This window comes from Phacochoerus africanus, chromosome 6 (assembly GCF_016906955.1).
Source record: "Phacochoerus africanus isolate WHEZ1 chromosome 6, ROS_Pafr_v1, whole genome shotgun sequence".
NCBI classification, from domain to species: domain Eukaryota; kingdom Metazoa; phylum Chordata; class Mammalia; order Artiodactyla; family Suidae; genus Phacochoerus; species Phacochoerus africanus.
This window is the reverse complement of record NC_062549.1, coordinates 90,459,989-90,743,215: the sequence shown is the minus strand read 5'-3', so window position 1 is coordinate 90,743,215 and position 283,227 is coordinate 90,459,989. Positions and strand designations below refer to the sequence as shown.

General features: G+C 48.6%; 9 protein-coding genes, 1 long non-coding RNA gene and 3 pseudogenes across 18 annotated transcripts; 8 read left to right on the top strand and 5 right to left on the bottom strand.

Moving 5' to 3' along the window:
• Positions 1-20,564: 20,564 nt before the first annotated feature.
• Positions 20,565-23,833, bottom strand: PIGM (phosphatidylinositol glycan anchor biosynthesis class M). Its single transcript, XM_047784182.1, has one exon. It carries the CDS (start codon positions 23,687-23,689, stop codon positions 22,361-22,363), a length of 1,329 nt encoding a protein of 442 aa, XP_047640138.1. The 5' UTR covers positions 23,690-23,833; the 3' UTR covers positions 20,565-22,360.
• Positions 23,834-27,978: 4,145 nt separating this feature from the next.
• On the bottom strand, positions 27,979-63,418 carry KCNJ10 (potassium inwardly rectifying channel subfamily J member 10). The gene is made up of 2 exons (XM_047784183.1): positions 63,207-63,418; positions 27,979-33,040 (listed from the first exon to the last, which is right to left on the bottom strand). The coding sequence occupies exon 2, from the start codon at positions 33,038-33,040 to the stop codon at positions 31,901-31,903; it is 1,140 nt and encodes a 379-aa protein (XP_047640139.1). The 5' UTR covers positions 63,207-63,418; the 3' UTR covers positions 27,979-31,900.
• Positions 45,830-49,184, top strand: LOC125128701 (mth938 domain-containing protein-like; annotated as a pseudogene).
• Positions 63,419-75,405: 11,987 nt separating the features above from the next.
• KCNJ9 (potassium inwardly rectifying channel subfamily J member 9) lies at positions 75,406-79,926 on the top strand. Its single transcript, XM_047782986.1, has 2 exons — positions 75,406-76,255; positions 79,595-79,926. Exons 1-2 carry the CDS (start codon positions 75,406-75,408, stop codon positions 79,924-79,926), a joined length of 1,182 nt encoding a protein of 393 aa, XP_047638942.1.
• Positions 79,927-83,931: 4,005 nt separating this feature from the next.
• Positions 83,932-91,648, bottom strand: IGSF8 (immunoglobulin superfamily member 8). Its single transcript, XM_047784180.1, has 7 exons — positions 91,369-91,648; positions 87,895-88,272; positions 86,513-86,974; positions 85,744-86,151; positions 84,893-85,306; positions 84,373-84,503; positions 83,932-84,190 (listed from the first exon to the last, which is right to left on the bottom strand). The coding sequence occupies exons 1-6, from the start codon at positions 91,421-91,423 to the stop codon at positions 84,388-84,390; spliced, it is 1,833 nt and encodes a 610-aa protein (XP_047640136.1). The 5' UTR covers positions 91,424-91,648; the 3' UTR covers positions 83,932-84,190; positions 84,373-84,387.
• Positions 91,649-114,741: 23,093 nt separating this feature from the next.
• Positions 114,742-143,605, top strand: LOC125129462 (sodium/potassium-transporting ATPase subunit alpha-2). 2 transcript variants are annotated; one of them, XM_047784177.1, is made up of 23 exons: positions 114,742-114,867; positions 119,874-119,978; positions 120,182-120,241; positions 122,622-122,825; positions 123,601-123,714; positions 123,971-124,105; positions 125,027-125,144; positions 127,358-127,626; positions 128,851-129,049; positions 129,197-129,306; positions 129,446-129,580; positions 130,303-130,492; positions 130,608-130,783; positions 134,573-134,709; positions 135,151-135,301; positions 135,389-135,557; positions 135,769-135,923; positions 136,192-136,315; positions 136,522-136,667; positions 136,911-137,041; positions 140,798-140,899; positions 140,998-141,089; positions 142,347-143,605. In XM_047784177.1, the coding sequence occupies exons 1-23, from the start codon at positions 114,856-114,858 to the stop codon at positions 142,373-142,375; spliced, it is 3,063 nt and encodes a 1,020-aa protein (XP_047640133.1). In that variant the 5' UTR covers positions 114,742-114,855; the 3' UTR covers positions 142,376-143,605. The 2 variants fall into 2 exon arrangements, with proteins under 2 accessions (XP_047640133.1, XP_047640134.1); XM_047784178.1 differs by lacking the exons at positions 140,998-141,089; positions 142,347-143,605 and adding an exon at positions 137,678-137,746.
• Positions 143,606-151,724: 8,119 nt separating this feature from the next.
• On the top strand, positions 151,725-194,807 carry ATP1A4 (ATPase Na+/K+ transporting subunit alpha 4). The gene is made up of 23 exons (XM_047784179.1): positions 151,725-151,785; positions 153,519-153,701; positions 153,885-153,944; positions 156,276-156,479; positions 157,527-157,640; positions 160,396-160,530; positions 161,007-161,124; positions 166,212-166,480; positions 168,792-168,990; positions 169,227-169,336; positions 169,511-169,645; positions 173,916-174,105; positions 174,246-174,418; positions 179,895-180,031; positions 180,443-180,593; positions 181,223-181,391; positions 184,978-185,132; positions 185,260-185,383; positions 186,907-187,052; positions 190,931-191,061; positions 191,154-191,255; positions 194,185-194,276; positions 194,501-194,807. Exons 1-23 carry the CDS (start codon positions 151,771-151,773, stop codon positions 194,527-194,529), a joined length of 3,141 nt encoding a protein of 1,046 aa, XP_047640135.1. The 5' UTR covers positions 151,725-151,770; the 3' UTR covers positions 194,530-194,807.
• LOC125130147 (uncharacterized) lies at positions 170,482-170,582 on the top strand (annotated as a pseudogene).
• Positions 178,364-181,488, bottom strand: LOC125129464 (uncharacterized). The gene is made up of 2 exons (XR_007135483.1): positions 181,162-181,488; positions 178,364-178,830 (listed from the first exon to the last, which is right to left on the bottom strand). It is a non-coding gene; the product is annotated as an uncharacterized LOC125129464 (long non-coding RNA).
• Positions 194,808-198,351: 3,544 nt separating the features above from the next.
• Positions 198,352-209,176, top strand: CASQ1 (calsequestrin 1). The gene is made up of 11 exons (XM_047784176.1): positions 198,352-198,969; positions 201,033-201,117; positions 202,120-202,220; positions 202,457-202,568; positions 203,154-203,227; positions 203,500-203,630; positions 204,719-204,764; positions 205,185-205,239; positions 205,599-205,699; positions 206,973-207,047; positions 208,545-209,176. Exons 1-11 carry the CDS (start codon positions 198,691-198,693, stop codon positions 208,692-208,694), a joined length of 1,209 nt encoding a protein of 402 aa, XP_047640132.1. The 5' UTR covers positions 198,352-198,690; the 3' UTR covers positions 208,695-209,176.
• Positions 209,177-211,760: 2,584 nt separating this feature from the next.
• Positions 211,761-222,329, top strand: PEA15 (proliferation and apoptosis adaptor protein 15). The gene is made up of 4 exons (XM_047784175.1): positions 211,761-211,916; positions 218,507-218,680; positions 220,004-220,159; positions 220,314-222,329. The coding sequence occupies exons 2-4, from the start codon at positions 218,509-218,511 to the stop codon at positions 220,376-220,378; spliced, it is 393 nt and encodes a 130-aa protein (XP_047640131.1). The 5' UTR covers positions 211,761-211,916; positions 218,507-218,508; the 3' UTR covers positions 220,379-222,329.
• Positions 222,330-223,687: 1,358 nt separating this feature from the next.
• DCAF8 (DDB1 and CUL4 associated factor 8) lies at positions 223,688-272,196 on the bottom strand. 8 transcript variants are annotated; one of them, XM_047784168.1, is made up of 15 exons: positions 272,043-272,196; positions 270,935-271,007; positions 267,685-267,807; positions 255,222-255,296; positions 250,186-250,856; positions 248,901-249,041; positions 247,634-247,728; positions 242,048-242,158; positions 233,421-233,493; positions 232,887-232,944; positions 232,268-232,375; positions 230,260-230,390; positions 226,225-226,344; positions 225,466-225,582; positions 223,688-224,634 (listed from the first exon to the last, which is right to left on the bottom strand). In XM_047784168.1, exons 4-15 carry the CDS (start codon positions 255,268-255,270, stop codon positions 224,518-224,520), a joined length of 1,791 nt encoding a protein of 596 aa, XP_047640124.1. In that variant the 5' UTR covers positions 255,271-255,296; positions 267,685-267,807; positions 270,935-271,007; positions 272,043-272,196; the 3' UTR covers positions 223,688-224,517. The 8 variants fall into 8 exon arrangements, with proteins under 8 accessions (XP_047640124.1, XP_047640123.1, XP_047640128.1 ...); XM_047784167.1 differs by having other exon boundaries at positions 271,868-272,163; XM_047784172.1 differs by having other exon boundaries at positions 255,222-255,339; positions 271,868-272,044.
• Positions 261,168-261,415, top strand: LOC125129460 (40S ribosomal protein S27-like; annotated as a pseudogene).
• Positions 272,197-283,227: the final 11,031 nt, after the last annotated feature.

Below are 283,227 nucleotides of genomic sequence, written 5' to 3'. Positions count from 1 at the left end.
TGGGGAGTTCCCATTATGGCACAGCAGAACCGAATCCGACTAGGAACCATGAGGTTGTAGGTTCGATCCCTGGCCTTGCTCAGTGGGTTAAGGATCCCGCGTTGCTGTGCACTGTGGTGTAGGTCACAGATTCGACTCAGATCCCGGGTTGCTATGGCTCTGGCGTAGGCCTGCAGCTGTAGCTCTGATTGGACCCCTAGCCTGGGAACCTCCATATGCCACAGGTGCAGCCCTAAAAAGCGGAAAAAAAAAAAAAGGATTGCTTCACTCCCCTTTTTCCTCTATTCAAGAAAATCCAAGAAGCACTTGATTAGAATAGGTATCTTTTCCAGATCTGGGCTGAAGATGAAGTTTTCTTTTCACATATCTGAGAACTCTAAAATAAGGCCACCTTCTCTACGCTACCCTACCCCTGGCCCTGCAAGGAAGGAAACCCCAGACCACAGCCAAGCCCTGAGGGCACGAAGGAATAAGTCTCAAAGAGAAGTGTTCTCGCCTTTTCATTTTCTTCCCAACAGCAGAAACGATCCACCAAAGACTCCCAGTCATAACTCACTGACATCTTAGACCAGCCGAATAGACAGGTCTGCTCTGATAGATAGATTATGCACCAAGTAAAGAACAAAGACACCCTTCCCACGGTAATGTCATCATCACAATGGGTTTTCATCCCTTCTTGTAATATGTATAATTTATCTTCTCTTGGAAAGGCGCATATAAATTTTAATGCAACTTGCCGAAGAACAATAAACAAAGTCACAGTTGGCAACTCCCGTTCGTTTCCCAGGAGAAGGGGGGAAATCTGAACAGCATGATGAGTATTAGGGGCACTTCAGGCCCATCCAGGGGAATTTAACTAGAGAGACTCCCAAAGGGAAGGCATCTCCGATTAGTTCAGGCCTTAAGACAATAAAAAATATCTGTGTGATCACCAAACAGCCCCATCCTTCACACACAAGCCTTAGGGGACCTTGAACAAGGAGGCAGGTATCTCAGGATTTCAGGGTTAGGGAGATGGATCCCCTTTAATAGCAGAAGAAAACACAGACACAGAATTTCTGGAAACAAAGAGCATTCAGAACATAGTCCAACCTCCCATCCAGTGAATTTCTCCTGTCTGCAACATCCTTGGCACATGGTCAGCGCCCTCTTTGGTGGTCCAGAAGCTAAGAGGAAAAGGCAATCTAATTCAACACTAGGGACAAATGCTTATCTCTCGGCTGACAGTAAATCCCAGGCAGCCTTCAGGCTGTGACCTGCTGAATAGGCTCTGATTTTCTCAAAGCGTGGATGGGAAAACAGAAGCTGGCCTATCCATCTCTGCCTCCGAGCCAGGCTCTGAGAGAGCTCCCAGACGCACAGCAGGCCCACTTTTCCCTCTGAGAGTCAATGCAAGTGAAACAGATCGTGTTTCCAGTCCAAAATGATAATCTGGGTCCCTATATCGACACTGTCCCTTCATCATTCCCAGATGAAGTCACCTCTGGGGCAGAAGAGGACAAACACCCCACACCTCTGGGTGACACGGACCAGAGATGAGTGAGTCTTGTAAGACTGGTATTTTGTGGAGGGTGGTGCCAGATTCGAACCCCACCACCGCCCTGAGGAGGGGACAGGGGCTGGAGTTCTCGGCTAAAGGCGCACCCAAGGCTTGTTCATGGCACAGAGAGTGTGAGAATGGGCTGAGGTGCTGAGGAGGTCCGCTCTTGGCCTGGGCCACCATGCTGGTTGGAGGGACATGGGTGTCCCATCAGCTTCAGCGGCCACAGAGTCCTTGAGTAAGAGGTGAGATTGGCTGCACTGGGCCACCTCTCTCTCTTACCCTCAGACATCGTGAAATTTCTACGGTGATTAAAGTCAAGAAAATATAAACTTATTTCCTTTGAAAGACCTCAATAAGGGCACCTAATTTCTAACAGAACATCTATCATTTCCTAGGCTGGACAAGCACAGATCTTCCTCTGTAAGGATGGGAACATGGAGAAAAATTAGAAATAAAGGGTGCTGTAGTGGCTCAGCGGTAATGAACCTGACTAGCATCCATGAGGACTGGAGTTTGATCCCTGGCCTTGCTCAGTGGGTTAAGTATCCAGCATTGCCATGAGCTGTGGTATAGGTCACAGACACAGCTTCTGGTTGGTGTTGCTGTGGCCGTGGTGTAGGCCGGCAGCTACAGCTCTGATTCGACCCCTAGCCTGGGAACCTCCATATGCTGCTGGTGCAGCCCTAAAAAGACAAATAAATAAATAAATAAAGGGACCAATTTGAGGTGCCAAGCAAATTCAATAAAATAAGTTTCATGTAGATATATTCTAGCAAAGATTGAATGTCAGAGATAAAGAAAAAAGGCTTATGAGGTTCCTGCTGTGGCTCAGTGGTAACAAACAGACTAGTATCCATGAGGACGCAGGTTCGATCCCTGGCTTTGTTCAGTTGGTTAAGGATCCGGTGTTGCCATGAGCTACAGTGTAGGTCACAGATGTGGCTTGGATCCTCCATTGCTGTGGCATTGCTGTGGCTGTGGCATAAGCCGACAGCTGCAGCTCTGATTCAACCCCTAGCCTGGGAACTTCCATATGCCATGGGTATGGCCCTAAAAAGACAAAAAAAAAAAAAAAAAAGGTTTGTAGCCATCCAGCTGAAAGCAAAACCAACAACCAACAGGCTGTTTGTACTGAGAACGGCAGATTTCTCCTTTGGAAACTTAAACGCAAAACTATCATTTGATAACAGCAGCACAGATACTTCATTTGTGTAACAGAAGATGAAGGAGCAGGAAAAATGAGTGTGTTTCACTGACACCCTTCAGCACAGAGGAGTCGCACACTCATTATATGGGGCAAAGAAGTGTCATAAAAATACAGTACAATTCTGGAGTTCCCATCGTGGCTCAGCGGAAACGAATCTGACTAGCATCCATGAGGATAAAGGTTCGATCCCTGGCCTCGATCAGTGGGTTAAGGATCCAGCATTGCTGTGAGCTGTGGCGTAGGTAGCAGACGCGGCTCAGATCCTGCATTGCTGTGTCTGTGGTGTAGGCCAGCAGCTGCAGCTCCGACTCAACCCCTAACCTGGGAACCTCCACATGCCTCAGGTATGGCCCTAAAAATACAACAACCACGACAAAAGTACGATTCTGTATATTTGAAAAGACCAAAAACTTTCTAAGCCATGTATTATTCAAAGATACACATCTAAGAGGTAAAACCACAAACAAAAAAAGTGAGATGACATGAACTCAGAATTCAGGAGAGTGGTTTCATCTGGGACAGAAGTGGAGAGACACCATTGGAAACTTCTGGGTGTTGGTGAGGTTCTATCTCTTAGGCCAGTGGTGGCTATGTGGGTGTCTGCTTTACTATTATCTTTTAAATTGTACAAACACATGTTATACGCTACTCTGTGTGTATAATATGTTTCGAATAAAAAGATAAAAAGGAGTTCCCGTTGTGGCACAGTGGTTAACGAATCCGACTAGGAACCATGAGGTTGTGGGTTCGATCCCTGGCCTCGGTCAGTGGGTTAAGGATCCTGCGTTGCCGTGAGCTGTGGTGTAGGTTGCAGATGTGGCTCGGATCCCGCATTGCTGTGGTTGTGGTATAGGCCAGCAGCTACAGCTCCGATTAGACCCCTAGCCTGGGAACCTCCATATGCCGTGGAAGCAGCCCTAGAAAAGGCAAAAAGACCAAAAAAAATAAATAAATAAATTAATAAATAAATAAAAAGGTAAAAGAAAAATAGACATCTCAAGTAGAAAATAAAGAAAATACGTAAACAAAAAAATTAACTTTTTAAAGATTTAAAGAATGTCGCAGTTAATACAATTTTAAAAAATTAAGCATGCCCAGCAGCAGGAATATTACATAAAGTATATTCTTAAAAATCTGACAAAGCACCAAAAAGAGAAAGGAAGATTATAATGGATGAATCTTATTTATGAAAATAGATGCAAAATTCCTAAACGTTCTTTAGGACATTAGACTAAGAGGAATATCATTAAGACTTTCAGGTACTGTTAAATATTGATAAAATTTAAAATAAAAATATGCCTATGGCTTGACATTAGAAAATTTCTCATATTAAATTCAGAGAAAAGTCTCAAGATAATACCAGTAGATGCCAGGAAGTTCCCTGGTGGCCTAGCGGTTATGACCCAGCATTGTCACTGCTGTGGCGTGCGTGGGTTCTGTCCCTGGCCTTGAAACTTCCACATGCCCCAGGCATGGCCAAAACCTCCCCCCAAAACAAAGACACTCATGAGTGGAAAGAAGTTACCTTAAAAATCTTAATACCAGTAGATGCTGAAAAGTCATTCAATGAAATGCATTTTACTTACAGTAATAAAAAATCAAAACATCAAGAACTATAGAAGTAAAATACCTCTTTGGCAGAATAAAAAATGTTTTCCCCCTACTTAAAAGTCAAACATGAAGGGCATTCTTATTAAAATCTGATATATTGTAAAGAAAATTAACTGGTACTAAAAATTGATTGGTGCTAAAAAGAGAGTTCTTGTGTCCAGTTGCAAGATAAATATACAAAACTCTCGGTGATCACAGCCTCAGACACCTTCAGGGAGACAACAAAATGAACAATACACTGGTGAGGACTTTCTGTGACTACAGGAGGCAACAGTTTCCCAGCTCCTGTACATTTTTGTCAAGAGAGAAAGTGAGCCCAGAGTTGCTAGATATTCTGATTTTCTAAGAGAATTTGTAAAATTTTATTTTTGTATAAAATTTTCTGGATTTATATATAAATAACTAATCCAAAAATAGGTGTTCCCATTGTGGCTCAGTGGTTAATGAATCCGACTAGGAACCAGGAGGTTGTGGGTTCAATTCCTGGCCTTGCTCAGTGGGTTAAGGATCCAGAATTGCTATGAGCTGTGGTGTAGGTTGCAGACGGAGCCCCAATCCAGTGTTGCTGTGGCTGTGGCGTAGGCCGGCCACTACAGCTCTGTTTAGACCCCTAGCCTGGGAACTTCCCTATACAGGTGCGGCCCTAAAAAGACAAAAGACAAAAACAACAACAACAACAACAAAAAACCCACACACAAAAAAAGTAAAAAATAAAAAAATAATAATAAAACACAATGGATCAACATCCCTTATAAAGAGAGATGGGTCTTACACATGAATAACAAGCACCTTCAGAAAATATCAAGCACTAGATGTGGAAAAGCAAGTCGCAGAACAAGAAACGCCAGCAATATGTGGTAACCAATGAGTACATTGTAAACATTCCACGTCACCGCTAATCAAAGAAATGCAAGTAAAACCAATGACGAAAATGGAACCAATGACACCAATTTTCCCTATTGACTTGACAAAGATTTTTTCAGTTGTTTTTGAGGTCCAGGGTTGACAAAGATATTTATTGTTGGTATATGTCTCTTTGACTACAACTTGCAGAACGATTTGGCACTATGTGTCAGAATGCCTTGACACAGCAAAGTCCATAGTTGGAAGTTTATTTTTGTCTAAGGAAATAAGATTATACACATGGATTTAGTTGCAAGAATGTTTATTGGTATAACAGAGAACACGAAAACAAAAAAGAACAATGCAAACACTGAGAAATTAGCTCAGTGAGTACATTTACACTGTGAAATTCTCGGCAGTCAATTTAAAGTCTGAAAAAGTCTTGAAAAGTTTTTTGTTTGTTTGTTTGTTTTGTCTTTTTTAGGGCTGCATCCGTGGCATGTGAAGGTTTCCAGGCTAGGGGTGGAACAGGAGCTGTGGCTGCTGGCTTCTGCCACAGCCACAGCAATGCTGGATCCAAGCCATGTCTTCAACCTATACCACAGCTCAGGGCAACGCCGGATCCCCAACCCACTGAGAAAGACCAGGGACTGAACCCACGTCCCCATGGATACTAGTCAGGTTCGTTAACTGCTGAGCTAAGACGGGAACCCCACAAGTTTACCTTGTGGTGTAGATCGCGGACATGGCTCAGCTGCTTATGTTTTGCTTGGATCACTTTTTAAAATAAAGTCATTTGCTAAATGGTGGTAAAGAGAGCCAGCAAAGAAATAAGCAAAACACCAGAAGGAAGGATCCGATTTCACACTCTGAAAAATTAAAATTTTACTGCAAATAATCCACAAAGTGGATTTTCTGCATGCGGTTTATTGGAGTTGCCTCTAAGTACCTGGTTTATCCACAGTTAACTTAACCGACCTTATACAAATATTTACAGGCCCAGAGAGAGCTTTATGGGCAGACTTGGCCTTCCTGCCAGGCCTAGTTAACAGTGAATTCCTGCCAGCACCTCAAACACACACGAAGAAGCTAGAAAGATTTTGCCAATGATTTAGGCAAGGAAATGTGTGGAGCTGTGACAGGTCTGACGTTTCCTAGAGGCATCTGGAGTGTGTTCATAAACAATGCTGGTGTCCAAAGTCAACCCAGCGGTGCAGGCAGAACCTGCAAATTAAAAGCCCACACTTCAACATCAAAATGGCATTTCTCTGACCTCACCAGCCACACCCTGTCTCCCTAGCCCCTTGCTGCCCAGCCAGACTTTTTGTTTGTTTGTTTTGTTTTTTTTTCTTTTTTCTTTTTTTTTTTTTTTTTGCCATTTCTTGGGCCACTCCTGTGGCATATGGAGGTTCCCAGACTAGGGGTTGAATCGGAGCTGTAGCCGCCAGCCAACACCACAGCCACAGCAAGGCAGGATCTGAGCCGCATCTGCAACTTACACCACAGCTCACGGCAACACCAGATCCTTAACCCACTGAACAAGGCCAGGGATAGAACCTGCAACCTCATGGTTCCTAGTCGGATTCATTAACCACTGAGCCACGACGGGAACTCCAGCCAGACTTTCTAATGTGACAGAACACACAGCCAGGTCCTAGGCTCCTCCCAAGGGACCTCCCCCTGCCCCATGTTTTAAGTGACGTCTATAATCGGATGACTCCAGACATACATTCAGCGGCCCATGTGCATTCCCACTAAGGCATGGGACACTTTATGTCAGGACTTAACACGAGATCGACGGGCCCCAAACTCCATCTTCCTCCCTGAATTTGCTCCTTCTCTTAGTCTCCAGTGCTCCATAAAGAGCATTACTGTCCTCTCAGTGGCTCAAACCCAAAGCATAGGATTCCATTCAGATTTCCCTTTTCTTCTCCCTGACATCAATTCCATCAGCAAGTCCTGTTGATTTTCTGTCCGAAACACAAAAATACCTGCTGAATCCATCTGCTTTGCACCATCTCCAGTACAACCTCTCCCTCCGTTTTTGTTTTTTGTTGTTTGTTTGTTTGTTTTGTTTTGCAGGCGTTCCCAGGGCCAGGGCTCAAGCTTGCCCCACAGCAGTGACAACACCAGATCCTTAAGTGCTCAGCCACCACGGAGCTCCCATCCAATACAACCCCTTTGATTCAAGCCACCATCTCCTCTCATCTGGATTATGGCAATAACCTCCGAGTTGCTCTTCCTAGAAGCCATTCTCCATCACCAAACTGATTTTTTTATTATTTTTTTTAATAGTTATCTCCCCAATACAATTTTTTTTCTACTGTACAGCATGGTGACCCAGTTACACATACCTGTACACATTCTATTTTCACACATTGTCATGCTCCATCATAAGTGACTAGACATAGTTCCCACGGCTATACAGCACCAAACTGATTTTTAAATGTAATTTACATGTGTGTAAATCCCTCCAGTGACTTTCTGCTGCTCTAGGAAGAAAAAACCCGAACTTCCCACCACAGCCCACGAGTTCTGCTGTCCTCACCACTTCTTGCAACTTATTCTCCAGCTGCAAGAGCCTTCTTTCTATTTCTAGGATTCCAAGTTCATGCTACCCTAGGGTCCCGGCACGTGTTGTTTCCTTTGCCTCAAAGTTCCAGAATTCTCCTACCCAACTCCGCCCTACTCCCATTAATTAGTTTTTTAGTTTTTTTTGTTGTTGTTGTTGTCTTTTGTCTTTTTTTTAGGGCCATACCCCTGGCATATGGAGGTTCCCAGGCTAGGGATCTAATCGGAGCTGTGGCCGCTGGCCTACATCACAGCCACAGCAATGCCAGATCCGAGCCATGTCTGTGACCTACACCACAGCTCACGGCAATGCTGGATCCTTAACCCACTGGGCAAGGCCAGGGATCGAACCCCCAACCTCATGGTTCCTAGTCAGATTTTTTTCCGCTGAGCCAGGATGGGAACTTCCCCATTAATTAGTTTTTAGAACAGTAAGAAACTAAGAATAGGCACCGAGAGCACAGAGTGTATAACCAGCAATCAGAAGACCTGGGTACTTGTGTCCCACCCTTTCTAAGATATGTCACCTGCTCCAAACCAAGAGCGATCATGACTACAGCCAGCAACAGCTGAGATGCCTTGGCTCATGGGTTCCTCTTCTCTAGGACCTGTCCCAGCAGTTAACTAATCTCTTGGAAATTTAAAACCATGACACAGAGATCTGGAGATGGAGGTCACTGGCGCTGGTCACTGGCTTGGAAATCCCCAAACTGCCCAATTTCTTATGTTCTTGGATTTCCCTGTTCAGCTCTTTCCTTGGAATTTACCAACCATCCAGTAGACTTCAAATATGTCCCTTGCTAATGTTTTGTTTTTGTAACTTAGAACTGAAATGAACTTTGACTAAAGCAATGAAGGACTCCATCTTTTTTTTTTTTTTTCTTTTTAGGGCCACACCCGCAGCATATGGAAGTTCCCAGGCTAGGGGTCGAATTGGAGCTGCAGCTACCAGCTTACACCACAGCCAGAGCAATGCCAGTTCTGAGCAGTGTCTGTGACCTACCCCACAGCTTACAGCAACTCTGAATTCTTAACCCACTGAGCGGGGCCAGGGATCGAACCCAAATCCTCATGGATACTAGTCAGATTTGTTATCGCTGAGCCATAATGGGAAGGAACTCCAGAAGGACTCCATCTTAATTGCCTTGTCGGGTGCCTAAAACTCAAAATCCTTCGTTTACAGGCGACTAGTGGCTAACCCAGCACATCCTTGGAACCCCAAATCAGCACTGATGTTGGTATACTTGCAAAATTTAATATTCACCCTCTCCCCTCTGATACACACAAGCACGCCCATGCACTCCCATGCGCGCACGCACACACACACACACACAGACACACACACACACGAATTCTCTCCAAGTCCCCTCATCTTTGTGACTTTTCTCCAGCATCCTTGAGGATGGACCCTGTTCTGCTTGGATGTTGCTCGCTGCTCATCTCTCCGCTGTGTGCTTGTGCGTGTCCATGAAGGGGCCTCGAGCAAGTACAGCCGCATATCTGAATTCTGAGAAGGAAAGCTCTCTCTTCTAGGAGGAACTCACTTCCTCTGCCTCCCCTGGGTTATCTTCTTTCTATTTCATTTCACCCAGGAGTTCTATTTTCATCGCCAGGGCAGTGGGCTTCACTTTTTTGGATATCAGATACCCCTTGGATGAAGGCTATAGACATTGTCCACAAATATAATGCATACCCCAGACACCCCCCCCAAAACACACACACACAATTTTGTGCACAACAGAAGTTCTTGGATTCCTGATTAAGAGTTACTTCACTACGGAATAGTACTTCCATGACCTCCCAGGACCACATACACACACATCGCCACTAACTCCCACCCTTCTCTGCCAGTGACTCATCTATGCCTCTGCTGCCGGAGAGACTGATAAATTAAACGTGGCTCCTCCTTTCTAGAGTTTATTCTGCTGGAAGAAAAAAAAAAAAAACATGCAAATCATCCTTAGCAATTATAGGCAGTTAAACTTATGAGTCATCAGAACTTCCTCTATTAGAACTCTTCCCCAGGACAAACATTTAAACATTTCCTAGATTACAGTTTATCTCACACAGAGTTATATTTTAAATACCTTCCTTCATGGGGAGTCACCCTTGGACCCTGGCTGAGATTAGGGACAGCAAAATCTTATCAGCAGTACACTTATCAAGAATTTCTTAGGTGGGTTATTTCCTGGGAAGATTATCACAGTAATTAATCTCATCCACTTTTTTGGTTGTCAATTTCAGAAGGTGACATTTTTGGCCTTCTTCCCAGGTGCTAGAGATGTTGTCAGTTTGAAACTTGTAGCTTCTTAAATACTGACTCTACCTTCTAATTAGAAAAGACATCTGAAAACATTGGAGTTTTCTGGGTTGCCTTCTCCAAACTAAATTAGAGTCTGCTGAGGAAAAGAAAAAGTGGAGAAGAGAAGAAAAATGGGCAGTTCCTGCTGTGGCGCAGTGGGTTAAAAATCCAGCTGCAGTGGCTTAGGTCACCTTGGAGGCATGGGTTCAACCCCCAGCCAGTGCAGGGGGGTAAAGGATCTGGCATTGCTGGAACTGCAGCTTGGATTCCATCTCTGGCCCAGACACTTCCATAAGTGGCCAAAGAAAGAAAGAAGGAAGGAAGGAAGGAGGAAAGAAAGGGAGAAGAAAGGAAAGAAGGAAAGAAAGACTGAGTGGATATAGTAGAGAAAGAGTCATAAAACTGGAGGCAGATCAGGGTCTGGGCAGAAGAGACTTTTTTTCCTTACCAAAGCAAGTGGTTCAAGACTGGCTTTAAACCCCCAAAGCATCTCTTCAGCCCAGTGAGCCTCTATTAAATGCATTTACTTTGTCTGATTACTTGCTTTTCAACAAAGTCAACATGCTCTAGAGTTTGGTTTCCCAGACTCAGCTCTATTGACATCTGGGGCCAGAAAAGTCTTTGTTGCTGGGCTGTCCTGTGCATTGGAGGATATTTAGCAACATTCCTGGCCTGTACCCACTAGATGCCAAAAACATCTCTAAATTCTGACCAGCAAAACTGTCCCCAGATTGGGAGGGGCGGGGCGTGCATAAAATTGCCCTTGGCTGAGAATCACTCAATAGAGGAAAGTTGGAGAGTCAGATTTAGGTTCTAATTCTAGCTCCATCCCTTACAAGCCTATGACACTTAAAAAATTATGTGTATATTTACACACATATACCTGAGTCTTATCAGCAAATAATACTTATCTCAAAAAGTTGTTTTGAGAGTGAAATGAAGTGTGTGCAAAGCGTATGTGTTCCCAACAGGTGCTCAGTAAGCATTTGCTCCCTCCCCATTCCAGACTGATTTATTTAACCAATATTTATTGAGTCTTTATGCTGCATGCTAAGGGTACAAACAGAAAACAATTCTTGTCCTCTGGGAGGTAACCAGCTCCAAGAGGAGACAGATATGCAAATAATGGTAATTAGACCCAGTGCATTAATAAAGTTTCCCCAATCTTACAACCTGACCCTCTTTTTCATTCTTTTCTTAAGAGTTAATGACTCTCCACAAGCTCATCTGGCCTGCCTCCTGAGAGAGGAAGGGGCCGGTGAGTTGGAGCCTGAAAATGAGCGGCAGGTCATTTTGAGCCAAAAGGACAGGAGGACGCTCAGCTGAGAAACAGCACAGGCGAAGGCTTAACAGCGTGGTGATTGCAGGAAACCACGCGTTGCGGGAGGCTGAGCAGGAGAAACGGGCGAAAGATGGAGGATGCTAAGGAATTTAGACTTTCTCTTGCAGGTCACGGAGCCCACTAGGAGGCTTTTATCAGGCGGGTGACAGGATCAGTCTGCTTTGGAAAGCACACTGTGGCAGGAGTGGGGAGGATAAATGAGAGACGCAGTGAAGGGCAGGAGGGGTGGGGCACGGAGACCGCGCAGGAGCCATCGATTCCAGATAACAGATAATGAGGGCCTGAACCTCGGGAGGCGACAATGACAATGGCAAGATGCCAGGAGGCTCCTGGGACGTTAAAAGGGAGAGCTGACAGGATTTCGTGACTGATTCAATGGCAGGGCAGGTAGTAAGTGAAGAAGAAGGAATAGGAGGTGATTATAACATTCTGGCCTAGAAAATTAGGTGGATATGGATGGCACTTAGAAATGACAGGCACCCAGAAACTGCTCCCTTTCTCTTTCACAGCTGCCACTGTTGACACTGTGCAAAGAAGCTCATTGTCCCCAGCTCTCACTTGACAGATTCAGGTACAACTCAGTTCAACGAACCGAGGAAAGTATGTGGCACATCCAACAGCTCCATGATAGGGATTACTCCTGTTTGTCTTTGCTTGGTTCTGGGAAAACCCAAGGAAAATATCAGTGAGTAAGAAATAGTAACTGTCCCTAGGGAGTGCACAGTCTAGATGGTACAGACACACAAAGGAGGAATTACTCTACAATGCGATCTGCATTGTATAATAGAGGTGCTCAATCAGAGAATGTGTCATGAAGGTCATCATTAAGCTGAACAGGAGACAGGGAAATAGACGAGAGATTGAGAAGGAACATTTCAGCCAAGGAAACAGCAGGTGCAAGGGCATGAGAGGTGGTGTGATCCGGTATGACTGGGGTGATCCAGTAGGGTGGGATGAGGTAGAGGATGACACTAGAGATGTAGGCCGGAGCCCCATCGTGAAAGATCTGGTGAGCTAAGCCAAGGATGATCAAAAGTGCAATTAATCACACAGTGATTTAAGCAAGGGTGTTTCCAAGAAAGCCCCCAATGATTACCCAGTATTAAAGGACCACAGGTAAGGTAACAAACATCTCAATACCTGGTATTAAAAGATAAACTGAGGAGTTCCCATCATGGCTCAGTGGAAACAAATCCAACTAGCATCCATGAGGTTGCAGGTTCAATCCCTGGCCTTGCTCAGTGGGTTAAGGATCCAGTGTTGCCATGAGCTGTGGTGTAGGTCACAGATGTGGCTCAGATCTGGCGTTGCTAGGGGCTGTGGTGTAGGCCATTGGCTACAGCTCTGATTCAACCCCTAGCCTGGGAACCTCCATAGGCTGCAGGTGTGGCGCCCCCCCCCCCCCCCCCCCCCCCCGCCAAAAAAGGAAAAATAAATAAATAAACTGAAGTATAGTCAACATTTTATTTGCACAAATACTGGTTGGAATTGGGCAGCATCAAACTGGAGCACTCTACTGACAGGAGCTAAGGGAAAAACTTTTCTAGAGAAGAGGTGGAAGCTAAGCAAGGAAATAATTTGACTGGCTATAGCTTAAGCTGTTGTATTATTTGAAAAAGGCTACTTGGTTGTGTGTGAGTAGCGGTCTTCAAATTTTTATTTCTTTGAGGCATTTATGGGCTTAAGTTTTGGGCTTGCTTATGCAGGCTGCTAAGGTATTAGAACCAACTCAGTCTAAGGGCCTTCTTGTTTAACTTAACACCATGTTCTGTGCTAGCTTTGTCCAACTGATAGATGGGTGAAGTGCTCCCAAGCACTTTATTCATTTAGCTTTTTTAGGGCCGCACTCGCAGCATATGGAAGTTCTCAGACTAGGGGTAGAATTGGAACTGCAGCTGCCAGCCTACACCACAGCCACAGCAACGCCTATACCACAGCTCATGGCAACACTGGATCCCCGACCCCCTGAGTGAGACCAAGGAGGGTTGTGGCTTCGTTTCCACTGAGCCACAACTCGTCCCAAGCACTTTGTATGTGTTTTGTGCTAGCAATTGTTAGACTGAATTCTAATCCCCTTCCCTCCGGTGTCCTCTACTAGGGCACTGTGAGTTCTTTGAAGCAAGCCTAGCCGAACGCCTAGGACAAGGCAAGCTCTCAGGAAATGTTTACTAAACGAATGGGTGAATGAATGATCTGTTGGACCACTTTTCCCCGAAATTTCCTACCTTCTACCCTGGAGGGTCCATATTTAAAGGATAAGGGTAGTACAGAGGGAGGAGGAGTAAATGTGGCTCTGGAAGATAAGGGCTCTTGTCCTGTCTCATGCACTAATTCTGACCTTGGGCAGAATGCATATATATTCTGAGCCTTCTGGTCCTCATCTGTGAAAACAGATTTAAGACAATCTTCACATCTCGAGATAACATATGGAAATACTTTGTAACACTGCTCAAATTAGCTGTTTATATATATATATATATTTCATCTTCCTTACAAATTAACATGTGCTCAAGTCAAGAAAAAGAGGTTGGGAGTTCCCATGTGGCGCAGTGGTTAACGAATCTGACTAGGAACCATGAGGTTGCGGGTTCCATCCCTGGCCTTTCTCAGTGGGTTGAGGATCCGGCGTTGCCGCGAGCTGTGGTGTAGGTTGCAGATGTGGCTCGGATTCCGCATTGCTGTGGCTGTGGTATAGGCGGGTAGCTACAGCTCCGGTTGGATCCCTAGCCTGGGAACCTCCATATGCCGAGGGAGCAGCCCTAGAAAAAGCAAAAAGGCAAAAAGGCAAAAAAAAGAAAAAGAAAAAGCGGTTGAAGTCAAAGTTATTCCACTATAGGTCAATAAAAAGACTAATGTTAATTGCATTTTTCTCTCTTGGTCTTTTTTTTTTTTTTTTTTGTCTTTTGGGCTGAACCCGCAGCATATGGAAGTTCCCAAGGTAGGGGTCGAATCAGAGCTGTAGGTGTCAGCCTATGCCACAGCCACAGCCACAGCAATGCAGGATCTGAGCCGTGTCTTCAACCTACACCACAGCTCACAGCAATGCTGGATCCTTAACTCACTGAGCAAGGCCAGGGGTCGCACCTTATCCTCATGGATACTAGTCAGATTCCTTACTGCTGAACCACAATGGGAACTCCAATTGTATTTTTCAACTAGCATTCGTATTCTACTGGATACTGTGAATTACGTTCTGGTTGCTCCTTGCTCACCCCAATCGTTTATATCCCCCTTCCTGCGGAGCTCTTTCCTATCTCAGGCCCTTTGCACTGCTTTCCACTCAGCAAGGTATGCTCTTCCCCAGAACATGAATGTCATGTCTTTGCTTCCTTCAGGTGTCTGCTCAAATGCCACCTCAACATGCTGTCCCCAACTGCTTTAGCTACAACGGCACCCACCCCTCTCCTCCTGCCATCACTCTCTACTTCCATAGTTTGCCTTATTTTTCTGTAACAATTGCCACAATCATATACTTGGCTTATTCTTTGCCACCCATAAAGATATAAGCTCCATGAAGAGAGTCTTTGCCGCACTCAGAGCTGTATCCACAAGGCCTAGAACAGTGTCTGGCACATAGAAGATACTCAGGGCCTTTGGTTTAATGAATGACATTTGGTAAATAATTGAAGTTTTTCACTGTACTCCTCTGTCATCATATGCATGAAGGACCTGCAAAATATGCAATTTGAACCAGAAGACCTACTCTTTTTATTAACAAGCTCTTTGACCTTGGAAACTCACTTGCTTCTGAGCCTCTATTTTCTTATCTGTAAAATGGGAATAGTAATACTGTCTACTGCCTCATTTTACAAATCACAGAATTATGTGGAACATAACGGGGACTCATACAGCATTTTATTCTCAGGGCACATGTTTCTATCTTTACTGTTAACTCTTCAAGAGCATGGACCTTGTCTTTTTCATCCATTACATGACTTGGCATAGGCCTGGATCTAAAAATAACCGCCAGAAGAATGAAAAGCAAAGAAGGTTAAAAATTCCCTGTGTGAAATCACTGAGCTTCAAATATTCATGCTCCAAATTATCTTTAAATAGTCACTATATGTGTCATTTCACTTTATATAGCAGATGGGACAAGTAGAAAAGTGTCTGAGCAGCTAGAAATATTCTCATTTAGTCTGGTTTTTGTTTGGGATAATGAATAGGAAAGCTTGTTGTGGCTAAATGAATGGTCCTCCTGGATCGGTGCTGAATAAATGCTTGTGCTGTTCTGATGATTCCGATCCAGGCAGAGGACATGTGCTTCCATCAACAGAACACCAACCCTTGAATGACCCCCTCAACACAATGGAGAAAAGAAGTGCTGTGTAACTTAGGGGCAAGAGCCAAAACTCCACAGCATAGAGTCAGCCAATGTACGATAGGAATTCACAAATACAAAACTGTCAGGCCAGAATCAAACATCTGGAAAAATCCATGCATGCAGTTTACGTGTAACTTCTAACTACTACTAACCACTACTAACCAGCTCAAAATCAGAAGGAATAAAGTTTATATTAACAGGTCATTAAAACAATTATTTAGTAAAAAAAAAAATCAGGTCCTTTTCCTGTATCTTAGGAAATTGGGAAGAAAAGGCTTAAGTATAGATTCCAAAAGGAGCTCCTTCTTTAAAGGATTGTAGGAGTTAACATTGTGGCTCAGTAGTAACAAACCCGACTAGTATCCATGAGGACGAGGGTTTGATCCCTGGCCTTGCTCAGTGGGTGAAAGGATCCAGTGCTGCCATGACCTGTGATGTAGGTTACAGACTTGGCTCAGATCCGGCATTGCTGTGGCTGTGACAGCTCCAATTCCACCCCTAGCCTGGGAATTTCCATGTGCTGCACCTGCAGCCCTAAAATAAATAAATAAATACATAAATAAATAACTGTAAACAGATGTTAAAGCTGGGGAGGCGATAGGAAATGGCTTGTCCTGTGCTGGTGTAAGCACTGGACACTCATTTGATTCTTACAATATTATCATATGATCATCCTCATTTCACAGGTGGAAAACTAATTTATCTAGATAAAAGGATTTTGCCCAAGGTTACACACTGGGATTTGAACCTAAACTATGTGAATCTGCACTCTCTTATGCTATTCTATCCATCTAGGACACAAATTTTAATGGTATGAATGCACACTGCAGAATGTACACTGTGGAGCAAGTGAAATTTAATCATCATTTACCATTTGGAAGTCCTGGTCACGTAATTTCCAGAGCTTGATTTACAAATAGATGGGCTAGGGAGTTCCTATCATGGCTCAGTGGAAATGAATCTGACTAGCATCCATGAGGATACAGGTTCAATCCTGGCCTCAATCAGTGGGCTAAGGACCTGGTGTTGCCACGAGCTGTGGTGTAGGTCAAAGACGAAGCTCAGATCTGGTGTTGCTGTGGCTGTGACATAGGCTGGTGACTGTGGCTATGATTCAACCCGTAGCCTGGGAACTTCCAGATGCCATGGGTGAGGCCCTAAAAAAGCCAAAACAAACAAACAAATGGGCTAAAGTGGTTCAGCAAATCAACCTCTTAGACCAGGCTATGGAAGGAAAGGGCATTATGAAGTCAGCAGTAGCAAAGAAATTATACAATTTGGTGAGAGGGTATGGTTACAGAAGGGGATAATTAAAGATGTGGAATTATTAAAAGTTTGTGGATGACAAAACTTTTGCACAACTGCAAAAGTAAGTGCCTACAAGATTAAGGACAGGAGTTCCCGTCGTGGCGCAATGGTTGACGAATCCAGCTGGGAGCCATGAGGTTGCGGGTTCGGTCCCTGGCCTTGCTCAGTGGGTTGACGATCCGGCGTTGCTGTGAGCTGTGGTGTAGGTTGCAGACGCGGCTCGGATTCCGAGTTGCTGTGGCTCTGGCGTAGGCCGGTGACTGCGGCTCCGATTGGACCCCTGGCCTGGGAACCTCCATGTGCCACGGGAGCGGCCCAAGAAATGGCAAAAAAAGACAAAAAATAAATAAAAATAAAAATTAAAAAAAAGATTAAGGACAAATTGATTGGTAAGATATTTGTCAGAGTCAGTGTTGAGTCCCATTTATTTGGCAGCAATCTTCATCTGCTGCATCTGGACACTGGAAAAATCCAAAACATAGTGGACATTTAGTCAGGCAAAATTCACTTCAAATTCTAGCCCTTACTCATAAGTCATTTAATCTTTGAGTCTCTTTGTTCACCTGTAAGATGAAAGTACACATACAAATTCTCAAGTGTTGCTGTGAAAGTTAAAAGAAATGGCAGAAAGGGACTCCAAATCATTTAATCATGAAAAGCCAGAACTTATCCTCAAGATATAAAATCAGTCAATCATTTGTTATTGGGGGAAAGGGGTAGATAGTGTATAATCTTTTATTTGGAAAACTTTTTTTTTTTTCTGTCTTTTTGCCATTTCTTGGGCAGCTCCGTGGCATATGGAGGTTTCCAGCCTAGTGGAAGAATCAGAGCTGTAGCTGCCAGCCTACAGCACAGCCACAGCAACGCTGGATCCGAGCCTCGTCTGCAACCTACACCACAGCTCACGGCAATGCCAGATCCTTAACCCACTGAGCAAGGCCAGGGATCGAACCCGAAATCTCATGGTTTCTAGTCAAATTCGTTAACCACCAAACCACCAAGGGAACTCCTGGAAAACTTCTTAAGGATGATGACTACCCTGTTTCCTTAGAAAGAAGACAGATTTGCACAAAAGAATTGTTCATTCAACTTTGATGGCTGGTAAATATCTTTAGCTCTCTTTGTTTAGAGGCTAGGGAAAGATCCAAACTCCTTCATTATGGATTATTTATCATCTCTCTCTTTCAGGGAATATTTGAGATCCGTGAATGTCTGTTCTTCAAAACCAAACACAAAATAACTGGAGAAATCTGAAAATGGACAGGATGTTAAACTATATTAGGTAACAACATTATAGTTTTGTAAGAAAAGACTATCTTTAGGAGATGCATGCTGACCCATTTTGTGACGTTCAACAATGTTTGCAATTTTGAAGGGGTCAGAAAAAAAAAGTGTAAATAAAAATTATATAAATAAAGCAAACATAGCAAAATGTTAATTGTCGAATTCAGATGGTAGGTATATGGGTAATGTTTAAAACTGCTCATAATAAAGCACTGAGAAAACAAACAAACAAGAGGTGGCATTTAGGGACTGTCCCACGTGAAATTTTCCATCTTTTCCTTTCCATTCCCTGTAGATGATTGAGGTGGGGGTGGAAGAACAGAAAACAGCCAGACAGAAGTTCCCCTTGTGGCTAGGCAGAAACTAATCTAACTAGCATCCACGAAGACATCAGGTTTGATTCCTGGCCTCACTCAGTGGGTTAAGGATCCAGCACTGCCATGAGCTTCAGTGTAGGTCACAGATGCGGTTCGGATCCTGTGTGGCTGTGGCTGTGGCACAGGCCTGCAGCTACAGCTCCAATTCCACCCCTGGCCTGGGAACCTCCACATGCTATGGGTGCAGCCCCCCAAAGACACACACATACACACAAAACAGCTGGAGAAATAACTGTATACCCAGCCACAAGTCAACTAACTAAAAGACAAGTTCTATAAAACTTTTGAAACAATGTTCTATCACTTACAGATTCATTCAACCAGATGGTGAGAAGTCAGTAACTGAAATACATAGTTTTAAGAAAGATACTCCTTTGTGTGGGGGACAAGGAGGCATATTAGCCTTTCCAGTGGACCTAACCAAGGGAATTTATCCTGGGATATTTAGGGACCCCAATTCAAGGACATTAAAGCAACTACAGAAGAAAATAAGTTATACAGTCCCTCTGTTTAGAACACAAACCATCTTGAGGACTATCCTTCATATGCTACTAATTAATGCTTATCTGTAAATGGGTATATTGATCCTAAGAGGTGGCATAAGAACAAAAAGAACCATATAGGAAATAAGCCAAAATGCTATACAATTTTTAAAGTGTTATTAAAGGATTAATAAGCCAAAGGATTGCAAGTGAAAAGAAGACAAAAAGAGACTTTACAAAACTGGAAAACAAAAATGAATTAAAAAAACAAAACAAAACACAAGAGACCAAATAAAATCGTTTCTTGAGTTAATTTACTAAATGTATTGCAGCATATGAGGCAAAATACACTCTGCATCTTTTAAGAAATGCCTGCAATTCTTTGGTAGAGATTTTCTTGCACAGCAGGATCTGGAATTGAAGTTCCCTCCAAAGATCCCAACAGAACTCCACTGACTTCTAAGACTGTTAAGAGAATGATCTAAAATGTGGAAAATGTTTAGTCTTATTTAGAATATTAAAAATTAGAAGCAGTCTTGGAGTTTCCGTTATGGCGCAGCAGAAACAATCCAACTAGGAACTCTGAGGTTGCAGGTTCAATCCCTTGCTAAGTGGGTTGAGGATCCAGCGTTGCCATGAGCTGTGGTGTAAGTCGCAGACATGGCTCGGATCTGCTGTGGCTGTGGCTGTGGCTATGGCCAGCAGGTGTAGCTACAATTCGACCCCTAGCCTGGGAACCTCCCTATGCCGCTGGTGTGGCCCTAAAAAGACAAAAGACAAAAGACAAAAAAAAAATTACAAGTAGTCTTAAAGGTCTAAAAGAGGAAGAATGATGCATTTACAGTGTGAACTTCCATTGATGGAATATTACTCAGCAATTTCAATGTAAGTAGGAAGAATAAGGCAAAGTTTTTAAAGAAAGAAATGAATAATAAATAGACTTATGATTATTAAAAAATTAGGGAGTTCCCGTCATGGCTCAGTGGGTTACAAACCTAAATAATATCCATGAGAACACAGGTTCGATCCCTGGCCTCAATCAGTGGGTTATGAAAGGATCCAATGTTGCCATGAGCTACGGTGTAGGTTGCAGACATGGTTTGAATCTGGCGTTGCTGTGCTGTGGTGTAGGTTGGCAGCTACAGCTCCAAACCCACCTCTACCTGGGAACCTCCAAATGCGGCAAATGCAGCCCTAAAAAAGAAAAAAATTAGTGAGGAATGTCAAAAAGACAAGTATATTGGAATGTTGGAATTCTATTTGTTTCCTACTCCTTTCTCCACCAGTTCTACCAGAAAAAGAAATAATAATTATCATTACAAAAGAATGAGAAAAAAAAAGAACACCGTGGCTGCAAGGCCACTAGCGAATAGTCACATACGAAGATAATATTTAATACGGGATATGAGACTTCGATGTTATAAGAAAGGTCACTGTCCCAACAATTAATTGTCTCTGCTATTTTCACCCAAACAGCAAACCACACAAAGTCATTCTTCCCTTCTAATGGTGGGCCCTAAAAGATGTCCATCTAAGACGTGCTATCAGTAGTAGCATCCTTATTTAGGGCCTGTCTAAGCCTATTCTCAGAGGCTTTTTAGGCCTGAACTAACATGAAATATATTACTTCTCTGGAGTTTTTTTTTTTTTTTTTAACTATGAAAGAACAGTTGTTAACTACTCATCTTTTAAAATCAAAACCATAAAATCAAACTCATACATTGCTACTGCATTTCAGAGTGTTAGGGAGTCCCCAGACTAAGTGGGCTACTTTTTTTTTTTTTTAAGTGTTTTTTAGGTTGCTTGTTTGAAACTCAGAAAGCATTTTTTTCCTAAAAATATCATAGTAATAAAGTAAAGGGATATGGCCACTAAAGCCTCATTTCCACAATCTCTTCCTCAATTTCCACATCAAAGAGGCATGTGGCTTGGCTTTTCGGATGATTCTTGTGTTTTCCAGGAAGCTCTCATGCAGGCTTCCATTTCTATTATGGAATTTTCACAAGCTGGGAAATACTTCACTAACAATTTAATTTTTTATCACTTAAAATCTACTAATACTCATTTTACAACACAGATTACACGTGATTAACTTAAACTCCAGATAAAAAATACTTTCTATCAATCAGAAAATTAAAACCAAAGAGTTAAGAGTTCCATGGTGGCCTAGTGGTTAAGGATTCAGCCTTGTCACTGCTGTAGCCTAGGTTCCATCCCTGGCCTGGCAACTTCCACATGCTGTGGGCATGGCCAAAACGAATGAACCCTCCAAAGGGGGATAAGAGAGTACTAGAGTACTAAATGTCCTAATAGGCTGTCACCTCAAACATCAAAAGCAAGATCCCATTTTAAAATATGTTAAAAAGCTTAAAGACGGACGAGTTTCAATTTAATCCTTTTTGCGTAAAACTAAACAGTAGTCTAATACCACTGGGACTAAGTGCTGAAAAATGAAGTTATAAAACAAACATATGAAACATGATTACAATTTAAATTATTTGGATTCTTTATCTTTCAAGCCCCCACTTTTAATAAAAAATAACTTTCCCCAACTTAAGCAAGTTATACTATTTAACACTTTATAGCTAAAAGCTGTACTTTAGGAACATTTTATAAGTTATCAGGAAAGCTTTAGAAAGAAAAAGTGGGGGTTAAAAGACAAGACAGCTTCAGACAGCACCAGAGTATAATGAAACAAATACTGGCTTAGATTTGAGTATATTCCTCTATTTTTCTACAAAAAAACCTTGACCATCTGATAATTTCATCAGCCTTTCCATTTCCAAACTAGTAGCTTTTCCTTCCCATCATGTTCCAGATAAATTTTCTACAAAAAACCCTTGACCATCTGATAATTTCATCAGCCTTTCCATTTCCAAACTAGTAGCTTTTCCTTCCCATCATGTTCCAGATAAATGAGCCCTGAGATCTCCTAAAAAGTGGACCTCAATTGAGTCCCTTTTATAGCTAAGGCAAACATTCATTTAAATTTGTTGGAATAGTATTTTATACTCCTCACTGAACTTTCACTAGAGGGCTTAGAATGCTCAAATGTTTTTTGGGTTTTTTTGTTTTTGTTTTTTTCTTTCTCAAAAGCTCTCTCTGGTCCATTCAGAACAATCAGAATATAATAGATCCAAGTCGCATAAGAACTGGAGCATCTCTATCAGTCATATTTGGTTGTGTCTGCCCAGGGTTTCTTCTGGTAATGGGAAATAATTTGAATTAGAATATAACAGTTGATAAGGAGGAAGAACAAACCAGCTAACCAGATGAAAACAAAGGTGTTCTTTCCTTGAAACTCTAGAACATAAGCAGGAGCCAGCCATAAGGCCTGCCCTATGAACCATAACATTAGAAGGACCACAGCTCTTCTCCAAGACATCCTCACTAGTGGCATCACAAGGGGCAATAGGCAGAGGTACCAAAGAAAGTACTGGGAGGTGCAGACTTTGTTAAATGTCACAAAAATGGACGTATGTAGAAAACAACAAAAGACAAGGTCTCTGTAATACGCGAAAGACACTGCTAAAAGCAAGATTAACTGTGGCAGGAATGCAGCAATTCCCAGGGGAAAACTCCACTTGCTCTCTGCAGTCAAATATAGCATGTAGAAGTATGGAGAGAAGTTGTGGCGGATATCCCGTCTGGTCAGGTGATACAGGTAGGTGTGCTCCAAAAACTCCCAACCATATTTGTAGTAAAAACCGAAGCTCAGGGCAAAAAATGTAAGTCCAGCAACCGCTGCGAAGAGCAGCACAGCCCGATTACACAGCCTCTTCAGGAATTCGAACAAGCGAGCGTGGAAAGAATACCGGGATTGACGGAGGTCTTCTTCACGGTCTCGTTCCGGGAGTAAGTGGAGGGCTATAGGAAGGATATAGGTCACCGGATACATCTTCAAATGCACTGCGAAACCATAGAATACAGCGGCACGCGCGACGAATTTTTTTTCTATTAGGTACAAGGCCATAAGCACCAGGGAGGCGACGATCGAGTCCGCATTGCCTCGGCTGGACACCGCCATAGGTAGAGGGTTAAGAAGCCAAAAGACACAGTAACCGCAAGCCTGACGTTGGCCCAGCCCCTTAAGCAGCAGCAGGCGGTATAAGAGGAAGGCGGTGAGGAGGTCGAAGCTGATGAAGAGAAACTTTCCAAAGAGTTCACTAACATAGATGTTGGGAGTGAGAAGCCACCCCAGCAGCGGTGTGTAACGGTAGGTCGCCCTCAGGTAAGGGGAGTGCCCTTCCGTCACGAAGCGCGCGGCGTCCGTGAAGACCTGGTAGTCGATGTCTGTGTACTTCACGAGCAGGGTCCGGTCCTGGAAGACCCCATAGAAAATCAGGGCCACTCGGGCAAGGAAGGCCACACCAAATACCCCGGAGGGGGACACCCGCAGGTTCAGGAACCACTCTCCCCAGTGCGTGGCCGAGCCCATGGTCTGACTGCACCACAGCAGCGCAGCCCCAAATCCAAACTGCCTTAAAAGGGACATCCGACCCTGGCTTCGGTTCCTTGTCTCACACTATTCGTACATCGCCTACCAACTAGGCTGCTGAAACATCTCCTACAATCTCCTACCGAAACAACTGCCTAGCGACCACTTCCGGCAGGAAGGCCCGCCCCCGTTTTGCTTCCGGTCGCACGGCGGGCGGTGGGTTTTCAGTGGCCTAGCGGGAGAATTACCTTCCTCTGGATTGGCTGTCTCCCTTCCGCTCGTCCTCCAGCGGGGGAGGGATTTCCGGTCCTTGAGAAAGACGACTTCCGCTTGTCAGGAGGGCAGGCCGGGGGTGGTGTTTTTAGCGAGTTCCGCGAGCGTTATTTGTGAATGTCCCCCGCCTCTCACGCCTACGTCCCCCGCCCCAACTCCCTTTACAGACTGACCCCTGAAGCGGAGCGAGCTTCTAGCTGCATACCTCAGGCCTGGGTCGGAGACCCGCGGGTGAAAAAACATGAGTGAAGGAAAAAAAACCTGTTCGGTGTCTCATGCTTTACCTAGCCCTCTCAAGGGTAATAATCCTGGGGGGCGCGGGGAGGCGAGTTGTGGGCTATGAGGGGGCGGGATAGGATGAATGGAAGGGGGTCCGGAGTGTATGCAATGTAGGGGACATACTTATAGGTTGATAATATTAGTTTTTTAATCTAAATTTGAATTCAATTGGGCAGCCTGTATTTTAACCGGCTGCCCTTGGTGGAGGGATGGGAAGGGAGAACAGGCATTTTCATAGAGTTCTTAAACTGCCATACCCTCAAGCCTCAGGGTCGTTCTATTTGCTATTCCTTCTGTAATCCTTGCCTTCCCCTCCCCTGTCGCTCCTTCAGGCCTCAACTGTTGACTCCTAAAAGCATATCCTGCTCTCAGCTCACTTTTTCATCACGCACTCAGATGCCATTCCTCTCCACTAACTGGGGGTAAACGGAAGAAGGTGGAGAGGCTGTCAGCTCGCTCACGCAGACGCCCCTGCCCAGTATATGTGGAGTCCTGTCCAGTGCCTGCTCTCCCACTGCTCCAAAATTCTCTTTTGGAGTGAACATTCCTATATTATAATTTGTTACTGATAACTGATTTTTTTGTTTCACTTTCCAGTTTTCCATCAGGAGACGTTGCGTTCTTTGAGAATAGAGATTATCTTGTTCTTTTCTGTACTTCAGGACGTAACACATGACCAGACTTGTAGTAGGCACTCAGCAAAACCTGAATTGATATTTCGATTTTTCTCTTACCAGAATACCTCTGGAGTGGCATTCTTGGGGTGTTCCCAACTCTTCTCTTTCAAATATCCTTTATCTGTCTCAAGTTCTGCCCTCTTCTCCAGTCCCCCTACTTCCATAAGTTTCTCACCAAGGACCTTAACCCTTTCCCTTCTGTGGGCATTTATTCCACTTATAGTCTGCATTGCAGAATTGCTGTGTTTACTTAAGATTGTATTCGTAATCCTTTAAATAAGATTGTAAGGGTTTTGAGGTTAGGGATTATAGTTACCCTTAATTTTAGTTACTCATAACTGAATGTGCAGTGTTAGGCACATGGTAAATGTTCAATAAATACTGGCTGACTGACTTACTTGATTTTACACATTGATCCTTCTTCCTAGGGGAAGTCTTGTAGACTAGCATAAGGAGAGTAGATGACTCCATCCAGTTTGTACATTTAGCTCCCAGGACTACTTTCCATTTGTTATATAATTTACATTTATCTTTTGGATGAACCATGTTAAGCTCACACATTGTATATTCATATTCTGATATCTCTTTGTCTTTATATGTGCCTTCGTATAATTATATGCCTTATATTGATCATTACTTTTTTTTTTTTTTTTTGCTTTTTAGGGCTGCGCCTGTGGCACATGGAGGTTCCCAGGCTAGGGGTCGAATTGGAGCTGTAGCCGCCAGCTTATGCCACTGCCACAGTAACATCAGATCTGAGCCGTGTCTGCGACCTAGATCACAGCTCACAGCAATGCCAGATCCTTAACCCAGTGAACGAGGCCGGGTATCCAACATGCAACCTCATGGTTACTTGTTGAATTTGTTTCCGCTGAGCCATGACAGGAACTCCAATAATTACTTTTAATGATTTTTTTTTTTTGGCAGCACAGTAGCCATATATACAATGGTGGCACATCACCATTCAAATAATGATGATGATGTTGATTTCTGATACCCAGCTTTGTTGAGAACTTATTTACAGTGTGTCAGTCATTGTGCTAAATACTTATCATGTAAGGTAGATATTCCCTCTTTCACAAACGAAGAAATCAAGGCTTAGGGAGATTAAGTAGTTTTCCTAAGTAACATGGTCAACTAGTGGCAGAGCTGGGACTCTGGCCCAGAATATTCTTAACTACTATGTGGCTAATCGGCAAATAAAATGTTGATGATGAATTCTAATTTCCCTCTCTGCCTCCTCTTGATCTCTTGCTTGAGTCTTTCTGATACTCTCTCACTATGATCCTACCTCTGATTTATTCTTTTCCTCTGCCAGTGATAGATAAGTGAGGGTTAGTCCCAGAAGGTAGAGGATATGGGAAGTAGATGTCTGGGGATTAATTTAGTAAAGTTTCCTCTGTCTGGATTGATCTAGGTAGTATAGCAGAAGGGTCTCAGCCAATTTGTCCCTATAGAGCTTATCTAGTAAATAGGAGAGAGGCACCAAATTTAGGCAGATAAGGAAACAGTAAACAATGAGTCAAAAGAAACTAAGCTTAGATAAAAATGAGATGTAGATAGTGTTTGTGGGCCTGAAAAAAGGACTGGAGTCCAGTAAAATAAAGTGGGCAGGGAGGGCCAACTTTTGTTACTATTTCTAGGCAAGACAGAAGAATCACAGTGTCCCAAGACCTCATGTTGAACTTTTTGCATTGGGCTTAGTGGTTCTATCTTCTCTCTGAAAGAACTACATTTTCTTCAGTTGCTCAGCTGTGCATTATCTCCTGAACTAGCACTTAAAATCCTTCCTAATTCTCCCTTTCACTATCTGCCTCTAGGTTTCTATTCTTTTAAAGCCAGTGGCTAGGGGTACACACACATGCATACCTTACCCCCAGCATCCTTAGCTAGGACCTTGGCCTTGGTTGCCGTGCTCTGTCTCTCATTAGCTTTTTAGATCACCCTCCATCTTTTCTGCTGTCTTTTGTGCAACATCACACAGTCTCCCTTGCCCTCTGACTTCTTATTAGAAAAGGCACTAGCAGATCTTTGACAGTGATTGGGTTCCTCTACGTAAGGCTAAGCCTCCTGCTGAAGCTAGCCCTCTCCGTAGGCCACAACTCTCACCAGGTTTCAATGACGGTCCCATCAGGTTTGAAACTGGTAAAGCCTTCCTACTGTTGTAGCTCCCTGGGTGCTTCAACAGCCCCTGTTGGTTTATTGACCCTGCCTACACCTTTGAAAATAATCCTCTCATTAAATCCTGTCCAGTTAGCTCTTTGAGTGTCCCCTCTGCTTCCTCCTGGAACCCTCACTAAGTCAGTCACTTTTTTCCCTAGGTTTTGTTTATATTTCCTACTTTGTAATTTCTTTTGAATCTATCCCTATTTCTTTTTGTGCTCAGCATCCTGCACCTCGGTCCAGACTTCAACAACTCAATTTGATAATAGCATTGACACCTTTATTTGATTAGGATCCCCCCACACATCTTTTCCAAGTCTCTTAGAGGTTTAGTTCATCTAAATCTCAATTCTCTCTCTCAATTCTACTGCCAGATTGATATTCATAAACCTTGGGACAATGCCCAGGTTCCAAAGCAACTTGTCTTTCTTAGATTAAGCTGAGCCTAGGTCTAAACTTTTTTTTGTAATCATTTAAAAACTGAGTTTGAAAGGTATTTGCCAGAGGATCCTAAAGTTAATGAGAGTAGGTGGAGTTCCCTTTGTGGCACAATGGAAACGAATCCAACTAGGAACCTTGAGGTTGCGGGTTCAATCCCTGGCCTTGCTCAGTGGGTTAAGGATCCAGCGTTGCCGTGAGCTGTGGTGTAGGCTAGTAGCTACAGCTCCAATTAGACCCCTAGCCTGGGAATCTCCATATGCCTCGAGTGTGGCCCTTAAAAGACAAAAAATTTTTTAAAAAATTTATTTTTTTAAAATAAAGTTAATGAGGGGAAGTGTGGGAAAGGAGCTGGGGGAATGGATGATAGCAATAAAGGTGAAGGGCCTGGCTACATGATTAGAAGTTTTTCCAACACAGCCTGATTTCCACCTCTTTTCCCAGAGGTAGGCCAGGGAGTTCAGACCTTATTAATAGAATTGGTGTCCATTTCTAAAAGAAGCTAGAGTGCAGAGCAGAGGTTTAGCCATTTTATTTAGTAACTTGTTCTGAACAGACAAAAATACCCCCCGCCCCCAAATCTCACATGTCTTTTCTCCTAGGTGTTTTCTCCTAGGTACATTAGTCTTAAATGCAGTGAATGGGAAAACCATCTCTAGAAACTTGTGCTGCAGTAGAATTGGCCATGACCAAGCCCGGAGCCCAGGCTAACTTTACAGCAAAGGTGATGTGTTATTTTACAAATGAACTAGGTTAACTAGCAAGAGTAAAGGGCCAGGGTAGCAGCCTTGGGAGGGGCAGTGTCCCTGGCTTGCAGCAGTAGTATAACTGGCTTCTGTTCTCTGTGCAGGCCTCAGAGAGCAATCCCTGAATGCCTTCCTAGCTGACAGAGGTTGGGCTGGGGGGGTTGGCAGGAAACGAAGTGAAGCACAAAGTAGGGATTTTGGTAGCCTCTCCCCATCCCCTAGGGCAGCTGGTACCCCCGCTCCTCATTTTCATACAGAAGTATCAAAGCTAAAGCACCACGCCCTCCCCCATACCCAAATGCTAGGATTGGGACTTCTCTAGCATAGAGGGCATTCTCTTTGGGCTGCTTGCAACCATATAGAAAGCTGGGCCTCTCCCTTGGAACTGTCTTGGGCCCAACAGCTCTTTAGTCTTGGCATTTAGATTCTAGGGTTGAGGCTTTCCTTGAGTGCCTCCCACACACCCAAGTGTTTAGCCTCTCATTTAATAGCCATCACCCCCAAGGGCTGGAGCTGCAGTTGGCCCACCCCTGCGGAGGAAGGGGAATTCCAGTGTACTTTAAGAGAGGACACAGGGTTGTTGGTTTTTTTTTAAGTGCTACAGTGACAGGACCATGCTGGGAATGGGAGCACCTAGCCTAAGTAGTAGACGCTCCGAGATTTCCATGGATGAGCGTCTCCCTCCTTATGTTGCTCTTAACTCCCTTCTTCCTGGTCCTATCAGCAGCGCAAGAGTTTATCAGAAGCCTCAGTGGATGCTTCTAAAGAGCAGCTTACACCCCTCCCTCTCCCGTCATCATACCCAAAAGCCTTCATCACATCTCTCACGTCCATGTTGAAACCAGGATCGCTGGTTGTAAGTCTGGGAATCTGGGGAGTCCTCCCCTCAAACCAGAGTAAGATGTCTGCCCCCATGCTAACCTCCCTAAGTACTTTCTCTCTGTACATTCAGTATATTTGGTCCTATGTACATCTATATACATCTCTCTATGTATATATATTATCTCTGTTTCTCCTTCTTAGATAAACCTTTCATATATATATCATAGCTTAATGCCCCAAACCTCCACCTTCATCTTGTCTGCTGGCCCAAGAAGACTCAAGGGTTGTTGATTTCACTAGGTCCCCCAGCACTGCCCTTTCTCATATTCACACCTGAGTCTCCTCCCCCATTGGTTGTTCTGCCCATCCTCTGAAATCCCCCCCACTTAAGATCTGTGCCCAGTGCTCTCCCAACTTCCCAAGCCATGGTTGGTGCAGTTAGGGATCTGTTTCTCACCAGACCTGGCTGCTTCTAAAGCTTGCCCAATAGCCTGAAAGATGATTTCAACTCAGGAGATGGAGCTATAGTCCAAAGAACCATTGGCGGGTGGGGACACTGTTCTCTGACAGGGCTTAGGGGAGAATAAGCCAGGTTGTATTAAAAGGAGACTATGATTTAAAGTGCAATTTAGAGCAATGTCTGGGATCATGGAAGAGAATCAAAAAGGGTAGGTCAAAAAGCATTCTCTTCTCATTTTGTTATCCAAGAATCTGAGTAGTCTGGAGGCTTAGAATAGACAGCAGGGGAGCAGGAAGAGTTCATTTCCCTCAGGAGGGAAGCAGCTCCATGCAGAAGAAACTAGATGGAGGATAACTTGCTAATGGATAAGAACACACACACGCACACACACACACACACACTCTGCAGTGCTTTTTGCTCTTACACGTTGAAAGAAATCAGTTGCATATAACATTGAAAGTCGAGAGCCCAGAGCTGGCTCTTTGCCTTCTGTTCTCTGCCTCAGATTTTCAAGTTGTTCTGGTTCTTGTTTTCTTGAGAGCTAAGGAGTAATGGTGGGGGTTACATTAAGTGAAGAATGAAGGATCTTCATTTTCAAGATATAGTTAATTAGTTGAGGTCAAGGAGAGATCAATGTAAGAGGATCTTGTGCAGCTGTAGTAAATGGTGACCCTGGGTCCAGCCTCCAGAGTTGCTGGGTTTCTCTGAAAGGCTCTGCACACAGATGCATGTACACATTCTGTGTAAGTGTGTGGCTTTTGACAACTGGCTGGTCCACATGGAATAAACTGACACTTGATTCATACAGGGATTCCATGCCAAACCATTTGGGATGAGGGAAAATGTTCCTTGGTACCTAAGTGAGACCAGGAAGCACTCTTGGGATGTGGGGCTTTGGAGAAATTTCTGGTGCCCATACAGCCTTCCTGACCAACCCTACCACAGTCCCCTTCAGGGAACAAGGAATAGCCTGAGTCTGATCTCTTAAAGTATTCCTTTTAAGTTGCTGGAAACTGGCTTCCTGGCAGAGGAGAGATAAGACTAATGTTCATTTTATACCAAGTCTCAGGAATGGCTGAAGGAGACCATGGATATCTGATCAGGAGATATAATTTCCTTTCCTCCCAGTACTGCCTGACAAAATAGCTGGCACTTTTCAGAAGGGCATTGGAGGGGGGTGGGTAACAGGGCAAGTAGTGTCTGCCAGCCATGGAGTTCTGCCTCTGTCCAAACCTTAACAAAGCATCGCCAATTCCCAGAGGCTCAATAGGCAGTCCGGAAATCTGAGAATGTACTCATCTCATTTGGTGCCGTTGGTTTAACTTTCCTGGGGACTCTGTGACCTGTGAGTCTAGTTTTAGTCAAACATCAGTGTTAAGAGAGGAAGGCCCTTGCATTTTCCCTCCCTTCCTCCAAAGTGGGGGTTAAGGGGAGAGTGGGATGGGCAGGAAAGAAACAGATAAGCCAAGAACCGTGTAGTCTGGAAATCTATTTCCAGACTTTTCTATGGGGCCCTGGTGCTGGACTTTTTTCAGGGGAACATATGGGTGTGGATCATCCCATTCAGAGGATACAGGGAAACAGCCTCCCAGGGATGCCTGGTGAACAGGTTCAAGGTTTTAGATGATAGCTCTGCATTAGTCACTCCGCATATGAAGAGTTCAGTATCCAGGTTGGGTAAAGGTGTGGTGGCTGTGCCTGTATGCTTCATATTTCCCGGGGTCAACCCCAATTCTCTGGGAGCAGAAGCACCTGTGTGAGTACTGGGTATCCTAAGAGAGGGTCCACTTGAAAACCCGGAAAGAGGAGAACAGTGGTGACCAAGGTCCTAGGTTATAGGCGTTAACAACAGAAATTAAGGCCACCATGAAAAACCCTGGCTTCTTTCAACAGGGCTTGGTAGAGACTCCGGGATAAATTGATTCCAGATTCCTATATTTCTGAGGGCACAGACCCTAAAGGGGCCATCAGAGAGAGAGTCTTGCCTCAGGGCCCTTGCTAAGTGGAAAGATAGAGAGGGAGGGGCTCCAGCCTCAAGGCACTGAACTTTCTGGTGGTGGTGGGAGGTAGGGGGGAGTCTGTCCTTCCAGCTGCGTGGTCCTCCTAATGTGAATCTCCAAGCATGGCTGAGGCCTTCTAAGCCACTTCAGCCTAATCTTCCCTCTCCTTCCCCCATCCTGGCTTAAGGGGGGTGTGTTCTTTGGGGTGGACTTGGGGTGAGGTGAAGGGAACCATGGGAGGAAAATTGAGACTCCAGTTGGCCTCCACTACCCACAGGCCATGGGTTAAAGAAGAGGGAGTGGAGAATGGGTGCTTCTGGGGCTTTCCAGTAAGCCTGGGTAATACCTCGCACCCAGGTGCCCAGGGAGGAAGAGAGACTGGCGGGATGGGGAGGCGGGAAACCAAGCCATCAGACGTTACTGATGCGCACACTGAGGGCGCCGCCCTCCTTCTCAGCTTGCTCCCTTAACGACTCCTCCAACTTGAGCTTTTCGGGGTCTCCGTAGCGGACAGTGCTGTCACGGAGGCCACTAGGAGAAGCCACTTTCACCACCTGGTCAAAAAGGCTGAAGTCTGCTATGTACTTGCCACTGGCTGACAAAGAGATGGCAGGTGTGAACTCGTAGCCCCAAAGGATCTCCTCTGGCAGGTAGGAAGTGCGCACCTGGCAGGTGGCGCTGGTGGATTCCACTGTCCCACTAAGGATCAGCACCAGCTCAAAGTCACCTTCACCACTGCGCAGGGGGAGGTCTTTCAAGGGACTGGTCTCATCTACCACGTGGTAGAAGGTAAGGGGCAGAATGAGGAAGGGGCTGTCAGAGGCCGTGTCCACTTGGAAGGTCACATTGACCTGGTTGAGCCGGATGTTCTCACCCTCCTTGGTCTGGTGGGTCTGAAGCAATTTGCCTGTCACCTGGCAGCCAATGAGGAGGCTCTTACGCATGTTGGCAACCCGGATCATAAGGCAGGGCTTCCCGTTGTGGGCAGCCACGACCGCGTGCTGGCTGAAACGGATGGTCTCCGCTCTCTTCTTGGGCCGGGCAATCTTTGCCAGGAAGGTACCCGTGATGAAGATTTCCAGGATGGTGGTGAGCACCAGCTGGGCAATAAGAAGCACGATGGCCAAGGGGCACTCCTCGCTGATGTAGCGGAAGCCGTAGCCAATGGTGGTCTGGGATTCAAGGGAGAAGAGGAAGGCCCCCGTGAGCGTGTGCACCTGTACCACACAGGGCGTATGGTTGGCCGGGGGGTCCAGCTCCAGCAGGTCCCCATGGGCCACAGCTACCAGATACCACACAACGCCGAAGAGGAACCAGGTGCCTGCAAAGGTTGCAGAGAAGAGCAGAAGCTTGTACCGCCACTGCATGTCAATGAAGGTTGTCCACAGGTCCTTGAGGTAGAGGAAGCGCTTGTCAGCAATGTGCTCCATTCTCACGTTGCTGCGACCGTCTTTTGTCAGGACCCTCCTCCGTCGTATCCCTGGGCCCATTAGGGGCCGGCTTTCTGTCTGAGTGGTCTGGCTGTAATACACCTTGGCAACCGATGTCATCTGGAGAGAGCAAGACAGCAGAGTAAGCGTTAGTGCAGAAATCCAGCCCCTAGCCACCACCCAGTGGGAAGGAGGATGAAACATTTATTTCTGTGCCACTGGTTTGTTCTCTTAGTAGCAAATATTTACTGAGCCCTTGCTATATGCCAGGCACTGTAGAGCAAGATGCTGGTAAGTCAGAGATGAATCTGACATCATCCTTGCTCTCCCAGGAACTCACAGCCTAGTGAGAAAGACACATGTTCAATAAACAAACAATTGCTATACAGGCTGATATTTGTAATTCTTAGAAGAGGCAGAGAAGTTGAGGGTGGGCGTGAAACGAAACAGGGCTCTGCAGGACTCCATTCACCACAAAAACCAGTTCTGTGAAGATCTCCAATTCTGAAACAGGATCCCTCCCCCCACCCCCACTCCCACCCATGAATGGCATCAGCAAGAAAAACTATCCTTTTGAGATCCTTCCAGGCCAGTCCCCCTTAACACACACATGCCCTTAATTTCTCTGTTCTCTCCCCTGCCTCCACATCAGTTCTGACTGGTGATCCTAAGATACTTGACTCAGAAGATAGCAGAAACTCCCCGTTCTTCTGCCCCTCTAGATATTCTCTAAGCACGCAGCCCATTTCACAATTTTTATCATCATCATCATCATATCACTTATCTGGGGAAATTCAGTCTGGTTAGGGTCTGGGGGGCTTGAAAGAGCAGAGACAGAACCAAGCAAAAATAGACAAGCAATGATGGTGGGAAAACGTCATACTGAAGCTTCCTGGCAGCCCTGGAACATGTTCCCAAGGGCTGGGAGAAATGCCAGGTTGCAGGTGGCAAAACTGTCTTGACTGAGTGAAGCAGGAGAGGTAGGCGTGTATATTAGTTTATGGCTATGGCTGCTAAAGTTCAAGTTCAGGATTGCTATTTGTCCTGATAGTAGAAAGTGGGACAAGGCTCTGAAATAGGAGACAACTCACCTAATACAAAGTGCCTGGCACTGCTGCCAAAGGAGCAACTTGTACTTTTCCAGCAGAGAAAGAATCGTAATCACTTGAGCCCTTGGACTTCGGACCTGATGGCCAGACCTGGGAAGGAGCAGGTAATACCTGGGGAGTTGGAATCTTCTTGGAGACCACAGAGAAGCTTATCACATTCTCCTCCCAAGAAGTCTGTACCATGGCAATTTGTTACCCTCCTCACGCTATTTCCAATCCTGTATTCCCCATGGCCTTATCCCTGGGAAACTAAATTGTTTGGGTTCATTCATATATCCACCCAAGTAGACATTAAATTGGAAAGCACCAACAGACGAGAATCCCAGAATATTCAGAGGCTACCAGAAGCCCATTTTAACCACCCACTTAGAACTTCCATCCACATGAGACTCCTCAGCCAGACCTGGATGCCACCTGCGTCCCAATATCCTTGGCTACTTTGGAGCAGGTGGGAAGCTCTGTAATTCTGAAGTTGGAAAATTTCTTATTTAGAGCCCAAGTAAAGCCCCAACCAGTACTTAGTAGGATTAATATTAGTAAAAGAAACAGGAGTTCCCACTGTGGCACGGTGGGTTAAGAATCTGACTGCAGTGGTTTGGGTTGCTATGGAGGTGTGGGTTTGATCCCTAGGCCAGCACAGTGGGTTAAAGGATTTATCATAAGGTTGTAGCTGCAGCTCAGATCCAGTCCCTGGCCTGGGAATTTCCACATGCCATGAGTGGGGCCAGAAAACATAAATAGAATAATAAAAGTAATAAAAAAATGAAATGGCCACTACAAAGTTTGCACTGTATACCATTTAAAGTTTACATGTTAGCATATCTTCTCGTTTAACCCTCATACTCTTGAAAAGAAATGAAACCTATAGGAGATTTTGAGGAACAAGGAAACCTAAAGTAGATTCTAGAGAACAGAGGAAGTGCTAGAAATTTGTGGATAATTGAGAATGACTTTAACTATCAAAAATAAAAGGGAAGTACATTTCACAAACTACAGACAAACAAGTAAGATATCAACCATAGGTAAGCTTCTTGGAGTTCCCATCGTGGCTCAGTGGTTAACGAACCTGACTAGTATCCATGAGAACATGGGTTCGATCCCTGGCCTTGCTCAGTGGGTTAAGGATCATGGCATTGTTGTGAGCTGTGGTATAGGTTGCAGATGCGGCTCAGATCCTGCGTTGCTGTGGCTCTGGCATAGGTTGGCAGCTGTAGCTCCAATTTGACCCCTTGCCTGGGAACCTCCATATGCCGCAGGTACAGCCCCAAATAGACAAAAGACAAAAAACAAACAAACACACAAAAAAACCATAGGTAAGCTTCTAGAATGGAACTTGGGCAGGGTTCAGGAAAGGCAGTTAGCAGTAGACCCAGCATAGGGTTACTAAGAACAGGTCACATAAAGCCAACATAACTTCCTTCTATAACAAGGTTACTAAACTGACAAATCAGAGAAATGCAATAGAGAAAGTGCATCTAAGCAAGATTTTTGACAAGATCTCTCATTATGCCCTTGGGAATAGGATGGAGAAAAATGAACAGAATGCTTCTCTAATTAGATGGCTTAAAAAAAAATCAGTGTTAGTGGTGAGTGGATAGTGATAGTCTGGAAATCAGTTTTCTAATGATGTACCAGAGAGCTTTCTCTTTGGCCTTGCCCTAGTCGATGCTCTTAACGCTAATTTTATTCAAAAATATAGAACACATGGCCATCAATTATGCAGATGACACAGAGCTGGGACGGATTGCAAATGCAAGGTCTGGGACAGAATTAGGATCCAGAAGGAGCCAGATGAGTGGGCCAAATCTAACAAAAAGGATAAATGTTGGGTTACGTATTTGGTTCCAAAAATTACCTGAGCAGATTCTGCATTGGAAAGATGTAACGCAGTAAGCAGAACCCTGAAAATAAATTTAAGCATTTCAGCAGAAAGCAATCCAGTGTGAGTTATCTGTGTGTTTTGGTTGCCAAAAAAGCAATGCAGTCTTCAGCTGCTTCTGTTGAATTAAAGTATCCAGAATAAGGATTCAGTTAATTCTGCCCAGTTCATCTCACACCTTCAATCTTGCGTCTCAAGGAAAAATCAGGACATGAGAGGATTCAGAACCAAATCATGAGAAGTGGTTGAAGGAAATGGGAAGTATCCTTAGGAGAAGAGACCGTCGGAGGGATATCATGGCTATGGGAGAATATTTGGTGTGAAGGGCTGTGCTGCCCTGTGAACAAGGGTTTGGACTTGTTCTTTGAGCTCCAACAGGAACAACCAGGACCAGTGAGTTCAAACCACGGAGAAAGAGAATCTACACTGAAGGAAGAACAAATGTCAAAAGGCCTTCTTAAAAGACAGAGAGCAGGGAATACCAGATGTGGCACAGTGGGTTAGGAATCCAACTGCAGGGGTGCAGGTTCGATCCCTGAACAGTGGGTTAAGGACCTGGCACAGCTGTGGCATAAGTCACAGCTGCAGGTCCGATTCAATCTCTGGCCTGGGAACTTCCGTATGCTGTGGGTGTGGCCATTAAAAAATAAAAATAAAAAGGTAGAGGGTGCCCCGTCCCTGGATGTATTCAAGGAAGGTTGGACAAGCACTTTACAGAGATTCTATAGAGAAGATTAAAGCTTTGGATAAGAGGTTGAAAAATTGTCTTTAAGTTTCCAACCGCATTCTTGGGGGAACAAGATGCCTCCTTCTTCCCCATCTATATGTCCTCACTTTCTGTGATGACAGCCAGGGACCCTGCATCATAGTCCTAGCTTTGTTTGTGCTGGGGAGAGACTTTGCATATCTAGGGGATTGGATGCTCTTGGGGCCCAAGGAAAGCCTTGCTTATCATTCCCAAGATAATTGTCTATGATTATATATCATTTTACAGTTTATAAAACATGTAATTTGACCCCCACACAATGAGGTAAGTAGGAAAGGCATCATTAGGAACTTAAGGTTCAGAGAGATTTGCTCCAAGTAGATTTGGAACCAAAACCCAGCTCTTCTGGCTTCTGGTCCAGACCTTTTATTTTCTTTTTTTTAAATTTTTTTTTATTTGTTTGTCTTTTTACATTTTCTAGGGCCGTTCCTACGGCATATGGAGGTTCCCAGGCTAGAAGTCTAATTGGAGCTGTAGCCACCGGCATACGCCAGAGCCACAGCAATGCCAGATCTGAGCTGAGTCTATGACCTACACCACAGCTCACGGCAACACCGGATCCTTAACCCACTGAGCGAGGCCAGGGATCAAACCTGCAACCTCATGGTTCCCAGTCGGATTCGTTAACCACCGAGCCATGATGGGAATTCCTATTTTCTATTTTTTAAAAAATGTTTTTTTGTCCTCACCCATGGCATGTAGAAGTTCCTGGGCCAGGGATTGAACCCACACCACAGCAGTGACCTGAACCACAGCAGTGACGATGCTGAAGCCTTAACCCACTGAGCCACCAGGGAACTCCCAGATCTTTTAAATTGTAGCAACTGCTTCTATGTATCCCAGGTTCATTGTTATGGTCTCAAGCCCTCAGGAGGCACCTCAGTGGTCCCCTGTATAGAGGATCACAGCTGAGACAGAGAAGACAGAGCCTGGAGCTTCTAGAGCGCAGTGTTAAGGCTGCTGATTCACGGGGAACTGGCGATTTTTGGCTGCTTGCTGGACCTCTTTGTTGTGATTGCTGCCTCCAGCTGTATGCCTGCTGTTGCCAGCCTTTGTATCTGCCTCCTCCAGCTGTTATCTGCTGCTCCCAGCTGTTGTGCTACCTCCCACAGCCAGGCAGCTTTGTTCTCCATGGTAGTGAGAGTCAGAAGCACATAAACAATCGGCTGCATTCCACGCCCATAGCTGGTGGGACCCCTGGGAAGGCAGCAGGCCCAAGTTCTTGGAATGGTTTGTTGTGTCCCTACCTGAAGCATACATCTCTTTCCTCTAGAGGGCGCTGTTTCCCCCCAAACAGTCCCAGCTAGATACCAGGACAGTAGCTGAAGAATTCTAAAAACAAAACCAGCCTCGGAGTGGTCAAAAGAGACAGAAACAGAGACAATTGCCTTCTGGCTCATCTAAAAATTAAACTAAAGAGTCTTTTCCTAAAACAAAGGCCAGTCATACCTACAGTGATGTCCAGCATGTTCCCTCAGTAAACATCTCTCCCGCTATTGCTTCATGCCTGCAGATTGCCGAGAGCTTGCTGTCTTTACCTGAGAGTTCATGAGTCTTTGGTTCTCCGGAATGCATGGATTTGTTGGAACCTTTCTTGAGTATAAGACTGCTCTGCAGTAAGGACACCACTCTTGTGACTGAAGCTGATCCCTGGCTCCCCTTGGCTCTGAGCACGGCCTTCAAGGCCCTTCATGATTTGGTCTCTGCCCCCTTGGCTTTGGTGTTGCCACTCCTCTGCATGTAGCCTAGACTCCAGCTCCATAAGATGCCTCACTGTCCCATCCCTTCCACCTCTGGGCCTGCTTTTGCACTGTCCCACTCCGTGTCCACCTCCAGCTTATCTTTCAAAACTCATTCAAGTGTTACTTACCCTCTTTGAAGCCTCTCTGACCCTCAAAGAAATAGCTTCTCTCCCTCCCTGCCCCCAGCATGGGTTTACCAAGCCTGGTTTGCACACATTCCTATTTTCAAACATCATAGTGCTTTGCAATGGTTTGTTTACCATTGTTTGCCATCTGTGAGTTCTCAATTGAAGGCCACAGACTGCGAATGTCACCTGTTTTCCCAGTACCGAGTGCAATTTGCTATGAAAGACGGAGTAAAGGGACGACTACTGAAAGCCCGACTTGGACAGACAGAGGCCTGAGTGAGGGCTGCAGCCTTGGTCTGCCTCACAGAGACCGGGTTTACACAGGCTCTGCACATGCTGCAGATGTTTACAAATTCTTTCTTTCAGAAGTGGGGAGAGGGCAAGCCCCCGAGGCGCCCGTCCCAGCTCCCTTCTGGATCCGTTGTTCCTTTTGCAGGAGGAGGGAGGGGGAGAACATGCCTTGTAAATAGCTGTGGGCACTGGAGCAGACTCTGCCAAATTGTGCGACCAGAAAGGATGGGAGGGATGCTTCAGCTCCCTCCCAGGGTTCAAGCTGTGTGGCTTCGCTGAAAACCCATCAGGTTGCGGGGCAGGTGGGGAGGTGGGGGGGGGGGGGTGTCAGGGAAGCAGCCCTGAGTGAAGAGCTTTATCTGTTCTCTCTGTGGCAAGAGCAGCAAGGAGCTCTGGGTTACGAATCCTAAATGCATCCTTTTCCACATGTGAGTGAGTCCTCTTTCTTCTCCTGCCTCTGCCCCGCTTTCTTTTCCTAAATAGTCAACACTGCCCTCATCCCCTGAGGTACCGCGTTGAAAATCTTGGGATCATCTCAAACTCCCCTCCTCCCTCATGTCAATATTCATCGGATGCCGTGGGCCTTGGATTTGTTACTTGTGTCTCTTCCCCTTCATTTCATTGTCTCCTTCAGGTCCTTGGTATCTCTGGGCTGACTCATCAGCCTCCTACTCAACTCCCATCTCCATTCTGTCTCTGCTCAAATCCTTCCCACACTGCTACTGGATCACTGGTCCTTGGTTACACCTCTGATCTCGCATCAGTGCACATGTATCCATGACTTCACAGAGCACAGTCACAATTTATTCTCGTGGCGCATTCCTATGAGGTATTCAGGTCATAATCCTTATTTTTTGAATGAGAAAACAAGCTCACAGAGATGATGTGACTCAGTACATTGAGGTCTTCAGCTTCCCAAACCTCTCTGCCTCCAAACTCCACATGTCATTATCCTGTAACTTTCAAATCCTTTCTCAGCTCAATCCCTTCTACCTTTGGGTTTAGGTTTGACAAATAATGTGTCCACTAACTACAAAGAGAGGCCAAACTCCATCTGGCACATACAGTGCATAGTTGGCTTCTGTACCTCTTTTCTGGCCTTTCGGTCTTAGTTCCTGCCTTTTCTCTCCCATGGCAAACTTCAGGCAAACCAACTCTTCCCTGCTTCCTGCTGTACCACGCCCTTTCCCTGCCTCTACTTGACTGTTCATGCTCTTCCCCCTTCCTAGCCTCCCCCTTTCTCCCCGTCTCTACATAGCCAAGGTACCTGTCAGAGCCCAGGTCAAATGACTCCTCTTCCATGAAGCCTTCTCTGATTCCCCACAGCCTTAAGTAAGATCCATCTATATCTTTTATGGCCCATCTACTTGGTATAGCATGTGTTCTCTACTACAAAGAAGCTCATTGAAATAGGAATTCAGACATAACATGTTTTGATTAGCCTGGTGTGTGACTAGCACAAGGTATGACACATAGCAGATGCTTAAGAAACAGTCTGTGAGTGAATAAACAAGCAGGAGGGGGCTCCCAAATCACTCCAGCCATAGGGGCCACTCTAAGAGAACTGGGAGCGGACTCCATCCTCCAGGAGGACTAAGAAGGTATGGAAGCCTTTGGCCCGGGTACCAGAGATGGAACTTCAAATTTTGGTCCAGGACCTTGCTCGCTCTGGGGTCTTCTCATTCCTCCTTCTTGTTTATGTCTTTTCTTGATTTGTCTTATGATGTTTCTCTTTTTCCTTGTATCCATGGAAACCGCAATACATATGAACACTAATAGATACGCAAACAAACCAAAGTCCTCCTCTGTAATCATGCTGCCCACCACAGAGGAAGATCTGCAGGGTCTCAGTTGTGTCTTCATGCATTTATACAATAAGCATGTTGCCAGATTCTAAGCAAAGCCCTAGAACTATGGGGGTGAATTAGGTGTAGATTCTGGCTAGAGGACCTTATACTCTAATAAGGGAGGGAACCACAAAACAGAGAAGAAGTGATACGTGCCCTGGGGGAGGGGTCCATGAAGTGCTGGGGGAATGTGCAGAGGGAAAGGTGACATCTAGCTCAGGAGGCAGGGCTGGGAAGGTAACTCTCATGCACTGACTGAGCACCTACTGCTAGGCACTGGCCTCGGTTGTTGGGGATTTTTTTAATGGTAGCTCATATAATTCCCCCAAATAACCCTGTAGGGATGATATTATCCTCATTTGTTACCAGGAAATGTAACCAGTAAGTAACAACCACGAGTTGAGTTTTTTCCCTCCATACCTGACTGTCTTACTCATGGGAGACTTTATAGAGAAAAGTGACTTTGGGACCGAGCCTGAAGGATAGGCAAGATTTGGACCTTTGGAGACTTGGGTTTAGGGGAGGTCAAAGAGAAGGCGTCTCCAGGGAAGGGAGCAGTACAGGCAGAAGGTACAGCATTGAGGAAATCCAGGGCCAACAGGGGAATCCGAGCCAGTCATTTTGGTTGGAGTGTTGGAAGCACATGAAAGACTGGATGGGAGAACTGGGAAAACAGCAATGTGCTCTGATCGCACAAAACCTTCCTGCTTCGCAGCCAGCTTCCTGGGTTTAAAGCTTGGGCGGCTGGAAGGAGGGGCAGTGGCCACGCAGCGTGGGTGTGGAGCAGATGCAGGGGCTGGGCCTCCTCCCCGTGGCGCGCTACATCCCCATCCTTTGACAAGGGCCACTGGGGAGTTTGCTCTCTTGACCACGGAGGACTTCCTCTTCCTGACGCTGGGTTCAGGGAAATGGAAGGAGAGGGAGAGGAACTATCCTTTACTGAATGCCTCCTTTAGACCAGCACTTCACATGTCCTCTTGGCAACAAATCTGGGAAGAGAGTATTTATCTTCACAGTTACCTATGAAACAGGTTCAGAGAGCTCAGGCGGATAAGTAGCAGAGCTGAGATTAGTACCTTGTTCTGGCTGCACTACAAAGTCCTTTCCACCAAGAGCTGCGGGTTAACACGCTTATGAATTTGCTTTCGTGGAGCAGATTCAACACTCAACAAGCAGAGATGACACTCAGAGCATGTGATGGGGCTAGTAGGAGATGGGTGAAGCATTCACCAGCAGGGACGCCCAGGGTGCCTCTGACGGGTCCACGGTGGTGGTTTGTTTGTTTTTTGTTTTTTTTTTTTTTTGTGATTGCTTCACTCCAGGGCTCCTTCTCCTAGGTTTGCAGGGCAGGTCTCTATCCTCCCCGCTTCCTTCCCTAGGGCCCTGCTCCAACTCTCTTCTCATCTCCTCTATCATTGGCAGCGCTGCCCTGCTTGGCCCTCTTGTATTTCATGCTGGCTGTTACTGAAAGCATCTCCCTGATTCTGTCCTCCTTTTCATCTTCCTATTTGTCTTTTCTCTCCCTCCACTTCTGTCTGATTCATCCCTGCTTCTCCTCAGGGTTTCTTCAGCCTCCGGTATCACATCCCAGAGATCTGACTTTGGAAGATGGTGGAATGGAGAAGAATTATCCATCAAATCACAGCTTCAACTTTTAAATCCTGTATCACACTGTATCCCCACCATACCCCCAAGGCCCAGGTGCCCACATTAGAAGGGGCATTCTAAGCCCTACAACCTCCTACTCTCCCTGCTTCTTCCTCCAGGAAAGGGCTTCTTGATTTAGGGGTTTGGAAATGAGATCAGAAAGGGAGGCCGTTCCTAGGAAGATCAGAGATGTTCTCATGATAGCTGTGAACAAATCCAATTATTTTAGGCTGGAAGGCACCAGCATACCTGAAGCAATCCCTTCAGGGTAGAGATAAAAGAATGGGCGGATAGAAATAGGAAGTCTAGTACCAGCTCAAACTCTGTCCCAGGAACTGCTGGCCATGTTTAGGTACCACATGCTAGGAGAACCCTGTGCACAAACAGAGCGGTTGTGAGCATGATCAGCCTCAGAGCCTGAGGCCAGGCTGGTTTCTCAGCCCACCCTCATGTTAGGCAGCTGAGCTAGATATATGTCTGAGCCTAGCGTCCTGGAGATGGAGTGAGGGTATCAGACACGAGGATGTTTTAAGACCCTATGGGAACCAGAGGCAGCATCACCTGGTGGAAAGTAGGCTGGACTGGGAAGCAAGAGACAGGTACCAGCGTCAACTCTGCCTCTGATTAACAGCGACCTTGAGGAATTGTCTAAACCTCTTCAGCCATTATTTCCTTAATGGTGGGGAAAGGGTGTCCCATCAGCTCCACCTTTCTCAAGCTAATGTGCCGGGAGGCTCTCAAAGCCTTAAGATCAAATTCGATGTATTTTCTTTCTTTCTTTTTTTTTTTTTTCCGATGTATTTTCTTGAGATAGCAATTTTACTCAAAGACTCTGAGGTAAAAAATTTATTTTAATATTAAGCAAATGATGTGTGATGGAGTAGAATGAAAAAGTTACTTACGTTAAAAGACAAAACAGATTTCAGGGATACCCAGTGTGCAGGAGCTTATGGCTCATCCCTGTATCCCCTGCAGTAAAATTCCCTCTGCTTTTCAGGATGTGTTGCTGTGCCAGTTTGGGACGCACTGAGTTCAAGGAGTATCAAGGTCATGTCCTACTTTAAAACTGCACGTCCAGGAGTTCCCATCGTGGCTCAGTGGCTAATGAACCCAACTAGTATCCATGAGGACTGCGGGTTCCATCCCTGGCCTTGCTCAGTGGGTTAAGGATCCCGTGTTGCTGTGAGCTGTGGTGTAGGTCACAGACACAGCTCAGATCCTGCATTGCTATGGCTATGGTGCAGACTGGCAGCTGGAGCTCCAATTCTACCCCTCACCTGGGAACCTCCATATGCTGCGGGTGTGGCCCTAAAAAGGCAAAAAATAAAAATAAAACTCAACATCCAGCCTGAGTCCCTCCCAATTCAGATGGGTCCCATCCCTCCCACTGGCCTCGATGGAGAGCAAAAACAGCTCCTCAGCCTCCTCTCACCAGCATATTATCTCTGTTTTGGATACCAACTCCAACTTGAATAGCGACCTTGGAGGCCTCTAAAAGATCAGCTGCACTGGAGCCTGAAAAGAAGCATTTCTGGGCTTCCAAGTGTTCTTAATGAGAGTGTGGGGGGAGACGGGCGTCAAGGAAGGCCTGGAAGAAAAGCACTGCGGGATTATGTAACCCCAAGGTTGGGAGAAGAATGGAGTTGGGTTTGGGGTTCTTTTTAAACTTCATGTCTTTGTTCATTAATCTCCCTCCTGTCCTGCCCCAAAGAAAATAAATAGAAATGGAGCCAGATGCACACAAATCTTGAGGTGGGGGAAAAAAAGAGCCGTGTGTGTATCCACGGCCGGCCTTGCCAGCTGAGTCACTGTTGCCTCGGTCCCCCACCCTCCAGCCTCCTTCCCTTTCCCTCCCATCCTCTAGCCTCAGCCTGACACATGGCCCTGGCCCAAGGAAGAATAGGCTTTTCTTCCCTTGTGTCAACGTTTGGAAAGTTCTCATCGTCTGATCAAAAGAAAGGATAAAAGCCTTCAAAGCATTTCCTGGGAGCCTGTGACCTCCGTCTGGCCCTTCTGACCCCATGTGTGTTTTCCGGTCAAGAGAGGGAGGAACACAAAGATGGGGCCAGGTCAGATGTTCTCCTCTGTCCAGACACCACCCCTGCCTGTCAGTGTGGGCCGATCAGAACCACTGCCCCTTCCTCAGCCCCAATCCCCAGGCAGCACCTGCTGTCCCCTGCATAAGGCAACAGTGTTCCTGCAGAGAAGTGCCCAGGGCAAGGTACCTCGGGGACCACCCCCCACCCCAGGGTGGAGAGGGAGGATGACTTCCTGGCACACACAGCATATGGGGGACCACCTCTTTGATGCACCTGCCTCCCCACCCTCCACCGCACTCCCAGCACACTCCCTCTCTGAGTCACCACCCGGCCACAGTGTCTGGATCTACCCATTGTGTGGGGCCGCAAGGCTGCACATCCTGGTCCTGTGTGAGGAGCTTGGCACTGTGCAGAGTTCAGCTGAGGACAGATGATGCACCACTGCCTCCTCAGTCCCAGCTCCAGCAATCCCCAGAGCCTCGTGGCCTGGCCCCTTCTGGGTCCTCATCTCAGAAGAACATCTCCTTGGAGATGTTAACCCATCCCTCCTCGCCTCAGCTGAAGAGCCAGAAAAAAATCAGTCCAGGTACTAAGCTATAGCTGGAAGCAATGGCATTCATACAAATAACTTCTGTTGTCATTGTTATTCTATTGTTATCCGTAAGACCTGAGATATCAAATAGGTTCCCAAGGACACTGGGAGAGATTTCAGAGGGGCTGGGCTGGCGATGACCAAGGGGTCTGTTCAAGACCTGGTCCTCATGTGGCAGCCTGCCCTGACTAATCAGTTCCATGTGGCCTGGGCTCCTAAAATGCTCCCCAGGGGGAGACCCCAACAGATCCCCAAAGATGTTGGTTGAGGGCATGGCCCGAGTTTAGAGATTAGAGATATTCTTCCAGATAGATCCCCCTCGGGGGCATTCACCCCCACGCCCAGCTGCACTCACAGGAGAGGGTGCTGGCTAGACTACAAGGCTGGAGGGAAGTGGAGGAGATGAGGGAACCCCTGCAACTTCAAGCTTCCCCAGGTGAAGAGGACCTCCCCACCACCAGGGGGCAGGGCTCCCCAGCCCCATGGGAACACCCTTGCTTCCACAGCTTGCTTTTTCCCACCCTCCCAGGCCCTACCCCCACCCCAGCCCACTTCTTTTACTGTATGGTTGAACTGTGTGAAATTACCAAGAAAAAAAAAAGGGGGGGGGGGGCCTGTAAGTAATATCAAGTGGTTCTATCTACTAATATTTAACAATAAAAAGAGCATCAGCCCCCCTCAGACTGTGAAGCTCTGCATTCTACAAAGCTCATTAGAAGCAATTCTGCTTGACCTGCACAGCCATGCCGGGCAGCAGTTAGAGCTGCGAGAAGCTCTCTCCAAGGTCACAGCTGACCTCCCAGTCATCACATCCAAGGGTGTTTTCTCAGTCCTTGACCCCAGCAGGCTCTTTGCATCATGTGAGGCTGATGACCAGCCTGGCCGTTCTGGACACACTCTCCTTTGGCTCTTATTGCCGCATGGTGAGGACCTGCTGATTTTGGAGACCTTGATCAGCTCTTCAGTGGCCCTGCCTCTTCTAGGCTTGGGATTTGGGGCAAATCACTTAAACTCTTTGAGTTTCCTTTCCCTTTATTTGGTGGGGGGGCGGGGGAGCCTAATCCTGGGAGTTCCCATAGTGGCTCAGCAGCAATGAATCCAACTATTATCCATGAGGATGTGGGTTCAATCCCTGGCCTCGCTCCGTGGGTGAAGGATCCAGGGTTGCTGTGAGCTGCAGTGTAGATCTGTCATGGCTCGAAACTGGTGTTGCTGTGGCTATGGTGTAGGCTGGTAGATGTAGCTCCAATTCAACCCCTATCCTGGGAGCTTCCATATGCCGCAGGTGCAGACCTTAAAAAAAAAAACAAAAAAACCCGAAAAACCTCATCCTACTACCTACCTCACCAGGGTGTGGGGAGAATTAGATGAGCGCACACCCTTAAGAGCACTTCTGGGTCAGCACTGTGGACTTTCCCGGTCACTCTCTGACTGGGTCCCCCAGGCTCTCTCCTCCTGCCCCTTTACTTTGGGTCCATCTCTCTTGCTGTGGGTCTCTCACCGGCCCTGAATTATTGCTGTTTCTTAGGGGTCCCGCCTTGGCCTTCATCTCTAACCATTCCACTCTCCCTTCCTCGGCTGTCTCAGCCACTCCCATGAGCCCCCCTCAGCTCTGCCCTGTGTGTCCAACGCTGACAGGCTCCCTCTAACTGGAGGTTCCAGTTTTAACACGTTAAGACCCCGTTCTGGAGTTCCCATCGTGGTGAAGCAGAAACGAATCCAACTAGGCACCATGAGGTTGCAGGTTCAATCCCTGGCCTTGCTCAGTGGGTTAAGGATCTGGCATTGCTGTGAGCTGTGGTGTAGGTTGCAGATGTGGCTCAGATTTGGCGTTGCTGTGGCTGTGACATAGGCTGGAGGATATAGCTCCGATTAGACCCTTAGCCTGGGAACCTCCATATGCCATTGGTGAGGCCCTAAAAAAAGACCCCTTCTCTCTCCTTAAAAGGGTGTCTCTTCTGTGCTTCCCTGCCTGTTCACAAAATCACTGTCCATTCAGCACCCAAGCTGGAAACCTTAACATTGCCCCGGGTTTCTTTCCTGCCCCTCATCCAGCAGGTCACTGGGGTCTTATCAATTCTACTTCTGTGAGCTTCTCTCCATCTCCTTTGAGGCTGCCCTAGTTCTCTTCCACCTGAAATGCTGCAATGATCTCCTGGTTCCCCCCCTCCAACCCCTCAGCTGCCACAGTGCCTTTCAACGACACAATTATATCTCATCACTCTGCCTTTCAATCCTTCAGTGGGTACCACAGCTTCTGTAATAAAACCCAAACTTCCAGGCCTAGATTCAGAACTCTTCACCATCTGATGCACACTGATTTTCATAGCCTCTCCTTTTGGTACTTTTCCCTAGGTACCCTAGCTTCTAGCCATATAGAACTGCCGTTGGCTCTTCAGATGTGCCCTGCACTCCACTTGCATATGTCCCCATGCTTTTGCCCAAGCAGGTCCCTCTGCCTGGAATGCCCTCTGGGATATTTGCTCTCCCTCTGCGTTCCTGGGACATTTTGCCGCATCATCCATAGAGCACTCCTCTGTCCTCGAGAGATTGTGAGCTCTTGGAAGGCAGAGACTATATCTTAGTTACCTTTTTAAGCTGGTGGCCATTGAAATTAACCAACTGTTTAGTATAGAGGAACAACTTAGATGTGAAATCCCTGGTCTGATCCCGGGCTAGAGTCACCAACCATACTATACTCGGGCCGTCACTTACCACCCCCCCCCACCCAGAACAGATATCACTAATTCATCACAGTACTTTTTTTCTCACTGAGCCTCAGAAGCTTTCTCAACATGGTTTTATGGAGAGCCATTTCCAACCCAACGTGGTTAGCCTTACCAATGAAACCTATTTGTTACCCAGACAGGACTGGGTCACAGCCACAGGTCCCCATCTATTCTTCTTTCCCACTATTTGCCATCCTGGTCTGCGCCACGTACCCACTCTGGGAACTTCAGTCAGTCTCTTCATCTCTCTAGGGCTCCGTTTCCTCACCTAAGGAGGCAATAACACCTTCCATTGTGTGGTTGGGATTATGTGACATATAGTACGTGAGATCCGCAGGGCCCTTATGCCCATGTAAGATTATTATTAGCCTACTTTGCAGGTGAAAGAAAAACATCTACTGAATTAGAGAAATGAAGGCTCTCAGAGAGGTAAAATAACTTGCTTGGTGTTTCCAAGTCTCGAGGACCTTTACTCAGCCCACTCCAGTGGCTTGACGATGCTCAAGCATTATTCCTCCTTCCTCCAGGGTGATAGTGATGCACGGGGTAGGACTTAACTACAGTCCTGGTATTGGAAGAGGCTTCCAACCCACCTCCTTCATCCTACTTCCCTGCAATTCCCAAGATAAGTCTCCCTTCAAAACCTGTTCAACCTGCCAAGAGGTAGAAAAGGTGTTCAATGAGGGATGCCACACAGGACCCAGTTCCTCCAGCATGCCCTTTGGCCCCCAGCCCTTCTGTTTCCCCCAGTCTCGGGGGCTCCAGGCACCCACTTAAAGCCCAGGATAAGAGAGAAAGCATGGAGCCATTTGGGACCGCCGCTCTGGGGAGAGAGGGCACTGGAGTTCAGTTAGCTCCTTAGGTCTCCCCCGAAATTGCTTCCCTCTCATGGGGGCAAGAGAAAGTACAAGGCTCTATATAAAATCTATAAAATCAGAGTTCTCGTTGTGGCTCAGCGGTCAATGAACCCAACTAGGAACCATGAGGTTGCGGGTTCAATCCCTTACCTCTCTCAGTGGGTTAAGGATCCAGTGTTGCCATGAGCTGTGGTGTAGATTGCAGACTCAGCTCAGACGCCATGTTGCTGTGGCTGTGGCTTAGGTGGGCAGCTGCAGCTCTGATTCTACCCCTAGCCTGGGAACCTCCATATGCTGCAGATGCAGCCCTAAAAAGCAAAAAAAAAAAAAAATCTATAAAATCTATAGGGACTGCAACCTGTGGCCGGCCGGGGGTGTGCTTTGGATTGGAGAGAAACGGGAACTGGGCACCTTCCTAGCGTGCATCCCGCAAGAAGTTGCTAAGAAGGGTATGGAGACCCCTTGCTATTGGCCAGGGGATGAGTGAGGCCTTGAAGCTACCCCCATCAAGTGTGGAGTGCCTCTGGAAATAAGGCATGGATGTTTGGGTCCTCCAGGCTGAGCAGGCATAGAAGGACGATAATGGCTTGGTTACCCAAGGTGTCAAGGTGAAAGGGGTTGTTCATTCCACCTACTGATAGAGCCTTAAGAGAATAAATCCCTAAGCAAAGGTAAATTTTTTTTTTTTTTTTTTTTTTTAATGTTTAAAAGTCCAGGATGGCCGGGGCCAAGAGATAAGGCTTTGGGGGTAGAGGCCAGTGAGCTACCGAGCTGTCATCAGATCTGCCACCAGAATCTGAGAAACCAGACAGGGGCCAGGCTAATGGGACCAGCTCCTTAGGGCCTGGGACTGGTGGGGCTCCCTGCCTGAGAGAAGGACTATCTCCCAGCTGAAACTCCCTTCTCTATACCCATTCCTGTCTATGATCTTAGAAGTTGTGTGATGGTGATGAGGGAGGCCCTGGGCCCAGTCGGTGGAGGGTCTGAGAGGCAATGTAGGTGGCGGGGAGGCAGGAGACACCCCACTGTGGAAGCACCCTCAGGGGCAGCCGCCAGAGGGGACATCTTATCTGCCCCACTCCTTCCAGGAAGGACCATGCCCACCTTCCCAATCAGGAGAATCATGTCTGAACTGATTCCTAATCTGTGTTTTGTTCATCTTTGAGATCTCCTTGGTGCCTGGTACAGAGCTTTGGCTAAGTATTTCCTGGCCTAAAAGAGCCCGGGAGTTCCCACTGTGGCTCAGTGGTAACAAATCCAACAAGTAACCATGAGGATTAGGGTCAGATCCATGGCCCCACTCAGTGGGTTGAGGATATGTGGCTCAGATCTCGCAGACACAGCTCAGATCGCACGTTGCTGTGCTGTGATATAGGCCGGCAGCTGTAGCTCCGATTAGACTCCTAGCCTAGGAACTTCCATATGCTGCAGGCGCATCCCTAAAAAGAAAAAAAAAAAAAAAAAGAGCCTGTAAGATTGATATTATTCATTTCTTTTCCCTTTCTTGGGCTTCCTGTTTGGTGTGTGATATGCTTGATCCTTGGGAAGTCCTTCCTCGGAGCTTCCCATTAAAATGTCACCCTTCAAACAGCTGAGGACACGGACTCAGTCTCCCCACCCGCCTTTCCTCCAGGTTGAAGAGCGGTCTTCCGTCTAGTCTCCTCAGTGCTCATGCCACGCTGTCCTCACCCCCCACCTCCATCAACACTCGCCTGTCTCTCTACAGTAAGGGGAAGCCGAGGTTCACCGTGGGTGCACAGTGCTTAGTAGGGAGCCTCCGTGCCAGAAATCCAGAGTCTTCTGCGGGAGGCAGTGCTCTCTTTTCTGGGAAAGGAGAGAGGCAGAAAATTCCAGACACACCTGGACTCCACACCAGTCCAGGGTAGGACAACCGGGGACAAGAATTTCTCCCCAGACCAACCAGGTCCTCCTGGGGAGCACAGTGCATCCTTGTGCCCACGAGACCAAAGACGAGAAGACTGAGCTCAGGAGAAAGGGAGAAAGAAAAATAGGAAAAGGAAGATGGAGGAGCAGTGGAGGGACCCCGTTGCACAAGCCCTTGGAATGACAGGTGGGACAAAGTACGTAAAAAGCTGGCCTCTGCTGCCCACTCCAGCATCAGCCTTCTCCATCCTCCTGCCCCACCTCACACATGGCCTCAGTCCTCCAGCCACACTCAGCTTTCCTCGGCACTCGAAAGGGCCAGGCTTTCTCTTACCCACAGTCTCTGCAAACAACAGGGCCTCTTCCATGAAGCACTATTCCCCTCCCCATTCCACTCGGTCCCCCTCTATTCCTCCCTCACCTTGGCTTAGACATCACTGTCTCCAGGAAGCCCTCCAGACACCCAAACCCCTAGTGTGAGTTGCTCCCCCACCTCTGTGTGCCCACGTGACTGGCCCTTACAATGACCCAGGCCCTGTGCAGGGTGTTCGCACCCCACCTCATCCTACCCTCCCTGGGAGCTGGACAGCGCCACTCTCCTCATATTAATGGCGTGGAAGCCAGACCTGGAAAGGTTAGCCGAGGAGTTCCCACTGTGGTGCAGTGGGTTAAGAATCCGATTGCCATGGCTTGGGTCACTGTGGAGGTGAGGGTTTGATCCCCAGCCCAGTGCAGTGGGTTAAAGGATCTGGCATTGCCACAGCTGGGCATAGGTTGAGGCTGTGGATCAATCCCTGGCCACAAAAAAAAAAAAAAAAAAAAAAAAAAAAGCTGACTTGCCCTGGAGGAGTGCTAGGAAGGAAGGGGTGACCACAAATTGAACCCAGGCCTGCTGAAACCAAGGTCTGTGCTTTTCATCTGGCCACTGAACCATCATGGCATGTCAGCACTGGGAGGCCCCCATGGTCATTCTGTTCAATCCCCTTATTTCACTGAAGAGGGAGCCAAGGCCTAGGAAAGTTGAGTGACTTTCCCACAAACACAGAGCTGGCTCGTAGGTTGTGTGATCTTATGTCAGAATCAGAGCAATAACTTTGGATTCTTCATCCCAGCGTCTGTCTTCCTACAAGAGCCTTTATTGACCCCAGGAGCATTATCTACTGAGCTCTTCCCCATCCAACCACAGCCACAGCCCAGAGGGGTCCAGTGTGGCCCTCCCATCCACAGGCCATAGGAATCTCCCTAACCCTCCACAGTGGCTGCCCCAGAAATACGCCAACAAGAACAGCTGGAAAGGAACAGCCCCTTGGAAGGGGACAGATTCAGTGATGCTCTCTGCCTACACCACAGCCACAGCAACACCAGATCCCAGCCACATCTGTGACCTACACCACAGCTCACAGCAATGCCAGATCCTTAACCCACTGAGAGAGGCCAGGGATCGAACCCACATTTTCATGGATACTAGTAGGGTTCATTACCACGGAGCCACAATGGGAACGCCGCAATTTATTTATTTTTATCCTTAGTGGCGATGGAGACCCACAGGCCCTCCTGTGCTTCTGATACATATTCAGGGAACTGAGCCACCAGCCTTGTCAGGTGTCCTTGCCACTCCCGTTCCCTCTCAGGTTCCAGGTATGAAGAGAAACCTCTGACCCTCACACAGAGAAGCCTAAGGGGCTCCAGCAGGAGGGAATCTCTCTTACCCCCTCCCCATCTTCCCCATCTTCCCATTTATTACTCATCCATATTCCTTATTTGAGGAGAAGGAAGGGCATAAAGACACTGATTAGATGCAAGACTAGATTCAGAGGTGGCTCTCTCACTGTCCCCCATCTGAGCCTGAGTGCAGCTGGAGGGGCTGAAGTTGTACTTGGGGCAGGCATCTTTCTCCAAAAGGGGACTTTTGAAGGGGACTTGGAGACAGAAGAAGCACACCAAAGAATAAGGGCTGGGGGAGGTCTGTTCCTCCATGGAGGCAAACACATGGATGAGGCAGCTGGAGCTGAATCTGGCACCAGCCGGAGAGCATTCCAGGTGAGCAGTGGGGTTAAGGAACAGAAAGGTCCTGCAAGCATCTTTGCAATTCTTTTTTTTTTTTTTTTTTGGTCACACCTGTAGCACGTGGAATTTCTGGGGTCAGGGATCGAACCCACAACCACAGCAGAGACCCAAGCCCCTGCAGTGACAATGCCGGATCCTTAACCCCCTGCACCACAAGGGAATTCCGTATCTTTGCAATTCTGATGTCAGGGAAACATCGTGGAGATCGGCATTCACTAATATTTGCAGAGAAGCTAACAAATATCAGCTGGGTTCTCCAGCTAATGGAATTTTGGCAACCGTGACCCCCTCTACCACCCCAGGTCCCAGTACCATCATGCAGGCAGCCCTCAAATCCTTGGGGTCCTGGTGGGCCCTCCATCTCTTCCCTTTTTAGGGTACCTGCTCTAGGCTTTCAGAAGATGCCCCAGATCAGAATTGTAGGAGAGGCATAGATATGCCCTTTAGATCCTTATACAGAAAAAGGATTTTACCAGGGAAGGTCAGAGCCAGGTCAATAGATATCTCAAATTGTAAGCCCTAGCCAAGAAGGCCATTGGGTTTCCCTCTCCAACGATCGGATCACCAGCGGGAGTGGGGCCCATGGGAAGGCAGGAAATAAAAGGAGGTAGGCTCACCCTGCCTCCAGGCAGTCAAGGGTCAAGGTGACTTTTGACGTTCTTTCTAGACCCAGAATCCCACTTAAGATCCCTGTATGTGTTGTTTTCCCACCCCAACCCGTACACGCTCCTGCTCTCCCTAAGGAAGGTGGGCAAGAGATAGCTCTGTTAAAATTCCATATGGGGAAGAGGCCATCTGAAAGAGGCCAAGAGGAAGATACTGACCCCCCTAGAAATAAATCACCTAGCAGCAGGAGACCTCCATTCCAGAACAGAGTCCCAGGCTTGACACCTGGACACATGATGTCACCTGTTAAGAGCCTTACTATAAAATGGGGGAGATGATATTGGTGCCATCTACCTCGCATGAGCTGTGAAAGCCTGCGACCCCCGAGTGCACTGGTCAGAGGCAAGGGATAGTCGCCCTGGGCCTGTGTTGGGGCAGGGGTGGGGGGCATCTACACAACACCCCACCCAGTGTGTTTAACTCAGCTCTGGCGCTGGACCGTGGCCCACCAAACCTCTCTGAAGTCCGTGGAGTGGGTGAGGGGCATGCTGAGAGTTCGGCGGAGGCTGTGTCCATGGTTAACATATAAGCAGGTGCAGTCTGGGGCAGTGGGACATTCCCCGCCCCAGGGCCACATTCTTGAGGTCACAACAAGTGCAAACTTGTTATAACCTGTGTTGGAGCAGCAGGGGGCAGGAGGGCATGATGGGGGGGGGATGGTGCTGAGCCCCGGGAGGCTGGCTGGCGAGGCTGGCAGCAGCGGTGCAAAGGGAAGGGGGTGGAGGGCGGGTGTGCAGGTGCATATGCAAGTGGTGGGTGCGGGTCTGTGATCTGCGCGCCTGAGCGGGCCTGCTGGGTCTGGGCACATCCGCTCCGTTGCGCGTATGGGAGCCGTGTGTGGGGCCGCATAGTGAGCGTGTGCCTGTGTGTCTCTGCATATATGAGCTGCGTGGTGGGAGGAGGAGGAGGCGGGCAGCCCTGAGCCGCGGCGGCCGGGCATGTGGAGCGGAGGAGTGGGCAGGCTGCGAGTGCCCCTTCCCCTTCGCAGGCCTCACGAAACCTGCATTCCAAGGCCATCCACAGACTGCCCCCTCCCCCTGTGAGCCAGGGCCTGTCCCCGCTCGTGCCCACCTCCCCGGTCTACCCAGGGAGAGGAGGTCGCCTCCGCCCATCCCCCCTGGCCCTGGGCCCACTCCCCCGCGCTCGCCCGGCCCTCTGGACACTGCGGCGGGTGGGGGGAGGCTCTGAAAGCAGGTGACTGTTTGGGGGAACTCAGGGACAGAGCCCCCATTGTGCCCGCCCCGGAGCCGCCTCAATGGAGCTCTCGGGCACAAAGGGGCTTTGACAATGGGCAGGACATTAGTATGCAGAGCCAGCCCCTCGGCCCTCTCCCTATCCCACAGCCCAGGGGCGGAGGGTGGGGGGATGCTGGCCTTGCGCGCAGGGTGGAGGTAGGGGGTGGGGCAGGGCTGAGGCTGAAGAGATCTTAGCCCACAGGGGCTCCCCTGGGGGCACTACCCAGGAAACAGGGGAGGGAGACTAGACCAAGGCCCCCAAACCTGCCACTCGCCAGAAAGGACTTTCCAAGTGGAAAAAGCCACCGGGGCACCGGGAGGGCTGGGGGAGGGGCTGGGGGAGGCCAGGCTCCTCCGTCCCAGGCTGGACTCTGGAAAGAAGCACGTGGGCAGCCTGAGCCCCACCCACTTTGGGCCTCAGTTTTCCCATCTACTCAAAGAACTATGTGGGCAGGAGAGGAAAAAACGGAGCAATAGAGAACAAGTTCTCAAAACTAAGCCCGGCTTGTCTCAGAGAGGTCAGGCTTGAGGTCCGACCCTCCAGAACGCTTCTGCTCAGGGTGTATGCTTTGGGTTTGGGGTATTTGGGCTTCTGACAGTGTGGTGCCTGCAGCCTAGCCCAAGGATATTTGACCGACAGACCAAAGAGCCGGTACCAGCTCCTCCCCAGTGTGTGTGTCCCTCCGTCCCATCTGTGAAGGGGCCCATCAGCCCCTCCTCCACAGCCACTGGCACCTTCAGCACCACCAGCTGCTTTTCCCAAGGTGCATGTACTGCCCTGTGGCACCACAGCACAAGGGGTAGGTTCAGAGCTTCCAGGAGAGGGACCAGGGGTCCGGAGTGCTGGGGGAGCTGAGAGGAGGTGACATCTGGGAAGGGGCCCGCGGGCAATGAGCAGGGAAGGGGCACCACAGGAGAAGCAGCATTGCCCAATCACAGACTTCCTCTGCCCTGGGCCAGGAACCCTTTAGAGAGAGGACTGTGGCCACTTTACAGAACTGCTCCCCACCGAGCAAGACAGAAAACCCTTCTGGGCTTAGGAATGTCTTCTCCTGGTTTTCAGTTGCTGTTGTGTCAGGAAGTCCTCCGGCTGCCTGCCCTCAACTCAAGACTTCCTGCTTGACTCTGTTGGCCCTGGAGGGCACACTTGGGATTGCTGGGGGAAAGGTAAGGTCTGCTTCACCCCACCCCAGGTCTTTGGGTCCCCCCCAACCCCCACTGCACCTCCCCCCACCACACACACTGAAAGTCAGGTGGGGAGAGGGTAAGGCTAGGAGTTAGAACTCCTGGGTTCAGGGCCCCACAACCCTGTTAACTTTTCCTGGGATCGTGCACAAGTTACTTTTCCTCTCTGGTTCAGGAAGCCCCCTTCTGCAATGGGGAAAGGGTCACTGCTACATAGACCTGCCTTCTGGGCCCATGAGTAGTGGATTCAGGGGCAAGGCTCTGGAATTTAATAAGAGCTCACATTATTTAGAGCTATGCTAGGGCCTTTTCTAGTATTACATCATCCAATTCTTAACAATTCTAAAACGTAGGGACCATTTTAAAGCTCCATTTTATAGGTGAGACAACCAAAGCACAGAGATGCTACTAATTTGCCCAAGGCCACACAGCAAGTCAATGATAGGACTGAGATGCAAGCTCAATAGATGGTCTATCTCCAGAACCCACATGATTAATCACTATCGCATGCTGCCTCCTTGGTAAAAACATTCCCAAGACTATGGGCAGCTGAAGGAGGTCAACCGGGATATTCAGATCACACAGGGTCTTTTTGAAACTGTTTTCTGAGGTTCCTCTAGATTAGCAATTCTTAAAGTGTGGTCCAGGGAGGCTGGGGGCTCCTGAGACCCTTCCAGAGGCTCTATGAGTTCAAAACTATCTTCATAATAATACTAATGCGTTATTTGCTTTTTTCTCTTTGATTCTTTCGTGAGTATTCAGTAGAGTTTTCCAGAAGCTACACTGCAATATGATATTACAACCTATTGTATACAGAAGCAGGTATGCAATACCAACTGTCTTCTGCTAAGCCAGATATTAAAAATATTTGTGAAAAGTTGAGACAATGCCACTTACTAAACGTTTGTCTATTTTGAAGTATAGCTATTTTTCATTAAAAATGTCATTTAAGTTGACATGCAAAATGGGTTTTTTGTTGTTATTTTTTTTTTGTCTTTTTTTTTTGGCATTTCTTGGGCTGCTCCCACGACATATGGAGGCTGTCAGGCTAGGGGTCTAATCGGAGCTGTAGCCACCAGCCTATGCCAGAGGCACAGCAACGAAGTATCCGAGCCGCGTCTGCAACCTACACCACAGCTCACGGCAACGCCGGATCGTTAACCCACTGAGCAAGGGCAGGGATCGAACCCGCAACCTCATGGTTCCTAGTTGGATTCGTTAACCACTGCACCACGACGGGAACTCCTGTTCTTATTTTTAAATGAATTAATTTTGCCAATTTTAAGTTTCCTCCCATTTCTAACCTATCAATAGATATAACCCACATTAACAAAAGCTTTTTGGAGTCTTCAATAATTTTTAAGATGTGAGGGGTCCTGGAGTTCCCATTGTGGCTCACTGGTAACAAACCCGACTAGGATCCATAAGGACACAGTTTCGAACCCTAGTCTTGGTCAGTGGGGTACAGATCCAATGTTGCTGTGAGCTGTGGTGTAGGTCACAGACGTGGCTTGGATCTGGCATTGCTGTGGCTGCAGTGCAAGCTGGCAGCTGCAGCTCTGATTAGACCCTAGCTGGGAACTTCCATATGCTGTGGGTGCAGCCCTAAAAAAAAAAAAAAAAAATTTAATAAATTTTTTAAAAAGCTGTGAGGGGTCCGGAGATCAATAAGTTTGAGAACCACTGCCCTACACTCAGACATCCTCACCCATTCCTCTTGCCAGTCACCCATGTCTTTTTCATCAGGGAGTCAACCAGGGAGATTTTGACTTGTGGAGAAGGTGTGTGCCCAGGTCTTGCTGTTGGGAGCAGGGTCAGGGGTGGAGCTGAGGGGACGGTCCCAGGGAGGGCATAATGCTAAGAGGTCAGGCTTACACACCATTTGAGAGCTACCCCCATGTGTATCCCAGCATGCAATCCCCCCCCACCCCCCAGAGGTTTGCTCAAGACAACAGGGCTGTCCCAGACTGAACTCTGACCTCTACTCCTTTCCCACCCCAGAACCCCTTTTGACAAGCCCATCATCTGTCCGGAGAGAAAGGTTCTATGCACAGCCACATGGATTTTTGTATTGGGGCCAGCAGTGCTTAATCTGCTGCTTATAATCTTAGGGTGAAACTGTCTCCAGAGGGCGGGGAGTTTGGTGGTAGGAGAGGAGTTTCTCTGGGGGCTCCCTAGAGAGTTGGACAATAGGGTCTGACATTCACCATAGTCTAGAACACACCTAAGCCTCTAAAGTCAGAGCTCTCCCCCAGAATTAATGACCAGAAAGGTCTCCTACCTAAAGTGAAGCTAGTCAGTAGGCACTCTGTGCCCTGAGAACAGAGGGGTCCAGGGAGGAAAGACTCCCTGTGCTTCAGGGAGTCCGCAACCTGCAGAGGTGTGGGCCCCACCCTAGAGGAGCCCCCTGCCAATGACAGAGACAGGATGTCCCCTCCAACATTACTGCTTCGGTGGCCATCCTGGGCAAAGTCATGGACACAAAGGACAAGGGACAGGCGGGATGGTGTGGAGAAGGGGTACAAGATGACAGAGCAGAAAGAAACAGGAGGATGGGATTTGCAGGAGGGGTGGGCCTGTGTGAGGGCCCAGGGCTGAGGGGTGTGACTCAGGGATGGCCATGGGGTATGCTTCCCTGGAAAAAGGGCAGAATAGATGGGGGTCCCAAAAGATGGGGGTGCTGAGGGGGTGGGGGAAAGGCTGATATAAAGAATCTTGAAGAATGGTTGGGAGTTTTCACTGAAAACCACCAGAGATGTCTGGATAGAAAAAAGGCAGAGGTTTAAATGGATGCTTCATGATTACAATTTCAGTGATAATTCCACGTGGAGTAGAGGGAGGAAATCAAGGGGAAAGAGGGGCGGGGTCAGGGAGGTCACTAAGGAGGCTGCTGGGCAGCCAGGCTGAAGGGATGGATTGGTGACGGGGGGCGGGGGGGGGGCAGGAGGAGCAGGTGCACACACCTGAGAGAAGAGCCAAAGATGCCAGCCTCTCTCTACCCCGTATCCCACCCCTACCCCTCCATGGGCAGAGAGGGGGACAGGCAGGACCATGGAGGGGCAGGGGCGGGATATGGGGTAGAGAGAGGCCGGCATCTTTGGCTGAAAGAGACAAGATGCTCAGGATGGAGAAAGAGACTGTTAGGGAAGCTAAACAGCTCTGTGACATTTATCAAATCTGAGCTGAAGGCGGGACATCTGCTTGGTGAAAACACAGGGAAAGAAGGGGCCAGGGGCGTGGAGACCCAGGCTCAGGTGATGACCAGACTGTTGGAATGAAGTCAGGAACCTCATCTTAAATGAAAACTCTCCCACATTCCCAAACTCCAGAAGCGAGGAGGGGTAGACACCTTGGACAGACCTCAGACAAGACGTGAGGAAGGGCTGGGGGCAGGCCCAGAAGCCGGGCAAGATGAAGGAATAGAAAGAGTCACAGAGGTAGGAGAACTGAAACAGCCAACAACTGCACTTTTCAGTTTTAACAAGTTGACCACCATTCCAAGCCCTTTAAAAATAGACTCTTTTTTTGGGCCGGGGGGAGGGGCAGTCCCCACGCAAGGCATACAGAAGTTCCCAGGGTAGGGGATGAATTGGAGCTGCAGCTGCCAGCCTACGCCACAGCCACAGCAACACAGGATCTGAGCTGTGTCTGCGACCTACACCACAGCTCACTGCAATGCCAGATCCTTAACCCACCATGTGAGGTCAAGGATCGAACCCGCACCTTCATGGTTCCTAGTCAGGTTCGTAACCTGATGAGCCACAACAGGACGTCCAAATATGGACTCTTTTAATCCACAACTACAGTGAGCCCCGTTACAAGGATGAGGAGACATGTGTAGCTACTTCCAGGATTTTCAACCCAGGAAGTCTGACTCCAAGGCTGTGAACTTAACCACTGGGACAGCGCCATGCAGCTGAACCTTCCCTCCAAAAGAGGCCTCTTGACCACTGTTTCAAGAATCCCTGTCCTGGAGTTCCCGACGTGGTGCAGTGGTTAATGAATCCAATTAGGAACCATGAGGTTGAAAGTTCGATCCCCGGCCTCACTCGACAGGTTAAGGATCTGGCCTTCTAGCCTAGGAACCTACCTCCATGTGCCATGGGTGCAGCCCAAGAGGTAAAAAAAGAATCCCTGTCCTTCTCTGAACTTCGCAACTCCCCTCAGAAGCCTTAATAATGGGCTTTTTTGGTTTGGGGGTTGGGGTTTTATTTGGGTCCGGAAGGTGGTCTCCCTCTTTTGTTTTGGACATCTTTCCTCATATGGGACCTGCTTCCTGAAGTCTAGCCTAAGTCCTTCCAGCGGCAGCCTCAACCCTTCCCTCAGGTCTCCTGCCATTGGAAGGGGAGCAGAAGGGCCAAACCCACTCCTTCTGTGCTCCGCCTTTTTCGGGGCCTGGGGTGCCTGTCAGTCTTCTCAAGGCCCTGCTTCTCCAGCCTCTTTCTCCAGGCTACACAGTTCACTTCTTACTCCTTTTCTGCATTCCAGAGGCAGCCCACCCTTCTCCCCACCACCTCAAATCCAGCTCCCAGCTGGCAGACACCCACGGGAGAGTTCTTCCCATAATCCTACTCTCTTTGCCCTTTCAAGTTTCTGATGGGGGAAGGGGATGAAGAGGGGCACTCAGATGCATTGTCCCCATGAACATGGTGACAGCCTGGAAAGCAAATTGGACGAAGGGAGAAAAGTATTGAACTCAGCCTGTGGGAGAAACAGGATGATGTGGTAAATGCTGAAAGCTCTGATTTCCAGGAGCCGCCCCTGCCAATCACCCTTCCTTGGGTGCTTAAACACTTGGATTCCATATCTCCCATCTCCCTAACCTTTCTGCAGTTTCCTCTTAACAGTGCCTTGGACTATCCCTTCTCTCTGCCCCTTCCAGGGCCTCGCTACCATCCTGGACAACTTGGCCTCAGCCTGCGCAGTAGCACTGACCAGTCAGGCAAGAGAAGAATCTAGGCCGGGGGCAGGGGAGGGAGAGTGGAGGGTTTTTTTTCCTTCTGTCCCAAATAACCCTTGGCAGGAAAGTTGAGGGGCTCCATTGCCCAATGTCTCTTTCCCTCCCCTCAGACGCCAGAGAATTCGGCCTATCTTCCATCTTGTGTGCAGAAACCAAGCATTTTGCTAAAAGGCATAGCAGGCATTTTCTCCTTTGGAGAAGTGGGTTTTTCTATATGACTCACCAGCTCCCCCATCCCTAAAACCCTTGTTCCACCAATCCCACCTTTTTTTTCTTCTTGTTCTGTCTTTGTAGGGCTGCACCCACTGCATATAGAGGTTTCCAGGCTAGGGGTCCAATCGGAGCTACCGCTGCCAGCCTACACCACAGCCACAGCAACACAGGATTCGAGCGAACTACACCACAGCTCATAGCAACACTGGATCCTTAGCCCACTGAGCGAGGCCAGGGGTCGAACCCACGTCCTCATGGTTACTGGTCGGGTTCATTACCACTGAGCCCTGACGGGAACTCCCCACCAATCCCACCTTGACCCCAGAGGACTTCATCTAAGCCCACCCAGATCCCAGTGTCCCAGCCTCTCTGGTCCCTAGGGAGGTCAGGAGAAGGTGGCGCCAGGCCCTCTCCTTCTCGCCCAAGCCAACCAAGCTGGAGCTACAAAGGAGCAAAGGTGCAAGTGCAGGGATGGGGCAAGTTCAGGAGATGGGGGATGCCAGTGGGCATGGGTGTCCATAGATAGATGTGGGGCAGATGTTGGGGAGATTTTTTTTTTCCCTCAGTGTAGGGGGCAGCACTGGGATTCTGCATTAGAACCACAGAAGGATGGGACCATAACCCTGCCCCCCCCCCCCCCGACCCCCTCCACTCAGTGGAGTCATTGCCATTTGATATCCACTGAGACAAGTTGGCTGCTCAGCTCTGGGTGGGGGGGTGGGGATGGCTCAGAAAACAGCAGCTCCTTTCAGGACCCAGGTTGGCAAGGGCTTTGGGAGGCTGGACTGGCCCAGATCACCCCCCAACACCCCCTCTCTCCCTCCCTCGCCACCACCACCAAAGGACTGGAGGGCGGGGAAAAGGAGTTGGCACTGCCTGGGCCATGCCTATTGCCTCCACAGACCAGCCCTGGCCCCTCTCCCTGGCATGATGCCTTCCCTCCCCCTCCTCCCTCGTTTCCTCCTCCCTGATGAACTAGCTCTAAGCCAGGACACCTGGTTCCTTCCGTACTTGGTCCCCCCATACCCAGTCGATACCACAAGAAATTAACAATCCCTGGCCATCAGCACTGGATGATGCTCATCGTCAGGCCAGGAATATGTAACAGAACAGAAATCCTGGGAGATACGGGAGAGGGTTTCAAGAGGAAACTAAGTGGAACTCAGTGGTGCCTGCAGGGAGCTGGTTTTCTGATCCTCACTCCAGGACCTCCTCACCCCTAAACAAGTATCACTCCTCCGAGAAGGGCACCGGATCTCCCATCATCTCCCTCCCACCCGGAAATACCTAAAGCAGTCCTGGCGGGTGGTGGTGGTGGGGGGTAGGGGGTGTCAGAATTCAAGCACCACAGCCAAGGCAGACAGGTCCAAAATGTTTAACCAAAATTTATATCGATAAGTAACTGGATCAGGTTTTAAGCCTAGGTCCCCTTTGGCATCCAAATTTGTACTGGCTTCTTCATATCCCCACTTCCCCATCTGCCTCACTCTGTCTGGGGCACTTCATTAACAAGAATGAGATCTTAAGATATTCTAGAGGCCGTACTCCCACTTTTCCCTAGTTTGGTCCGTCTACCCATCCCAGGGCTCAGCTCTCTTCCCTCAAATCAGGAAGTTCCAACCTTCATCTCTTTCCTAACACAGGTGTCCTTGGCAACTTCCTGGTGGGGAGGAGGGGGTGGGGAAGGGGCAGCTCATCTAGAGGGTGGATGTTATGGAAGCCAATTTGCCCTTCTTATTCTAGCAGAAGTGGCCCGGCTGTTCACCTCTTGGGGATCTCAGTGTGAAACAGCTCTGTGTGTGTGTGTGTGTGTGTGTGTGTGTGTGTGTCTGTGTGTGTGTGTGTGAGCGTTGGGGAGTGCATGTAGTCATGGGGAGGGGTGCCTTGAAGTTTGAATGGAGGGAAGAAACTGCACGGGCAGGGGTCCCGGTCACACCAGGCTGCTCCATCTCCCTAATCTGAGCTGTAGGTGTTTTCCTCCCATGTGTGAACAAGTGATCAGTGGGTGTCACTATATGAGTGTCACAGTGTGGGGAGGGGGAAAGGGGCTGGGCATGGGAGTGGGAGTACCCTGACGATCCTGGGAAGAGGGGGCGCTGTCTGGAGTGCCTGCGGGGGCGCATGGTTATATATGGTGATCACTGTATTTGTCGGAGGGCTGTGATGTAACTGCAGGTCTGCGCAGTGGGGAGAGAGGGGCATTAGGAAAGCCCCTTCCTTCGCCTAAAGTACTGAGGTGACCAGCTTGGGTAAAGTTCTCTTCTTGGAGAGCCTGTCCCAGAAGGGTCCGTTTGGGGCCGCCCATGGCGGGAGGCTGGGGAATAAGACTGCACCGCTGAGGCCAGCCAGGGTAGGGACTGAGGGGCTGGGAACCCCGGTATCTCTGGAAAATGAGGTGACAGGACCCCGGCAGGGGCGGCAGTACTCCTTCATCAGAGCCAGGGTCTTACCTTGGACCTGGGGTGGAGCGGCCCCTCGGTTGGGCAGCGGGACAGACGGACGGACGAGGCGGGCAGGCGTGAGGAACGGAGCTGTGCGACGGGCAGGGCCGGGACTCTTAAACCCGGAGCTGGGATCAGATAAGGGCTGGTCCGGGGGCCGGGGCCGGGGTCGGGCCGGCCGGGGGCAGAGCTGGGCCGGGCCGGGCCGCCCCCTCCCTCCGCAGCGCAGAGCCAAACTTTGCGTGAATGGAGGGACTTGGAGGGGGGCCGGGCGGACGCCAATGGGAATGTGGAGCGCCAGGCCTGAGCTGCTGGGATTGGAGGGGCTTGGGCAGGGGGCGGGGCGTAGGGACAACGAAGTGGAGCCCAGACAGCTGGGGGAGCAGGGCAGAAAGCAACACCCAAAGACAGAGACCCAGACAGACTCTGGGAGAAAAGAGATGGAAGACGATAGGCGAAAGCGATAGAAGCCGAGCTGGCAAGATGACAGGGGAAAAGAAAAGGAAGAAAAAGGAAGCCGTCTTGTCAGGGATGGGGAACGAGAGCGGGAGCCGGCAGGGGCGGGCCTGGGGTCGAGTTAATGAGGTGGAAATGAATTCAGGGCCGGCCCAGTGGCCCTACTGGCAGCGCCAAAGGAGCAGGCTCCTGGGGGCTACGGGGTTATAGCCTTCGGCACGATATCCATGCAGGTTTCTAAACGCTGCGTGCAGTCCTGGGTGAAAATGCCCAGAACTTCGCCCCCACCTGCAGTGGTTTGATCTTGAAAGGGCACACAACAAGCAGCGCTAGAGCTCAGAAAGTGCTGGAGGCTGCAGAAAGGGAAAGATCACTGCTTTTAGGGGGTCCTGGCAGATGTGGGAGAACAGACGTGAAGTCTGATAAGGCCCCTACAGAATGCAGAGTATTCGGGTACTGGGAGATGGTGGGGAGGGCATTTAAGGCAGAGGGAACCACGGTCACAAAGTTCTGGGAGGACATGAAACTGCAACAAAGTGGTCTGTTGGACTAGAATCCCGGGTGGTGGTTCCTAACCTTTTCATCACGAAAGACGTCTTTCATTATCTGACTCCAAGTTTTGAAAGATTATCCACAATCACCCACTCTTAGCATGTATTAAGGAAGAAAATAATAATTATTTTCCCCTACCTTTTTTCTTCTTTGTATGGCTGCACCTGCAGCATATGGAAGTTCCTGGGCCAGGGGTTGAATCAGAGCTGCAGCTGCAGCCTACACCACAGCCATGGCAACATCAGATCCCAGCCACATCTGCAACCTACTCCACAGCTTGTGGCAAAGCCAGATCCTTAACCCACTGAGCCAGGCCAGGAATCAAACTGACATCCTCACAGAGACAACATCAGGTTCTTAACCTGCTGAGCCACAACGAGAACACCATTATTTTCCCATTTTTGTTCATCATAGATATTTAACTACTAATCAGTACCCATCATTAGCATATTGAGGTGATATACATCTTGACCAAAAAAAAAAGGGGGGGGAAAGAAACTTGAAATCTTAGTTTAGTTCAGCCTCTAAATGGCATATGATGAGTAAAGGTCCACTTCAAATAGCCCCCAGGGGTGGAGGGGACCAGCTAAAGATGAGTACCACAGGCACAGCGTTTGTGGTTGGGGAGTATATATAGAGCTCTGGCCTTTCATGGTCAGCTCTGAAGGCCATGGGGAACCAGTGAAGCTTTCTTGAGCAGGGGCAAAGACAAAGCCATAGCAGAATTTTAAGAAGATTAATCTGAAGGTGAGCAAAATGGTTTGACTCAAGGGGAAACATGGCGGCAATCCTAGACTCTTCATTCTTCCTCACGTCATCCCTCTTATCTAATCAATGCATCTACCTTTTTTGTTTGTTTGTTTTTGTTTTTTTTTAGGTCCACGCCCGTGGCATATGGAGGTTCCCAGGCTAGGGGTCTAATCAGAGCTGTAGCCACAGGCCTATACCACAGCCACAACACTACCAGATCCAAGCCACATCTGCGACTTACACCATGGCTCAGGGCAACACCAGATCCTTAACCCACTGAGTGAGGCCAGGGATCGAACCTGCATCCTCATGGATGCTACTCAGATTCGTTTCTGCTGAGCCACGACAGGAATTCCAATGCATCTACTTTCTAAATTACCTAAGTCCTGCTCCCTTCCTCTCTGTCTCATCAACATGCCAGTGGTCCAGGACCCCATCACCTCTCACCAGCATCACCACAGCATCCTTCTACTGCCTACCCCTGGTCTTTCTCCACTAACCCTAATTTAATCATTCAGCTCATGAAATCTTTCATGTAAGAAGAAACCCCAGTCTTTCCGAAACACAATGTCACTTCCAGATTTAAGCTTTCAATGACTGCCCACTGTCTATAAATAAAGTCCCAATTCCTCCCCGTAGGATAGAAGGTCTCTTTGAACCTAGACCTGGTGACATTCTTGCCTCATCTTCTTCCACTACCCCTACACATCCCAAGCTTCAGCCGCTTCCTCCTCTAATACCCAAGGTTCAGTCTTATTTTCTTTTTCTGTGCCCTGCCCCTGGCGACTTCATCACTTAACATGGCCCCAACCATCATCCCGAGTTATACCCTAACCTCTATCTTCGGCCTCAGGCTCTCTTTAGAACATTCCCTCCATGTTCCAGTTGCTTGCAGGGGATTTCCACTGCAACTGGTCAGGCCCCAAACTGAACTCGTCTTCCTCCTCCCCAAGGCTGGGAGTTCTCATGACTTTGTTCCTTATTTCTGTTTCTCCCGGTCAATCACATTAAAAAACTCAAAGTGATCTTCACTCTTCACCCCCTACCTTATGCTCCATCCATTGACATGTCAACCTAACCACCAAATTCTGTCAAGTCTCCCTTCATTCTAGGATGTTCTTTTCCATTTCATGGCACTACCAGGTTCAGGAAGATCTCCAGCAGCCCAGGTCCTTGACCCACTCTTCACCCTTCTCTCCAGTCTCAAAGGAAGAAGCAACCTGTATTCCTCTGTGAATACAGAGATCCTGTGCCCTTGGATCAAAATCCCAAATTGCTGACACTTGCTTACAGGTCACAGTCCCAACCCCTAAGCTCAACACTTGGGGTATTTTTTTAAAGAGGGGAGAGAAGAAAGAATCAAAAGGAAGAGGCAGAAAGAGACATCTTGTGTGTGGTGAAGGAGAAGTGTCTGGAGAGGTTCATTCCAATGGATCTTTTATGTAGAGCAGAAAAGTCACATAGAAAACTCAGGGCGGTAGCAGGACTGGGCAAAGCATTTAGAAGTTCTAGAACAGCAGGTATGCAGAGATTGGGGGAAAGTACACAGATAGCTTGAATGGCACTGTAATTTTCTAATTTTATTTTATTTTATTTTATTTTTATGGCTGTACCCATGACATATGGAAATTCCCAGGCTAGGGTGGAACCACAGCTGCAGCTGCTGGCCTAAGACACAGTTATAGCAACACCAGATCCTTAACCCACTGAGCAAGTCCAGGGATTGAACCCACATTCTCATGGGTATTTGTTGGGTTCTTAACACGCTGTGCCACAACGGAACTCCGTAATTTTCTAATTTTAAAAGAGTGAATTAAATAGAGGTCTTATCCTTTTTTTTTTGTCTTTTTTAGGGCCACCCTCGAGGCATATGGAGCATACAGAAGTTCCCAGGCTAGGGGTCAAATCGCAGCTGTAGCCGCCAGCCTACACCACAGCCACAGCAACGCAGGATTCAAGCTGCATCTGCAACCTATACCACAGCTCACGGCAATGCCAGATCTGTAACCCACTGAGGGAGGCCAGGGATTGAACCCACAATAGAGGTCTTATTCTTAAATATGTTTTGTAATGTCTGTACAGATATCCATCATATACATTCCTTTGTAATATCAAATGTCAGTTTTTGATTTTTAGGTCTTTTTGCAAAAGAGAAGTCCCTGAATAGTCACTAGGAGCTCAATAGGGAATCAACAATAAAGAGCATAGGAGGAGTTCCTGGCTCAGTGGTTAACAAACCTGATTAATATCCATGAGGACGCAGGTTCAATCCCTGGATTTGATCAGTGGGTTAAGGATCCAGCGTTGCCACGAGCTGTGGTCTAGGTAGCAGACCGGCTCAGATCCCACATTGCTGTGGCTATGGTGTAGGCTGGCAGCTATAGATACAATTCAACCCATAGCCTGGGAACCTCCATATACCACAGGTGTGGCCCTAAAAAGACAAAAGGTGAAAAAAAAAGAGAAGAAAGAGCATAAGAAATTCAGATTTATGAGTGTCTACTATGCAAGATAAACCTATTACTTGAGATGGGGAAACTGAGGTTCAGAGACATTCAGTGGCTCACCTCTGATAACATAGCTAGAAAGTATTAGATTTGGAGTATGAATCCACGTATGCTGGGCCCTAGAGACTATCTCAAGGTAACACTAGTGTGAATTTGCATGGGTAAAACATAATCTTAATTGTCAAGATGAGCACATATTGCTATGAAAAATTTGCCAGGGTGTTAGTTACATTGTTTGTCATGGGGCAAGGGCTCCCTTGGGGCACAAAGGACGACAGTCGGGTGAGGAACATGTTTGAGAAGAAGAATCCACAGGCGGGCAGCCGTAAGTGGGGGGCGGGGGGGGGGCTTCTGCTGGGAAAAGCCAGTGCGGACAGAAGGGATGAAGGAGGCTTGGGGTCAGGAGGCATGAGGGAGGCTCAAAACAGGCAACACGTAAGAGTCAGAGGTATTAGCTGCAAATGGTAGCGTCACTGACAATGGTCTCCATAGAATTCCCCGAAGGGTATTTTAGTGTCTTGGCCCCGCAAGGCTGAACAATTTCCATTAGCAGTAGGGCACCTAGTAGCTGGATAATTCAAACCACAGAGGAGAAATCCAAGAGAGGGACTGAGCCACATCCCCCCAGTCACTGATGGATTTTTATTTAGATGCACCACCCCCTTTCCGTGAATGCAATATACACAGACACACATTTATAAGACACAAGTTAGGGGATGCTTAATCACATTTCCATAGGGTTGTGGTATTTCTTTAACTAGGTGGTTCCTAGTTAATTTCTTTAACTAAGTGGTTCCTCTAGTACCTTTCTAACTGGGTCCAATGGATAGAAATTCCCTTAACACCCAATACCCTGGGGTAAGAGGGAGGCAACAGGGAATAGAGAAACCACCAGGGACCAGGAGCCAGGAGGACTGGGTCTTAGTCCTGTCTGTGCTCTTGGGACCCATCCCTTTCCTGTAAAGTGTTTGGGACCCAGCCCTTACATGTAAAGTGAGGACTCATTCTGAAGTATGTTTAAATGTCATGACTTTTTAAAAATTTTATTATAATTGATTTGCAATGTTCTGTCAATTTCTGCTGTGTAGCAAAGTGACCCAGTTGTATGTATTGTATAGCAAAGTGACCCAATGTACCCAGTTGTACATTCCTTTTCTCATAGTATCTTCCATCATGTTTGGAAATAGTACCCTGTGCTATACAGCAGGACCTCATTGCTTATCCACTCCAAATGCCATAGTTTATAAATGCCACGACTTTTAAATCCTAGTCTATTTCTACCCAATCCTATAAAGCAAGCTAGATGGGTGTGTGAGAAGGCATTGATCCTCTTGCTCTGCTGAACACAGCCAGGAGACAAGCAGGGCCCTCGGCCTCAGGAGCCCAGTGGGGCTCCCTCTGTCCTGGACCTGGCTTGGCTTTTCCCCATTTCACTCTAATCTCCAGCCACATTCACACTTGCAAACCTATGCTTGCTCTGCTCTGAGTTTTCTAGGTCCCCATCTCCCTTGAATTTAGAATTCAGAATAAAGAAATTGTTAAAATCTACCCGATTGGCCTCCCTCCTCCATTGAGCTCACATCCTGAACCATCCTCTGTGTTCCCCACATGCTTCCTCTCCCACCTCCAAACTCGTAGCCAAGAGGTCTCATGATACTGCTCCAGGAAACCTTCTCAGATTCATCTCAGGGCTACCACATACAGTTGTACAGTTTGTGGACTGCACAAAAGCCACTTGGAGGGACTGAGGACTGAACTGCATTCAGTTTGCCAGTCCTTGCATTGTGGCTCAATACAGTGTCTACTGGAGGGATTTCACCCTTTTTTTTTTTTTCTTTTTAGAGCTGAACCCTTGGCATATGGAAGTTCCCAGGCTAGGGGTTGGTTGGATTTGTTTCCACTGAGCCACAATGGGAAGTCCCGGGATTTCCCCTTTTTATTTATTTATTTTAATTCTGAAGTACCAATCGTTACATGCGATAAGGAATTTAACTACCTAGAGAGGGTTCCTTGTTTCTAATCTGCAGCAAGTTTATATACCAGCAACATGGCCCCAGCTGTGCCTCTCCTGCCCTCAACATTCTCCAGTTTCAGGAGTTCCTGTCGCGTCTTTTTAAACAAACAAAAAAAACAAAACTCTTCGGTTCCAAACTGATCTCTCATCATCACAATTGTATTAATTTTTTTTTTGGTCTTTTGTCTTTTGAGGGCCGCACCCACAACGTATGGAGGTTCCCAGGCTAGGGGTATAATCGGAGCTGTTGCTGCCACCCTACTCCACAGCCACAGCGATGCCAGATCCAAGCCGCGTCTGTGACCTACACCACAGCTCATGGCAACACCAAATCCTTAACCCACTGAGTAAGGCCGGGGATTGAACCTGCAACCTCATGGTTCCTAGTTGGATTCGTTTCCACTGCGCCATGACGGAAACTCCTGTACTGACATACTTTATTGATTCCTTGTAAAGTTGCTTTCTTTATCTCATAATACCTGAAAGCTGGAATCTTGCCTTTTTCTCTATGTCCTGGTACCTAAGACAACTTTTTTTCTCTCGCTCAGTTCGAGTTCGATGATAAACAAGGAATCGAGGTTAGATACCAGCCAGATTAAAGTTCAGGACCTGCAGGACGTATAAATCAGAGGAGTGGGTGGTAATCTCCTTCCTTCAGCAAGGCTACACTTAAGGCAGCCTGGACCGAGGCAGGCGGCCGGCTGATACATCTTCTGCAGGTCCTGCCAGCCCTGTGATTTCCCCCTTCAGGAAATGGGGACAGTTCTATGCAAATGCGTTCTTGCCCAGGAGTTTGGTTTCTTCTCTCTGAGCTCCTGGCACAGTGGAACCAACGTGAGTGGCCACTTGGCAGGACAGAGAAGGGCAGACTAGCAGTCCCAAGGCTCAGGTGACAGGGCCAGGCCCAGGAGTCAGGGATGTTGACTGGGCTTTAACAGCCCTCCTGATGCCAATCTCAGGCTGAAAACTCGGTATTTCCACCTGGAATAAGAAACACAGGCGAGAGGGCTGGGGAGAAGAGGGCAGTGTACCAGGAGTGCCCCCTGCAGGTCTCATGGGGTGGTGCCAGAAGAGAGGAAGGAGGCACAGGGCGGCTGTGGCTTTCAGGAGATGCCTGGAAAGAGAAGGGGGGGAGGGGTAGAGGGAAGAAAGGGGGAAGGGGGAGGGGAGGGGGAGGGGGAGATATTATAGTTAGTATCTACTAAGTCCTTAACAATGTGCTGGCCATTGTCTCCTGTAAACCTCATGACAACCCCCAAGAGATGGATAATACAGTTGTTCTCAGTTCTTAGGCGAAGAAACTGCTCAGAGAAGTTAAGTAACTTGCTCAAAGTCACCCAGCTAATAGCGGACAGAGTGGGGATTTGAACCCAGGTTACTGCCTCCTGAGATTACATTGCTCAGTATCACCTTTGCCACCTTGCCAGGTCATTCCAGGAACTTCTAACCCTCCGGTATCCATTGCTACATCTTCCTGCTCCTCTAGCTTATAGCTTCCTGTTCCAATTTTAACGCATCTGGAGAAGAATCAAGCAGGACCTTGGGTATAATAATACTGATAATAACAGCACCTGGCATTTGTCTACCACTCTCTGTATGAACACTGAAGTGTTTCCATGTCTTCAGTTAAAAAAAGAATTTTATCAGTGCTCCTACAGCTATTTCTACATGGTTAGAGTCAATGTGTATGAATACTTATATGTTCTGAGGCTTTTTTTTTTTTACTTTTTTTTGGTCTTTTTTTTTAAGGGCTGCACCTGCAGCATATGGAAGTTCCCAGGCTAGGGGTCGAATGGGAACTGCAGCTGCCGGCCTATGCCACAGCCACAGCAGTGCCAGGTCCGAGCCTTGTCTGCCACTTACACCACAGCTCATGGCAATGCCAGATCCTTAACCCATGGAGCGAGGCCAGGGATCCAACCTGTGTCCTCATGGATACTAGTCAGATTCGTTACCCCTGAGCCACAAAAGGAACTCCCTATGTTCTGGTTTTTATGTAACAGTGTCCCTTGTGCACATTGACATATAGGAATGTAGTAGCCAATTAAATTGCTTTACCACAGACATTGCCTGACTGAGGCAGTGTGACTTTGTGAGAAGAGCACGGGGGCGTGTGACACAGCTGTGTGAGTGTGACTACTATCTCTGCCAATATCCAACTCTGTGACATTCTGTAAGTCGCCTAACCTCTTATTTTCAGTTTTCTCATCTATAGAGAAAAGCACACCTATCCCACAGGGTAGGTCTCAAGGTTGTTAACTGAGGCGTGGGTCTAGCGCAGCATGGATGCTCAATGAATTCTTAGCCATAGTGTTAGTATTCTGTGTTTGTGTGTCTTTCTCCTCCACTGAACCATGAGCTCCCCATGGGCAGGGACTTACTCATTTTTGTAACCACCCCAACCTAGCACATTGCCTGGCACTTGGGTTCCACAAAAGTGTTTTTTTTTTTAATTTTTTTTTTTTTTTTTTTTTTTTTTTTTTTTTGTCTTTTAAGGGCCACACCCATGGCATATGGAGATTTCCAGTCTAGGGGTCGAATCAGAGCTGTAGTCGCTGGCCTACACCACAGCCACAGCAACACCAGATCCAAGCCTCGTCTGCCACCTATACCACAGCTCACGGCAACACCAGATCCTTAACCCACTGATCAAGGCCAGGGATCGAACCCGAGTCCTCATGGATGCTAGTCAATTGTTTCAGCTAAGCCATGACGGGAACTCCACAAAAGTTTCTTAAACGAAGAGTTAGTTAGTGGGCCCTAGCTTAGCCTTTTCTCTCTGTTGGTCATTTAGATGGTTTCTAGACCTTTTGCTATTAACAAAATGCACTTCAAAGCCTGTCTATTTATATTGCCTCGTTTGATCTCCACACCCTGTGAAGTGGTGGAAAGAGGCTATTTACACATATCAGTATCCTGTGAAAAATGGAGCAGAGCGACTGTGGCTGAGGGAAGTGGAGTGTCTCCTATGGACCACTGCAAATCCGTGACAGAGATTAGAAGCCCTGACCCTGTCTCCCTTCTTTGAGTAGATCGCTTTTCCCTCCAGCTACCTCCTTCGGGATCAGGGTGGCCTCTCCAAAAATGGAGACTTTGATGGTGGGCCTGACCTGAGAGCAGCATGTGCCCCCAGAGGTCCCCCTGGAGGTGAATCCCCAGGACACCAAATGCCTTATTCCCAAACACATCAGGACCTGTATTTTCCCAGAGCGAGGAGCTTCTTAGGAAAGAGCCAGCATGCCAGCTTTTCTTTCGTTTTTTTTTTTTTTTTTTTTTTCCTGAGGGGGTGAGGAGGCGAGCTCTGTGTTGTCCAGGAGGAGGGACTTTGGCTAAAAATAGCTATGGCGTGTGGATCAGCCTCTAGTGGTACCCAGGACTGGGAAGGGGAGGGGAGGGGGATGCTCTAGAGCTGTCGCCAGACTGGTTGCTGTGGAAACCAGAAAGGAGCAGGGGAGCCTGGGAAGTGGGGATGACACAGATAGCAAGTCCTAGTCAGAGCTGCCGCTACATTTAGGAGAAACAGCGGTGCCTGCGGCTCCCACTCTCCAAGGGGGCTGGGGGGGGCAGTGTCAGGGGCATGGACGCTACCCCCCAGGGGTCTCTGCTGCCGGCTGCTCTCCTCTCCACACGCTGTGAGTTGAGTTGCGGGGGACTTGGGTTTGGGCCCCTTTTTCCAAGGCAAATGGGGGTTTGGGAAGAGCTGGTTCCTCAGGGTGTTTTCACCAGATCCCCTCCCCAAAAATAAGTCCCCTTGCTGGCCAGCACTCTCAAGTGGGAGAAAGGGAGATCTAAGAGAAAAAGGCACTGGGGTCTTCTAGAAAGGGGTCAAAGCATGCACACGAAAGGAGGAGGAATAGGCTGGAGGAACAGGAATCTTTGGAGGGAAGGTGTAAAATCAAGTCTTTGCTCTCAGGATAGAGGCAGGAATTTCACACCTTTCCTCCCCTACTGAGAAAAATGCCGCCCCTACCCTGGAAGACAAGAGATGGGACACAATCAAAGTCAGGCTCACTTAGCTCCCCAGGGCAACGGAGAGTGAGAGAGTTCTGGGCACCATCAGACTCTGGGGTTTCTTCCCCACACCTGGGCAGAGAGCTCTGTCTAGGCAGGCAGATTGGGGGGTCAGATTACCTAAGACCCTAAGAGACCATCTGGAAGCCCACCTGGACTGAGGCTGGAATCCAAGTGCGCCCAGGTACCGTTCTGCATGACCCGTGATCTCTAAGCCAATCAACGCTTAGAGCTGACTCCTCTCGAGGACATCCTGGGCTGCAGGGAGGGAAAGGGAAACTCATCGTTGCAGGAGGGGAAGACCCCAATCTGCCATTGCATTGGGGCTCCAGGACCCTGTATCCCCTGATTCCTCCTGGAAAATAAATGTAGGAGGTGCCCCTAAACCTCAATCCATCTCATTCTGGTTTCTCCTCCTGCCCTCTACCTCAACGCACGCGCACACACACACACACACACATACACACTCTCCTCCAAAGGTCTGGCTGCAGAGTACCTTGCTCCAGAACTTAAATTCAAGAGTGCTGGGTTTGGACTTACATATCCAGCTGGTTTCTCCCCAGGACCTGGTCAAACATCCAGGCCATCTGTGGTCCTTATGTCACACTCTCCCCCTCCACCACCCCACCCCAGCCAACCCAGGTTTCCTTGGAATGGAGGAAGAGGATGATTCCCAGGAAGGAGGAAAGGCTAAAAAACCTTCAATCCTTTTTCTTAACCTTTGCTCGTATGAACCATACCTTCCTCGGTGCCTAGGGAAGAGCTCTGGGTCTCTCTCTCAGGGCTGACTGCAGCGCAGAGAGTACCCCGAGTGGAACATTTTAAAGCAAAATCAAGTTGGCTTCCCTTGAACGTGAGATTCGGGGCATATGGAGGGGGGCTGTTATGAGGATAGTCAATAGAAGTAGGAGGCTGTAGGGGGAGAACTGATGGGAGGAGGAGGTAAAGCAGATGCTTTACGCTGCACTTATCTGCTCGATGGCTCCTGAAGAATAGGATAGCAGAGGGCTACAAGCCTAATCTTGATGAACTTTGTGCTTCCTTTACCCTGGCTGTCTGGGTTGATCTCATATCCTCCAGCCCTCTTGCCCTTTTTCAGGCTGTCTCCACCATGGAAAGAAGCCAGGGGAAATGGGGCTGACACTACAGCCGCCATGGTCATGGTTAGTCTGCAGGCAGGTTGCTCAGTGGGATTTCCCAAGATGGGAAGAGTCAACCCTTACCCACTGGAGATTTTCTACTTACTCTCCACCACTTCCATTTCTCCTTGGTAAGCTTGTTGAGAGGAAGCAGATGTGGGAGGAGGCAGAGTAAGTGAGATCCGGGGGAGGGAGGAATGGGAAAGGCTTTCTATGTCAGCCTTGGGATGAACTTCAAAAGAGCCTGGTTGGATGGCAGGTTGAATGGCTGAGAGCAAGAATTAGTGGGCTGCCCTGACAATAGCCGGGGCGGGGTGGGGGCGGCCATGGGGCAGAGAGGGCTCTGCCCAGAAGCGGCAGATTAACTGCCTGCCTCCAAGAAGCCCACAGTCTAAAGATTTCAGGATAGTCCCTGCCTGGACCTCTAGCCTAGGGGTGCCTGTGAGGTGCTGCACAGCCCAGTTAGAGGCAGGGGACCAAGATCTCTGGTCCCCGTTCCCCTGAAAATAAAGAGTCTCGCAGAGTGCGATCCAGTTCATATACACGATCCCCTGTGATACTCCCGATGCTGGAACTGGGGGTGGGGGCAGCTACTGTTGGTTGTGTATATCCATCCCATCCTACTGATGCGGAAGTTGAGGTTGAAAGCCACCCGGCCCTCAGTGCAGGCCACGGTCTCGGCCTCTCCCACCGATCGGCTAACTGGGCCCACCTCTCAGCCCCTCCAGGCCCCGCGCCGCCGCCGCCCGGGCCGTGACCTCCCCGCCGCGGCCACGGCCATGGCGCAGGAGAACGCCGCCTTCTCGCCGGGGCCGGAGGAGCCTCCGCGGCGCCGCGGTCGCCAACGCTATGTGGAGAAGGACGGCCGCTGCAACGTGCAGCAGGGCAACGTGCGCGAGACATACCGCTACCTGACGGACCTGTTCACCACGCTCGTGGACCTGCAGTGGCGCCTGAGCCTGCTCTTCTTCGTGCTGGCCTACGCGCTCACCTGGCTCTTCTTCGGCGCCATCTGGTGGCTGATCGCCTACGGCCGCGGCGACCTGGAGCACCTGGAGGACACGGCGTGGACACCTTGCGTCAACAACCTCAACGGCTTCGTGGCTGCTTTCCTCTTCTCCATCGAGACGGAGACCACCATCGGTTACGGGCACCGCGTCATCACCGACCAATGCCCAGAGGGCATCGTGCTGCTGCTGCTGCAGGCCATCCTGGGCTCCATGGTGAACGCCTTCATGGTGGGCTGCATGTTCGTCAAGATCTCGCAGCCCAACAAGCGCGCCGCCACACTCGTCTTCTCCTCGAACGCCGTGGTGTCGCTGCGCGACGGGCGCCTCTGCCTCATGTTCCGCGTGGGCGACCTGCGCTCGTCGCACATCGTCGAGGCCTCCATCCGCGCCAAGCTCATCCGCTCGCGCCAGACGCTCGAGGGCGAGTTCATCCCGCTGCACCAGACCGACCTCAGCGTGGGCTTCGACACCGGCGACGACCGCCTCTTCCTCGTCTCGCCGCTCGTCATCAGCCACGAGATCGACGCCGCCAGCCCCTTCTGGGAGGCGTCGCGCCGCGCCCTCGAGAGGGATGACTTCGAGATCGTTGTCATCCTCGAGGGCATGGTGGAAGCCACGGGTGCGGGAGGGGCCCAGGGGGAGGAGGGGAGCAGAGTGGGCGGGGAATTGGGCTTTGAGGGGCCGGGCCAGAGGGTGGGCAGGGCCGAGGAAGGCAGAGTGGAGGGATGGAGAAGCTGGTGGAAGATGAGAGGTTGAGGTGAGATGGGGACCCTGGGTTGGGGTGTGTGTGATCCCCCAGAGAGCCGAGAGAAAGCTGGGAGGAATCCTTGGAAGTAGCCCTGGCCTGGGGCCCTGGGCCGAGAGGTCTGTGTCACTGGGAATAGGGGAGAGTCAAAATAATAGCTAACACCCAGTGCTTTCTCTGTGCCCTGCATGGTTCCAAAGCACTTGACACCTCTGAGCTCATTTAATCTGAACCCCACGAAGAACCCCCATAAATGTAACTTCTTGGTATTGTGCTCATTTTTCAGAGAGGAGATTGCTCCAATGAAAAGTTAAGTTGACCACAAAGGCTAAATAAGTAGTCACGTCTGGATTTGACACAGGCAGTCTGGCTTTAGCTTTTACGGTGCAGAGTAGGAAGGAGGGGTTAGATTCCTAGTTTTTCTCATTGCTAAGAGGTGCAGGCCCCTGGATTTTTTTTTTTTTTTTTTTTTTTTTTTTTTCCTTTTTATGGCCGCGCCTGGGGCATATGGAAGTTCCTGGTCTAGGAGTCAAATCAGAGCTGCAGCTACTGGCCTACACCATAGCCACAGCAGCGCCAGATTCGAGACACTTCTGCAAACTACACCACAGTTCACAGCAATGCTGGATCAAGGCCAGGGGTGGAACCTGCATCCTCATGGATACTAGTCAGGTTCTTAACCCGCTGAGCTACAATGGGAACTCCCAGGCCCCTGGAATTTGATGGTGAAGATTTTCCATGGCCTGAGTTATTCCTAGGCTGGAACTTAGGGAGAGGTTGATAGCTGTTCTCACTTCTGCCTCAGTTTCCCCATCCATCAAAAGGAAAATAGATGATCTGAACATTTCGAGCCTCAAGAAAGAACTAGCAGTGCGCTTGTAATGTCAGAACCTCCAACGCAGGCTTACACCAGCGAAAGGTTTGGGAACAGATAGGACAAGACCAGTGCAGGAGCAGCTAATGGGCCCTTTGGGACTTGAGACCTAAAAGTAGAAGAAGGAGTTTCCGTCATGGCACAGTGGTTAACGAATCTGACTAGGAACCAGTGTTTGATCCCTGGCATTGCTCAGTGGGTTAAGGATCCGGCATTGCCAGGAGCTGTGGTGTAGGTCGCAGACACGGCTCAGGTCCCGCGTTGCTGTGGCTGTGGTGGAGGCCAGCGGCTGCAGCTCCGATTAGACCCCTAGCCTGGGAACCTCCATATGCCACAGGAAGCGGCCTTAGAAAAGGCAAAAAATAAATTAATTAATTAAATTAAACTAAATAATAAAATAAAAGTAGAAGAAAACCGCAAGTGAATAACTGAAGGCCCACCAGGGGTCCCTGCAGCTCCTGCCACTGTTGCTGGTGTTGCCCTCTGCTGGCTTCTCTCAGATCCATGCCTTCAAACCCCTTTCCTGGCCCTTCAGGCTGAGCCTCTACTTCACCACTTTCTGCCTCAGTGTTCCCCATCCCCTCTTCCCCCAGAGCTCCCTCTAGCCCCCCTCCCTTTCCCTGGTCACCGTGCTTCCTCTCACCCCATCAGCTGGCACTGTTTTGCCAGCACCTGAGAAGTCTCTGCCCACCGAACCCTCTTCTCCCTTTGTTCCCCCAGCCTCTCCCTTGCTTCCTGTCATTTTTGCCTCTTATTCCCCTCCTCTGCTGGATGTTTCCTATTCCAGCCTTCACCAAAGGAACAAAGAATATGAATGTCCCCACGTTGGCTCAGGGCAGGGCTTTCAGTGTTGAGAGCCAGTCTCTGGTTAGCTAATGTTCACTCTTCTTTCCACCCCCTTGTTCGGAGGTGGACATGAGCTGAGGGGGATATAAGAGACCCCGGGGTAGAAGAAGCACTTGCCCCAGTGGGTGTGCCCAGCCCACAAAGGACATAGGATGAAGGCCCACAGCAAGGAGGACGGGGGCAGTTGGGGTGGAAGAGATAGGGATGGGAGCTTGTTGGATTTTTCTAGGGAGACAAAGCTGGAAAGGATGGTAATATTTTGGGTGAGAGAGTCAGTATCCAAAATGCTTCTGAAAAGCAAGGATAATGAGCCAAAACCCAACAAGATGACATTTAAAAGGAATAAATATAAAGTTCTACATTTAGGCTTTAAAAAAAAAATCACTTATGTAAGCACAGCATGGAAGAGCTCTGGTGAAAAAAGAACTGGGGGTTTTAGTTGGCCACAGGCAATATGCTACAGCTTCCAAAAATGTTTATGTAATGTAATCTTGGGGCCTGTTAGCTAAAGCATCATGGCCAGAAGAGAGAGGTAGTAAGCCGCCTCTTAGGCATGCATCAGGCCACATCTGGGGTATTTATCACATTCAAAGTGCTTAAAGGATCTTCCTGGGCCATTCTGGTTTTCAGTCAAGAAAGTAAAATTTTTAGAAGCCAGGTCACATCAACAGTGATGGAGAGAGATGGGGCTATTCAGCCTGAAGAAGACATGATGGAACCTAAGATTCCTGCTTTTAGATACTTGAAGGTGTGTCATATGGCAGGGAACTGAAATTAATGAAGGCAGGTTTTAGTTCTGTATAAAGAACAACCCAGGAGTTCCTGTTGTGGCTCAGTGGATTAAGAACCCAACTAGAATCCATGGGGTTCAATCCCTGACTTCTTCCAGCGGGTTAAGGATCTGGTGTTGCCACAAGCTCTGGCATAGGTTGCAGATATGGTTCAAATTTCATGTTGCTGTGGCCATGGCCTAGGCCAGCAGCCGCATCTCCAATTTGACCCCTAGCCTCGGAACTTCCATATGCTGCAAGTGTGGCCCTAAAAAGAAAAAAAAAAATCACCAGATATTAGAACGATCACACAGAACGGTGGGCTCCTTGTGAGGTGGTGAGCTCTCAATTCGGGGAGGTAATCAAGTATAAGCTAGATGCCCATTATTAGGAATGCTTCAGTGGGGAGCCCTGTATGGAGAGGGAAGTTAGATTAGATGATCCCTAAGGTCAGTTTCAAGGTTCAGCTTCTCTGATTGGTATCCCCAGTGGAAAGGAGGGGAGAATATGTGCTGGAGGTTAAGAGGAGTTGAGGCAAATGGTGAGGAGGAGGGCGAGCTAGGCAAATACAAGGGTTGGTGAAGTAGAGAAAGTGGGTTGGACCAAAATGGAGGCTGGGGGGGCTTGGGAAGGGATTCAGGGAGGGGTTCTGGAAATAGACTTGTGAAGCGAGGCAGGAGAGGGAAGGCTGGGGTCCCCCCTGACCTGTGTGCTTCCCCCCAGGAATGACATGCCAAGCTCGGAGCTCCTACCTGGTGGACGAGGTGCTGTGGGGCCACCGCTTCACATCCGTGCTGACCCTGGAGGATGGCTTCTACGAGGTGGACTATGCCAGCTTCCACGAGACCTTTGAGGTGCCCACACCCTCGTGCAGCGCCCGGGAGCTGGCTGAGGCTGCAGCCCGCCTTGATGCCCATCTCTACTGGTCCATCCCCAGCCGGCTGGATGAGAAGGTGGAGGAGGAAGGGGCGGGGGAGGGGGCGGGCGAAGGGGCGGGGGCTGACAAAGAGCAGAACGGCTGCCTGCCACCCCCAGAGAGTGAGTCCAAGGTGTGACCAGTTTCCTCCAGACCCCTGTGGCAGGGCCAGACGCAGGTACCTGGGGAGCTGGAGAGCAGAGGTAGAGAAGGAAGCAGGCAAGGTCCCTGAGACTGCACTAAAGCTGGAGCAGCCCCTCAGAATCTCAGCTCTAGGATCCAACATGGAAGGGAAGGAGCCTGATGGCAGGAGAACGGAGGGTGGGATGGATGAACTTACCAGCCTATCTCTGTTTGACCTTCACATCTGTTCACCGGTGGATGGATGGACAGAGGGATGGACCTCTGCAGGTCCAGTGGGAAGGTGGAAGCAGACAGAGACAGCTGGTGGGTGGAGAAAAGGGCCGACAGACAGATGGTACCCTCAGGGCTGCCCCAACTCACAGAGCATCTTTGTGCAAATTCTCAAAAGGCACCCTTTTCTTCCAGACTGACACCCCCTCCCCCAAACCAGGGTTTGTGGCATGGGGAGTGGAGTGTGGGCTGAATCTTAGGCTCCGCTCACCTCCTTGTCCAACCTCCCTGAGTACGGGGCACCCGTCTCACTGGACACAGTAGCCCAAGCTGACCCAGAGGAGAGAAAGCTGGATGGAAGCGGCCAGAGATGAGGAAGATGCCCCCCACCTCCACCCCCACCACTGTGACAGGCTGAGAGGGAGGGTGAAAGGTGAAGAGGCAGCTGCACAGGACGGGAACAACCTTGTCCGTGAATACAGGGAAACAAGCTGTGGGGGAGATGCTAGAGCTGGGGCCTGGGAAAGATGAACCAGGGATGGCGATTTTCTGACAGTGGCGTGAGGTCTCGGAAGTACCACTGCAGAGGCAGGAGGGGAGGGAGAGGTTCTGTGGAGGCAGAAGGGCCAGGGGAGAGATGGAGAAAGTAAGTCCACTGGAGCTGGGAAACAGGGCTCTCAGCGAAGCAGAATGGGTCTTTGGGCACAGAAAGAGGGAGTCATTCAGAGAGTTCGCTGGGTGCCCACTGGGGACAGAGGGCTGTGACCTGGGCATGTGTAGGAGGTCAGTCAGAGACCACATGCCTGTTCTGGGAATACAGTACACGTGGGAAAAACAGAGAAATATGTTTGTGGCAATTGTTTCAAACTGAGAACCTGGGTGATGGCTCTGAGCAGGGGGTGGGAGGCCTTGGGAATCGGAAAGATAGGAATTGGGTCAGGCCTAGAGCACTGACCTGAGCCAGCAGTCATGAACTTGGATGGGCCTCAGGCTCACCTGGAGGGTTTGGGAGCACAGACGGCTGAGCCCCACTCCCAGAGTTTCTGATTCCGTAGGTCTGCAAAAACTTTGCATTTCTTTTGTCTTTTTGGGCCACACCTGCGGCATACGGAAGTTCCCAGGCTAGCGGTCCAATTGAAGCTGGAGCTGGCAACCTACACCACAGCCACAGCAACGCCAGATCCTTAACCCACTGGGTGAGGCCAGGAATCAAACCACATCCTTGTCGATACTTATCAGGTTCATGACCACTGAGGCCATGATGGGAACTCCCAAAACTTTGTGGTTCTGACAAGTCCCAGGTCATGCTGACACGGCTGGAAGAGGCGCCTTGAGAAGCCCCACTCTAAGCAGACTTGGAGGTCCTGCCAAGAGGTGGGGCATCAAGCTGAGGAGCAGATGAGGCTCCTCGTGGGTGGTGAACTGTGGCAGCGGGAGGGGACCGTGAAACCCAGGCTGAAGAGTTGATCTCTGGTCCCGGGGACTCGCCCATCAGTGGAAATAGGGTGCTGACAAGTTTGCAACAGTGTCTGGGGAAGATAAGTAGGCAAGATAGATACTGAGAGAGAAGTCGGGAGGCCTTGTGGGGGGAGGCGGGGGTGCTGGAGCAGGAAGGGCATCAGAGGCCAAAGATGGAATCGCTCATAGGACCAAAGAGGCAGGTTGCAGTGTGGCAGGAATCACGTGAGAGAGAAGCCAGGAGACCAAACATCCTGCTGTGGCTGCAGCCTGCTGTCTGCCCAGCTTGGACAGAAGTCCCTGGAGAAGTATTCCTTCCCTGGGGTCACCCCAGTCACCAGGGACACCCTCCCCCCACCCCCCCTAAGAATGGTGAAGGGCAAGTTGAGAAGGGGCAGAGGTAGAGGGACCCTCAGCCGGGAGAGATGTATATGCACGCGCAGGCACACCCTCCCACAGCGCTGGCCCGGCAGTGACCTCTGGTCCTTGGTCTTGGCTACACCCCACTCCTGTCCATGATTTTTTTTTTTTTTTGTCTTTTGAGGGCCAGATGGTGGCATATGGTGGTTCCCAGGCTAGGGGTCTAATCAGAGCTGTTGCTGCCAGCTTACGCCACAGCCACAGCAGTGCCAGATCTGAGCCACATCTGCGACCTACACCACAGCTCACGGCAATGCCAGATCCTTAACCCACTGAGCAGAGCCAGGGATCAAACACACAACCTCATGGTTCCTAGTCAGATTCGTTTCCACTGCACCACGACAGGAACTCCCTATCCATGATTTTTTTAAATGTAATTTTATTTTAATTTTTTAATTTTTTTTGTCTTTTAAGGGCCGCACCTGTGGCATATGGAGGTTCCCAGGCTGGGGGTCCAATCAGAACTACAGCTGCCAGCCTACACCACAGCCACAGCCATAGCAACTCAGATCTGAGCTGCGTCTGCGACCTACACCACAGCTCACAGCTACACAGGATCCTTAACCCACTGAGCGGGGCCAGGGGTCAAACCCAAGTCCTCACAGATACTAGTCGGCTTCATTATTGCTGAGCCACAACGGGAACTCCCCCGACTCCTGTCCTCTAATAAAAGTCTGACTCCCTTGGGAGAAAGCACCCCAGTGTGCTCCATTCCGGGCTGGGAAGCTGGGATCCTGCAGGACACCAGCTTGGGTCCACTCAGAGAGGACATCTTTGCCTCGGGTCACAAGGTCACTTGGGTCACTATCAGTCAAAAATGAGGTCCCTGAATCCTGGCACCGGCTATTCCCAAAAGAACAAATGTTGGCTCACAGGATAAGGAGCGATTTGGGTTTAATTTGGTGAAACAGCCAGACTCTGGACAGGAGGGAATGGGCTGTTGCTATCAACACTCGCTCACACGGTAGTTCACCCATTGCAAGTGAACCCCCTGCAGAGGAACTGAGCCTGGATGGAAGGCACCAAGACCCCACCACACCACTCCTCGTCACTCAGCCACCGCTCAGGACATCACTGTGTACAGAGTCAGGAGTCTGGAGACTTGGGTTCTAATCCTGACATTGTCCCTAATTAGTTCTTGGACTCTGGGCAAGTTATATCACTTCTCTGGGTCTCAGTTTCCCCATCTGTAAAAACAACACTTAGCAAACTAGTAATGTTCAATAAATGTTTAAATAACTGAATTGAAAGAGGTAGACTGAGTGCCTCTTGAGATGCAGTGCAGCTGAGAAGTCTAGGATCAAGGAATCCTTAAGCAGCAGCAAATGCAGGGAGCCCCAAGGCCCTGGGGGCGGGGGTGAACCGGGGGTGGGGGTGCATGCAGCCTGTGGAGGCGGAGTCCCTGGGGCTCCTCTGACTGCTGTCACGTTCTAAGGCTTCCATTCTGCTGCAGTCAGACAGAATAAATGAAGATCAGAAAGAAAAAAGGTGGAGGCGCCAGGGGCCGGAGGGAGGAGTCAGGCCCAAGATTAGCCTGACCTAGAGGATGAGACTGCACAGTGTGGGAACTGGGCAGAAAAGGGCCCTGGATCCTGGAGGCCGCCGCCTTGCAACCTAGAAGTGTAGGGGTGAAGGCCATGCTCCGCTGGAACTCACCCCCCCTTTCTCTGCTCCCCTCCCTGAGCAGCGAGTCCCTATAGGAATTGGCTCAGCACTGACAGCTCAGACAGCAGATGGGACCCAGGTGTCCCCTCCTGGGGTGGGTGGCATGGCCCACAGAGGCCAGATGGTGTTTGTGGGAGGAAGTGAGGCCCAGGTCGCTCAGAGGAGGTTGTCAGCTGCCAACAGCCTCCCTGCCCCACACTCCCGCCTCATACAGCCTCACGGCAGGAAAGACACAGACAGCCCTGGATTTTATAAAACAAGTTTATTCACATTTTAGAAAAACTCATTCTGGGACAGGGAATGGCCTCCTTTTGGGGCTCGGTGTGGGATCGAGAATGGAAGGCCAGACAGAGGGAGGAGGTGGGGACGGAAGGAGTGGGGAAGGGGGGCCACGTCCCCCACTCTGGTGGGGAGTGAGTCAAATAAATTAAAGGCAGTGCAGGCAGAGGGAGAGGGTCTCCAGGTACCAGAGGTGGGCTGGCAGCTGGGCTGGAAGACAGTCACACCTGCAAAAGGGGAGAGCACGCCGAGGGGGCTAAGGAGTGTGGCTCCCTCCTGGCCCTCACCGTTCCCGGGGCCCTCACAGAGCTGAGAGGGGCTGCTCCTTCTCCAGCTGGGGCCAGGAGGGAGCCACTCATCTCAGGACCTGGGGAGACGGGGCTGGGGATTCGGGGTTCTCGCCCCTCACCTGGGGAACGGGGGATCACCGTTTCCGCAGCCTCTTCATGAAGCAGCAGGTGATAGTGCCAAGGATGGTGGCGCCGATGACTAGGGCAACCCCTGCACCCACCAGCAGGGGCACAAACAGGGTGTCCAAGGCTGGGCAAGAGAGGATGGCTATGTTCAGCCTAGAGTGGTCACTGCCCTCCACTCGTGGTCCCAACCAATGTGCCAGCACCATCTCTGTTGGGCAGTCTGAACCACCTCCTCCTACTCACAGAGCCTTCCCTGACCCGCTCCCTGGCCCCTCTGTATTCAAACCAGTCCCCACCACCAGGACCCTGGGCAGAGGGGCACTGAAAGGCTGAAAGCTGAACTTTCAAGACTCTCTGTGTGAAAAAATGAGGACCATTCCTCCGGAGGAAGAACAAGGGACCATTAGCAGGGGATCTGATGCAAAGGGAAGAACGAGGGCAAAGGCGAGAACAAGTGGGGGCGCTGGAGGGACGGGTGAGTGAGGAGAGGAGGGGAGGGCGGGCATCACTCACCGTGTGTGTAGGGGTAGACTGTGACAGGCCCCGAGCGGGCGCTGCCCGCCTGGTACCAGCTGTAGTCCGCGTGCTGCACCCAGGCGCTGGGGGCACAGTGGTACACGCCTTCGTCCTCAGGCTCCAAGCTGTGCAGTCTCAGCCGATGGCTTCGGGGCCCCACCAGCTCCACGCTGACAGGGCCTCCCCCGGGCCGGACACCCAGCTCTGCCACACCGTCCTTGCCCACGCCACCCACCAGCTGAGCATGGCCAGAGCTCAGTTCCCCCTCCTCTGGCCGCTCCACCCACCAGCTGGCAGCCAACCGCAGCCCGGGGGGGCCGCCCCGCACAGAGATGTTGCAGAGTAAGGAGGCTGTCTCCCCACGGTACACTGTGCCTCCTGCCAGCCAGGCCACAGCCTCCAGCACCACACCTGCAGGACAAAGGTCAGAAGGTGAAAAGTCAGGGGGCACGGGGTTAGGACTGCTGTCCAAGCAGTAGCCCAGAAACTTGAGGTGTTTCCCCAGTCTTAGAAGAGGCCGAGGCATGGAGACAGCTGATGGTGAGGGAGAGGCATAGAAACAAAGGGAAAGGTTCAGGATGTAACAGGATCAGAGGCATCTTGGGAGCGCTGGAACACAGGTTCAATCCCTGGCCCAGCAGAGCAGGTTGAGGATCGGGCGTTGCCGCAGTTGCAGCTTGGGTCATATCTACCCCTCTACCCCTCGGATCTGATCCCTGGCCCAGGAACTCTGTATGCCACAGGGCAGCCCCCTCCACACCCCTCCAAAAAGGATATTTAAAAAAAAAAAAAGGGAAAGGTTCTACAGACCCCCAACACTGACCAGGGCCCAACCCGCCTCCTCTCACCTTCCTCTCGCACGTGCACAGGGAGGGGTCGGGAGCGGGCACTGGCTGCTTCACGAAGCCGGGCCCCAGACCCACGGACATAGGCCTTGGCAAGGCAGCGGTAGGTGCCCGCATCCCCTGGCCGGGCAGCCTCCAACCGTAGCCGATAGGTTCTCGAAGCCACCTTCTCCATGGCAATGTGCCGGCCCTCGTAGCCAGGGCCCAGGCTGCCCACGCCCTCTGTGTCCAGCTGGGCAACCAGGCGGCCAGGCCCAGGTGCCCCTGCAGGTGCCATTTCCCAACCCACGGAGTAAGCGGCATGCTGGCCTGGTGGGGGCAGGGCCCCTGACACGTTGCACAGCAGCTCCAAGGGCTCCCCTGGGCCAATCCGACGTTCACCAGGCCCCACTGTCACTGCCAGCTGGCTGGCTGAAACACCGGAGGGGAAGAGGTGTCAAGGAGGCAGGAGAGGGCACACAACACCTGACTCCCCACCATAGTTCCTTCCTGGACAGGAGCAACTTCCAGGCCACGCATCTCCCAGACACAGGTGCCTGACGCCCCCCTCATCTCATCTCCGCCATGGCCCTCCCATCTCCCCCCAGGTTCTGAACAGAGAAAGTCCATCCTGGGTACAGATGCTAACGGGGATTGATGCTAATGGGATCATTCACTGGAGGGAAGGGGAGCTCCCTGGAGTTGGATGATGGCCATCAAGTGCCCCTAGGGCCATTGCCCCTACTGAGATACCACGGCTCCCAGCAGGCACCATGGGACGTGTGGCACTCACACAGTGTCTGCACGTCCACGTGGGCCAGGACAGCCCTCTTCTCCGCGATCTGGGCCCAGCTGCCATCGGGATCCTGAATCCACTCGGTGGCAGTGCAGTGGTAGGTGCCCGCGTCCTCCGCCTGGGCGCCCCCCACCACCATGCGGTACCGCTCAGTCCCCTCCTTGCCCAGCCGCAGCTCCCCTGCCGCCAGCCGCTCGGCATAGTGAGCTCCGGCCTCCACAGCCAGGTCAGGCCGGAGTCCCACCACTTCCTGCAGGGTCGCTCGCCCCACCGGCACCTCGGGCACCGCTCGCCCAAAGGACACAGCCAGGTGTGTGTGCTTCTGCGTGCTCGTCCGCGCCAGGCAGCCCAGGGCCAGCTCCTGCCCCTCGTGCACCGTCAGGCGAGGGGGTGAAACCGGGGCCTGGCGGCCTCGGGGCCCTGGGGGGGTAGCAGACACCTGCAGCAGATCTGGAAGAACTGGAGAGAACAGCTGGAGTGAGGAGGGCTGGGAGCTGTCAACTTCTGTGACTGTTTTCTATCTGCAACCTCTTTCAGTAAATAGACTGTGAGCTCCTAGAAGGGAGAGACTTCGTGTTGTACCATTTCTTCTGTAACCCAGTGGTGCCAAGTACAGTGCTGGGCACACAACAGGCACTCAGTAAATATTTGTTTTGTTTTTTTTTTAGGGCCGCAGCTGTGGCACAGGGAAGTTCCCACACTAGAGGTTGAATAGGAGCTGCAGCCGCCGGCCTACGCCATATCCACAGCAACAACAGATTCGAGCCGCGTCTGCGACCTACACCACAGCTCATGGCAACACCAGACCCTTAACCCACTGAGCGAGGCCAGGGATCGAACCTGAATCCTCATGGATACTAGTTGGGTTCGTTAACCGCTGAGCCACAACGAGAACTCCAATAAATACTTGTTGAATTTCATTAAAGCCAGCCCATCGCCTACTCACCCTTATGTCTGAGACTGACCCCTGTTTGAAATACTCAGAAAAGTGGCTCTGTCTTCCTTTTTGGAAAACAAAGAAACTTAAGAGGGCAAGAACATCACATGGTCTCACTTCTCCCCCGGATCTAGATCCTAGAATCTCCAGGAATGGAGTCTGTTCACTCTATCTGGTTCCCCTGCCCTGTCAGGGAATGGAAAGGGGACTGGATGGCCTAAGGACACTTTCCCCTCTGCCAGGAAGCAGCCCGATAGAATAAAAGCAGTGGCCTGGAATGAAGGGACCTGGGATAGAGTCTGAGACAGGCGGCTAATTTTTTCAGTGACTTGCGTGAAGTCACTTAACCTGGTTGGGCCTCAGATTCCTCTTAGGTCCCTCCCGGCCTGACTTTCTGCCTTTTGGGAGGATGCGGCCCCACCCCCATCCCAGGGCCCAGTACCTCTCAGTTCCACTTTGCCACTGTAGCTGCCCAGGTAGCGGGCATCAGTGGAGGGTGTGTAGCACTCGTAAATGCCAGCATCCTGGGCCTGCAGGCGGGCAATCTTGAGCACCACGGCATCACCCTGCAGACGCTGCACATGCACCTCACCAGCTGCCACTCGGGGCCCAAAGACAGCGTAGGAGAACCCGGCATCCCGGGTACTGACAATGCCCAGGGCAGCCTCTGGGGCCTCGGGCCTGTACAGGAACCACTCGAAATCCTGCTGGGCAGGACCGTCATAGCCACTGACATTGCAGGGGATGGAGATGGCTGTGCCAGCCACGCGGTACAGGGGCCCCTCAGGGACCAGCACCTCCCGGGCACAGCACCCGACTCCTGTAGGGAAGGATGGGAGAGGTCAGAGATGTCTGGGTACCCACTGCTTCCCCACACCACCTGTGTCATTTTTGGCCTCTGCTTGCAACAGGAAAAGAAACCTACAGCTTGGGCCCTGTTCTGAGAATGGGGAAAGGATGCTGGGACATAAGACACGTGGGTCTTCAGGTGGTGGTACAGAGCCAGATTTGCCTCAAAACCCAGAAACATCCCATTCCTAGGAGGCCAGAAGCAGATAGGGGTGGAAAGGAGTGTATCTGCTTCCTGATTTAACCTTCCTTGGTTCCAGCCATACCTTGATTCCCTCCTCTTGTTTCCCCACTCTCATGTCTGCGAGGCCCAGCCAGTGCCGCCTTCTAGCTAAAGGATCCTAAGACCACATGTCCCGCTCCTTTGTTTGAAGGGAGCTGGCAAAATCTTGCTCAGAAGGGCTAGTTGGCTCAGCTGTGTCACCTGGGCCAAGGGACTCCAGACAATGGAGCCAGCAGCCCAGCAGGACAGGGCACAGACCCAGTCAGTTCTCACCACACAATCCCTCCCCCCTCCAGCTGGGCCATGAGCTCACTGCTTCTCCTCCCCACAGGGCTGCCGAGGCAGCTGAGGCTCAAGGGGCAAGAACCAGCCTCTGCCCTGGCCTCCGGGGGCAGAAGATCCCCTCCTCCACCAGTGCCTGCCAATCCTCCCCACAGGCCCAGCTGACACACAACCCCCCCCCCAACAGCTCCCTAAACAAAAGCCTCCATTTGCATGTAGTATTCATTCATTTACATACTGCTCCCTTTGGGTAGGGAAGCTCAGAAACCCCTAGCTGCCTCTTTCGGTCTTTCTCTCCTCAGAGGCCAAAATTCTCTTCTTTGCCCCACCCTCAGGCCCTACCCTGCCCCCTCAGATACTCCTGGTGGCCTTGGAGGGCTCAGCTTCTTCCTTCTCTCCTTCCTTCCTCTCACGGCCCCAGAATGTGAGGGGGGCTGGGTCAGCCCTCTGCCTTCATCTTCCGCATGAGAAAGGTAAGGCATGAGAAGTATACAGTTTTGGCCAAGTTCCTACTATCCTTGGCTGGCTTTCACATGCCCCTGCAGAGGGACAAGCCAGGGAGGTGATGGGGAACTCCGGGGATGGGTAGGGGAGGGAACTGATGACACTGACCTCACCAACCAGAGTGGCACTCCCAGGGGCTTACCCACAGGGGCTGGTGGAAAACAGCAAGGCTAGTCAAATTCGGGCCCTCTAGCTGCCCCAGAAACATCCCCCTTAACTTTCCCACCTGAGCCCGCTCTTAACTACCCCTTTCTTCCTGCGGCTGAGTCACGTCACGGGGAGAACTTGGGGTCTGAACATCTGTACAGGAAACTTGTGGTTGCTTGGTTAGAGCTCAGGCTGCAAATCAGGAGGTCGGATTCCAGCCCCAGCCCCAGCGATCTGGTTTGGACCAGCCCCTCCCAATCCCAAGCCTCAGTTTCTACACTGGAGGAGAGCTAAGAGCTTCCATTCGGAGGGTGAGTGAGCCTGTGACTCAGGAAGGCTCTGCTTGAGGGTGTTTCATAACCAGAGTGATGGCGGACACAGCCAGCTGACACCTTCCCTGGCCTCGGGGCAGACACCACTCAGGAGGGCCCCTCCCATCTCCCTGGCTCCACGACTGCTGATGCTTGGAGATCCCCATGGGAAAGTCACCCCCACAGCCTTAGGACACCAGCTGCCAGGCAGCTCTCTCCCCAGCCGGGGCCCCTCTGTGTCAGCAGAAGAGGGAAAGAAGAACAGGGTCTTGCTTTGGAGTCAGATGAATGGGGGTCAAATCTGAGCCTCAACATTCATCACATGGGTTGTCTGGGGAAAGTTACTTCATTTTCCTCATCTTCAAAATGAAAGTAAGCGCCCATGTGTGCAGTGGGTATTTAGCAGGCTCTTCTATCTCCGCATCACACTTCCCCTGGGCTTCTCTCTGCTCCACGCTGCCCACTGGGGAAAACGTGCTGAGTGCTAGACAACCAGGCTGTGCAGCTCCTTCCTCTACCTCCTCCTGCCTCCCACCCAGGGCCCCAAGGAGAGGACTCATTCTAGTCCCATAGGACCCAGGGACCTATGTCGTACAGGGAGGCTGCTCGGCACTGTGATAGAGCTCTGATCTAGAAACAAGTGGCTGGGGCTAGGTCAGCCTCTGAGGTAACTATGGCAGCTCCGAATCCTGGCACCAAAGCGCCCCCCCCCCCCCGTGCTCTTATTTCAAGGGTCTCAGTTTCCTGAACATCTGTACAAGCAGTCTCACGGTACTCCTCCCCAGACTGCCCCTACAGGGAGCCTCCTCCAGTTCAGGCCCAAAACATTTCCACCGGCACTGCCTGCATGCATCTGTGCAGCAATGGCCCAGGACACCCCACCGAGAACACGCACAACAGCCACAAGGGCGCTTGGAGATCTCAGCATCAATCTCCACAGAGCCTGCTTTCTCCAGAGGCAGAGAAGCTGGGACTAAGAGGGTGTGACAACCAGTGGGAGGCTGCAGACCCAAGGGCCATCTAGGAGAGGAAAAGAGGGGCAAAGGGAGACCTGGTCCAGGATAGAGATGGAACTGCCCTCAACTTTTGATGAAGTTGAGGTGGGGGATGCAATTAGGGGAGACTTCCTTCAAAGAGCGTGGGCAGAACCCGCCCCTGGGCCTCCAGCCAACTCGGGCAATTACGGAGATGGGCAGGCACTGCCTACGCAGGCGAGCTTCAGGCTGGGCCTGGAGCTGAGTGTGAGGCGGTGGAGTCGCAGCATTTGGGCGCAGCGACCCCAAGACCTGAGCATGCCAGCTAAGAAGTGGGACCTGCCCCTCTGAGGCCAGGAGGTCCCTGGGGGTGGCACCTCTTTGGGTCCTCACTGTGCCCCAGCCCAGGGCCTAGAACTGGGGGAGCCTTCAACCCCCGCCTGCCACCCCACTCGCCGCCCGCCCCAAGACTGGCTCGGCGGGCGGCCTCAGAGGGCAGCTAAGCGCCAGGCCCGGCAAGGCTGATGGAGAGGCGGGTGCGAGGGGCTCCGAAGTGCTGGGGAGTCGGGCAGGATTGGACTCCAGGTAGCAGGCACCTGCCGGGCGGGGCTGGGAGCCGGGCTTACCCAGCATTAGCAGCAGCAGCGGCGGCGGCGGCGGCTTGGGACCGAGGGCGCCCATCCTGCGCAACGAGCTCTGGGGAGGCTCTGGGGGGCGGCTCGGGTTCTGGGTGGCCGGGGGCTCAGGGGGCGCATGCCCGGGTGAGGGGCACCAAGCGGAGCAGCGAGGCGTGGGTGCGCGGAGCTGAGCGGAGCGGAGCGGGAGCAGCCTAGGCCCCTCCTTTTTCCCTCCTCCCCCTGCCCTTCCTCCTCCTACTGCTTTGCCTCCAGCCTCTGCAACTGGAAAGACCATTCCCGCCCGGCCTTACCCAGGCTCCGCCCCGACCTCGGCTCCCGCCCCGGCCTAGCCCCGCCCGGGTCCCCAATCCCGCCCCGACCCCTCCAGACCCTGGCCCCGCTCAGATCCCTGGGTGTGTCTGGACCCGAGTCCTGGACCTCCGCCCGGGCTCCGCCCGCCCCCGTTCAGGCTCCGCCCCGGTATCCAGCTCCTCCCTGACCCCGATCCAGGCCCGCCCCCCTGGGTCCTGGCTCCGCCCCGACCCCAGCCCACGGAAGCCGGCTGCACCTGGGTTTAGCCACATCCACGTCAGCTTGGCAGGTTGTACTCGTACCCTGCACTTTTCGGCTTTTCCCTGAGCATTTGGGTGCAGGGGCCCCTGGGGTCAATGAGGTGACTGCGGCTGCACACTTAGAATCAAGCTCTTTTCCCGGAGCCTCTACGCCTCGCGGCCAACCCTGCCGAAATGGGGAAGGGCGGGACCTTGGAGTCATGGAACTAGGAGGATCTGGGCTGAAGGACGCTTCAGGGCTCCGCAAGGTCACTGGAGACCTGTTTGCCATCCCCTCGGGGCAGAACCAGAGGAAGTGAGTTAGAAGGGTTGGCCGACTGGGTTCCGTCACTTCCTGGTTGGCGATCCTAGTCAAGTTGCTCAACCTCCTCCAGCCTGTTTTCATGCTGGCAAATTGAAGTGGATGACGTCCACCCCAAAGGATTTATGTGACGTTAATTGAGATAATGTACCAAGGTGCTTGGCACAGGATGACACTAAATAGGAGATGGGGGGGTTGAATTATTTAAACTGTTGCTGTGAGGTTTAGTTCAGACCTAAAGAGAGGGTGAGCTTGGGGTTTAAGCGAAGGAGCCCCTAGGTCCAGTGAAGAGAAATGGACAGCACTCTGCACTGGGAGGAGTGGGGCCTGCCCCAGAGGTGGGAGGTTGGAAAAGACTTCTTTCCTGGGAACTCTGTCTCTTCCTCAACTATAAAAAAGTGGGGGAGTTTCTGTTGTGGTGCAGTGGAAACGAACCCAACTAGGAGCCATGAGGCTGTGGGTTCGATCCCTGGCCTCTCTCAGTGGGTTGAGGATCTGGCATTGCCATGAGCTGTGGTGTAGGTCGAAGATGCGGCTTGGATCTGATGTTGCTGTGGCTGTGGTAAAGGCCAGCAGCTGTAGCTCGGATTGGACCCCTAGCCTGGGAACCTCCATATGCTGTGGGTGCAACCCTAAAAAGCAAAAAAAAAAAAAAAAAAAAGGGATGTGGGGAGGATCTGGAAGGGTGGGGCCAGAAAGGGGAAAGGGACAGCCAGGATGTCCAAGTGGCCATCCACAGGGGCTAACCCCAGAGCTTTCATCCTCAAACTTCCATCTGTCCCCACTCATCCCCCAACCCTTTCACTCACTCCGATTTACAGAAGAGGAAACAGGCCTCGAGAGAGGAAGTGGCCCAAGGCAGACCAGATCTTCCTTGACTTTCTCTTCCCTGATCCTGGCACAGTGCCCGATGAGATGAGGTGCTCAGTTGAAGCCATATTCAAGAATCCTGGAGAGGAGTTCCCATCATGGCTTGGTGGTTAACAAATCCGACTATGAACCATGAGGTTGTGGGTTCGATCCCTGGCCCTGCTCAGTGGGTTAAGGATCCGGCATTGCCATAAGCTGTGGTGCAGGTGGCAGACGTGGCTCCGATCCCGCGTTGCCGTGGCTCTGGCGTGGGCTTGGCAGCTCCAGCTCCAGTTAGACCCCTAGCCTGGGAACCTCCATATGCCGCGGATGCAGCCCTAGAAAAGGCAAAAAGACAAAAAAAAAAAAGAATCCTGGAGTGACCAGAGAAATTCTGAATCAAAATGCTGTCAACCTTGAGGGAATCAGAGGTCCCCCCTCCCCTCTCAATACTTCTAGGAATGGCCTAGGAATAGGACTCCAGGGTCTCTTCTTCCTCCTATTTTGACATACCCGCAGCCTGATTTCTCCAGATTCATTTCTTTTAAGCTCATCCACAGGCCAGATTGAGCTGTGTGAAAGCCGAAAAGTGTAGGGAAGCGTTTGGAGGAAAGTCACTCTCCCTTTATTTAGGGGTGGAGTGGACATAATGCCTTCGTGATGCTTGAGAGATGAGAGATGTTGCCCATCTTCATCATCATCATAGATGCCATTTATGGGACATGCTGATCTTAAACATAAAATTACAAGCTCTTGGAGTTCCCATCGTGGCTCAGTGGTTAACGAATCCAGCTAGGAACCATGAGGTTGTGGGTTCGATCGCTGGCCCTGCTCAGTGGGTTAAGGATCCGGCGTTGCTGTGAGCTGTGGTGTAGGTTGCAGACGCGGCTCGGATCCTGCGTTGCTGTGGATCCCGTGGCTGCAGCTCTGATTGGACCCCTAGCCTGGGAACCTCCATATGCGGGAGTGGCCCTAGTAATGGCAAAAAGACAAAAAATAAAATAAAATAATAAGCTCTTAAGCTAGCCAAAATGAGTTTGTTCAGGAACAGCAGATAAATTGCAATTTGAGAGGAACAGACTGTAGTGAACCATAGGTAAGACAGAAAAGACCAAGGGAAGGTCAGCTTTTGTTGGATTAGGAGGAAACTGGGGAGGGCTGTGGCAGTTTTCTTTTTAGTTGACTTCAAGGGATGAGCAACTTGTTGCTCAGAAGGAACTTTTCTTTCTTCCTGCTGGGATCTGTAAGCTGTGGTGAGTGATATATGCACGAGAGTCCTCCCTTCATGGGTTCCTGACTCCATTTTGACATAGTTTTCCTTTTGTTCATTTTCACATTTCCCTCTTTTAATCATAACCTTTCCTTGAAAGTGTCACTGATCAAGAATCAGGTTGCCCAATTTTAGGGAGTTCCCATCGTGGCTCAGCGGTTAACGAATCCGACTAGGAACCAAGAGGTTTCGGGTTCAATCCCCGGCCTTGCTCAGTGTGTTAAGGATCTGGCGTTGCCGTGAGCTGTGGTGTAGGTTGCAGACGTGGCTCGGATCCCCTGGAAACCTCCATATGCCGTGGGAGCGGCCCAAGAAAAGGCAAAAAAAAAGAAAAAAAAAGAGTCAGGTTACCCAGTTTCAGCAGAATTATCTTTTGTCCCTTGGTGAACCTCTCCTGGATGTCATATCCCACATCAGAGGGGTAGTGCCTGACAAAACCATCAGAGGACATATCTGAGTAATAAGGGAAGTAGAAAAAAGGAACTCTCAGGCCTTTTCCCTCTTAAGATCCTTTCAAAATGTCAAGTCAACATTCTGTTTGTTTCACCATTTCTTCAGAGGCTGGACAGGCAATGGGTGCAAAATTTTTTAATTAGAAAAGCAGAATTAAAAGTATCATGACAGGAATTCCTGTTGTGGCTCAGTGGAAATGAATCTGACTAGTATATGTAAGGACACAGGTTTGATCCCTGGCCTCCCTCAGTGGGTTAAGGAGCTGGTGTTGCCGTGAGCTGTGGTCTAGTTCACAGATGTGGCTCGGATCCCACGTTGCTGTGGCTGTGGTGTAGGCCAGTGGCTACAGCTCTGATTTGATCCCTAGCCTGGGAACTTCCATGTGATATGAGTGCAGCCCTAAAATTAAAAAAGAAGAAGAAGAAGAAGAAGAAGAAGAAGAAAGGTAACATGACAAATCCAGTTTGTAGGATGGTTTTAAATCATGACCCTAAGATAGTCAACTGAACAAACAGCAAATGCACTTGTTCCCTGATCTTGTATAATTGAGTATCTACTTCTCTGGAGGCATTTACCCATGTGCAACAGCTGGTATTTGCTAATGCCACCTTGTTCACAATCAAGGCTATTGATTGCCGACAGCTACTTTAGCCAAGGAGTCAAGTGATCATTGTTGGACTGCAGAATCAGCCAGCTCTTCTAATGTTAGGAGGGGATTTATGCTCATTAGCACTATGTCCCAATGGGAATAGGCTCTTGCTATGGAGGCAAGCCCAGAGTCATGTATGGATCCAGGTAGTTCCCATTTAGGATGCTTATGAATGTTTAACGAGAAAGATCAGTGGGAAGCTTCTGATTTATTATAGATGTTAACCGGGATGGTTAAATATCCCAGTAAACATTGGTCTTCCATTCACCAGCTGCCCAAACATTCATAGGCCCACTGAGAGTTTCGTTTGCCACAAACAAGGCTAAAGCCAGGCTGTACACATTGGACTATTATTAATAGTGCCATTAACTGGAATTTATCAACTGGTCTTTTTGAGCCAAGAGTTAGTGGTGTTCAGGGAGTATTTGGGGAGAAGCAATTCTGTTCTGTGGATTTTGTCCCAAAAGGCTACAAAGAGAGGGATGATTTTGTCATAGCAAGCAGACTTAATACTAGAGGGTCACCACTGTCAGGGACATATTGGGGTTTCTGACAACAAATCCAACAATCAGAAAAGTTTCCCCCTTTGGCAATGGATTAGGAAAGATGGATAAGAGCATTGTCTTTCCAAGTAAGAGAGGGAGAAGAGAAGGCAAAAAGAAATGGGGAAATGATATACAGGCCTGGTCCAGTCATCTTGAGAGAGCTGTTTCCTTCAGCTATTATAATCTTCAATTCTTGGAAATTTTTACTTTTTTTTTTTTTAGGGCCACACCTGCAGCATATGGAGGTTTCCTACAGCACATCCACAGCAACACTAGATCCAAGCCACATCTGTGACCCACACCACAGCTCACGGCAATGCTGGATCCTTACCCCACTGAGCTGAGGCTAGGGGTCGAACCTGTGTCCTCATGGATGCTAGTCAGATTCGTTTCCGCAAAGCCATGGCAGGAACTCCAAAAATCTTTATTTTTGTATTACAGTTTGTGGTACAAGTCCATTCAGGGTTTGGTGTTTTCTTTGCATGCAACACATGGATTCAAGAGCCTATTACATGGAGTTTAGTGGCACGAGCTTTGGTTAACAGTACCTGATAGTGGCCTTTCCAATGCAGTTGAAGAGAATCTGTCTGGAGATGTCTTTTCTAATAGATGAGACCGTCAGGATGTGACGTATAAAGCTGAAAGTCTGCACGTCCCAGGAGCATGCCATGGAAAGGTTATTCCAATATATGGTTAAGTATAGTTTGTAGGCTCCTAGGGGAGTGGTCCTAAGATTCAGAAGGCCCACTGGCAAAGCATTGTGCCAAGGTATCTGAAGAGGCTCCACAACTTTTGCCTATTGCGTTTTGATGATGCCATTGGTACACTGGACTTGTTCTGAAGACTGAGGATAATAAGTGCAGTAAAAATATTGTAAAACTGGACAAATGGCATGGACTTAATGTCACACCTGACCAGTAAAGTAGATTCCCTTATCAATATGACATTTGTGGCAGTGGGGATGGGGAGCAGTGGTTCCCCTCAGGTAGGTATGATCTCTTCCAGGAGGATCTTGGAGGCAGTAGCCTGTCTACACAGAAAAGCTCCAGTCCAATAAGAAAACATGCCAATTGTTGCCAAGACATATTTATACCTGTGAGATGGGGGTAGCTGTGTGAAATCCATTTGCCAAATCTAAATGGTCCATCAGGCAGTTTAAAGAGCCTAGGAGCTGTCAGGACAGATTTTCCTGGATTGCATTTTAGGAATAAACATCATCCCTGGATCCAACATCTTCCTATGCAATGCTGTGTAAAATTGGTCTGATATCATTTGCTCAGAATTCCTAACTTGGGGAAGCAACATTAAAGCCTGCACACTGGTGTTAAAATTCACAATATGGAGCACTTTATTTATTTGTATTTTATTGATTTATTTTTACCATTTTTATGGCCACAACACAGCATATGGTAATTCCTAGGCCAAGGACTGAACCCAGGCTGCAGCTATGATCCTCACCCAAGCCACTGCATTTGGAGTCTTAACCCACTTCGCTACAGTGGGAACTCCTGCAGCACTTTAAAGAGCATGTCAACTTGCTCCCTCACTTCGTCATCACCAGTCTGGCCATGGGGGTATGCCCTGTTCACTCCTGTTAAAGGGTATAAGCATTTTGGATTTAATGTTTTTTCTTGACTTTTTTTTTTTTTCTTTTTAGGGCCACACCTGTGGCATATGGAAGTTCCCAGGCTAGGGGTCGAATCGGAGCTGTAGCTGCCAGCCTAGGCCATAGCCACAGCCCCGCAGGATCCAAGCTGTGTCTGAGACCTACACCACAGCTAACAGCAATGCCAGATCCTTAACCCACTAAATAAGGCCAGGGATCGAACCCAAATCCTCGTGGATCCTAGGCAGTTTTGTTAACCGCTGAGCCATGAAGGGAACTTCCTTTTCTTGACTTGTTGAAGTTTATTAGCCATCCCCACTATTTGAATAGTTTTAGTACTCTGAAGCAGGGGCTGTTTAATGAAGATCTAACAGAAATCCATTCCCAGTCTGGAGAAGGGTTGGGGAAAACCCCTGTGACTCCTCGGAGTCCCATCATTGGGAAGTGGAAGGACATTGGAAAGATAGGTTGGGTGACTGAAGACTCCTGGAGCCATTGTAGCAGTCTTTTTTTTCATGTCCTGGCTTCAGAGTTCCCTCCACCATTCCAGGGGGTTTAGGTCCAACGGGTCCCTTCATGGTCACCATGAAATGTCAATCTTAAAAATGAAGCAAGTCTTAAGCTAACCAAAAAGCATTTGTTTGGGAATAGCAGAGGAATTGCAATTCTAGAGAAGCAAACTGTGCTGAACCAAAGGCAAGTCCAAGTGTCAAAGGGAAGATTGGTTTTTACGAGGTTTTAGGAAGAGATGGGGAGGGGGGTGCTGTGGTAGGGTTTTTTTTTTTTTTTTAATTGGCTGCAAGCAATGAGCAGCTTGTTGCTGGGCCGAAGGAAGACTTCCTTCTTTCTGCTGGGATCTGTAAGCTGCAGCGATGTATGTGTGAGAGCTCTCCCTTCATGGCTTCCTCAGTCCTTTTTTTTTTTTTGCTTTTTAGGGCTGCACCTGCTGCATAAGGAAGTTCTCAGACTAGGGGTCAAATCAGAGCTACAGCTGCTGGCCTACACCACAGCCATAGCAACATGGGATCCAAGCTTCTTCTGCAACCTAAACCACAGCCTACGGCAACACAGGATCCTTAACCCACTGAGCAAGGCCCGGGATCGAACACGCATCCTCATGGATACTAGTCGGATTCATTTCTGCTGCACCACAACAGAAACTCCCTGACTCCATTTCAATTTAGGTTTCCTTTGCTCATTTTCACAGATGCTTGAACAATAAGGCCATTTTGGGTATTACATCTAGCCTTTATAGCATATTATAACAGGTGGTGTCATCTAACAATGAGAAAGCTAAGGTTCAGAAGAGTTAAGCGTTTTGCCCAAGGCCACACAGCTTTTAATTGGCCAAGGTATAATAAGGAGCTTGGCCTATCTGTCCCCAAAGCCCCCAATTTTCCAACAGCCCATTGTCTCTTTCCAAGCCTCTCCATACATATCACCATGTGTAGGCTTACATAAACTTTTCATTCAACAGATACTGATTGGGCTGTGCCTTGTGCTGGGCACTTGGAGATGCCAGGCAGAAATGTTTCCTTCAGGGAACATACGGTGGTTCCAGGGAGATGTACAATAAGCAAGTGATAACTAACCCCCAGTATGAGTGTTATGAGAGGGACACTTGGGGAGCAGAGAGCACCCTAGGGCTTGAGACTGGGAGGAAGCTGAGAGCAAGCGGGAGTTGAGGGTGGGGCTGGAGTCGCCAGGGGAAATGAGGCGCTGGGAGACCAGCTTCTCCAAGGGCCCCTCCCCAGCCTGTGAGTCGTGGAGGCCGCCAGCAGGGGGAGCCCATAGTCCAGGCCTGAGTGGCCCCCAGAGGCTTATGTAACGGGGAAAACTGGGGGAGGAGAGCAAACCCCAGGCAGAGGCACCGTCACACATACGGACACACGCACGTAGCCACAATAACACAGAGGAGCTTCAGACAGAAAGATGTCACACCCCCAGCAGAGCAATGCACAGACACACAGCACAGGCACGTGCTACAGAGATGGGACATGGTGTGGGGAATGGAGAGTTTTCCTGTACCGCCCTGCCTTCTGGCCCATAAAAAATCCACCCAGGCTCACCCAGCGCAGGGGCTGATGCCCGCGGTTGGATGAGCAGAAAAAGAAGGAAGGCTGCCTTTCCCTGAGTCTCAGGCCAGCCTGAGCCATGACAGTGGGAGCCTGGCATTGCAGAGACATGGGTGAGGGGAGCGGGAGTGATCACGAGGGGCTGTTGTCACTGTGCCGTCACCAGCTTCCAACTCCCCCCTCCCCAACCCCATACCACCGGGTGTGGGCTTACATCAGGCACCAGGCCAATGTTTCACAGGCTTTTTTAACTCATTTCCCTTCAAACGACATATGTACAGGCACCAGGTGGCCCCAAGGTGTCCTGAGAATCATTAAAGGAAATCAAGACCCACGCTGTGCCCTAAAGCCGTATGTGATCTGGCTCAGCTGTCACACGTTACAGCCACACGGGTGGAGACCTAGTTCTCAGAGAGTCACATCACAGACAGGGCCCTTGGCATATTCTGTCCTGTGCCAGGTACATAACATGATCTCATTTATCCTTTCAGCCCTTTGTGAGGTTAGTGCTATTATTATCCCCTTGAAGAGACTGAGGTGCACAGAAGTCTAGGAACACATCCAAGGTTAATGGATTAGGAGTTCCTGTTGTGGCTCAGCAGTTAACGAACCCAACTAGTATGCCTGAGGATGCAGGTTTGATCCCTGGCCTTGCTCAGTGGGTTAAGGATCCGGCATTGCTATGAGCTGTGGTGTAGGTCACAGACAGATCCTGCGTTGCTGTGGCTGTGGGGTAGGCCAGCAGCTACAGCTCCGACTCGATCCCCAGCCTGGGAACTTCCATATGCCGTGGGTGTGGCCCTTCAAAAAAAAAAAAAAATAGGCAAGATTAATGGATTAGTTACTGTCCAAACTCAGACATGAACCATGGATTGTCTAAGTGTGAGGAGCTGGTGCTTCTAACCCCTGTTACGTGGCTTCTTAAAAGCAAACATGGACCAGCTTGTATGTTCGAGTACACCTGACCCACTCCACTGACATGGAGAGCACCTCGGGGACAATGACAAACACAGCCAAGAAACAAGCACACCCACCCACCAGACAATAGACATAGAAGCGCCACAAACACACACATAGCCCTCAGCTCTCCCTTTAATGTGCATAAATCCCAGATTGATGCGAGCTGAGCATCACACACAAGAACGTCCTGTGATTTGTGTGTGTTTATAAAGCCCTGGCCCATCCCGCCCCATGAGCCTTATTTTCCCACCCTCCCAAAAAGGAAAATTCTCTGTGCTGACTTGCTGAGAGGATCAAGAGACAAGACAGAAGTGGAGCAAAAACCTTCCTTTATGCTGACACTCAGCTCACACAGAACTCACTGAAACAGATTCACACCCAGGGACCTGGGTGCACACGGAGATAAACACACAAGCATCGCACACACCCAGCTGCACTCACACAACCACAAAGCCATCCCCCACACCCATGCATTCACACCAGACCCTCTCCCTCCTCCCTCCCTAGCCAGGCACCTGCACCCTCATGGGGGAACTGTGTGTGTGTGTGTGTGTGTGTGTGTGTGTCTACTCCCTGAACCCTCCTCTTGCCTTGGCTGAGCCCATGTTCCTTCCCAAGTTCTCAAACCCTTTGCTAAGGGGGCATCACAGCTGTTCAAGGACAGGGGAGGAGAAATGGCACTGCACGCCTGGCCCTGACTTCCGAGGAGGCCCTGCCATTTCTCAAGCCAGGATTAGTGCCAGCTGCCGCCCACTCAGGAATGCCATGGATGGCTCCCTCTCCGCTGGAATCCCCTCACCCTCCCTCCCTGACAAGTCCCTTGTTCCACAGTCCCACAGGCCTGGGTGCCCGGGTTCCCCCCCAGATGCTCCCCCATCCCTCCCCTCCATCCCCAGCCAGCTAAGAGGGAGTCAATGTTGCAGACATTTGCACGAAAGGTGGCACCGGGGCTGAGGCAACCCCCACTGGTGTGATATCACTTCTCCACCCGAGCAGCTGGGGCGGGGGAGTGGGGCTGGATCAAGGGCAGAAGATGGCAGCGGTCTGGCTAGACACAGGTTTGTGGGCTGCGTGTTAGAGATGAGCCTCCGGGGGCAGGAGCTGGTTAGTGCCAGGTGGCTGCATCTGAGTCAGCGAGCAAGAGGCAGATTTGGAGAACAGGTCATTCCCAAGTTTGTCCACACCCAGCTAGGAGCCAGGTGAGGAGGAGGCACCAGGGCTAGTACTTACTGAGCGCTTGCTGTGCAGTGCCAGGTGCTGCAACGGGTACCCTGTGCATGTGCACTCACTCACCGGGTTCTCACCACCACCCGGAGGACGAGTCCTATTGTTACCTGTTTCGCAGATGGGAGCAGGGGGCCTCGAGAGTTTATACTGCTTACCCAAGGTCACCAGGCTGGCACCTGGATTCAAAGGCAAGCTATTTGGAGTTCCCATTATGGGGCAGCGCTGGGAACTTCCATATGCCGAGGGAGGGGCCCTAACAAGCAAAAGAAAAAAAAAGGCAAACTGTTTTATTCCTGAACTTAGGTTCCTAATAGTCTTCTTCCTCCTGCTTCCCTAATCCTCACACTTATATACGTATGTGTGCACGCACACACACATGCATGCACATGCATACCTGGTGCCTATGCAACCTTTTGAAATAACCATCTTTTTCCACCAACATATCTCCAGCTCCTGGCACATAGTGGGTGTTCAGTAAATATTTGTTGGATGAGGCTCAGGAAAAGACAAATCAAAAGAGGGTTGTGTGTGTGTGTGTCTGTTGCTATGTGTATGTTGGTATGAGGGTCGGGGGACGGAGAAAGAGGTAAGGGGATTCCACAGGCATGCACATGCACACGCACAGGTGCACACGCAATAGCCCTCCTGAGAGGCCAATGACATTAAAGGCTCATTTCTTCCCCTGGGATCCCAGCCCTTCCAAGCACCCTTCTCCAAGTGGGTGGGGAAAGAGGAATGAAACCAGGGTTCATGGGGTTCCCTGAGGTGAAGGGGGCCTTAACTCTCCCCTCCAACTGGGACAGGGGACAGAAGGGTGTGAGGAGGGATCTGGGAAGAGGGAATGGGAGCACGGCCAAGCAGCCACTCAGCCCCTGCTTGTCACCATTCCCCATCCTGGTGCTGCACGCTTTTCCACAACCCCTGCGCCCCCACTGTCCACACCTGGACTCTCCAGGAGCCTGGCACCCCTCGGCTCTCCTGGCCGAAGAGTGAACAAGTGCCCGTTCCCCAAGTCCAACTGAAACAAGGGTGGAATTTTTCCAAAGGCTTTCTGTTGGGAAAGAGAAGGGAAAACAAAGCCAGAAATAAAAGCTACAAAAACAAAGAAACAGATGGGACCGTGGGGGTGAAGGAGCTCGCCACGGGAGAGAGTAGGCCTGGGGTCCTGATGCTGACACGCCCTCCCCCGCACCCTGTCCTCAGCCCTTTGATGGCATTTTCCACTCTGCACTGTCATCCCAGGCCTTGTTTATAGCTGCCTCTCCATGCTGGCTGGGAGCTGCTCAAGGCCACTTGGCTCTTCTTGGCTCGGCCTCCAAGCCTAACACAGTGCCTGGCAAGGAGTAGAAATGCCACCAACATGTGCCAAGCAATTGAGCAAGTGAGGGAGCAGGTGGGTGAGTGAGAGAGAGGCAAGCTGGGTCCTTTCTCCCTGGAGGCCAGATCGCCTCCACAGTGGGCACTGGGACTCCCTCTAGAGTCCTTCCTTTGTCTTATGCTGATCCCTTCCACCCACAGCTGACAGAAAGCTTCTATTTCAGAGCTCAAACCTTCCAAATCCCAGCAAATCACCCAGCCTGGCTTTCTGGGTGGCCTGGGAAGGGCTGAGCTCTGTCCTCTGGGGAGCGAAGGATGCTGGGAAGAAACTGTAGTCCCAAGATCAGGACATGGAAAAGCAAGGGCAGAAAATCATCTCAGGGAGTTCCCGTTGTGGCACAGAGGAAACGAACCCAACTAGTATTCATAAGGATGCAAGTTCAATCCCTGGCTTCACTCAGTGGGCTAAGGATCCAGCCTTGCCATGAGCTGTGGTGTTTGTCGAAGACACGGCTTGAATCTGGCGTTGATGTGGCTGTGGTATAGACAGAAAGCTACAGCTCCAATTCGACCCCTAACCTGAGAACTTCCGTATGCCTTGGGTACAGCCCTAAAAAGCAAAAAAAAGAAAAGAAAAGAAAAAAAATAGTAGTGAACATGCATCGAGCATTTGAATTCTCAAAACAAACCTATGAGCTAGAGATGATAAGATAATTGAAGCTCAGAAGAGCTACATTTTTGTCCAGTGAGCAGTAGATCTAGGATTTCTTTTACCATTATTATTATTTATTATTATTATATTATTATTATTATTATTATTATTATTATTATTATTTGGGCTGCGACCGTAGCATGCGGAAATTCCCAGGCCAGGGATCAAACCCACACCACAGCAGTGACAGTGCAGGATCCTTAACCTACTGTGCCACCAGGGAGCCCCAGATCTAGGATTCCTAGTCCAGGCATTCTGACTCCACAGCAGTTCCTGACCAGTTGCCATTGCAGCCTCTGCATAGGACAAACCACCATCCGAGAAGAAGCTGGTGTCTGGGGGATGGCAAGGGTACGGGTCCAGCCAGCTGGCAGGATGGCCCGCTCCAGGGGACACTGAGGCACCAAGCATTCCCACTAAGGATGGCCAGCTCCTGACCAGATGTCCCCAGGAAAAGGTGACTGAACAGAACAAACCCCCCAGTTGGGGGTGTGAAGCGGGTTACCCTCAGGAGTTCAGGCACATGAAATAAAACTTCTGCTGTTCTCAACTTAGTCAAAACCTTTGGGACTGGGGTTCCAGAACCAGACAGTGTAGGTCTGCCTGTACCTGGATCTACCAATGGTGCAGCCTCTGCCCCATTACTGACTTTTCTTTTTTCTTTTCTTTTTTTTTTTCTTTTCTTTTCCTTTTAGGGCCGCACCCACAGCATATGGAAGTTCCCAGGCTAGGGGTCGAATTGGAGCTACAGCTGCCCGTCTACACCACAGCCACAGCAACGCAGGATCCGTGCCGCGTCTGCGACGTAGACCACAGCTCACGGCAACACCAGATCCTTAACTCACTGAGAAACACCAGGGATCAAACCTGCAACTTCATGGTTACTAGTTGGATTTGTTTCTGCTGCACCACAATGGGAACACCCTTTCTCTAGCCCTGGTTTCACTGAGTGGAAATACAGGGATTAGTATGGTCTTGACCTCATGTTTTTTGAAGATTGTTGTGAAGACAAAATGAAAATGTAGGGATCACGGTGCCTTGATATGATCAAAGCAAAGATGCATGACCGAGCGGGACCTGCAGGAAAGCAAAGGGGGAGATTCTTCTAAGTGAACCATCCTGTCTCTGGGTTCCCACCCCCTCTGCTCTCTCTTCCCCGCTGTCTTTTTCTTTCAACTTCCTGTAATCCTCTTGGAAAAGGATAACCTCCTCCCCTGCTTCAGCTTCCCCACCATGCGCTCCTTAACCCTTCATAATTTTATTTCCCGACTCCACCTCCTATGGACATAATTTTCCAAAGGTCACGCCAGTCACCTCTGAGGTCCCCCAAAAGTGAGCAGCTGTTATTTCCCCTTGGCCCCTTGGAGCATCTGAAGCTGTTTAGTCTCTTGACACTTAAACCTTTTTCCTCTTTGGGTCTCTGGGGCTCTTACTTGCTCTATTTCCCCCATCTCGCTGGGTTGTCTACTTTCCCATCTTTCAGATCCTCCTCCTCTGCCTGGATGTGACCCAAGGTGCTGTTCAGGGCCCTCGGTGTCCTCCTCTGCTCTTCTGGGTCAATGATCACCTCTGTGCCGGTGACTTCCACAGCCCGCCCTCTCTCCCAAGCTCCCCACTTCACTACCCACTGAGCACCTTCACCCGGAAACCATGCCAGGTGCCTCAAACTGAATACACCCCAAGGCAAACTTATATCTCTCCCACGCAGCATCCTTTCTTTTTTTCCTTCTTCTTCCTTCTTTCCTTTCTTTCTTTTTCTTTCTTTCTTCCTCTCTTCCTTCCTTTCTTTCTTTCTCTCTCTTTTTTTTTTTTTATCTTTTGTCTTTGTTGTTGTTGTTGTTGTTGCTATTTCTTGGGCCGCTCCCGCGGCATATGGAGGTTCCCAGGCTAGGGGTTGAATCGGAGCTGTAGCCACCGGCCTATGCCAGAGCCACAGCAACGCGGGATCCAAGCCGCGTCTGCGACCTACACCACAGCTCACGGCAACGCCGGATCCTCAACCCACTGAGCAAGGACAGGGACCCAACCCGCAACCTCATGGTTCCTAGTCGGATTCGTTAACCACTGCGCTACGACGGAACTCCTTTCTCTCTTTTTGCTTACTCTTGTTCCTTATTTCCCTCTCTTTCTTCTTTCTTTCTTTTTCTTTCTCTCTTTCTGCCTCCCTTCCTTCTTTCCTTCTTTCATTCCTTCCCTCCCGCCAATCTCACAGAACGTGGAATTCCCGGCCAGGGATTGAACCCGAGCCAGAGCAGTGACCCACGCCCCTGCAGTGACAACCTCAGCCCCTTAACCCACTGCACCACAGGAGAACTCCACAGCCTCCTTTCTTCCATACCCTTATTTTAGTTAACTTTGCACCAATATCCACCCCCATCTCCAGCTCCTTCCTCCCTCATCCTGACGTACAGTCGTTGCTAAATCCTGAAATTCTGCCTCCCAAAGTCCCTTTCTCATCACGGTCATTGCCACTACCTTGCGGCAGATCCTCACCATCTCTTGGCTAAATCGTTGCTGTAACCTCCTACCTGCCTCTTCTTCCAGTCTCACATTCCCTTCCATGAACACACACACACACACTGCAATCAATAAGCCTTCCGAGAACATCACCCCCCCCGTTCAAAAAATTTAAATGTCTCCACATTGCTTATGACAATATTTTTCAAACTCGCTTGGTGGTAAAAATACAGATTTCCACTCCTCATCCTTGCCCTTGCATCAGAATTTCTAAGAGATGAGCCAGCTCTTCTATATTTGTAACAAGCCCCCTAGGTGACTGTTATCATCAAAATCTTTTAGGAAATGCTGGTGTCTAGAATGGCATCACTCTGGTGTTCAAGGCCCCCCCCCCCCCATGAAAGGCTCCTACCCCCATGCCCAGTATTGGCTCCCATGTTCCTTTGTGTTCTGGGTGCTCCAGGCATCTGTGCCTGTGCTCATATTGTTTTCTCCACCTGGGACTGCTCTTTCTGCTTCTCTGAGCCAGATCCTACTTACTCCCAGGGCCCAACTAGAATGCCACCTCCTCCCTGCAGGCCTCCTCATTCTTCCAGGTGAGACATCTCTTCTTCCATCTCCAAGCTCCCATCACCCCCTAAACGGAACAGCATGTAGCCAACAGCCAGCTGTACGGTTCTTTCCCTGTATGTCCTGGAGCACTGCTCACTCTTGCCATTGCACAGCCTGGAGGTTTCTGCCCCTGTGCCCCTGGGGCTAAGAACCCAGAGTTGATCCTTCTCTGCATCCTTATAACACGGAAGTCACACATGCAGGTTCTAGAACTAGGCTGCCTGGTTTGAATCCCAGCTGCCCTACTTGGGTCAGCATCTTGGGATCTTCATGTCCCTATTTCCCCATCTATGAGACAGAACTGTTATGAGGATTCAATTAGGTCCCACATGGAAAGTGCCAAAGTGCTTAGCCTGGCCCCCCATTACCTGATAGCTCTGATGAGCTAGCGATCTGAGACGCAGTTAGTTCCCACCCTGTCTGCACCCTGAATCATCTGGGAGTTTTTAAAAGATACTGATGGCTGGGTGCTACTTCAGACCAGTTAAAACGCGATCCTTGGGGTGAGGCACAGGTGTGGGACATTAATACACAGCTAGAAGTTAGAACCCCCCACCCCCATCCACCACCTCGCTCTATTGATAGGAAAAGAATGACTTATTCAAGCTGACATGGCTAGATTATGGTGGAGTGAGTCCTGTGTCACAACCCTCTTCCCTCCCTCCTGCCCAGTCCAGGGTGACATCTAGAACTCCACAGGCCAGCCTTTGGTCCTGCATTTGTGGGTTGGGAGACTCGCCTGGGTGGGAGGCAGAGCCCAGGCCACCCAATCTCATTCAGCAGAACCAGAGGTAAAGAAGTGGGGGGAGGGGTGGGGAGCTAGAGGCAAGGAGGGGTCCTTGAGGGCTCAGAGCTGGCTTTGGGGAGACCAGGTCAAGGAATGGGGTGGAAGGATTTGGAGACTGAAAGGGGTGAGGTTCTGACAAAGGGACTGTGAGGGTGGGAACCCCGTTTGCCTCGATTGTGTGTAGCAGGATCTTCACAAAAGCTGGCACACAGCACACCCTCCAGCAATGCTGGGACAGGGAGTTCCGTTGTGGCTCAGGGTTAAGAACCCAACTAGTACCCATGAGGCTGTTGGTTCGATCCCTGGCCTTGCTCATTGGGTTAAAGGATCTGGTGTTGCAGTGAGCTGTGGTGTAGGTCGCAGGCACGGTTGGGATCTGGTGTTGCTGTGGCTCTGGCGTAGGCCGGCAGCTGCAGCTCCAATTGGACCCCTAGCCTGGGAACCTCCATATGCCTCAGATGTGGCCCTAAAAAGAAAAAAAAAAAGGTGGGGGGAAATGCTGTGAGAAAGTCTGAGCTTGCACTATGGACCAAGCCATCCATGGGGGTGCTCATGCCCCCCAAGAGTTGGGGCAGAGAGAAACACAGGCACAGTGAAGCCAAGCTCCCCAAGCTCCCCCTTGGAGTGCTCGGTATGGGGAGCAAGGCTGTGGCCCTGTGCACCAGATGTTTGCAGGGGATCCTGTCCTTGTGGGGCATCCAGAACGCCAAAGGGCACAGGCAGACAAACAGAGCTGTCTCCTGGGCCGAGTGGAGGGGGTCTGGCGAGGGCAGAAGGAGCTGGAAAGGAGGAGGCTGGGGAGCCAGGCTGCCTCTTGATAGGGGGAGCAGGGAGGCGGGGTGCTCCAGGCCGGTGGCTGGGTCAGATCTCTGGCCAAAGCAAACCTGCCTCAGGGGGCTGGGGGCCGCCCCCTCCCTGCCCAGATGGAATCAAAGGCAAACAGGAACCCTAGAGGGCCCAGCTGTGACCCCTGCCCCCAACACTCAGCAGGGCCCATTAACCCCATCTTCCCCATTACCCCAGCAGACTTTTCCCAGCCCAAGTAATCTCTGGAAACAGACTCAACTATTGTTTGTGGATCAAATGCCAGCCGAGAAATGTCATATTTCCCCAACCTCACCCCCAGCCCTGCCCTTCTCCCCCAAAGATGGCCAAAGCTTTCCCCCTCTCACTCAGGCTCCTGTAAGAAACCAGGGTAGGCGTTCCCACTGTGGTACAACAGGATTGGTGGTGTCCTGGGAGCTCTGGCACACAGGTTCAATCCCTGGCCCAGCACAGTGGGTTAAGGATCCGGCATTGCTGCAGCTGCGGCTTAGGTTGATGCTGTGGCTTGGATCTGATCCGTGGCCAGGGAACTGTATATGCCACAGGGCAGGTCAAAATGTAAAAGAAAGAAAGAAAGAAAGAAGAAAGAAAGAAGAAAGAAGAACGAAAGAAAGAAGAAAGAAGAAAGAAAGAGAAAGAAAGAAAGAAAGAAAGAAAGAAAGAAACAAAGAAAAAGAGAGAGGAAATGAAGGAAGAGAAGAAGGAGGAAAAGTAAGAGAGAAATCTCTGTCCCCTCCCTCTCCTCCTCTCCATCTCTCTTCCTTCTCTCCTTCCTTCCTCTTCCTCCCTCCCTCCTCCCTCCCTCCTCCTCCCTCCTCCCTCCCTCCCCTCCCTCGCCCCCCCTTCCTCTCCCTCTCCTTCTCCTTCCCTTCTCTCTCCTTCCTTCCTTCCTCCTCCTTCCTTCCTACTTCGCTCCCTCTCCCTCCTTCCCCCATCCCCTCCACCTCCTCCCCTCCCCTCCCATCCCCTCCTCCCCCCCCCTCCCTCCTCTTTCTTTCCCTTCCCTTTTCCTCCCCTCCCCCTGGGTAGTCTTTGCCCAAACCCTGTGCCCTTCTTTGTTCTACCCCAAGAGTTGGAGGGATAAGACTCATTTCTGGGGGTGACACTAATAAACAAAATATACAACCACATGTAATTTTTCCCATGCACCTGAGCTGAGCCATATTCTGAGGAGGAGGTAGCCTGGAACTTGGGGATCATCAGAGCTGCAAAGAGATCTCAGGGATTCTTCCAGCTCTGTTCCTCGTTATTCAGAAGAAGAAGCAAGGCCAAGAGTTCCCGTTGTGGCTCAGCGGTCATGAACCCAACTATGATCCATGTGGTCCATCCCTGGCCTCACTTGGTGGGTTCAGGATCCTGCGTTGCTGTGGCTGTGGTGTAGGCTGGCAGCTACAGCTCTGATTCTTCCCTTAGGCTGGGAACTTCTCTATGCCACAAGTGCAGTTCTAAAAAGAAAAAACAAGGAAAGAAAGAAGAAGCAAGTCCAGAGTTGGGAACGCCCCTTGTCCAAGGCCACACAAGTGGTTCCACTGGGACCAACTTCAGCAGCCTGACTTGCAGACATGCATCCTTTGCATTAGGCCATGGTGCAGGCCCCAGGGAGGACAGTGGGAAGTCGGGTACAGAGTGGCTCTGGGCCATCGTGCTCGGAGAGGAGGGTTGACCCGTGTCCTCTGAGCCGCATCCCTGATCCTCCCTTCTTCTCCCTCTGACTTCCACCTGCACATCCGGGACACAAACATGGAGTTATTCCAACCCAGAGAGCAGTGAAGAGGGCGAGAGACGGGGGCATGGAGCAGAGGCAGAGAGACCGAGGAACATTCTTCTGGGTGCTCTTTTCTCCATTTTCTGACTTCTGTATACTGTGGTTACAACAATGAAAAGGATAATAAGAATGATCTGGAGGGAAAATTAAAGCTGACAGACCCAAAGAGAGACAGAGGAAGAGGTTTTTAGAGCCCATTTTGAGCAGATTGAAAAGAACGACCAGAAAGAAAACAGGGGTGCAGACGTCAAGGCAGGAGGCAAGAGAGAGAGAGAAAGAGAAAATCCTCCATGTCCCTTGTGGTGCAGAGGGAACACTGAGGCAGCAGAGAAGCTGGATAGCCACGCTGGGGCTCCAAGACCAACCTGCCCACCACAAGATCACAGCGACCTGCAGGAGGTGGGAGGAGAGAGGGCTGGAGAGGAAGAGGGAGGAAGAGGCATCTGTCCTCGGGGACCCTTGTTGCGGCCAGCCCCGGCCTTCCCAGGCTCCCCACCCATCCTATCACCTCAAGACATCCTTCCCCAGGAAGAGAAACAGTCTCACTCTCTCCCCCAGAAGGCCCTGGAAGCCTGGCCGTGATGACAAGACCACAGGCCCTGAAAAAGGGAAGAGGGGAGTCGGAAGGGCTGAGCAGCTGCCCTGGTGGCTGGCAGGGGAGTCAGAGGGGATGAGAGAGGAGGCGAGTGAGCTGGGGAACTGGCTGGGCCTGGGACTGGGGCAGAGAAGTGGGGTGAGGGGGCGGGGGGAGGGACAGCGGGTGGCACTGATAGAGCCTCCCAGTGCTTCCTTCCCTCCCACTCTCCCTCCCTCTCTCTCTTTCACGATCTTGAAACAACCTTCAAGTCTGGGCTGGAGGCCCCAGGAGGCCAGTCACTTAGGAAACAAAACTGTTTCTTGGAGACCTTGAAAAGCCCATCTGCAGCTGAGCGGCGTCCCCACCCCCTCCCCGGGCACATACACATTCTCCCACGGACTCTCACGTACTCCCACCCGGCTCCACACGTGCTCCCCACCCACCACACACGCACGCACGCGCGCTCACGCACACACACCGGGGGTCCCAGCGCAAAGAGCCGATGTTCACCAGCCTGACCACGCCGCCTCCTCCGGAATTACGGCTTGGTTCCTTCGAGCCGTCTCTTCCCCACACACATCCTCCCCACACAATCCCGCCCGCCCCGGTCATTGACTGGCACACACGTGCACGCACCCACAAGCACACATGCGCACACACACCGATCCTTCCCAGAGCCTCCCTACCAACCAAATATCTGATTTAAGATCACCTACCCTGCCCTTTGTTGACCCCCTTTCGGCCTCCGACTTTCTCTCAAACCCACTCCCCAGCCCAGTCCCCCCTGGACTTCCCACCTCCTACCGCCAAGTCTTTCTTACTTTCCACTTTGTTCTTCTCACCCTAAGGGCCTTGATCCAACCTGGCACCACTGTCTGTGTTCAAAGGAAGCAGGCATCCCAAATCAAAGGACCAGTGTCTACACTGGATGATGCCCAGAGTCAGAAGTCCACAGTGGACTCTCAGAGCCTCCACACCGTCCTGGGCAGGGAAGGTGGTCAGTGATGCTCGATCCGGATGAGGAATGGGCCCTGGGTGTCCTGTCCACCCTTTCTTTTGTCTGAGCCCCAGATGTGTGTGCAGCAGTGCTCTTGGGGCTGCCCCATTGCAGGGCGAGGCAGGGACACACCCCCCCCCCCACCACCAGTCTCTGTGGGCAGAGGAAGGGCACAGTCCCTTCCGGTACTGGACCTGGCTACAGGGACCAGTGCCAGGGCCTTGGAAGGACTGGGCAGTACTGGGAGGTGCCAGCAGGGGTGGGCGGGAGAGAAAACTGTGTGAGCCCAGCCCTTGGGTTTCCGAGCAGTGGGGTGGAGGTTTTCCCTTCTATCTCACCTTGTGTCCTGCAGAGGGTGGGGCAGAAGAGAACCCAGCGGTTCCAACCCAGGAACCAAGGAGCAGGTGCTTCCTAAATCCCAAGTCATCCTCCCCTGCGCCCCGACCCCAGGACAAGGCGGCCGGCGTGTGGATTGACCCCACCTGTGGGTCAGCCTTTCCATGACTTCTTCTGGCCGTCTCTCCGGCCATCTAACCACAAGCCTTCTTGCTACACCTTACGCGACTTCTCTCACTCTCTCCTCTAGACCCCGGCACTTGAACTGGGATGTCTTATCTCCTCGTTGGTTCCTCCCACTCTCTGCTCTCCCCAGGCCCAAATTCAAGGTTGCTTAAGGGGCCTGTGCTGAGAAGATGCCGGCCCCATGCCACCCACCCTTCCTGCTCTAACCCAGGAAGAAGAAGGAGGGCGGATGTGGGGTGTGACCTGCCAGATCCTGTAATGGAAAATCCCAGCCGCGGGCCTGGAGGGGGCCAGTTATTTGGGGAATTCAGACGTGAGCCCTGTGCCCTGAGAGTGGACTTGCCGGAGGAGAGGTCGATAATCCCTCTGGAGAGAGTTCCCCCCTGGGGCCAGAGAGAGACCAGCCCAGCCAGCAGACACCTCAGGCCTTGAGCCCTCTCATCCTAATTCCTTTGAAGTTAGCTCAGGGCTCAGACCTGCCCCCCACTGCTGGCTTCCCTCCACCAGGAGAATTCTGTCCTCGACTGCTCCCAGGAGAAGGCCGGTTAGGACTTTTTCTTCTCTCTCTGCCCCTTCTGGGTTCCCCCTCCCTCCCTTTGGCCCCGATTCTTGGGCTTTTTTAGCAAATGACCTGGGACACCTGCCCTAGACCAGCAGGTCCTGTCCTGGCCGTCTCGTCTACCCTTGGTTCTAGTTGGTGTCAGTTCAAGGTCCCCTTCCGCGCCCAAGGCAAGGCCCTCTCACCACTCCCCTCTCCCCTCTCCCCGAACACTGGGTCAGTTTCTCCCATGTTTCTTTTTACTTTTTTTTTTTTTTTTGTGCCATTTCTTGAGCTGATCCCGTGGCTTATGGAGGTTCCCAGGCTAGGAGTCCAAGCAAAGCTATAGCCTCTGGCCTATGCCAGAGCCACAGCTACGTGGGATCCGAGCCACATCTGCAACCTACACCACAGCTCACGGCAACACCGGATCCTTAACCCACTGAACGAGGCCAGGGATAGAACCTGCAACCTCATGGTTCCTAGTTGGATTCATTAACCACTGAGCCACGACGGGAACGCCTCTCCCATGTTTCAGTGCAGAGAGGGCTCTTGTCTGTCTACCCTCCATCCTGCCTGAAGGAAGCAGTTGCCCTTCTTGTTGTTCATGGCTCTGGTACATGTTAGGATACTGACCTCTATATGCCTCTTAGAAGCTCCGTATGTGCCTGTCTTTGGGCTTCTCCCCCACCAACCCACTGACAGCCTAGAGTTCCTCAACAGTGTCTAAGAGGGTAATGTGTCCCCCCCGGTTACAAGGGTGAACTTGGGCAGGCCCTTCTGTGCCCCACCTGCCCTTCCGCCAGCCATCTCCCAGGTCTCGGGAGCCTTGACTCTAAAACTTTGCAAAGGCTACATCTGGAGGGCTTGGGAAGACTCTCTCCCCTCCATCTCCTAGCAGACTTCGTGCTGCTTCTTTTTTTTTTTTTTTTTTTTTCTTTTTAGGACCACACCCACAACATATGGAAGTTCCCAGGCCAGGAGTCAAATCAGAGCTGCAGCTGCCGGTCTACACCACAGCCACAGCAACACGGATCTGAGCGGCATCTGTGACCTACACCACAGTTCACAGCAATGCCGGATCCTTAACCCACTGAGTGAGGCCAGGGATCCAACCCGCATCCTCACAGAGACCATGTTGGGTCCTTAATCCACTGAGCCACAACGGGAACTCCCATGCTGCTTCTGGAGCTGCCTTTGGCTCTCATCAGGCTGCCAACCTCGAGAAGCCTCATACACAAGGGCCGCCCTGGGTTCTAGCACCGCCTCTTCCTGGCTTCAGGGTTCCCACAGTCTTTACAGTGGAGAGAACGGTCTCTTGCTTCTTTCTCCGGGAAGCTAGATGTAGATGCAGGAGACCAGGTTCTGGTTCTGTTTTATCAGCTCAAATCTTGTTCGTGTGCAGTCTCTCCGGGCCTCAGCTTCCCCATCGGGAAAGCAAGAGGCAGGGTCAGATCACATGGCCTCTGTTCTCTGGGATGCTGATGCTGTTGCCCAGGGCTCCCCCTCTGCCCTCCCTAAGGGGCACATCCCCCACCCCATACCGTCTCTCCCCTCTCTCAGTAGTGGCTGCCATGGGCCAGGACTTGGAGGGTGAGGGGAGCGGAGGGGGAGCACTCGGTGGGACAAACGGACCTTCCTCAGGCCAGTTGCTTAAGGGGCGGGAGGGGAGGAGTCCTCAGAGATCCTGTTTCAACAAACGTTTCTTTCCCGAGGAGGGAAGGCGGGGGAGAGGGGGAGAGGGACCTATTTAAAGCTACCCTGTTGCTCACTGTCTCTGCCTGTCTGCCAGGGTCTCTGGCGCCCCAGACCGGAGGTGTGAGCTCGGGATCCTCCTGGTGACCTCTCCAGTCAAGGTCCCGCAGCCACTCTGCCCCAAGATGGGCCGTGGGGTGAGTATCCCTAAAGAGCAGGGCTGGCTCTGGAGGGAGCTGTGCGGCTCTCTGGATGATGAGGGAGGCTGGAAGGAAGGACAAAGTGGGGATGGGACCCAGAGGGAGGAGTGGTGGGCTGCTTTGAACTTGGAAGTGTTGAGTCTCCCAGCCAGGACTGTGTGCACAGACGGACAGTGGCACTTGCTTGCTCGCCCCCTGAGTGCCGAGTTCTTTACCACCGACCCCAGGACCAGCCCCGAAGCTCACCACCCCCCGACCAGCATCCCCTCCAGCCCTCCCTCCACCCCCTGCCTCATCTCCTTCCCACCAAACCCCCATGGTCCCTCCTCTCTCACCGTATCTCCTGGCCTCCCAGCGGAAGGTTATTTGGTACTGAGAATGCCCCCTGCCTTCGCCACCCTCTGAAAGTATCCATTCCTCCAGGAGTCCCAGCCTGAGAGGATGGGGGTCCAATTTGTGGTTGCAGAGAGGGGCAAGGGGCATCTGCTTCTGAGTCACCAAGCATTTCCAGACACCAGCTCTGGGAGGGAGGGGGGACCCTGGGTTCCAGGGACAGCTGGGAGCAGTGAGCAAAGGCAGAGAGTGATGTGCCCCCAGCCCCTGGTCCAACACCCCCACCTACCCACCCGGCGCTGTCCCCGGCAGCATTGTGCTCGGGCTTCAGGCCATGCGCTTTGAGGACTTTCCCAGAGGCTGGTGAGAGCTGCAGGCACCCCCCCTCGGTCCACCCCAGCCTGTGGCATTCTGCAGCTCGGGATATGCCAAGGGGAAGATTAACAGCCACCAGGGATGGAAAGGGTGGGGGTGGCCAGGGCTGAGGCTTGGAGTTCTTGGAAATGAAATTTCCATATGGAGAAAAGTGACCCAATCTCTTTACATCCCAAGCCTGGTGGCTTTCCTTTTGTGGAATGCTGGCAGAAGGGAGCCCCGGGAGGGTGCTTAGGAAAGAGGGTGCCTGTGGGGAGCTGTGGCGGAGTTTCTGGGCCCAGGAGGGGGTCATGCAAGGACATGGTGTCGCACTGAGTTTAGCAGCTGGGAAAACTCTGAGCCTGGACACCAGGGTTCCTGAGCTAGGGTGGGAGCTATAAATAGAACCGGTGTGTGTGTGTGTGTGTGTGTGTGTGTGTGTGTGTGTGTGTGTGTGTGTGTGACGTATTCTCCATAGGCTGGAACTGATACAGATATCCACAGATGAGCACCTGTGTTTGTGTCTCAGCAGAAAAATTTGCAAACACGCAGGTCCTGGAGCAGGAGTGAACAGAGACATCGCTGTGGGGGGGGCGCTCATGAGGGTCTATGAAGAGCTGTCTCTGAGGTGTGGGCCTCACAGAGGAAGAGCTCACGACAGTGGGAATATGTACTGTCTTGGGATCTTCGGCGGCACCTTGACATCTCTTGTTCCCCCCGGGGGAAAGGAAGCCCCCAACTGAAGCACGGACCTCTGACCCCTCTTCTCCCCCACCTTAGAACAGGGTGCACTCAGCTCAAGGGGTCCTTGAGAAGCAGTTTGACCTTGACTTCTTCAGGGGTCTATGCTTCTCCCGCAGCCTCCCTGAATCCCATTCCCACCTGTCCACCCCCAGTAGCAAGTCAGGGAGCAGGACTGCCTCTGTTCAGACTGAGAGGCTGCGGGGTGTGGGTGCCCTTAGGGTTGGCGCTTGGAGTTCAACCCCCCAGGAGACTCCCAAAGAGGGAAGGCACCCCCATCCACATCCTCTTTCCCCTGCTCCTTCCCTCAGAGCAAGGCCCCACTGTCACCCCATCACCCTGTGGCCGTGAAGGGCAGCGTGGGAGTTGGGGGAAGGGACAGCCCTGGTGGGAGGGAGCCCAGCCCGCTCCAGCTGCCACGGAGAGGCTGCGGTGGGGGGAGCGTTGGCTGATTTCCAGCTGCCCCCACTCTGTCCCGGCCCTGTGCTTTCTCAGAAAGAACTCTCTGTTCTCCTTCAGCATTCAAGGCCCAGAGAGGGGAACTTGTGTTGGGGGAGAGGGAGGAGTAAGGGGGGGCTGGTGGGGGGGGGGGTCCTTGCTTCCTCTCTTTCTTTCTTGCCTGGGCAGCCTGCTGGCCCCAAATCTCTGCAGGCTCCTGGCCGCAGAGCCCAAGATCCCTGCCAGGACGGGGGCGGGGGGGGGGGGCAAGGGGCAGTGTGCCCTCAGCTCTGTGCCTGCCTGCGGGAGAGTGGGGTGGGAGCTTAGGGAAAGGGGGTGCTTCTCCGAGCGTCTTTGCTCAGCCACCGTCTCTATATGCCAGACATAGGTCTGTAGACCAGCACTGTTTTAAAACCATGCCTTTGATTCTAATTTTCATGAACCTTATTTCATGCCTGAATGTACAGAAATTCTCTGGGCTCTGCTCCCTGGCCCCCAGCTGCAGCCCTCTCCTCTGCGCATGCTCAGGCCCTGATCCTGCCCCGGGGGAGCTCCGTACTGTCATCCCGAGGCTGGCCAAACTGATCTCTTGCCTCTTGCCCCTTCGGTGCTTTTCATCTCTTTCTCAGCCCTGTCCCACCAAGGACAGAATCCAAAGCATTAGATTTGTGAATCCAAAGTGTTTCAATCCATTTAATTAAATGAGGCCTCCCAAGTCACCTGGGGAAGGGGGAGTTAGCGCTACTCATAGCCCTCCCCCACTGATTCCGTTGGACTGCTTCAGTCGCCCAGGATGATCAGCCTTATTATTATTATTATTATTATTATTATTATTATTATTACTAAAGTATAGTTGATTTGCAGTGTTTTGCCAATTTCAGATGATCAGCCTTTAGGAAGCAGAAAATATCCTTGATTCATAAATGGAAACAAACACACGATGTACTGGTCACCTTTGCTGAGAAGAGTAATTTTGAGCACACAGCCTGCAAAAAGCTCAGATCCTTCTAGATCGTTAGCGTCTAGGTGATAATGATAACGATGCACACCTCTCATTGCATCTCCTGATTTTACGGGTCAGACTTCTGCCTCCAGGAGCTAGATTTGTGATCTCTTCTGATCAGGGCAGCTGCCACACTCCTCTTCTGATCAGAGGCTTGCTCCTCTTTGATGAAAAGAAGTCTGCTAACCCTGTGCCCTGTGAATATACTCTGTATACTATCAGGGTAGATATGTGTCAATACACATTTATCCAAATCTGGAGAATGTACAGCACCAGGAAAGAATCCTAATGTAAACCATGGACTTTGAGCGATAATGGTGTGTCAATGTAGGTTCATCCATTGTAACGAAATGGACCATCTGGTGCCGATGTTGATGGAGGGGCAGCGCGTTGGGGGGTGGGGGGGCAGGAGGTATATGGGAGCCTATAAGTTCTGCTCATTTTGCTGTGAACCCAAAATCACTCTAAAAGTCTGTTTTTAAAAATATGTTATCCGGGGAGTTCCCTTCGTGGCTCAGAGGAAATGAATCTGACTAGTATCCACGAGGATGCAGATTCGATCCCTGGCTTTGCTCAGTGGGTTAAGGATCTGGTGTTGCCTGGTGGGAGCTGTGGTGTAGGTCACAGACGTGGCTGAGATCTGGTATTGCTGTGGCTGTGGCGTAGGCCCGCAGCTGCAGCTCCAATTCAGCCCCTAGCCTGGGAATCTCCATATGCCACAGATGCGGCTTTAAAAAGACCAAATAAAATAAAATAAAATAAATAAAATAAAAATTAAAATATAAAAATATGTTATCCGGAAGTTCCCCTTGTGGCTCAGTGTTTACGAACCCAACTAGCATCCATGAGGATGCAGGTTCAATTCCTGGCCTCACTCAGTGCGTTAAGGATCTGGCATTTCAACAAGCTGTGGTATAGGTTGCAGATGTGGCTTGGACCCTGAGTTGCTGTGACTGTGGTGTAGGCCAGCAGCTGCAGCTCCGATTCAACCCCTAGCCTGAAAACCTCCATATGCTGCAGGTGCAGCCCTAAAAAGACAAAAAATATATCCTGCCAAAAAAAGGGGGAGCAAACACCTTGACTGCAGAGCCTACTCAGTTATCTCCTATTTATGAAAAAAAAAAAATTACACCATAGTACAGACAAGCTCATCCCTGGAACCCTGGCATGGCTCTTAGGAGAAATGAGGACACAGGATAGAAAGCGAGCGGCCCCACCCTCTGTGACAAGGACATGGGATATCCTGAAGGAAGTGGGAGGAGAGGAGCCTGGAGGAGGGAGGCTGTCTACAGCGCCGATTTGATCCCTAGCCTGGGAATCTCCACATGCCACAGGTGCAGCCATAAAAAGCAAATAAAATAAAGTAAAATAAAATAAAATGTTTATCTGGTTTCACCAGAGGGACCAGGAATGCCTGGACCTAAGTGTTCCATGCATTTTCCGTTTTAAATTTATCCTCAAAGACAATTTCTTGTATTTTTAGACAAATAGGGCTCAGTTCCCCTCTCACCCAAATGTGCTTTGAGGCTTCCAGTTCTATGAATTGCCTTTTTTTTTTTTTTTTTCTTTTTAGGGCCACACCCTCAGCATATGGAGATTCCCAGGCTGGGGATCGAACCAGAGCTACAGCTGCCGGCCCACGCCACAGCCACAGCAACGCCAGATCCAAGCCACGAACGCAACCTACACTACCTCTCACGGCAACGCCGGATCCCCAACCCACTGAGCAAGGCCAGGGATCAAACCTGCAACCTCATGGTTCCTAGTCGGATTGTTTCTGCTGCACCACGACATGAACTCCTGTTTACCTTGCTTTAACAGCAGGGTTCTCCCAACAAACACAATCTTAGCAGAAGTCCAATGACTAAACAGCTAAGAGTGGGCTCCTGAGTCCTTAGCCCCTCAGCCTTTCCTGAAGTTCAAGTATAGAGCCTCATGACTCTGCCAATAGGTTTCAACCTGAGGGCCTGGGGTCCCCTCCACCTTACACCCCTCTTTCCTCCCCTGGGAGGACCACTGACTTTGAACCCACAGGCCCCCACTCCCAAGGCCTCAGCTCCCAGGCTGTCCAGTGGGAATAGAGGCTCCAGCCTCCAGCCTCCCTGACCCCCTGGGCTCTCCCTCCCTCCCACAGGCCGGCCGCGAGTACTCCCCTGCAGCCACCACTGCAGAAAATGGAGGTGGCAAGAAGAAGCAGAAGGAGAAGGAGCTGGATGAGCTGAAGAAGGAGGTGGCCATGGTGAGGCCCTCGTGGAAAGGGGGCCGAGGAAAAGGGCTCCGGTGCAGGGAGAATGGCTCCCGAGGCCCCGTGCACCCAGGGAAGCTCGCACCCACCCCTCCCACGCTCCCTGCCTGTCCCCTGTGTCCTCAATGCCCTCGTGTGCATTCTAGACATGCGCACTCTGCCTCCTTCCCCAAAGCATCTTGCCCTCCTTTCCCCAGGATGACCACAAGCTGTCCTTGGATGAGCTGGGCCGCAAGTACCAAGTGGATCTGTCCAAGGTGAGTGAAGGGGCTTCTAGGGAGGGTACCAGGCAGCTTCAGGCAGGAGCTTTAAAACTCTAATCCAACCCTCTTTACAGTCAAGGAAACTGAGGCCCAGAGACAAGTGAGTCGGTGGTGGTAGAACCAAGACTAGAACCCAGATCTCCTGCTTCCCAGTCTATTGCTCTTTTCCTATGGTTTCCAAAGTCAGGACTCCTTGGAACCCAAGCCCCAGGGGGCCTCTGGGCAGGGCTCTATCCCAAGCAGCTTCAGTGACACACTTCCTCTCATGAACGGATACACATGCAGTAGCGGGTAACCCGTGACTGTTATTACTGTAACAGGTTGGACACCTGCTACGCACATAGCCCTGGGATAGTCGTTTACATACTTTCCTCAGATCCTTAAAATAGGCGAGGTGTGGAGACCTGTTTATTAAAGCAAGGAGACTCTGAGAGAGAGCAGCTTCCCTTGCTGTTACATAAATAGTTAGTGGTGGAGTTTCCTTGTGGCACAACTGGTTAAGGATCCAGTGTTGGAGTTCCAGCTGTGGCTCAGCAGTAACAAATCAGACTAGGATCCATGAAGACTCAGATTTGATCCCTGGCCCTGCTCAGTGAATTAAGGATCCGGAGTTGCTGTGAGCTGCGGTGTAGGTCACAGACACAGCTCAGATCCTGCACTGCTGTGGCTGTGGTGTAGGCCAGCAGCTACAGCTCCAAATCGACCCCTAGCCTGAGAATTTCCATATGCCACGGGTACGGCCCTAAAAAATAAATAAATAAATAAATAAATAAATAAATAAGGATCCAGGGTTGTCATTGCAGTGGCTCAGTTCACTGGCCTGGGGAACTTCCATATGCAGTGGGTGTAGCCAAAAAAAAAAAAAAAAAGGCGGCACAGTCAGATTGCCAAGTCTAGCATTCTGAAAAGTAAAAAAAATCATTCATCAAAAATGTAGTGGATGTATGCCTCCTCCTGTAGGCCTTCCATGATTGCCCTTTTGAAAATTCTATGCCCCAATTCTTTTATTTTTGGCCACACCTGTGACATGTGGAAGTTCCCGAGTCAGGGATTGAACCACTTGGTAGCAGCCACCCCAGTTGCTGCACTGACAATGCCAGATACTTAACTCTGCACCACAAGAGAATTCCTATGCCCCAGTTCTTTTACTTTTAACTTTTTTTTTTTTTTTTTTTGGTCTTTGGTCTTTTTCTAGGGCCACACCCTCGTCATATGTAGGTTCCCAGGCTAGGGGTCTAATTGGAGCTGTAGCCTCGGGCCTACACCACAGCCACAGCAACTCAGGATCCGAACTGTGTCTGCGACCTACACCACAGCTCATGGCAACGCCAGATCCTTGACCCGCGGAAAGAGGCCAGGGATTGAACCGGCAACCTCATTGTTCCTAGTCAGATTCATTAACCACTGAGCCACGACGGGAACTCCTACCTTAACTTTTTAACAGCACTTTTCACTATCTGGCAATATTGTCTATTTACTGTGTGTCACTATGATTTAGTGAGGCAGTGACTCAGGCAGGGACTTGAGGGCCTTGTCCATCCCTGGATCCCCAGTGCTGACAATAGAGCCTGGCAGGTAGTAGGCGCTCAGTAGACATTTACTTAATAAATGAGGGGACAGGTAGACAGATAAATAAGAAGCAGTCTCGACCTTCAAGGAGCTCATAGTCCAGCAGCAGAAAGGAATGCAAATATGGAATTCCAATGCCTTGTGGAGAGTGCAGCTCTAGAATGATGCACAGGACACAGTGGGACCCAGAGAGGGGCATCTGAGCCAGCCTGGGGCCGGGGGCAAGGCCAGGAGAAACTCTCTGGGGAAAGTGATGGGTGGTTCGCAAAGCCGTGTAACATTGATGATCAATAATGTAGGACTCTTGCCGCAAGCTGTGCTGTGGGTCGCAGATGCAGCAGGGATCTGGCGTTGCTGTGGCTGTGGCTCTGGCATTGGCTGGCAGCTGCAGCTCCCAATCGACCCCTAGCCTGGAAACTTCCCTATGCTGCAGGTGCAGTCCTAAAAAAAAAAAAAGAGAGAGAGAGAGAAAAGAAAAAGAAAAAATATACTGTAGGACTCTCCTTGAATCCTTGGTGAAGTGGGGAATCCGAAGGAAGAGAGATGAGGCGGGGATGGGAACCAACCAAGATGTCTTTCCAGGGAGCCTCATCCAGGCTTATTCTTACCCTCCTCAGCCTCCAAGGCCTCCAACACCCATTGCAAATGCCCCCTCCTCCACGTGGCCTCTCGCAATGGTCCCCCCACCAGGTGGACTTTTCTCTCCACCTGGACATTGCTCCACTGCCCAGGAGCTGGTGGGAAGTGGTGAGGGGCCGGCTGGTTTCTGGAGGCAAGCTCCCAGCCCTCTCCTTGCCTCCCTCAGGGCCTCACCAACCAGAGGGCCCAGGACATTCTGGCTCGGGATGGGCCCAACGCCCTCACCCCGCCCCCAACAACCCCGGAGTGGGTCAAGTTCTGTCGCCAGCTTTTCGGGGGCTTCTCCATCCTGCTGTGGATCGGGGCCATCCTCTGCTTCCTGGCCTACGGCATCCAGGCTGCCATGGAGGATGAACCATCCAATGACAATGTAAGCCGGCCCATCTGACCTTGGACCAGCCCGGGACTCTGTCCTCCAGTCCTGAAACTCCAGTGCCGTGGGTGGGGGGCAGGGAGCAAGACCCTCATGTACCGTCCCACCACCCCTCTGCTCTTTAGGCTGGAAAGAGGTGAGGCTTCCATACACAGCTACAAACAGCCCCCTCCAACACACACACACACACACACACACACACACACACACACACAGAGCCATTTAAAACGGCCCCTCCCTGTTGCTTCATCCTTAAGTGGGCCTGCCTGCATCCCTAAGTCTTTACCCCTAGCGAAGTCCTTGTCCTGGGAACACCCTACGATTTTTCCCTCCCATCCAGTCTTGGGAAGCTCAGGATTAGAAGACTGAGGGGGAGGTTGGAAAGAAGGACATTCTGCCACCATTCTCACTCCCAGGTGGAGACGAAGGTGACACTGAATGCTCATCCGGGGTGGCAGCTGCCTCTCCAGGGTTGGGGAAAGGGCAGGTCCTTCAAATCTTGTCTCCTGGGAGCTCCCATTGTGGCTCCATGGCAACAATCCCGACTGGTATCCATAAGGATGCGGTTCCATCCCTGGCTTCATTCATTGGGTTAAGGATCCAGTGTGGCCATGAGCTGTGGTGTACATTGCAGACATCGCTTGAATCCCGAGATGCTGTGGCTGTGGTGTAGGCTGGCAGCTATAGCTCGGATTAGACCCCTAGCCAGGGAGCCCTCCATATGCCGCGGTGTAGCCTTAAAAAGACAAAAGTAATCTTGTCTCCTTACCAGCTCTACCTGGGTGTGGTTCTGGCAGCTGTGGTCATTGTCACGGGCTGCTTCTCCTACTACCAGGAAGCCAAGAGCTCCAAGATCATGGACTCTTTCAAGAACATGGTGCCTCAGGTAGAGGGCTGGCGGGGCTTTGGGCTGGGGCACAAGGTTTCTGGGAGAAGCCCGCTCACCTCTTCTCTACTCCTCCTATTCTGAGATGGAGGCTTGGGCAGAAAAGACACTCCAGCTCTCCATGCCAAGACCTAGTGTGTTGCTAAGGGCGCGAGGTTTGTCCTTCTCCTGGGTGGGGTCAGAGGTGAGGTGGGAGGCCAGCGGAAGATGGGGGTAGAGGGGAGCCCTTCAGGAGGTGCCCGGGGTCTCCCCACAGCAAGCCCTCGTGGTGCGGGAAGGAGAGAAGATGCAGATCAACGCAGAGGAGGTGGTGGTGGGAGACCTGGTGGAGGTCAAGGGTGGAGACCGTGTGCCAGCCGACCTCCGGATCATCTCCTCTCATGGCTGTAAGGTGAGGGGGCTGCGCCAGAGCATCTGGCTGAGTCTAAAAACAAGCTGCATAGGAGGTCCCGTTGTGGCTCAGCCATTAATGAACCCAACTAGTATCCATGAGGATGCGGGTTGGATCCCTGGCCTTGCTCAATGGGTTAGGTATCCAGTCTTGCCGTGAGCTGTGGTGTAGGTGGTGGCTGCAGCTCTGACTCGACCCCTAGCCTGGGAACTTCTGTATGCCACATATGTGGCCCTAAAAAAGCAAAACAACAACAATGACAACAAAAACTGCATAAAGCTGAGAGAGGCCAGCTAGAGGTTTAAAGTTTGAGAGACCCAGGTCCCAGTGTCCACACCTGCCCTGCACTGCCCAGCCACACTTTGTCCCCCATACAGTGCCTGTGCCTTGTCCCCTTGTATCTGTCTGCTATGAATGCTCTGCTCCCCAGGGCTTCCTCTGATAATCCACTTGCAATTGCTGAGTAGAATCACATGTCAGATGGTTTATATACATTTACATATTCCATCGAATTGAACTCTGCAAGAACGGTATAGTCACACAGGGCTGTTGCCTCTGGCCACACAAGTTGTGCCACGCACACAACCCTAGACGGTGCCATTTTCATAGGCTACTGCGTTGGTGGCGCCCCCCCCGTACTTGTGCCAGGCGGAGATTCTGCTTACCTTTCCCATTTTACAGATGAGTAAAGGGAGGCACTGTTGTTTAAGTAATAAGGCCAAGGTCATAGAAGAAGTCAGTGAGAGCCCAGATTCCAAACCAGAGCAGGGGCAATAGCTGAGTAATGCTATAAATATGTGATGAGGGCAAGTGCGATTTTGTCTCTCGTGTCATGGAGATTTGCGGCTGGAGACCGGAGGCAGCTGCATGCGCCCGAGTGTGTCTGCCCATCTGATGGCTCCCCACCCTCTTCCTCCTCAGGTGGATAACTCATCACTGACAGGCGAGTCAGAGCCTCAGACCCGCTCCCCCGAGTTCACCCACGAGAACCCGCTGGAGACCCGCAATATCTGTTTCTTCTCTACCAACTGTGTGGAAGGTGAGAGGCTGGCCCGCTGGGAAGCCTATTCTCCCAGCACCAGCGGAAGGAGGAGCCTGCATCCTGGGTCCCCAGGCAGGACGGGGGCTGTGGTTTTTCTTCCCTGTTAGCAGCCCGGCCATGGAGGAAGGAACCAAAGGGTCAGGGAGCCCTGAGTAGTACAGAAACTGTCCCCTCCACAGGGCAGGGAAGTGGCCGGGCTGCCACGAATGACTCCAGGGAAAAGTTACCTCCCTGTAGGAAGAGCTCTGTCTGTCCACCCAAGATGGAGAGGATTCCCAAGCCTTCAGTTGTCAGGGCAAGACCCCTACACACACACACACACACACACACACACATCCAAACAGCCTGACTCCTAGGAGTGTTTGGTGTGACTGATGGTTTCTGTCTCTGCTGGTTCTGGGACCAGCTGCTTCATTCTCTGAGCCTTGCATTGACTGGGGCCTGGGCTAGGGAAGGGGCACGAAAGCTTTCAGTCCAGCGGAACCCTGGAGCCTTTCTTGGGGCCACATTGGGCCTGTACTCCAGCAAAAGAAACTGCTCATCCTGCACAGGCTGCCCAGTTTGCCCCATTTCTGCTCTGAGTTCTCAAGATGGCCAAAGGCCCATAAGCAATCCTGTACCTGCTGCCACTTAGTGGCAGGAGTCCAAGCACCACCGGAACCCCTGCCCTCTGTGGTCATGCCAGTGAGCAGAGTCGGGACTGCCTCAGAGGGGGTGGGGGCAAGAGCTGGGGGGAGGAAGAGCCTGGGGAGACCCCCAGCCTCAGAAAGTGGGTCAAGGAAGGCCTTGTACCCACATCCCCCCACACACCTTTCCCTTCCTATTTCTCATTTCTCTTGAGTGTATTATGTTTCTCTGGGCTTTTCGATTCCTTCAGCAAGTTGGAATCACAGTGAAAATCACCACACATTGTTTCCTAAATAGTTAATGTACTGAGATTCTGAAATCTGCTCTCCATTTCTCGCAATTGTTTAAAAAAAAAAAAACTGACCATGCCTAGTAAAATATGTCCATTGCTGGAGTTCCTGTCGTGGCGCAGCAGAAACAAATCCAACTGGGAACCATGAGGTTGCAGGTTCAATCCCTGGCCTCGCTCAGTGGGTTAAGGATCTGGCGTTGCCATGAGCTGTGGTATTAGTCGCAGATGCAGCTCGGGTCTGGTGTTGCTGTGGCTGTGGTGTAGGCCGGCTGCTCTAGCTCTGATTAGACCCCCTAGCCTGGAAACCTCCATACGCCGCAGCTGTGGCCTTCAAAAGACAAAGAACCAAAAAAAAAGAAAAAAAAAAGTCCATTGCTTACTCTGAATTGTCTTGAAGAGAGGAGAGGAAATGAATGGAACTAACATTTGCTGAGCACTGACTATGTGCCAGGCACTGGTCTTTTTTCTGCACTGTCTAATTTAATTATTGAAACAATCCCTAGGGCATTACCATCATGGATCAGTGGTAACGAACCTGACTAGCATCCGTGCGGATGTGGGTTCAATCTCTGGCCTCGCTCAGTAGGTTAAGGATCCAGCGTTGCCGTGAGCTGTGGTTTAGGTCGCAGACACGGCTCGGATCCTGTGTTGCTGTGGCTGTCGTATAGGCATGGGAACTTCCATGTGGGGCTCTAAAAGACAAAAACAAAAAAAGATCCCTGGTAGGAATTCAAACAAGGTTGCTGACTCGGCTGCATGCTCTTTCCACTCTAGCCCACTTCCTCCCCGGAAGATCCCTGGAGTGTCTACATGAGGACTAGCGATTGCCTAGCATCTTCTGTAGAGATTCGTGCCTAATGTCGAGAAAGCAAAACTTCAGGCAGCAGGGAAAATCCACAAGTGCTTTCCTTTGCATTCATAATATATTTTTGGATGATAACAAGTATAGGATTGATTTTACCGAAATACCACAAGCAATATTTTTTGTTTCATTTACTGAATCTCCTCAGTTTGAACTTCAAGTTTATTTGCAAGGTTTATCCCCAGGCCCAAGTATAAGAGATAATAATGATTGTTGTGTTGAGTCTGGGATCGGCCATCTGTGCAGGGAGAGGAAGCCAAGTGAGGAAGCAGAGCCAGGGACCCCCCCACCCCCCACCCCAGATCCGAGTCCTTGAGTCCTTGGCTTGTTTACTCTGTGATGGTTTTTTCCTTTCCCTGGAAGGAGGATGGGACCTCAGTTCCTGGGGGCCCCAAGGCACCCGATCTGGTGTCCCTTCCTGTGTTGCAGGCACTGCCAGAGGCATCGTGATTGCCACCGGTGACCGCACGGTGATGGGCCGCATAGCCACTCTGGCCTCAGGCCTGGAGGTTGGGCGGACACCCATAGCCATGGAGATTGAGCACTTCATCCAGCTGATCACAGGGGTAGCTGTGTTCCTGGGGGTCTCCTTCTTCGTGCTGTCCCTTATCCTGGGCTACAGCTGGCTGGAGGCTGTTATCTTCCTCATCGGCATCATCGTGGCCAATGTGCCTGAGGGTCTGCTGGCCACTGTCACGGTGAGTGGGTCAGGCTGAGGGGCCTCCAGGGGAGGGCTTTGCTACTCTTCCTCAAAAGCAATAGAGGCTCGGAGTTCCTGTCGTGGCTCAGCAGAAACGAATCTGACGAGCATCCATGAGGATGCAGGTTCGATCCCTGGCCTTGCTCAGTGGGTTAAGGATCCAGCATTGCTGTGAGCTGTGGTGTAGGTCGCAGATGCGGCTCGGATCCCATGTTGCTGTGGCTGCGGTGTAGACTGGCAGCTGTAGCTCCGATTCAACCCCTAGCCTGGGAACGTCCTTATGCCTCAGGTGCTGCCTTAAAAAGCAAGCAAACAACAACGAAAAAGCAATAGAGGCTTGGGAGTTCCCTGGTGCCCTCGCAGTTGAAGACCCACTGTTGTCACTGCTGGGGTGCGGGTTCGACCCCTGGCCTGGGAACTTCCACATGCCATGGGATGGCCCAAAAAAAAAAAAAAAGGTAATAGAGGCTAATGGCTTCTCTGCAGGTTTTTCCCTTCCAGCCCCTAAACATCACTTATTTGATTCTCACTTACTGCATGGCTCAGAATTTGAGTCTAAAAAAATCTCAAGTTGGGCTGTGCCTTAGCACTCAGTTTCTCTCCCAGAGCTTGTCCTTTTCTCACACCCCTTATACTCGTCATCGTCCTCTGCAGTATGGAGCCCATCCTGGCCAACCGTCCCATAAAGATTCTCTCAAAGGTCACTGGTGACTGACGAGCAAATCCAGTGACATTTGCTCAGCTCCCATCCTTAACCCTGCCGCTGAAATGGATACTGCTGTCCACCCGCATAGCATTCTCTCTTTCGTTGATGACAGTGACACGTCATCCCTGTTCTCCTCTCCCCGTCCCTTGCAACATCTCCTCCTCCCCACCCCCACGGGTCCTCAGGCCTCAGTGCTCTGCTCCGCCCCTGATGCCCCCCAGTCTCTGGTGCCCGTTCTGTGATGATGGCTCTCACACACCTATACCCTGCTCTATTCTGGCCCTCTCTGGAGCGCTGGCCAAATGTCTTCCACTCCCTCTTGGAACGTTTCACCTAAATATACACTCATGACCTCAGTTCAGCATGTCTAAAATGGAACACATTCAGGACTTAACCTAGGTCCCTCGCAAGGCTGGTGGAGTTGGATCAAAGGAAGGGACAGAACCAGGGTCTGGGGTAAGGTCATGGGCATCTCCAGCTCCAGGCTGAGCCCTTTTTATTGCTCTCTCTCACCAGGTGTGTTTGACCCTGACGGCCAAGCGCATGGCTCGGAAGAACTGCCTGGTGAAGAACCTGGAGGCGGTGGAGACGCTGGGCTCCACCTCCACCATCTGTTCAGACAAGACGGGCACCCTCACCCAGAACCGCATGACCGTCGCCCATATGTGGTTTGACAACCAGATCCATGAGGCTGACACCACGGAAGACCAGTCTGGTGACTGGGCACTCCGTCCGGAGGGGTGGAGGGGACAGGAGGAAGTTCAGGGCACTGGGATGGCAGGGAGGATGGGCCGAGATATGGGCTCTAAAGGCGGGGGCCAAGCTCCTCAAAAGCAATAGAGGCTCCCTCCCTTCCTCCCAGGGGCCACGTTTGACAAACGATCCCCCACATGGACGGCCCTGTCCCGGATTGCTGGTCTCTGCAACCGTGCTGTCTTCAAGGCTGGGCAGGAGAACATCTCTGTGTCTAAGGTAAGGGTCCGGGGTCTCCACAGTCTGCCCATTTTGCTGATGCCCAGCTTCCCCTCTCGCACCCTGTGGCTGCCTCGGGGGCATCGTGCCCTCCCCCCTTGGTTCTCCACCGTGACATGGAATTCTCCTCTGGTGGCAGCGGGATACAGCCGGTGATGCCTCTGAGTCAGCTCTGCTCAAGTGCATTGAACTGTCCTGTGGGTCCGTGAGGAAGATGAGGGATAGAAACCCCAAGGTGGCAGAGATCCCTTTCAACTCAACCAACAAGTATCAGGTCGTTGGGGAGCTGGGTCAGGGGAAGAGGGAGGGAGGGACGGAAGTGAGGGGCGCGCAAAGTCAAAGGGGAATCCACAGGGGGAGATGGGGCATCTGAGCATCACGTCTTCTTACCCCGTCTCATCCCCCGGGCAATGTGGGGGACCAGATGTCTGGCTGCAATGACCTCCCCCTCCAGCTCCCAAATCTTCATCCCTTTACTACAACCTGTCACCCGCTCAACTCTGCTTCCCGGGGTTCAGCATCCTCTGGCCTCAGTCCCCCAACCTTTCTGTCCCATTCAGTTGAACCATGCTTGGAATTAAATTTCCTCAGGGTATCTCCTAGCCTGAGGCCGTCAGTTAAATGCCAAGAACGCAGCTATGTCCTGTAAAAGCCATAGGGGTAAAGCCCCCGAGAGGCCAGTATGGTGAAGGGGTGTGCTGATGACCCCTGGCCCCTAGCATGGTGCCTGTCCTAACTAATCCAAGTAAATATTTGTTAAGTGAATGAATGTCCTGTGGGAAGGTGACTCTCAGGTTACAGGGTTAGGACTATGAGGTCCAAACACCCATCTGCACATGGAGATTCTCCCTGTGTTGACAATGGTTGATGGATCAGGGGTTACTTTATTAAGGGAGTTTTCCTTACCAGCCTCTGCTCTGTCCCAGGCCCCATGCTGGGCACTGGACCTACCAAAACAAGTGTGGCCCCCTCTGTAACTTCCCGTCCTCTCTCCAGCTGTCCATCCACGAGCGAGAAGACAACCCCCAGAGCCATGTGCTGGTGATGAAGGGGGCCCCAGAGCGCATCCTGGACCGGTGCTCCTCCATCTTGGTGCAGGGCAAAGAGATCCCTCTGGACAAGGAGATGCAGGATGCCTTCCAGAATGCCTACCTGGAGCTGGGAGGACTGGGCGAGCGTGTGCTGGGTGAGGGGCCAGAATCAGGGAGCGAGGCTAAGAAAGAGTTCCCTGGGATGAGGGGCTCTGGGGGCATCTAGGTAACCACCTGCCTCCTCTCACTCCTCCCTTCTGCACCCTTCAGGCTTCTGTCAATTGAATCTGCCCTCTGGAAAGTTTCCTCGGGGCTTCAAATTCGACACAGATGAGCTGAACTTTCCCACGGAGAAGCTCTGCTTCGTGGGGCTCATGTCCATGATTGACCCTCCACGGGCTGCTGTGCCGGATGCTGTGGGCAAGTGCCGGAGTGCAGGCATCAAGGTACCAACCTCCCTTTCCAACCTTCCATCCTCTCTCCTCCCAAACACCGAAGGTCAAGGGGCTGCAGAGCCTGCTGCCCTGAGGAGACCTGGGCCACGGGTCTCCTCCATCCCGCTAACTGAGAAGAGAAGCCATCCATCTCCCAAGGAAAGCTGGCCCCTGCCTTGGACTCTCACCTTTGTGCCTTTTGCTCAGAGTGACCAGTCTCTCAAGCCCAGCCTCTCTCTCCAGGGCACAGCTCATGCCATTCAGATGTCAGGCACCTCTGTCTTGAGATCTGGTTGCCCTCCCCTTCCCAGCTGCTGCTCACCCTCTAGCCGTTTGGGATGAGATCAGCAGGCTCTCCATCTCCCATAGCCCCATAGACCAGCCCCAATCCTCATCCCACCAAACACATCACTCCAGGTTCTCTGGTCCCACCGCGATTGCCTCTCAACGACTGCTCTCTCCTTTGGGCCACATTCATTCTTCATCCAACAAATATGTATGCCTTCCAAGCCCTGTTCAAGGTGCTGGAGTTCAACACGCAAACAATGATGCCTCCCATCTTGGTTATTTTCCTGTTCTCAAGATGCAGCTCCTTAGCACTCTTAACTGGTCCAGTTACCAATTCTGGTGCCATCATGCGTCCCTCCTTTTTCAACACCACCCACCAGCAAACCAGTTCAGCTCAACCTGTCTCCTGCACTGGGGATGCAAAGATGAACATGACATAGTGCCTGGCCCCGGAGCTCACGACCCCTCGGAGTGGGGGCGGGGGGGAACAAATGCCTTTACATGAATCACAGCACAGTTTTAAGAGCTAGGGTTGTGGAGCACCTGCTATAGGTCAGGCACGCTAATAATAAAAGGAGCCCCTTGTGTCGTGAGGCTTTTACATGCATCAGGCACTATGCATCAGGTAAACACCAGACCTGTAGGATCTCATTTGATCTTCACAACAACCCTACAGGTAAGCACTAGTATTTTTCCCTTTTTTACATAGAAGGAACCACCTGAGGCTCTAAGTAACATGCCCAAGGCGAGAGAGCTCGTAAGTGGTAGAGCTGGGACTTGAACCAAGGCATTTGCTATTTCTTAACCATCACACCAGAGGGCTTGAAGGTATATATGTGTGTATATATATATGAGTTCTGAACCCCCCAACCACTGTCCCTTAAGGTAGGCATCATTACCTCCATTTAAAAATAAAACAAGCTGAGACTCAGAGTGGGCAATCAGCCTTCCCAAAATAAAACTGCTAGTAAGAAGGAGACTGGCTTTAGGAAGCACGGCCAACTCATCCGGAAAGCCCATGCTCCCCTTCTCTCCAGGCAGCCTGTTGCCGTGATCAGATCTGTCACCGAGGCTGGGGAAAGCATGTCCACAGGAACTCAAAGTGGCAGGGAGGCAGTTAAGTCCACCTCGGTGAACTGGACAATGTTTTACAGAGGGCACGATATTTGATCTGGGCCTCGAAGGGTGAAAAGCATTTTGTGAGGCAGGGAGGGAGCGGAAGGCACATCAAGAGCAGGGAACAGTGTGTACCCTGCTGTGGCTGGACTGTACCGGGTTGGGGGGGGGTTGCGGTGGGAGGTGGCCAAGGAGCCCTGGGGATTGAGACCGGAACGCTGGGCCAGGGCCAGCTGGAAGGACTTTGCCTAAATGCCAGACTTGGACTTTATCCTGTGAGCCACAGACAGCCACAGGTGGCACAGGGCAGAACAAGCTGTTAAGAGGCTACCTGGATGGAGGAGGGACTGGATTTGAAGAACTGCAGTCGGGGGACAGTGGGAGAGGCCATCGCAATAGTTCAGGCCAGGTGATGATCCGAACCAGGGCAGCGACAAAGGGAGTGGAGTAGTTACGCTTGAGAGATGTTTTGAGAACTCGGTGATCAAAGTGGATACGGGAGGCAAGGAGGATCCAGGAGGCAAAGGGACGGAATGAATGGAGGGATGGCATCTAAGGTGGGGAGCAGAGGTGCGGGCTCAGCGAGGATGGCAGGGGTGGAGCGTTCAAGTTGGATTTGACCTGAGGCTGGAAGCATCTGTGACACCCAGCAGGAGATGTTTCAGGGTAGGTGGGAATACAGTTGAGAACTCAAGAAAGAGGGCCAGGACTGGAGCAGTCAGTCTCATTTGCACATGAGCGCAAGTTAAAGACATGCTAGAATGCTGGATTCTATTGCTCAGGAAAGAGCAGGAGTGGGAATGAAACCCCAGCCACACTAACAAGAGGGACAGGAGAAAAAGAGGAGTCAGTGAAGGAGGGGAGGGTGGTAAGTGACAGGTGACCCTGAGTGATGTCCACCTAATGCCACTCACTCTACATGATGACCGGAGGGCAGGACTCGCTGTCACCATCATATTGAGACTCAGCGAAGGCACTTGGAAAGGTCTATGTTTGACCTTAGGTCCACCAGCTGACACCAAAGCCGCCTCCTCACTCCACTCAGTCGCCACCCCAGGAGGGGTGGGAAAAAGCATGAGAAGAGATGGAGGGGACCCAGGGATGAAGGGGTCCATGGAAGCCACGGGAGGACAGGGCTTCAAGGAGGGGGTGGGGAGCAGTGCCAAATTCTACAGAGGGTCGAGTAGGGTGGGAACCTCAAAGATGCTTTTGTCTTTCAGTTGGGAGGTGCCTGTGGCCTTAAGGGGTGGAAGAGAAGGCAGTGGGGACTTCCTTCTCAGTATCCATGGGATGCACCCCAAAAACCTCCCCATGTAAATGCTATCCTCAGCCAGCTCTGACCTTATGTTCATAAAAGCCTCTTGACCAGCTTCTCAGATGCTAACCCTCTCCCCAATTCAACTCTACACATTCTGCAACAGCGATGGACCACATCATGGTTCAGGCAGGAGTCACCTTTCCCACATGGCACAGGGACGTCAGAGACAGAGGAGCAGGTGGTGGAAGACAGTTAGAACGCCAGCAGCTATCACCTTAGGCACCAAGAAAACCGGGTTTGTTCTGGCTCCCTGGGACCTGGAGCAAATCCTGGGTCCTCTTGAAGCCTTTGTTTCCCCATTGGTGAAATGAAGGAGCTGCTAAGAGTCTTTCCAGCTCTGACAGCCTCGTACCCCATGAACTCTAAACTCCTAAACAATCCTAGAGTCTTCCCTTCCAAGGGACCCTCACTAACTTGTTACTCTGGCAGAGGCTTTCCTCCATTCAGGCTAGCCATCTCTGATCTCCTGAACATAGCTTGTGTCTCTTGGAGTTGCCTGGTGGTGCGGCAGGTTAAGGATCTGGCCTTGTGGCTGCAGCAGCTCCGGTCACTGCTGTGGGCAGGTTCAGTCTCTGGCCTGGGAACTTCTGCACACGGAGGGCTCAGCCAAAAAAAAAAAAAAAAAACTTGTTGTCCTGTCAGCCACCTTCTCTCCCCACTCCCCCGAACACACACATACACACAATTCCATTATTTTGGCTGGGATCTACCGGCCCCACCATCTAGTGGTCTAGCTCTTACGACTCTGAGAAAGGAATACAAGGAGCGAAAAACCTTGGAGTTCCCATCGCAGCTCAGGGAAAAGGAATCTGACTAGTATCCATGAGGATGCAGGTTTGAGCCCTGGCCTCACTCAGTGGGTTGGTGATCTGGCGTTGCCATGAACTGTGGTGTAGGTTGCAGACACGGGCTCAGATCTGGCATTGCTGTGGCTGTGGTGTATGCTGGTGGCTACAGCTCTGATTCAACCCCTAGCCTGGGAACCTCCATATGCTGCGGGTGCAGCCCTAAAGAGACACCAAAAAAAAAAAAAAACCACCTTAATGCTGCCTTCTTTTCTCTCCTCCCCTCTCTGCCAGGTGATCATGGTGACTGGGGACCACCCTATCACAGCCAAGGCCATTGCCAAAGGCGTGGGCATCATCTCAGAGGGCAATGAGACTGTGGAGGACATTGCTGCCCGGCTCAACATTCCTGTCAGCCAGGTCAACCCCAGGTGAGGCTCTGCAGGAGCCCTACCTCTTCCCCAAGGCATGTGAGAATCCCCTGTAGGGATCTGGTCCTAACCTCTGGCTCCCTAGTCCTGACATGTGGCCAGGCTGGGCCAATGATCAGCTGTGACACCTTGGAGATGTCACTTCACTTTTCGGAGCCTCCATTTTTTCAACTACAAAATTAGGGTAGCATCTGGGCTGCCAGGTTGCTATAGGAGCGAGGCAGGTATAAAGGAAGTAGCACCTGGCCTTGCGCACTGTGCTGACAACCGTGGTGCTGCCACGTGGGAAGGGCTGAGCCTCACACCCTCCAATAGCAGGATGGGAAAGATGGGTCGCTGAGCGTGGCGGGAGAGGAGGATTGAAGCTGTGGCTGGGGAGTAGGGAGTCCGAGAGGCCGTCGGAGGCGCTGGGGAATCAGCCGACTCTTCCCCTGCTTCCAGAGAAGCCAAGGCGTGTGTGGTGCACGGCTCTGACCTGAAGGACATGACGTCAGAGCAGCTGGATGAAATCCTCAAGAACCACACAGAGATCGTCTTTGCCCGGACGTCTCCTCAGCAGAAGCTCATCATCGTGGAGGGCTGTCAGAGGCAGGTGAGCAAGGGGGCGGGGCCGGGGCCGGGGCGGGGCCAGGTGTGTGCAGGGGCCGCACCCCCAGCTCTGGCTCTACCTTCTTCTCAGGGAGCCATTGTGGCGGTGACTGGGGACGGGGTGAACGACTCCCCTGCGCTGAAGAAGGCGGACATCGGCATCGCCATGGGCATCGCCGGCTCTGACGTGTCTAAGCAGGCGGCCGACATGATCCTGCTGGACGACAACTTTGCCTCCATCGTCACGGGCGTGGAGGAGGGTGAGGAGGGGCGTCTGAGTCGGCACATCTGCATGCCCTGCCTTTTGCCCCAACTACAGATCGACTCAGGATGTTGGGCATCCACTGCCTGCTTTTGCTGCCCTCAAACACAAAACCTCCCTCTGTCAGAAAGACGGGCGGCCACGCTTCAGGGGCTAGGGGTGGGGAGGGTCCTTCTAATCTCCCTGATGCCCTCAGAGCCTCCCCACAGGCCGCCTGATCTTTGACAACCTGAAGAAATCCATCGCCTACACCCTGACCAGCAACATCCCCGAGATCACCCCCTTCCTGCTCTTCATCATCGCCAACATCCCCCTGCCTCTGGGCACCGTGACCATCCTCTGCATTGACCTGGGCACCGACATGGTGAGGCCAGGGGTTGGAGGGGAGGGCGGGAAGGCCATCACGGGGGCACGGAGGGCAGGGATGGGCAGCAGATGGAAGGAGAGGAGCACTGGGGGTTAGGTGAGCAGGCCGAGAGGCTGGCAGAGAAGACGAGCACAAGGCCTGGAAGGGGACAAGGTCTTAGGTCTTAATAAATGAATCGTGTCAAGAATTCTTCACTGCAGATTGTCCTCTGCTCCCATCATCTCCCTTCAAACACTCTCCTCTCCCGCACCGCCCCCTCCCTCAGGTCCCTGCCATCTCCTTGGCCTATGAGGCAGCTGAGAGCGACATCATGAAACGGCAGCCGAGGAACCCGCAGACTGACAAGCTGGTGAATGAGAGACTCATCAGCATGGCCTATGGACAGATCGGTGCGGCCACGCCCTGGGCTGAGGAGGGAACCCCAAGAAGAGGCTTCTCCCAGCTTTTGGAGGGATGATCCCCCTGCAAAATTCCAGGACAGGGGCCAACTCCCTGAAGGTCAGGGATATCTACCTCCAGCCCATAGGGGCTGGCCCCATCCCACTCCCTTCTCTGACCCAGACCCTGCCCTCTGTCCTTTGCCTACCACCCACAGGGATGATCCAGGCACTGGGTGGCTTCTTCACCTACTTCGTGATCCTGGCAGAGAACGGCTTCCTGCCTTCACGGCTACTGGGAATCCGCCTTGATTGGGATGACCGATCCATGAATGACCTGGAGGACAGCTATGGACAGGAGTGGGTGAGTGGGGCTGTGTGAGTGGGGCTGTGTAAGTGCAGATGCACGCCTATGAGAGGGTGGGGCTGAACGCCTGCCAGGCGTGGTCAGTTGTGGCCAATGGGACGGGGTGGGGGGTGGGGGGGTGGGGGGGGCGCTAAGGGTGGAGAAGGGTCCAGTGTTTTAACATCTGCCCTGGGCCACCCCGCACTCTGATCCTTCTCTTTCCGCTCACACACTCACCTCTCTCTGCCCGCCCTCCCCCAGACCTATGAGCAGCGGAAGGTGGTGGAGTTCACGTGCCACACGGCCTTCTTTGCCAGCATCGTGGTCGTGCAGTGGGCGGACCTCATCATCTGCAAGACCCGCCGCAACTCAGTCTTCCAGCAGGGCATGAAGTGAGCGCCGCCCACCGGCCCCGCCCACTGCACAGAGCGCGTCCCCACGCCCACCTCACCCCCAACCTAGATCTGCTAGGGTTGTAGTTGCCCAGCGGTTTATCCGTATCCGTGTTGGAAGTAGATGCAAGGAGAGGAAGAAAGGCCATGACTATTTCTGATGGGTTTTAATTTTGCTCCTAAAATCTCCTTCATCATGGTCTCCTTTCATCTTCTTTCCTTTTCCTCTTCTCCCTTCCCTCTTCCTCCCTGCCTCCCTCCGTCGTGCACTTTAATGACCCCACCCTTGGCCCCACCCCCACCTTTGGCCCCGCCCTAAATACATGGTCTCCTGTGCTCCGCTCCACTCAGCAGGTAGCTGCAGTTTGTAGCGCTTGTCTTGTGGTGATGGTGGTGGTGGTGCAAGCTGCCCAGAGTCAAGTTCAGTGCCCTCTTATAATGTGATTTACTGATCAGAGACATTATCAAACCTCACAATAGCTCTGCGAGGTGGATATGATTTTCATTTTACGGATAAGGGACCCCAGAAAAGGTTAAATGGCGTGCCCGAGGTCACCCAGCTGGGAATGGTTCACCCAGCCCTGTCCCCAAAGCCCAAGCTCACGGCTACTACACGGGGGGGCTCGCCTGTCACAGAGCCTGGCACCTGGAGGGTACTCAGTGATTCGTCTGCGATTCCAGCCTGGATGGCAGTTAGTGCTGAAGGTATCGCTCCAGTTCTCTTTCTTTTCTTCTACTGTGAACAATGGGCACAATTTCCCACATGAGTTTTGTCACAACTTCTTAGTTTGAGACCAAAACAAAACAAAACAGAAAACACACACAAAAAAATCCAAAAAATGGAGTTCCCGTCATGGCGCAGTGGTTAACGAATCCGACTAGGAACCATGAGGTTGCGGGTTCGGTCCCTGCCCTTGCTCAGTGGGTTAACGAACCGGCGTTGCCGTGAGCTGTGGTGTAGGTTGCAGACGCGGCTCGGATCCTGCGTTGCTGTGGCTCTGGCGTAGGCCAGAGGCTACAGCTCCGATCAGACCCCTAGCCTGGGAACCTCCACATGCCGCGGAAGTGGCCCAAAGAAATAGCAAAAAAAAAAAAAAAATGATGCCAAAACCCTGGTGAAATTGGTAGCATTTAGGATCCCAGGGAGGGAAGGAGAAATGTTTGTTAGATAAAAATGTTAGCGCGGGAGTTCCCATCGTGGCTCAATGGTCTTGAACCTGACTAGGAACCATAAGGTTGCGGGTTGGATCCCTGGCCTCGCTCAGTGGGTTAAGGATCCCATGTTGCTCTGAGCTGTGGCATAGGCCAGTGGCTACAGCTTCGATTTGGCCCTTAGCCTGGTAACTTCCATATGGCAAGAGTGCGGCCCTAAAAAGACCAAAAAAAAAAAAAAAACCTTTGCACAAAGGAAGGCGATTCCTAAGCTAAAAACACTAATGAGGACAAAGCAGTGAGGATCCAAGACCCTGGGTGCAGAATGGAGCCTGCTTACCATACAGGGCAGCATGGGTAACACACAAGAGGAGAACAACCAGACTGGCTAAATCCTGAGCATCCAAGAGGCAAATGGAAAAGAAACTAAGCCAAAGTCAGACTGGGACAGAGAAAGAGAACTAATACCAACAATAACCTGGCCCGAGGCAGCCTCAGCACCTTCTGCCCTGCCCCTGGACACTCCAGACTCTCAGGATCCTCTGAGATGCTATTCATATTATCCAAAAAGCGTTATGGAAATCAAGCACTTCCTCTAAGAAGGCGTCAGGCAGAAGCCTAAGTATGAAGAAGAGTGATCCATGCTAAGACATGGTTATATTTGGAAGCTGTATCTATTTCTAATTTATTTTATTGTCTTTTTTTTTTTTTTTTTTGGTCTTTTTAGAGCCACAGGGGCAGCATATGGAAGTTCTCAGGCTAGGGGTCTAATCAGAGCTGTTGCTGCTGCCGCCCTACACCACAGCCACGGCAATGCCAGATCTGAGCCGTGTCTGCAACCTACACCACAGCTCACCACAACGCTGGATCCGCAACCCACTGAGCGAGGCCAGGGATCGAACCAGCAACCTCATGGTTCCTAGTTGGATTCATTTCTGCTGCACCATGACAGGAACTCCCTATTATTATTTTTGGCTGAACCCACACAGCATGTGGAAGTTCCCAGGCCAGGAATCGAACCTGTGCCAGAACAGCAACGTGAGCCACAGCAGTAACAACACTGGATCCTTAACCTGCTGAGCCACCAGGGAACCCCTATTTCTAATTAACTTTAAATGGGGAAGTATTCATTACTTGTGAACAAATGCAGTTGGAGAGGCAAAAAGCAATTAAAACGTGGCCTTTATAGAAGAAAAGTAAGAAGGATCCTTAGCGAATCAAGAGTTTGGGAACCATTGGCTTAAGCCATGAAGAAGTGCAGTGCATGAGATTATAAAATACAACCAAGTGTTCCCCATGTTCAAGAGCTATTATCTCCCGTAATCTTCCCAGCAATCCTAGGATATTAAGGTACAATCTCCTCCAGAAAAGGAGCATGAGGCTCAGAGAAGTCAAGAAACATTACTTTCAGCCAGAAGTTGCCAAGCGGCAGAGCTGAGACTAGGCCTCACCTGTCTGTGGCCAGAGCCTCACTCTATCCTGCTCTTCAATTCTGATATAGTGAATATAGATTCAGCACTTCTTATCTAGTGAGCTTTCACTTTCTGAGTATTTTACAGAATTCCCTTTGCTTTTTAGAGCTGCACGCCACAGCATATGGAGTTTCCCAGGCTAGAGATTGAGCCGCGTCTGCAACCCACACCACAGCCCATGGCAATGCCAGATCCTTAGCCCACTGAGCAAGGCCAGGGATTGAACCCTCATCTGCATGGATACTTGTCAGGTTCATTACCACTGAGCCACAACGGGAACTCCCAGACATTCCCTTCTTTACTAAACATTTGCAACCAACTACCAGGGAGGTTGTGGGAAACGCGGAGAAGGTAGGAGACGGACATTGTCCTGAACTAAAGGAACTTCCAAAGTATCTTGCTGGGGAGACACTCTCACAGGCCACGTGCCTGGAGCAATAACAAGACAATAAGCTGCCTGAGGGCGGGCCTCATGTCTCCAGAAGGAAGCTTGCATTGACCACAGCATCTCCAGCACAGGGTGTATCACCCAGTACATAGGAAACAATTCTCTATTTTTCTTTTTCTTTCTTTCTTTCTTTGTTTTTGTTGTTTTTTTTTTTTTTTTTTTTTTTTTGCCTTTTTAGGGTCACACCTGCAGCATATGGAAGTTCCCAGGCTAGGGGTCTAATTGGAGCTGTAGCCACCAGCCTACACCATGGCCACAGCAACACGGATCAGAGCCACGTCTGCGAACTACACCACAGCTCATGGCAATGCCAATGCCGGATCCTTAACCCACAGAGCAAGGCCAGGGATTGAACCTGCATCCTCATGGATACTAGGTGGGTTCATGACCTGCTGAGCCACAAAGGGAATTCTGGAAACATTTCTTTAAATGAATGAATATATGTGTTATAAACAACAATCAGACATAAAGTCAGTAAGCAGAAAATTTAGGGACAATCTTTCTTTGGTTACATTAAGCATGAGAAGAGGGTGTTTGAAGAAAGCTTGGGAAGACCATTTATAGCCCTTCCCTGGCGATTCTTCGCTCCTCTTTCCCTTCCATCACCAGGGGTCGCCGTGGATCTCCACCCCACCTTGCCCTCCCCTCCAAACACGACCTACCCTCCTTTCTTTGTCTTTCCAGGAACAAGATTCTGATTTTTGGGCTCCTGGAGGAGACAGCACTGGCGGCCTTTCTGTCTTACTGCCCGGGCATGGGTGTGGCCCTCCGCATGTACCCCCTCAAGTGAGTGTCTCTTTACAAGGGTGCCCTTCTCGAATCCAAGTTCGGGTCCCTTCCAAGCAACCTCTGATGCTCCTGACTCTCTCTTCTGTTTCCTTCAGGGTCACCTGGTGGTTCTGCGCCTTCCCCTACAGCCTCCTCATCTTCATCTACGATGAGGTCCGCAAGTTGATCCTGCGACGATATCCTGGGGGTAAGCACCTCCAAGCCTCACCCGGGCCCCCCCGCCAAGTGCACTGCCCGCCCCCTACCAATGCCGGCCACCCTGGCAGGCTGCAAACCCCAACTCCATTCCTACTGCAGACCCTTGCTCCTTTCCCTCGGTGTCCTGGGAGCCTGCGGCCCCACATCCCAAGACCCCTGCTTCTGCCAAACCTCTTCTCCCCACCCTCTTCCTCTGAGATTCCAGTCCCACCTAACTCGCTATCGGTCTCTGAGGCCCTCCGCCCTCCACCTGGAATCACAGACCATCAGAATCAGAAGGGCCCTCCCAGGTCATCTCGTCCCACCTCCACTTTTACAGACAAAGAGAGGTGCAGAGGTGAATTCATTCGTGTAGGGTCAGAAAGCCAGGAGCAGCCCCACTGGTGCTAGAACCCAGGTCTCCTGATTCTCAGGCATCCACCAAGTGTTTATTTTCCCAAACAAAGATTTTTAATCACTTACAGGAGATTGAAGATGGATGGCCTACAAGCCAAATAGGGCACATGGGATAGTATTTGGTTTGGCTGTCCAAAACAGTGCGGATGTGTTTTTGTTTTGGTTTGGTTTTTAGTTTTGGGGTTTTTTTAAACTGGCCCAGTATCTACAATTTAGAGGCTTTCACCTAAAATCCACATTTCTGGCTTCTGAAAAATCACCGGAGCCATCAATCCCCTGGCCCCATTCCTGCACAGCAACCCTGGACAGCTGCCTCTTTAGAAACTCATCTGTTACCTGCACAGCCCCTGTTGGCATTTATATTTTCACCACCAGCCCTCGCTGTGCCCACGCTCCCCTGTGCTAAAAGCAAGTCTCTGCTTTCCCCTAACCCATGGCCCTGCTCACTGGTGTCCCCTCCCCCATTCTTTTTTTTTTTTAATTATTATAGTTGATTTACAATGTTCTGTCCATTTCTGCTGTACAGCGAAGTGACCCAGTCATATGCATTCTTTTTCTCATACGACCTTCCATCATGATCTATCACAAGTGATTGGATGGATATAGTTCCCCATGCTGTGCCATGGGCCCTCATTGCTTATCTACTCTAAATGGAACAGTTTGCATCTACTAACCCCAAACTCCTACTAACCCTCCCTTCCAATTCACCTTCTGTAGCTGCTTTCCTCAGCCCCGTCCTCAGGCTTCTGTTCCCTAGGCCTAGCCTTAGCCACCCAGGCCCCTAGGACATTTGTCTCTGGCCTTCTTTTAAGCTCCCGCTGCAACCCCCACCCCTAATCTCTCTTAACAGGCTGGGTGGAGAAGGAGACATACTACTGAGCCCGTTGGAAGGACGAACCAGGCACGGGAAAGATGGGGTGGCCCGGAAGTGTTGGGGAGGGTGGAAGACCCTGGGGTGGTACTGGGGGTGGGGGGGAGGAGACAGAAGGAGGCCACACAGCAGGCAGGGTTGGGGGAGTGGGTCACTCGGCCTGAGGTGGTTGCTCAAAGGCCTAACCCGGAGCCATCAGCTTAGACACCACGTGTCAGGGCCCCTCCCCAGACCCTGCTGCACTCTACCTCTCTAAGGAATTGAGGGGTACCCCAGCCCTCCCCAGTCCCTTCCCCCCGCCCACCTCCCACTAGAACAGATCAAGGGGAATGGCAGGAACCTGTCTAAACTGGGAGGAGGGCAACTGTCTCAGATCACCAGTGTCTCTTTAGCCCTCCAGCTTCACCCCACTTCCCACCTTCACACCCCCCCTTTGCTTCCTACCCAACTCTGTCCCCTACCACCACCCGCCCCCCCCCCACCCCGTGACCAGGAAATCACAAACAGTCCCTCCGGGTGAGTGCCAGGGCCTGCCGCCAGAAAGGGAAGCTGGCTGGAGAGGAAGCGCCAGAGGAGAGCTGGGTGGACAGGTGGGAGGGTGGGGTGTGGCGGAGGAGGGGGACAGGAAAGGAGAAATGACGTCAATGACAGGACGTCGGACACAGGTGTCTGGGCTCCAGCTTTGTGTCCTGCCCTTTAGAGCCCTCTGCCAGCAGACCAAATTCCCATGTCACCAGAATAGCCACAGAGGCGGGACCAGGAAGCCATCCCAGGAGCTTCACTTGCGATGCTGTACCCACGTGCCCCTGGCATTTCCCACTGCCCCTTGGTTTGTGGTCTTTTGGTCCCCGAGGCCCAGGTGTCACAGACGCTTCGGCTTTCTCCACCACTCGCTCTTGGTCACACCTGCCCTTTAGATCACTGTGTCCTCAGAAGTTCCAGGTAGTGCTGAGCGGGATGCTTCCAGCGCTCCCCTATCCCCTACTCCCCCCACCCCCGCTTCACGCCCTTCCAGATGAGCCTGTGTCACTCCCAGGCACTGCCAAGCAAGCCCTGGAAAAGTAGGTCCCTGGCCATCAGCTAGAATTAGGATGGAGAATTTCTCAGAAACTTACCCTCTTCCAGGGACATACAGAATCAGCTTAGGTCATGGACATGGTTAGAAGCTCTGGACAATAAGAGGGAAAGAGGCGTTCCCGTCATGACTCAGTGGTTAACAAATCCAACTAGTATCCGTGAGGATGAGGGTTCGATCCCTGGCCTCGTTCAGTGGGTTAAGGATCCGGTGTTGCCGTGAGCTGTGGTGTAGGTCGCAGATGCAGCTGAGATCCCACGTTGCTGTGGTTGTGCCATAGGCCGGCAGCTGTAGCTCCAATTCAGCCCCTAGGAACCTCCATATGCCACAAGTGCAGCCCACAAAAGACAGAAATAATAATAATAACAATAAGAAGAAGGAGAGCATTAGGAGACCTGCCCTTGACCTCTCAGAGGGCAGGGCTGTTCCTCCCAAGCAAACACCCTTCCCGATAATGATCACAGTGCCCACTTCCCCTGAGGTTCCTGCAGGAAGATGTTTTTCCCTCCGGAGCTCGCTCCCCATCTGCACCTTGCTCTGCAGGCAGCTCTGCCCATTCTCTAAGCCCGGCTTAGAAGGCGTTGGGACTGTTCTGTAGCAAGACACCTAGATGAACCAAGCAAGGGAGAGGGACCCCTAAGGAAAATGGAAGACCGAAGGCAGAAAGGAAGGAAGCACAAAAGACAAACATCAGGCCCCTAAACAACCTCCCAAGGGCTCTTACTTCATTGCACTGGAATTCTGCTTTATCAGAAGTGCCTTGAAATAATGCGTCGTTGCCTTGGGCTTGGAAAACGAAATGGGAAACCATTTTACATGGGGCCCGATTCATTTGAGATTTATTGACCGTGAACAAAAGTTTATCTTTGCACAATCAATAAAAATGGCATTTGTTTAGTAAATTAAGAGCATCAACAATATTGCTAGGGGTGGCATATGTAGTCTCTTAAATGATACTTTTTGGGCACTTTAGGACTATCCATTTAGAAATAGTGAATGCATGGGCTAGTTATCATCAGTTCTTATGTATTTGTTAGATAAACATCTGCAAGGCCTTTACTTGGCGATCTTTTGTAAGACTTTAGTCTGAGACACTATGTATGTACTTGAAAATAATAAAGTTGCATTTCTTTATGAAAGAAGAAATCCCTTCCATGATTTAGATTTCTCTGCTTAATACTTGCCTCCCTCCCACATCATGGTATTGAAACGTGTGCTGTGGTAAGATCTGCCTTGTAGAGGAAGCAATAAAGAGAGGGCAGAAGAGGAGCTCCCACTGGGGCGCAAGCGAATTGGTGGTGTCTCTGCAGCACCAGGACACAGGTTTGATCCCCAGCCCGGCAGAGTGGGTTAAAGGATCTAGAGTTGCCACAGCTGCCACATAGGCCGCAACTGTGGTTTGGATCTGATCCCTGGCCTGGGAACTCCATATCCCGTGGGGTGGCCAAAAAAAAAAGAAAGAGGGCAGGATATAAAGATTAGAAGGAAAGAATCTGAGAAGAGGTGGTGCCAGTGGAGCAAGCGACAGGGGAAGAAGTTCAGATGCAAAATGACCTAGAAGAAAATATAGCAGGGCCTTCCCTCCTCATAGCTGAACCCACGCCAAGTATCATAAAGGTTTTTCTAGAACAGGGAAGAGCCCACAAATCCATGAGCTCAAACCCACAGGGCCATTTCTGCTTTTTTTGTGCCAGACCCAAATCAGGTCACCCTCAATATTTATGAGCAGGTGAGGGAAGGAGATGGTGGGCTGAGGAGCCTCGAGAGTCAGCGTCGATTAGGTCTGTACTGTTCTGGTTGCTGTCTTAAAGGAGAATGGAGGGAGAGGTAGATGCAGTCCTTGAAATTCACCTAAGTAGCAAACTTTGAAAACCTTCATGGGAGTTCCCGTTGTGGCTCAGCAGGTTAAGAACCCAACACAGTGTCCATGAAGATGTGGGTTTGATCCCTGGCCTTACTCAATGGCTTAAGCTGCGGTGTAGGTCGTAGATGCAGCTCAGATCCCACATTGCTGTGGCCAAGGTGTAGGCTGACAACCACAACTCCAGTTTGACCTAAGAGAACTTCCATATGCCCAGGCGCAGCCTTAAAAGGGAAGGAAAGAGAAGCTTCATGGACAAAGCATGATGGGCAGCAGGAAGGGATGCTTCTAACTTGGGGATGGAGGGGTGGATGGTGACGTGTATCCCTCCAGGGCTCCCTACTGACAGGAGAGAGGAAGACACTGATCTTATGGCCTTGGAGCTTGGAATACTATCAGAAGTTAGTTCCTGGCCTGTTCATTACCGTCTAGCTGCGGGGGTGGCAGTAATTGCAGGAGAAGGATGAACTTCATCTCCTTTGTGCTGTAACTATGTCCCACCTCTAGATGTCCAATCTCATTTCATCACATCTCAGGGCCTTTATTCTGGATGGTCTCTCTGCCAGAAACACTCTTCCCTAGTTGTTCACAGGCCTGGCTTCCTCCCTTTGTACGGATCACCGCTTAAACATTCCCTCCTCAGCAAGGCCCTCTCTGACCACATCAAATAAAAGACACACTGGCACCTCTTTCCCCATGCTCTTTGGTTTTATTCATAAACACTAACTACCTCAAATTTAGACAGATAGGTAGATAGAGATAATGTATAAAATTACATACAGGAGCGGAATGTAATTCGTTTCCGTCATGGCGCAGCGGAAACGAATCCGACTAGGAACCACGAGGATGCGGGCTTGATCCCTGGCCTCGCTCAGTGGTTTAAGGATCCGGCATTGCCCTGAGCTGTGGTGTAGGTTGAAGATGTGGCTCAGATCCCGGGTTGCTGTGGCTGTGGCGTAGGCCGGCAGCTGTAGCTCAGATTAAACCCCTAGCCTGGGAAGCTCCATATGCCATAGGTGCAGCTCTAAAAGAAAACATATACACACACACACACACATATGTACACACACACACACACACACACACACACACACACACACACACACGGGCATTCCTGTTGTGGCTCAGCAGGTTAAGAACCCGACTAGTATCCTTGAGGATGTGGGTTTGATTCCTGGCCTCGCTCAGTGGGTTAAGGGATCTGGCGTTGCCATGAACTGCAGTATAGGCCACAAATGTGGCTTGGATCTGGTGTTGCTGTGGCTGTGGTGTAGGCTGGCACCTGCAGCTCTGACTCTTCCCCTAGCCTGGGAACCTCCACATGCTGCAGGTGAGGCCCTAAAAAAAAAAAGACAAAAAAAATACTTATAATTCATACACACACACACACACACACACACACACACTATGGTTGTTTGCTTATACTTTTTTTGTTTGCCTGACTTCTCCAGAATAAGTTCCATGTACACAGGGATTTTTTTTTTCCTTCACCACCATTATTTACCACCTAAAATAAAGCCTGACACATATTGGGCAATTAATAAATATTGGTTGGATGACTGAAAGAATCCTTTTCATCCAGTAAGATGGAAACTGCTGATAGCTTTAATTTACAGATGAGAAAACTAGGTCTTGGAAAGGCAAAATTGTGTATTCGGTTTCAAAGATGCTAAGCATCAGAGAGAGGATCCAGACTGAGATCAGTCTGGCTTCAGGGGCAGCCCTCTTAACCACCATGCCATATGCATGGGCGCCTGCAGGAACAGAAAACCCGTGGGCACAGAGGGAGCCTGACTAGCATAGCAACATGCTATTTCATGAACTGGGGAGGCTGTGAAAGGGGCCAGGGTTTTGTGGACAGGAACATTTGAGCAGCAGGGGCTGGGCAGACCCAAGCAGCTAGAACCAGAGAAAGGGAAAGGACGTGACCTTAAAAGATGCAGTCGGGGGCTAAGAGTCAGCCACCTGCTAGAGGATCTTAACAAAAGGATGAGAGAATCTTACGCTGGGATGTGGTGTTAGAAGTTCAGGCCAGGAGTTCCCATCGTGGCGCAGTGGTTAACAAATCCGACTAGGAACCATGAGGTTGCAGGTTCGGTCCCTGCCCTTGCTCAGTGGGTTGATGATCCGGCGTTGCCGTGAGCTGTGGTGTAGGTCGCAGACACGGCTCGGATCCCTCGTTGCTGTGGGTCTGGCGTAGGCCGGTGGCTACAGCTCCAATTCGACCCCTAGCCTGGGAATCTCCATATGCCGCGGGAGCGGCCCAAGAAATAGCAAAAAGACAAAAAAAAAAAAGAAGTTCAGGCCAACCTCTGACCCGGGCAGATGTGATTTCCATGCCACTTCCTTTTTTTACCTACAGAATAGTAGGTGTGATGATTCATCAGAGACAGCTAATAAGCTAAGAACGCAGCACAGAATAGGAAACATGATTAGATCAATTTCAAAGGAAGACATTTAAAATAAAATGAGTCTTTCAAAGATATTCTTGAAGTTCTTGTCATGGCTCAGTGGTTAACAAACACGACTAGGATTCATGAGGACGAGGGTTTGATCCCTGGCCTTGTTCAGTGGGTTAAGGATCATGGTGTTGCCATGAGCTGTGGAGTAGGTCGCAGACATGGCTCAGATCCCACTCCAATTTGACCCCTAGCCTGGGAACCTCAATATGCTACAAGTGCATCCCTAAAAAAAAAAGACACTCTTAGCTCCAGTGAATTCAGTGCAGAATTTTTTCCAAATACTTCAAAGTACATCCTTATATTATTTCAATTGTACTGGAATGTAGGAAAGAATTTTGTATTGCCCAGCCTATTTAACAAGACAAAAACAGTTTCAACAGAGTTTAATAAAACAAATAACAAACAGATATTCGTTAACACATATATTTGTTAATATATATAACTTGACTATCCCCAAATAGTGGAATGCAAGGACAATATATTATACAGAAAACTAACCACTGATATTCACTAGAAAAAATGGGTAAATAATCCTTTCAAAGATGTTAGAAGTTATCGGTAAAATCTAATATCTGTTCCTGATGAAAATGTTGGAGGAAAAGCATGTAGGAAACTGCAGTCATGTTCAGAGAAGAGAGGAAGGGATTATGAGTCTAGAAAACTGTAACAGCAACTGCAACTAAAGCAGTAGCAACAGCATTTGAAATCTTGGATAAGTTTGTCTTTAAATGGTCTAAATAAAGAGATGAACTGGAAGAAATAAAAGCATATTGTTTTGGTAAAGGACATGATTAAATACCAAAAAAATCCAAGGAAGTCAACCAAAACCAAGCAACAGCAACAACAACAAAAAAATCCTAGAAGAAAAAAAATCCTAGAAGCAATGAATTCAAAGCTACAGGGTTGGAGTTCCTGTTGTGGCGCAGTGGTTAATGAATCCGACTAGGAACCATGAGGTTGCGGGTTCAGTCCCTGCCCTTGCTCAGTGGGTTAACGATCCGGCCTTGCCGTGAGCTGTGGTGTGGGTCGCAGACATGGCTCGGATCCTGCATTGCTGTGGCTCTGGTGTAGGCCGGTGGCTACAGCTCTAATTCGACCCCTAGCCCCGGAACCTCCATGTGCCACGGCAGCGGCCCAAGAAATGGCAAAAAGACACACACACACACACAAAAAAAAATAGTTACAGGGTATAAGATATCAATCTAAAAAAAAAATTTAAAAAAAATCAAATAGGAGTTCCCATCATGGTTCGGAAGTTAATGAACCCGACTAGTATCCTTGAGGACGTGGGTTCAATCCCTGGCCTTGCTTAGTGGGTTAAAGATCTGGCATTGCCATGTGCTGTGGTGTAGGTTGTAGACATGGCTCTGATCCTGTGTTGTTATAGCTGTGGTGTAGGCCAGCAGCTACAGCTCTGATTTGACCCCTAGCCTGGGAACCTCCTTATGCCGCAGGTACAACCCTAAAAAGGCAAAAGACAAAAAATAAAATAAATCAAATATATCCCTAAATCTTAGTGAGATCGATAATACAGTACAAAGAGCCTCTACTTAACAACAGAACCAAAATGAATTACAATGAAGACTTAGTGTGTATGACACGGTACTTATTAAAGAAAATTTAAAAACACAAAGAAAGTAACAAAAGCATGAATACATGGAGAGCCAAACTTGATTGCCACTTGGGAAGACAGAATATGGTAAAGATAAACATTCATTACCACAAAGAGCCAATCCAGTATCAGTTAAAATCCTCACTGTGTTTTTATAAAATATGACATGGTTGTGGCATTCAGCCACAAAGAATGAGGAGGCAAGAATATCAGAGAGTTTTGTTTGTAAGTAATTATGAAGCAAATGAGTAGATATTCGGGATGCTAGCAGTTTCACCCTAACAGATTTTAAAACATAGCAGACCAAAATGACAGGTATCAAAACTTTAAGAAGAAACCTGAAGATTCACTGTTCAGTTTATTTTTAGGAATTATGTGTGGACCAGTCGCTCTGTGCTGTTCTAGGGGCTGCGTATAAATATGGAGAAATAGACAATTTAGCAAATTTAACAGAGATTTAACAAATCCACAGATAAATGGGCAGGATAATTTCAGAGGGTAAAAGATGCAGTGAAGCCTGCAAGTGAAGGATCGAGGGCTGCTTGTGAGAGTGGCTGTTTTGCATTTGATAATTAGAGAAAAGGTAAACTTTTGAGCTAAGTTCTGTGGAACAGAATGAGGTTTCCGAATATAATTTCACTTGATTATATGTCAAAAACATTGCCTTTAGGGGCCTCCTATGGCCAAGACTGGGCTGAGTTATAGACGATGCCTAGATGAGCTTGGCAATTTTAACTTTAATTCTAACCTTGCTCTTGGGGATTTTATGGTCCACATTAAACACAAAGGCTGGGAGAAAATATTTGCAATGTGTGTGACGAGGGGTTAGAAGCCCTTGGGACACATCAAGAAGGGAAAGAAAACAAGGGAAAAGTGGGCAAATGATAAAAACAATTCAGAAAAGGAAAATGAAGCCCAGAAAGCCAATGAGTGTAAGAAAAAAAACGCCACCTAGACAATAAAGACATGCAAATTAAAACTGTAAGATACAACCCACTATAATGGAAAAAATAAAAATCATTTAAAAATTTTTACAAATAAATAATCATCAAAAAACAAACAAACAAAAAAACCCTGTAAAATACCAAGTTTGGCCAATTTTTTTTTTTTTTTTTTTTTTGCTATTTCTTTGGGCTGCTCCCTCGGCACATGGAGATTCCCAGGCTAGGGGTCGAATCGGAGCTGTAGCCACTGGCCTACGCCAGAGCCACAGCAACGCGGGATCCGAGCCGCCTCTGCAACCTACACCACAGCTCACGGCAACGCCGGATGTTAACCCACTGAGCAAGGGCAGGGACCGAACCCGCAACCTCATGGTTCCTAGTCGGATTCATTAACCACTGCGCCACGACGGGAACTCCAGTTTGGCCAATTATAATAGTGAAGTAGAAAATGCTCAAAGTCATCCAGTGTCATCAAAGGTGTGGGGAGGGGATATTTTTTCATCTTGCTGGGATATGGATAAGAAGAGCCGTTTTGAAGAGCTATCTGATAGGACCTTTTAAGATTTTTTTCTTTCTAAGGCCACACCAATGGCAAATGGAAATTCCTGGGGCAGGGGTCAAATCAGCCTATGATACAGCTATAGCCACATCAAAGCCAAACCACATCTGCCACCTACACTGCAGCTCTTGGGAAGGCTGTATCCTTAACCCACTGAGCGAGACCAGGGATCAAACCTGCATCCTCATGGATGGTAGTCAGGTTCTTAACCCACGGAGCCACAACAGGAACTCCCCTTTTAAGATTTGAGTTGAGTATCTTATGATTCAGCAACAGGAATCCATTCTACAAAAACTGAAGCTCAAGGGCCAAAATATACTATATATAAGGATGCCACTGCAGCAGTGTTTTTAATGGTAAAAAGAAAAAAAAAAAAGGAAAATATCCTATAAATCTGCCTATAGTGGGAGTGATTGAATAGATCTTGGTCAATACAGAATGTGACATGGCCTTGGCGCCACTAAAAAAAAAAACCTTTAAATCTTTACATACACAATAGATTGATGAATGAAAGGGGAGTTGAATGACTCTGTAAGAGTAAGAATCCACGTCCTTATAGATACCTATTTGTTTTTGTTTGTTTTTTTCATTTTAGGGCCACACCCTAGGCATCTGGAGGTTCTCAGCCTAGGGGTTGAATCAGAGCAAGAGCTGCCAGCCTAGGCCACAGCCACAGCAACAAGGGATCCGAGCCATGTGTACAACCTACACCACAGCTCATAGCAACGCCAGATCCTTATGAACAAGGCCAGGGATTGAACCCACGTCCTCAAGGAAACTAGTCGGGAATGAGTTAACTGCTGAGTCACAACAGGAACTCTTTTTTTTTTTTTTTTAGGATACCTATTTGAATAAGAGAAGAGAAAAGACTTGGAAGGACACACTGCCACATGTCGCCAACAGCGGTAACGTCAGCAGTGGGGAATCTAAGTTTGGGGGGAGGGAAAGCGGGACTTTCAGTTTTTATTTCGTACATGTTTAATATGGACGAAAAAAGAATCTCATCTCTCATCCAATCTATTAAAGAAACAGACTATTATTTGTCCCTGCTGGGAAGGGAAAATTTCTATTTCTGAATCTTGAAGGAGGATTACATCAGCACCAAGATGGATGTGTCCTGATCCAGTCATATTTCTTAAAAGCATGCCAAGCCAAAATGCGATTAAATAAATCTCCAGCAATAGAAAGGGGAAATGCATAACCTAAAAAATGTATAAATGATAGAAATAAATAGCTGCTTTAGATCCTTTTTTGGAAGGAGGGGCAGTATGATTTACATGCAAAACATATATAAAGTTAATAGAGTCATGCCACTTACCAAAATGTCAAAGAAGGTAAATGGAAGAGATAGCTATGTCATATTAAAATGAGGAAACACAGGAGTTCCCGTCGTGGCTCAGTGGTTAACGAGTCCGACTAGGAACCATGGGGTTGCAGGTTCGATCCCTGGTCTTGCTCAGTGGGTTAAGGATCCAGCATTGCCGTGAGCTATGGTGTAGGTTGCAGACGTGGCTCAGATCCCGCATTGCTGTGGCTCTGGCGTAGGCCCGTGGCTACAGCTCCAATTAGACCCCTAGCCTGGGAACCTCCATATGCCACAGGAGAGGCCCAAGAAATGGCAAAAAGACCAAAAAATAAAAATAAAAAATAAAGTAAAATAAAATAAAATGAGGAAATACAGGGTTATCACATGGAAAGCATATTTTTACTGTCACTGAAAAAAGCCACACATTAAGCCACAAATAAAACTCAGAATACTTTACTTCAAGCTATATGCTGGGCACATACCATAAAAGTCAGACATCATGCTTTATATAGAGCACCTTGCTTTAATCCTTACTCTTGCCACCTTATGATGTGGAGGTATCCTCATCTAAGGATGAGAAAAGAGAGGCGCAGAGAGGTTAGGCGACTTGCCCAAAGTCACACAGCAGAGGAGATTCAAACCCAGGACTGATTCAAAAGTCCAAGATCCAACCTATTAGGCTCTCTGACCTTCTACAACCAAAAGTTCAAAGTCAAGGTCAGTGGGAAGGGTGCCTCAACAAAAGCACGCTCACACACACACTGCCTGCTTTATTGTTGGAGTTAGCTCTCTACTTCAGAGTCTTAGAAGTCAGCAGGACAGGCTGGGACTTCTAGCCTTGCCTTCAGACCACAGCGCTCTCTCTGGCAGACCCTGCTTCAATCATCCTCAAACACAGGGACTGAGACTTGGGGATTCTTAGAACCTTCCCGAGCCCTTTGTGACCACAGATCTGGGCGTTGCCTGGGTGCCACGGGGCCTGGAGCTGGGGGACTCCCAGCTCACCCTGAAGCCCGCTGCACTTCCCACCTGCCCAGGGCCCTGCCGCATCTTCATCACTTAGGCACAGAGTACCCTCCGCTCCTTGGTCCCAAGGCCCTCAGCATTTTCTCTCCACCCCTTCTCCCTGCTGTGACTCACCCAGCTCCTCTCACCCCTGCACGCCCCCCTTCCTAATACTTCCTCCCACTCTAGGGCTTCACTGCTGCCCTCCCTCCCTCCCTCGCGCTCTTCCTCAGTGCCCCCTCTCTCAGTCATCCATCCTTCCTCTGACCCCAGCCCCTCCTTCCTCCTGGTTCCCCCACCCCTCACTCTTTGCTTTCTTCCCACCAGTTGATCTGGGGGCAGCTGTATCCAGCAAAAACTATGGGGCTTGGAGGGAAAAAGAGAATCGTGACGCCTCGTGAGCAGAATACCAGCCCAAGTCCTAAGAAGAGTCCTAAAATCAGGGAAAGAAAGATGAAGAGGAAAAAAAAGAAGAGAGATATGGAGGAGCTGAAGGAAGAAGTGGTCCTGGTGAGAACGCCCATCACGGGTCCTGATGAATCATCCTCAGCAGATATTTCTCAGCCCTCAGCCCTCTAATATGTCACCTTGAGAATGAGTCACACAGGCCAGAGCCACCCCTCTTCCCCAGAATGTTTCCCCTGGGGATGACCTGTCGCCCCCTGTGCCTCAGTAACTCTACTGTCCCCTCAGGATGATCACAAATTAACCTTGGACGAGCTGAGCGCCAAGTATGCTGTGGACCTGAACAAGGTGAGTTAAGGAAATCCCTGAGGGAGGCAGAGTGTCTTCCTCCCCAGCCTCGAGGCTACTCAGGACAACAGTGGAGCTAGAGGAGTTCCCACTGTGGCACAGTGGGTCAAGGATCCAGCGTTGTCTCCCTGCATAGCTCTCAGGTCGCTGCTGAGGCAAAGGTTCTACCCCAGCCCCACACAGGGGATTAAGGATCCAGCACTGCAGCATAGGTCACAGCTGTGGTTTGGATTCCGTCTCTGGTCTGGGAACTTCCATATGTCATGGGTGTGTCCATTTAAAAAAAAAAATAGAGTGGAGCTAGTGATCTAGCCCCTAATTTCAAGGTCAATGTTCTTACCCTCAACCTGTGCCCAGCCAAGGACACACACTGGGAAAAAGATGCTGATGGCAGCTACCCCAAAGAGGGAGTTTGGGATTATATGAACGAGAATGTAAGGTTAGGGCAGCACTTTTCAAACCTTTGTGCTCAGGACCCATTTATACTCATAAATTATTAAGAACCCCAAAGAGCTTTTTGCTTATATGGATTACATCAATCTGTAGCTACTATTTAAATTTAAATGGAGAATATTAAAAAGTTCTCCCTAATTCATTTGTAAACAAACGTAACACCATTATATGATGGTACAAATAAGATTTTTAGGACTAATGGCTATGTTTTTCAAAACAAAACTTTAGTGGCATTTTACATTTTTGTAAATTGGTTTAACATTTAGTTTTTTAATAGAAGACAGTGGATTCTCATATATATTCAGCATTAAATTTATTGTGCTATCATGCGCCCTGTAGCCTTTGGAAAATTCTACCATATACTCAAGAGAATGAGAATGGAAAAGACAAACAACAATCTAATATTATTATGAAAATTATTTGACCTTGTGGACTCCCTGAAAGTGTCTCAAAACCCCCTGTGTCCCCAGACCACACTTTGAGAACTGCTGGTTTAACAGAAATCATATATTATTGCTATCATCACTAGTTCTGCTGCTGCTACTCTAACCACTAATACAATGGCCATAAATAAATGTAAATAAAAGCCCTCAAAGTCTAAATGCCTCTTAGCTCTAGAATTTCTTCATTGGAGGGGCTTGGGGGTGACCATCCAGTAACCAGGGAGGAACATAGTAGACTGGTCTTGTTTTTATTAAAATTGCGTGTTTTTCAAGGGAAGGTAGGGAGTAGCTGGTGAGGATTAAGGAGCATTTGTTTTACAGTCCTCTGGCAGGTTCGACCATCATTTTCACTCAGGAAAAAGCACACAAGCTTGTGCACGAGGCTAGAGTGGCAGTCTACACATTCATGTATGTCGTTGGTATATTTTTCTTATTTTGTGTGTCGTTTTTTTGTTTGTTTTTGTTTTGTTTTTTTAGGGCTGCACCGGAGGCATATGGAAGTTCCTGGGCCAGGGGTAGAATTGGAGCTGCAGCTGCTGGCCTATGCCACAGCCACAACCATGCCAGATCCGAGCCGAATCTTCAACCTACACCACAGCTCATGGCAATGCCAGATCCTTAACCCACTGGGTGAGGCCAGGGACTGAACCCATGTCCTCAAGGTTCCTAGTCGGGTTCACTACCTCTGAGCCACGATGGGTACTATTTTTCCTATTTCTAAAATAAAAAGTCAGTGTGAATGTCTCTGTGTTATCAACATTTTGTCTTGTATCTCATCGTTGCATTAGCCGGCACATTACGCTTAAATCGTTTATTTGAATCTCCTCACTACAGTTGGAGCCCCGTAAGGATGGGGATGGTTTTTATGCACTTTGGTACCCGCCACTGGACCAGGCCCAAGATAGGTGTTCAAAAGGTTTGTGAATCAATCCTCTCTAAGGAGGCTAACTGATATCCTTCTAGAATAAACATTTTATTTATTTATTTATTTATTTGTCTTTTTGCTATTTCTTGGGCTGCTCCCACGGCATATGGAGGTTCCCAGGCTAGGGGTCAAATCGGAGCTGTAGCCACCGGCCTATGCCAGAGCCACAGCAACGCGGGATCCGAGCCGTGTCTGCAACCTACACCACAGCTCACGGCAACGCCGGATCGTTAACTCACTGAGCAAGGGCAGGGGCCGAACCGGCAACCTCATGGTTCCCAGTCGGATTCATTAACCACTGCGCCACGACGGGAACTCCTAGAATACACATTTTAGAATCCCACTGATGTTGGAAGAACTCACAGGCTGACCTTCAGAGAACATCATTGGTCCCTCGACATATCCTAAGGCTCTAAATGGCAGATCTGAGTTTTGAAGCCAGGTTCTCCTTTGTTATAGCTGCTTCTCTTTTCATGGGTCTCCATCCATCCCTTTGTCTTCTCCACACAGGGCCATAGCCCCGAAGAGGCACAGCGAATCCTGGCTCGAGATGGACCCAATACACTTACCCCACCCCCTAGCACGCCAGAATGGGTCAAATTCTGTAAACAGCTGTTCGGTGGCTTCTCCCTCCTACTGTGGACTGGTTCCATCCTCTGCTTTGTGGCCTATGGCATCCAGATGTATTTCCATAAGGACCCTACCAAAGATAATGTGAGTCCGTTCAACCCCTGCTGCCCACCCCGTCTCCACTTAGCCCCTGATAACCTTCTGCTCAGCAGCCTAGCACTCCTCAAGACCTCTGGCCCAAATCCCTAATACTCCCAGGACTTTCTAAGGGACCTTCCGTCCCTCCTGGTTGCCCCAGCCTTTTATCTAGAGGGCTCCTGATTTAGCTCCCTGAGATGCACAATTCCCCACCAGAAACTTGTTCTCCTTTGATTATCTTTCCAACTGGTCATCAGAGCACTTTGCCATCCATTCTCTTTCCCAGATTTTTTTTTTTCTTTTTGGCCACCCTGCGGCATACAGAGTTGCTGAGCCAGGGATCAGATCTGAGCCACAGTTGTGACCCAAGCCCAGATCCTTAACTCACTGTGCCTGGCTGGGGATCGAACCTGCATCCCAGCACTCCCAGGACATCACAAATCCTACTGCGTCACAGACAGAACTCCCTCTTTCCCAGAAATTTTTTTTTTTTTTTTTTGGTCTTTTAGGGCTCCACAAATGGCACATAGAAGTTCCCAGGCTAGGGGTCAAATCAGAGCTGTAGCGGCCAGCCTACACCACAGCCACATTAACACAGGATCCGAGCTGAGTCTGAAGCCTACACCACAGCTCACGGCAACGCCAGATCCTTAACCCACGGAGCGGGGCCAGGGATGGAACCTGTGTCCTCATGGATCCTAGTCGGGCTTGTTATCGCTGGGCTGAGACAGGAACTCCCAGAATTTTAACCTCTTCCTCTCCACCTCCCTCACTAGCCACCCTCCACTCCATGACAGCCTTCCTGGAGAGGAAGATAAAGGCTTTCTTGGACCTGGGATGTTGCTGGCCCCTCACCATAGCTCAGGGTTCCTTCACCAGGAAGCCAAGAGCCAGGCCTGTCTCAGACTCTCCTCGGCCACTGTGCTCTTGCACTGAGCCCCATGGTTTCTTCCCCCTGGAGGCATGGCCATTATCCTTGTAAGCTGACTTCCTGAGGATGAAGAGGAAGAAAAGGACCTGCTCATGAGCCCCTTGTTTCTTCCCTCCTCCCAGCTGTACCTGGGCATTGTTCTAGCTGTCGTGGTCATCATCACGGGCTGCTTCTCCTATTATCAGGAGGCCAAGAGCTCCAAGATCATGGAGTCATTCAGGAACATGGTCCCTCAGGTAAGACCGGTGTGAAGCATATAGTGGGAGGATGTATAGCAGGTGGCCAAATACGAATGTTTTATGTCCCCTGCAGAATTACATCCTACGATGAGGGAACTGAGTGAGGCTGGCAACAAGGGTGATGGTCACGTAGATTTTCCTCTGTCCGGACTTAAAAGTTCCCTGAGAAAAACACAACATCACCTCTGAGGTAGTCTGGTCTGGAATGCACAATCTGAACCCAATGAGCATCATCTGAAGCCCCAAATCTATTGGGATTCTGTTCCAAAAAAGAGGAGGTGTTCCTGCTGTGGCACAATGGGATTGGCAGTGATTCTGGAGCCCTGGGACTCAGGGTTCAGTGGGTTAAGAATCCAGTGTGCTGCAGCTGCAGTGTAGGATCCGATCCCTGGCCTGGGAACTCTGTATGCCTCGGGGTGGCCAAAAAAGAAAAAACAAACAAACAGGAGTTCCCATCGTGGTGCAGTGGTTAATGAATCTGACTAGGAACTATGAGGTTGCGGGTTCGATCCCTGCCCTTGCTCAGTGGGTTAAGGATCCCGCATTGCCGTGAGCTGTGGTGTCGGTTGCAGACACGCCTCGGATCCCATGTTGCTGTGGCTGTGGTGTAGGCCAGTGGCTACAACTTCGATTCGACCCTAGCCTGGGAACCCCCGTATGCCATGGGAAGCAGCCCTAGAAAAGGCAAAAAGACCAAAAAAAAAAAACAAACCCAAAAACAAAAAACAAAAATAGTGGAGGTTGAGGAAGGTGATCCTTCACATGTCAATAGCCTTAAAGCCAAAGAATCTGAAAGTATTCCAGATTAAAGGAGATCAAGAGACATGGCAGCTAACTGTAACACCTGATCTAGACCAAATTCTGGGCCAGAGCAGCAAATAATGCTGTAAAGGACATATTGGGTCAAGTGACAAATCTACAGGCAGCAGATGAAAGTATTGGGTCAAGATGAAATTTACTGAAATTGGTAACAATATTATGGTTATTTATTATCCCAATTCTTGGGACATTCACACTGAAGTATGTACGATAAAAGATCATGAGGTATGTATGTATATGAACTTGCCTTCAAATAGTTCAAGAAAACACATATTCGTGAGTTCCCATTGTGGTTCAGCGGATTATGAAGGATGCAGGTTGTATCTCTGGCCCCACTCAGTGGGTTAAGGATCAGCCACTACCACAAGCTGCAGTGGGGGTCACAGGTGAAGCTCGGACCCCGTGTTGCTGTGACTGTGTCGTAGACCAGCAGCTGCAGCTCCAAATTGTCACCTGGTCTAGGAACTTCCATATATTGAAGGTTCAGCTCTAAAAAGGAAAGAAAGAGAGAGAGAAAGAGAAAGAAAGAAGGAAGGAAGGAAGGAAGGAAGGAAAGGAGGAAGGGAGGGAGGGAGGAAGGAAAGAAAGAAAGAAAAAAAAGAAAGAAAAGAAAGAAAGAAAGAAAGAAAGAAAGAAAGAAAGAAAGAAAGAAAGAAAGAAAGAAAGAAAGAAGGAAAGAAAGAAAGAAAGAAAGAAAGAAAGAAAGAAAGAAAGAAAGAAAGAAAGAAGAAAGAAAGAAAGAAAGAAAGAAAAGTAAGAGAGGAAGAGAGAGAGGAAGGAAGAAAAAGAAGTAAAGAAAAAGAAAAAAGAATTCACATGCACACATAGGTAGAGACAGAGAACAAAGAACAAAGCAAAAGGCGTAAAATGTTAACAGATGAATCTGAGTAAAGTTTATGCAGGTGTTCCTGGGACAATTTTTATTCTTGCAGCTTTTCCAAAAGGTTAGATTATTTTCAAAATAAACTTTTCTAAAGAACCTGGAAATAATATGACCATAGAAGGAGGTTCCTAGGCACAGGGCTGGAACCTTGGAGAGGGACAGGCTGCCAAGTTTTCCAATGACAGGATCATGCTCTGCCATTGCAGCCAGGACCGCCTTCTCCCGTTGCTGTCAACATAACTTAATTCCTTCCTCGGGTAAGAGTTCAGGGGGAAAAATGCCCTGGTAGAATGAGGTCGGAGTTTGGAGACTATCAGTTTTTGCCACCCCAAGACTTAGTGGCTCAAAAAACAAACATAGCATTTGTTGCAATTCTGTGGCTGGGCTGATCTCCTGATCTGGGCTGATCTCAGCTGGTGCTGGATGGTCTCAGATGACCTCATTCACGGGTCTGGGGCCTTGGCTGCTATGTCATGGCCATCTGGGGCCTTTTTCCTTAGGATCTCTCTTCCTTCAGGAGGCCAGCTTGGGCCTGTTCACCATGGTGGCAGAAGGCAAGCCCCAGGATGCAAGCACTTTTGAAGCCTCTGCTTGCACTACATTTGCTAATGTTCTATGGGCCAAAGCAAGCCATATAACCAAGCCTTAAGGGTAGGAATGGAGAGGTAGACTCCCTCTCTTAAGGCAGGAGCATCGAAGGGCTCTGCAGACAGCAGTGCTAATAATTTGCAATCTACTGATGAGACCTTCAAGAAGGCTGTGGTGATGCTGCTGTGTGGCACTGGGAACTATATCTAGTCACTTATGATGGAGCATGATAATATGAGGAAAAAAATGTATACATGTATGTGTGACTGGGTCACCTTGCTGTACAGTAGAAAACTGACAGAACGCTGTAAACCAGCTATAATGGAAAAAATAAAAATCATCTTAAAAAAAGAATGATGTGGTGAGCAATGGTTAAGAAAGAGGAATCAGAGGGAAGGAGCCCAGGAGCTGGATCAGGGAAACAAAAACCTTTGGAAATGACCCTGCACTATCTTTCCACAGCACGCTCTGGTAATTCGAGGTGGAGAGAAGATGCAGATCCACGTCCAAGAGGTGGTGGTGGGAGATGTGGTAGAAGTGAAGGGTGGAGACCGAATCCCGGCTGACATCCGGCTTATCTCTTCACAAGGATGTAAGGTGAGGGGACGTGATGCTAAGGAAGGGGCCAAGCCTGGTCTTAGAGCACTGTAGTGACCCAGGCTCAGTTAAGCATCGTTTAGGAGTTCCCGTCGTGGCTCAGTGGAAACAAAACCGACTAGCATCCATGAAGATGCAGGTTCAATCCCTGGCCTCGCTCAGTGGGTTAAGGATCAGGCATTGCCCTGAGCTGTGATGTAGGTCATAGACGAGGCTTGGATCTCATGTTGCTGTGGCTGTGGCGCAGGCCAGCGGCTACCGCTCCGATTCAACCCCTAGCCTGGGAACCTCCATTGTTCAGAACCTTGAGACGTCACAAGTGCAGATGTGGGCTTAAAGACAATAAGGTGCTGTGTGTACGTTTGTGTTTCTGTCTGCATGTCAATGATGGTGATGTGGCAGTTAAAGACGTATCGTCTTTATAAAGCTTTTTGTCTCCATGCTCACTTTACCACCCATCCTCCCTCCCATCCCAGGTGGACAACTCATCCTTGACAGGAGAATCCGAGCCCCAATCCCGCTCCCCTGAATTCACCAATGAGAACCCTCTGGAGACCCAGAATATCTGCTTCTTCTCCACCAACTGTGTGGAAGGTAAATATCGCATTGTAAATAGCTTAGATTCAAAAGCAAAGATCAGGAGTTCCCGTCGTGGCTCAGTGGTTAACAAATCCAACTAGGAATCATGAGGTTGTGGATTCAATCCCTGGCCTCGCTCAGTGGGTTAAGGATCCAGCGTTGCCATGAGCTGTGGTGTAGGTTGTAGACTCGGCTTGGATCCCGCATTGCTGCAGCTCTGGTGTAGGCTGGTGGCTACAACTCCGATTCAACCCCTAGTCTGGGAACCTCCATATGCCTCAGGTACGGCCCTAGAAAAGACCAAAAAAAAAAAAAAAACAAAGATTAAACAAAGATTTCCAGAACTCTCTATGTCCTAAGGAAGGTCAGAGGCTGCTAAATAGCCTAAGTGCTCCATCACTCCTGAGCTGCATGACCTTTGATGAAAGGTCAAAGCCTCATTTCCACATCTGTACACTGAAGATACTAAAAGTTACTACTCCATAGATTTTTATGTGGGTTAAAGGAGATAATACATAGAAAATGCTTAGCACAAGGCCTGACACATGGTAAATGCCCTATAATTGTAGCTATTTTTAATTCTGTCTAGTGAATGGACTATGCTCTCTGGGCTGAAAATAGCATAGAAGGAAAGACAATTATTCAGCCCTGCTAGGTCCCTCTTCTCCAGACGCGAGCCCTAACTTCTCGCTTTTCCAGGTGAAGGTACTGGCATTGGAAATTTGAGTTACCGGAGCTGCCACTCATACCTTTGGCTTTGCTCCGAGAACCTAGGGCGTCTTCAGAGACAGCTCTGGCCAGAGTGGTAACAGGGAGCTCAGTATCATGAGGTCAATTTTTCCTTTGTTCTTTCTGCTCAAGGAGGCCACTAAGACTCTCTGGAACACACATGAAAACCATTATTCATGCTTAAGTATAAATGTTTGGGTATCTAAGAAATAGCTTTTTTTTTTTTTTTTAAGGCAACAGAAATTTATTCTCTCAGTTCTGGAGGCCAGAAGTTCAAAGCCAAGGTTTCATTTGTGTGGCAGCTCTGAGGGAAAAGTCCACCTCCCCATGACCCAACCCCATGCCCACCCCCAGGTCCCCTCCCCCGTCTCTCCTCTCCTCTCTCCTCGGAGGAAACTTGTCGTTGGAGTCAGGGCCCATCTCGTCTGGGGCGACCTCTTCGCAAGCCTTCACTTCATTCCATCTGCAAAGACCCTATTTCCAAACAAAGCTTGGTTCACAGGCGTGGGGGTCAGGATTGGACATAGCCTTTGGAACCCCCATTCAGCCCCCTGCACACACTAGGCAGAGGGACAGGAAATACCTATTCTCTCTCTTTTTTTTTTCCCGTCTTTTTGCCATTTCTTGAGCCGCTCCCGCTAGGAGATTCCCAGGCTAGGGGTCTCATTGGAGCTGTAGCCACCGGCCTACACCAGAGCCACAGCAACGCGGGATCCGAGCCGCGTCTGCGACCTACACCACAGCTCACAGCAACGCCAGATCGTTAACCCACTGAGCAAGGGCAGGGACCGAACCCACAACCTCATGGTTCCTAGTCGGATTCGTTAATCACTGCGCCATGACGGGAACTCCAGGAAACAGCTATTCTTTAACGGCATGTCTAGTGTGTGTCAGGTACTACTGATATCTCTGATTCTAACACTTCCAACTGATATGATCCCTGTTTTACACGTGAAAGCCCAGGGTTCGAAGAAATTAAATGCAGTGCCCAAGAGCACAACTCAACAGAAAGGAGGAGGATCAAGGATTCTAGTGCAAGTCTGGCTCCAAAGCCCATGCTCCTTCCACAGAACCTCCTCTGGAATAAAGGATCCGGCATTGCTGTGAGCTGCGGTGTAGGTCACAGATGTGGCTCGGATCTGGCGTTGCTGTGGCTGTTTGACCCCTAGACTGGGAACTTCCATATGCCACCAGTGTGGCCCTCAAAAATAAACAAACAAAAAAGCCCCCTAAGATGACATTTGCTCCAATTTGTCCTTCCAATTTGTCCTTTTCATCATTCCATCTGAGAAATACCATGTGGCTAGACTGGAGGAGGTTTTAATAGGAGATTAGAAAGATTCAAGATGCGGCCGGGAGGGTGAAGCTAGGTTGAAGGAGCTTGACTGTTGAAAGGAATCTCTGTGCAATCTGTAAATAGAGAGCGTGACTTTACGCTTTAGCTTAAACCCTTGCCTCTCTGCTTTCATCAGTGTGGACCTTGACAGGGCTGCTGGTACAAACATCTCTCTTTGGGTTCTCACCCATCCTCATGGGGAGTTGGGAGGAGATGCTAAGCTATTTCTCTGGCATTGTATAGAAGGTGTGGTAAGGAGTCAGTCTTGCCTGGAATATGGAAGGCTTGGCCTTCTTAATCTTCCCCAAGGATGATATCAACCTACCCTGTCTCTAGACACATTGGGATTAGTTATTAATCCTGTCTCTCCAAGCATGGGGAAGCCAACAGTAGAAGGAATAAAAATGAAGAACTAGATTAAACCATGGCATAAAATAAATAAGTGATACTATACCTAATACCCCACCACCACCAACATAAACCCTATCAGCACCAATCAGTTATTTTAGTATCTTCCTTCCACAAAGTTTGATGGATGAAGCAGTCTGAGGCTCATCTGCAGAGTGCCTCATACTGTGAAGCTTTCCAGAACCACTCTTCACATGTCATTGATCTGACCTGTCCACTGTCAGAACAGGACTCTGTTCTCGGTCTCATAAGGCTGAAGGTGACCTTGAAAATGGACTGGCAGCCCCATGCAATGATGTTCCTGGGAGCTGCCAGATTAGAGCTACCCTATGAGACACACGTGGGATTTTACATCTGTCTTTCTGGAGACCTCAAATTCATCTAAATGAAGAAAAGAAGGAAAAAATTATTTGCGTGCCTACCATGTGCCCAACCCTGTTCTTGGCTCTTTTAAAAACATTTAATCCTGGAGTTCCCGTTGTGGCACAGCAGAAACGAATAGAGTAGGAACCATGAGGTTGCAGGTTCAATCCCTGGCCTCCCTCAGTGGATTAAGGATCTGGGGTTGCCATGAGCTGTGGTATAGGTCACAGACACAGCTCGATCCTGCGTTGCTGTGGCCGTGGCGTAGGCCAGCAGCTATAGCTCAGATTCGACCCTAGCCTGGGAACCTCCATATGCCACGGGTGCAACCTAAAAAAAAAAAAAAAATTAATCCTTGAAGCTGTGTAGGTGCTTTCATCCCACTTTATTTATTTATTTATTTATTTATTGCTATTTCCTGGGCCGCTCCCGCGGCATATGGAGGTTCCCAGGCTAGGGGTCGAATCGGAGCTGTAGATGCCAGCCTACGCCAGAGCCACAGCAATGCAGGATCCGAGCCGCGTCTGCGACCTACACCACAGCTCACAGCAACGCCAGACCGTTAACCCACTGAGCAAGGGCAGGGACCAAACCCGCAACCTCATGGTTCCTAGTTGGATTCGTTAACCACTGCGCCACGACAGGAACTCCTCATCCCACTTTAAAGATGAAGAAACCCAAGCCTCAGAGAGTCTCAGTAAGTTGCCCCAGGGCAATTAGTACTTTGGAAAGTTGAATTTCCAGCCCTGCATCTTTCTGATTCTAAAATAAGTGCTATTTCTATAATATGTTGCTTTTCTGGGTGATTCCGACTGTAACTTCAATGGTAGGAATTTCAGCCATTGTGGTAAAGCAGGAAGAATTATTTCAAGCAAAGGACCTTAGGGGGCCCTTCATTTCCAGCACATGAGGGTCTAGCATCCTGTGTATGTGAAGTTCCCCTTCTGACTCAGGGGCCTTGCTGGTGGGAAGCACAGAGGCCCAGTAGTTATGGCCTATACCACCCAGCAGGGGGCAGACTGGCTCCAGCCAGCCAAGCAGGGAGGGGGCTCCAGGCAGAGCAGTTTCTCAAGCTCCACACTGCTGACTTTTGGGCAGCGCTATTCTTTGAGGGAGGAGGAAAAGGGGGTTTGCCTGTGAGTTGCAGGCTGTTTGGCAGCATTCCTGCTCTCTCTCCACTAGGTGCCAGTAGCAACCCCTCCCACCACAGTTGCGACAGAAACCAAAAATGCGTCCAGACATTGCCAATTGTCTCCTGGGGGGCAAATTGAGAACCACTGGGTTAGAGGATGAGGCAATATAGGATTCTAGCAGAAGGGGAGACACTCTTCCTGGGGACGGAGAAGTGTCACTACTGAGGACAAGAGAAGAAACCTAAAGGCAACAGAGATATTTAGATGAAGAGTAAGGGGGACTTTCTTGGCAGTGAAGGCAGTTAGGCAATAAAACTGGGTCTCTCCAGAGAACTGTGAAATCTCTCCAGAGATTTTTCAGAATAGGAGCCCCTCATCTGTGTAAGTGAAATATAAAGAGACTAGGACATAGAAAACTCTCAGAGGACCTTGAGTTTCCACCTTGTTTCGTTGTTTTTTAATTAAAGTATAGTTGATTTACAATATTGGGCCAATTTCTGTTGTATGGCAAAGCGCCCAGTCATACCCAGTCATATATATATATACTTTTTCTAATATTATCTTCTTCTTTTTTTTTTGGTCTTTTTAGGGCCGCACCCACAGCATATGGAAGTGGCCAGGCTAAGGGCTGAATGGGAGCTGTAGCCTCTGGCCACAGCCACAGCCACAGCCACAGCCATGCCAGACAGATCCAAGCCGTGTCTGCAACCTACACCACAGCTCACAGCCACGCCAGATCCTTAACCCACGAAGCGAGGCCAGAGATCGAACCTGCATCCTCACTGATACTAGTCAGATTCATTTCCGCTGAGCCATCACGGGAACTCCTCTAATATTCCCATAGTCTATCCCAAGAGATTGGATATGGTTTCCTGTGCTGTAGGCAGGACCTCATTGCTTATCCATTCTACCAACATCTACCAACCCCAAACTCCCCGTCCATCCCTCCCCCTGCCCCCCCCCCCCCGCCCCTGGGCAACCACATGTCTGTTCTCCACGTCTATGAGTCTGATTCCGTTTTGTAGAGAGGTTCATTTGCATCCACCTTGTTTTTGACCATTGACAGTTTTCTCTTCATAGGAACCAAACCCCACAGCCTTCCCAATTCAGACTACCCCCTTCGTCACCTACAGGAACCGCCCGGGGCCTTGTGATCGCTACAGGGGACGCCACCGTGATGGGCCGCATTGCCTCACTGACATCAGGCCTGAAGGTGGGCCAGACCCCCATTGCTGCTGAGATCGAACACTTCATCCACCTGATCACAGCCGTGGCAGTCTTCCTCGGTGTCACTTTCTTTGGGCTCTCACTCATCTTGGGCTACACCTGGCTGGAGGCTGTCATTTTTCTTATTGGCATCATTGTGGCAAATGTGCCTGAGGGGCTGCTGGCCACCGTCACGGTGAGTAGCCGGGGTGGAGGGTGGCCTCAGAGCAGACCAACTACCTCACAGAAATGAAACCGCTAGTACCTCCCTTGTGGTTGAACCTCTCAAGTTCAGAATACTCCAACACCATGCATGGGGTGGGGGGCAAACCCCTTAGCTCCCAAAGGACTGTGACTGCCTCAACCCCTTTCCTCCTAAATGAGAAAAGAAGTGAGTTACAATGCAGAAAGCGTTAGATTATAAATCACAGGAGCGAGTTCCGGTCCAGGGTGTACTGGTTGGTGAACCTGGACAATTCTCTTCACTCCAGGCCTCTGTTTATTCATCTGTTTATAGAGAAAGATGAATTTAGAAGTATGGACTCTCGGAGTTCCCGTTGTGGCTCAGTGGTTAACAAATCCGACTAGGAACCATGAGGTTTCAGGTTTGATCCTTGGCCTTGCTCAGTGGGTTAAGGATCTGGCATTGCTGTGAGCTGTGCTGTAGACTCGGCTTGGATCTGGTGTTGCTGTGGCTGTGGTGTAGGCCGGCAGCTACAACTCCGATTAGACCCTTAGCCTGGGAACCTCCATGTGCCGTGGGTGCAGCCCTAGAAAAGGCAAAAAGACACACACACACACACACACACACACACACAAAGTATGGACTCTTACTGGAAAGGACTTCAAAGCCCATTAAATTCATACTTTCAAGGAGTTCCTATTGTGGCTCAGCGGTAACAAACCCAACTAGCATCCACGATGATGCAGGTTTGATTCCTGGCCTCACTCAGTGGGTTAAGGATCCAGTGCTGCCATGAGCTGTGGTGTAGGTCGCAGATGTGCGTCGGATCTGGTGTTGCTGTGGCTGTGGTGTAGGCCAGCAGCTGCAGCTCCAATTTGACCCCTAACCTGGGACCTTCCATATGCTGACGGTGCGGCCATAAAAACTAAAAAAAAAAAAAAAAGAAAAGAAAAGAAAAAGAAAAAAAGAAATTCCACTTCTCAACATGGGGAATATCCTTGTACAAAATCTGCAGCAGGCAATGATGATTTCCAGTAGTGGGAAGTCTGCCCCTTTTTATGTCATCTCATTTCATTGTTGGATTGCTCTAGTTAGAGTTCATTATGTTGAGCAGACATATGATTCCCCATTTGGTCCCAGTTTTCCCACCTGAAGAAACACAAGATGAGTCACTTCTGTCTCTTCGATAACCACCCTTTGGATTTTTTACAGTAGTCATTACATCCCTCAAACTCTCCAGGTGGGAGGTCAAATGGTGCCTTCTCCCTTAACCCTGCTTCCTGTGACTTGATCTTCAGACCCCTGTCTTGCTGATCACCTGTTTGGGGGATTGCTCTCCTTTACCAAATCCTCTTAAATGGAAATGAGAGCAATACTCCGGGTGTGGTTGGACCAACACAAAGACATCAGGACTCAGTATCATGTAAATAAGTAGTAACTCCTCCATTAGAATTCTGAACATCAGAATTCCCATCGTGGCGCAGTGGAAGCGAATCCCACTAGGAACCATGAGGTTGCAGGTTCAATCCCTGGCCTCTCTCAGTGTGTTAGGGATCCAGCGTTGCCATGAGCTGTGGTGTAGGTCACAGACGCAGCTGGGATCTGGCATTGCTGTGGCTGGGGTGTAGGCCGGCAGCAATAGCTCTGATTAGACTTCCTAGCCTGGGAACCTCCATATGCCTCAGACGCAGCCCTAGAAAGACAAAAAAAAAAAAAAAAAAGAATTCTGTACATAACCACAGCCTAAAAATTCACTCACTTTTAAAACCACCTTGCCATACACCTGATTTTCATTGAATTTATGGTCAACAAAAACTTTCCGGTTTAAGGGATTTCTCAAATCTTTTTCAGTGTTGCAACTGCCCTTTTCAGTTTCATCATTCTCTACCCTCCATTCCTTTTTCACCTTTTGGTACAGCCCTCTTTCCACACACAGTATCATATACCACAATAAAAGTTTAGTCATCAGTGTGGTCCCTGGAAAGACTGGACTTGAGAAAGAGGTGTGGTCTGAACTTGAAAGGATCACGGGGGAGTGGAATATTCCAGGAGGAATAGGAAAGCATTCTCTATGATACCCTGGTAAAGGAATGCACTCTTTTTTTTGAAACTCTGCCATAAAGTGCAAACCAAAAATCACTTTCCTAATTTCCTTCGCCAGTAGCCACAGATGGGATTTCTAAAGAAGGGGTGGTAACAACAGGGAAATAAGTACCAAAAAAATTAAAAGAGCAATAAAAATGATCAGATTTCCAGGACACCACATGCTGTGAGCAGCCAAGCTCTTCTCTCACTTCCCCTCTCCCCCTCTTCCATGCCTTAGGTGTGTCTGACCCTGACGGCCAAGCGCATGGCTCGGAAGAACTGCCTGGTGAAGAACCTGGAGGCGGTGGAGACGCTGGGCTCCACCTCCACCATCTGTTCAGACAAGACGGGCACCCTCACCCAGAACCGCATGACCGTCGCCCACCTGTGGTTCGATAGGACCATCTACAAGGCCGACACCAGCGAAGAACAGACTGGTGATGAGTGGCGCTGGTGGGCAGAGCGTGGAAGGATGTGGGGGAGGTGATGAGGGGGCTGAGCGGGCGGGGTGAGTCCAGACAGCCAGCAGATAGTTGGAAAGCAAGAAGAGAGCAGGGAGGCGTGCAGGACAGAAAGCGCTGTCTCTGAGACGGCTCTGGATGCAGAACAGGCTGTGAATAACCCCCTGCTTTAAACGCCCCATCCCCTGCTCACATCTGTTCTCTCTCCCTAGGGAATTCGTTTGCCAAGGGCTCTGATACCTGGTTTATCCTGGCCCAGATCGCTGGCCTCTGCAACCGCGCTGACTTTAAGGCGAATCAGCAGACCCTTCCCATATCTAAGGTGTCAGGGTTAAGGCACCTCGGTGTCCGGGGTATAACCTGCCCTCTCCCCTAAGTATCTCTTTCCTGGCCCTCAGGGATGCCCTGAGCGCCCCTCCCCATTCTGCCGTCTCCTTGTCACCACTGGCAAGCCAGGTGCCCTGCCCAGACTCGTGACATGATCTCATCCCTGCAGTGGGCAACAACAGGGGATGCTTCAGAGTCAGCCCTCCTCAAGTTCATCGAGCAGTCTTACAGCTCTGTGAAGGAGATGAGGGAGAAAAGCCCCAAGGTGGCTGAGATCCCCTTTAATTCTACCAACAAGTACCAGGTACAGAACCTACAAAGGTAGGAGAATAGCTGTGTGGGGTGGGCTTGTCACCTGGGGAAATGGAAGCTTTGCCTTTGCTTTTAGGTCTGAGCTGGGGAACAGATACGGGGGATAAGCAGTGCCCCAATTAGGAGGAAGCCTCACCTCAGGGGAAAGTGAGGAACAGGTGCTGATGAAAAAGGAAGCAGCATTTGGCCCTAAGCAGACTTGAGGCTACGCCACTTGTGCAGAGAACAAGTCATAAAGTGCTCTCTGAAATGTCCCTAGGCAGCAATGGCTGTCTGCAGAAAGTCACAGAGAGGCATCCCTGTGGCTACTGTGAGATTTCCTACTGCCGAATATGCTGGATTTGCCCACCACTCCTCCGAAGTGCCTTATCTCACTAGTCACCAAAGACTTCTTTTCATTCCATGCCTGAGATTCTAGGAGGCGGTCAGGGGCCTCCAGCCTGCTTGTCAAGTTGGTTTCCCAGGGGCATTTTATCCATGATCCAGCGAGGAGTGACAAGGGAAGGAGAAATGAAGAGCAAGGGAAGTGGGGGCCTGACAATAAAATCTGAAAGTGGGACAGGAAGCAGTACTTCCCTCCCACGTGAGAATCCCGGCATAATTTGAGGAGGGTTATGGCGGAAAGTAGGGACCAGTGGCATCTCCATGCCTGGAGCTCTAGCAGCTAAGGTTGGAATGTTGAGAGAGAATCATGATTTGCTCAGGGGATTGGAAGTCTTATCAATTCATGCACTGCCAGAAAGGTCAGGCATTCAGGTGCGGAAACAGAAGAAATGAAACTCCCAAAAGTCAGTTTTGGTTTTGTGTCTTAAAAAACACATAATAATAGTAACCACTTCAGCAGCACATATACTAAAATTGGAATAATATGGAGAAGATTAGCATGCCCCCTGGATGACAGGCAAATTCATGAAGTTGTCCATACTTTCATATATATATATATATATACACACACACACACACACACACACACACACACACACACACATATATATATATATATATATATATATATTTTTTTTTTTTTTTTGGCCGTGTCCATGGCTTATGGAAGTTCCTGGGCCAGGGATCGAACCTGCATCACAGCGGTGGATCCTTAACCTGCTGTGCCGAAAGAGACTACTTTCTCCTATCTGAAAGTTGCTTAAGGGAATAGATCATAAATTTTTTTGTCACAAAAAAAATTTTTTTTGGTAACTGAAATTAAGGACAACAACAATAAAATAACAAAGGCTATACAAGATTTTTTTTTTAACCCAGTTACCTATATTTTCACACTGAAAGCCGAACGAGTGAAAATTAAAGAAACAGATCCACAGTTTTTTGTCTCAACTGGCTTTTCGTCAGTGTAATAAGATAGGTCCCCTAGGCCCAAACTGCAAACTTATTTCCACTTTTTTCTGATGTTTAGTGGCCTCACGAACCAGACAGGAATTTTGTGCTTGGCAGGGCCTGATTAAAGCCTTTGTCTGGAAAGAATTAGGTACCTCTCCTTCCACTAGATTCAAAATAAAAGCAAAACACAGCCACGACATTTGTTGGGACGTCCAACAAAATTGCAACCTTCCCCCAAACGACTATGTTAGTACCTTTTCTGAGCTTACTGAAGATCAAGTTCAAACAGCAAATTCCTCCTCTTCACCAAGTATGCTTGGCCAGCCTGCAAGCCACCCAGCTCTGATGGGACTTGCGTGGGGGGTTGGGGGGTGTGCCAACAAAACCCCTCTGGCCCCTTTCCCTCTCTACTCATGAACCACCTGCTTTAATCAGCTTGCTCTTGGGGCAGTCAGAGGCTCCAGTCTGCAGGGACATCCTAGCCTGCTGGTCGTTTATAAGCCTTGGTCTCTCCCTCTCTGAGATGGAAATGAATAAGTTTCTCTGTTCTGACATTTCCAGATTTCTCCCATCTTTTTGTCTGTAATTTTATTTTTTATTTTATTTTACTTTATTCTATTTTACTTTTCAGGGCCACACCCTCAGCATATGGAAGTTCCCAGGCTAGGGGTCAAATCGGAGCTGCAGCTGCCAGCCTACACCACAGCCACAGCCATGCCAGATCCCAGCCGCATCTGCGACCTATGCCACAGCTCATCGCAACACCTGATCCCCAACCCACTGAGCGAGACCAGGGATCAAACCCACATTCATGGATACCAGTTGGATTCGTTTCCACTGTGCCACAATGGGAACTCCTGTCTGCAATTTTCCATCAAGATGTGATTTTTCTGTGACTAAATTACTAGCTGAAACAGCTCTTGCTGTCGCTTCTGATCATCTCCAATAAATAGTCAACAAATAGGTTTGTGGCTTTTTTTTTTTGTCTTTTTGCCTTTTCTAGGGCCGCTCCTGCGGCATATGGAGGCTCCCAAGCTAGGGGTCTAATCAGAGCTGTAGCCACTGGCCTACACCAGAGCCACAGCAAGGCAGGATCCAAGCCGTGTCTTTGACCTACACCACAGCTCATGACAACGGCAACGCTGGATCCTTAACCCACTGAGGAAGGCCAGGGATTGAACCTGCAACCTACTGGTTCCTAGTCAGATTCGTTAACCACTGCGCCACGGCGGGAACTCCCAACAAACAGGTTTTTAAGTGCTCACAAAATTAAGCTTTTTTTTTTTATTAAATTTATTTTATTGAAATACAGTTGATTTACAATGTTGTATTGATTTCTGCTATACTGCAAAATGATTCAGTTTTGCAGTATATATATATATATATATACACACACATGCACCTAACTATACATATAGTGTGTGTATGTATACTCTTTTTCTTTTTTTTATTTCCCCGATACTTTCTTTTTTTTCTACTGTACAGCATGGTGACCCAGTTACACATACATATATACATTCCTTTTTCTCACATTATCATGCTCCATCATAAGTGATTAGAGAGAGTTCCCAGTGCTGCACAGCAGGATCTCATTGCTTATCCGTTCCAAAGGCAATAGTCTGCATCTATTAACCCCAAGCTCCCAATCCATCCCACTCCTGCCCCCTCCCCAAATTAAGCTTTTTAAACTTTTTACAGCTTTCTGCTTACATGAGTTAAGGTTTTCCCTCTAAACTGCCTAAGCATATTTTGAATATAAGAGTTTTTGGAAAGTTTCCAAAGGAGCAGTTTTAACCACGATTTACACCCAGGTTTCCCACCTGGCTTCTCCTTGGGCCCATGCGATCTGACCTTCAACACTGAAGGCTCAATTCCTCTCTATGTGCTGATTTTATTACCCGAGAGCAGGAATTTCCTGTCGATCATAAGAGGAACTCCACAGATGGTTCCTTTTCGTGGATCAGAGATCACAGAAAAATGAAAACTGTAATTGATCTCCTTTTCTGTCCTCAAGTTGTGGCCTGAGGTTCCCTTCATGACTACGCCCTCCCTTCCCAACTGAGGCACAGTGACACTGACCCTCTAACCTGAACCATCTAGCCCCTTGGGGGACTTGTCATATTCCCAGGAGACGGTGGCCGGGGGGCTAGAACGGTGAACTTATTTTTGCATGGTGCTTCAGTTTTCAATGTTGCTTTTTGTGGGTTTTTGCTTATTTGTTTGTTTTTTGCTTTTTAGGGCTTTACCCATGGGGTATGGAAGTTCCCAGGCTAGGGGGTCCAACTGGGGCTGCAGCTGCCAGCCTATGCCACAGCCACAGCAATGCTGGATCCTTAACCCACTGCGCAAGGCCAGGGATCGAACCCGCATCCTCATGGATCCTAGTCGGGTTTGTTAATGGTTGAGCCATGAGGGAACTCCCTCAATGTATTCTTTACAAATATTGTCTCTCTCTTATAAAAACCCAATGAAGTGGGCAAGTTTATCAAAGGACCTAAGGCTCTGAGAGGTTGAATGGACTGACCTGAGGTTGTAAAGCACCCTGCTGGCCTGGAGCCCTGGTGTTTGACTCTAAGCACCTTCCCTATACTCTGCGGTCTCCACTGGCCCCACCACCTCTGCTTCTAGCTGCCCAGGTGGAGAGGGCCCCGCAAACGTGAGGCTGCCCCGTCTGCCCTCAGTTTCCAGTCTGGCTGAGCAGATAACAGAGATTCGTGTGCAAATAATACCAGGCTGCGGGTTCCTGGAAAGGAGGAGGGATGGGCTCAGATTTGGCTGGGGGGTAGGGGGCTGCATGGAGTTAGGGGACCAAGGAAACAGACACAGATTGCCTGTCGGCTCTACTCTCAAAAACCTTTCCTTCAATGTTGTGCCCCAACCCTCGCTCTCTCCTCCTGCCCCATGGATGCTTCCTCTCCTCTCCCTAGATGTCCATCCACCTCCGGGGTGACAGCTCCCAGACCCACGTACTGATGATGAAGGGGGCACCTGAGAGGATCCTGGAGTTTTGCTCCACTTACCTTCTGAAAGGGCAGGAGCGCCCAATGGACGATGACATGAAGGAAGCCTTCCAGGATGCCTACTTGGAACTGGGGGGTCTGGGGGAACGCGTGCTAGGTGAGGGGGCTATGGGAGGAGCCTTCAAAGGGTGATGTCAAAACGGTTATTATTTGTAGGGGGCAAATCTAGGCTGTTGTGGGGAGCAGGCTAGAGACGTAGAGGAATGACGACTGGTCCTGCCTTCTGTCCCTCTCCAGGGTTCTGCTTCTTGAATCTGCCTAATACTTATGCCAAGGGGTTCAAGTTTAACACCGATGAAATCAACTTCCCCATGGAAAACCTTTGTTTTGTGGGGCTCATCTCTATGATTGACCCTCCCCGAGCTGCAGTGCCTGATGCCGTGAGCAAGTGTCGGAGTGCCGGGATTAAGGTAAACACCTGCCCATCCCAGAAGCCCCTTACCTGTCATACATTGGATCCACCTACCCTGGATAGAGTAGGTTCTTGGCTTAACTGAAATGATTTCTGACTCCTTGAGCCAGTGACTCTTTTTTTTCTTTCTTCCGCAGCATATGGAAGTTCCCAGGGTAGGGGGGGTCGAATCAGAGCTGCAGCTGCCAGACTACCCCACAGCCACAGCAACGCCAGACCCAAGCCTCGTTTGCAACCCACACCGCAGCTCACGGCAACACAGGATCCTTAACCCACTGAATGAGGCCAGGGATTGAACCTGCATCCTCATGGATACTAGTCGGGTTCATTACCACTGAGCCACAATAGGAACTCCTTGACTTTTACTCTTAAGAGACAACAGTAGTAAGTGTCCTCTGTCGTTAGAATCCTGTCTTGCACCGAACATTAGAATCACTAGGGGAACTTTAAAAATCTGATACCTTGGCCACACTCCAGATGCATTAAATTAGAAACTCTCAGGTGGGACCCAGGCATCTGTATTTTTTAAAACATTTCTGGAGATTCTAATGTGTAGTTTGAGAACCAGCGCCCTAGGACAGGGTTTCTTTTTTTTTTTTAATTTTTTTTTGTCTTTTTTTTTTGCCATTTCTTGGGCCGCTCCCATGTGGAGGTTCCCAGACTAGGGGTCTAATCGGAGCTGTAGCTGCCAGCCTATGCCAGAGCCACAGCAACGCGGGATCCGAGCCGCGTCTGCAACCTACACCACAGCTCACGGCAACGCCGGATCGTTAACCCACTAAGCAAGGGCAGGGATCGAACCCGCAACCTCATGGTTCCTAGTCGGATTCGTTAACCACTGCGCCACGACGGGAACTCCAGGACAGGGTTTCTCAAACTGATATGCCGGCGATTCACCTGGGGGTTTTGTTGGAATGCAAATTTAAATTCAGAGGTCTAAGACACCCCACGATCCTGCATTTCTAACAAGCTCCCAGGGGATGCCAGTGGCTGCTGGTCTGCAGACCACACTAGAGGTAGCCAAGTGCTAGAAGATGCCGCGGAACCATACTGCTGGATGGGTTGTGAAAAGGGTGAGGCCAAGTGGGCCAGGGGCCTGGAGCAGGCAATAGTGAGAAGGAGAAATTGAGACTGGGGGCCCTTGGTGGATCTGACTCAGGGTGAACAGCTGCCTCAAGAGGTATACATCCAGGAGCAAAAGCTAGAAACCACAACAAAATGCTCTAAGAGTAAAACACACTTGCAAAACAAACCCAGAGATGGGAATTCCTCTTCAGTCAGGTTGGGCTCGCAGCAGGATAGCAGCGGTAAAATTCCTCTAATTCTGAGATGTTCTGTAACCCACATTTCCCAGATCAAATTCTAAGACTCAGAGTTCCCGTCGTGGCGCAGTGGTTAACGAATCCGACTAGGAACCATGAGGTTGCGGGTTCGGTCCCTGCCCTTGCTCAGTGGGTTAACGATCCGGCGTTGCCGTGAGCTGTGGTGTAGGTTGCAGATGCAGCTCGGATCCCACGTTGCTGTGGCTCTGGCGTAGGCCGGTGGCTACAGCTCCAATTCAACCCCTAGCCTGGGAACCTCCATATGCCACGGGAGCGGCCCAAGAAATGGCAAAAAGACAAAAAAAATAAAAATAAAAATTCTAAGACTCATGTACATCTTTGTAGATTAAATATTGGTACTTCTCTGCTTATACTTTATATTCTGGGAGTGTCTGGGAGGACAGGTTGTGGGGGCAGGTGGGTATGGGGTGGGGTTGGAAGTATTTAAGGAGAACTGGATGCTCTCTGTTAGAGCTGGCTTTATTTTTATTTTATTATTATTGTTATTATTATTTTTGTCTTTTTGCCTTTTCTAGGGCCACTCCCGCAGCATATGGAGGTTCCCAGGCTAGGGGTCTAATTGGAGCTATAGCCACCAGCCTATACCAGAGCCACAGCAACGCAGGATCTGAGCTGAGTCTGTGACCTACACCACAGCTCATGGCAACACCGGATCCTTAACCCACTGAGCAAGGGCAGGGACCGAACCCGCAACCTCATGGTTCCTAGTCGGATTCGTTAACCACTGAGCCACGACGGGAACTCCAGAGCTGGTTTTATCTTGACCTTTGACACTTGGCAGTTTGTCCCAGGGCAGCCTGGGCTGAGCTAAGCACAATGATTAGTCACTACAGTGAGAACCAAAGAGTGGATCTAGGAAATCATTCTGAGTGACTTCCCTAATTACAAGATGTTTGGGGTGGTACAGGTCTTTGCAGAAACAGCATTATTATAACACATCTGCATAGGGTAACCACGTTATCTTGCCATTCCTCCACGGTTCTATGAGGTACCACGTCACAGGTGGGAGATAGATGGAGAAGGGGTTCATTTGCATTTTCGCAGCTTGGAAGCGGGCTGCTGGAATGAGGAGAACATTGTGGATGTCGTCTAAAATGGGTCTTATCTGGGATTTATAGATCCCTTTAGCAAAAGGAGAGTTATAATTATGCCTACGGGTGGAGAGGCCCAACCAGGAGACAAAGAGATGATTTGAGCCAGGGTGCCTGTCAGAGCAGGACCCGGTCACGGCCAGAGGCAAAGCAAGGCGTGACAGGTCTGAAGAGGACTCAGGCTGGCCTTGAGCTGGCACCTGAAGCAGAAGTTCTGGTGCTTTCTGGGCCGGTCCTCATTCTGGGCACAGGTTTACATCTTTTTTTTTTTTTTTTTTTTTAGGGCTGCCCTCATGGCATATGGAGGTTGCCAGGCTAGGGTTCGAATCAAAGCTGTAGCTGCTGGCCTACACCACAGCCTCAGCAACTTGGGATCCAAGCCATGTTTGCAACCTCCACCACAGCTCACGGCAACGCTGGATCCTTAACCCACTGAGTGAGGGCAGGGATCAAACCTGCATCCTCATGGATACTAGTCAGATTCATTTCCACGGCACCACAATGGGAACGCCTAGGTTTCCATTTTAATCTCTTAGTTCTTTTGGACCTGAGGCTGACTGAAATTCAGCCGACTTGATGAGGAATTCTGAACCATCCCCTTTTCCCTGTAGAGAAGTGAGAGACATACACATGATACCAGCCTGCAAGAAGGACAAAACATAATGGCTCTCCAGGGGTTGTCCCACACAATAGATCCTTCCAAGGTCAACTCCAAGATGGAGCCAATGCAGAGGTGGTGGATGTTACAAGGCTGCTGAAAGAAGCCAGACAACAGCTGTGTGGCAGCAAGGGCTTTTCAGTTGACTGTGAGACTGGTATTTCTCTGCCAAAGCCACGTGTTCAGGCCTTGGAAACATATGTGACTTTAAAACACTAAAATAAAATTATCCCATTATATTTGCCACTACCTGAGGCCCCTAGTAGTCTGAACACACTTGGCTCTTGTTGTGAATGTGGCCTCCTCTAAGAACCACGGCTAAGCAGTGAAGGCCTACAAGTGGGGTCACCCACACTGGAACATTTTTCTCAGATGGGTCTGATCTGGGAGAAGAGGGTCCGAGGGACCAAGACGGCGGCTTGCGAGGATACGTCGGAACATCAGCGGTATAGTCAGCACCAAGAAGTCAGCGGCAGCGAACCTAACTAGTGTCCATAAGGACGAAGGTTCAATCCCTGGCCTCAGTTCAGTGGGTTAAGGATCTGGCATTGCCAGGAGCTATATGTGTAGGTCGCAGTCACTGCTCAGATCTGGCACTGCTGTGACTGTGGTGTAAGCTAGCAGCTGCAGCTCCAATTCGACCCCTAGCCTGGGGACTTCCATATGCCGCGGGTGTGGCCCTTAAAAAAAAAAAAAAAAAAAGTTGGAAATGAAATTTCTTTAGTACTTGACAAATTCCAGAAACTAGCGAATGCCCTTTACCTCAAAGAGAGCCATTCTTTGTAGAACTGCGCCTCTATTGTATGTATGCAGCTCAGTGTTCTGTGAAATTGTGTCTTAGGAACTCACTCTTGGGGAGATGACTTTGTTTTTATTTCTCCAGCCTGGCATGGAGGTGGTATTTCCAGAAACTACTGTAGAGCAGCCCATCTGAACGGTCGGCCTGGGCTAGGTACCACACCTGTGCTGTAGGTCACGATGGATGAACCACTGGGAGACTTGCAGGGCAGTGGAGCCTGAAAGGCATCACTGAAGGCTCCATCTGCACCACATCTGGAATCTTCTAATCTTCTGTGCCGTTTCCCTCAGATCCTTGCCAGTTAGGCCATACCTCACTGGCAGAGTCTGGTGAGGATCTGGCGCCCCAGGACTGACCAGGGAACTTGAAATCAATGATATGGGTGACTGCTCAGAGTGCAACTTTCCTGAGTCTCTGGTAAATCCCAGCTTTGTTAGCACTTCTTCCAGTCAGCCCGCGGTGCCAGTGTGGAATGAGGAGGGCTCCTGGGAAAACTCCTTCAAGGCTTATTTCCACGCTCTGAAAGCAAACAGACCGACCTTTCCAGGACCTCTGTTCTTAGTTCAGCCACAGTCAGTTAGTTCTCTTACCCACCCCACCCCCAATCAGGGCCTGAGAATTCTATGCTTGGAGGGGACTTGGGGACCATGGGCAGTGGTTCCCAGGAAGTGATCATTCCTTCATTCTATAATTGCCTGTTGATGGATTACTATGTGCTAGGAATTATGCTAGGGCTGGAGACTTAACAAGGACTCGTAGGCATAGCTCCACTCTCTCGCAGAGTTCTCAGGCCAGCAGCGGGGGAGAGACAAGCCACCAAACAGACATGTGAGAAGTGCTGAAAGAACAGAAAGCTGGAAGAGCACAGAACATGGGCAGGTAGAGACAGGTAGTGTGAGGGTCAGAATGCACCTGGGCCTAGATGAAATTTCCCTAGGCAGGAGTTCCCATTGTGGTTCAGCAGGTTAAGAACCTCACTAGCATCCATGAGGATGTACATTTAATCGCTTGTCTCGCTCAGTGGGTTAAGGATGCGGCGTTGCCATGAGCTGTGGTGTAGGTCGCAGATGAGGCTCTGATCCCGAGTTGCTGTGGCTGTGGTGTGGGCCAGCAGCTGCAGCTCCAATTCAACCCCTAGCCCAGGCACTTCCATATGATGCACGTGCAGCCCTAAAACAAAAAAAGAAAAGAAAGAAATTTCACTAGGCAGATGGAATATTCCAGACTTGCCTTTATTACCACCGTTCTGTGGGTAGCCGTTTCTGTCTTAGAGCTTAAAGAAGCAGAACAGCTTATGGAGCAATTAAATGAAATTCTGAGTACAGTAATGCACCCAAATTCCTGATTTATTCCTGGGAAAACTAGAAGTCATTCCTATATTTTACAGCCTGATGGCCCTGACCCGCTTCCAAGGGTTGAAGTCACAATATCAAGATTTTGATCGGTAGCACAAGTTCTTGGGAATGAGCTACTGAAACCCCTGTGGAATGATAGCAGTGATGTTAGTTCTTAAAGGGGAAGGAGAAGGACCTGGGATCGCCCTGAAGATGATTCTGCTTCTTTTCCCTCCCCTCCCAACCTAGGTGATTATGGTAACAGGGGATCATCCCATTACAGCCAAGGCCATTGCCAAGGGGGTGGGCATCATTTCAGAAGGCTCTGAGATAGCAGAGGACATCGCTGCCCGGCTCAAGATCCCTGTCGACCAGGTCAATGCCAGGTGAGACCCCTAAAGACCTCACATCTTTGCTTTTTTTTTCCCTCCATCCTTAGCCAGCCCCACCTACTAAAGTTCTTTGGAAGATCTTCCTGTAGATACAATGTGCAAGATGTAAAAGTAAAACGTCATAGGAAAAGACGTGACTATGTCAGTGGGTTTTCAGAGGAAGGTGGGACAAAGAAAGAAGCAGAGAAGCGGGAGGAGGAGTTGGGAGAGGGGAGAGGATGAGGAGTTGGGAGAGGGGAGGGGATGCAGTGTGCTGATCAGGGGACCGTCCGTGGCTGGAGACCGTGAGGGGATGGAATTGAAAGGAGAAACAAAGAGGTCACAGTAAAGTTGGGTCGGAGGGCACCAGGACCCCTGGCGAATTCTCAGCACTCTGAACCAGCTTTCCGCAATTGCTTCCTTCAGGGACGTCAAGGCCATTGTGGTGCATGGCTCAGATCTAAAGAACATGAACTCCGAGCAACTGGATGAGATCCTACAAAACCACAATGAGATCGTGTTTGCTCGGACCTCACCCCAGCAGAAGCTCATCATCGTAGAGGGATGTCAGAGGCTGGTAAGGGAGACAGCAGAGCCTTGGGGGATCTGGAGGGAACCATGAGGTATAGCCCAGCCCCAAACTAAGCAGAGGAATGTGTGGGCAGGCGTGTGCTCCAGAGAGCATCCCATCGTGAACCCCTGAGATAGGCATCTGTTTGGGGGCTCCCTGAGAGTTTTGCCATCTCAGGAGGTGAGGGAAAAAGAAGGGCCAAGAGATCGACATCAAGCCTGACTACATCAAGAACAAGGGATGATGGAATCGGGAGTTCCCGTCGTGGCGCAGTGGTTAACGAATCCAACTAGGAACCATGAGGTTGCGGGTTCGGTCCCTGCCCTTGCTCAGTGGGTTAAGGATCCAGCGTTGCCGTGAGCTGTGGTGTAGGTTGCAGACACGGCTCGGATCCCACGTTGCTGTGGCTCTGGCGTAAGCTGGCGGCTACAGTTCCGATTAGACCCCTAGCCTGGGAACCTCCATATGCCTCAGGAGCTGCCCAAGAAATGGCAAAAAGACAAAAAAAAAAAAAAAGTTCCTCAATAATGTTTAAAAAAAAAAAAAAAACAAGGGATGATGGAATCAAACTGACCTTTGGGACTGTGCCTGAATCTGGCGTGGTCATTAGTTCACTCCCTCTCTGCTTCACCCAGGGAGCCATTGTGGCGGTGACGGGGGACGGGGTGAACGACTCCCCTGCGCTGAAGAAGGCGGACATCGGCATCGCCATGGGCATCGCCGGCTCTGACGTGTCTAAGCAGGCGGCCGACATGATCCTGCTGGACGACAACTTTGCCTCCATAGTCACGGGTGTGGAGGAGGGTGAGGAAGCAGGGTGCCCAGGGTTGGGCCTTGGGCCTTGGTCTCAGGCAAGAGAGTTGGCGTACATTATTCTCATTCCCTTTGCCCATCATCCAATCGCCTGTACAGAGCAATATTCACTGTCAGTCAAAATTTTGGAAATTTGATTTAGCCGGTACTTAGAGCATCACTATCTGGAGCCCTTATGAGACTGGAGGAAAGTCCAGATTTTCTAGGGAGAGTGGGGCTCCAGGGCAGCATAGTATTGTTTTTCTTCTCTCATGGGGATTCAAGTGGGTCTAAAGTAAGTTTCAAAAGGTAGCTATACCCATGGGACTTCTTCAAATTCCAGTCTCAGGAGGACACTAGCAACTTTTTGTCTGAATGATATTGACATATCAAGATCAGTTAGAGGAGTTCCCGTCATAGCTCAGGGGTAACGAACCCCACTGGCATCCATGAGGATGTGGGTTCGATCCTGGGCCTCACTCAGTGGGTCGAGGATCCACCATTGCTTTGAGCTGTGGTGTAGGTCACAGATGTAGCTCAGATCCTGCGTTGCTGTGGTTGTGGTGTAGGCCGCCAGCTACGGCTCCAACTTGACCCCTAGCCTGGGAAATTCCATACGCTGCAGGTATGGCCCTAAAAAGACAAAAAAAAAAAAATCAATTGGAGCCTAATCTATGAGTTGACTGCAGAAGGCAAATTAAGCCCCCTCTTTCCCATAGACTATACCCATTGGTGAACAGGAGAACCCCCAAATTCTGCTTCCTAGGCCCCCAATTTTTGCCTGGAGCTATGTGACTGAAATCTATGACAACCACATAATAGTAATTGCTAACATTTAATAGATGCAGACTATTGCCTTTGGAATGGATTAGCAATGAGCTCCTGCTGGGAACATAGTTCCACTGGGAACTATGTCTAGTCACCTATGATGGAACATGATAATGTTAGAAAAAAGAAAGTATACATGTATGTGTGATTGGGTCACCATTGCTGTGCAGTAGAAAATTACAGAACACTGTAAACCAGCTATAATGAAGAAAATAAAAATCATTATATAAAAAAAATAATAGGAGTTCCCGTCGTGGCGCAGTGGTTAAAGAATCCGACTGGGAACCATGAGGTTGCAGGTTCGGTCCCTGCCCTTGCCCAGTGGGTTAACGATCCAGCCAGCGTTGCCGTGAGCTGTGGTGTAGGTTGCAGACGTGGCTTGGATCCCGAGTTGCTGTGGCTCTGGCATAGGACGGTGGCTACAGCTCCGATTCAACCCCTAGCCTGGGAACCTCCATATGCCGAGGGAGTGGCCCAAGAAATAGCAAAAAGACAAATAATAATAATAATGATAAAATAATAATAATAATAATTGCTAGCATTTAATTGAGACCTTGCAGGATCCTGACACTTTGCTCAGTATTTTATAACCACTCAATTCAATAAAGTTCTTCAGCATCAACTATGTACCAGGCACTATTCCAGATGCTGGGGATACAACAATGGGGAGTAAACACACACATGCCTTCCCTCACCTAACTTAATTTCCAGTGGAGACAGACAGACAGACAATAAAGTAAACTAAACAGTGTAATAAAGAAGACAAGCGCAATGGGAAAAAATAGAGCAGGGGGTGGAGGGAGGGAGGGAGGAAGGGCAGCTTTTGGAAGGGTTGTAGGGAGAATTCAAATTATCTTGCAAAGCAGGAGGATGAAACTCAGAGAGGTGAGAGCTGCCCACAGTCACAAGCCAGTTGTAGCAGAAAATGGAATTGCAACCCAAGCCCAGGCTCCACTTCAACCTTAATCTTCTTTTTTTCTTTCTTTCTTTTTTTTTCTCCCCCCTTTGTTTTTCAGGGCCCCACCTGTGGCACACAGAAGTTCCCAGGCTAGCAGTTGAATTGGAGCTACAGCTGCCGGCCTACACCACAGCCACAGCAACGCCAGATCCAAGCCTTGTGGCAATGCTGGATCCTTAACCCACTATCCATAAACCCACTGAGTGAGGCCAGGGATCGAACCCGCGTCCTCATAGACTAGTCAGATTTGTTTCTGCAGCACCACGATAGGAACTCCCTCTTCCTTTTTAACTGAAGTCAAGTTGATTTACAATGTTGTGTTAGTTTCTGGTGTATAGCGAAGTGGTTCAGTTTTTTATATGTTATATATCAATTTTTATAATGTAATATATATGTCAATATTTACATTATATTCTTTTTCATATCCTTTTCACATTATAGTTTAGTATAAGATATTTAATATAGTTCCCTGTCCTATACAGTAGAACCTTGTTGTTTATCTATTTTATATATATTAGTTCGTTTATCTATTTTATATATAGTAGTTTGTTTATCTGCTAATCTCAAACTCGTAATTTATCTTCCCCGCCTCCCTCTTTCCCCTTTGGTAGCCATAAGTTTGTTTTCTATGTCTGGGAGTCTGTTTCTGTTTTATAAATAAGTTCATTTGTATCATATTTTAGATTCCACATATAAGTGATATATGTTTTTCTCTGTCTGACTTTCTTCACTTAATAAATCTCTAGGTCTATCTATGTTGCTGCAAATCAGCCTTAATCTTCTAAGGGCTTTTTTTTTTTATTTTTTTTATTTTATTTTTTTGGCCAGGGCCACAGCATGTGAAAGGTCCTGGGCCAGGAATCAAACCCCTGTCATAGCAGCCACCTGAGCTGCTGCAATGACAACACTGGCTCCTTAACCCACTACGCCACAAGGGAACTCCCTCTAATTCCCTCTAATGGCTTTTATATTGGCATTCTCAGACATCTCTAAGTTGTTTTAGCTTTTTTTTTTCTTGTCTTTTTGCCTTTTAGGGCCACACCTGAGGTTCCCAGGCCAGGGGTCCAATCAGAACTGCAGCTGCTGGCCTATGCCACAGCCACAGCAACTTGGGATCCAAGCCGCATCTGCAGCCTACACCACAGGTCATGGCAACACGGGATCCTTAACCCATTGAGCAAGGCCAGGGATCGAACCTGCGTCCTCATGGATGCTAGTTGTTTTCAATAACCACTGATCCATGACAGGAACTCCGCAGACATCTCTAAGTTTTAACCAGGCTTCACCCTGCTTCATTTTCAGAGATCAGATGATAGTAACCATGTCGAACCTAAGAAAAAAGAGTACACAGATGCGGCATTCTAATAAGTCATGGCTCGAATTAATAGTCACAGAATTTTTTCTTTTTAGGGCCACACTCACAGCATGTGGAAGTTCCCGGGCTAGAGGTAGAATCAGAGCTGCAGCTGCTGGCCTTTGCTTCAGCCACAGCAACACATGATCTGAGCTGCATCTGTGACCCATGCCACAGCTTTCGGCAAATAGCTGGATCCTTAACGCACTGACCAAAGCCAGGTATCCAACCTGCATTCTCAGAGAGTCAAGGTCAGATCCTTAATCCGCTGAGCCACAACAGGAACTCCGATGGTCACACAATTTAGAAACAAAACTGGGGCTGCCAAGGTCTAGGACCTTCATTCAGACCCTTTCACGGACCGTGATGCTGCCTGGTAGCGGCCTGTCCGTCCAGGAGCTGGTTTGTGGGAGGTGTAAACTCTGTGCTTCTCACAGAAGGTTGACCCTCCTCCCCAGGCCGCCTGATCTTTGACAACCTGAAGAAATCCATCGCCTACACCCTGACCAGCAACATCCCCGAGATCACCCCCTTCCTGCTCTTCATCATCCTCGGGATCCCCCTGCCTCTGGGCACGATAACCATCCTCTGCATTGACCTGGGCACCGACATGGTGAGGCCCAAGCTGGGGTCTGGCTGGTGGAACCCTGGGAAATGGACTGAGGGGGAGGAGAAATATGTGTCCAGAGAGGGGGGCCCAGCTCGAGGCACTTCTGCCTGTCACTTCCCTCCTTCTCCAGGTCCCTGCTATCTCCTTGGCTTATGAGTCAGCTGAAAGTGACATCATGAAGAGAGCTCCACGGAACCCCAAGACTGATAATCTGGTGAACCACCGTCTCATTGGCATGGCCTACGGACAGATTGGTGCGGCCAGAGGAAGGAGGGGTGAAGGGAGTGGGGAGTGGTGGCACCTGCCTGGTCACTAGACCCATCCTGGTTTTGAAGTCAGGGAGATATTTCTTTGGGGTGTTTTGTTTTGTTTTTGCTTTTGGGGGCCACACCCGCAGCATATGGAGGTTCCCAGGCTAGGGGTCGAATAGGAGCTGTAGCTGCCAGCCTACACCACGGCCACAGCAACGCAGGATCCGAGCCACATCTGTGACCTACACTGCAGCTCATGGCAACACCAGATCCTTCACCCACTGAGTGAGGCCAGGGATCGAACCTGCAACCTCATGGTTCCTAGTCAGATTCGTTTCCCCTGGGCCACAACAGGAATTCCCAGGGAGATATTTCTTAATGGCAAACTGTGCTAGACTCTGGGACATAAAAGACCATGGGTCTCTGGTCTAAGCTCACATTAAGATCCCAGTCCAAAGGGAGCACTCCATACACAAAATGATGGCATTTTCCACATGTCCAATAGTGAGTCTTGATAGGACACGTGCAGGAGTCCAAAGCAAGAGGACCCAGCAATCTCGAGAACAGTCAGAGAGGCCTTATGGGGGAAAGAGGACTTGGCGTTGGAAGATAGGGCTTAGACTAGTAAATGGATGGTCAGGTGTAGGGGACCAGAGGAGATCCGGTTGTCGAAAAGGGAATAAACCAGTTTGGTGGAGTGCTTCTTCCTGACAAAGTAGTAGTGGGAAATGAGGTTGTAGACACGGGTAGCATTTATACTGGGGCTAGCCTTGAAGGACATTTGAGAGCCATTAGAGGTCTTTGCTCTTGCGTTGCCAGGTACAGGGGAGACACGGGGGAGAGATGGAGACAGACAATCCCAATCCCTGGAGATGGAAGCGTACAGAAAAAAGCACAGATTTGAGAACCATACTATCTTTGAATCCCAATTTCATGACATACTGCCTGTATGACCCTGGACAATGATTTAATCTCTTTCGTGCCTCAGTTTTCCCATTTATGGACTGTAAATGATGGTTCAGAATTGTTAGCATCAGTGCCCATGGGGGCCCACACAGAGCACAGTGCGTGGTCCGTAGGCAAACATTACTGTCAGCGATGGCCATGGTCCAGGCATAGGGAATGGAGGTTTCAACCAAAGGAGAGTCAAGGGGCAGAGGTTACAGTGTGAGATCAAGGGAGGACTCGATGACTGTCCGGATGGCAGAGGAAATGGAGAGGGAGGAGTCTGACACTCACTGCATGGGGAGAGGGAATAAGCCCCTCTGAAGTCCTTTCCAGTTTTAAGGTTATGTGATTCAAAGATGACTCTGGATTTTAGCTTAGAAACAAATGTCAGAGTGTAGAGGCAAATCCTACAGAGACGGTGAGGTCCAATTGCTGCCGGCAGGAATCTTCAGCACTACAGCGCAGACATACATCAGTCCTGCTGGAAGCAAGTCCCAGGCACCACCCCTTCCAGGGGCTGCCTTTTGGGACCCTTCTCTGAGCCAGGTTCCCCTGACCTGTGACTCTATCACTCACAGGCATGATCCAGGCTCTGGCAGGATTCTTCACCTACTTTGTGATCCTGGCTGAGAATGGCTTTAAGCCCGTGGATCTGCTAGGCATACGCATCAACTGGGAAAACCGATACATCAATGACCTGGAGGACAGCTATGGACAGCAGTGGGTGAGTGAAAGGAGGCACCGGGCAGGCCGAGTGGCTGCCTCATCTCCAGTCCTCCAGGAGCTTTCTAACATCTGTCCTCGATTTCCAATCACATCAGCAAATATTCTTCACATCACCAATGTGACTTCATTTCTGTGTGCATTCCTACTGTCTCTTGTCTGTCTTTTATCTTCCTGGGTCTTTCTGGCTTCCTAGGACCTGGAGGTCTTCTTTGTCAAGCAATTTTTGGGGGCCGATTTCTGGTTTTCCAGGTTTTATCATCATTGCCCTGGAAACGAGTGCTGTATTCCCCACCCCCCACCCCACCCCCTCCTGTTATGCTCCTTTTCTCCATGGGAGTTTAAATAATAAGATTTTGGAGTTCCCACTGTGGCCCCATGGATTAAGAACCAGACTAGTATTCGTTGAGGATGCAGGTTCAATCCCTGGCCTTGCTCAGTGGGTTAAGGATCTGGTATAGCCGCAAGCTTTGGGGTAGGTCTCAGATGCAGTTCGGATCTAGTGTTGCTGGGGCTATGGTGTAGGCCAGCAGCTGCAGCTCCAATTCCACCCTTAGCCTGGGAACTTCCATATGCCACCAGAGTGGCGATTAAAATTTTTTAAAAATACATACAATTTTAAATCTAAAAATCTATGTTCTTTGCATATCTCTTCCTTGTCATTGTAAACTTTTTAAACTTAGAGGATGCCTCTCTGTATTAGTCTTTCCTAACCCCCAAGATGAGTGATGACTAAACTGAATCCCTCTAACCAACAGTGAGTGAGTGTTCAAGAACTTTAGGAAGTATGCTTGTTTGTATCTGTGAACACTCCTGTCCCAATTTCTAAGACAATAGGAGATACAACACCCCCTTTTTTTATTTTAGGGCTGCACCTGCGGCATATGGAAGCTCCCAGGCGAGGGGTCGAACTGGAGCTGCAGCTGCCAGCCTATGACACAGCCACAGCAATGCCACATCCAAGCCACGTCTTTGACCTACACTGTAGCTCACAGCAACCCTGGATCCTTAACCCACTGAGTGAGGCCAGGGATTGAACCTGTATCCTCATGGATACTAGTCGGGTCCGCTGAGGCTGAGCCACATCAGGAACTCCATGACACCCATTTTTGCTAGAAGCATAGGCCTATAGGGTTCACATAGTTTAGAGAGGACACAAAGTCAATTACCATCATCCTACAAATGAGGAATCTGAATCTAGAAAGATTGAATAATTTGCTCAGTGAAATCCTAAAAGAACTGGACTAGAATTCTGAACTGATTCCTGCGTGGCACTTTCCCACTTCACCAGGATGCCTCCAAACCAGTTAATTGCAAGTTTCTCAAAAGTATGTTAAAATCAGGGTTGTTGGAAAGTTTCCCTTCACACACAGCAGACTTCCACTATCTGAGCCTCACGAGGCCGAAAGATGTCAATGATTCCAGCCACCAACACTGCTCCAGGGTCCAAAGATGCCCAGAGTCCTCATTGCTGTGTACCTTGTCAGCATCTCCTCAACCCTCAAGTCAAGCCCCTCGTTAGTTTTCTTTCTTTCTGTCTGACTTTTTTTTTTTTTTTTTTTTTGCTTTTTAGGGCTGCACCCTCAGCAAATGGAGTTTCCCAGGCTAGGGGTCGAATCAGAGCCACAGCTGCCGGCCTACACCACAGCCACAGCAACGCGGGATCCGAGCCAAGTCTCTGATCTATACCACAGCTCACAGCAACGCCATGTCTTAACCACTGAGCAAGGCCAGGGATTGAACCCGCATCCTCATGGTTCCTAGTCAGGTTCGTTAACCACTGAGCCAGGAAGGGAACTCCAGCCCCTTGTTAGTTTTATATCTTGATACCATCTCCCTGCCACCAAGGTGAAGCTTGTTTATTTACAATAAATTAAAGATAATTAGAATTCATTTGAATTAACATCAAATTACATCAATGGCATCTTGAAGTACTGCAGGATGGGTTGAGAACAATTTCTCTGAGGAATAAATGCCATAAAGACAAGGCAGGCCAATGACTCCTCCATTGCTGTAATCCTCAATAATCAAGTATAGAGCTTCCCCACCCAGGAACTGCCCTACACGCTGACAGGTAGCTCCTTATCTTCTAAATACCTCTAGCAGCAATTCCATTGACCACCATCCATCCATTCATTCATTCAGCAAATATTTGTTGAGCATCTTCTATGCACTAGGTACTGTTTTGGCCCTGGGGATACGGTAGTGGATAAAAATGGCCAAGTTAATGCTCTCCTGGACCTTATAGTCTAGTTAGGGGCACAGGATGGGAGGGGAGAAAGATAATAACAAAATATATAACATATTGGGCCAACGGACTGTAAATCCAAGTGGAGTCCAAGAAGCGTTGGAATTGGGCTGTTAGGGTAGGTGAGATAGAAAGATAAAGATGGGGGTCAGAGAGAAAAGAGGCACTTAATATTTAAATTACAGAAAAATTGTGGCTATTAGAAAAGACACTATCTGGACTTTACCACAGGAGCAAGCAGCCCGGGTGGGTAGTGGCAGAAACCATGGGAGGAGCAGGAGATCAAAGTACTGTGAGACCATGGTATGGGAAGGATCATTCAAAAACGTAGGTATTTAAATCTCCAAAAAAATCAGGACAGGAGCAGTGAGAGTGACAATGAGTCAGGAGCTAAGATTTTCAAGTGATGGTGGGAGTGGCTGGGTTTTCATAGCTGGCTGCAGGGGAGGGTAGTGGTGGCATGATCTGATGCACAGAAATGTGCTGACTGGTCTCATTCTAAGTTCAACTCTTGGCTCATCGATTTCCAACCTTTGTTTTCTAATTGTTTAGGGCTTTATATTTCCCTCCAAGTACGACTTTGCCCATGTCCCATGAGGTTCTATCTGTAGTATCTCTTTATTGTTCAGTCCCACGAATTTTCAAATTCTTTTTTCAATATTATTTATAAACATGTTCAGTCTTGTTTGTTTGTGTATTTAACATGGGCTTTTTTCTCCAGTCTAATTTAGATGCACCTCTCCTGTGTTCCCATAGCCCTCTGTAATCTTCTTATAATCTACCTCCTAGGCTGATATAGTTAACATATTTATCTTCCCACTAGACGCTAAGTTCCTTCTGTGTAAAATGTGAATGAAAGAATTAACGAATGGGGAGTTCCCATTGTGGGGCAGCGGAAATGAATCTGACTAGTATCCATGAGGATGCAGGTTCAATCCCGGGCCTCGCTCAGTGGGTTAAGGATCCGACGCTGCCATGAGCTGTAGTGTAGGTCACAGACCCGGTTCCGATCCTGCATTGCTGTGGCTGTGGCGTAGGCCGGCAGCTGTAGCTCCAATTCAACCCCTGGTGGGAACTTCCATGTGCCATGAGTGCAGCCCTAAAAAGCAAAAAATTTTAAAAAAAGAAAAAAGAATTAACCAATGGTTAAGTGCCTCCATCTGGTCTCCTCTGCACGAAGTTCCCCTCCTGCCCCATCGTCCTTACCTATTTCTTCTGACTCTGCTTTTCTCTTAAAGTCGTCCTTCTTCTCCTTCTTTGGCCCTGCCCAGTGCATGCAGAAGTTCCTGGGCAGGGATCAAACCCTCACCATAGCTGTAACCAGAGTCACAGCAGTGACAACGGCAGACCCCCAGCTCGCGGAGCCACCAAGGAACTCCTCCACCTTCTTCTATACCGCCCTTCTTATTAACTTAATGTTCATTGAACCATACTACCTGCCATTCACTGAACTAAGCATGGGCAGGAGAATACAAAAATAAACAAGGGAGATGACTGCCCTTGAAGGGCTCTCTAACGAGGGGCCCTAACTCAGCCTTCCCGCCCAGGAAGGCAGGAGAAGGAAGAAATCTTTGAGGAATATCTGGATCCCTTCTGACACTAACAGCTCCCTTCTGCCCGCTCTCCCCCAGACCTATGAGCAGCGGAAGGTGGTGGAGTTCACGTGCCACACGGCCTTCTTCGTCAGCATCGTGATTGTGCAGTGGGCGGACCTCATCATCTGCAAGACCCGCCGCAACTCAGTCTTCCAGCAGGGCATGAAGTGAGCGCCGCCCACCGGCCCCGCCCACTCCCACGCTGCACCCCTCCCCCTCCCTCCCGATCCCCAACACACACTTTAACGTTTCTTCTCAGAAATAAGATCCTAATATTTGGGATCCTGGAGGAGACCTTCCTGGCTGCTTTTCTGTCCTACACTCCAGGCATGGACGTGGCCCTGCGAATGTACCCACTCAAGTGAGTAAGGGGAAGGATGCAACGACGGAGCGAGTCTGGGCCCAGGGGGAGCCCCGGGGAGGAAGTGCTTGAGCAGGGACGTGAAGAGGAGGGCAGGCGGCGCTCTGAAGTAAAGAGAACCCTCTGTGCTCCCACAGATGCACCTTATTTGGGGAGGGATTAGGGACTGTGCCAAATGGCTGCAACCCACCAGACATGCAAATTTAGTCGACTTTAGCAGCGCTTAACAGCGTGGTATCTTTTTTATGATAATGTGTGGTATAGGCGTCCCAGGCTGCATATTGCTTGGAGCCGATGTAATCATAAATAGAGCCTAATCTATGCGTGGCTAATTCTGCTGTACTTATGCAAATATGTCTTAATGTGCATACATGTGAGTGGGCACACTGAAATTCTTATTGTCTGGTGCCTTGTTTGGTTCAAGTCCCATGTTTTTATTGTTTTTTACAGCAGTATATGCTTGTGAGATTTTTCTATTTAACATTTTTATACAGAAATAAGCAAAACTCCCATTTCACTCCATTTTCTATGTGTTTACATGCTTTGCTCAGCTTTCTGTTCCTTGTAGTGTTTTGTACAATGCTTTGTGTTCTGTAGCTGCTCAATTAATGTTTAATAAAAAACATTGGGAAGTTCCCGTCGTGGCTCAGCAGTAATGAACCCAACTGGTATCCATGAGAATTCAGGTATGATCCCTGACCTCACTCAGTGGATTAAGGATCTGGAATTGCTGTGGCTGTGGTGTAGGCTGGCAGCTGTAGCTCTGATTCACCCTCTAGCCTGGGAACTTCCATATGCCACAGATGCGGCCCTACAAAAAGACCAAGACATTGGCACTGCCCTTAGATACTGACAATCCCAGGTTTCTATGACCTTGGACAAGACGGTAACCTTTCTGAGCCTCAGCTTTCCCTACAAAGTCTTGATAACACACACCTGGCAGACTGTTCTGAGAATTACATGCAGAAATGCATATAATGCACAGAGCATGGTAGTTGGGTCCAGATGGGTGTTTTGTTAACAGTAGCTCTGCTATTGTTGCTCTTCATGTCAACATATAAATGATAGTAAATACGGCTGATCATGAACTGTGCTCCCACTTTGTATGTAACTTCACCATAACTCATCACCTAATACTGGGATTATTTATTTTGTGTGTTTATCTAACCTCTTTTCCCTAATCGCTTGAGCTCTCTGAGATCAAAGACTATCATGTCTTGATTTCTATTTCCCCAAGACCTAACACAGACACAGAGCAGACATATGATAATTGTTGTTGAATGAATGTGGGACTGTATGTATGTAACTGTTTATATTGGTTGAGGGGTGTGTGTGTGTGTGTGTGTGTGTGTGTGTGTGTGTGTATAATGAACCATGACCTAGCCCTGCACTGTCCAATATGGTAGCCACCGTCCTTATGTGACTCCTGAGCTCTTGAAATATGGCCTGTGAGACTGAGAAACTGAATTTATGGTTTTAATGCACTGAAAGTTGAAAACTAAAGCAGTGTCCAATATTTTTTCTATTAATACAGCTTTATTGTTTTGGTTGGACTCCATTTTCCTTTAGCTATTAAAAATTTAGTGTCTGACTTAATGTATACTGTCAGTGTAAAATACTGGATTTTGAGGACTTGGGATAAAAAAGCATGTAAAATAACTCATTAATTACACTTATATTGACTGCATGTTGAAATGATTAATATTTTGGATATTTAAGATGAAATAAAATATACTAAAATTAATTGCACCTGTTCCTTTTTACTTATTTTCATGTGGCTACCAGAGAAAATTTTAAATTTCACATGTGGCACACAGTATATTTCTATCAGACAGGTCTAGGCCATCTTTCTTTCTTTCTTTCTTTTTTTTTTTTTTTGTCTTTTTAGGGCCATACCCGTGGCAAACAGAGGTTCCCAGGGTAGAGGTAGAATCTGAAATGCAGCTACCGGCCTACACTACAGCCACAGCAACACCAGATCCAAGCTGTGTCTGCGACCTACACCACAGTTTATGGCAACACCAGATCCTTAACCCACTGAGCAAGGCCAGGGATCGAACTGGCATCCTTGTGGTTACTAGTCAGACTCGTTTCCACTGAGCCACAACAGGAACTCCTGGTCTAGGCCATCTTTCTAACAACATCCAAGGGACACATGTGGTCCTGATTCAACCCCTCCCAGGGTCCATCTTCCTGGTCTATAGAAGAGGTTCATAAAGAAAAAGATTTCCATATCTTTGCAATACAAAAGAGTGCATATATTCCCTGGCAAGATATCCCCATGCATCTGGTCTCAGATAGACCCAGCCTGCTTGGACTTTGTGGGTGCAATGCCCACAGTACCCAGGAAGCAAAGGAAGAGGGTCTCTTTCCCTCAGCTACTCCCTGAAAGCCAGGGGATAATCTCTGTTTACACTGCATATACCTCTAATATGGCATTTATCACGTACTGTTCTCCTTGGCTTTTTGTGTTCCTGTCTTAGGCTCCTCTGCCCTCTCTCCCCAGGCTCTGACCTTCTCTAAGGCAGAGGCTGACCTCCCACACAACAAAGGAAACACTCAGGAGGTGGAGGGAGTGGGAGGGACTGGTAGTTTGGGGTTAGTAGATGCAAACTATTGCATTTGGAGTGGATAAACAATGAGATCCTGCTGTACAGCACAGGGAACTATAGTTACTTGTGATGGAACATGATGGAGGATAATGTGAGAAAAAGAATGTATGCGTGTGTGTGTGTGTGTGTGTGTGTGTGTGTGTGTAACTGGGTCACTTTGCCGTACAGCAGAAACTGACAGAACACTGTAAGTCAACTATTGTTTAAAAAAAATTTTTAAAGCCCAAAATGCTCACTCCCCACGCGTTGTTCTCTGCACCTGCCTTTCTCTGTCCCCTCTCTCTCCTCTCCCACTGATGAGCTTTTACTCTCTCCAGGATAACCTGGTGGCTGTGTGCCACTCCCTATAGCCTCCTCATCTTTATCTATGATGAAGTCAGAAAATTCATCATCCGTGGTCATCCTGGCGGTATGCTCCCCTGCACCCTGATCTGAGAGGTCACTAGCCTCCTGACCACCCCGGGTTCCTCTGGGCCCACTGCCCTTCCCCCAGCTCACTGCCTGGCGTGTGCCGCGCCCTGACCCTGCCCCCCTGTCCCTGCCCCACCACGATGCTCCTTGTCTTCGCTTCCCCATCTGCCTTTCTCCTCTTGACGCCTTCCCCAGTTCACTCTGCTCGCTTCTCTTGCACAGGCTGGCTGGAGAGGGAGACCTACTACTAAACTCAACAGAGGAAGAGCTTCACATGACACAGGGGTGTCCTGAGGGCCGGCTCGGGGAGGATTAGGGGTAGTGGGTCTGCGGGAACATCAGAGAGAGCATGTTAGTTGGGGCAGAGAGATGCCAGGAGGCAGCAATGATGAGAGAAGCAGGCAATCCTGGAGGGCACCGTGCATAGAAGAGGAGGTGGGTGGAGGGGAAGCCCAGCCTGCGTCTGACTGGAGCCCGGCAGGGAGGCTCAGTAACCAGACCAGAGAGTAAACCTTTGCAACAGCCCTCAGCTGCTGGACGTGTCGCCTCTGATTTTTAGAAGATAGGGATTACTGTGATGCTAGATCGTCATGGTAGCCAGGCAGGGAAAGCCTTTCGGGGACCACAGTCGAGGCTGGGAGGGGATCAGAATCAAGCACTCTTGTCTCTTGAGGACCAGCGCTCAAAGTCACTCTCCAAACCGATGGAGAGCAAGGACAGGACACGTGGAGCTGGGATCAGAGAAACGGAGGGGATGAGAGGGGAGCAGGGGAGCCACAACTTATGGGGGGGAGGCCCACAGCACCCACTCAGCCCTCAGATCAACTCACAGAATCATAGCGTTTTTGTGCTAGAAAAGACCTGATTTCATCAGGAAGAACCTCAGGTCCAGGAGGTTAAATGACTGGGGAGGGGTCAGGGGGTGAGAGGTGAATGTGGGGCCACCCCTCCTCTAAGGAAGGGGGCATGCCCTGTCCCCCAGCCCAGTCATTAGGGCAGCTCAATCCCATCCCACCCCTCGGCCTTTTTCTCTGGCCTTGAAATAGAAGCAGAAACAACGCTTCAGGCAAAGCAACCACCCCCTTGTGCCCCAGCTTCACGTGGGTGATGGACGGTCCCCAAAGCCTGATCCCCAAGCCTGGGCTCAGCCCTTGCGGCATCTCAGGTGGGTGGGGAGTCCCTGGGAGACTTTCCCTCCTGCCCACTCTCGGCGGCAGCTTTTCCTTCCTCTTCACCCACTCGCTGGCTTTTGCTTTGTGAGCCAGTCCACTTTGCCCTGTGGGCCGGTTCATTCTCAGGCTACTTTTATGTATTTATTTTTATTTTATTTTTTTAAGGGTCACATGTGCGGCACATGGAAGCCTGCTAGGGGTCAAATTGGAGCTACAGCTGCCAGCCTATGCCACAGCCACAGCAATGCTGGATCCTTAACCCACTGAATGGGGCCAGGGATTGAACCCACATCCTCATGGATGCGAGTTGAGTTCATTTCCACTGAGCCACAAGGAGAACTCCATTCTCAGGCTTCTTTTAGACAAGAGGTTTGGCTACGCAGGAAAGCATACACAGAGAGAAATGCGAAGAAAAGCTGGGGGAAATCGGAGACTGTCACCAAAAACAAAGCACATGTGCTAAGTGACTGCACACTATGTGTGACAGTGGACAAAGGACTTTACACACAGCACCCATTAATCCATACAAGCAAGACATTCTTAGCACCCCTCCCCGTTTTATAGACGGGGAAACCAGGGTCTGTCCGATTCCAGAACTTGTACCCACAGCCATTTTCAGACTAGTCTTACAATGAGGGCTGGGCCAAAAATACACAGATGCGAAAACGAAAAAGAAAAAAAGAAAAAGGCTGGTGATGGAGAAAGGGCCGTGGACGGATCTGGAAGATGAGAGGCCATGGGCGAGCCAAGAGCAGGCCTGTCGTAAGGTCCAGCAGCCCCTCTTGCCCACGCTGGCCCTCCTCCTCCTGCCTGTCCCCACCCCCAACACAAGGTCGTCTAGGGACAGGGCTCTATCAGTCTGGGGTCCTTCCTCGCTGCTGACAGGGCTGAACCAGACCTCGGAAGATGGAGGGGCCGGGGTGTGTGTGAGTGGGGTGGGGAGGGGGCCTGAGGAAGGGCCAGCGCCTCAGGTTTCAGCAGCAGGAGCTTCGGGTGTCTGGTGGGTTAAAAATACAGAGGCCCCAACTTAGGGTCATTTGATACCAGTGGCTGAGCCTGAAGGCGGGGCCTAGAGGGCAGGGACTGAGTAGAAAGTAAAAAGCAAAGAATCTGAGAGGAGGATGGGGAGGCGGGGAGGGAAGGCAGCTGCTGGAAAGGATTTGGGCGGCTCTGGACAGCCAGGGGGGGAGGAGAGGGAGGGACGGATGACACAGTCTGGTAGCTGCAGGAGGGGAAGGGCACGGCCAGCCTGGCCACCACTTGGTCCCACCTCACCCTGGGGGGAGGAAGGGTCAGAGGCATGATGCAATGAATCTCAGGGTCCCAGCATGTCTGGTGTCTGTCCCAGCGGTCCCCCCTTCCCCAGAGCGCAGCAGAAAAGAGCAGGCGGTCAGCACTGGACGTCATCTAGGTCACGGACGTCTGGGCGGGCCTGTCGTTTCTCCCGTTGGCTCTGCTGTGGCTGTGTGGCTGTGGGCACGCTGGCCACTCTCCTGTGAGGCCAGGAGATGGTTTCTGAGGTCTCTCCAGCTCCAACATGCACTGCTTAGGCGCGCTCTGGCCTCTCCTGCTCCAGTGACAGCTGTCGCTCTTGGACCCACTCCTGCCACGTTCTTGAGATTCTCGCTGGCCTTCCCCGCTTAGCCACGTAAGGTCTGCCCCACGGGTGTGCAGAAAAGTTGTTCCTCTAACATCACTTCATGGTGCGGAATACACACCTGTCCCTCCAACATCAGAGCTACTCAGGGTGGGGATGGGGGCTTCTGACTTGGACCTAGCCTCTCTCTGTCCTCTCGTTGCTCAGCTTACCCGTGCATGGTAAGGGCCCCGGAGGGCCGTGACGAGGGTCCTCCCTTCACGGTACCCAGAGCTGAACTCATCCACTCTGCCCTCACCCCCAAGCAGGATCTAGGACGTGAGAGCCTCTCCCCCACCAACTCTGCTTTGGCCATCAGTGCACAGAATTAATCAGCATCCCCAGCTCAGGGCACCGGGCCCACCTCTTCATAACTTCCCAGTGTTGATTCTTTTCCCCTGCTGTTTATACCTCGTCCCTTTCATCTTATCAAAGACATAGGAATGCATAGGTGCTATTCCCTTTTCCTGGAATCATTCAGCCTGGGGAATCCTTCCTTCCCACCGTGCCCTAGAAAACCGGTCCCATAGGATCCGAGTAGAGAGTACGAGCAGGAGGCAGCCGCCGAATGACTTTCCTCCTCTGCATCGCGGGCCTGTGGGCAGAGAAGCCCCAGATCCGAATCTCCAAGGCTGGATGCCGGCCAGCACTTCACGCCCCACGCCCCATCCTTCCCCTGCGTTCTCCAGTGAGGAGTGTTGAGTGAAGCAAAGGAAACGGGCTGGAGCTGAGCCAGGGCGCCGGTCCTGGACGCGGCTCCATCTTTTATTCAGAGAATGACCTCATCCTTGGTCTTGGTTCTTTAAAGGGAAGTGCAGGGGGTCTCTTTCCTGCAGCCTGGATTGCATTTGCACTGCCCCCCATCCTCCACAGCATCAAAGAAACAGACTTGACCTAGAAGAGAGTCCCAGGTTTGAGGATTTAGAGTCAAGACTGCATTTGTCCCCCTTCGACGAATTTATTACGGATTTAACCTCTGGCCCAGAATACCTCCTCCTCTCGGGGCCCCATTGCCCTCTCTCTGGGGACCCCTGCCCTCCTGAAATTCTCTCTGATCACCCCAAACCTCCCCTCCCCCAGCCCCAGCTTCATTTACCTCCGACTCATCTGGTCTTATTTTTAGCTCCAGCTTTTTTCCTTTCTTAATATGGCGATGAGCTCTTAGGCCAGTGTGGGGACAGGGGCTGAGGAGCCCTGGGCATTGAGGGAGGGGGAGGGGAAGGAAGCTCTGAGAGCCTGGGTGAGAGGTGCTAGAGGTAGGAGGATCCCGGCCCTCACGGAGCCGGCCTGGCCGCAGAAGGTTATCTGTCTCTCCTGCCAATCCTGGAGACATATTTAGACAGGACCAGGTGGGGGCCGAGGGGTGCCAACCTCGGGGGCAGCTCCGGTTCCCTCCCCGCCCCTGCTCCTATTCCTCCTCCTGACCCTTTTTCTCTTGGCTCTGTCGGCAATTTCTCCAGGACCCAGCAGCGTCCTCTGTCCACTGCTCTGGGCCGTTCCCCCCCCCACCCCCCCCCAACTCAGGATTCGGGACCCAGGGGCTCCTCCCTCCCCCAGCTAACCTCTTCTGGACCAGGAGAGCCGACCCAGACCCCTCTACCTCCATGAGCGCTGCAGACAGGATGGGGGCCAGAGCTGTGCCCGGCCTGCGGCTGGCACTGCTGTTACTGCTGGTGCTAGGGACACCCAAGTCAGGGGTGCACGGGGAGGAAGGGCTGGACTTCCCCCAGTATGATGGTGTGGACCGTGTGGTCAACGTCAACGCAAAGAACTACAAGAATGTGTTTAAGAAGTATGAGGTGCTGGCACTGCTCTACCACGAACCCCCCGAGGACGACAAGGCCTCACAAAAACAGTTTGAGTTGGAGGAGCTGATCCTGGAGGTGAGTGGCGGGGTGTGCAGGCCTGCGGAGCCCACCAACCCCTCTCTGCAACCCCTCGCCTGCAACTCCACGTAGGTCTTGGAAGGTGGGATCTGGGGGTGAGGGCCGGGGCTGCAGGACCCTGTCTCGACCAACAGGACACAAGGGGCATGTGACCTTAGCCGAAAGAGAAACAGAGATTCAGGAACTCAAAAGTACTGCCCGAATCGGGCAGTTTTGAGGGGGAGGAGGAAGTGCAGGGGGACCTCTCCTCATTGCATAGGAGGCTGGCAGTACTGGGTTTGCCTAGGACTGGGGTGACCTTGGAAGGGGGGGGAAGGAGGGAAAGAGAGTTTCCTCAGGCAAATGAGAAGAACTGCAGTGCACCCCCCAAATCTACTTTCTAGCCAGGATGTGCCCCCTCTCTATATACTTTCAGGGCCACACACCAAAGAGATCCGAACTGAGTATAAATTTCAATGTTACAGCCGTTTAACTTGCATGTCACTTGTTTAATGGCCAAAGGCTTAGTAGATACCACGGTGTCTCCCATTGGCCTCTTAGTCTCCCCCTCCCTCCCCCTCCCTCACCAGCCCCATCTGCCCCTATTGGATCGGGCTGGGCATCTCCACTGGAAAATTCTTGCTTGGAGGAGGGTCCACAATGCCTTCCCCCAACCTGTCTTTGTGGGAACTTTCTCCTCACCCCCAAACTGACCTGGGGCACCGAGTTATGAGAGCCTATTGTTACAAGGGGAAAGAGCCCACATTTAGAAATGACTGGGAGGGAGTTCCCATCGTGGCTCAGTGGTTAAGGAATCCGACTAGGAACCATGAGGTTGCAGATTCGATCCCTGGCCTCGTTCAGTGGGTTAAGGATCCAGCATTGCCGTGAGCTGTGGTGTAGGTCACAGACTCAGCTCGGATCTGGCATTGCTGTAGCTCTGGAGTAGGCCAGTGGCAACAGCTCTGATTAGACCCCTAGCCTGGGAACCTCTATATGCCACGGGTGCAGCCCTAGAAAAAAACAACAAAAAAAAAGATAACTGAGAGTTGTGGTCACACACACAACCCCTACCCCCTGCCCCCAGGAGTGGGATGTGTGGCATCTCCTTGGCCAAGCTGCCGCAGCCCCTTCCCTAGCTTGGCACTGCAGAGGGGCCCCAGCTTGCCCAGAGCTTGGACTATTTCAGGGCAAGACACCAGTATTACAGGCTCCTGTTTCTGTGTGCCCCTGCTGGGCACTGGAACCCACCGTCTGATTAATGAGCTGAGTATTTTTATCCCGAGTGCTCAGCATCCCTCTCCAGCCACCTGCCAACCACCTCTCTGGCCCATCCTCCTAAGAACCTGAGCGCCCGAGCGTCCGTGTTAGGTGGGGTAAAGCTGCAAATGGTGCCCAAGGCAGAGAGCATTGGGGTTGCGAGCCCGGTTGGGAGGCCTAGGGTGTAACTGCCCTAGGAGGGCTAAAGTAGACAGTGAAAGAGGAAGTCCCACCGGATTGAGGAGAGCCCGGCCCCTTTCACCTCAGGTCTCCCCGTCAGTCTCTCTGCCTCTGAGAGCAACCAGTGGTGGCACAGGGACCTCTACTCTCAGCTCTCTGGCTTTCCCTGCTCCTCAGCAACATGACCAGATCTCACTATCACCCTCTTGCCCTCCAAGATTCTTCCCACTGGGAGTCACTCTAAAGAATCCCAAAGGACATCTAATGTCACCCCCACACTGAGCATGGCCTTTGATCAGTAGGGAGTAGGGGACTCAGCTCTGAAGGAAGGAAGGGCCTCAGTCATTCTGAAGCCAGACCCCTCCGCATCCCTAAGGAACCCGGAAGTACATGCACAGTGCCGGAAAGTTCAACGTAAGAGGCACACGGTACATGAGCAGTAAATGTTCAAGGATTAAAATTGAACCAAAGACCAAAATGGTAGCGTGGTAGAGAAAGTGGAAATACCCTGGATCCTAGCACAGGGTCAGGGTCGACTCATATTCCCTGCATTTCAAAGGACCCACCTTGAAAGCAAGAGATGAGGAATAGTGGTTACTAAGAATTCCAGGGGCTGATTTTAATCCTAACTCTCCCTTCAGTTAGCAGCCCAAGTTCTAGAAGACAAGGGTGTTGGCTTCGGGATGGTGGACTCTGAGAAGGACGCGGCCGTAGCCAAGAAACTAGGTAAAGGCGAGGAGGGAAGGGCGTGGGGGGGGGAGGTGGTGAGTGAGAAATTCGAAGGGTTATGGCTGGGTGGTGCCAGCTTCTCCTTTATTCCTTAGAGAGACCCATGATCAAATCCCAGAGAGAGGTGGAGGTGTCATTCTTTGTATCAACCTGAAAAACAGAGCTAGCAGAGTTCCCGACATGGTGCAGCGGAAACGAATCCGACTAGGAACCATGAGGTTGCAGGTTCCATCCCTGGCCTCGCTCAGTGGGTTAAGGATCCAGCATTGCTGTGAGCCGTGGTGTAGGTCGTAGACGTGGCTCGGATCTGGTGTTGCGGCGGCTCTGGTGTAGGCCGGCGGCAACGGCTCCGATTTAGACCCCTAGCCTGGGAACCTCCATATGCCGCGGGTGTGGCCCTAAAAAAAGACAAAAAAAAAAAAAAAACAGAGCTAGGTGCTGGAGGAAAGGGGAAATCTGGAAACCCAAGCAGGGCTGGAGAGGCCTCTGCAAACGCCTCTTCCAACCCATCCCCCTCCAGAGCTGTGGGCGGGGTGTTACAGCACCAGCCACCAGGGGGCAGCACAGGCCTGAGACTGGACTCCGGATGTGGGTGGGGGAGGGGTGGTCAGCAATGAAGTCATCTGGTCAGTAATAGCAGAAGGTTAAAGGGCTGGACCCGAGAATCAGCAACTAGAGTCCTCAGAGGAGGTACCAGAAACGCCTGTCTCTGGTCGTGGCAGGCAGGCAAAGGGAGACATCTTGCTAGATGATGTCTCCCTACGTCTTCCCCTAGCACCCCCGCTGGATCCCAGCTTCTCTTTGGAGAGGCCCCGCTGGATCCCTAGTTACCTGGGCTAAATCCAGGGGCAAACATACCAGGGATGTAGGAGCTAAGAGTCAGTGGAGGTGAAGGCTGTGGGGTCCGGTGGGATTATGGAATGGGCTGCGACCCTGGACTTGGACCCTTGGCTCTGTGGGAAGGTTGGAATCATGGCGCACCTCTGGCTCACTCCCCAGGGCTAACTGAAGAGGACAGCATTTATGTATTCAAAGGAGATGAAGTCATTGAGTATGATGGCGAGTTTTCTGCTGACACCCTGGTGGAGTTTCTGCTTGATGTAAGGATTCCCCTGGACCTAATGGTGCCTCCCTAGTGTCTGACCAACTCCAACCACACACACACACACACACACACACACACACACACACACACACACACACACACACACACACTCAGAGGCAACTTAGAGCCTTTTCCTCCAAGTTCCCAGCCCTCTTTTCCCTGATCCCTTTCCCTGCCTCTATGGCTGAGACAGAATCTCACACTCTTCCTTCTATGTCCTTGTTCCTCCAGGTCCTAGAGGACCCTGTGGAACTGATTGAGGGGGAACGAGAGCTGCAGGCATTCGAGAATATTGAAGATGAGATCAAACTCATTGGCTACTTCAAGAACAAAGACTCAGAGCGTGGGTAACCCTCAGAGCCCACTGTCCCTCTGCGCCGGTCCCTCAATTTACCTGTCCTCCTGCCTCCCCACTACACCCACGGGCTCAGCAGCCCTGCCGCCTCACTCCTCTTGCCATGGTGGGTCCATCAGCTACTCTGATCTGCCGGCTCTCTGCTGGTTTCTCAGACAGGCATCTTCAGCACTGCCCTCCCTCCCCAGTTAACCACTCTCAGAGGGGGGTGGGTCTCAGGATGAACCCACAGCAGAAACGAATCCGTTTAGAAACCATGAGGTTGTGGGTTTGATCCCTGGCCTTGCTCAGTGGGTTAAGGATCTGGCATTGCTGTGAGCTTCTGTGTAGGTCGCAGATGCGGCTTGGATCCTGCATTGCTGTGGCTGTGGCATAGCCTAGTGGCTGTAGTTCTGATTTGTCCCCTAGCCTGGGAACTTCCATGTGCCGTGGGTGCGGCCCTAAAAAGCAAAAAAAAAAAAAAAAAAAAAAAAAAGAAGAAGAAGAACCAGGGAACCAGGGAGAGATAGAGGGGGCCTGGTTCCATGGCAGACTCTGGCTCTCCCCCGAGACTGACTCTGCATCCCCCCTCAGATTACAAAGCCTTCGAGGACGCAGCAGAGGAGTTTCATCCCTACATCCCCTTCTTCGCCACCTTCGACAGCAAGGTCTGTATTAGGGCTCCTTCAGCCCCCTCTCCCAGAATCGGTGGGGGACCTCCTCCCCGCCTACACACCAACTCTCCCCATCCCCACCTCACAAATTTTGGATGATCGAACCCACCCCCTGATGTCCAACCAAAGCCCAGAGACGTTAAGACACTGGTCCAGTGTCACAGCGGCAGTGATGAGTGCCTGATATCTGCCCCCCTATAATACTGCTTCTCACCATGACCGTGTCCCTTGCTCCACTCCCTCCACCCCGCCCCTTCCCCCAAAAGGTGGCAAAGAAGCTGACCCTGAAGCTGAACGAGATCGATTTCTACGAGGCCTTCATGGAAGAGCCTGTGACCATCCCAGACAAGCCCAACAGCGAAGAGGAGATTGTCCACTTCGTGGAGAAGCACAGGAGGTAGGAGCGGGGGGGCAACCCTCTGAGCAGGGAAGACTCCTCCCCCCAGCTAGAACACACACACACATCTGCAAAATGGGCCAACCAGGAGTCCCATCTCCCCTGGAGATGGATATATTTCTGTGTACCAGTGCTCACTGATACAATGACCATTTTGCATAATATTTTGCACCCCAGCACTCAGCCAGGAGCCTTACACGCAGACAGTGCTCCGTAGACGCGCTCCTTACACACATTGCAATGTTGGCTGTGACCAGTGTTGAGTGCCTGGGGACTCTGAGGTGCTATTTCTATGGTTCTATTTAATGCTTTGAACAACCTCAGTTTAAAAGATTCCACAGACAGTTAAGTGTCAGAACTGGATTCTAAACCCAATCTGGCCTGTGTTCTTTCTCATATGTTACCCTACACCAGCGGTGCTCAACAGGGGATATTTGGCAATGTCTGGAGACATTTTTGGTTGGAGAAGAGTACCAGCACTTGGTGGGTAGAGGCCAAGGATGCAGCTAAATACCTACCATGCACAGAACAGCCCTCCCACAGCGAAGAATTATCTGGGCCCAAATGTCACTAGTGCTAAGGCTGACAAACCCTGCCCTACACTGTCACATAATTCTCTTCCTTCACCATACTCCGCAACTGGCAATACCCTTTTATCAGTGGAAAACACGGCTTACGCTCTCTCCCACTAGAGGGTGGTCCCCTTCATCAGGGCAGGGATAGGTTTGCCTTGTTCAACTCTGTCTACTCAGCGCTGAGCACAGTGTCTGGAGCATCTCCAACATTCCATTTTATTGAATGAATGAGTGAATGAATGAACGAGGGAACACACACCCAGATGTCCAGTTCTTTCTCCCAAAGTCTCTCTCCCAGTCCCCTTGCCCACCCTCCACTCTCCCACCTGCTTTACCCATGCAACGATCTGGGCCTGATGCCCAGAGCTTAGACTTTGCCAGATGGCTTTGTTCCAGGCTACAAGCTGTCTCTGCCCTAGGCATGACCCTGTGGCAGCCTCTGCTATGGGGACCCTCTGGAGCCAAGGGTGTCCTTCTCACCCACTGAGGAGTGACTTTCCCTCTCTCTTCTAGATCAACCCTGAGGAAACTGAAGCCTGAGAGTATGTATGAGACCTGGGTGAGTGCTCCTGGGCGGGGCAAGGCTCTCAGGGGAACATCGTGGCTGAAAACTCAAGTCCTAGAACCACCCGACGCTGCTGCTCCTCATGTCTTGTTTGTAGGAAAGGCAGTGCACCATCATAGGCTGAGGGTTCCTGTTCAGAAGAACGTGTCAGGAGTTGGGAGACACCCATAACTTGATGAAGATGACAAGGGTTGGGGAGCCCCAAGCTCTGGGGCTGAGGGGTTTGCCAGAGGAGGTGTGGGGGCCCTGGAACAGAAGAGGGCGGTGTACTTGGAAAAACATCACCACCACAAGAATATATCTGATTCAGAAGCTGGATTGCCACAAAATTCAGGTCCAAGGAAGATCTAGGGTCTGTTTTGGGGCTCCCTAAGTTCAGGAAATATAGCTACGATCCCCTCTCACCCTCAACAGGAGGATGATATGGACGGAATTCATATTGTGGCCTTTGCAGAAGAAGCTGATCCTGGTGAGGGAGGAACACAGGATGGGGGGGGGGGGGTGGGCAGGGGCACTGGCGCGGGGCATAGGCTCTTCATACATAAGATGTGGGGGGTTTTGTTTGTTTTGGCTGTGCCTGCGGCATGCGGAAAATCCCGGGTCAGGGACTGAATCTGTTTCACAGCTGTAACCAGAGCCACAGCCGTGATAATACTGTATCCTTAACCTGCTGGGTCACGAGGGAACTCCAGGATGTGTTTTGTTAGAGTATAGTTTACAAGCGGCCTGGGGCTAGACACGTGGAGATGTGGGAGGCGGGAAAGAGGTCTGGACTCCTGTTTCCTCTGTGCCCCACCTCACACTTGTGTCACCTGTGTCCCCTCCAAGATGGCTATGAATTCTTAGAGACTCTCAAGTCTGTGGCCCAAGATAACACTGATAACCCTGATCTCAGCATCATCTGGATTGACCCTGATGACTTCCCCCTGGTAAGAGACATCCCTCTGGCACTGTGATCCTAAGCTGGGCATGGGCTGGGGCACTTCCAAGGGGAAGGAAGCCTGTTTGGGAGTTCCCGTCCCCATCTCTTAGCTGGAGGGCTCTGTTGCCTGCACAGGGGCACGGAGGGCGTGGAGGGCATCCTGAGAAAGGGGAGACAGGAGGGAGGTGTGGGAACAACAGGATTCCCAGAGCAGAGGCTGAGCAGGTAGCTCATGTGCCCAGGGCTGGCTCCTTCTAGAGCAATCCAGAGTTTGGGGCAGCAGCAGGTCACATGAACCCTGCCTGTGGGTGTACACAATGACAGCACCAAAGCGCAGAGATTCCATGTCTCAGGGCTTTGTTCCCAGCTGAATCCCCAACACTTAGCACTCTTTGTTGAAAGAGGAACTAGATGAACAAACAGAAATGCGAGGACCATTGGCAATTACGGAGTTGAACTACCTTACAGATGTAGAAACTGAGGGCTGGGGAGAAGTGATTTGCCCAAAGTCACAAGATCAATCAGTATTGGAACAGGGTTTCCTATCTAGTTTTCTTGGGGAAGGAGGGGCCAAAGGCCCCCAGCTGATACTTTCCTCTTGGGGTATCTGCTTTTTTTTTTTTTTCTTCTTTTTTGGCTGCCCCTCGGCACATGGAGTTCCTGGGCCAGGGATCAGATCCAAGCCACAGTTGCAACCTAAGCTGAAGCTGCAGCCACGTGGGATCCCTAACCCACTGCACCGGGCTGGGGATCAAACCTGTGTTCTCAGTGCCCCCAAGACACTACCGGTCCCATTGCACCACAGCGGGAACTCCTGGGATATCGAATCTTTTTTTTTTTTTTTGCTTTTTAGGCCCGCACTCGAGGCATATGGAGGGTTCCACGCTAGGGGTCAAATCGGAGCTACAGCTGCCAGTCTATACCACAGTCACAGCAACGGAGGATCAGAGCCGTGTCTGTAACCTACACCACAGCTCATGGCAACACCTGGATCTTTAACCCACTGAGCGAGGCCAGGGATCAAACCCACAACCTCATGGTTCCTAGTTGTATTCATTTCCACTGCGCCACAACGGGAACTCCTGGGATGTCTACTCTTTAATGCTCTGTTCTACCCTTTCCCTTCAGGGCGGACAGGTGGACCCCTCCCCCCCGCCACCACCCAGCTCCCAACGGGTTCATAATGTCCCCACTCTACCCCTGGCCTGAACCGCACACGCACCCTCCTGAACTCAGGGGTTCCTAGACTCATTAAGTGGCCATATGTGGTCTCTCCACAGCTGGTTCCCTACTGGGAGAAGACATTCGACATCGACCTATCGGCCCCACAAATAGGAGTCGTCAACGTCACTGATGTGAGTTTCCTTCTCCCCTCATCCCCCGGTGACCCCCAACTCTGCTCCCGGTGTAGCTGGTTCTCCTCTGCTCTGCTAACTAGGAGCGGAGCCCTTCCCAGAGGCATCAGACATGCCCAGTCTAATGGCTGGAAGAGAGGGAGAGATTCCTGCCCTGAACTCACCCCCGTCTCTACCTGTTGTGATGGGCTGCTCCTCCCTCAGAGCCGGGTTCGAATCCTCTCTCCTCCAGCCAGTCTTTCCAGATCTCGCATTTGGAATCATTCTCTTGTTGGCACTCTCCCACAGCCCATTTGGCCTTGAGAACATGACTTTTACTTGGCCATTTATGTGTTGTGTCTCTCTTCCAGTAGACTTTGAGCTTTTTGAAGGCAGAAATCTCATTCGCACATAGCAGGTGCTTTAAAAATATTTGTTGAGTTGAACTGAGTAAGTCACAGTCCGCCTTCCTATAATTCCCAGTCTAACTGAGGAGGTAGGTATTCTGTTGATTACCAGACCAGATCTGGTAAACTCTATGGTAGAGATACTAACAAAATGCTGGGAAGACACAGAAATCAAAGTGTTTCTGCTTGAGAATCCCAGAGGTTTTAAAAGGAGTAGCACTTAAAGTGGAGACTGATGTAAATCAACTATACCTCAGTTTTTAAAAATAAAAAATAAACGTAATTCTTAAAAATTAAAATACAGTGGACATTGTTCAGTGTATAAGAGTTCTACAAGTGGAAATTATGAGAAGTCATTTCCGAACTGATGGAAAAGTTAGTGCAGATGGTCAAAAAGTAGGAAAATGAGTATCAAGTTTGGGAAAAAGGCACTTCATTTTTTTATGGCTTGAGAATCTAGAGATCTCTGAGGATAATGCTGGAAAAGCAGGTTTTGCAAAGTCTTTTTTTTTTTTTGTCTTTTTGCCTTTTCTAGGGCTATTCCCACGGCATATGGAGGTTCCCAGGCTAGGGGTCTAATTGGAGCTGTAGCCGTCAGCCTATGCCAGGGCCACAGCAACACAGGATCTGAGCCGCGTCTGTGACCTACACTACAGCTCATGACAACGGCAACGCCGGATCCTTAACCCACTGAGCAAGGCCAGGGATTGAACCTGCAACCTCATGATTCCTAGTCGGATTCGTTAACCACTGAGCCACGACAGGAACTCCTGCAAAGTCTTGAATGCTGAAGCGTTGCCGACCTTATTCTCCAGGCCGTGAAGAGCCACCAGTCTTACATCAAGGGTGGGATTGAGAGGTCTGCTCTAGGCAGCTCAGCATGGCAAAAGTTTGTAAGAAAGACTGAACGGAGAAGGTCTACTTGCTGATCCAGCCGTTCTTTCTACTCCCATGGTCATGATTCTAACCTAAACCTACACAGGGGCAGTTTCCCTGCCCACTGACAGATGAAGAGGAGAGACAGAGGATGTACAGGGTCCAGTGAGTGGGAGGACGGCTTGAAAGATCTACATGGGGCTTAGCTCTGATCCCTTGTCTTGCCATGTCCTAGGCGGACAGCATATGGATGGAGATGGATGACGAAGAGGACCTGCCTTCTGCTGAGGAGCTGGAAGACTGGCTGGAGGATGTGCTGTCCGGCGAGATCAACACAGAGGATGATGACGAAGAAGATGATGACGATGATGATGACGACGACTAGGTGCTGGGCAGCCATCACCCAGCCCCACCTGCCCTCCTCATGCTCCCTCCTGCCCTCCCTGTCCTTCCTTGAGCGCCTCCAGGGACACCAGGTCATCCTCTGGCTTGGGGCCCTTGAGGTCTCTATGTTGGGTGCTGAGATCCAAGGAGCTACCTTTCCCTACACACCGGCCCAGCTCTCTGACTTGTGTTTCCTGTCCCACGATATCCCTGTATCCATTTTTTGTTTCTTCCACCGCCCCCCACATGCGCTTTCTTGCGATTCCCTCTTGCCGCATCTAAGGGCCCTCATCTCTCTTCCGCTCGCTCCCTCCACCTGAGCACATGCTTACCCCACTCTCTCAAATCCTCTATCTTTCTGACTGTCCTCTCCCTGGCCAGGAGGATGGGAGGGTACTGTGTTTGGGGCTGCATCTCAGCAATCTCTTGTTAATGTATTTGGGTCAAACGAGAGACCTTAATAAAGGATCTGGGGCACCATGAGCAAGTGTCTGCTGATGGGGTCTCACCCTGCGGCAGGAGGGAGGCAGCCAGAGGATGGGGGATGTAGGTGTGGGTGCCTTGTTAAGGGACTGTGATCACGGGGTGGGGGGTGGGGGCCTCCTCCTTCCAGGCAGTTATCCCAGAGAAGCCTGGATTATTTATCCGCTGCAAGTCAACAAGCCTTTTCTGAACACATGGTGTTTGTCCAGCACCGCTGTTAGGCTCTGGGAGAACAAAGAGTGCCCGGGCCTGTCCCTGCTCTGGAGCTGATTAGCCTCACTGGGAAGTCAAGACAAGCACCCGAAACAACTGAAGAGAAATACAAAGCAATAGGTAATTAAGTGATTATGTGCTGCTTGATAGCGCCCTCCCTTCAGCTCTTGTTTGAAAGCCAAGACTGAGCCCAAAGAACACTTCCTTGGGGAGGCCTTCTCAGAGGTGGCCCCTCCGGCATCTCCCTCCTCTGGGCTCCCCCTGCACTATCCACCTCTGTTCTAGTGCTCAGCCCACTCCAGCCGAGCTCTTCACTTCCGCGACTGTCTCCCCCATCCAGACTGGGAGCTCCTTGAAGGCAGGACTCCAGGCCTTTTCTCTGTGTCCCCAGGGCCTGGCACACAAAAAACGAGTCCCTAGGAGTTCCCGTCATGGCTCAGTGGTTAACGAACCTGACTAGTGTCCACGAGGACACGGGTTTGATCCCTGGCCTTGCTCAGTGGGTTAAGGATCCTGCGTTGCTGTGGCTGTGGTGGTGACCAGCAGCTGTAACTCCGATTGGACCCCTAGCCTGGGAACCTCCATATGCCGCTGGTGCGGCCCTATAAAGACAAAAAAGACAAAAAACAAAACAAACAAACAAACAAAACCCATGTCTTCATCCAGCTTGTACCCATTTAACAAATGTTTAATACACAGTATGGGCACTGAACCAATACAAAAATATGATGGAACTTATTTTTGTACCGATCCATGGAAGGTCCCACTAAATGGTAGTGTCCATGTTTTAAAAAATCCCATCTGCGCCAGTCACTAGAGACTTACAATTTCTACATCTAAGAAGAACCCTGTGAGATAGGTATCAGTGTCCCCAGCCAGGACACTGAGGCTCAGAGGCATAACCTGCCCCAGAAAGGAGTAGAGCCAGCATGAAGCCCAAGTCCCTTCTACCTGGCTATCTCTGGAAGACCTGGACCCTTCACTGACTGTAGGTAAGTCATTTAGTTTCTCTGAGTCTCAAAGATGGGTCAGCAATATCAGTTTCACCCCTACAACACAGAACAAATGAGGTCTAGGCAGAGGCACATTGTGAGGATGTGTCACTATCCAAAGGGCAGTGACAGGGCACTCTGGGGGAGAGGATGGTGAAAGGAAAGAAAGGAGGAACTCGGAGTTCCCATCATGGCGAAGTGGAAATGAATCTGACTAGGAACCATGTGGTTGCAGGTTCAATCCCTGGCCTCACTCAGTGGGTTAAGGATCCAGCATTGCTGTGAGCTGTGGTGTAGGTCACAGACGAGGCTCGGATCTGGCGTTGCTGTGGCCCTGCAATAGGCTGGCAGCTATAGCTCCGATGAAACCCCTAGCCTGGGAACCTCCATATTCAGCAGGTACAGCCCTAAAAAGCAAAAAAAAAAAAAAAAAAAAAAAAAAGGAGGAACTCACCTGAGGCTTCCTCTGGGTGTCTGCCAGGCTGTAGCTGGAAGTGGCACAGACACTGACAGGGCTCAGACCTCTTCCCCCGCCACACTCTGCCAGAGTTGAGGAGAGACCCCTTAGGCTGGAAATGAAAACAGATGCTTTACCACTTCTTCCTTCCCTCTTTCAGTCTGGCCGAGAATCTGGGGGAGGAAAGTCCCTGGGGTGGAGGGGAAGTGAGAGCTGCCATGCTGGGCCTGGGCAGAGGGGCAGAGTTGGGAAACAGAGCTAAGCGTGGCATTGCAAGTTGTCTATATTTGCATGCTGAGCTCACTGCTGCTCTTTTTCTCCCCAGAAAAATAAAATTACATCATGGTGGGGGGAAGGTAGGGGGCTGGTATATTTGGGAAAGGTAAGAGGACCACAAGAGGCGGGCTGGCATCACCCTGGAGAGAGATCTGTGGCTCCAGGGCAAGTGAGGAGGTCCCTGTGTTGCTTCTTGCCCCCAACGCTTCCTCCAGCCCCCACCTTCCAAGGTGGATAAAACTGAGCGGTCATTATGGCTCCCCTGACCCAGAAGGGGAAGAAAAAGGTTTTTCCACATACTAAGCCAGGCAGCTAAGAGGATCCTGAGGCCAAAGGCCTTCCCAGCCCTTAAACTCTAACTTACTCTTCGCCTCCCAGGGTCCCAGCCATTGTGGTCATTGAAAGGTCATAAGGGGAAGGGTGTGTTCCACTGGGAAGAATTACATCTGAGAACTGGGTTTCGCTCTTCAGGGTGAGAGGCGGCGGCGCTCCTCCAGCCCTCCCCCACTTCTGCCCCCAGCCCGGGAGTCTTCCAGAACCCCAGCCCCCTGCTGCCTCCCCTCCCCCCACTCCCGCCGCTCCCCGCCCCCCGCCCCTCCCCGGCTCTGACATCACTGGCCAGCCGGGTGGGGTGAGGCGGCGCTGGGCTCGGGCTCCGCGGGCGGAAGAGGCGGCGGCGACAGCAGAAGCGGCGGCGTCGGCGGCGGCGGTGGCGGCGGGAGCCGAGGAGGAGGCTCCGGACGCTGCTCAGGAACCGGGGACGCCGGAGTGCCCGCTCCCCGAGCGCTCAGCCCCAGAGGCGGTGAGAGGGCCGAGAGGAGACGTGTCTCAGGGAGGGACAGATTTGGGGTCTGGGCTTGGAGGGGCGGCGATCCGGGACGCCCCCGGGGGCAGATGCCGAGCGTGGGGGCCCCGGACGGGTCCGCTCTGTGTCGGGCCCCACAGGCTCGGTCTCTGTCGGTGCGTCCCGAGCGCGGAGTGTCTGCTGGAGGCGGCGTGGCTCCGGCCGCCCATTCCACGCTGAATCGCAGTTGGGGAGTCGGACCGGGGCCTGGGGATTAGGATGGAGCCTGCTTCCCGCCCAGCCGGCTCGGCCGGGCCAGCTCCCACCCCTCCCTCCCCTTCTCTGGCTCCGGGCTCGCCGCGGTTGGCGGTCTCCTGGCCCGGCCCAGCCTCAGTTCCTCGGGCAGCCGCCCCTGCTCCGAGGGCTCAAACCTGGCGGCTGGCACCACGTGCCCTCACCCAGCCCTCTGCACCTGGGGAGGAGGTGGGATTGTTCAAGGCTTGTCCAGAGGGAAGGAGTTGGGAGCTGGGGAGTGAAGTAGCTAACGTCAAACCCCTAATTAATATAATCCGTGTCAAAAATGACAGGGACACACACACCTACGAGAGACACGCCAGCACACACGGTGACACACACCCATGTGACTCTTACACACATCGACTGCACACAGCAAATCACAAACGCCCCTGCACTACGCATCCAAGCCCCCACCTCACTCCCACTGCTTGGAAGAACATCAGTCTAATAGGACAGCTAGCTAAGTGGGAACCACTGTCGTCGGGTCCACCCTAATTTTCTGAGCATCTTCTCCGAGCCCTTGGCTTCGGATGGCCCCTCTTTAAAGCAGTGAGAAAAGATGGTAGAAAATCCCCGTCACACTTGAGGACAGAGAGACAGGATGTTGAGGGTGAGTGAGCTTGGTGCTCTGAAATTGGGTGAGTAGGGAGGGAAGGGGCTGCTGGTGGCCTCTCTTGCTGGGTCCGTTTGGAGCTTAGGGTGCTGGGAGTGGCTGGCTTCTGGGCATATGAGTGGCCAAAGGATGGAGGAAGGGGTGGAAGAAACAGAGAGGGGGAAGAATGAGTATGAGTCAGCCAAGGATGGAGCCCAAGTCAGAGAGAGAGAATGAGGGGAATGTGTGTGAAAGGGAGACAGATATCAAGAGAGGGACACGGAGGGACAGAGATGCCATCAGGGAAGAGGGACAGGAAGAGCGGGGAGAGGGCTGGGGAATGGAGGACAGAGCGGTTCAGAAATTAGCGAGGATGAAAGCAGGATGGGGGCAAGACCACCGGGAGTTAGGGGAAACATGCTGAATTTGTTTTGTTTCCCCCCCCCCGTGTGGCCTCCAGGCTGTCAGAACGATTAGCTTTAATTGCTCTTCCCTTTGTGGTTAAACACTCCATTGGGGAAATTGCCAGAGATGCCCTAGGCTGCCGGCTGCCCTGGTTGCCTACTTCCTCACTTCCCTGACACCTGTGCTCATCATGTGTGTGCGCATGTATTGTCTTGCATGAAGAGGACCAGCGTCACACCCTGCCATGCCAGCCCCTCACTCTCCTACACGCAGCCTCACGCACAGAGCAGTGATGGACATCACCACCCTGCATGCAGCCGACCAAACCAGCCCCCTCCCTACCAAACTTACTCTATCTCTGCTAGAGCAGGGACACCCACTCCTTCCTAATGTAGCTAGTATATAAGAGCCCAGAGTATTGAGATGGGGTCGCTGAGTGGCAGAACCCAGGAGTCCTAGGTATTCTTGGCTGCTGCCAGGTGGAACTAGGATGAAAGCCCATTGAAAGGACAGGAGGCAAAGAGAGACTGAGAGACTAGGGAAAGAGATAATAGCTAAGGCAGAGACAGATGCGAGAGAAACTGAAACAGAAGTAGGGAGAGATACAACCAGAGGAGTAGAGAGCAGCAGGATGCCCCATTCATCTTCCTGTGCCCCGCCTGATCCAGTGCCAGGTGTCTCTTGATGCTCTCATCTTTGGTCTGGCTCTTTCGTTTCCTTTCCCTATTTTTAATTTTTTTTTAATTTTAAAATTATTTTAATTTTTTTGCTTTTTAGGGCTGCACCCGCAGCATATGGAGGTTCCTAGGCTAGGCGTCCAATTGGAGCCATAGCCGCTGGCCTACGCCACAGCCACAGCAACGCAGGATCTGAGCCGTATCTGCAGCCTACACCACAGCTCACAGCAACAGCCGGATCCTTAGCCCACTGAGCAAGGCCAGGGATTGAACCCACATTCTTATGGATACTAGTTGGATTTGTTTCCACTGAGCCGCGACGGGAACTCCCTGGTCTATCTTCTCTTAGATGGTTGCCCAGAGGTAACCCATTTTGCTTCTTGGACTGAACATTTTGAGGTCCAGGTGTCATGCCCCACCCCCTCACTGCTCGACTGACCCTGGAGGTTTAGAAACTCCCATCCTACTTTACAGGAATAAAGACATCCCATTCCCACCCCCTAAAAAGCTGAATAGAAGCTAAACAAAGAGATCAGTTGAGTATGATATTAAAGGACTAACTAGAAATGAACTACAGGACTGCTTGAATTTGGGCCTAGATAAAATTTAAAGTAGGAGCCCTGTGGAGTTCCCGTCGTGGCTCAGTGGTTAACAAATCCAACTAGGAACCATGAGGTTGCGGGTTCGATCCCTGGCCTGGCTCAGTAGGTTAAGGATCCAGCATTGCCATGAGCTGTGGTGTAGGTTGCAGACGTGGCTCGGATCCTGTGTTGCTGTGGCTCTGGCGTAGGCTGGCGGCTACAGCTCCAATTGGACCCCTAGCCTGGGAACCTCCATATACCGTGGGAGCGGCCATAGAAAAGGCAAAAAGACAAAAAAAAGTAGCCCTGTGCTCTCTCTTCCCACCCCCTCTGCTTGACCTTGATTACCACCGTCCTACCCCCAGCCCCAGGCAACCAGACCGACTTGAGTGCTTAGAGCCCCCTCCCGCTCACTGCAGGCATCTCCAGGTCCTCGCAGCTCCCCTCAGCCTTAGGCAGCTGCAGCAGGTGTGAGGGAGGGAGAGGAGCAACTCCTAATCCTCTGGCTTCTTAAATTTACTGGGGATTTGGAACCAAATGCTAGGGAGAGGGGATAATCGTGAATTAATGTCGAAATGCACGGAAATTCTTTTGATGCTGCTGCCTCCTCCACAGGTGGTTATCCCATTTTGCTGGGCTTCTCGAAGTGCCCCCAGGGCTGCCCCTTCCTCCCCCAGTGCCCACAGAGCACCCACCTGTCACGCTCCCAGCTCCTACCCAGAAAGTCAGAATATAATGATCCTTACCTCCTGGCCCTCTCCCTCAACATCCTCCTTTGGTTTGACTTTTGTCAGAGCCCCACCTGGGCCTGGCTGGGAAGGGGAGGAAGGAAGGAAGGTGTGAGGAAGCGGTGAGCCGAGCATAGAATGATCTGGGAGGGAAGGGGACTGACTTCCTGGCAGCCTGGGCTCCGGTTCCCGGTTCCTGCCCTAGTATCCTGTCTCAGGAATGGCCTCCGCCCAGGCTGCCTGGTGTTCCCTGGGCAGCCTTTGCACTGTTCCAAAGATCAGGAGCTGTGAGAGTGGAAGACGACTCCAGAGGCCCTAAGGACTTTTGAATCTTGGGTGAGAAAAGTGACATGCGTGGTGGAGGAGCCAAGCTTTTGCCAAGCCCCGCCAGGGCCAGACTACTCAGGGACAGTGGTTGACCAGTGAGTGAGACTTGAGAGCCAAGTAAGGAGCTCCCACCTCCTCACCCCTCCAAACCCCCCAGATTCCGCTGTCCTTGCCCCTGCCGCCCCACGCAGGTCTGGGCAGATGGGATCTCTCCAGGGAGGTGGACAGCCAGGCTGCCTGTCCTTGCTCCCTCACAGGGCCTTTCTCCTGTCCTTTCTGTCTCTTACTCACCACTCCCCACATCCCTCCCATCCAGTGGTGTCATTGTCCTGACGCCTGAGGGGGGGGCGGGGAACCCAGAACTGAGGTTGCCATGGTAACCAGTGAGCTGAGGCTGCAGCCTTCTCATCGTGGACTCTGTGCTCCTTGGCCCCCTCCCCACAGGCTTCCTCATTTGCAGCCTCAGAGGCTTCCCCCCTCCCACCAGCAGTTCTCTTCCTCCGTTCTGTAGGCTCCCCCTACCCTTCCTCTTTCCTCTGGATGTGAGCCTGTGATTCTCTGCCTTCTTACACTTGCTCTCAGCTGGTCAGACACAAACACACAGACCACATACACTCAGAGCCACACATCCAGCGCTGGCACATACACATCCATCACCACAACATCCAAACACACCCACAGAGAGCAGCCACTGCCTCCTCCCTGTACCTGTGCCCACACCCAGGGAGCAGCAGCCATCCGGGGGATCCTGGCTCTTACATGTTCCCATGCCCACCCCTCCCCTGTTCTTTTAGGGCCTCGTTGTATCTGTTTCACTCTCTTAAACAGCTCCTACCCACCACCCGCAGCCTTTGTGGGTGGGTGTCTAATACACACTAATCCCTTCCCGCCCACCTCCCCTGTAAGTCTGTGTTTTTGATTCAGTCCTAAAACTTAACTCCTCCCAGGAGATATACACACACACACACACACACACACACACACACACTCACTCCTCCCACAGAATCTCTCTATTTACAAACTCTTCTTCCATGTGCATGCAGGGTACTATGACCCTAAATCCTGTCCCATTTTCCAGCTGAGCGTTTGGTCCCAGGGTCTCCTCAACTCCTTCCGGTGGTGCCCCTTTTTTTCAGCTCTCCCCACAGCTCCGCTCCATTATTACCCCCATCTCCGAACCCCCTTCCCAGCATTCCCCTTGTCCACATCCCCCTCTTTTCTGTCCTCGGATTATCAGCAGAGGGGGATGGGGGCTGGACTCCAGAGCCTGCTGCTCTGACCTAGATTTCAAGGCAGAGACGGTTCCTGGTGCTGACAGTCAGAGAGCATTGTTCCTGGCCCAGCCTGGCAGGGCCACCGCTGGGCCCTTCTGTCTGGTTGCACCTGGGTGTGCAAGTGAGCGTGCCTTTAAGTGCCTGTTTCTTGTGGGGGTCATGCTGGCCCTGGTGCCTGGCTCATTGTGTGTCTGTGTCACAGTGCCTGCCACCAAGGGAGGCTTGTTTGTTCTGGTCCAAGCAGGGGTCTGAGAATGAGACCTTTTGAGTCCACGCCTCTTACTATGTAGTGGCTGTGTCTCTCTGCCTCAGTTTCCCTGCATGTAAGCCGGAAATAAAGGAAGATGGGGTGTGTCAACTTGTCCCCTTCTCATATTCCCGGCCCCATTGTTGGGGTGATTCGTGGGCAGTCTCAGTCAAGTACGAGGTCATCTAGCTCCTTGCCCCACCCCTTGGTCTAGCCAGTGTTTATGGCATAATTAACTTCTTAAAACGCTTTATACTTTTCTAATTATAAAAGAAAGACATTCTCATTGTGGGGGAAAAGGCTCCCCAAAAAACTCACCACTGGAGTTTCACATTTCATCACATCCAGAAAGTTCATTCTAAGGTCTGACCTTCTCTCTTCCGGTCTTAGCCACAGTCCCTTAGCCTAGTAGAAGGAAGGCCTTGACTGTTCTTTACCTTTTCATCTGAGGGTCTTCATGAGGAGGAATAGGGTGAAGGACTAGATGAGATCGAGCCTCCCCCAGCCTCCTCTGGGAGGGTCACATGGAAGGTAGTGCCAGCCGGATGTTGATGCAAGCAGGAGCGGCAGCCCCCTTCCTGCCAGACTCTCCCAAGGCTGCATCTGAACCCCTTCCCCCTGCCACCCAGCCAGCCTGGGAACTGGGCAGGGGGCCAGAGCCAGCCGCTTGGTATTCTTAGGCGCGGGGGCTGTAGGCATAGCACAAAGGCTAGGAGAGAGGGTTGTGTGGAGGCCCAGCAGCAATCAAGGGAGAAAATGGGCTCCGCAAAGGTGGGGGTAGCCCATTGCTCCCCCCTCCTCACACTACCCCATGAGACCTAATGACTGAATACACGGCTGAGCATGGAGGGGCCAGGGGACCATTAGCCCAGACTACTAGGCATCCATCCAAAATGAGTCATTAGTGGGGTGGTGGGGAGTTGACGTGAGGGGGACCCCCCTGTGCTTCTGGGAGAGTAGAAGCTAGAACACATGAAGTCCAATCAACCTCCTCCAGCCCCGTTTTAGCCTCTCACTGCCATGGCAAGCCTCTCCCTGATCATTGTTTTGGAGTCTATGTGTGTGGTTTTTGTTTTTTTTTGACAGTGGGAAGGGTTGCAGGTGGGTGGGGCAATTCTGGTGGGGGGACTTGGAGAGAGCGGGTGAGTGAGAAAGTCTCAGGAGCAGGTTGCTATGGTAACCGCCTCCTCAGTCGGGGAGCTGTTGCCAGGGTTACTGTTAGAGGGGGGAAAAGGAAGAAGAAAGATGGTGGAGGGAAAGAGGTGTGACTTTTCACTCTAGGCTCCAGCCTGGCCCCTAGCTTCCAAGTTGCTTCCTGTCTACTCCTGCCTCCCTTAGGGCTTCCTTTTCTGTAGCCCCAACATCCATGTTCTAGGCACATGCCTGGTGTGGTTAGAGGAGGGGCGTGTAGTGCCAGTGAGCAAACCAGACCCTGTACCTCAAGCTCAGCCTCCTCTCCCTTTGTTCCCCTCAACCTCAGTCATGGCTGAATACGGGACCCTCCTCCAGGATCTGACCAACAACATCACCCTTGAAGATCTGGAACAGCTCAAGTCAGCTTGCAAGGAGGATATCCCCAGTGAGAAGAGTGAGGAGATCACTACTGGCAGTGCCTGGTTTAGCTTCCTGGAGAGCCACAACAAGTTGGACAAAGGTAGGGGAGGGGGACACAGCCATCCTCCTACCGTCGGCCTTTTAGGCTCCTTTCATTCAGTAAATAGAAATGGGCTCAGAGCTCCTATACAAAGTGTGCTCTCTGACAAGGCAGGGTAAGAGGGATGCTCTAAGAGAGTACAGGGGCCCTAGAGCAGTGGTTTTTACATTCTTCATATTGCACCTTGCCATTAAAAATATTATTCAGTAAAAAAAATGTTACTCAGATCCTACTGTGCTATCATCACATATATAATGGAACATTAAAATAGAAGTTAAAAGTGATAAAACTTAAAGCCACAAGCGCTAACATTTTCTTATCCGCTTCTAGAGACCAGTGCTCTGGAAAGGGCTTTAGGGAGGAACAAATATTTTAAGATGGCCCTGAAGGACAAGTGGGATTTCAAAGGCAGGATCCAGAGGACATGCTAGGCAAGGGGACCTGGTTGCCCAAGTAGGAGAGTGGTGTATGGAAAAGCAAGGAGTTCTGCTTAGCTTGGCTGGGGCAAAGGGTATGTTTAGAAGTGGCTGGAGGGAGTTCCCCAGTGGCCTAGCAGTTATGATCCAATGTCATCACTGCTGTGACTTGGGTCATGCTGTGGTGCAGGTTTGATCCCTGACCCAAGAACTTCTTCATGCTGCAGGTATAGCCCCCAAAAAAAAGGTGAAGGGAAAGGTAAGGTAGGTCTGTGCCATGTAGGGCTTTGAGCAATAGGGTATTTGATAGGTGAGGTGAGTGACATGAGGCCCTGCAGAGATACTCATCTGTAGCTTGGATAGCAGAGAGGGAGGCTGCAGCAGGAGAGGGAAGGAGCCAGGCAGGGAGACAGCTGCAGTCTGCTAGAACTGGCTGTGGAAACCATCCTTTTGGTCATGTCTGTGCTTCCTCATTCACAATTAGCCTTCTCACTAGGCCCAGAATCTCTCCTGTGTGGTCTACAGAGTCCACCCTTCTAGTAGCACATGTGCTGCTGGGAAGACTTTTCTGATGGTTACTTTGAGGAAAGGCAGAAGAGGGACACAGTTGGGTGTCTGGAATTTGGAAGGCCAGCTAATTCTTCTGTTCTTCTCTCCCTTCAATGTGGAACCTGGTGTTTAATCTAAATTCCTCATTCTGGAAACTTCACTGATCAACCATCTGCCCTTCCTGGGAATAGTTCTGCTTTTTGGTACCTTAGCTGTCCTTTCCTGGCTTAGTAGCCCCTCTTCCTCCAGTAACCAGTGTGAGCAGCTCGGCCTGGGTTTCAGAAGCCTAGTCTGAGAGTGTAGGGAAAGCTGACCTCTACAGCTTGGCTCTGACCTTCAGTGTCCTGCCTCCCTCCAGACAACCTCTCTTACATCGAGCACATCTTTGAGATTTCCCGCCGTCCTGACCTCCTCACCATGGTGGTTGACTACAGAACCCGTGTTCTGAAGATCTCTGAGGAAGATGAGCTGGACACCAAGCTGACCCGTATCCCCAGTGCCAAGAAGTACAAAGGTAAGGGGTCATGCCTTTCATACGCACCTCTGCCCCCTCCCATGGTTTGTCTGTGGAGCACTTGAATTTCGGAAGAACAGAGGCTGATGCTCAGTTGGCCTGCCTGGTGCCTCCCATGACTTTTGTCCCTTCACTCATCTCTTTTTGCCCCCAGACATTATCCGGCAGCCCTCTGAGGAAGAGATCATCAAATTGGCTCCTCCACCGAAGAAGGCCTGAGCAAGGGGGAGGAAGAGGAGGAAGGTTGGACCTTCATCGGACCACTCTCTTCCCCCATCCTCCCGGGGAGGGTGCAAGGGCACCCCCCGCCACCCACTTACTAACCTGGTCCTAACCCCCTTACTGTGCGCGTGTGTGTGTGTGCGCACGCTCTGGCTGTCTGTCTATATGTCTAGCTCATCTAGTTCCTCCTCCTTGTGAGGGGATGGGGGTCAGGGGCTGGGGGTGGGGGGGGCTCAGTTTCCCCACTCTAGGGGGAGCTGGGGGCTATTTCTATGCAAATAGAAATGGGCACATTCCTCCTCCTTCCCTTTCCTCCACTCTTCCCCCACATCTCTAAAGTGTGGGAGCAGAAAGGACCTTTATTTTCCTACATTGAGGAGGCAAGGTGGGAGGCATGGGAGAGGTGGGTGAATCTAATAGAAAGCAGTGGGATGGAAGATGCAGAGACTACCCAACCCCCGCCTGGAAGGGTCAAAGAAAAGCCAGAGTTCGTGTCCGTACCCCAGTGCTGGACTGGCTGAAGAGTCTAGTTTCCAGCTGTTCCTCAGGTTGGAGGGCCTGGGCACGAGCAGGTTCCTTTTTGCTCCCTCTCATGGGCCTAGGACGTGTATGAGCCAGGGAACTGAAGAGCGAGGATCACTGGATCTTTTCTGGCCCCAGAATTTATCCCATGGAGCATCCAGCATTAGATCCCGCCTCCGCCTCTGCTCTGGAGACTGCTGGGAACATGCCCCACTGGGGCTGAGTGGGGATGAGGGCAGAGTCCCCTCTTCGACTCCTTTATTCCTACTCAGACTGTTGCACATACTGACCTAGGGAGTTCGGAGAATTGAGATCCTTAGGTTTTAACTCTAATCCTGCTTCCACCTAGAGTCCCAATGTGGTTACTGCAGGCAACCTTTCCTCTCTCTGCAGTCAAGAACCCCTCCCCAAGCCAGAAAGGGGATGAAGTTACCTACAGTGTTTTCTGTTGCACTGATCCCCAGTTCAGTCCAGGAGGGGACCTGGTAACCCCTCTCCCTCAATATCCTGGCACCTTGGGCTTATGAGCGCCTCCTAGCCAAGTCACCAGAGTCCAGTGACCCCAGCCTCCTGCCTGTCCCAAGATACCCCTGCCCACCCTGACCGTGCTAACTGTGTGTACATATATATTCTACATATATGTATATTAAACCCGCACTGCCATGTCTGCCCTTTTTTTGTGGTGTCTAGCATTAACTTATTGTCTAGGCCAGGGCGGGGGTGGGAGGGAAATGCCACAGTGAAGGGAGTGGCAGAGACAAATTGCTACATAGTCAAAACGAAAAAGAAAACTTAAAAAAAAAATTCGCATGTCAAGAGACTATTTAGAGTAAGTTTAAGCTAGGAGCTTTTAGGATGTGGGAGCAAAGCTTTAGGTGGAGGGGAGGGCTGACTGTTGGAAGAGGGAAGAAGCCAGACTGGTTGGAGAGCACCCTTCTACTCCTAACCCAGCCCAGCCTGCCTGTCCCTTCTGGCCACTGCTGCGGACACCTGCCTTAACACATACACCTCGAGTATTCCACAGGTTTGCCTTAAAGGACCTTCCCAAGTTTCCCCAGCCCTGTCTGGCTTCTCCCTCAAGAAGAGAGAGGGATACCTGTAGAACTAAGAAGGAGAAGGTAAGCATGAATTGTCCTTCCAAGGCAGCATATGTTAAGTGAGATTGAGAGAGAGAGAGAGAAAGAGAGAGAATGAGAGAATGAGAATAAAGAGTTTCCTTCAAAGAGAGAAGTTGAGATGGGAGAAGGGAGACAGGGTCATTTTCAGTGGAGTCTAGTAATTTCTGTAAGGCAAAATAATCTAAAAAGACTAACCTGCCCACCCACCCCTTGTACTGCTGTGAAATTGCCCCTATCCTGTGCTCCTCCGTCTGCAGTGTGCACGGCCTTGTTCTAACCCTGGAATAAAGGTGATTGATTGTACTGTATTAAATGATTCTAGGATTTCTATGAATGACCAGGACTGTGGAGCCTCTGGATGACTGGGAAGGGAGGGAGAGCAGTATTTACCCCCAAATCCTAATTGCAGCTTGGAACAGGGGCCACCTAATATCATCTAATATCTCTCCCCTCCCCCATCTGCTAAGTATCACTGAACTGTGGGGCCTGTTCCACTTACAGTCCCCGACTGGAGCCCAACCACTGGAAACATAGATATCCCAGACTGCACTTCACAAAACTGTACTAAGACCAGGGCCGCCTCTACTGGAAGGAGCAAAACGAGCCAATCAGGAATGAATGGCCCACATATCACACACACAGCAACAGTCAGAAAAAAAAAAAAAAGCTTTACTGAGAGAAAATACACAACAAATTCCAGAGTGCACGGTTTTCAGCCCACTCCATCACCCCACCAGCAAGAAGAACACAGACCACTCAGTCACCACACATTCCCCACTTCAGGGAGGAAGTGCAGCAGCTAACATTTGGTCTGAGTGCTGCTAGGAAAAAGGGGCAGGAGGAAGGAGTATCTGGGAATTCCATCCTTTCACTCTTCCCTTCCTTCCTGTCCTGTTCTAGTAGAATCTGACTGTCCCAGGATGCAAAATTCCTGGTGGGGGGCAAAGAAATAGCAGCAAAAGCATTTAAGGGCAAGAATTCAACTGGGACTTTCATATTCAGTGACCAGTGATACGACAGGTGTCTGAGCCCCAGCCACCTTAATCATTCCTTCAATCCCAAAAGAGGTGGATAAGGTATACAGTCAAACCCAGGAGGTCTCTCCCTGTGCTCTTCCAATGAGGAAGGGAGCTGGTGTGGAGTGGGATGGCTTAAAGAATCAAGCAGCTAAAGGTAAGACTGAGTGTGTTTTCTGTTACACACAGTACTAGGAGAGACGGCCTGCAGTGGCAGACCTCTTCCTGAAGCCACAGTTCAGTCAAGTTTTAAAGATGGGCCAGTCTGTGGTTAAAAGAGCCATCCTGGGAACCCCCACAAGACTTAAGGAGAGGTAGGAGACCTGGGGCAAAGAGCTGAAAGGGGTTTCCCAACCCTGAAACCACGGCAGGAAAGCAGGGAAAGGCAGGATTCAGGATCTTTCCATTCTCAAGCCTCCTAAAGCCTAAAAGGGTGAGCCCCAATCTCCCAATGGCCATACACAGAGAGGAGGGTGACCCCAAGTGACACCTCTGCATCATTACTCTCACTCACTCTCCTCTAAGTCCCTTTATTGCAGTCATAGAGAATATATAGTATTTAAACTTTGACAATAATTTTAATGTGATACATCCAATTTTAACTTGCTTTTTAATATATTTATAGATATAAAAGTAGGCCTCTAACAGTGATAGGGACAGGGAGATTGCTGCCACCAAACAAACTTTTTTTTTTTTTTAAAGTAACAAAAGAGGTAACATCCTTCCTATTCTTCCACTTCTACCCCTCCTCCCACCTCCCCCCAACCTCCCTCACCAGGCCTAGTGAGGGAATGACAGGATGAAGAGAAGAGAGTGAAGGATACATAATCAAGTGCAAAACACTGTGATAATAAGTACAGAGAATGAATGAGGTGGAAAACAAAGTGAAGAGTGTGGGATGGTTAGGGGCTCTAAGGACCTCCCAGAGAAACAGGATCCTGGGATAGGGCTGCTCAAGGGGAAGAAAAAACAATGCAACTGTCATAGACTTTTTAAAAATAAAGAAAATAACGTCAAAACCTAAAACCAAAGAGAGAGTGGCTCTTCTACCACTCCCAGTCTGGCCCCTTGGTACTGAACAGCCAGTTAACCCCCCACCCCCCACCCAAGAAACAAGGGAGATCAAAGAAAAGGAAACCCCATTCCTTACCCAAAACCAGTTAACAAAATAGGCTCCCCCCTCCCAAAAAAAAAAAAGAAGGCTTTGGGGAGAGGCCATTTCTGCTGAGTCCTGCGCACCTCTCCATGGAACCCCATTGCAGGGCTCAACTCCCACTCTTAGATACCCCTGCAGGTTCGCTCTCCTCTGGCTTGTCCTCCTGGGATGTCTTTTTTTTTTCTCCTTTTTTTTTTTTGTTAAAATCTAAAGCAAAAATGTCCAAAGTGCGTTTCTGCTGAATGTAAGGGCCTGGGACAGGAAAGGGCTGCCCAGGCAGGATCAGGTTGGCAGCCCTGGCCTGCCCCTCCTGGGTACGAGGCCTCAGGATGGCATACACTGCACCCGGTCGGGGCCCTCCTCCTCGTCCGATGTGTCTGAGGAGCTGGGAGACTCATCCGAGTCTGCGTCTGTGGCCCCAACCCCAGGTTCTCGCCAGCGCTGTAGGATGGGAAAAGCTTATTAGTAATTACCCTGGAACAAGGACAAGCCTGTCAGGTCTTAGCTAAGATTCAGATACTCTAAGCCAGGGGTCAGCAGAATTTTTCTTTTTATTTTTTTGTCTTTTTAGGGCTGCACCTGTGGCATATGGCAATTCCCAGGCTAGGGGTCTTATCAGAGTGTAGCTGCCGGCTTGTGCCACAGCCACAGCAACGCGGGATCTGAGCTACGTCTCCTTGACCCACTGAATGAGGCCAGGGATCGAACCTACAACCTCATGGTTCCTAGTAGCGTTCGTTAATCACTGAGCCACAACAGGAACTCCCAGGATTTTTCTTAAAGAGCCAGACAGCACATATTTTACACTCATGGGCCACATCTCTGTCACAGCCATTCAACTCTACTATTGTGGCATGAAAGCAGCCACAGACAATACATAAATGAATGGGTGAGGCTATATTACAATACAACTTCATTTACAAAAAAACGAGCACATGCCAAATCTGCCATAGTTTGCTAACCCCTGCCTTAGGACTCTTCTGGCTCAAGAAGTTTCTCCTCAACTCCTTCCCCACCCTCATGCCTTTGCTTTTATGAAGACAGCATTGTGCATGCATGGTGATGGAGAACACAAAGAAGACAACACCAATTTCTGCTAGTGGCTCTTCTAAGACTACATCAAGGCTTTGATGGGGATGGGGGATAATGGATAGTAAATCCAACCCATTTCACCTGATTTCGCCTAAAGCAGTGAGGAAGTGTGCACTGTGGAACATTACCCTCTAGAGAGGGTCAACTGCCTTTGGGAGCTCACTTCCCACTTCAGCTTACCCGGTGATGGCGTCTCTGTCTCAGGTGATGCATGAGGAACCAGAGCATGTGGCTATCAAATAAGTCAGTGTGGTGTAAGCTATCTTCATCCCGTTCCCGCTTGTTCTTCTTAATCACCTGAAATCGAAAGGGGGGGAGTGGATAATGAATAGGAACACTGGACCTGATCAGAAAAGGCTGGTGTTCTAGCCCAATAAAATCTTCCCTTAGGGAGTTCCCACTGTGGCACAGCAGAAACGAATCCGACTAGGAACCATGAGGTTGCGGGTTTGATTCCTGGCTTCGCTCAGTGGGTTACAGATCTGGTGTTGCCGTGAACTGTGGTATAGGTCGCGGACATGGCTCAGATCTGGTGTTGCTGTGGCTGTGGCGTAGGCCGGCCACTGTAGCTCTGATTAGACCCCTAGCCTGGGTCCATATGCCAGGGGTGTGGCCTTAAAAAAAAAAAAAAAAAAAGACCAAAAAAAAAAAATCTTCCCTTAGGAACTATTAACAGAGTGTAGCAGCATAGCTAGATCATATTAGGAAAGGATGCCCCACTTTCATCCATGGAAAAAATGTCCCCTGTCCCCATCCTACCATCATCTAGAAGCACCGGGGCTGTTCCTAGAGAGGCAATGACAGGAACGTGGGGGGAGGGGAGGGGTTAGAGCAGTGCCTTTGAAGGACTGTACAGCAGGTTATTCCTTCCTCTGACAACGAAAATTCCTAACTGTACAAATAAGCAGAAAGAAGAAATCTATATAACCAGCCACTTACATCCTTTAACCCTGTAAGCTCAGTGGAAGTTTCGGCTGTGGGTGCCCAGATCTTGACATCATGGTCTAGGCCACTGGTTGCCAGCACAGGCAGGTGAGGATGGGGCTCAAGACAGTTTACCTGGTCAGGAGGAAAGGAAAACACAGGCTCAGGATTATGTGGAATAGTGTTTAATAAACACTACTCACCTCGAACCAAACAACAAACCCTGATGAAAGCAGGTGCGGGGAAAGCAGGCCCATTCATCATGACCTGAGGCCAAAGGGCCCTCAGGGTAGAGAAACAATGGGCACAGACGGAGTATAAGAGCAGGCCTATCTCTCATTTCCTACATTTAGGTAGGGCAGCCTCATCCCCAGACCCAGCCCTAGGGGTGGGTGGGTGACTGGCCAAGCATACTGCTGGCTTCAGAAGAAGGCCAATGAGGTCCGTATGACCTCATTCTCTCCAGATTCCACAGTTCCAACTTGCCCAAGGCTGGAAAAAACATCTCAGTGGCTTTCACCAAGTGGCAAATAAATTTTTAAAAATGAAAAAAGCAGCAGCTGCTGCTGAGCCCCCAGAGAAGACTCAGAGAACAATTACATTCACTTGGCACTGTTTACTAGAACTGGAAGGAGGCGCAGACTGGGAAGAGGCTGATCCTGGAGAGTGGTGGGATAGTGGAGACACATCTGCTTGAGAACCCTGCACCTCCCAGGGGCCAGCACCCTGCTCTCTGCCATGAAAGCACAACAGCCTCGACCATAGGACAGCACAGTACAGCAGGGCGGCTTCCTAGGGCACCCATCGCTTCAAGCTAAGCCACCCTCTAAGCAGGAGGAATGAACTTCAGCAGCTGAGTGGAAGGCTTTCTGGCTTGGGCAACTTCCTTCTATCCAAAGGCACCTATGCCCCCTACTGTCTGACTTGGAAACATCAGCCTTCCTGGCAGGGCAGGACGGGGCAGGGCCGCTCTCATCCCCACAGGAAGAGCTGGTCCCAGATGTAGCTGCTAAAGCATTTGGGGGCTTTTAGTCAGATGAAGAATAGATAGGAAAAGCACCCAGAAGGAAGAAGGTGTGGTCTTAGCCATTCTTCACCTCACTCTGTCCCATCTTGCAGCTGCCCTACAGTCGGACAAAACAACTCTGGACCAACCTTCTCTGCCTCGCCTACACATGCAGAGAGCAGCTGATAGGAAGCCAAGGTCGACATGGAAAATACAACTGACTTACAGTCTTCTGATCTTTGTCTTCCATTTTACAAATAAGCAAATTCTCAAAAAACACCAAAGCTAAGTCTGAGTAAAGTAGAAACCACATTTTCCCTTGTTCTTCTTTCATTACACATATCAGCTCACTGCAAAGTCTACATTTGGGCTCTTTTAGGCAAAGAGGTGGAAGAGGTTCCAGCATCTGGAGCATGAGGAGGCACTAGACAGAAAAACTCCACTGCCAGGAAATACTACGAAAAGATATGTGACAACTTACACGTACAAACCTGAACTCATTCCTCCATCTTCAGATAAGCCCTTGCTACCCTTCTAACTCTGACCCAGCTGTGCTTGACACGTCAGTAAAATAGAGTATCCATGAGGACACTGGTTCCATCCCTGGCCTTGCTCAGTAGGTTAAAGATCTGGCCTTGCCATGGGAGCTATGGTGTTGGTCACAGACATGGCTTGGATCTGGCATTGCTGTGGCTGTGGCGTAGGCCAGTAGCTACAGCTCCAATTCTCCAAGCCTGGGAATTTCCATATGCCTCGGGTACGGTCCTAAAAAGACCAAAAAAGAAAAAAAAAAAAAAAGAGAGAGAGAGAGAGAGAATAAATTACACGCAGTTAGAGCCTGCAGGGGGAACCAATGGAGTGCTTCTGGACCAGAGTACCTTGTCACTTCACCTGACCTGTCTGAATGCCAGGGTTTATACTGTCAACAATGTCTGAGCAGAGAAAAGAGCTCTGGTCTCAAAGACTGGGCTGGGGGAACGCAAGGGATGGATAAAGGAGCAAACTACTTTCGGGAGACTAAGGATTGTCCTTTGACATTATCCCGTACTCTTGTACCTGAATTGAAACAAAGAAAGGACTAGAGTTTGACCCAAAAACAGTATTAAGAGACCTGGCTAAGGTAGACAATAATTTCAAAGGTCCCTTCTAGTTCTACTTTGATACAGAAATGCTAATGAGTCTGCATTAAGGCTGGTGCCTGGTGACCCCACTGCTGGAAGGTAGCACAAAAAAGCAAAAGAAGCCAGGTACGGACCACATGGATCATTCAGCTTACAGAGAGGCAAGAACAAGCCAGGAACCTTGCTGCAGGGTGAAATCTCTATACCTCTTGTTCTAGGACCTCAGTCTTAAAACCACTAAAACTCAGGACTGGGGCCCCACCCATCCCAAGCAGATACCCTCCCCACCTGAGCACCTGGATCAATTACCAAACCCTGGCACTGGCTGAGCTGAAAGGAGATTGGCCTGTAGAGTGATTTTGGAAAATGGACAAGTGCTGGCTGGAAAATGGACAAGTGCTGGCCTGGGGGTGCGCATTCAGGCTTGCATCTCTCTGGAACAGAATGCAAGACAATAGTTTACGATGAAGAAAAGATTCACTGGCCCCTTTTGACTTTCTTGTGATTATATGCCTACTACAGAATTCTCATTAAGGCTCCAGTGTTTTGGGTTTGTTCCCCGCAGATGATGGAAGAGGACCTATGGAAGAGTAGGAAATGAATCAGGCAACAGTGAGATAACTTTAAGTTCTATACTCTTATATAGAGCCATAGAAGCCTTAGATCTATACTGGTCCCAGGTCCCCCAAATTCAAAGGAAACCAGAAGAAAATCTGAAATAGCCTCGCATCAGGGTAAGAGAAGAAGCAGGATCCTGATTACACTGAACCATTCTAAATTCTAACACCACTTTGGATAAACCTCCTTAAGAGATGGCTGGGGTCCTTGTAACTCCCCACTGCTTAGAAGGAATGAAAAGGAAGACGGACTGAGAATCTCAGCCATTCCTTAGAAGCTCTTAACAAGACTATCTTGAGTAGTCACTACAGTGTAGTTGCCCAAGTTGCCTATTATTTTCTGCAGTCCAAAAACCTTGCAATAGAAGGCTACTGAGTCCTTCTGGACTCCAGGCCTCAAAAAAGGAAAATACAGTTAGCCAGACACATCTTGAGAGCTGACCACCCTTCACTGCCCAACTCAGGATCATCAGGCTTCCTTTTTCACCCATCTCTATGAGGTTGTCTGTAGAACTCAAAGGATAGGCAGACTATGATATGATCATAGGTTGTATAGCAGTCCAAAAAAATGGGGGAAATTTTCTTTCTCCATATATAACGTTTGTTTATATCAATGTACAGACCATATGCCGATTTTCCCAACTGTCAGAAAAAAATGCTCCTTCTAGCTTGTATTCACCTAACTAGCTACTTACTACACTGTGTAGGATGGTGTGCCCTGAACTCTCTAATATTTTTGTTTTGGAAAAGGTCCATACCTAGAGATAGCTCACTCAGGTCAGAGGTTCTTCTCTAAGATCCCTTTCTGGAGTTCCCGTCGTGGCGCAGTGGTTAACGAATCCGACTAGGAACCATGAGGTTACGGGTTCGGTCCCTGCCCTTGCTCAGTGGGTTAACGATCCGGCGTTGCCGTGAGCTGTGGTGTAGGTTGCAGACACGGCTCGGATCCAGCGTTGCTGTGGCTCTGGCGTAGGCCAGTGGCTACAGCTCTGATTCTACCCCTATCCTGGGAACCTCCATATGCCTCGGGAGCAGCCCAAAGAAATAGCAAAAAGACAAAAAAAAAAAAAAAGATCCCTTTCTCTTCTTAATAAATGGTGCCACAGAGGGGCAGAAGACAGGAAAGGGAGGAAAATATTCGATTAAAACCACAGCACCCCCAGACTCGGCTGCCTTTTTATGTAGCTAGCTAGACCTCTAAGACATGGTATTATGTTGTCAGAGTGAGATTTTAGTGGCCCTGCTAAAACCTACCTTTATGACTGGAGAGAGGAGGAAGCCAGCAAGCCCAGCACACCATACTCACCACGCCTCCCTTGTCCCCCTCCATGAACTGAATGATCTGGCAGGATGATTTCTCCCAGAGGAAGATGTGCCCGCAGTCACTACCGCTCACCACAAACTCACTCTTGGGGCCATAGAAATTGACGCCTTTTACTAAAATGATAAATGAAAGGATAGACCACATGAGAGTTGGCAGCAAGCCTATATATATTTACCTCACAGGAAATTTAGTTATTCACAAATCTCAATCAGCTAAGAGCCAAAGAATTCCTTTCACTTTCACAAAACAAATCAAAGGATTATGTATGTATAATAGAACAAGAATCATACCAGGAGTTCCCATGGTGATGCAGGGGAAATGAATCTGAATAGAAACCATGAGGTTGTGGATTCGATCCCTGGCCTCGCTCAGTGGGTTAAGGATCCGGCGTTGCCAAGAGCTGTGGTGCCATGGATGTGGCTGTGGCGTACACCAGTGGCTGCAGTTCTGATTCGACCCCTAGCCTGGGAAACTTCATACGCCATGGGTGTAGCCCTAAAAAGCAAAAAAAAAAAAAAAAAAAAATCGCACCAGTCCCAGAGACTATTTATACTCTCTCCTCAAGAGGTCCACAGAGCTGAGGTGCTGGCACCAACAGCCTGTTTCTTTAGTTTACACCCTACAGAGCAAGGACAGGTCTAATGCCCTACCTGTCCCATGCTGAATGGCCCCAGCTCTGCCCACTCCTAGGTAGCACGGTCCTATGCCTTAGGATTATCCTTGGTATGTGTGCTTCATTGGCACCTTGTTAATGCTTCCTGGGTCAACAGGTGACCTAAGACTGATGGAGGTATACGCCACAATTGCCTATAAGAAGCAGCTGAACAGTAAGGCCCCAGTCTGAAATTAACAAGAGAAGCCAGGAGTTCCAACTATTCTGTCCAGTTCCATACCAGTCATGAGATTGGAACGCTTTCTTCTGTATGCCCATAGAAGGACTTAGCCCATAGGACTAAGATCCAAGTACAGGTTTTTCCCTCTCTTCTTACCAGCTTAAGAATAAAAGGAAAACTAATTGCTCTCTCCCAGTCAACATTATGACAGACATCTGTTAGGAGTGCTAACGACAACAAAAAGCAGTGATTCCCCAATTTTTCTGTACATTAGAATCATACAGGGAGTTTTTTAAAAATCCTCATGAAGTTGTACCACATACCAGTTAAGTTAGAATGGATGGGTTTGGAAGTCAGGCTTCAGTATTTTTATTTATTTATTTTTTGCTTTTTAGGGCTGTACCTGTGGCATATGGACGTTCTTGGGCTAGGGGTCGAATCAGTGGTGCAGCTGCCAGCCTACACCACAGCCATAGCAACTCGAGATCTGAGCCGCGTCTGTGACCTACAACACAGCTCACGGCAACACTGGTTCCTTAACCCACTGTGCAAGACCAGGGATCGAACCCGCACCCTCATGAATCCTAGTCAGATTCCTTACCGCTGAGCCACAACGGGAACCCCCAGGTTCAGTATTTTAAAGGACTGCCAAGTGACTTCGCTGTGCAGTAAAGTTTGGGAACCCTGGACAGAACAAAAAAGGCCAATCTTCACTGCAAACTTGGGTGAGCCACTATCACCATTCCTCCTCCTTTGCTTCATTCAAAAGAATCATTTCCTCTTCTTCCCTAGAAGTATAAGCTCACCTCGCTATTTTAGGCAATTCAGTACTGCTTACTAAGGAGGGCTTTCCCAAACTCCCTAATAATAAGTCTTTTAAGTCCTGAAGTTACCTGAAATCGTAAGAAAAATACAGTCAGTCTAGTCTCCTTATGCCTAAACCAAGTAACATCACTGCAGTGGTGAGAGATGTTCCTGAGCCCTCTTCTCTAGCACAGGAGGGCCCATGAGAACTCCAGCCCAATTAGAGATACCATTCTCCCTGCCCTCGGTGACAGGCAGCTTTACTCAGTTCTTATCGGCACAACCTGAAGGAGATACTACAGTTCTCCAAGCCAACAGACTTAGGGTACAGAAAACTAGAAAGACAGCCTCACCTGTGGCGTTATTTCTGTGGCCCTTGTATCTTTTAATATACTGGGCCCCATCACTGTGAGAGGAGTTGAAGAGGTAAATGTCTTCATCGTTGTAACTGGCCAGGAGCTCTGCCAAGAACAAGCACACAGCAGTGAAGGCAAAGGCTGAAAAAAGCTAGGACCAGCAGTTGGGGGTTGGGGTGGGGCTTCTTGCCAGTAGTGCCCCCTCCTAATACCCAGGTATAGCACCCATCTTACTCTGCTGGAACAGCAGGCAATTCAGGCGTCTAGGGTAGACAAGGAACACGCTGCCAACTCAGGGGCAGCAGAATGCTCAGAAAGATTATACCCATTAATTCGGGATGAGTCAAAGGCATAAGAACCTGCACAGGCAAGTAGCCTGGGCTTTAGGACAGATCTTGCCACATATCATCGGCAGCATTCTCCAAATGCCTGGCATCTCTGTGGGTCATCTGCTGCATCCTCCCACTGTGTGCTCACCATCAGCAACTACTCCCCAGCTGCTCCGTCTGGAGCTAAAGCACAGTGGTGAGCACTGGAGGGCACATGCCTCACTGGCTCAGCAGCTCCCTAGACAGAGGGGGCATGCCAGCCTAGGAGCTGGGCCCTGCTCACGTACCTGTGCCGTCGTGGCTGTACACAAGACAGGTGATGTTTGCTTTGGACTCACTGTTCACCTGCAATAAGGAGCAGATACTGACTGATGCCCCACCCCCCCATTTGTTATACCACCTTTAGGAAACAGGTTTTCCTTCAAACTCCCCTATAATTTCTCCCACAAACTGAGAGAGAGAGAGACAGAGAGACAGAGACAGGAGTACAACTGATGAAACTTTGACCACCTCAGGAAGGAGAGGGCTATGTGTTGGTTGCCTGTGTGCTAAGCTACTTCATATACACATTATCTCATTAGGCCTTACCACTGTGGTACAAGGCAGTTTTCTGTAACTCTACTTTGTCAATAAGAAAACTGAGGCTTACAGAGGTAAGGTGACTGCCCAAGATCACAAAGCTGGTAAGGGGTAGAGCCAGGATTCAAGTCCAAGTGTTTGACTCTTAAGTCCAAACTCTTCCCACCATACCAACAAGTTTGGGGACAGGCTTGGGGTTGAGTCAGGGAAGCCTGGAGCCACTGGCCCGTCATGAATCTTACCAGGTGATGAGGACAGAATTTCTTGAGTACTCCATTGTTTTCATTCTCATCAATTTTCCTCTGGTCATAAATCCTACAGTGGAAGAAATAATGAAAATGTCAGAACTTAAAAACATCCCTTCAAGAGTTGCAATTCAATGGCAGAATGCCAGGACAGATAAAGGACATTTCCCAACTAAGCTTCTGACTCATGCTCCTCTCAAAAATCTCTCGCCCTGCTTCCAAACAAAAACTCTTATCCAGGTACTTCTCATTTCAAGTAGTAATCCTAAATTATATTAGTTTGAAGTAGCTTATCTCTTCTCCCAGCTTTTAAAAAAAATTTTTTTTTATTATAATTGATTTACAGTCTCTTAGCTTTTTACATCATTTACAATTTATTTGCACTGAAATAACATTTTTATAGAGCTTTTTGTGTGTACATTGCCTCTCCAATAGGGTTTATTACTCATGAATAGAGACCAGGCTTTATGTGAGTCAGTAGGTCTTCAATCCCTTCTCAAAATTTTCTTGGATGGGTTCTCCATCTAGTTCTCCCCACAACAACTATTACAAACCACCTCAGGACTCCCTCTCTCCTTCCTTCATTCCCCTGAAGCATCAAACTACCTTCACCTTCTCTCATCTTTCCAATCCAAACTTGAGTCATTCATGCACCTATTTATGACACATATATTAGGTGCCAACTATTACACCAGGTGCTGGAAATAACAGTGAAGAGAAACAAGACAGGTTCAGTCCCTGTCTTGCCCATCTTCCAATCTCAGAGCCTCATATCTCCACAGCTGCTCTCAATCTCATCCCCTCAAGGACCCTGTTTGAACATGGCCACCATCTACCCATTTTCTAAAAATCCTACCAGTGGCCTTTCCTACTCTTTTCTATCCTTCTTCCTGCAGTAAAATTACTGAAAAGAGCAATCTGCATTCAATATTTTCACTCCTTCACCTCCTATTCATTTCTCCATCCACTCCAATCTAGCTTTGGTCTTCAACTCACTACTGAAACTTCTCTCGCTAGTCATCAGTAATCTAACAGCCAGTGCCAACAAGACACTTTTTTAGAAAAGCCCTTCTCTCTGGTCCGGACATTGCTCATTACTCCTTCCTAGAAACACTTTCTTTCGTTATGTCCAACCACTCCTTAATGCTGTACATGAGCTTGTCTTTCTCTGTCTATACCTTAAAGGCTGATGTACCTTGAAGGTCTGGTCTCAAGTTCTCCTCTGACTCTATATAAGGAAATTTTAACCTAGAGTTAAAGTACCTGCAAATGCCCAGAAACTGCTTATGTGTATTTTTCCAGGGAGAAGGGATCATAGTTCTCCTTAGATGCTCAAAAAGGTCAGAAACTCAAAAGGAAGGAAAAATTCTGTTCTATACTTTCTTTTGATGATCAAATTTCAGTACTGATGCTTTAACTACCACCTATATGTGGATGTTTGTCTCTTAAATCTGCGTCTCCAGCCCACACTTGTTCTGAGCTCTAGACTTATATCCACATGCCAACTGGATGTTGTAATGGAATGCCCCAAAGTAAAATTATTCTCCTTCTTAAACTAAGATCATTCTAGACATACCCTTTCCCCTAAATCTTTGTTAATGATACCTTCCTAAATTCAAGTGGCCAAAACCAGAAATCAAGTCCTTTTTCTCCTGTATATCTAATTTCTTCCCTGTCAATTTGACTCCCTGAGTATATTTCACTATATCTGCTATTTCCACCCTTGGTCATTTTCTGCCTAGATTATTTGCAGCAACCTCCTAACTGCTTTTCTTACTCATACTGTCACCAGAATTATGTCTAAAATGAAAATTTTTATGGAAATTCCTTGCTTAAATCTCTTTAGTGATTTTGTACTTTCTACTATAAAGTTCAAACTACTTAGTATGGCTGCCTACTACTTCTCAAAGATCCTATACATTATATAAAAAACCAAAAGCTATGCTTCCTTGAACGCACCATATCACATCTTATTATACTAACTCTACACATATTGCTCCCTCCACCTGAAATACAATTTCCCATTTGTCTTTGATATTTCCTCTGGGAGAAAGAATAGCATAGTTTGGAGTTCCCGTCATGGTGCAGCAGAAACAAATCCAACTAGGAACCATGAGGTTGCGGGTTCAATCTCTGGCCTCGCTCAGTGGGTTAAGGATCTGGCATTGCCATGAGCTGTGCTGTAGGTTGCAGAAGCGGCTCAGATCTGGTGTTGCTGGGGCTATGGTGTAGGACAGCAGCTATAGCTCCGATTAGACCCCTAGCTTGGGAACCTCCATATGCTGCGGGTGCAGCCCTAAAAAGACAAAAAAAAAAAAAAAGAATGGTATAGTTCCACCATAATGGTTTCTACCATATTTAAGGAGTCTGAGATGAGTTCAAATACTAATTCTACTACTTATTAGATGAGTAATACTGGGGAAGTTACTTAATATTTTTATTCTTTATTAAAGAACTGAATGAATCAATGTATGTTGGTATCTCCACAATCCATTAGATTACCCAGTAAGTATTTTTTATTTTTACTTTATTTTATTGGGTTTTTTTTTTTTAGGGCCACACCTGCAGCATATGGAAGTTCCCAAGTTGCAGGTCGAATCGGAGCTGTAGCTTCCTGCCTACCTCACAGCCATGTAAGATTCAACTGTGTCTGCAATCCACACCACAGCTCACAGCAATGCCGGATCCTTAACCCACCAACTGAGGCCAGGGATTTAACCCAAGTCCTTGTGGATACTAGTCAGGTTTGTTACTGCTGAGCCACAATGGGAACGCCAATAAATGATTTTAAAATGGAACCAAAAAAAAAAAAAAAGACAAAACAGGAGACTGCTTGCTGTACAATCAATTATTACTCTTTAGCAAATATGGCAGATAATCAGATTTTTTTCTCCTCTAAACTAAGTCTAAATCAGGAGCTCCCAAATGTCACGAAACCATCATTATCTTCACAAGTCATCAAATTAGTAAACAAAATTTAAGTATTCAATATTTTGATGTATGGACCATTCTGTGATCCTCAGTATCTGATGCTCTTTGTCCCTCTTCTTTATGAGGAAATCTTTACCTACTTTCCCCTTTCTTTCATAAATATTTATTAAGAATCTACTGTATTCCAGATACAATGCTTGAGACTAGGGGCTGGCAAACTTTTACTTAAATGGCAAAACAGTAAATATTTTAAGCTAGCAGGCCATCTAATCTTTGTCACAATTCCCAAACTCTGCAACTGTAGCATAAAAGTAGCCATGGATATATATAAACAAATGGCCATGTCTGTGTTTCAGCAAAACTTTACTCACAGCAACAGAGTTTACAGTGCCAACTCCTGTGCTAGACAGTGGTGATACAAAGAGAAATACAAAGATATTTCCCTATTATCTGAGCAGAAGACAAGGCCTTGACATTAAAAAAAAAATTTCTTTTTTAACTTTAAAGACTTTAATTTTTACAGCAGGTTTAGGTTTACAACAAAACTGAGAGGGCAGTAAAGAGGTTTTCCATACATTCTCTGTCCTGACACGTGCATAGCCTCTCCCATTATCGAAATTACTCACCAAAATGGAACTTTTTTTTTTTTTTTAAACCAAGGATGAACCTACAATGACATATAATCACCCAAAGCCTATAGCTTACCTGAGGGTTACTTTTGTACATTCTATAGGTTTGAACAAATGAATAATGATATATATCCATTGTTATAATATCTTAGAGTACTTTCACTGCCCTAAAAATACTCTGTGCTCTGCCTATTTCTCTCTCCTGCCCCACTCCACCTGCGGCTCTACTGATGTTCTTTCGTTTGTTTCCATAGTTTTGCCTTTTTCAGAATGTCCTATTGTTGAAAGCATATAGTATGCAGCCTTTTCAGATTGGCTTTTTTTTTTTAAACCAGTAATATGCGTTTAAGGTTCCTCCATGTCTTTTCATGACTTGATAGCTCATTTCTTTTTAGTGCTAAGTAAAATTCTGTTGTCTGGCTGTACCACTATTTATCTATCTATTCACCCAGTGACGGACATCTTGGTTGCTTCCATATTTTGGCACTATGAATAAAACTGCTATAAATATCCACATACAGGTTTCTGTGTGGACATGTCTTCAGTTCCTTTGGGTAAATACCAAGGAGCCTGACCGCTAGATTGTATGGTACCAGTGTGCTTAGTTTTGGAGAAACTGTCAACTGTCTTCCAAAGTGACTCTATCTTTTTTTTTTTTTTTTTTGGTCTTTTTGCCATTTCTTGGGCCGCTCCTGTGGCATGAAGTTTCCCAGGCTAGGAGTCGAATCGGAGCTGTAGCTGCCAGCCTACGCCAGAGCCACAGCAACTCAGGATCCGAGCCGTGTCTGCAACCTACACCACAGCTCACGGCAATGCCGGATCCTTAACCCAGTGAGCAAGGCCAGGGATCGAACCCGCAACCTCACAGTTCCTAGTCGGATTCATTAACCACTGAGCCACGACAGGAACTCCGACTCTATCATTTTTTTTGACCAGCAAGTATGCGAATTCCTGTTGCTCCAAAGTACTCAACAAGCATTTGGTATTGTCAGTGTTCTAGATTTCAGCCATTCTAATAGGTGTATAGTGGTATCCCCACTGTTGTTTTAATATGCATTTTCCTAATGACATATGGTGTGGATCATCTTTTCACATCTTATCTTCTTCAGTGAGATATGTGTTAAGGTTTTTGGCTTTTTTTTTTTTTGGTCTTTTATCCTTTTTTAGGGCCACACTCGCAGCATATGGAGGTTCCCAGGCTAGGGGTCTAATTAGAGCTGTTGCTGCTGGCCTACTCCAGAGCCACAGCAATGCCAGATCCGCGCTGTTGTCTGCAACCTACACCACAGCTCACGGCAACATTGGATCCTTAACCCATTGAGTGAGGCCGGGGATTGAACCCGCAACCTCATGGTTCCTAGTCGGGTTCATTTCTACTGTGCCATGACAGGAACTCCGTCTTTGGCCTTTTCATTTATTTTTTTTCCTTTTTAAGGCCACACCTGCAGCATATGGAAATTCTCAGATGAGGAATCAAATCAGAGTTTCAGCTGCAGGCCTACGCTATAGCCACTGCAACACCAGATCAGGACCATATCTGCAACCTATGCTACAATGAGTGAAGCCAGGAATTGAACTCACATACTCAGAGAAAACATCAGTTCCTTAACCTGCTGAGCCACAATAGGGAACTCCTTGGCCCATTTTTCAGTTGGGTTGTTTTCCTGTTGTTGAGTTTTAAGAGTTCTTTGTATATTTTGGATAACAGTCCTTCATCAGATACATCTTTTGCAAGTATTTTCTCCCAGTCTGTGACTTGCCTTCTAATTCTCTTGAAAGATACTGTCTTTCACAGAGAAGTTATTGACACGTAACTTAATTCTTTCATGTATGTCTTTGGTGTTGTGTCACCATACCCAAGGTCTTTTAGATTTTCTCCTATGTTATCTTCTAGGAGTTTTAGAGTTTTGGGTTTTACTTTCAGGTCTATGATCTATTTTTTGGGGGGCAGGGGGAGCTACAACCACAGCATATGGAAATTCCCAGGCTAGGGGTCTAACTGGAACTGCAGCTGCCAGCCTACACCACAGCCACACCAGATCTGAGCCACGTCTGTGACCTACACTGCAGCTCACAGCAATGCCGGATCCTTAACCCACTAAGTGGGGCCAGGGATCGAACCCACATCCTCATGGATACTAGTTGGGTTAGTTACCACTGAGCCACAACAGCAACTCTATGATCCATTTTGAGTTAATTTTTGTGAAGGGGGTTAGGGTCTATGTCTAGATCCATTTTTTTACAGGTGATGTCCAGTTGTTTCAGCACCATATATTGAAGAGACTATCTTCTCTCCATCTATTGCTTTTGCTTCCTTGCCAAAGATAATTTGATTACATTTATAGTGGTCTATTTATGGGTTCTCTATTCTGTTCTATTGATCTATTTGTCTATTTCACCAGTACAATGCTGTCTGAATTACTGCAGCTTTACAGTAAGTCTTGAAGTTGAATAGTGTCAGTCTTCCAACTTTGTTCTTCTCATTCGATATTGTGCTGGCTATTTGGTACTTTGGTCTCTCCACACAAACTTTAGAATTAGTTTGCCAATACCCATAAAATAACTTACTGGGAGTTTTGATTATATTTCACTGAATCAATAAATCAAGGTGGGAAGAACTGACATCTCCACAATACTGAATCTTCCTATGCCCTTGACATTTTAAATCAAATAAGGAATGGTCTCTGCACTGTCTCAACATTCTTACTGCAACTCTTTCCACAGGACTCCAGGTGCCCACTAACTTGTTACCATAAGTCTCTCTCTCTCCCCTCCTCACCTCCGATTCCCCCGACCTAACTTTAGTCTAGTCTTCTCTCAGTTCTCTCTTTATCACTTGCTGATAAAGACAGGGGAGCAAAGGGCCTCTTTATTTGATTGTGTTTTATAAATTAATACCTATACTAAATCCTTCAGCAATAAATTTACATGTCAACCAACCACACTGCCAAATCATTGGATTCATCCATCTGATACATTCTCCTTTTCTTCACTCCTGTGAGGTTTTTTTTTTTTCTTTTTAAGGCCATACCTGCAGCATACAGAAGTTCCCAGACTAGGGGTCAAATCGGAGCTGCAGCTGCAGCCTTACACCACAGCCACAATAATGCCAGATCTGAGCCGCATCTGCAACCTATGGCATAGCTCACTCTAACACTGGATTCTTAACCCACTGATCAAACCCAAATCCTCATGGACAGTTATGTTGTGTTCTTAACCCACTGAGCCGCAACAAGAACCTCCCACTTCTGAAAATTCTTAAACCAACCCAAATAGGATTGGGTAGCAGAAACTCATATCTATACCACCCTCTACTTGCCTACCTTTTTTTTTCTCCCTGCCCCCCTTTTGGGGTCATATTTCAATACGCATGACTCTTTAAAGCTTCCCTTAAATGCTTCTTCTCAATCCTAAACTAAAATTCAGTATTTATGATGAAAAAGTTTTGAGGATGAGTATACTGTTTCTCCGTATTCCCTTAAAGGAATTCCTTCAGGTTAGGAGTAAAAGCTAATGGTGTTATAAAATATTCAGCAAAAAAAATTTTCAAATTTGTACTGAAAAGGTGAGCCTAGAGTTCTGTCAAAGAAAGCATCAGAAAGAGGGACATCCAAAATATTCAAATGGCTGAACTGAAGAGGTGCCAGAGAAACTGAGGATGATCAGAGAAGAGGTGGGGTACTAGAGGGGCATCTGCTCATACGGGATCAGTGTGCCTCAAAATCTACACATGCTTCTGTCAAGCAAATAGCCTATTATATGCTGAGAATTTGGATGAAGACATTGAGGCTGATAAGAGACAGATCTGAGTACTTCTCCTTGTACTGAAATGCTAAAACTAATCTCTACCCAATTCTAACCCTGTTAATCCTAAACTAGCTTTGGAAAAAGTTGTTATCAACTGAAGTTCTCAACACAACTCCACTGTCCTCCAAAATCAAGGTCCTAGTGGCTGAATTATCTAGAGACAAAAAGACTCTTCAATGAATCCAGAGCTCTAAGCAGGAAATCCAAATTAGAAATTTCAGTAAATGCTCAATTTAAAGGAGGCAGCACCTGAAAGTTCTGACAACTACAACTCTTTTTGATCAACAGCTTCTTATCTTAAAAATAAAAACACAAAAGAAAATCTACTGCTACACATCTGCTGTTAGTCAACAGATGAAAAAAATTTACAGGGCAAGGGAAAAGGGGTAAGAAGAGAGTAACAAAGTTGCCCAATTCTCTTGTGGCAGGATTCTTCAACAAATTAAGGTCCTCTCTCAAGCATTTCTAAAAACTTGGTCTATCCCTGTGATTTTTATTAATAAAATTACATAATATAGTTGTAAAAACATGCTCTCATTTTAAAAAGAAGATAATGCTTTTCACCCACCATCAAGGAAAACAAGCAATTCATTTTTCTAGTGATCCTCTCCTTCCTCCCTTTCAAACTGATGATCCCTTGGCAACCAAAGAAATACAGCCAAAATAGGCCAAATGGATGGGATACAATTTGACAAAAAGCCAGAAAGAAACTAACTGGTACACATGGGGACTGAATCCACTAGCTCTGTTCTCCTTAGGCTATGACTCAACAGACAGTGTTACAAAGGTATCACTAAGATAAAGTAAAGTGGTTTGTGACAGTGGAAGCCAAAACCCAAGTTCACACTGAGTACTCCTGAGTCAAACCATTTCTGTATCTGAAACCAGCACTCAAAATTTCTAGTGCATATGTTAATTTATGTATGAAAAATGGTGGAAGATATTTACTAGTAGAGCGCTTGCTAGTAAACCTGGGTTTATGTCTTAGCTGCTACGTGGGGACCTTGGTCATTTTGTCAAACTTCTCAACACTTAATAATCTATACAACATGTTAAGCCATCCCTCAGAGATCATTCATTACATTAGAGAAAAGAATACGTAAGACAATGTTTAAACTCTTTGGAAGATGGCAAAAAATTAAAGATTGTGGTTAATGGATTCCTAAGCAATTGCTACCTTTCCATAAGGGACAGCTGGTAGTACACAATGCATCACAGTCTCAAACTCTCAAAGACACAAAAGAGGCAAAGACTCACCTTACAAACTGATCTCGTCCACCCACTGCAAACTGATGTGTATTGGCGGGATTCACATAGATTGTATACAGCCCCACTTTCTTCTCCTTTTCTTTTGTCACCACCAATTTCCTTCAAGAGTAGAAAAGTATAAAAGTTATAGTCTCCAAAAGACCCAGATGGTCATGGCAAATGAGAACAGAAAGAGTAATATAGACAGTGAATAAGAAATCAAACAGATTCTCACTTGAAAAGAAAGAAAAAAGTGGTTTTGTTTGTTTGTACATTGGAACACAAAAAAAACAAAACCCTCCTCCATGTCTATTTAATAAATGCTACTCCTTTGGAGATAGAAAAAACATGTAGTATAGTCATTTTCTGGCATTCTTCAAGAACAGACAATATTACCCACATCTTCCCCTCCTTTACTTATAAATTCATCTTTCCCAATCATCTGGGAGCAGAGGGAGGGAAGGATGAAAGACAGAAAGAGTGGACAGAGAAACCTGAAGGTTAGAATCTATCTCCCAGATTCCAGAAAAGTGTTCACTTAAAACCCAGCCTTAAAAATGTAGGAGTTCCCATCGTGGCTCAGTGGTTAACGAATCCAACTAGGAACCATGAGGTTGAGGGTTTGATCCCTGGCCTCATTCAGTGGGTTATGGATCCGGCATTGTCATGAGCTGTTGTGTAGGTCTCAGATGCAGCTTGGATCCCACGCTGCTGTGGTTCTGGTGTAGGGCAGCAGCTACAGCTCCGATTAGACCCCTAGCCTAGGAACTTCGGTATGCTGCAGGTGCAGCCCTAGAAAAGGCAAAAAGACAAAAAAGACAAAAAAAAAAACCCACAATGAGGGTGGCTTAGCAGTTGATTACTCAGCTTTGTCACTGCTATGGTTCAGGTTCAATCCCTGGCCCAGGAATTTTCCAATGCGAACTTTCCAAGTACGGCAAAAAAAAAAAAAAAAAAAAAAAAGGCACGATGAAAATTGACAAGCAGGAGTTACAGTTGTGACTCATTGGCAACAAACACGACTAGCATCCATGAGGACTAGTATCCATGAGGACTCAGGTCTGATTCCTGGCCTTACTCAGTGGGTTAAGGATCTGGTGTTGCCATGAGCTATGGCTGGCAGCGGCAGCTCTGATTCGACCCGTAGCCTGTGAACTTCCATAAGTCTGCCACAGATGCGGCCATTTAAAAAAGAAAGAAAAGAATATTAACAAGCAACAATTAATCCAAAGGAAAACAATATTAGTTTTTCCTTATCTGAAGCAAATTAGGAGAGGAGATTCTTATGAAGACAGTGGCTTTTAAGGCTAGAAAATCATTTCTAAATTACTCTTCTGGGGGAAGTTCCCGTTGTGGCGAAGTGGAAGCAAATCCAACCAAGAGCCATGAGGTTTCAGGTTTGATCCTTCCCCTCGCTCAGTGGGTTAGGATCCAGCATTGCCATGAGCTGGGATAGAGGTCGTAGACTTGGCTCAGATGCTGCCCTGCTGTGGCCGGCAGCTGTAGTTCCGATTAGACCCCTAGGCCTGGAAACCGCCATATGCCTTGGGTGTGGCCCTAAAGAGAAAAAGAAAAAAAAAAATTACTCTTCTGGTTGTAACACAAAAAAAGGTGACTGTAAGAGGGCATGGGACTCTGAGGAAACCTTATAAAATTTCAGAGCTTTAGCCAGAAGATTCTGGCCAAAGAGCTGTAATTTGTCCCACTTTAAGTGTAGTACTACGAATACTCTTCCCAGATCTAAGTGTCCAACCAAATATAACATCATAAAGATTAGTACATTTACAGGAAAAGGAACACATGAAAGGAAGGAGCTGGACTTCAGCTTTCATTTTTATTTCTAAGTTTTACTCATTTCTGATGCTTATAGAAAATGAAAGAAATTAACTATGACGAGGTTGTTTGTAAATGAGGTTAGTATCCTCTCTGCATGGTGAAAGGCACTCTATCTTAGACCACTCTAGACAAACAGGGGAACTTTTATTTAATTTTAAAAACTCTGCAGCCTTCCATTAAAAGAACAGCGTATAGAGGCCATTAGAAATAAATGTTATTAGGGGAAGCACATATATATCACATACCCAACCCTCAAAACTACAAAAATAGGAGTTCCCGTCGTGGCACAGTGGTTAATGAATCCGACTAGGAACCATGAGGTTGCGGGTTCAACCCCTGGCCTTGCTCAGTGGGTTAATGATCCAGCGTTGCCTGAGCTGTGGTGTAGGCTGCAGACGCGGCTTGGATCCCGAGTTGCTGTGGCTCTGGCGTAGGCTGGTGGCTGCAGCTCCGATTCAACCCCTAGCCTGGAAACCTCCATATGCCGAGGGAGCAGCCCCAGAAAAAGGCAAAAAGGAAAAAACAAAACAAAACAAAACAAAACAAAAAAACCAAAAATACAGGAAACAAATCAAGAGTTTCAGGAACAAAACTTGCAATGGAGAAGAGGCAGCTCTAACATGGATTTTTAGAGGGGATGGTCAGACGAACATAAAGGTTACCATGCAAAAGGAAAATGAAACTGAGGGGAGAGATTATGACGTACTGGCTCCACTGTCATCTCATCCTGAAAAAGAGCTCAATCTTCCTATGCCTCCATTTATTTACCTAAAACAAACATTTCTCTCTCCTAAGGGAAAAATGCACAGAGTACCTTGAGCTCTCTGGGGAAAATGCAGAGGTGCTATTAAAATGATTAATGATAGCAGTAGGAAAAAAAAATTCACACCAGAGAAAGGTAGCAGACAAAACCATATAAAACAAATTTACCAAATTTTTGCCTTTGGAATGGATATGCAATGAGATCCTGGTGTATAGCACTGAGAACTATAGTCATTTATGGTGGAGCATGATAATGTGAGAAAAAGGAATGTATGTGCGACTGGGTCACCTTGCTGTACAGCAGAACATTGACAGAACACTGTAAACCAGCTATGATGGAAAAAAATAAAAATCATTTTAAAAATTACCAAATTTTGCCTTAAAATTTACTGTTTTTTAATGAGTAGGTATGTTCCAGGAAAAAGGGAAAAACAATTACAGATCAAACCAAAGGATTCCTTTGAATATCTCAAACCAGCTTCCACTGGTTAAGGGAATATCCCACCCACTGCGTCAAATCCACCTCTTCCTATGATGTTAGCCAGTATCACCAGCTTCCAGAGATTCAGCTTTCAGAGATATACAAGAGCGAAAAATTCCCCTATGCCAACTTCACACAAAAATGCCTCTGATATAAGCAGATGTTCAGGCACCAGCTTAACACAAAAGGATACATGTTCTAGAATTCCATGACCTTCACACATTCAATTCTCCAACCTCATTTCAGTCTTCTACCAATTCAACCGCTAAAGCAAAAATTTTCTGAAGGCCCACTGTCTCTTATTTCCCAAACCCACAATTTGGGCCTCCTCCTAATCTATGTTTCTCCTATGTTCACCCTTTTAGTTTCTATCCTGTCTACTACTGTTTGCATGTAGATCCACTGGTCAACTCTTAGCCAGATATTCTGCCTACATCATTTCATTACACATTCAATAATGTGCCCAAGTCGTTTGCTCTGCCCATTACTTGAACCAGATTCCCAATTTCTTCTTGCTTAACAGTACTCTTCCTCTGAAACTGATCCACACAATGAGATCTCATTCTACTTCACAACTCTCTACCACAGCAGACCAAACTAACTCATATCACTTTTTCCATCTTTCCCTCTGCTACCTCTGGAAAACCTGCTAATGTTCCATTATCATCACAGAACCAAAGAACTGAAAATATCAAACATCATTGAGTTTAAGAGATTAAATGATTTTCTCAAAGCTACCTAACTGTAGGCCAGTACTAGAAGGCAGATCCCTTGTCACCCAGGCCTGTTCCCTTTCTCACAGAAATCCACTCGTTATCTCTCAACCTTCAACCTCTTGAAATTTTATATAAATAACCAGTATATCCTCTCTACTGGTTATCCCCTATACTTGTTTCTGCAAGCCCAAAATATTTCTATCCTTTAATCAGTATTTTAAATTCCTCCGTTTTCTAGACATTTTTTTCTGTACTGATCTTTCTAAAAGTCTAGTAATAATCAGCCTTAAGATTATATTCCTTAATTTATATTTTACTTGTCTGCTATGTAAATCAGTGACACCCCTTACTCAATATTGGTATTGATATATAAGATTTAAGATAATTTTAAAGAGTAACGATACAATAAATAATCTAGATAATCCATCAATTAGACAGTGGTTAAACTGTGGTGCACCAATATACGTCATGGTTAAAAATGAGGTAGGTGGGCCTTTTTGTTTTAACATAAAAAGATCTCCAAAACACATAAAAATGTGAAAAAAGCAAATTGTGGGAACATACATATACATATGTTTATATATACATACAACTATCCCATGGGTGTGTGTATATGTGTATATATACATAGTAAGATACATAAATGTCTAGAAAAATTACTGAAAAGGCACTCAAAATTTTTAACAATGGTTATCAATAGCCAGAATGGGGGGCAGAGGAGGTATACATGAGGAAGCATTTACATTTTGTCCATATACTTTATTATTTGAATTTTTAAAACAAGATGTATTTGTTCACTGTAAGAGCAATAAAAGTGAAAAAAGGAAACAAAAAAATTAGTAAGTGCAATTTAATCAGTTCCAACCACAGTGCCAGACACTACGCTCAAGTATCAGTAATCAGTAATCAGTAATTCTCAAGAGAGAGAATGAGACTGACTGATTATGCCCATAGTGAGGCTGAAGAAACTGAGGTTCGGAAAGGTTGTAAGTCACAACTAGTGGTGCCAAGTTAAGATCTGAGCTAGATCCAAACAGGATGATTTGCTGTTTCTGGATCACACAGGTGAAAGAGATATAATTTTCCTATAAGTCTCAGATTCATGTAAAAATGAGCTGTGATATGATAAAGTTCTATTATAGCTACTGATATTTTTGCTCAAGATTTATCATTTAATTTTTATGTTTTTATACATAATTGAACTGAAAACCACACAGGAGCCTATCTCTAAGCTGCCAGTAATGTGCTTCTTGTGGGGAAGCTGAGTGTCACCTAAGTGAATGGAGAGTGGAAGAGCATCCAGTTATTAGAGCCCACACATAAGAAGATAACTGAACCCTTCCTTCATTAGAAGTGAAGATACGCTGAATAGTATTTTACTATTGAGAACAGACAGCAACAAAGAAGGAATTCCCCTAAACCTTAATCTGCTTATCATAATCACAAAAGAAGTATTCTTTTTTTTTAGGGCCATACCCACAGCACGTGGAAGTTCCCAGGGTAGGGGAACTGCAGCTGCCGGCCTAAGCCATAGCCACATCCACAGCAACGCGGGACCCAAGCCACGTCTGGGAACTACACCACAGCTCCTGGCAACACCAGATCCTTAACCCACTGAGCGAGGCCAGGGATCGAACCAGCATCCTCATGGTTTTTAGTTGGATTTGTTTCTGCTGAGCCACAGTTGAACTTCCACAAAAGAACTATTCTGATGAACTAGAGAGTTATTGCCTAGGACACATGGAATATTTTCAAGGCCAAGAGATTCAATTCTGTAGAAAATACTAATGTTATACTTACGAAGCTGGCCGGTCTTGTCTAAGGTCAATGGTAAAGACAACTGCATCTTCACCTGCAGACAGGAACGTACAGGGAGAGTCTGGTTCCAGGGCCAACTGAAAGAGAAAAAAGGAACAGTTGGAGTTCCCATCATGGTGCAACAGCAATGAATCTGACTAGGAACCATGAGGTGGTGGGTTCGATTCCTGGCCTTGCTCAGTGGGTTAAGGATCGGTGTTGCCATGACTGTGGTGTAGGCCACAGATGTGGCTTGGATCTAGCATTGCTGGCAGCTGGGAACCTCCATATGCCACAGATGTGGCCCTAAAAAGCAAAAAAAAAAGTCTCAACCAGAGAAATGCCTACCTCTTTTGTTGTAAAATCCCAGGAAAGAAGATAATTTAATAAATTAATTCTTATTCTGTATGTGAATTATTTACAGCTTATTTTATACAAGGCAAAAGGACAGATGATTTTCACTTTTAACTAAGTCCCCAAGGGATATATAAAGAGTGATACCAAAAGAAAACAATGACATTAGGGCTCATTCTCAAAATCAACTCCATATCCTAGGGGTGGGGGAGAAATGGCACCCAAGTTTCATTCCTCGCATCTTAGTTCGAAAAATTAGTTATCTACTGTGTTGGGGGTAGTCTCAAGAATCAAATAGGTAATTTTCATATTTCCTGAGCCATGTGGGCAAGAAAAGCATACTCCAGGTCCACCTATATAGTTGCTTAGGGTTGTAAACAGGGGATCATCCTCCTTCCATGGCGTGAAAGAAAACAGTGCCTACTTGGAGATAAGGCAGTTGCTGGCTCCTCACTGACTATTTGGCCTATATTCCTGCTCTAAATAGGCTTCCAGAAATAGTGCTGTTTATGCACTGAGAGTTGTGAGCAGAAAAGTTGAAGCTCTCACATATGAGAAGTCAACAGCTAGCACCTTGGAGCTGTTAAAATGTTCTAAATACAGAGTAAATTTTAAAGGCTTGGAAGGCATTGGAGACCTCAAGGATCTCCAAATCAACTATGGCTCAGCTTAGGAGTCAGGTATCATCAGGTGAATGCTCCATGTGCAAGATATAGACATCTCTCAAATACATGCCTTCTGAGAAGTTTAGGGTAGCTGCTTTTTCTCCCACCTTACCTACAAATCTTAGGACTGAAAGAAGTGAGGCAGGTGACCCCAACAAAGGGACACAATGTACAGATACTGACTGGAGGGCCTTGACGGAGACTCACAGAGAAGCGGAACTGCACAATCTTCGCAGACAGGGCTTACTTACCTTGTGGGATGCTCCCTTGTGCTGGGCCACACGCTTCGTATTCTTGCAGCACTGAGTAGCAGACAACTCTGCTACCCGAACCTGCCCATCACGGGCACACATGGCCAGGGTTGAATCACCACTGTTAGGAAGGAACTTGGCCTGGGATATTAAGAATAAAAGAAAGTACAAGAGAAATAAAAGCAGATTTGAGAGGGAAAAGTGTGATGACCACCCCAAATCTCCCCCTGTTGCTGCACGATAGCTGGAAACTTAAGACCTCCTACTCTTTTATAATTGGCTCAAGTCCAATTTCTTCCAAGGGATAAAGGAGAGGAAGAGAAAAAAACTTCTGATATAAGAAAGCACTTCTGTTGATTCCAAAAGGTTGAAATGGTACAGGATAAGTGCTCAGGTAAACTAAGACTATACCTACTAGGAAGGAAAAGGAAAAAAAGAGAAAAATCTTCCTTGATTCAGAAAGTAAACAAATTTTCTACAAAGAAAAAGGAAACTAGAGGGGATACTGGAGAAGGAAAGAAACCATGCTTAGGGATAAATAGCTAGACTATATGATAGATGGGGCTGATAAGTAAAACCTCCAGAGAATAACAATGTCAACTAATATTTATCAAATGTTTATTTAAGTACCAGACATGGCTCTAACTGCTTAGCTTCTATTGTTATTTAATCCTCATAACCCTCTATTTTTTTTTTTTTTTAAATGGCCACACCAGAGGCACCAAGTCACAGCTGCAGCAATGCTGGATCCTTTAACCCACTGCATCATGTCAGGGTCCAAACCCGGGCCTCTGCAGGGACCCAAACTACTGCAGTAGGACTCTTCACCCTCTGTGCCAGAGCAGGAACTCCATCATAACCCTCTGTGTTATTAGCCCCATATTATATAGTTAAAGAAACTGAAGACAGAGATTAAATAAATGTACCCAAGATCACACCACTAGTAAGGAGTTGGGCCAAGATTTAAACTCAAGTAGTCTGGCTCAAAAACCTCTGCTCTTACACTATATCCCTCCTAAGCAGGGCATTTAGTAACTTCCTGATGATTTCCAAGCACCCTATTATAATGAGGCTTGCAATACTCTATGTGCTCAAGGAAATAAAAGGCTGCCATGGGTCTTTCAGTGTATTTAGTTCCTCTAACTCATTACGGGGCCAAAGTAGGACCAAGCCCTGATATCTAATTCCTACCACAACTTGCTACCACTCCTACTCCAGTCAGCAGCTCAGGTTTGTCTAACACATGCCTGATTTTCCCAACTGCCAATGTGTTCCCTTGCCTCACCTGGAAGACATTGCTTTTGTGGCCACTCTCAAAGTCCAATACTGGCTGTCGCCGCACCCAGTCCCAAACCACCACTTTCAGGTCATCGCTGCCACTGGCCAGCCAGGTGCCGCGCTGGTTAAAGTGCAGGGTATTAACACAACCAGTATGGCCCTCAAGCCCATGCTGCAGACGGAAACGCTGCACAAAGACTCTTGCCCCACAAGCCTCATACACAAAACGGGCACTTGAACCCAGCTCCCGCTCCCGAAGAGCAGGAAGGGCTTGCCAGCGAGGTCGGGGCAGGGCTGATGTCTCTGAGGCTACCCAGTCCTCCAGGGCTCGCTCATCGTCGGATGAGTCCTGATCACGATTGGCCCGCTTGCGCTGTACACGGCGACGAGGATGCTCTTCTTCCTCCTCTTCTTCCTCCTCCTCTTCCTCTGAGGGGTCATGGACTTGGTTTTCATCATTGATGGAGTAATGGCCAGTGTCCTCCATGCTGTCAGAGTCCTTGTCTTCACCTGAGCTCTCTGTATCCGTGCCTCGACTTTCTGTGCTGGTGCGATTGGGGCCACCATCATCCCCAGTCAAGCTCAAGCTCAGGTCTGAGGCCTCCACTTCAATGCCTGAGGATGTCTCTCTCCCTTCCTCAGCACCAGACATCTCCTCTGGACTGCTAGACAGGCTTCCTGCATGTTAGTAAGGAATGAGTAGATGGGGTGGGGGGGAATAAGGAAATAAGATAGTGATCAGAAGAATTTCCCCTCCTTAGTCAAAAATAATCATCACATCAAAAGACCCAGAAACCAACTTTGGTCAAAATGTTTCCATTACAAATATTTATAAAGAATAGCTTCTGGAATTCCCTTCATGGCTCAGCGGTTAACACACCCAACTAAGAGCCATGAGGATGCAGGTTCGATCCCTGGCGCTGCTCAGTGGGTTGAGGATCTGGCATTGCATGAGCTGTGGTGTAAGTCGAAGACACAGCTCAGATCCCACGTTTGCTGTGGCTGTGGCATAGGCTGGCAGTTGCAGCTCCGATTCAACCCCCAGCCTGAGAACTGGGAACCTCCATATGCCATGAGGTTTTGCCCTAAAAAGAAAAAAAAAAAAGGACCTTCTGAGGGGGAATCTTGAAAAGATTAAGACCAAGTCCACAAACAAGTAATGAATTGCAGGACAACCACAGATTATAACACATTCTCAAGAAGCACTGGCAGATTTTAGAGAAATATGCCTGGAGTTCTCTTGTGGCACAGCAAGTTAAGGATCTAGCATTGTCACTACAGTGGCTTGGATTGCTGCCATGGTGACTTTTGATCCCTGGCCTGGGAACTTGTGCATGCTGCAAGAGTGGCAAAAAAAAATTAGTATGCCTGATACTACTACCTTCGGCTGTTTTGCTAGATGAGCAACCATTAGTTTTAACATATACTTAAACTGAATATAAGAAAAAAGAACAGCCATCCTCAGCAAGAGTTGGACTATTTTTCACTTCGAGAAAGCATCACTACCTCCCACCTCTCAAATCCTAAAGTTTCTCTCTCCCAGGCTTTAAAATACACTAAGAATCCAGAAGGAAGTGGAAGGACAAGCAGAAACTTGAGTAGGTTCCTGCTTACTTTTTGTTAATAAACGTATTCTTTCATTAATTTAATAATTCTAATACTATTTTTAGATACAGGAATTCCACTGAGATAAAGTTTTATCAGGAAGCATACATAAAATTGATTAAAGCAGGGCTACTACTATAGTGGGACCTGAAAAGTTTATCATATTCTAGGTCTGACATATTGGTAGTTACAAAATAACTAGGTCACTTTGAGTAAAATAATTTCCGACAATTAGATACCAAATTCTCCTAACAGCCAGATCATATTCCAATGAGCATTTTGGCAGTGTTCTAGAGCTGACAGGACCACAACATCAAAACTAAGGTCAAGAGGGAGTTCCCTTTGTGGCTCAGCACTAATGAACCCGACTAGTATCCAGGAGGACCTGGGTTCCACCCCTAGCCTCACTCAGTAGGTGAAGGATCCAGCGTTGCTGTCAACTGTGGTGTAAGCTGCAGGCCCGGCTGGGATTCCGAACTGCTGTGGCTCTGGCAGCTACAGCTTCGATTTGACCCCTAACCTGGGAACTTCCATACACCATGGGTAGGTACGGCCCTGAAAAAAAGCACTAAGGTCAAGATGTGCAAATAGGAAAAATGAATTTTAAACACTGCTCAGGGGACTCCTTTCTCCTCAGATGACTAAGAATTTTATCTTGCCAGAAGTAAAGGCAGACCAGCTATGTGTGACTCTGGTATAAGCTACCAGAGTCGACTCCAATGTCACATTGATGTTTAAGGATTTAAAGTGAGGGTATCTTCTTGCTTAGTCATTTGGATTAGAGAAGTAATTTCTAAAAATCTTTGAAGCAATGGAACCTCTTTTCAATGAACCCTTAGGCAAAGCCCAATACAAAAAAAACAGATAAACAATACACACACTTTTGTTCAAATAGTGACAGAAGGTTGGGAAACATAAACAGCTCTTTTCAAAAAAGCACCTCAACTAAGAACGCAGTGTGAAAACAACTGGAATAGGAACTGGAAAAAAGGGGAAAAGGGCAGCAACTGTATTTGCTGAGACTGCTGTATTATGCTGAGAAAGATTAGTAACTGTGATTATCTAAAAGCAACTGGGTTTGAGATTGGGAGTGGTGAGAAAGGATAAACTATCACACCAATCACTTCTGTGGGGTGGAAAAAAACAAACTCCTACAATTTATTGTTAAAATTATGATAAACTAAGATGACTTTGGGAGCCTTACTACATTAAGAAAAGGGCCAGAGCATATCATAAGCTCAGTAACAGGACTCTTTTTAACAGTCAGTGACCAAGATGTAGCTAGGGGTTGGCAAATTTTTCCTAAATGGCCAGATAATAAAATCTTAGGGAGTTCCTGCTGTGGTGCAATGGGATCAGTGGTGTCTCTGGAACGCTGGGATGCAAGTTCAATCCCCAGTCTGGCACAGCAGGTTAGGGATCTGCACTGTTAGGGTGTTGCCACAGCTGCAGTGCAGGTTGCAAATGCGGCTTGAATCTGATCCCTGGCCTACTAACTCCATATGATGGGGTGGGGGGAATTTAGGCTTCACGGGCCACATGGACATGGCACAACTATTTATCTCCACTGTTGCAGCATAAAAGAATCCATAAATACTATTTAATAAGTGGGGCATGACTGAGTTCCAATGAATTTTACAAAAACAGCAGCTTGCAGGCCTGTGGATTTGGCCCGCAGGCCATAGTTTGCCAATCCCTGATAAAGTTAACGGCCAAACTCCCAATCAACTGTATACCTTGGACCCCTTTGGAGTCCTGTGCATTTCAACTAAGCTCAATGAAAAGTCTGAGACACTCTCCTCTACAAAAGATGAACCAACAGCACTGTTAAGAAAAGAACAAAGGGAGTTTCCATCGTGGCGCAGTGGTTAAAGAATCTGACTAGGAACCATGAGGTTGCGGGTTCGGTCTCTGGCTTTGCTCAGTGGGTTAAGGATCCGGCCTTGCTGTGAGCTGTGGTGTAGATCTCAGACGCTACAGCTCCGATTAGACCCCTAGCCTGGGAACCTCCATATGCCACGGGAGCGGCCCTAGAAAAGGCACAAAGACAAAAAAAAAAAGAAAAGAACAAAGGGGAGTTCCTGTTGTGGCTCAGTGGGTTAAAACCTGATTAGTGTCCACGAGGATTTGGGTTCGATCCCTAGCCTTCCTCAGCGGGTTAAGGATCCAGCACTGCCGTGTTGCCACAAGCTGAGGTTGCAAATCTGGCATTGCTATGGCTGTGGTGTACCGGCAGTTGCAGCTCCAATTCGACCCCTGGCCTGGGAATTTCCACATGCCGCAAGTATGGCCCTAAAAAGACAAAAAAAAAAAAAGAGAGAGAGAGAGAGAGAGAACAAAGGAGCAATAAAACAGCATGTTGAAAAATCTCCCTTTCCTTTACTCAACTTTATTGCTCTACCAATCACATCAACTAGAATTTAGCCTATGGTCCTGACCTACAAGGTGCTGAGATATGCTGGATTCTGTTTTGCCCAACTATATCCATTTTGAAGGACTTTATCTACTTTAGTTAGAAGTTGGCTCAGAGTTGACACGTTTTGTCAAATAATCCAGGTAGTAGCCATACTCTATCAGAATCTTGATATTCTGCCTTCAAATCTGTCAGATTCAATGATTTAATATTTGGCAGCACAAGTCCTTAAAAAAAAAGAAAGAGAAAAGAAAGAAAAAAAGCCCCAATTCCAGTTGGTTCTAATTTCATCTTTTATCTAATATCTCTATTGAACTATGATCTACCATGAAAAGAAACTTCTCAGGGTTCCCATCGTGGCTCAGTGGTTCACGAATTCGACTAGGAACCATGAGATTGCGGGTTCAATCCCTGGCCTCGATCAGTGGGTTAAGGATCCAGTGTTGCCGTAAGCTATGGTGTAGGTCACAGATTTGGCTCAGATCCCGTGTTGCTGTAGCTGTGGCGTAGGCCAGCAGCTACAGCTCCAATTGGACCCCTAGCCTGGGAACCTCCATATGCCAAGGGTGCGGCCCTAGAAAAACAAAAACAAAAAACAAAAAAAACAGAAAACAAAAAAAAAAGAAAAGAAACTTCTTCTTAGACGTAGGGAGCCATACCTTCCCAACAACTCCCTTGGTCCCACCACCAAATAGATTTTCTTTTTCTCCTTTATTAATAGCATCTCCTAGATTTTGTTCACTCTTGCAACCTTTGAAAATTCCAAACCACTTGACCTCTCACAGGCACAACTCTATTATTGTTCTTCTGAAAACAATCAAATGAAAGTTACAGGAGCAAAAGTACCAGGTGGTCCAAGGTGTTTTCTGTGTAGTTTCCTATACTCAAAACAACACAGGAAGAATTCACTCTTAGGAAAGATTTCCTTCTCTCCACTAAAACCCAGGTCTCTCCACTTTCTTTGCAGGAGGAGGAGGACCTCTGTCCACAGCAAAAATAGCTTCACCTTCATTTTGGCCCCTTACCATTAGCTAAGTCTGTTTTGCCATCTGTGCTGCTCCCTTTGCTGGACATCTTGAATGATGTTTACTGTAGCCAGCCTGGATTCAGGAGATGAAGAAAATGAAACAATTAGGAAATAACCTGGAAAAGATGATAAGAGGCAACAGGAGATATAACAGTGTACAGCCTTTGTCACTTTTATAAAAACGACTTTTCTGTGTGTGCACAACAGAGCTTCTCAGCTGCTGAAAATTATGCCAGACAGTCCCACTGGCCCCCATGTCTAAATTCCATAAAAGGACATATCTTTGGGAAGCCAACTGCCATCTCTTTACCTTACACCCTGAGGAACTGGCAGTAATTTTTCAGATGGGAAAAAGGGAATGGAAATAAATCCTGGAAGAGCAGGCATATATCAAGTGACAGATTCTGCAAGTAAGCAGAGAACCTCAATTCAAAACAAAAAGCTAGCTTCAGCACTGCCCTCTAGGCAAAAATCTTCTGTTGTAAATAGCAGTCGTTTGTATCTATGAACTTTATAAAATAGTTGTCTTCACAATATGAAGAGGAGGGTCAGACTCTGAGTATCATTTTACACATAAAACAAGAGACAGAGAAACTGAGCTCTTGTGGTAAGAGCTTGAGCTTTATGTTCACTCAGATGCCTAGCTTCAAACTTAAAGGCACAGATATTAACCATGGATTATAAGAAGCAGAGTCAAATTAGAATGCAGAAACATCCTTCCTCTAAGAAAGAATCTAAAAGATTTTTTCTTCCCTCTTATGACTAGTAAGTCAGTCACCATGTGCAAAGCTGGAGGAAAAAGGGCAGTATTTCCATTAAACCATTTCAGACCATTTTATAAAATGGCAAACATTATTTCACCTGGTCCCAACAACTCTCACCAGGTGTATCTGTTTGACAAAGCCTTAACTAGGAACTGGGGTACCTAGCTTTATTCCTTTTATACCACTATAATACATTCATTATTTTTTCAAGGCTTCACTCCCACCTCGAGCAAATTCCAAAGAGCAAAGAATAATATTATTCAGACCAGAATTTTGTTAAGCTCTTTCAGTGCCTTGGACAAAAGGCACTGGTAAAAGACAAAGTATGATTATGACTCCAGTCCTTGTACCCAGGCACACTGGCCTCTAATCTTTCAACAGCCCTTTCATTCCCATAACAATTATCCCAGAAGCAGCCCCATCTTTATCCTTACTCCCTTACTTTCCGCTACAGAAATCCAAGTAGCTTCAGAAAAAAAGTGTCTTCTGCCAAGAGACAGCTGCCCAAAGCTTGCTTGTAGTGAGCCAGAGTGGGGGAGTAGAAATAATGCAAAAGCAGGGACTGAAGCTAAACTTGAGGGAGGGATATCTAGAAGGGTGATGATGAAACACAATGCCAACAAGAAAACAGATTTGTGAAGCCACATAGAGAAAAAGAGTAAAAGAGCTGTTTGCAGACCAGGCTGTTTTCTTCCTCCTACTTCAATGATGTATTTTTGTACAGCATTCTGCACCTAACACTTGTTTTTTCCTCTCAGTAGTTCCTGTTTATGTTCTTTAGTAACTCAGCAATATCTTCTCCAGCTAGGGCTTAAATTAATTATACTAATTGGAAAAGTTTTATAAAGCAGGGAAAACAATTGCACTGCTTTTGTTAAGATTAAAAACCAAGATCAGAAGAGTTCCCATTGTGGTACAGCAGGAACAAATCTGACTAGGAACCACGAGGTTTCAGGTTTGATCCCTGGCCTCGCTCAATGGGTTAAGGATCCGGCATTGCCATGAGCTGTGGTGTAGGTTGCAGATGAGGCTCGGATCTGGCATTGCTGTGGCTGTGGCTGTGGCTGTGGTGCAGGCCAGCAGCTGTAGCTCCAATTCAACCCCTAGCCTGGAAACCTCCACATGCCGCAGGTGTGGCTCTAAAAAAAAATATAATAATAAAAATAAATAAATTAAAAAAAATAAAAACTAAGGTCAGAGATCCCGTTGTGGCTCAGTGGTAATGAACCCGACTAGAATCCATGAGGACGAAGGGTTCCATCCCTGGTCTGGCTCGGTGGGTTAAGGATCTGGCATTGCTGTGAGCTGTGGTGAAGGTCACAGATGAAGCTTGGATCCCTCATTGCTGTGGCTGTGGTGTAGGCTAGCAGCTGCAGCTCCGACTGGACCCCTAGCCTGGGAATTTCCATATGCTGCAGGTGAGGCCCTAAAAAACAAAAAACAAAAAATAAAAACTAATGTCACAGACATACTTTATGGTCAACTGAGAAAAGAGCTGATGTATTCTCACCTCTAGAATCAAAAGTGTCAATCACACTATACTTCCCAACACACAATGATCCACTCCCAGAGAGGAAGTATTAAGCAGCCCCAGAGAACACTTTCTCAAACCTAAATCTCATCATCTTCTACAGAAACCCAGACTGCCTGAACTTTAGACTCATAATGGCTCCAGAAAACACATTTCCTGGGCAGGAGGAGCCAAATGCCTAATGCTTACCTAGCTCTGAGAAGTGGGAAAAGGAGAGCCATGAGGTTCAGCCTATACCCAGAGGTTGCAGAGCTCATCTTTTGGGAAACTGGTTTAAGGTTCTTGCACGAAGGGATCTTAGAGGAAAAAAGTTGACAGAATTTATTGCTAAAACCTGTGAATACGTATGTCACCTCTGTTTAATCACTGAGCTGATAGGCAGAAAGGTTCTAAAGGTCACATTTTAGCTGCTACAGAGTTTAGCAAAATTAGTCCTAGTCTGAAACTTAAAAGTCCAGAGTTCTAGTACCAGCTAAGTTATTAGCAAACTTTGTAACGTGACCTTGGATGTACTGCTTGATCTTCTCTGGGCTTCATTTTCTTCTTTTGTAAAACAGTATTTGTAATTCCAGAGATGGTACAGTTAGGAAAAATCATATGTTAAAACTTCTACAGAAGAATGTTCTTAAAACAGTGGTCTCAAACCGACTATGAACCTCTATCAGTGAAAACTGAGCATGAACTCTTATTATGTGTGTACGTACACACACATTTAATCAATTTATATTAAACATTAGGCTTAGTTTTTCCAGAAAAAATTTAAAAATTTTCAACATTCCTATATACCACTGGATCATCTGCTATACCCCTGGGATACACACATTCCCATTTTGGAGGAATGCTTTTCTAAAAAGCCAAGAAATGACAATGATAAAATACAATTACTTTGGGCATGAGTTGTTATTGTATAAATATGTCAAATGAAGAAACTAAAAACCATCTCAACTCCAGGGCAGAAATCAGAGTAAGTGCCAAAATTAAAGCAAGCTACGGTGCTATGACCATGCCTTAGGTCTTAAGTATAGGACTCACTCTAGAATTTCTTCTATCACCAAAAAAATATAACCTTATTCTATAACCTGACGTTAGGACCACATCTTACTCAACTTAAAATTACCTTCTTTATTCTTTAGGGCACTCCATTCCCAACAAATCCACTGCTTTTTTTACCTTCATCAATTTCCATGTAAAATCCAGTTCAGAGCAAACCAATCTGAGTTTGGAAGAGCTGATGAGCTCACTGCCCCAGGTAGCTGGGGGAGTTTAATTAGATTAGCTCTACTGCCTGTACTCTAAAAATAACCATAACTCCTGCCAAAGTGAAGGTTAAAGAGTAAACTATTTATTGGGGGATGGGGAAAAAAAGATCCAAGTGCCATTTTAATTTTACCTAAGAAATTTCAGTAACCTAGAATTTTGTCTTAATAAGAAAAAGGCCTTAAATTTTTAACCAAATACGTAGCCAATTAGCTAAAAATTAAGCAGGAGTTAATACAGGATGTAAGAGTACTTTGTGGAAGAGATACCAAATGTCTCTTGTTTAAAGCCACACTGGGGCTGATTTCTTTTCCTAATATAGACAAAAGATTTATACAAGAAGCTACGTATATTAGAACTACAGGACATCCAAATGTAAAATAAAAAAAAAGAAGAAGAAATTCAACTTGTATGTTGTACAATATACAAAAACTAACTCAAAATAGATCACAGACCTAATGTAAAAGTTAAACAATATAACTTTCAGAAGAAAGCACAGCAGATAATCTTTGTGACTTTGGTTTAAGCAAATTATTTCTTAAAACAGAATGCAAAGAAAACACAAACCACGAAAGAAAAAAATGAATTAGCTGGACATAGCAAAATTAAAAATCTACTCTTCAAGAGACAATGAAATGAAATGAAAAGACAAGCTAGGGACTGAAAGAAAATATCTACAAAAGACATATTCAAGGACAGCGCTCAGAATGTATTTAAAATTCCTCACAACTGGAGTTCCCGTGGTGGCGCAGTGGTTAAAGAATCCATGAGGTTGCGGGTTCAATCCCTGCCCTTGCTCAGTGGGTTAACGATCCGGCGTTGCCGTGAGCTGTGGTGTAGGTCGCAGACGCAGCTTGGATCCCGCGTTGCTGTGGCTCTGGCGTAGGCCAGTGGCTACAGCTCCGATTCGACCCCTATCCTGGGAACCTCCATATGCCGCGAGAGCGGCCCAAGAAATGGCAAAAAGACAAAAAAAAAAATTCCTCATAACTAAATAACAATCACTTGAAAAAGATGATCAACATTAGTCACTAGGAAAAATACAAATTAAAACCACAATGAGAATCCTCTACATATGTACTAGAATAGTTAAAAAATTTTAAATAATAATGAAAGTTTATCAAGTGCTAACAAGGAGTAAAGCAACTAAACTCTCATACACTGCTAGGAAAAAAGGTAAACTGGTAGTCACTTGGAAGAGTTTGGCAGTTTTCTATAAAATTAAAAACGTAAAGAGTTCTCATCACGGCTCAGCGGTTAACAAATCTGACTACATCCATGAGGATGCAGGTTTGACCTCTGGCCTTGCTCAGTGGGTTAAGGATCTGGCATTACTGTGAGCTGTGGTGTAGGTCACAGACTTGGCTTGAATCCTTCGTTGCTGTGGCTGTGGCATACACCGGCAGCTACGGCTCTGATTCAACCCCTAGCCTGGGAACCTCCACATGCCGTAGGTGTGGCCCTAAAAAAACACTTTTTAACCATACAACCCAGGAATCCTACCCAGATATGTATTCAAGAAAAATGAAACTACACATCTACCTAAAAATCTAAACATAATGTTTTAGCAGCTTTACTCAGATTCATCAAAAACTAGAAACATATTTTTCAGCTAGGTCATGGATAAACAAACTGTGGTCCCATCACACAATGGACTACTATTGAGCAATAAAAGGAAAGAACTACTGATATACCCAGCAACATGAATGGATCTCAAATGCGTTAGGCTAAGTCAAAGAAGCTATAGATATAGGATTCCATTTATAGGACACTCTGGAAAAGATAAATTATAGGGAGAGAAGATCAGTCACTGCTAGCACTTGGGGAAAAGAAACTAGCCACAAATAGGATGCGAAAACTTTAGAACGATGAAAATGTTCTATGCCTCCATCACATGGTGGTGTTACATAACTATGCATCTATTAGAATCCATGGAATGGGTCCATGAAACAAATGGTAAATTTTATTGTATTATTGCATGTAATTATCAATCAATCTAGCCAGAAGAGAGAGTAAGAGAGCTAGGAATTGGGGGAATAATCACGTAACATGTTAAATGACAGATAAAAAATCCAATAATTAAAAATACTAGGAATTCCCATTGTGGCTCAGTGGTAACAAACCCGACTGTTATCTAGGAAGGTGTGGGTTCGATCCCTGGCCCAGCTCAGTGGGTTAAGGATCCCGCACTGCTGTGAGCTGTATGGTGTAGGCCGAAGATAAGGCTCGGATCTGGCGTTGCTGGGGCTGTGGGCACAGGCCAGCAGCTGTAGCTCTAATTTGACCCCTGGCCTGGGAACTTCCATATACCACGAGTGCTGTGCTAAAAAGTGGAAAAAAACAAAAACATTAGATTCTCCCTTTCCGGCAGTGATGACCTCCCCACAAGAACATGCCTCTCACAAAGGATCTCCTTCATTCCTCTTCAGAAGAAAGAAGAAACACAAGAGGTATCTGGTACAGAGTCCCAATTCCTATTTCATAGCTGTGAAATGGACAGGATGCTATAAAACCACCACCATCTCTAGCCTTGCACAAACAGTTGTTTTTTGTGTTGGCTGCTCTACTGTTCTCTGACAGTCCGCAGAAGGAAAAGCAAGGCTTACAGAAGGATGCTACTTCAGAGGGAAGCAGCACTAAACACCCTGAATTAAGATCAATGGGAAACCATCCCAATAAACACATTTGGGATATAAAACAAAATAACAACAAAAATACCAGCGTTTCAAGGCTGTGTTTTTTGTTTGTTCTTGTTTTTGTTTTTTTTTTTGTTTTTTTTTTTTTGCTTTTTAGGGCCACACCTGCAGTATATTCAAGTTCCCCGGCTGGGGGCTGAATCACAGCTATAGCTGCCGGCCCACACCACAACTACAACAACATCAGATCTGAGCTGCATCTGTGACCTATACCACAGCTCATGGGAATGCTGGATCCCCAACCCACTGAGCAAGGCCAGGGATAGAGCCCTAATCCTCATGCACACTAGTCAGATTCATTTTTGCTGCGCCATGATGGGAACTCTCAAGGCTGTGATTATTAATACAAGTTAACTAATAGGTCACAATATATGAGAGCAAAATGTCAGATCTTCCTGCTTAAAAATTAAAATATGGATGAATTTTTGCTGCAAACAAAGCTGCCTTATCAGCAACCACATTAAAGGCAAGATGAATCTTGGGAGATCCTGCTGTGGCACAGCAGGTTAAGGATCTGCTGTTGCCATAGCTGTGGCATAGGTCACAACTGCAACTTGGATTTGATTGCTGGCCCAGGAACTTCCATATGCCGTGGGTGTGGCCATAAGAAAAAAAAAAAAAAAGGCAAGATGAATCCTCAACTCATAAAATGTCTCCAACCCTATTGTCTAGGTGACAACTAAGAATATCAGACGCTTAAAGTAGTTCTAGTGGTTGTACTATTAATTTGTACACATATGCTTTTTATTTTTATTTTTAAAATTTCTCTCGGGTACATTTTAACTCCTTTGGAGTCTAGGGAAACTGGTATGGTAACTCTACCTTACCTCAGGTTCAATGGACATTTCAACTTCTAAATAATATCACTGTCCTTGATATCTCTACTAAGACCTGAACTCATACTCAGTGAGTTCACGAGTTACATAATCCCAGCATTCTCTCAGATCAGTCTAGCAGTCTTGTTTGACAAGTCTCATTTTGCAACTCAAGTGCCCAATACCCGTATTTAAATGAAACAAAGGTGAAGTCCCCTTGTGGCCTAGCGGTTAAGGACTCAGCACTGTCACTGCTGTGGCTCAAATTCAATCCCTGAGCCAGGAACTTCCACATGCCATGGGTATGCACCCCCTGCCCAAAATAAGACAAAGTTTCAGAATTTCCTCCGGAAGTAAAAGGTGATCGTAGAAACTACTTCAATTATTAGTAACATAGATCTCTGAGAGCCACACAGTCCCTAGTTCCTCTTGGGAGGACAAATGTCCCATACCACTCATAACTGAACAGCTGTTCAGGGCTGATCTCCATCCAAAGTACAAATTTACTTTTCAGTCTGAGGCCCCACAGTCCATCTGGAATCAACCAGTCCTACTTTCTCCATCCCCAATTTCTGCCTCCAAGCTGAAATGGCTCAATTTAAATCCATTCTCCTTACCTTACTATTTTTCTACTTTACAATAAACACTTCTCCAAGCCAATTTTTCCAACTCCTGTTGCCAGCCCCACTTTAACAATACAGGGTTTATTAATCAGAAAAAGAACCTCAGGCACTAAATTTTAAAGGACCACCCCAAGGAAGCTGAAATTCATACTGCATAAAACATGTTTATAAAAGGGCAGGCCCAGGGAGTTCCCGTCGTGGCGCAGTGGTTAATGAGTCAGACTAGGAACCATGAGGTTGCGGGTTCGGTCCCTGCCCTTGCTCAGTGGGTTAACGATCCAGCGTTGCCGTGAGCTGTGGTGTAGGTTGCAGACACGGCTCGGATCCTGTGTTGCTGTGGCTCTGGCGTAGGCCGGTGGCTACAGCTCCGATTCAACCCCTAGCCTGGGAACCTCCATATGCCGTGAGAGCGGCCCAAGAAATAGCAACAACAACAACAACAACAAGACAAAAAAAAAATAAAATAAATAAATAAATAAAAAGGCAGGCCTTTTAGCTCTGGGCTGCTCTCTAGTAAGCAACTAAGTAACTAGTAAGCAAGTAAGTAACTCTCTGGAGGAGTTAAATATACTACACTGTCTCCTCTAGTAAACTGGACAGAGGAGCAAAAACTATGAATGTTTCTGGATCAGGGAAATTAATCTTTAATACTATTGTGCAGATTTGACAACACTGGGTAACCCAACTGTATAGCATCTCCAGCCTCCCTTGTTTATCTATAGGCCTCTGGCACCACCCAGTGGCCCATCTGTACTGAGACATAACAGTAATCCAACAATGTAAAAGGTAATATGTGAGCTACAAATATAAGGCCATCACAACCCCTTTTGTAGCCAATAATCAATTAGAAAAAAGTAGCTATATGACTAACTAACCATGACACAAGAAATACAAGTGTCAGTATCATTTAAAAAAAAAAGATAAAGAGGACATTGCTGCAGTTCAACAAAGTAAAGGATTATATTTAGTTTCAGGACAAAGGAAAAGCTTTCATGGTGAAATTAGCTTTTAAACTGGACTTTGGGAAGTTCCCACTGTGGCTCAGTAACAAACCAACCAGTATCCATGAGGATGCAGGTTTGATCCCTGGCTCCGCTAGGTAGGTTAAGGATCGAGCATTGCCATGAGCTGCGATGTAGGTCACAGGCACGGTTCAGATCCTGAGTTGCTGTGGTTGTAGTATAGGCCAGCAGCTGCAGCTCTGATTCAACTCCTAGCCTGGAACTTCCATATGCCACAGGTGTGGCCCTAAAATACAAAAAAAAAAAAAAAAAAATTAAAAAATAAACTGGACTTTGAAGGAAGGATAGGATTTCAATGGGTAGAACTGAAGAAGCTAATCCATTGGATGAAAGATCAAAAAACCTGCTATATTCAAGAAAATACAACAGTAGTCTGGTCTGGCTAGGCTAGATGCTGGGATATAGTTCATTGGTTAAGTAGTAGAAGGTGTGTGTGACAGGCATCAGGAAGACTTTGTCAAGGATAAGATGGATTGAAATGGAAAGAAAAGGGAGGAGAAACAAGTTTAAAAGCTATCACAGGCGTTCCCATTGCAGCTCAAAAGGTTAAGAATCCAACATAGTCTCCATGAGGATGCAGGTTCGATCCCTGGTCTCACTCAGTGGGTTAAAGATCTGGCATTGCTGCAAGGTACAGTGGAGCTCGCAGATGCAGCTTGGATGCCACATTGCTGTGGCTGCAGCTGCAGCTCCGACTGTATCCCTAGCCGGGGAACTTCCATATCCTGAAGGTATGGGCATAAAAAGAAAAAAAAAAATCTATCACAGTCTCTAAAGAAGCAATAATATCCTGTCTTAGGCCGATGGCAGAGGAAATTAAAAGAAGGGAATCTATGCGAGAAACATTGTAAAAGCAGAATTGCTAGTTACTTGGCTCAATGAGCTCCAAAAAATAAAAAAGACAAGTTTGAATCTGGGTGCCCAGAGGAAATCAAGTGCCAAAAGTGAGAGACTGGCAAGTGGGGAAAGAGAGGAACCTGATTTTGATTTATGTTTAAAATCTAGTTTGACATGTCAGGAAAGCAGTGGAAAATCAATGCAGGTTCAAAATTTGAGAAATAAATTAGGGCCAGATACAGGCTTGAGAATTATTTGTACAAAGAAGCTTCAAAATGAAATACTTTGTGAATTATACTCCCCCTCCCCAAAAAAATAAAGACTCAAGAAAGGAAAAAATCTTGGAGAATTCCTACCTTTAGGAAATAGAAAGAGGGATACAGAGAAATGCTCAGGGAAGTAGAAGGAATAATAAGTTTTAAATGCCTTGAAGTCAAGAGATGAAAAGGTTTCAAGAAAGTTGGGATGGTTCATGGTTTGACCCATGGAATTACCTTAAGAAGTAAGTGAGAATGCTGGTTTTCTTCCCATTCAATGATCATAAAATAAAAGGATTCAGCTATCTCTTCAGTTTAGTTAAGTCCATTAAAATTATTTCCTTAAAAAACTTATTAGGCTACCAATTAATCATAACCTGAGACCCATGTTTAAACACTTCAAAAATGTTTTCATTCATATTGTCATTTGGACAAACCTTTTACACTTTAAATACACTTTTATAAGAAATATTGAATTCTACCTTTTAGCTCAATCTGTTTCATCACTTGGCACTGAAGAGACATTTTTTTAAAGACAACATATGGTATAACAAAAAAGAAAAGGGCTTTATTTAGGGTCAGTCAGAACTAGGCTTGAATTCCACTTCTACCACCTACCTTTGTTTCTTCATTTGTAAAATGGGATTAATACTATTACCCTGAAGGAGTTAGTGTGAGGATTAAACACATTTGCAACTGGCTGTCTGTACACAAGAGGCACTTACATTATTTTTCCAGCTTCTCATCTCTAGTTCCATATTGGTGAGAGAAGCCTGGGCTTCTTGACACTCAACAATGATCCTCCAAACACTGTACACAAATTAGGACACAGTTCCAAGTCTATGACTTTTGCTTACCTGCTCTCAGTGGCCTTTTAAAAGAATTCAGAGAGCTCTGTTAAAATCTTCTTTTGAGCACATTCGTGTTCTATTAACTGAGGTAAAGCAATATACCCCAGAGCCCAAAACTAAGTCTCCCTCTCTTTAAGTCCTGCATTTATAGTTTATTGACTTGAATTCTACTAAGAGTATTTCAGACCATGTTAGGAATGCACACTAACCCTTAACTGTTGTCTCTAGCAGCAGAGCTCGGGAACATTTTATAATAACATTTAAGCCTATTCATCTTGATTTAAATGATTTTAAGGAAAACCCATTTCTAGGGAAATTCCATTGTGTTTCTACTATGATTTATCTTTACACCAGAATCCAGTCTCTATTACCAGTTTTTTCCATTTATATTTCAAATTTTTCTTAAATCGTTGTAAAGGGCACTAGAGAGATGAAAGGGTGATGCTCCAAAGGTACAACTTACAATAAAACAATAACAGAGAGACTAAAAACATCAAGAAGTTCCCTCCTATCTGCACTAGACCAGAGGACAGAGTATAATGCGGGTCCCAAGTAAGGGTAACACATGCCTGCTAATGTGGCAATGTTTAAAGTACACTAGAAGAATACAGCCTTGGCTACCACTAGAGGTATATCCTAGAGTAGCTTCCTAGATGGCTAAGAAAAACCAGAAACAAACAAACAAAAAAACGACATGTAAGGCAAGCATGGATGCTTTACACAGACCTCCTCAAATAGTATCCTTGGAGGATAAGAGCAAATATCTAACCTCTTGGGTAAAACAACGAAAATTTCTGCAATAACCCAATCCATTAGATAATACATTTCACTAACCTTTGACAAACTGATCACTCACCATGCCCTATATGCAAACTCAGAGCAGCATAAATTCATTAGTTTATCTTTGGCATACACATTCCTGGCGTTAAGGTAGTATTTAAGAAATTGGGCTTCTGGCCCAGAAACTATGTCCTGCAGAGGCAGAGATAAAAGACTGCTATAAAGAAGTGACCAATTGATCACACTCTCATTTTTAAAGACCTTTCAAGGACTTTCTTCTCGTTCCAAGAATAACTGAATCAGTAAACAAGAACAGGTAGCACCTTTTTCTTTTCTAAGGGCTGCCCCTAAGGCATATGCAAGTTTCTGGGCTAAGGACTGAATCAGAGCCGCAGATGCCGGCCTATACCACAGCCACACCAGATCCAAGCTGTGCCCGTGACCTACACCACAGCTCTTGGCAACGCTGGATCCTTAACCCACTGAGCAAGGCCAGGGATTGAACCCACATCCTCAAGGACGCTATTTCGCATTTTGAACCCAATGAGCCACAATGGGAACTCCAGTGGCACATTTTTCCTGAACAATTTTAACAGTGATAAAGTTTCTTGGGTAAATTCACGAAAATGAAAGACAAAAAAGCCTTCAATATTACGTAAAGCTAATCTAAATTCACTGGTGTTTGGCTCTGAAACTAAAATATACATAGTCACTACCTCCGTGACTATTCATTCAACTCTTTCAGTTGCCTGGGTTCCAAATGGATGAGGGTAAGTAAGAGATTATCTTGGCTCATGATAATCTGCTTAAAAAAAAAAAGGGAAAAAAAGCTAATTCAATCTTAAAACTAACTCTAACACCAACGTGATGTAATAAAAAGCTCTGTTTGGATAACTCTTTTATAACCGAGACATTTCCTAGACATGTTTAGAATAACTTTTCTAAAGTAGATATAATCCAGAAATAAATCTATCTACTGAAAACAAAGTTCAACCAGTCAGTTCATGATTTTAAAGCCGGTAACTCACCTGACAGAAAACAGGACCTAGAGCGCAAAACACTGAAGATCTCAGTCTCCCACAAGAAGGCACACGACTATAGAATGTCTTCTACTAGTCCGTTTGCTTTTGAAACACCAGTATTGTTTTAAACTGGCAACAAAAAGACATTTATTTTAGCTCTGAGTACAAGCTTCTGTCTTAGGTTGATCCTAGTCAACACTAAGGACCACAGCGCTGAGACTGATTCTTATACATTTAATAGACTGCTGTATAAAATGCCCTGTCAGGTTGGTGGTGGGAACTAAGGTCACAAATATACCTAGACTCCCACTGCATCCACGATGGGAAATACTTCCTAATAAGATGCAACAATTCTCATGCAACATCCTGATATATAAAATATCTTAAGAAATAAGAGAATTTTACGGTTATGGTCTAGAGACTACAACCACTGATTTACTATATACATAGGTGTTACCTGGAGCATAAAATGTGAAACCCTTCCTGATAGTGGTGGTGATGGGAGCGGATTTTCATCAAGCACATACAGTAATAAGGAACAAAGTTACGCCTCTTTCAACATATTTCCTTTTCCCCTCCCCACCCCACCCCCCATTCAACAAAGAACTCTAGATTTCATTAAAAACACAGTAATAAAATTACACCTCACTACCCTTCATCCTAAGAGTCTTTACCTTTCAATAGAGAGAATTTAGATCCTAGATGGTAGTAACGAAAGTTGGTCAACTCTCAGTTGATCACTGGCCTGAATGAATACAGTTGCTTTCATCACAATGTTATCAACACTTGCTTAATTTTCATGTGCCCTTACCTCCCCCAAAAAAATGTGAAAGAAAAGCCAACAAGAGAAGATTAAAAAACTTTTCATCTGTCCTGTCATACTAAGATGGTCCAGCTGGGGAGATGAAATTAAAAAACTCTGCATTCCTTACTCCTTAGTCTAGATTCAGTTCATAAAGAAAGGGGACCTTTCCATGGTCTAATTTTTTTTGTCTTTTTTTTTTTTTTGGTCTTTTCTAGGGCCACCCCCACAGCATATGGAGGTTCCCAGGCTAGGGGTCCAATCGGAGCTACAGCTGCCGAACTACACCACAGCCATAGCAACCCCAGATCCGAATCTTGTCTTTGACCTACACCACAGCTCATGGCAATGCCGGATCCTTAACCCACTGAGCGAGGCCAGGGATCAAACCCGAAACCTCATGGTTCCTAGTCGGATTTGTTTCCACTGCGCCACGATGGGAACTCCATCCATAGTCTAATTGTTTTTGATAAACTACTGATGAGGATCACTGTAGAGCACAGGAGCTTGGAAAAAATACACTCCCTCTGTGGTGAAAAGAAAAAGGTTTAAGAGGTAGCTGGAGCTGAGGAGGTGAACAATGAAGCAGGAAAGGGAGGAATTACAATACCATGTCACCTCTGATTAGGTGTGCTAAAAGAAAGACCAAGAGACAGGAGCAAAGAACAAAGGAAACTTACTGATGTTTAATTTTTTTTTTGTCTTTTTTTGCTATTTCTTGGGCCGCTGCTGCGGCACGTGGAGGTTCCCAGGCTAGGGGTCTAATCGGAGCTGTGGCCACCAGCCCACGCCAGAGCCACAGCAACGCAGGATCCGAGCCTCGTCAGCAACCCACACCACAGCTCACGGCAACGCCGGGACGTTAACCCACTGAGCAAGGGCAGGGACCGAACCCGAAACCTCATGCTTCCTAGTCGGATTCGTTAACCACTGCGCCACGACGGGAACTCCGTGATGTTTAATTTAAGAATGCATTTAGAAATACACATACATCAACATCTGATATTCTTGCTGTCCTCTGGTCTTGAACTCACACCAGACTGACCTGAATCATGCTCAAAAGACAACCCTAGGTGGGCATACACAAAGACACATCTAAACCAGCTAAAAATGAATCTGGGAGTTCCCTGGTGGCTCAGCAGGAAAAGGATCCAGTGTTGTCACTGCTGTTGTGCAGGTTCAATCCCTGGCTTAGAACTTCCACATGTGGTAGATGTGGCCAGAAAAATAAAAGAATCTGAACAAGTCACCAGGAAAACCTGTTCAAAAGCAAAATGCAAAGTGTAAACAAGCATATAATTTATTCAAAGCTATATTAATAATACACAAAGAGAAACTTTTTTCTTAGTGTCTATCTTGTGCTAGGCATAGTGTTAAGACCTTCACATAAGTTCCCTCACATAATACTGACAATGACGCTAGGAAGTAGGTGGTATTATCCTGCTTTTAGAGACGTGGAAATTAAGATTCAGAAAATTCTAAGTAACTTGCCCAAGGTCAGGTGGCTAAGAAATCCTAGTACAGTACTTAAACTCAGGTCTGTCCAGCTCTAAGGACTGTATTTTTCCTTTTTTGTCTTACTGATGATCCACATACTGCCAATAATCTTATTACCATTCATAAGGAGCAATTTCTAATCACAACACTGTGTGGAATAAAACTCACCAGTGTCACACTCAACCTTTTCCTACTACAAACAATAAAGATATTAAGAATCAGCCAGGCCTACCTTCCAGAGTCACTCAGCTCTTCTGTCACATCCTATGAACCTCAACCATAGCACTAATCTCTGCTACCAGAAATCCAAGACCCTTACATAAATTACAACTATGTCCCAATTCCCTCTCTAGCAACGGCCCATGATGCTGACGTGCAGTGTTCTGTTCAACAAGGATTCTTCAGATTAGATATAAAAGAGCACCACTCTTTTTTTTTTAAACCCAAAATTTATCACTATGTCCTGAAAAGCTGGAATTCTGAGGTGGACTGAACTTAAACACCACTCCCTAATTTTTAGTTAAAGGCAGCTAAACAGTCTCCTCTAAAACAGAAAGAAATGACAACCCAAAGCCCTGAAAGGGAAAAAGACTTGATTGACAAAAGGCTAAGCAGAACTCCAGTAAACTAATGCCCAGCTTTTAATAGTGTAAGAAACATGACCTGCACAAAGGCAACACAAAGCAAACGAATGAAGAGGGAGACACATTCATTTCTATGCTTAACTGGAGTCATTTGAAGATATACAGCAATAGTTTAGGACTTCAAGTCAAGAGGCCCAGAGCCAATTAAACTTGTAAATGTAATTTAACCAGAGCTGGAACAAAGCCAAGAACAATACCCTAACTCCTTGGGAAATTGTGGTAGGAATTTTATAATTTTAGTGGTCAGCACTTGGGCACCAGGGTAGGGTCTGTCTTGGACTGAGGAATTTAAATGCCTTCAACTCCTACTCACCTTTCCTCCTTTATCACTGAAGTAGGGCCAGGCTGAGCTCCTGAGAAAATAGGCCTGTAGATTCACTGAAGGACTAAGAAAAGTTAAAGTTTAAATGGCAAGGGTGTCTCTTCAACTAAACATAATAAAAACATATTTATGAATACATGTTAGTACTTTCTTAGACCTCCTCAGGACTATTTAGAAGCACGGTAATTTATGACTACTGAACAAGTAATTTACATAGTTACAGAAATTAAATGAACCAGGCAAGTAATCTCCCAGCTCCACTAAAACGTAAGTCATTTAAAAGGAAAACCTGAATCTTTTCAACGCCAACCCATAACCAAACCTCTCAACAAGCCACAGAGCAGGGGGAAATCCCGGAGAGAACGTGATAGCGCTAGTGCCGGTTTGTTTACAGAGACTCCAGCAACAATCATATGAGTCAGAAATTCAAGCCACTAGATGCTTTCCAACTAACAGGGACCAAATGGGACCGTTCTACGGTGCCCTGAAAGATTTAGGGGTGAAGGGAATTACATTACAAGGGTACAGGAACAGACGGCAACAACTGACTCCAGGGTTCTTGGACCTCGGCCTTCCGTACAAGGTGCTGGGCCCGAGAACTCGGGATGGGGGAGGGGGCACATAGCGCGGTGGCCCTGAGATGACGGGGAAGCGCAGGGCAAGCCGCGTCCCCCAATCTAAAGGGGAAAAGCGCACACAAATGGGTCACCCGACAAGGCAAGACGTCCCCGTGGACTGCGGGGCATGCTCCTGGGGGCAGCCGTGGGGCTGACCTGCGAAAAGGACAGCCACTCCTCCCGGCGGTGACTCGGGTCAGAAGGAGCAGACCTGAGCCCTGGGAGCTCGAGAAAGCAGTCAAACCTATCTTAAAGGGGAACGGGGCAAGGGGGAGGGGGCCAGGCCAAGCCGGAACGAGACACGGACCGGGTAGGTCAAGGGGGGGGGGGGGTGTCCGGCTGGGGCAGTTACAAGCACGGGAGCCGGCGAGACTCTGCAGCCCGCTTCCCGTCTTGGGTCATCCTTCTGCCAGCGGCTGCTCCGACTGTTCCAGGCCCAGCCGCCCCGTCCACTGCCGCCACCAACGCCGCCGCCATCTTACACTGGCCAGCGGCCGCCACCACCACCGCCTCCGCTCTCTGCGCTTGCGCCTGCGCTGCCACGCTTTCCGGCCCCGTTTGCGACGATGTGCTGGAGAAGACTGAGGGAAAAGTGGTCGCGCGAGCTCTCGGCTCCCAACCCTCCACCGAGGACGCATAGGGGGCGGGGCCTAAGGCCAACGGAAAACGGAGCGGGCGGCGCGTGCGCATTACTGAGAAGGCGAAGTTGTTTTTGTACTGTTTGGAGGACTTCACGATCCTCGTGATACTTAAATAGGAGTTAAAGGCCTTTCAGAGTTGTGGTTTAAATCAACTTCATTTCTGACGGGTTTGCAGGCAAACTCCTGGGCGACTTTCATGTTTGCCCTGTTTCTGAACAAGCAGTTTTCTCCAGATTTCTTCTGAAAACTCCATTTCCTTTGAGGATCTTAAGTGCTTGCTTTACCCTTGAGACCCATTTACCACCCCCCCACCCCCCGCCCCGAGCTTCCATTTACCCATTTTTAAAGAAGGGATTTAGAAGCTTGAGGTGCAGCTATGCTATTCAAGAAGCTCTTTGAAGGGGGGTAGTGTGTCGAAGGTTCCAAAGACTGGGACAGATGATGTACCCTCTGCTTGTCTGACATCTGAAGGAAGCATGCAGGAGGCCCCTGAAAAAGTTACTCCCAGTTGCCAGGCCAGGGGCGTTTTGCCCAGAAGGCTAGGGTGTGAGGCCCCTGGTAACCTCCTCTACCGCTACCATCCTATTATGTCATTATATATTACTTAGACTATTGCAAGAGATGCCTAGCTGGTTTGTCCACTTCCATCATTGCCCTACTAGTTAAATAAAGGACCCAGAGTGACCTTTTAAAACGTAAGCCAGGTCATAGTATTATGCTCAAAACCTCCGAAAGCTTCCCATTGTACAATAAAAATCTAAATGATCAAGAGGTTTTCCGAGGAAGGCACTACACGACATGGCACCTATTTCTCCGATTTCATTTCCTCCCATACTACCTAGCTCTGCTCTAGCCTTACTGGTCGTCTTGTTGTCACTACAACCAAAGCATGGACAGCCTGAGGGCTTTTGTACTTGTTCCCGCTTCTTGGAATGTTCATCTACGGTATTTTTTACTAGACTCATTCTGTCCATTTAATTACATCTCTACCCAAAGGCTACTTCCTCAATCAGCTTTTAACTATTCCAACTAAAATGGTATCCTGCACTACCATCCTTCTCTGTCCTCTAACTCTGTACTTTTTCATAATTTTTTTACCATAACATTTAATCTATTATTACATTTTTGTGGGAGATTTTTTTTTTTTTTGGACCATATCTGTGGCATATGGAGGTGCCCAAGCTGGGGTCGATTCAGAGCTTTAGCTGCCAACCATAGCCATAGCCACAGCAATGAGGGATCCAAGCTGTGTCTGCGACCTACACTACAGCTCACTGCAAGGCCAGATCTCCGACCCACTGAGCAAGGCCAGGGATCAAAGCCGAATCCTCATGGATACTAGTCAGATTTGTTTCCGTAGCACCACAGCAGGAACTCTGATAAGTATGTATTTGTAATCTAACTGTACTATTAGAATATAAGCTCTATAAGGGCAGGGACTATGTCTGTTTCATCTTTGTAACCCCAACACCCAAGAGGGCCAGAATACAAAGTAACTAATGCCCTACCATTCTTTCATTTATGCCACCAACAGTTACTGAATTCCTGCTACATGTAAGGCCTTCTTCTATGTACTGAGGCTGCAGCAGTGAATAAAATAAGCCAAGATTCCTGCTTTCATGGAACTTATTTATTGATGCAGGGGTTGGGAGTGTAAGGGGAAGAGAGACACACAGAACAGATTATAAGGAGCAAAGAAAAGGAAAATAAAGCAGGATAAAAGTGGGTTATTTGAGTAGGTATGCTCTTTTACATATGAGGTTCAGGAAAGGCCCCTCTGCTGAGGTAACATTCAAACAAAGATTTGAAGTGAGACAGAAGGTACACACACTGGGGAAAGAATCTTCCAGGTAGAAAAAACAGCAATATAAAAAGACTTGAAGTTTGAGTGCATTTGGTGAATTCAAAGAATAACAAGGAAGCCAATGTGGCAAAAGAGCAGGTAGGGAGTTCCTGTTGTGGCTCAGTGGTTAACGAATCCAACTAGGAACCATGAGGTTTCGGGTTTGATCCCTGGCCTTGCTCAGTGGGTTAAGGATCTGGCGTTGCCGTGAGCTGTGGTGTAGGTCACAGATTCCGCTCAGATCCTGTATTGCTGTGGCTGTGGCATAGGCCAGCAGCTGTAGCTCCGATTAGACCCCTGGCCTGGGAACCTCCTTATGCCATGGGTGTGCCCCTAAAAAGACAAAAAAAAAAAAAAAAAAGAGCAGGTGGAAATTAGTTTGGAGAAACACAGTGGGAGTCAGATCCCTTATAGACCAATGAGAAGACTTTGGATTTTATTCTAAGAGTACTAGGAAGTTATAGAGGGTTTTGGGTGAGAGTGACATGGTGACATGATCTAATTTACAAATGAAGAGATTCATTCTGCTTGATTCTTTGAGAACTACCTGCAGGGAGGCAAAATAGAAGCTGAAAGACCAGTTAGGAATCTATTGCTCAGCCTGCAAGCAATAGGCCTGCAAGACTATTGCAGTGGAAGTGGTAGGAAGTGGTTGGATTCAGGATGTATTCTGAAGGTGGCAGAGGTGATTTGCTAATAGATTGAATATGGGATGTAAGATAAAGATTCAAGAAATCTCCTTTTTTTTTTTTTTTTTTAACTTGAGCAATAGGACAAATAGTAATGCCATTTGCTGAGATAGAGCCTGGGGGCTGAGGTGGGGGGTGGTCAGGAGGAGATTTTGGTGGAGGAAAAATGTCCAGTTCTACCTTAAACATGTTAAACTGGAGATGCCTATCAGATTTCCAAATGGAGCTAATGAGTAAACAACTGAAATACGAATCTGAAGTTTACAGGAAACAATATGTGGTGTAAATTGGGGAGGTATTAAGGTATAAATGGCATCAATAGCCACTGGATGGGGAGCACTCACTTAGTTAATGTGGAAGAAAAGAGAAGCAGACTAGAGACTAAGCCCTCTAATCCTGAGACATTCCAACTAGTAGAGGTCAGAGAGAAAGAAAATCCAGCAAGATTTATTTAAAAGGAGCAACAGGAGTTCCCGCTGTGGTGCAACCGGATTGTTGGTGTCTTGAGAGCACTGGGAGGAAGGTTCAATCCCCTTCCAGACACAGGGGGTTAAGGATCCAGTATTGCCACAGCTGCAGCTTAGGTGGCAACTGCGGTTTGGATCTGATCCCTGGCCCAGGAACTCCAAATGCAGGGAGGTGGCCAAAAAATAAAAATAATAATAAAAGGAGCAACAAAGAAATAGAATTTAAAAGCAAGCAAACAAAAAGGATCTTAGAGAACAAAATTTTCAAACATTTTAAGAAGGGCACCATAGGAGTTCCCGTCATGGCTCAGCAGTAATGAATCCGACTAATATCCATGAGGATGGGGGTTCAATCCCTGGCCTTCCTCGGTGGGTTAAGGATCCAGCATTGCCATGAGCTGCAGTGTAGGTCACAGACGAGGCTTGGATCCCACGCTGCTGTGGCTGTGGCTTAGGCTGGCAGCTGCAGCTCTGACTGGCCCCCTAGCCTGTGAACTTCAATATGCTCCGGGTGCGGCCCTAAAAAAGACAGAAAAAAAAAAGGGCACTATAAACTGTCATTCCTGTTTAAGAGTTTGAGGATAAGATGCCTGAAAATAGACCACTGGATTTTGAAACATGGAGGTAATTTGAGACCTTGACAAGAGTGACTTTACAGGGGAGCTATGTAGACAAAAGCCTTCCCATCTGTGGTCCGGCATGTGCAGCATATGGAGGTTCCCCGGCTAGGGGTCTAATCGGAGCTGTAGCCGCCGGCCTACGCTAGAGCCACAGCAACGCTGGATCCGAGCCGCATCTGGGACCTACACCACAGCTCACGGCAATGCCAGATCGTTAACGCACTGAGCGAGGCCAGGGATCGAATCTGCAACCTCATGGTTCCTGGTTAGATTCGTTAACCACTGAGCCACGATGAGAACCCCGAGCTTCTCTTCTTCGTTCTACATATTCTTCCAAAGTGATCTTATCCATTCTCATAGTCTATACTTCCATCCACATAATGATGATTCCCAAGTCTTTATTTCCAAACCAGGCTTCTCCTTCAAGCTTTAGACTAACATACCTGGTAGCCAATGGCACATTTACTTATTTATTTGGCTGCCCTCACAGCATATGGAAGTTCCCAGGCCAGGGATCAAATCCAAGCTGCAGCTGCAACCTGCACCACAGCTATGGCAATGCCAGATCCTTAACCTGCTGCACTACAGCTTGAGATGGAATTCACGTACCATACGAATCAACCATTTAAAGTGCACAATGAATGGCTTTCATTACATTCACAGGTATGTGCAACTATCACCACAGTCAATTTTCAACCATTTTCATCGCCTCAAAAAGAAACCCAGGGAGTTCCCATTGTGCCTCAGCGGGTTAAGAACCCAACATAGTGTCTATGAGGATGTGGGTTCCATCCCTGGCCTCTCTCAGTGGGTTAAGGATCTGGTGTTGCTGTGGTTGTGGCATAGGCTGGCAGCTGCAGCTAGAATTCGACCCCTAGCCCAGGAACTTCCATATGCCCCAGGTGTGGCCATAAAAAGAAAAGAAAAAGAAACCCAGTTCTTTTAAGTTATCACTCCCCATCTTCCCATCCCTATCCAGCTCTAAGAAACTACTAATATACTTTGTCTCTGTAGATTTCCCTATTCTGGACTTTGGTATGAATAGAATCATACAGTGTGTGGCCTTTCATGACTGGCTTATTTCACTTAGCATGCTTTCAAAGTTCATCCATTTATCAGTACTTCAGCCGGTGTCAGTACTTCATTCTTTTTTATAGCCAAATATTTAAATTCCATTGTATGGACATACAAATGGGTTTGTCCATTCATCTGTTGATGGACATTAGGGTTGTTTCTACCTTTTGGCTATGATGAATAATGCTGCTATAAACATTTGTGTACAAGTTTGTGTGTGGACATGTTTCATTTCATTTCTCTTGGGTATACAACTGTGAATGAAACTGCTGGGTCATACAGTAAACTCTACTTTTAACCATTTGAGAAACTGGCAGACTACCTTTCTTTTCTTCTTCTTTTTTTTTTTTTTTTTGTGTGTGTCTTTTTGGGGCTGCACCTCTGGCATATGGAAGTTCCTAGGCTAGGGGGTTGAACTGGAGCTACAGCTGCCGGCCACAGCCACAGCAACACAGGATCCCAGCCACATCTATGACCTAGACTGCAGGGATCCTTAACCCACTGGGTTGGGCCAGGGATTGAACTCCTGTCCTCGTGGATATTAGTCAGGTTTGTTACCACTGAGCCATGAAGGGCACTCCATGACAGACTGCTTTTTGAAGCAGTTGTACCATTTTACATTCACATTAGCAGTATAACAGTCCCAGTTTCTCCCCATCTTTGCCAAAGCTTCATCTTTTTGGCTCTAGACATCCTAATGGGTATAAAGTGATATCTAACTATGGTTTTTATTTGCATTTCCCTGATGACTAAGAATGCCAAGCATTTTTTCATGTGTTAATTGGACAATTTTGTCTTCTTTGGATAAATATCTATTCAAATCCTTTGCTCATTTTAAAATTGGGTAACGTGTCTTTTTATGACGGAGTTATAAGAGTACATATTCTAGATACCAATCCTTTATTGGTTATCTAATTTGTAAATATTTTCTTCCATTTTGTGGGTTGTCTTTGTACTTTTTTGATGGTGTCCTTTGGGGCACAAACTTTTTAATTTTGATGAAGTCCAACTTATCTTTTTTTTCCTCCTTTTCTTCTGTTGTTTATGTTTTTGGTGTCATATATAATAATCCTTAGACAAATCCAAAGTTATGAAGCCTATACCCCTATGTGTTACTCTAAGAGCCTTATGGTTTTACTTACTACTTTTAGGTCTTTGATCTATTTTTGGTTATTTTTGTACATGGTGTGAGGTAAGGACTGAACTCATTCTTCTGCAGGCGGCTATCTAGTCATCCCAGCATGATTGTTGAAAAAACTATTCTTTTCCCACTGGATGGTTTTTTCACCCTTGTTAAAACTCAGTTTACCACAGATGTATGGGTTTATTTCTGGACTTTTAATTCTACTCCACTGGCATCTATGTCTATTTTTGTGTCATTACCACATTGTTTTATTTCATTTTTAGGGCTGCACCTGTGGCATATGGAAGTTCCCAGGCTAGGGGTCTAATCAGAGCTACAACTGTCAGCTTATGCCACAGCCACAGCCACGGCATCTGAGCCACATCTGCGACCTACACCACAGCTCATGGCAATGCAGGTTAAAGGATCTGGAATGTCACTGCTTTGGCTCTGGTTGCTGCTGTGATGCAGGTTCAGTCCCTGGTCCTGGAACTTCCACATGCCATGGGTACAGCTAAAAAAAATTAATTAAAAATAAATAAATAAAAAAGCAGCAGTCCATATTTGGCCCGCCCTAACATGAACAAGCCAAACCATCCACAAACCAGACCTAGTTTTTTTCCTCCTATGTCAAATGGTTGAAGGAATTCTATGTTGCCATAGGTATAAGGTAAGAGAAAGGTATTATTGGTGCAAGAGATGTGGGTAATATGGAGGTCTGGGGCACTTTGTTCTATTTAACTTATTGTGGCCACCAGGTTTGCTTGGGCTTCTTGCAAACTGTACAATACCCACTATAATATATATAGCTATTGCATCCACCCACTCTGATGACTTCGCATGTCTGACAGTAATAGGCTGGTTATATCGGCAACTGGTCACATAGTCACTTGCTATGTTGTGGTCAGGCACTGAATCTCCAGCAAAGCAAAGGAGATGCTTTGCAAATGGTGAAACTTTGTCTGCTATAGGTAGCATTGTCTTACTCCAGAATCCTAGAGGTCTGTGCTGGAATTTTCCTACTGTAGATTGCTACAGAATCCACACACCTTTCCCTACCACAAACACCTCTAGTATCATGTTATTCTCCGGGTGATATAGCCCAAGCAACAGGACTGGCAGTATCACAGCCTAGACTTGCTGTAGAGGCCTTTCCCGCATTCCTAAGTTCATAATATGCTGCCTCCAAAACTGGAAGAGGCTTACCAAGTCACTGCTTCTTTCTTGGGGTAAAGATAAAGTAACTTAGCTTTACTCTAGAGAGGATGTCCCAGAATGCTCCAGACCACTGGACACCTACCTAATAACCAACGTGGCAGGGCCCTGCATCTTTTGAAGAATTAATCTTCAAAAGTGTATGTGTCTCACCAAGGAATCCTGAATATCTGAACTGCTTGTTCATCAGATCTGATTAGCCTATCCCTAATACCTGAAGAGCACAAGCTTAATAAAGCAAACAAATGTGATATTCTGCAGAATGTCCAGGTCCTTTTGGACTATACTATGACAGAAAAGGGGAGAATTAAAGTAGCTCTAGATCTAGACTGTGAATATATATTGTTGCCCATCATTTCTGACTATAAACTCCTTCTGAAACTTCTTCTGATTGGTATAGAAAGAACATATTTACTAGATCTGGGGTCAGCAAACTTTCTATAAAAGGTAAGTACTACATGTTAATAGCCACATACTTACATCAGAGGCTGTGCTTTGCTCTCCAGCACGTACATCCAACACAGGACACCGGGATTACTACTTGCTTAAGTTTGCAGCAGTCCACTGGAATCCACCACAGCCCATCCGATGTTTACAAGGGCCAGACAGGTGAAACTAATTGCTGCCATCTTCCCCAAAATGCGGTATTATTACTTTTTATTTACCATCTTGGCAGAGGTGGGGTGCAGTATCAGTGGCTTCTATTTGGCTTTTCTGTCAGCTCCCAAATACGCCCATTCTGATTTTATATTTGGACACTGGAAAAATGACCATAAAGTGATTTAAAAAAAAATTTACTGGAGTTCCCATCGTGGCGCAGTGGTTATCGAATCCGACTAGGAACCATGAGGTTGCGGGTTCAGTCCCTGCCATTGCTCAGTGGGTTGCCGTGAGCTGTGGTGTAGGTTGCAGACACGGCTCGGATCCTGAGTTGCTGTGGCTCTGGCATAGGCTGGCAGCTACAGCTCCGATTAGACCCCTAGCCTGGGAAACTCCATATGCCACGGGAGCGGCCCAAGAAATGGCAAAAAGACCAAAAAAAATTTTTACTTAATTTATTTATCTTTACAGCTGCATCCACAGCATATGGAAGTTTCTGAGCCACAGCTATGGCAACACCCGATTCTGTAACCCACTGCACCAGGCCAGGGATCGAACGCAAGCCTCTGCAGCAAACCAAGCCGCTGCAGTCGGATTCTTTTTTTTTAATTTTTTTAGCCTTTTAGCACCGCACCTGCGGCATATGGAAGTTCCCAAGTTAGGGGTCGAATTAGACCTACAGCTGCCAGTCTACACCACAGCCACAGCCACACAGGATCCGAGCCACGTCTGCGACCTACACCACAGCTCACGGCAACGCTGTATCTGTAACCCACTGAGCGAGGACAGGGATGGAACCTGCAACCTCATGGCTCCTAGTCGAATTTGTTTCCACTGCACAATGATGGTAACTCCTGCAGCTAGATTCTTAACCCACTGTGCCACAGTGGGAACTCCATAAAGTGGATTTTGGGACACACCGTGAGACAGACTTGGGGTAGCATGCATTTATTGTCTGACCCCATGTTTTCCTACTGTAATCGGGGTTAGGTGGGAGGATGAAGGAAGGGGAGGTATGGTGGTGGTGCTTTGGGTCCCTGGGTATCAGCATCAACTCAGATCCTGTACCCGTTTTCCAGCTCAAAAAACCTGGGTAGTCTTCTTGCCCTAGTATATGGTTAATCCCGTAAATGGTGCTTTCGGTTCATAGGTTGAGTCTGAGAACTGTCTCAGGCCTAGAAACTGGGCAAAGAATTGTGACTTTTCATTGAAAAGTCACTAAACTCAGCCTTCTGTTGAACCATTCTTGGTCACTCTTATATGTAATCAATACTCTCCTTGGCAGTCCATTAGTATAGTTCCTAGGACCACCCAGGCTCCATTAGTCATCTCCACTCTGACCATGCTGCCCTTATGGAAGTCCACCCACTCTGCTTCGAGAGTGATGTGTTGCCATCTGGCCTGTGCTGTGCCAGGATCCTATCACTCTCACTACTAACCAGGGAAACCGGTTCTTAACATCTTCTTCCATCAGCCTCCATTCACAAACACAGAGACTTCTAAACTCAAAGATGCTAGGGACCCTTTCATTAGTGTCTTTCCTTCGCAAAAAAATTTTCCTGAGGCCTTCCTGAGAAACAGTGAGGTGTGGGTTTTCCAGAGAAATATACATTCATTCTTTTTTTTTTTTTTTTCCTGGATGCACCCAAGACATACGGAAGTTACTGGGCCAGGGATTAAATCTGAGCTGAAGCTTGACCTATGACACAGCTGCAGCAACACTAGATCCTTATCCCATTGTGCTGGGCCTGGGATGTCCCCAGGCCACCAGAGACAATGCCAAATTCTTAACCCACTGCACCACATGGGAACTCCCACATTCACTCTTGCATGCCCATCTCCTCTAAGCCTGTTGATCATTTCTTGTACAGTCATCTCTACTTCATTTACTGTGGGCCATTGTTTTTCCTAAGCGCCCCTGAAGCCATCTCAACCGCCTATGATAAGCACCTCGAGGACAAGGCCCTTGCCAAAATATTCCAGAATCATAGAAAAATGACTCCATTATCACAAATTCTGTATTAACTCAATTCTTAATTCATGAAACCATCCAAACAACCACAAATTTGTTTTCTAACATACAGAATTTTGGAACAAAGGGGAACCTGCTCTAAAGTTTGAGAGCAGCATAAATACTTCACATACAGCTTAAACCTAAGTTTTATGGTGGGTTTTTTTCCTTTTCTTTTCTTTCTTTTTCTTGGGCTGCACCTCTGGCATACGGAAGTTCTCAAGGCCAGGGATCAAACCTTCACCACAGCAGTGACACCATCAGATCCTTAACCTGCTGTGCCACCAGGGGAACTCCTGTAATGGTTAATTTTGTTTATTTAACATTCTTTTTCTCACATTATCTTCTACCATGTTCCATCACAAGTGAATATAGTTCCCTGTGCTATACTGTAATGACTATTTTTAAGCAATAAAGGAAGGCTAGAAAAATAGTACAGATGTCCTTACATTGACACATTCTTGCTACAGAAAAAGCTCACTAAAGCAACCCTCACGGGAACAAGTAAAAAAATGTATCAGCTCCCCTGATGTAGCTGTGGAGATTGAGGAGGGCCCCAGAGCAGTGCTACTCAGGTGGCTGGAAGACTTATACTGGTTTGTGAATAGTTTTACACCAGTCTTTGACAAGATGAGTTAGAAACTGAGAGTGTTCAGCAACATTTTAGCATTGCTGTGACATCCAAATGTATCATCAATGGCCTTATCCTGCGGAAGGGGTCTGGTCAGTTTAGTGTTGTCTAACTTGTATGCTATGTCTACCTTCACACATAGAACACGTATTAGTGTTCAAAGACTGGACACTTACAAAACAAAAACCCTGATCCTTCACCACAGACACTGAGACGGACTGCTCCATACTTCCACCAGTGAGTCCTAGAATAATTCAAATAGGGGTTCCCGTTTTGGCACAGCAAAAATGAATCTGACTAGGAACCATGAGGTTGTGGTTCCTGGCCTTGCTCAGTGGGTTGTGGTTCCTGGCCTCACTCAGTGGGTTAAGGATCTGGTGCTGCTGTGAGCTGTGGTGTAGGTTGCAGACACGGATTGGATCCTGAGTTGCTGTGGCTGTGGCGTGGGCCGGCAGCTGCAGCTCCAATTCAACCCCTAACGTGGGAACCTCCATATGCCATGGGAGCGGCCCTAAAAAGAAAAAAAAAAAAAAAAAGGAAACTAGAATAATTTAAAGAGTATTTATAGAACAGAGAGTAACCTGAAGTCAATTTGTTCATGTTCAATCAAAATGAAAATGAAAATGAATGCTTTGGGAACAAAACAAAAGAGGCATCTGTTTAGATTCTTGGAGTAAGCCCTGGTCAGGACTTAAGCAGAAGTGAGAACGTGTAAAGGAAAACTGGCAGGACAGACAGCACATGGTTTCAGCA

Bases quoted from the DNA above. Each gene is read 5' to 3' on its own strand.
- LOC125129462 (XM_047784177.1), top strand. The intron at 124,106-125,026 runs GTGAGGGGGCTG...CTTCCTCCTCAG, and splicing joins TCTCCTCTCATGGCTGTAAG to GTGGATAACTCATCACTGAC. The intron at 135,302-135,388 runs GTGAGCAAGGGG...CCTTCTTCTCAG, and splicing joins TGGAGGGCTGTCAGAGGCAG to GGAGCCATTGTGGCGGTGAC.
- PIGM (XM_047784182.1), bottom strand. From the start codon at position 23,689: ATGTCCCTTTTAAGGCAGTTTGGATTTGGGGCTGCGCTGCTGTGGTGC.
- DCAF8 (XM_047784168.1), bottom strand. From the start codon at position 255,270: ATGTCCAGCAAAGGGAGCAGCACAGATGGCAAAACAGACTTAGCTAAT. The intron at 230,391-232,267 runs GTGAGGCTGTCT...TTATCATTTTAG, and splicing joins CCACAGAAATAACGCCACAG to TAAAAGGCGTCAATTTCTAT. The intron at 224,635-225,465 runs GTAAGCTGAAGT...CCCATCCTACAG, and splicing joins GACAGAGACGCCATCACCGG to CGCTGGCGAGAACCTGGGGT.
- KCNJ10 (XM_047784183.1), bottom strand. From the start codon at position 33,040: ATGACATCGGTTGCCAAGGTGTATTACAGCCAGACCACTCAGACAGAA.
- IGSF8 (XM_047784180.1), bottom strand. From the start codon at position 91,423: ATGGGCGCCCTCGGTCCCAAGCCGCCGCCGCCGCCGCTGCTGCTGCTA. The intron at 85,307-85,743 runs GTGAGAGGAGGC...TTTGTCCTGCAG, and splicing joins TGTGCACGTGCGAGAGGAAG to GTGTGGTGCTGGAGGCTGTG. The intron at 84,504-84,892 runs GTGAGTGATGCC...TCTCTTGCCCAG, and splicing joins AGTCTACCCCTACACACACG to CCTTGGACACCCTGTTTGTG.
- PEA15 (XM_047784175.1), top strand. From the start codon at position 218,509: ATGGCTGAATACGGGACCCTCCTCCAGGATCTGACCAACAACATCACC. The intron at 218,681-220,003 runs GTAGGGGAGGGG...GCCTCCCTCCAG, and splicing joins CCACAACAAGTTGGACAAAG to ACAACCTCTCTTACATCGAG. The intron at 220,160-220,313 runs GTAAGGGGTCAT...TTTTGCCCCCAG, and splicing joins CAGTGCCAAGAAGTACAAAG to ACATTATCCGGCAGCCCTCT.
- ATP1A4 (XM_047784179.1), top strand. The intron at 161,125-166,211 runs GTAAATATCGCA...CGTCACCTACAG, and splicing joins CTCCACCAACTGTGTGGAAG to GAACCGCCCGGGGCCTTGTG. The intron at 181,392-184,977 runs GTGAGGAAGCAG...CCTCCTCCCCAG, and splicing joins AGTCACGGGTGTGGAGGAGG to GCCGCCTGATCTTTGACAAC.
- CASQ1 (XM_047784176.1), top strand. From the start codon at position 198,691: ATGAGCGCTGCAGACAGGATGGGGGCCAGAGCTGTGCCCGGCCTGCGG. The intron at 198,970-201,032 runs GTGAGTGGCGGG...CTCTCCCTTCAG, and splicing joins TGGAGGAGCTGATCCTGGAG to TTAGCAGCCCAAGTTCTAGA. The intron at 202,221-202,456 runs GTAAGGATTCCC...TTGTTCCTCCAG, and splicing joins TGGTGGAGTTTCTGCTTGAT to GTCCTAGAGGACCCTGTGGA.
- KCNJ9 (XM_047782986.1), top strand. From the start codon at position 75,406: ATGGCGCAGGAGAACGCCGCCTTCTCGCCGGGGCCGGAGGAGCCTCCG. The intron at 76,256-79,594 runs GTGCGGGAGGGG...GCTTCCCCCCAG, and splicing joins GGGCATGGTGGAAGCCACGG to GAATGACATGCCAAGCTCGG.